The 256703-nt window shown below is 41.1% G+C and overlaps 27 protein-coding genes and 2 long non-coding RNA genes across 71 annotated transcripts in view; 16 read left to right on the forward strand and 13 right to left on the reverse strand.

Moving 5' to 3' along the window:
- The window catches only part of LOC122628869 (T-box protein H15-like), a 25000-nt gene extending 15375 nt beyond the window's left edge, over positions 1-9625 (reverse strand). The window contains exon 1 of the mRNA XM_043811656.1: positions 8261-9625. Coding sequence (XP_043667591.1) covers positions 8261-8891 — 631 coding nt within the window. The 5' untranslated portion in view covers positions 8892-9625. The remainder of the gene's footprint in view (positions 1-8260) is intronic.
- Positions 9626-43692: 34067 nt separating this feature from the next.
- On the reverse strand, positions 43693-46893 carry LOC122628877 (cdc42 homolog). Of its 3 annotated transcripts, none has more exons than XM_043811687.1 (5): positions 46768-46893; positions 45899-46098; positions 45698-45807; positions 45422-45619; positions 43693-45336 (listed from the first exon to the last, which is right to left on the reverse strand). In XM_043811687.1, the coding sequence occupies exons 2-5, from the start codon at positions 46074-46076 to the stop codon at positions 45247-45249; spliced, it is 576 nt and encodes a 191-aa protein (XP_043667622.1). In that variant the 5' UTR covers positions 46077-46098; positions 46768-46893; the 3' UTR covers positions 43693-45246. The 3 variants fall into 3 exon arrangements, with proteins under 3 accessions (XP_043667622.1, XP_043667623.1, XP_043667621.1); XM_043811688.1 differs by lacking the exon at positions 46768-46893 and adding an exon at positions 46511-46749 and having other exon boundaries at positions 43693-45332; XM_043811686.1 differs by lacking the exon at positions 46768-46893 and adding an exon at positions 46511-46745.
- Positions 46894-46951: 58 nt separating this feature from the next.
- LOC122628879 (cyclin-dependent kinase 2-interacting protein-like) lies at positions 46952-51868 on the forward strand. Of its 2 annotated transcripts, none has more exons than XM_043811690.1 (5): positions 46952-47155; positions 47307-47533; positions 47637-47745; positions 47808-48028; positions 51682-51868. In XM_043811690.1, exons 1-4 carry the CDS (start codon positions 47131-47133, stop codon positions 48002-48004), a joined length of 558 nt encoding a protein of 185 aa, XP_043667625.1. In that variant the 5' UTR covers positions 46952-47130; the 3' UTR covers positions 48005-48028; positions 51682-51868. The 2 variants fall into 2 exon arrangements, with proteins under 2 accessions (XP_043667625.1, XP_043667624.1); XM_043811689.1 differs by lacking the exon at positions 51682-51868 and adding an exon at positions 48177-48881 and having other exon boundaries at positions 46953-47155.
- Positions 49032-54222, reverse strand: LOC122628866. Its single transcript, XM_043811648.1, has 4 exons — positions 52198-54222; positions 51913-52011; positions 51656-51818; positions 49032-51570 (listed from the first exon to the last, which is right to left on the reverse strand). The coding sequence occupies exons 1-4, from the start codon at positions 54078-54080 to the stop codon at positions 49669-49671; spliced, it is 4047 nt and encodes a 1348-aa protein (XP_043667583.1). The 5' UTR covers positions 54081-54222; the 3' UTR covers positions 49032-49668.
- Positions 54223-54330: 108 nt separating this feature from the next.
- LOC122628880 (ubiquitin-40S ribosomal protein S27a) lies at positions 54331-56912 on the forward strand. Its single transcript, XM_043811691.1, has 4 exons — positions 54331-54448; positions 56185-56299; positions 56412-56629; positions 56706-56912. Exons 2-4 carry the CDS (start codon positions 56197-56199, stop codon positions 56853-56855), a joined length of 471 nt encoding a protein of 156 aa, XP_043667626.1. The 5' UTR covers positions 54331-54448; positions 56185-56196; the 3' UTR covers positions 56856-56912.
- LOC122628875 (ribosome biogenesis protein NSA2 homolog) lies at positions 54335-55996 on the forward strand. 2 transcript variants are annotated; one of them, XM_043811684.1, is made up of 2 exons: positions 54335-54448; positions 55066-55996. In XM_043811684.1, exon 2 carries the CDS (start codon positions 55104-55106, stop codon positions 55881-55883), a length of 780 nt encoding a protein of 259 aa, XP_043667619.1. In that variant the 5' UTR covers positions 54335-54448; positions 55066-55103; the 3' UTR covers positions 55884-55996. The 2 variants fall into 2 exon arrangements, with proteins under 2 accessions (XP_043667619.1, XP_043667618.1); XM_043811683.1 differs by lacking the exon at positions 54335-54448 and adding an exon at positions 54470-54909.
- A 1789-nt stretch (positions 56913-58701) lies between the features above and the next one.
- Positions 58702-64447, reverse strand: LOC122628868 (protein Aster-B-like). Of its 5 annotated transcripts, none has more exons than XM_043811653.1 (14): positions 64113-64447; positions 63428-63710; positions 63153-63348; positions 62000-62280; positions 61460-61612; positions 61214-61385; positions 60967-61125; positions 60676-60797; positions 60332-60524; positions 60021-60254; positions 59760-59913; positions 59394-59514; positions 59115-59290; positions 58702-59025 (listed from the first exon to the last, which is right to left on the reverse strand). In XM_043811653.1, exons 2-13 carry the CDS (start codon positions 63683-63685, stop codon positions 59159-59161), a joined length of 2175 nt encoding a protein of 724 aa, XP_043667588.1. In that variant the 5' UTR covers positions 63686-63710; positions 64113-64447; the 3' UTR covers positions 58702-59025; positions 59115-59158. The 5 variants fall into 5 exon arrangements, with proteins under 5 accessions (XP_043667588.1, XP_043667589.1, XP_043667586.1 ...); XM_043811654.1 differs by having other exon boundaries at positions 64289-64446; XM_043811651.1 differs by having other exon boundaries at positions 64376-64419.
- Positions 64448-64508: 61 nt separating this feature from the next.
- LOC122628870 (YTH domain-containing family protein 3-like) lies at positions 64509-69549 on the forward strand. Of its 2 annotated transcripts, XM_043811659.1 has the most exons (5): positions 64509-64686; positions 65326-65413; positions 65514-65541; positions 66616-68435; positions 68519-69549. In XM_043811659.1, exons 2-5 carry the CDS (start codon positions 65378-65380, stop codon positions 68564-68566), a joined length of 1932 nt encoding a protein of 643 aa, XP_043667594.1. In that variant the 5' UTR covers positions 64509-64686; positions 65326-65377; the 3' UTR covers positions 68567-69549. The 2 variants fall into 2 exon arrangements, with proteins under 2 accessions (XP_043667594.1, XP_043667592.1); XM_043811657.1 differs by lacking the exon at positions 64509-64686 and having other exon boundaries at positions 64966-65413.
- Positions 69550-70109: 560 nt separating this feature from the next.
- On the reverse strand, positions 70110-72773 carry LOC122628871 (EF-hand domain-containing protein 1-like). The gene is given in 5 exon segments (XM_043811660.1): positions 70110-71397; positions 71468-71916; positions 72039-72361; positions 72492-72688; positions 72690-72773. Coding segments are annotated over 5 exon segments (1842 nt in total). The 3' UTR covers positions 70110-70608.
- Positions 72774-73032: 259 nt separating this feature from the next.
- On the reverse strand, positions 73033-76341 carry LOC122628872 (sodium-dependent phosphate transporter 1). 3 transcript variants are annotated; one of them, XM_043811661.1, is made up of 6 exons: positions 76122-76341; positions 74795-75542; positions 74464-74670; positions 74165-74375; positions 73458-74089; positions 73033-73358 (listed from the first exon to the last, which is right to left on the reverse strand). In XM_043811661.1, exons 2-6 carry the CDS (start codon positions 74996-74998, stop codon positions 73128-73130), a joined length of 1485 nt encoding a protein of 494 aa, XP_043667596.1. In that variant the 5' UTR covers positions 74999-75542; positions 76122-76341; the 3' UTR covers positions 73033-73127. The 3 variants fall into 3 exon arrangements, with proteins under 3 accessions (XP_043667596.1, XP_043667597.1, XP_043667598.1); XM_043811662.1 differs by lacking the exon at positions 76122-76341 and adding an exon at positions 75753-76109; XM_043811663.1 differs by lacking the exon at positions 76122-76341 and adding an exon at positions 75678-76109.
- LOC122628885 lies at positions 73286-74726 on the forward strand. The gene is made up of 3 exons (XR_006327125.1): positions 73286-73415; positions 74171-74396; positions 74483-74726. It is a non-coding gene; the product is annotated as an uncharacterized LOC122628885 (long non-coding RNA).
- A 522-nt stretch (positions 76342-76863) lies between the features above and the next one.
- On the reverse strand, positions 76864-77904 carry LOC122628882 (cytochrome b-c1 complex subunit 7-like). Of its 2 annotated transcripts, none has more exons than XM_043811694.1 (4): positions 77746-77904; positions 77577-77627; positions 77281-77450; positions 76864-77076 (listed from the first exon to the last, which is right to left on the reverse strand). In XM_043811694.1, exons 1-4 carry the CDS (start codon positions 77777-77779, stop codon positions 76999-77001), a joined length of 333 nt encoding a protein of 110 aa, XP_043667629.1. In that variant the 5' UTR covers positions 77780-77904; the 3' UTR covers positions 76864-76998. The 2 variants fall into 2 exon arrangements, with proteins under 2 accessions (XP_043667629.1, XP_043667630.1); XM_043811695.1 differs by having other exon boundaries at positions 77750-77891.
- A 91-nt stretch (positions 77905-77995) lies between these two features.
- On the forward strand, positions 77996-79418 carry LOC122628876 (ufm1-specific protease 1). The gene is made up of 4 exons (XM_043811685.1): positions 77996-78144; positions 78231-78369; positions 78475-78645; positions 78715-79418. Exons 2-4 carry the CDS (start codon positions 78235-78237, stop codon positions 79057-79059), a joined length of 651 nt encoding a protein of 216 aa, XP_043667620.1. The 5' UTR covers positions 77996-78144; positions 78231-78234; the 3' UTR covers positions 79060-79418.
- LOC122628884 (dynein axonemal heavy chain 10) lies at positions 79073-99313 on the reverse strand. Its single transcript, XM_043811697.1, has 55 exons — positions 99048-99313; positions 98914-98969; positions 98469-98837; positions 98093-98367; positions 97857-98013; positions 97479-97742; positions 97161-97351; positions 96488-97083; positions 96078-96371; positions 95891-95989; positions 95512-95744; positions 95273-95422; positions 94923-95189; positions 94634-94821; positions 94262-94541; positions 93865-94109; positions 93475-93721; positions 93083-93355; positions 92556-92986; positions 91800-91963; positions 91351-91698; positions 90805-91196; positions 90590-90727; positions 90296-90486; positions 90037-90212; positions 89710-89963; positions 89051-89578; positions 88772-88930; positions 88447-88707; positions 88076-88330; positions 87719-87995; positions 87339-87616; positions 86959-87223; positions 86639-86853; positions 86336-86524; positions 86059-86250; positions 85528-85982; positions 85246-85441; positions 84959-85175; positions 84541-84853; positions 84107-84401; positions 83541-84001; positions 83169-83449; positions 82926-83080; positions 82098-82850; positions 81686-82024; positions 81393-81594; positions 81172-81314; positions 80931-81092; positions 80522-80825; positions 80188-80399; positions 79937-80104; positions 79690-79869; positions 79449-79595; positions 79073-79359 (listed from the first exon to the last, which is right to left on the reverse strand). The coding sequence occupies exons 1-55, from the start codon at positions 99286-99288 to the stop codon at positions 79213-79215; spliced, it is 14268 nt and encodes a 4755-aa protein (XP_043667632.1). The 5' UTR covers positions 99289-99313; the 3' UTR covers positions 79073-79212.
- Positions 99314-99574: 261 nt separating this feature from the next.
- LOC122628883 lies at positions 99575-100204 on the reverse strand. Its single transcript, XM_043811696.1, has 3 exons — positions 100032-100204; positions 99858-99936; positions 99575-99776 (listed from the first exon to the last, which is right to left on the reverse strand). Exons 1-3 carry the CDS (start codon positions 100130-100132, stop codon positions 99624-99626), a joined length of 333 nt encoding a protein of 110 aa, XP_043667631.1. The 5' UTR covers positions 100133-100204; the 3' UTR covers positions 99575-99623.
- Positions 100205-100590: 386 nt separating this feature from the next.
- On the reverse strand, positions 100591-106775 carry LOC122628867. Of its 2 annotated transcripts, XM_043811650.1 has the most exons (7): positions 106673-106775; positions 105590-106403; positions 104535-104637; positions 104371-104456; positions 104093-104197; positions 101389-103750; positions 100591-101346 (listed from the first exon to the last, which is right to left on the reverse strand). In XM_043811650.1, exons 2-7 carry the CDS (start codon positions 105612-105614, stop codon positions 100947-100949), a joined length of 3081 nt encoding a protein of 1026 aa, XP_043667585.1. In that variant the 5' UTR covers positions 105615-106403; positions 106673-106775; the 3' UTR covers positions 100591-100946. The 2 variants fall into 2 exon arrangements, with proteins under 2 accessions (XP_043667585.1, XP_043667584.1); XM_043811649.1 differs by lacking the exons at positions 105590-106403; positions 106673-106775 and having other exon boundaries at positions 104535-104737.
- A 59-nt stretch (positions 106776-106834) lies between these two features.
- LOC122628874 (palmitoyltransferase ZDHHC3) lies at positions 106835-109527 on the forward strand. 2 transcript variants are annotated; one of them, XR_006327124.1, is made up of 8 exons: positions 106835-107444; positions 107570-107738; positions 107815-108000; positions 108099-108235; positions 108326-108410; positions 108503-108715; positions 108778-108990; positions 109330-109527. XR_006327124.1 is itself a non-coding variant. In XM_043811682.1 (7 exons), the coding sequence occupies exons 2-7, from the start codon at positions 107643-107645 to the stop codon at positions 108937-108939; spliced, it is 879 nt and encodes a 292-aa protein (XP_043667617.1). In that variant the 5' UTR covers positions 106835-107444; positions 107570-107642; the 3' UTR covers positions 108940-109527. The 2 variants fall into 2 exon arrangements, 1 of the variants encoding a protein (XP_043667617.1); XM_043811682.1 differs by having other exon boundaries at positions 108778-109527.
- A 2099-nt stretch (positions 109528-111626) lies between these two features.
- Positions 111627-117295, reverse strand: LOC122628881. Its single transcript, XM_043811693.1, has 3 exons — positions 117145-117295; positions 116589-116738; positions 111627-116472 (listed from the first exon to the last, which is right to left on the reverse strand). Exons 1-3 carry the CDS (start codon positions 117268-117270, stop codon positions 116392-116394), a joined length of 357 nt encoding a protein of 118 aa, XP_043667628.1. The 5' UTR covers positions 117271-117295; the 3' UTR covers positions 111627-116391.
- Positions 112073-116346, forward strand: LOC122628610. Its single transcript, XM_043811049.1, has 14 exons — positions 112073-112308; positions 112402-112581; positions 112695-113000; positions 113047-113215; positions 113315-113478; positions 113911-114016; positions 114106-114369; positions 114486-114636; positions 114814-115050; positions 115085-115284; positions 115337-115567; positions 115651-115992; positions 116076-116237; positions 116335-116346. Exons 1-14 carry the CDS (start codon positions 112073-112075, stop codon positions 116344-116346), a joined length of 2760 nt encoding a protein of 919 aa, XP_043666984.1.
- A 1994-nt stretch (positions 117296-119289) lies between the features above and the next one.
- LOC122628873 (RNA binding protein fox-1 homolog 2) lies at positions 119290-194381 on the forward strand. Of its 15 annotated transcripts, XM_043811665.1 has the most exons (15): positions 119290-119863; positions 142218-142263; positions 158404-158691; positions 159721-159984; positions 160080-160133; positions 169558-169650; positions 174539-174593; positions 175971-175991; positions 184677-184824; positions 187045-187198; positions 188301-188364; positions 188968-188994; positions 192394-192560; positions 193019-193082; positions 193164-194381. In XM_043811665.1, exons 3-15 carry the CDS (start codon positions 158407-158409, stop codon positions 193175-193177), a joined length of 1410 nt encoding a protein of 469 aa, XP_043667600.1. In that variant the 5' UTR covers positions 119290-119863; positions 142218-142263; positions 158404-158406; the 3' UTR covers positions 193178-194381. The 15 variants fall into 15 exon arrangements, with proteins under 15 accessions (XP_043667600.1, XP_043667616.1, XP_043667615.1 ...); XM_043811664.1 differs by lacking the exons at positions 119290-119863; positions 142218-142263 and adding an exon at positions 148200-149071; XM_043811666.1 differs by lacking the exons at positions 119290-119863; positions 142218-142263 and adding an exon at positions 155997-156305.
- LOC122628886 lies at positions 163307-185803 on the reverse strand. The gene is made up of 3 exons (XR_006327126.1): positions 185466-185803; positions 175243-175251; positions 163307-163317 (listed from the first exon to the last, which is right to left on the reverse strand). It is a non-coding gene; the product is annotated as an uncharacterized LOC122628886 (long non-coding RNA).
- A 4780-nt stretch (positions 194382-199161) lies between the features above and the next one.
- On the forward strand, positions 199162-206666 carry LOC122628887 (cGMP-dependent protein kinase, isozyme 1-like). Of its 3 annotated transcripts, none has more exons than XM_043811699.1 (14): positions 199162-199456; positions 202442-202599; positions 202760-202831; positions 202920-203176; positions 203250-203392; positions 203466-203603; positions 203774-203952; positions 204033-204280; positions 204417-204740; positions 204811-205042; positions 205124-205230; positions 205293-205532; positions 205591-205657; positions 205743-206348. In XM_043811699.1, exons 2-14 carry the CDS (start codon positions 202486-202488, stop codon positions 205836-205838), a joined length of 2217 nt encoding a protein of 738 aa, XP_043667634.1. In that variant the 5' UTR covers positions 199162-199456; positions 202442-202485; the 3' UTR covers positions 205839-206348. The 3 variants fall into 3 exon arrangements, with proteins under 3 accessions (XP_043667634.1, XP_043667635.1, XP_043667636.1); XM_043811700.1 differs by lacking the exon at positions 199162-199456 and adding an exon at positions 199963-200434; XM_043811701.1 differs by lacking the exons at positions 199162-199456; positions 205293-205532; positions 205591-205657; positions 205743-206348 and adding an exon at positions 206436-206666 and having other exon boundaries at positions 202296-202599; positions 205124-205246.
- On the forward strand, positions 206634-210583 carry LOC122628888 (cGMP-dependent protein kinase, isozyme 1-like). The gene is made up of 12 exons (XM_043811702.1): positions 206634-206746; positions 206922-207214; positions 207308-207450; positions 207518-207655; positions 207760-207929; positions 208026-208267; positions 208367-208678; positions 208823-209054; positions 209197-209303; positions 209382-209621; positions 209741-209807; positions 209908-210583. The coding sequence occupies exons 2-12, from the start codon at positions 207021-207023 to the stop codon at positions 210001-210003; spliced, it is 1941 nt and encodes a 646-aa protein (XP_043667637.1). The 5' UTR covers positions 206634-206746; positions 206922-207020; the 3' UTR covers positions 210004-210583.
- Positions 210584-210649: 66 nt separating this feature from the next.
- Positions 210650-221376, forward strand: LOC122628890 (MLX-interacting protein-like). Of its 4 annotated transcripts, XM_043811713.1 has the most exons (16): positions 210650-210701; positions 213194-213625; positions 215514-215620; positions 216914-216987; positions 217099-217224; positions 217309-217522; positions 217715-217810; positions 217915-218182; positions 218288-218987; positions 219089-219256; positions 219354-219498; positions 219596-219801; positions 219872-220332; positions 220543-220666; positions 220747-220876; positions 220972-221375. In XM_043811713.1, exons 2-16 carry the CDS (start codon positions 213243-213245, stop codon positions 221091-221093), a joined length of 3324 nt encoding a protein of 1107 aa, XP_043667648.1. In that variant the 5' UTR covers positions 210650-210701; positions 213194-213242; the 3' UTR covers positions 221094-221375. The 4 variants fall into 4 exon arrangements, with proteins under 4 accessions (XP_043667648.1, XP_043667650.1, XP_043667649.1 ...); XM_043811715.1 differs by lacking the exon at positions 210650-210701 and having other exon boundaries at positions 213025-213625; positions 219158-219256; positions 220972-221376; XM_043811714.1 differs by lacking the exon at positions 210650-210701 and having other exon boundaries at positions 213026-213625; positions 218309-218987.
- A 1195-nt stretch (positions 221377-222571) lies between these two features.
- Positions 222572-224915, reverse strand: LOC122628893. Its single transcript, XM_043811721.1, has 4 exons — positions 224756-224915; positions 224555-224635; positions 224415-224460; positions 222572-224334 (listed from the first exon to the last, which is right to left on the reverse strand). Exons 1-4 carry the CDS (start codon positions 224861-224863, stop codon positions 224000-224002), a joined length of 570 nt encoding a protein of 189 aa, XP_043667656.1. The 5' UTR covers positions 224864-224915; the 3' UTR covers positions 222572-223999.
- Positions 224916-225852: 937 nt separating this feature from the next.
- On the forward strand, positions 225853-227959 carry LOC122628891 (protein crossbronx homolog). Its single transcript, XM_043811717.1, has 7 exons — positions 225853-226048; positions 226134-226315; positions 226480-226544; positions 226872-226972; positions 227044-227231; positions 227357-227525; positions 227599-227959. Exons 1-7 carry the CDS (start codon positions 226034-226036, stop codon positions 227680-227682), a joined length of 804 nt encoding a protein of 267 aa, XP_043667652.1. The 5' UTR covers positions 225853-226033; the 3' UTR covers positions 227683-227959.
- A 555-nt stretch (positions 227960-228514) lies between these two features.
- Positions 228515-239836, forward strand: LOC122628889 (dedicator of cytokinesis protein 9). Of its 9 annotated transcripts, none has more exons than XM_043811703.1 (29): positions 228515-228756; positions 229202-229318; positions 229534-229712; positions 229876-229945; positions 230026-230466; positions 230581-231075; positions 231182-231348; positions 231425-231586; positions 231665-231744; positions 231848-232101; positions 232200-232441; positions 232517-232622; positions 233192-233563; positions 233642-233839; positions 233933-234079; positions 234163-234349; positions 234426-234515; positions 234730-234908; positions 235001-235209; positions 235514-235921; positions 235997-236297; positions 236396-236555; positions 236663-236823; positions 236901-237230; positions 237354-237504; positions 237765-238027; positions 238109-238466; positions 238576-238867; positions 238945-239836. In XM_043811703.1, the coding sequence occupies exons 1-29, from the start codon at positions 228658-228660 to the stop codon at positions 239177-239179; spliced, it is 6453 nt and encodes a 2150-aa protein (XP_043667638.1). In that variant the 5' UTR covers positions 228515-228657; the 3' UTR covers positions 239180-239836. The 9 variants fall into 9 exon arrangements, with proteins under 9 accessions (XP_043667638.1, XP_043667645.1, XP_043667640.1 ...); XM_043811710.1 differs by having other exon boundaries at positions 233642-233746; XM_043811705.1 differs by having other exon boundaries at positions 228516-228756; positions 237354-237495.
- Positions 239837-242098: 2262 nt separating this feature from the next.
- Positions 242099-243358, forward strand: LOC122628892 (protein CWC15 homolog B). 2 transcript variants are annotated; one of them, XM_043811720.1, is made up of 4 exons: positions 242099-242116; positions 242197-242353; positions 242521-242821; positions 242903-243358. In XM_043811720.1, the coding sequence occupies exons 2-4, from the start codon at positions 242223-242225 to the stop codon at positions 243143-243145; spliced, it is 675 nt and encodes a 224-aa protein (XP_043667655.1). In that variant the 5' UTR covers positions 242099-242116; positions 242197-242222; the 3' UTR covers positions 243146-243358. The 2 variants fall into 2 exon arrangements, with proteins under 2 accessions (XP_043667655.1, XP_043667654.1); XM_043811719.1 differs by lacking the exon at positions 242099-242116 and having other exon boundaries at positions 242123-242353.
- A 4034-nt stretch (positions 243359-247392) lies between these two features.
- LOC122628452 (protein 60A) overlaps positions 247393-256703 on the forward strand; it is a 14127-nt gene continuing 4816 nt past the window's right edge. Inside the window, exons 1-3 of the mRNA XM_043810782.1 lie at positions 247393-247935; positions 252042-252228; positions 254489-254643. Of these exons, the coding sequence (XP_043666717.1) occupies positions 247521-247935; positions 252042-252228; positions 254489-254643 (757 nt within the window). The 5' untranslated portion in view covers positions 247393-247520. The remainder of the gene's footprint in view (positions 247936-252041; positions 252229-254488; positions 254644-256703) is intronic.

Here is a 256703-nt window from a genome sequence, read left to right on the forward strand (position 1 = left end):
GCTCTCGATAGAGTCATTCGATACGAATTGCGATCGCTCGGGGCGACGCGACGTTTCCCTCCTCCGGCTCGATTCGGCTTAGGCGCTGCGAGAGATCCCAGCCGCACGATGTAATTTCGTAATCGTCGACTTCTTTGACAAATCGTTCGATTCGCGGAGGATCTACCGTGAGTCACGCTACGTCGATCGATACGACGAATCGTCGCGAAAAGAGTTTTTTCCTTTACGAGTTAATCGTCGATAAGCCGCCCCCTTCGACACTCTTGCCCGATTAATTATCGAGTTACGTCGTTCCGGAGGACGAGGTAGCGAGAAAGGATAAGAAATCGCGTGCGGATAATCTCGCGAGTGCGTTCGAGAGTCGCACTCTCGAAACACGCTGAACGCAACATCGAAATACTCTTTTCGCGATTAAAAACGACCCCGGCAATGGAAATCACTGTTATCGGCCTAAGCGGCAATTTGTACTTTAATTATCCGCCACCGAGAATTCTTGCGCAAACAACGACCGGATCTTCCCCATTTCTCGCGCGCTCCCCTGCTACCTGAGATTCGATCTACGAATTACGACGATGGAGACGTCGTCGAACCTTGTTCGAATTTCTATCGGTCCGGAGAGCTAGATACACGCGTATGTATACATATATGTATATACATACTCATATATATATATATATATATATATATATATATATATATATTATCCCCGTAATTAAGTAGAAATAGATACCTACACGTAAAAGGAATCTTTTTCTTTTCTCCGAAAGTGGGAGTGCTGCGCGCGCGGAAAAAGTCTAATTATCCACTTAGAAGCGGTCTTGCTTTAGTTTAGCGTTATTATCTTCGACCTCGCCAACGTGGTGGTACCTAGTGAAATTATAATACCTGTCTTAGATAAACTAAGAAGTTTTGCGCCGTCCGGCCGAGTTCTCATAGGAAACTGGGAAAGGCCACGTTCAGCCTACCTTTTACACGCGAGATAAACAGAGAGAGAGAGCGAGAGAGAGAGAGAGAGAGAGAGAGAGAGAGCGAACTTGGGTTACACGATTACCAGGGACAAATATCGTTTCTTCGCGCTTCCGTTTGTCAAGAACAAAGCATATTTTCACGAACGCGAGCCAGCGGACGTTTCGCTAAATTTTTTACGATCTTCAGCTTATCTTAACGAACGGAATCGGAAACGCGCGCTTTCCTCCGGCTTTCTCCGATAAATACTAATTCCTCGGAATTACCAAAGATCGTTTTTCGGTAGTCTCCTCGAAGAGTTACACGTTCGTAAGATGCGCGAAAAGAGAAAGACGACGAGGAAGATGCGACGAAGAGGAAGAGGAAAAGAGATTCTCTCGTGAATTCTAAGACGACTTGCGTAATCGTGCGAATCCGCGATTCGAGTCGTCGAGTTTCCCGAGGATCGCGCGCTACGCATCTCCGAATACTCTGATGATTCTACCATATAAGACGCCATTTTGAGCGATTCGCGGCCATTCCTGCGTGATACGACGTGGGATTCGGAGGATCTTTGAATTTCGAGGAAGAGCCTCCTTTCGAATCGTCGAATCGTAAGCTATTTCGCTCGGATACCACTGGCCGGCCAACGAATGGTCAATTAATTTCTCGCGCGAGACATCAACGTGCGAAATTGATAGCCGGCACCCGACGTGGCCGACAAGTCGCTACTTCGTAACTGTCCGTTACAAAGTTTACTGCGCTTTCCTTCGATGAAGGAACCAGTAGCGTTTAAGCGACTAATCAGTTTGACCGTTTCTACCCATTTAGGTACCTAGGTATCCGTGTCGCGTGCCTATCCAATTTGGCGATTCGATGAGAACAAAGTCATTAATAATCCTCGACTTATTATAGACGATTAAACGTCGTCCCATCGCGCATTCTTTTTCCCCTTCCCTTCCCGGACAGTCCTCCAATTTATTCCCGCGTATATCACTCGAGTCGCACACACCCGCTTCTCTCGACCTCGACGGAGATACGCGACGGAAATATCGCATTTTGATTATTTTACGAGGACGCATTAGCTTCCTTCTTCGCAAAATACACGTTGACTTTCAGAACCTCGTTAAAGTCTTTCTCGCATCGGATACAACAGTATTCTCTCACACAGGTGAATATTTATATAGATAACCTCATATAGATAGATATTTATATCTATAGCGGTTCGAGAATATTTGTATTTCGTTAATTCCTTCCGAAAATAGCTACGCTATCGTTGACAATGACATTCGTGCCGATAGCTAGATTCGAGCGCGAAATCGAGGAAAATACGCGGAGAGCTTGCTCTCGCGAGATATCGACGAGTCGATTTTTCATTTACTTTTGCCCCGCACCGAAGGAAGGTCGACGAGAGAGGGTGACGGTGGCACGCCGGATAATAAGTAGGTAATTATATCGTGATGTTGTCGGCCATCTTGGTGTTACATAAAACGATTAAACGAACTCTGCTTGAAGAAATTTCCTGATGACGAAGAAAAAACTGTAAAAAAATAATAAAACTAAACGCGGTACCGCACGGAGACGTTCGATGATTGGCCGGTAGCAGACGAAACGCGTCGACTGAAAAACGATCACTAAAAATACTTGGTAACGTTGCCGTTGGCATCGTCGAAGCGATAAAACGGCCGTCTCGAGGCGGAGACGAGGACGAGGATGACGACGACGAAGACGACGACGACGACGACGACGACGACGACGACGACGACGACGAGATGATCGCGACCACGTGAGGGAGGATAGCGAGAGAAACATAGGAGCGCAAAAACGCAACTAAATCACGAGCTCGACCGCCGCGGTCCTCGCCGTTCTAGAGCCATCCTAATTGGTACGTAAGGAAATGCACTGCGTGTGTGGTCCGTCAACCGCGTATTTTTATTCGACACAGTCAACGGCAGTGTTAAACGACTGACGAAACGGATGACGAGCGCGTCTCTGGATCGCTCTGTTCTCTCCACCTCTTTCTCCCCCACGCTCCTCTTTCTCTCTATCCATCTCCCGCTCGAGGGAGTTTACGAGCAACGCCAGAAGCGTTTCGTTGCCCACTCTCTTTCTCTCTCTCTCTCTCGCGCGCGCGCGCTCTTTCTCCGAGTGAATTACGATCGCGACTCCGAGTACGACGGATCAAAGAGTCTCCTTTTCAAAACAGAACAGATCGCGCGCCGGCCACGAGCCGAGAAAGAACAGCTCCGAGAGAATCGATCTATTTCGATTGTGCCAATCTACCCTTCACGTGTACGATGCGATAAACCTTTTGCGAAACTCGACACGATTTTTCTTTCCGATTATAGATATGTATCTATCTACCTACCTATCTACCTACTTACCTACCTACCCACCTACCTACCCACCTATCTACCTACCTACCTACCTACCTACCTACCTGCCCGACTCGATTCTTTTTCCTTAAATCACGGAAATCCGCGATCAAGTAAGATCGTAAAACGCTATCAACACGAACGGATTAAGGAGGATTATTAAAGGCGATCGAGACGAGAACGACGTCGTACCGCTCGACGATTCCGTCCACTTATCTTCTCTTTTGCTTATTCTTTTTCTTTCTTTATCGAGTCTTAACGGCGGACGACGTTCTTCCTGTACGTATCGATGACGAGCCGTTAACGATAACGAGCGGCCTACGAGCTTCGCTAAAAGACCGTTGCTCCTCTCTCTATCGCATCTAGATATCTATACCGAGTATTCAAGATTAATGATCTTGTCGACGCGATACCAACCATGTAAAATAATTTCACGTCGCGTCGGTCAGATCCTTCGAGCACAATGTTTGCACGTAGGTACGTATCGCCTTGTAAAAATTCAAACGTATCGAATAATACTTTTGCATCGAATCGAACGCGAATGGATTTCTTACGAACTTTGTATCTCCTTAATAGGAAAGAAAAAAAAAGGCATTGAATCTTTAACGAAGATAATCGATGGAAAAATTACGAGGTTGTTTATCGGCTAGATGAAAAAGCGAATAAAGTATTAAACGCGTTAACGGATGACGATAGAGAAAGACACGCGTCGATCGATCAATCTGTCGGCAGGTAATTAAAACGACCATCGCGTTCCTATACGAAACATAAATCGACGATTCCGAGCACTAGATCGGACTACTTTTTTCGTCGCTACGCGATAGAAATTCTTTCTCGCCTTGATCTTAGACGGCGCAAGAAATCGATCGGTCGATTATTCTCTTTAACGCATAAACGGATCCGCTATCATTAATAGCCACTTTCGTATGCATCGATAATCGATCTTGACCGATCGGGATCGCGATCGCGATCGCGTCAGTCAATGCGGACTAAAAGTAATCCAAGCGAGCCAAGATCCTCGACGCGAAGGAACGCAGGCTCCTCCGATAATTTAGATATTGCGAATAATAAATCGAAGATTCCTTTTCGTTCCCTCGCCTGTATCTCGCGCGCGTACGCGGACGAAATCGTCGCGACGGAAAAACGCGTCCTACTTCGTTTCGCGCCTTACTTCGATCGATTCTCCTTGATCGATCTCGTCGAGATCGAGGGACCGCGGGACGCAATTTCGCTCTCGAACGGAACAAAGATATGCGCTATTTAAATGCTATTTGAAAGATATAAAAAGACGAATAGGTCGTTCGTTGAAAATTTTCTTATTTACCGACGAAAGAAGTAAAACTCGGTCATTGTTAGCGGAGTAAATTGCGAAGGCATAGCTCTTAGCCGTTTCAAAGAGCTATTATAGATCGTGTACCGCCCCTATGACGCATGCGAGTCGATTACCCGGCACGCCTTGTCGATCATTCGATCGATTCTTAAAAATCGTCGATGGTATTTCACCTAGGCATAAATGAAAATCAAGCAAGACGATCGCCCGAGCGTCAGAGATTGCAGCGCACTGGACGAGCCAACTTTCGAACTAGGACGAAAGAGAATACAAAAGGAGAATGCGTCTCGTGTCGACGCGATGGCATGCTAGGCGCTAAACACGTGCTTCTCCTCTCGCTTTCCTTTTACAAACATAACGTACGTGCGATTTCATCTCTCGATTTTACGGCAAGCGCGATAAAGAGATCGCGATATCCGTCGCGCGACTTCCCGATACGGAGGATCGAATGGACCGATAATCTTCGCGACACCGCTGCCCTTCCACGCTTTCTCGAGGCTATCTGCCGTCTCTTTCTTCCTCGGTCTTCCTCTTTTTCTGACCGGCGAGGGGCGAGGAGCCCGAGGATGACGATGAACCGGGACGGATAATGATCGCACAACCGATACTTGGGATGCAAAAACGATCTAATGGAGCCGCCTAACTACGAGCGTACCGAATCGCTATGCAAATCCAACGTTCACGCTTGAGACTCTCGATGGAGCTGTACCGGTGGTCTTTCTTCTCTCTTCCTTCTCGCTTCCTCCCCCTCGCCTCCTCTTCCCGACGTATGCACGGTGAGACATTCGCGTCGTTACACGCTCCATCGATTATACCTATGAGAAATTTATAAACCGACTGAAAGCGTTTCGACGATTCCCCATTCTTTGTCGTCGCGATCGAACGCTTACAAGGAAAGAACCTAAAAATGATTTACGCTGAAAATTATCGCTTCCCGAACCACCGCCGCGTATAGCCAAAGTACCTACTTTCCTATGTACTCGGGATAGCTACTTGGGATAATTGATGCTTTACCGCCTTATTTTACAACGTCGAATGCGAACGGAACGGTTCCAACGTAACGAGTTCGCAACGCGCGCTGCCGATAGGAGCGCTTTCCTACTTAACGAGCAAATCGTTTCTCCGAACGACGACCGAAAACGAACGACGATCGCGAGGATTTTCCTTTTCTCTGTCTTCTTTCCTGCCGATCCTACGGCCATAATACCTTCTTTCTTTTTTGGGTCGAACTTTGAAGAAAAGTCGAGAGAAAAAAGGCCCTTCCTTTAAACAAAGACGACGCGAGCCAAGATCGGTTTTACTCTCGTGGAACACGTTTTGTTCCTACGTAAATATTCGATAGTAAAAATAAATTCTCCCAACTCTCTGGACGCACCCTGGCATCGCGAGACCCATTCGAGGCGTGAAAACAAACTCGCTGGGACAAAGATCGATCCTCGAAGAACTCTCTTGCCTCTTCCCTTTCTTTCTCTCGCGATTTTACGATAGGCGCGACGTAGGTACCTACTTACGTACAGCAGGGCTTTGCGATTTATTTCAGTGGGTTCCGACGAGCGATCGTGCTGGAATAATATCGAGTATAAAATTCGAAACGACTGGCTCTCGCTCGATGACGAAGAAACCGAACGTCGACGGTGTTTCGTCATTTTATTCGATCCTCCTTAATTCCTCGTTTTTCGACTCTATTCCTTTTCTCCCTTTTTTCCCCTTTTTCGTTCCAAGGGTACACGTTCGAAAGGAAGAAACAGCGACAAAGCCTTGGCCGGCTCGAACCTCGTCTACTACAGTTTCGCAAATTTATTCGATCGCCCGTATCCTCTACTTTGTCGCAAGTAGAAAAATTCTACGTCACGAAAGAGAATATTATGGAACGGCTTTCCCGATAAACTCGACCATTCTATTCTATTCTATTCTACGAAGGCTATCCTCAAAGAATTTCTATAGTATCGCGCAGGTGTTGTGCTGTCGCTTGATACGATTCGAAAGCGAGACAGAGAGAGAGAGAGAGAGAGAGAGAGAGAGAGGAAAACTCGACTCTGCAAAAAGTTATCCCCTTCGATCGCCGCGGTAGTCTATGCTTATGTATTTACTATTAGGTACGCTTAAACATACGAATATATGCATATCTATACACCGACATCAAACTATGAGAGAGAGAGAGAGAGAGAGAAGCACACGCGCTCGATTTCTCGCTTCTCGACTCGTCCTCGCATCGCCGTTTAACCTAAATTTATTTGGGAACGACACTAACGTTTCCGTGGGTGAATTGCAGCGTGTCCAACCGTAAATTTCGTCGCGGTAGGATCTTCGTGGGCGATTATTCGCCGCGGGCGTCCAAGATACGCGATGATGAAACCAAACACCATCGGGACCTCTCTCTCTCTCTCTCTCTCTCTCTCTTTCCCCCTCTATAGTGCTCTCACTCTCGCTCTTCTCCGGAGGACGTCTGGCTGGACCCATAGAGAAAGAGAGAAAGAGAGAGAGGCGCGACGGTCATTTCCAGAATTCCGATGAGACACCTCACCTGGGCAGATCGTATACGAGCGTGGCTTTCGCTCGTTCTCGCCTTTTCTCGTTCGCGTCCTCTCTCTTTCTCTCTCTCTCTCTCTCTCCCTCTTCTTCCCAATGAGATATTTCATCGAAGCACCCGTAGCGCGTTAACTTATTCACCCAGCGGCCGTTTCGCGACGATTTACGCTCCGCGAGAAAATTCGGGCGATCTCGTAGGGAGGCAAACGATCTCCCTCGTCTTCTTTCTTTTTTCCAGCCATAAATGACCATTTCCTCGAACGATCTTATTTTCCCGCGTCCGAAGAACCCTCGAATGTTATCAAAAAGATCGGCCCTCCTTCCGGCGTCTTTTTTACTCGACGAACGAAATCAAAGCGAGGCGACGTTTCATTATCCGAGCTAACGACAAAAAATCGACAAAAGCGTTCGTCACGCGTCGTTTATCTCGACGATGAAGGATTCGAGCGATCTTTTTGGAAGACGTTTCTACGTGTTGCCAAGTCGATCGAATCCAAAGATATTTTTAGGAACGGTACTTGAATAAATTTTAATACTCGAGTCGACGTATGAATCAAGCGCATACTCGTTGATTAAAATTTCATTCGAAACCGACGAACGAGTGGTTTCATTCGTTCGACATCAATCGCAAATGCTCCTTTTAAAGAAAATCGATTAATCCGCCGTTCCGTAATTAATAGCTACATCGCTTCGTCCGTAAAGTTATCGAGGTGATCGTTAGGTAGGGGACAGGATCTAGACGACGCGATACCTAATCGGTACGAACGATTGGCGCAGAGATTTTCTCTCGCGAAATTCGATAAAAGGCATTTAATAGATTCTTGAAAAAGAGTCGGTAGAGCGTACTTTGATTCTGGAACTCTGCGTTTCGACGAACGAACTATTGTCACGGCTTAAGAGATTTGCTAGTTATTTCGTATATTGTATTACTCTATACGAGATACGCGCGCGCACGCACACGCACACCCACACGCACCCAGAACGACATACAGACGGACACAACTGGTTGCCTTTGTTACATTTTACGAGCATCGTAACGTCCTTTAACGAGAAGCATAGGTGGTAGCTCGTTCAAACTCACCGTGTTGATGAAGCTTGCCGCCGCCGACGGCCTGCTGCTGAGAGTGCCGATGATGATGATGATGATGGTGATGGTGATGATGGTGTTGTTGTTGTTGCTGCTGCTGCTGACTCTGTTGCTGAGAATGCGATTGAGATTGAGACTGAGATTGAGATTGAGATTGAGATTGTTGTTGTTGTTGCTGCTGCTGCTGTTGCTGCTGCTGTTGCCTCGAGTCTCTGGCCATGATGGCCGCGATGCTGAAGTCGGTAGCGCATTGTCGATTAGAATTGCAGTTATTGTTGATGTTGTTGAGGAGACTGCCATTGGGCGAGGTACTCGAGCTGTCGTCGGTGTCGTCTCTGGTACATCCGGAAATGCCAGAAATTCCGGTAGGTACCGCGGAGGCGGCGGCGCTTTCGCCCTGCATTTTCCTACCGAGAAAGACGCGATGATGCCTCGATTCCTCGTCGTCCTCCTCGCTGCCGCCGCCGCCACCTCCTCCTCCACCTCCTCCTCCTCCTCCTCCTCTTCCTCCTCCTCCTTCTGCTCCACCTCCTCCTCCGCTCCGACCACCGTCTCCACCCACGAACGAAGTCAGTGTCAGTCCGTTTCTCTTCCTACCGTCGAAGCTTCGCGACTCCAGCAACATCACCTCGACGGGTACCTACTTGTCCTTACGTTTGCCACCTTCTTGGCCTCTCGAAAGATCTCACTTTTCCCTTTGATTCTTTTTCGAGTCCTCAACGAATCCACCCCCGCCCGATGTCGTTGACATCCTCCTCGGACGATGCAAACGATCTCTTTGCGATCTCTTCGATGCTTTTGAACATGCCGCGTCTCCGAGAACGATGCAAATCGACGAACGCATTCAAGTTTCAACTGGGTAAAATAATTTTCTCTCGCGATTTTGCACAAGACGATCTTTGGCACTCTACGGACGATGAACGCTCGTCGATCCTACGATCGAAAGCATTTAGAGCGTCTTCACCGATCGGAGACCACTTCACCCCTCTCTCTCTCTCTCTATCTCTCTCTCTATCTATCTATCTATCTATCTATCTACCTATCTATCTCTCTCTCTCCCCCCTCTCCTCTCGTGGTAGAATATCCCGCGAGAGAACAGTCAACACGTTGCCTTTTGTCGCTTCTTCGAAGCACGGACACTTTGTTGGGAAAATAACGACGAAAATCGAATAAAATCCGCGGCGATGTTATGGATATAATGGAGAAGAAGAAGTAGAAGAAGAAGAAGAAGAAGACGACGAAGAAAACGAAGAAGAGGAAGAAGAAGAAGAAGAAGAAGAAGAAGAGGAAGAAGTCTACGGTGGCACAAGGAACGGAAAGCGAGAAACGCTAGACCGACCGGTTACCCGACAGACTGACCCTCGCCACCGTCGCTCGCTTCTTGCTTTCGGTCCCCACCCTCGCGAGTCGGCGGCGGCGGCGGCGGCGGCGGCGGCAGCAGCGGCGGCAGCAGCGGCAGCGACGACGACGACGGTGGCAGCGGCGGCGGTGGCGGCGGCTAGGAGGAAGCAAGAGAAAAGAGAAGAGAAAACGAACGCGATTCCTCGCGTCGACAAGGCTGCTTCGAAGTAGGCGGGACTGCGTTACTTCGCGTGGCCACGCCCGCGTTACGCCGGAGCCGCCTACTCTCGCCAAAACGCATCAGGGCTCCCAAGCAAAAGCGTTATCACGCGCTTTTCTCTGTCGTGTGTCCGGTACAAGATACAACGAAAAGAGGCGGTTCCCCGGCGGAGTAATCCTCTTTTCGATTCTACCGTCGTCTATCCTTCTCTCTCGCCCTTTTACCAGCTTCTTCGTCGATCACTCGTCTATCCCTTCTTCTTTTCCGTGGCTTCATCGTCGTCGTCGTCCTCCTCCTCGTCGTCGTCGTCCTCCTCCTCGTCGTCGTCGTCGCCGTCGTCGTCGTCGTCGTCGTCCTCCTCGTCGTCGTCGTCGTCGTCGTCGTCGGCTTCGTCGTCGTCGTCGTCGGTGTCGCGTCGGCGTCGTTCCCGTCGTCGGCGTCGTTCTCGTCGGCAGCAGGGTGGTACGGTATTATGGTCTCGTACGCGCCATCCAACCCACGGCAGTTGCCATTTTTTCTTACGAGAGGGGGCAATTGCTGACAGGGACCGCTTTCCTCCTCTACCTCTTTCTCTCTAGCGAGAGAGAGAGAGAGAGAGAGAGAGAGAGAGAGAGAGAGAGAGAGAGCAGGCGGGCGGGAGAGAGAGAGGAAGCCTCGTAGCCTCACGAGCGCTCGAGCGGAGCGCAATTTATTGTTTTACTGGCGGAGCTTTAAACACGAGCGAGCGGCTAACAGCGATGGGTGGGTGGCTCGCTCGCTTCTGGCTGGCTATGGCTGGCTCGCACTCGCTGCCCTCGGCAGCACCCACCGGTGCCCAGATGGGTGGGTGGGGAGATGCGGCTTCTAGAGAAGCAGAAGCGACGTTGCTTGAAGCCGTCAGCGTCTACGTGCGAGGATACCCTTGCTCCTCGACGATTACATCCGGATCTCTCTTATTATTCTCTTCCTCTTGGTACTCCCTCCCCCTCGTTCTATCGAGTCCTTCCTCGCATTTCCAATTTTCAGCCTTTCTCTCTTTTTCTTTCTCTAATTCTCTTATTCGACCCATTCGTTCCTTCTCGGTATTAATTCGACTCATTTTTTCCAATCGACTTTTCGGCAAAGCGATTTAACGCGCGAACCTACGCTCACACTTTCCATTTATCCATCTAGAAAGCATTTCGACTTTCGAAACGTCTTATGGAATTCTATCGTCGTTCGTGTCATCGGAAGAGACGGATCGATCGCGGCTCGAGTTTCCGCCGTTGCCGTTTTTCCCTTCGGTTTTCGATATTGTTTTACCGAGCGATCGGCCAGAAGGGCCGCTATTATTGGAATTTCGCCTCTTTCTTGCAATAAATTTGGCTTCGCGTTTTCCAGCGGGTTCTCTTTTTGCCAACAGAATCGAAGTTTCCTCTTTTAACTTCGATCGTCGTGCCTAATTGATACGCGTTTCTTGCCATTCGATAATAAGGGCAATAGGTAGTCGAGAGCGCTATCGATTTAAGAGGTTAATTCTGTTTTTCTATGCGCCACGATTCACCGAAAGAAAAGAAGAACGACGGTTCGAGCGAAAAAAGGGATTGTATGGCAATCAGAGAGAGGAGACAGAGAGGGAAGGAGGGTAGAGGGGGGAGGGGCGGGAGAGGCAGGGAGGGAGAGAGGGAGAAATCGAATAGGAAGTCGACGTCAAAGTACTTACGTGCGCGAACGATCGAACCGAGCCCGAGAAAGAAGCTGATTGCCCCGGATATTATAATGATCGTATAGCTGGAAATTACCTCGCGCGATAAATACGCTGCTAGCTGTATGTGTGTTGTCGGCGATCGTGAATGATATCATCAGCGAATTATCGTAATTACATACTTCGGAGGTATTTCAAAGCGACGCGAGCTATTATTGAAAATTAGACGAGCTTGCGCAAATCAATTCGATGAGAGCGTTATGTTATTACCCTTACCAGGAGGTAAACGCGATCGTTTACGCGCACAACATAATCCGCAAACAATTTCTCCCATCGGCCTTCCTTTTCTTTCTCTTCCTCGACTCGTCGCAAGAATTCTCCCATGACCGTTTCGTCGTCCGACAGCGACGATTTAGAATCGACGACTCGGTTCTATAAAAATCGAGAGAGAACAAGGACGCGAGCGTAACGAGGAAACGAAGTTACTCTCTCGACTCGATCGTTACTCGGAGCGTGAATCTTCTCGCTCGCTCGCAACCGCGCTCCTTGCTCGGTTAGAATCATAATGAAAAAAATGCTTGTTGCGTATAATCGCCGCTTATCTAGCTCGTTAATGCTTCTAATTGACAAGCCGTTAACATCGTCTATGCGAGAAACTCTAATTAACAACGCGCTACTATTAGATCCGATCTAGGATTCTTAATTGCGCTCACGTCAGCTTACTTTCCTGCTCGTCTAACGAAACGGAACGACATGGCGAGTCGTACGGTTTAGCGCGATTTTCCTTGATCCTCGAGAACCGAGATAAAAGAGTAAAATAATAAAATATCGCGAACGACCAAAGCTACGGAAGGAGGCCGCTCCTTTTGAAGTGGTTTTCGTTAGGCTGGAAGTATTAAACGACTTCACCTGATCGTAACGTAGTAGACGGTAACGTGGCAGTACCCTCGGTAGTAACTTTCTAGGGCCAGGCCAGCTTCATTTCGTTAAACAAAGAAAAAACGAAAAAAGCAACGAGAGGAAGAGCCGAAACGAGCGGAAGCGGTCTCGGCGGTCTCTTTGATTCTATCAAACGCGACCGAGAGCAGAGCAGGCGTTTTAGACGAGGAGCGTTAGAAAGGCGCGCGTTCGTGCGCACGTGCTGCACCAAGAGATAACCGAGGCGTTTATGCGCGACTACGCTGCTCTCTCTCACACACACGCACGCCCGTACACAGCATTCTAGGAAGAAAATCTAACGAACGCTTTCTCAGAAAAATCATCTACAAATTCGTTTACCTTATATCTACCTATTATTACCGGAGGAAAAATATGAGACGACACCTTTATCCGCGGCACGTCTTCTCTCTCGTTCCTCTCCGCCCTAGATATGGGTCATGAATATAAATCGTCCCTTACATCTCTAGCGATAGAGCGCGCGGAATAACGAAGCGTTTATCTAGACGCGGACTGTATGTGGGTACATAGGCGCCTATCGCGAATGCGTCGACGCGAGCACCACTTTTATCGATAGCGAGCGTATTGATACACGTACCTACGCATACGTGTGTCTACACGTTTCGATCGATAAAATAATATATTCATATGCGCGTATAAATATAGCAGCGTGTACGCGTGCATTCGCACTACCGACCCTCTTTTCCCGCTAGAAGAGTTATAAGCGTTCGATGCCGAGTAAAACGACGTGACTCGTACGTACGTTAAGCTTTCGCCGTATCGAAAAGCGTCGAATGCTTTACGACGGCGCCTCGTGTGTATGCCCTGAGATACGACTTTGATATTTAATATATTTCATCCTTTTCTACCTTTCCTATCGCGAGATCGACGATATATACGACCGTTGTAAAAAAGAGAAAGAGAGAGAGAGAGAAGATGGCCACTCTCAACGCCTCGATAACGCGTTTCGTTAATGATTTTTAGAAAGAGTCGTCTCTGTCCTTCTCGTTTGGTAACGAGAAAGAGAGTCACGCGGAATGTAAATCCTGCGTCGAAGGAACGGTGACTCTCGTACTACAAAATTTATGAAAAATTTACAAACCCCTTGGGCGCGGTGGGGAAAGGAAGATTTTTGTCTATAAATCAATATCAAACGTAAGAAAATTCTCACTTTGTAAGAAGAAAAAAAAAGTCATCGAAAGAGCCCACGCTACACATATTTACACGGGTAAACTATTAATCTCTTGGAAAGAGACTACCAAAGTGTCCCGAATCGGTGAATCGGAGAGGGCGTTTCCTCGGCTCACCTACACAGAAAGAGATAGTCACGTATAAAAAGAAAAGGAGAGAAAGGAAGAAATGCCGATGGACCTCCCAATGGAGTTTCGAGATCCGTGGCTACTCTTCGATCGCCACAAGGTAGTCCTCGGGGTTGATGCTTCATTTGGGGAGAGCCCGTAATCTGCTTAGTCTGACGCTGATCCGGACAAATCGCCGCGCGGTTACGCGGCACTTATTCTCGTCTTTCGATGCTCTTTCCCTCCTCCTGCGCGTCCTTCTATCCCTCCTCTCGTCTCCCATCCTCACAACTTTCTTCCTCCCTACGTTTTGCCCGCTTCAATCTGATTAACGGCGATGTCGATCGCTCGATACCGGCTCGGAAAAGAGCCATGACTTTCGATCATTCCAGGAGAATCACCGAGGAATCTTCTCCAATCTTTTCTACTAAACTATACCTATCAATTTTTCTTCACGGGAATTGCCGTGACGATTTTTGAAAAGTATCAAAAAAAAAAAAAGGAAGAAACAGAAAGGAAAGAAAGAAAGACGGAAAGAAACAGCTTCCATTCGCGCCCGAAAAGTACCGACGGTTACCGTTCGTGTTTCATCGAAGAACGATCATCGGGCCTTACCTCGACGTTAACTCGATGTTCCCGATCGTGGACGCATTTGGGTATTTGCGGTTTTCGCGTGGTTCGACGCGTTCGAAGATACGGGCACGCGTGACGGGCACGCAGTTTGCGACCACCTCGCGGTTCGATATTTCATAATACCATTAAAGAACGAACGAGAATCTCTACCTTCGACTCCACCTCCAGCTATTGGCCCTCTGTCACTCTCCGCAGGACGACGGTGAGCTAAACAGTCTCGCGTGACAGCTCTCGCAACAGCTCTCGCAACAATTCTCGCAACAACTCGCGCAACAGCTCGTGCAACGCTCGTAACAAATTGGACTTTGACGGCCGTCGGCTTGCCAGCCGGAGAAGAATAATGCTCGGCTTTAAGAAAAAAAGAGAAAGAGAGACTGCCACCCCTCTCGACTTTTTTAAACTAACCGCGAAAGCCTGCCACCCCTTTCCTTCCAACTCGAAATCGATCGCGTATCGGCAAACCATTTCTTTTTATTTATTTTCTTTCACGTACTCGCCCGGACTCGGAGCTGACTTAAAGCCAACATTTTCTTCTCCCTCTCTCTTTCATCCTTATTCTGGCTTTTCTTTTTCAAGCTCCGAGCGGAATAAATATCACGAGGTCGGTCGCCGCAAAAAACACTGAAAATTATACGGACCGCTGGTTGAATTAAAAAGCTGTCTCGCTCGCTCTCTCTCTCTCTCTCTCTCTCTCTCTCTCTCTCTCTCTCTCTCTCTCTCTCGGTGCTGCTCCTGGTTGTTATTCGCGGCGACTCCCTTGAAACCACTTAATTGTCCAAGCACAGGTGTAAGAGACGCTACGCGGAAAGCTGTCCGCGAAGGAGTCGACGATGCAATTATTTTCTACCTTTATAAAAATATTCTCAAATGTTTCCGCGCAGAAAGATTTGCTGCTTTCGTCGAACGTCGCTTTCTCGTACGTTGATCCATAATCCTCGCACTGTCCTACCTCTAATGAATTAGTCCTTAAATTACGAAAGAAAGGAGATTCACGTAATCCCTTTCGGCGTAGGAGAAAATCGTCTCGTTTACTCGTCTCTCCCCAACCCCCCCTCTCTCTCTCTCTCTCTCTCTCTCTCTCTTTGGACTCTCTTCGAGCGTACAAGGTCCGACGACGACGATGGAAGTTCGGAGGGAGGACTTAATTAAAAGCAGATTTCCTTCGGCTTGCCAATTTCCTTTGCGGATATCGCTTAATCGCTCGACCACAGAAGTGCCACCAATTTGCCGACTACTACGCGTCTGTTCTTGGATTTTCTTTCAAAAGGGAGAGAAAGAGGGGGAGAGAGAGAGAGAGAGAGAGAGAAACAACGAAAGAAGAAAGAAAGAGGAGCCGAAAGAAAGAAAACGATCGCAGTTGGCACCCGAAATCTTCTTGGTAATCCCAAAATCAATCGAGAGGCACGAAAACGCCTATTAAGTCCAAGTTACTTAAATCCCCTCTCTCTCCTCTCTTCAAAGTGTCAAGCTCTTGGAAAAGTTCTCCCGGAGGACTTGCACATTAACGTCCGAGTTTAGAAGCTCTTTAAATATCTAGCCGTTGGCTCTTAATTAAAGGAAAAGTTAAAACGAAAGGATGAAACACGTCGAATAACGTTGTCGAAGCTTTTCAGCGGGTTCTCGTCTCTCAAAGAAAGTTACAACGTAATACCGTGAGTCGAGAATGCTCAATGATGTCGCGCAATACGTCGCGAACATAAAAATGGCGATCGGGTGAGAGGTCAATAACGATGCACTAACGAACGACTCGCACTTCCTCCGATGTTACTTCTTCCTTCTCCTCCATCCCCCGGAGATCCTGAACGTAACGAACAACGGCGGGCATATACGCTAGGGTAATTTACATGCACGCGCGTACGTATACACGTGTGTGCTCGAGCGCGCGCGCACGTCCAGAGTCATCACTAACACCAGCTTACGGAAGACGAATAGCAGCGATACGTCGCGTTCACCGGATTAAAAGGCAAATCGAAGCCGATCTCATATCCTCCGGCGATCCGCATAAATCTCTTTTTTAGTCGATACCTGCTATGTACGTGTAGATAGGCGCGCACCAACGCGTACGCGCACGATAAAACAAGGAGTTTTCGCTAAGAAAGCAACTTCTTTTGGACTCGCCGTCTTGCGATCGTTCCGCGCTTTTTGCACGAGTCGAAATTGCTCTCGAAAATCGACTTCGAATCTCAAACGAACGAGTTCGGGCGAAACGAGAGAAGCAGAAGAAGAAGAAGAAGAAGAAGAAGAAGCGGAAAGGGCAAGAGAACGTTTTATCCCCCAGGATGAATATGATGTAAATAAATGAAGAGAACTGCCCTTAAGGGAGTGGATATATTAGGCGGGGGTAAGAAGTGTTATGAAACATAATTAGCGACCGCCGCCACTGACTCGCGATGATTACAGGGCGGTGAGCAAAAGTCGCCAGCGATGGAAGAAGAAGAAGAAGAAGAAGAAGAAGAAGAAGACGAAGAAGAAGAAGAAGAAGAAGACGAAGGGGACGGAGGCGGAGAAGAGCAGAGGGAAGGTAGAAGGAGATAGATTTCCTGGCTACGAGCTACCTTCCTCGCCTTTCACTATCGCCGCTCTCGCACGTACACGCTTAAACGTCGCATGGAACACGCGCACGAAAAACACGCACCTATACGCGAACGTGCATAAGGAGAGGGTGAAACACATTGTCTATCGACGGCGCACTCATACAGGTGCCAAACGTACGGACACGCTGAATCTGCACGTCGTACGCTAGCCGCCTACGTGCCCGCCTAGCCAATGGCGTAGAAACTTTGTCCATCGTTTTTCCAACCTTTTCCCCATCCAAAAGTACGATATCGTCGCTCGAAAAACGGAAGCGACTTAAAAGATGGCAACGTACTTACGTTCTCGAAGAACCCCTCGATAATCGTTGGTGCATCGTTATTAAAATCTCGGAAAAATATCGCATTTTTCGAGGGTGGAACGAAAGAGGATTATACCACTGGCCTCGGTACGGTATACACATCGTACGTACATACGTACCTGCCTACCTACCCACCTATGTACGTAAGGTTAATGGTCCGCGGGTATAGTAATTGGTAGCGGTGCTCTCCATGAGGCTGCGTATCAGGCCCCGTAGGTGGGCGGGCACTACCTCGATCCTTTTTCGGATTTAATGATCGACCATTGAAAACGTAGAATATGCTCGATCCTTTGGTTCTTCCTGCCGAAGAAGAGAGATCATTGGCGTCAGCGAAAACCTTCCTTCTGTTTTCCTCCTAACAAAGAAATTATGTGAAAGGAAGGAGAGTCTAAAGGATGGAGATATAAGGGAAAGTCGAATATTCTTCCGATCGATAAACTCAGCGTCGTTGATTTTTTTCGAATTTCCCTTTCGCCTTCCTTTTTCGTTAGTTATTCGCCGTCGAGCTTTTCGGTTATCGATGAAAATCGCCTAAAAAAAATAAGAGAAAAGAAACGGGCCGTGATAAAAGGAATGAGAGGAAAAGAGGAGGAAGCTTTTATTAGGGGGACCCGTTCTCATTATCGTAAGAAACTAAGGGAAAAAATGTTGCGCCCGACTCCGGGGATCGATTAAAAAGAAGAGCGAGGGTAAGCGGGAGGTCGTGGCTTGCTCGCGATATAGCTAATTTATTAGTCGCCATTCACCGTAACGTTTATGACCCCGGGAGCATCCTACCGGATCCTACGTCCTTCCTTGACGTACTGCTTTCCAGAAAAGTATCCCCACAAATTTTTATGGTCACCAGCGCGCTCGAATAACCGCACCGGTGCCTTTCCGTCGGGGCCCTTTAAGGGTCCTACCATCCGGTAAGAGCCTCGATATATCTGCTCTAACGTTTTGTCGCGAGAATACGACGCAGAAGCGGATCTACGTCGCGAATAATCTTGATCCGAAACTATCGATCTCGGTCCTCGCTCGAAAAATATTTGCGCAAGATGTGGAAAAGCGTCGCGTCGTTAGTGATCGTATTATGACGGCGATCGCTCGACGAGCGTACCGACTATCGAGTAAACGACAAAATTGCGATTTTCTCGATGCGTATCCGCATGCATTACGCTAATACGATAAAACGCGGCATATTACGAGAGTATAGGAAAGTAGGTACTTTATTTCATTCGCGGACTTGAATATGCTCGAAGAGCTCTACAAAAATAAGAAGGGTGAAGAAGAAAAATTTCGTCGAACGTGCGCGCCCTTCCTTCTTTTCCATTTTACTACGAGCTATCGGAAGAATCGGGAGAAGTAAGTAAAGAAGAAGAAGAAGAAGAAGAAGAAGAAGAGCAGGGATAGACTCTGTATGCGCGCGTGTGTGTTCGAGTCTGCGTGTGGCAGTGTGCGAGGGAGAAGGCAATCGGTACGTTCGAAGGCGTCTTTCGCATAAAGACAACAGTCGCGGCCATTTCGTATGCCGTGCAACATGACAACATGCTGCGTTATCAGAATTATTGCTCACCCCCGCGTTTCTAACCAATACCGAGCTAATGCCGCGCGTTAACATTCGTGGGGTGTGCTTCGAAGGCTGGCATCCCCGCAAGCTGTGGCCGGACTATCCCACTCTCCCTCCTCCCTTCGTCTCTATCGCTCCATATTGCCTCGGTACACGTACGCATATGTCGCCGAATGCCCCGCACTCGCTTGCGCTCTCTCTCTCTCTCTCTCTCTCTCTCTCTCTCTCTCTCTCTCAAGTAGTCGTGGGCGGATCGCCACCCCTTGTTCCTCGTTGTGGAAGAGACAGCCTCGAAAGGGAGGCCTTCCTGCCTTCCAACTTGTATCACGTGCTTCCTCTTCTATTTATTATTCGGTTTCTACGCGCTCGCCTTACCGCGACTCCTACCATTCTCCTTACGGTGAATGTTACGTTAGACTGCGACAGAGAAAAGAGGGAGGAACCGACATTCTAATGTATTCGCGAACGTGGTACCACGTTTCAAAGTTTCCTCAATTTTTTTCCTTTCTTCCGTACCTTGGAAATTGCGGCATCGTGCTCCCCCGCTATTGCTACTTCCATCTTTCGTTCCTCGCAATACGATTTTATAGACTCGGCTTTAAAACAATCGAAAGATACGTTCTCTCTTCCTTCTCCGCAACTATTTCGTTTATCAACACCGGACGATTATTGCGTAAAACGCGACAAAGTTCGCTCGAACGAGATTGGTCGACGTTGGAGTCGCGCAACGAGTCGAAGCTATTAGCGAGAATTTCGTCGAGGGAGACTCGTTTCTCTCTCCATTATATTTTTTCTACCTTTCCATTTTCCCCTTTGTGGTTGCCTTCGTACTGAGAACCATGAAGAATCTCTTGTTTTGACGTGGCTGATTCTATCGCGAGAAAGCGAGATTAAACTGTTTACGGTCAAAACTGCTGCGAATTACTTGCGCTCGTTTTAATCCTTGATTTACGATCGAGAGAGAGAGAGAGAGAGAGAGGGGGAGAGAAAGAGACGGCCAATTTTTCCCTCTTGCTCTCTCTCTCTCTCTCTCTCTCTCTCTCTCTCTCTCTCTCTCCTCTCCATCTATTCCAATCCCCGCAACGAATTTCAACTTAGCTTCGAAGGGGTTGCCAAAGCGTCCCCTCGACTCGTGCCACCAAAGTCTCCATAGATACTTTCCATTTTTTCACACGCACGTGCAAACGTAGATTCTCGGGCCTTTTCGGGACTGTTCCATCGATATTTTGTCGATACCTCGACAGTGTGATATCTTGTCGTTGTGTCTTATTTATGTACGACTACACGTATGACAGTTTAAAAAAGATATTTGACGGGTGGGTGTGGTAAATACTCGAGTGAGCGAGATAAGCGATAAAAAAGTTTGATTCTACGCTAGTAAATCTTCGCGTGGTAGGATTTACGACTCGGAAAGAGAAGGGCGAGAAGAAGAACGAAGGGAGACAAAGCCGTGGCGAATTCAATGAAATCGCTACTCGTTTCTAATTCACGGATTAGAGATCGGAACTTCGACCGTGAGAAATTGCCGTTTTACGATACACAATGGAAAAGAATAAGGAAGGGAACGACTTTAAATTTGTAACCACGCGAATCTATAGTCTCGAAAGGAGAAATTATTTGTACTTGGTCGCGTTGAATCATCGAAGGATAAATATTTTCTTTCCTAGCAATACACCGACCAGATGCATCCTCGAACGCAATGGTAAACGCTCGGTGAAGCGGGTGGGCGGTCGGTGGGCGGCCGGTGGGGCCACCTAAAGTAAATTGATTCAAATTAGTTCCCAATAGCGTGTAATAACGCGCGTTCCCGCGGCCTCCCTCTTTCTCTTTCTCTTTATACCCTTTATTTTGTCTTAGATACGTCATTATATTGCCCGCCGCCTAATACTTAGTCCGATAGCCAGAATTATTGCCTGCATACCAGGTGAACCATCACGTACAAATCGCCACGCAATGGAAGATTGCGCGCGTCGGGAGAGGAAGAAAGAGAGAGAGAGAGAGACAGAGAGGGGAAAAGAGAGCTACAGAGAGATTGAAAACGATGGACGTCAAATTAATCGCGTTTAGAAATTGCGACATTATTTCAATGTCATCCGTCACTTCCGAAGGCGAATGCAATTGTTATTGTCATTCGAACAAATAAATTTGAAATCGAATAAAAATTTAAAGCGTGATGAATAATGTTTACGCCTCTCAGGATATTAAATCTCACGCTAAAAATATACTCTTTGATCTTGAAAAGAATTAATTCGTATCACTCCTCCTGTCTCTCGAATTTCTACATAATTCTACATCGTATGGACTGGAAATGAAAGATAAAAGACGGTAAAACGTCTGACGTTCGTCTTCAATGTCGTAGACGATGACGACGACGGCGGCGACGGCAAGGCAGCAGTCGATGAGAATGGAGCGACGAGGTGGAATTAGTGTTTTCGTTATATACGTCTCTCGAGTGTTTCGTGGCTCCAACGATCACGACGAGTGCTTCGAAGGCTCTCTCTTTCTCGAGAAAGAGAGAGAGGGAGGGAGAGAGAGAGAGAGAGAGAGAGAGAGAAAGAGAGAGAAAGCGTCTCGTCCCACCACAGACCTCTTCAAACATATTCTCGAGGATATCTCCTCGAGGTTGCGAGACCGAAAAACATTTTTCTCCGGGCAGCTCGACAATAGCGGCCGCGATTATACGGTAGCGCTGAAAACAACATTAGCGCGTAGCTACTTCAGAACGAGAAACGACTTGGATTGCTGACAAACGATGACGAGACGCTTCCTTTCGTTCGACTGAGAAGAAAAGAGAGCGAAAAAGAGAAAAGAATAAAGAGAGAAAGAAGAAGAAGAGAGTTATCTTTCAAGAGACGCGACCATAATGCCGAATTCGTTTTGGAAAGGTTCATCGTCGACTCGTTAACTCGTTTTATCGGTTATTAACTCAACCATCTTTTTTCGAAGCGGAGTTTATTCGCACGAAAAGCATCGCAAACTAATTGATTCGGTTTCGCGCGCATTAATGAATATCGATTAAAACGATACAAGAGGGTCTTTGATCCTGAGAATTATTTACAAAAAAAAAAAATGACTTTGTCCGATAGATGGAGGAGACGATAGAACGTTGAAAGGAAAGTCAAAGAGACGAAATGAAACTGGACGTTTCAATGATCGAGCAAGAAGCACGGGGTTGCGTCCAGTTTGAAAAACGAAACAAGCCTCTCCTTGACTCTCCGTTGCCGTCGCCGCTGATGCTGCTGGATCGTAGAACGGTGAAACGCGTAGTAATGTATGCGGAGTTTCAGGCTCGCTCGTCAGTTTGGAGAGTTGAAATCTGGCTGGGACCTCCAAAGCGTATCTGATCCCTTGGCACTATAGTGATCCGTGAAACATCTTGTTAGCTCTGTATAAACGGATAAAAGGTAGGCTTATACAGGGTAGTTCACAAATAATGGGCAACGACGATGCCGAGCCATCGGAACGCCTACGCGCAATGACGTCGCACGAAAAATATTTCCGTCTCTTCGACGTTCGAGTCTCTTCTATTCAACGAGATAAAAGCGAAAAAATCGTACGACGCGGATCCGCGTGAATATGCGGAAAGGTTGAAAAAAATCTCGGAAAGAGAGCCGCGTTACTGGATACGTTGCAACTTCATCCTGTTTCCGGCTGAAGGTAGAATCAGCTTGGATATCGGAGATGTAATAATCATCGTATCGCATTACTTCATTCCTATTTCGTTACGTCGCATTGGAATCGAATCTTCTTTCTTAGTAGACGGTCGTTTCCGAATGAAAAATTTGAAGCGGCTCGCGAGCTGCCGCCTTTCTAACGGCGTTCTCGACGAATCAAGAAATAGAAACAGATTCCATACGGGGTTCCGCGTTTTTCTCGCGATCGAGTAAACGACGCTAAGAATCTCGAACGATGATTCTTATCTTGTCGGAATGCTCGCTCCTTCTCTCTCTCTCTCTCTCTCTCTCTTCCCCTAGCTTCCTTCTCTACTCGACGGAACATTTAAAAATCCTAACTGGAAAACTCGACGATTAAAAAAATTTGTTCACTTTTAATCGACTCGGTGAACCTTCTCGATATCTTTTGCGTTGCGAATCGAAGCAGAAGAAAAGGAGGAGGAGGAGGAGAAGAAGAAGGAGAAGGTAGCCTCGGCGTCTGCGTTCCAAAGACTTGTGCATGCGAGACGAGCGTGTACCGGTGCGAAAGCTTGCCCTATTAGAATACGTCAGGCTCTCTTCAAGGATATATCCTCTCATTTTTTTGCCCTCTGCCCGTTATCGGATTCGTGGATCGTATATTCCTTTCGTCTACCGATCCTCTTCGTGGTCGCTCCTGCCACCGTTGCTAGTAGTTGTGAGCGCTCGTCTCGTACACAACGACGCGTAAAAGATTGCACGTTTCTGCGACTCGCAGAACGGTTCTACTGGCACGCAAGAAGGTAAACGATCTATAGAAATAACGGAATGAAATGAATTTTCATCGATAGGGAAAAAGGAAGGGCGATTAGGAGAAAGAGAGGAAAAGAATATTTTCTGAATAGGAAGGAGAAGATACACGTAGATTCTCAAAGAAGACGAAGACGAAGGCGAAGGCGAAGGCGAAGACGAAGGCGAAGGAAAGGCGAAGGCAAGACGAAGAAGAGGGCTAATACACGGCCGTGACATATACGCCGTACGCACATACACGAGGGTGGGCCGACGAGTGGCAGGTTGTACCCGGAATACCCACCGCGGTGCATCGCTCAGTGGGGTCTCCCTCTTATTCTAAGTGCTGGTCGAGCCGAGAAGAGGACCGAGCCCGATGTTATCTTCCCGGTTGGAGAGGGATAAAAGCTTAAAGGCTGCAGCCAACTACGATGATACCCCCGGTTATACGAGAGTGTCAGGACGCTTCAACTTTTCCATCTCGCCTCCCCCCATTCCCCCTCGGATCGCCTATGCACGTTGCGTGGCTGCCTGCTCCTCTCCGCGTGTCCTTTGCCTGTATCCGTTTACGTGTATGCGTCTACGTTTGCTTGTTTAAGTGCGCGCGCGAAGACGACTTTCGGAGAGAGGGTGGAGGGTGATGAGACGCGGAGAAGGGCAGATCGGAATGCGGTGACCAGCAGGCAAGCCAACGAGGGCTCCTGAGATGAAAGGAGAAAGGGGGAGGGGATATACCTAGCCAAGAGACGCGGCCAACACATCGGGGACAGTGACGTACCCCCCGCGGAGCTACGGAATATATCCACGCGAGCGACCGCGTCTCGACCGTGTGTACGCGCCTTCTCGCGAGAAGACCGGATAAAAGCCGGACTCTATACTCTACCTGCGAACGTTTCATCCCCCTGACCCGTTCAACGGACTACTCGAGAATGGGACTTTCATTGCTCGAATCATTCCGCTGCGAGAACGAACAAACCCCGTGTCTTTTTTACGAAGCAGATTAACAAATATCTCTACGTCGGAAACTACGTATCTTATCGGTCTACCCGCTCACTAAAAATCCACTTATCTTTCTTTCTTCTTCTTTGTCCGAGATAATAACGACTCGAAATTCTTAATAAATAGTCGCTCGAATCATATCGCGTAAAATCCAGCGAGGTTGTTCGCACTCGTCGTTCGTCGCGGTCTCTAATCTTGGAATCGAATGGTTTCATCGAAATGGACGATTTTTAAATTGACGATTCTCGCGCGCGCAACAACGATTCTCCGAAGAGGAGTGCTTTGAAATCGAGAGGAGGAGAATCGACGTCAAAAAAGGAATAGAAGGAGAAGGCTAATACAAATAGCCGCTGGAGTAAGAATCGGCGGGGGCGGTAGATAACGAGGACGATGACAGCAACGATGATTTAGCGGCGCGAGAAAGTTAATGGCCGCGTCGGGGCCCTCGGGCCCACGACGCTATTCTTCAGAAACATTCACAACACTCTTCTGTCCCTAGGGTTCTTTCTCTCTCTCTCTTTCTCTCTCTCTCTCTCTCTCTCTCTCTCCCTCCCTCTCTCTCTCTCTCTCTCTCTCCTCCGCTTCGTGAGAGACCCCCCGGGGATTCCACACGAAGCCTTTACCCCCAGCGTGTGCCAATTCATTCCCACTCGCGGACCGGCGTTAGGCTTGGTTTATGGTAGCATTTACAATTATAATCGGCCCATTCGCTCGCGATAAACGAGAGAAAGAGAGAGAAAGAGAACCCCTCGTACTCCTCCGACACAGCTCTTGGACTCTCATCGCTCCTCCATCACCCAGTTTTGTGGGGCCCTATAGCACCTTCGTTTCGTCGAAGATCGTACAACCCGATCTTATATTATCGCTTCGTTTTCTTCGTCTCAATAAAGAAGGCTTGCGTTCGAGGAACGAGTATAATCTTCTTGATAAGTGTCCGAGGCATAGACAAGCCTTCGACTAATTGGAAAATATAAACGTCGTCGATTTTGAGAAGTGTGATAGAAGACGGATCAAAATTGTAGTCCTTTTTTTTTTTCTTTTCTTTTCATTTCGATTCCAAGAAGACCATCGGGTTCTTCCGATCATTGGACTCGACCATTGGATTCTTCCGATCGTGCTTTATCCCCTCGTCCGATTACGATCTAACTTCGGCAAAGTGCCGTGACACCTTCGACGGATCCTCTAGAAAGGAAGAAGAAGTTCCTTCGAGAGATCATCGACGGGTCAGGGCCAGTGTGAAAAGGTTTCGGGCAGCAGGTGTCTACGGGCTCTCCCGAGAAAGAGTGAGAAAGAAAAGGAGAAAGAGAGAGAGAGGGTAAAAGAGAAGAGAGATGAAAATCTCGCGTTGGTATTTATCGCTCGAAAAGCCGTGCCACGCCCACGCTCCACTGCCCACAAATCAATCAATGAGAATCTATCTCTTTGGAAAGGATGCGGGATCGCGTAGGGAGCGGCAAAAAGAGAGAGGGAACGAGAAGAGAAGGATATTGAAAAGAAGCGTGCACGTCAAAAAACGACAAAGACAGAAAGAGAAAAGAAAAGACGTCGATTTGTCAAGCTCGAAACACAGCAGCTGATTATATCCACAGCGATAACGCTAACGAGACTGACGCGTTATCAATATATCAAGAAACGGGTGTGTCGGAAGTGACTGGCGCGAGAAAAAGAGGTTTGCTATACTCGAAAACGATATTAAAGATAAAGAGCTGCTCCTACAAAAAGTCTTTGAAATCTTTGGAAAGGAGATGCGAGAACACGCGCGCGCGCATACACACACGCGCGCGCGGCATTAATAAGAGTTCAAGCTCCGGGAAGGCTACGAAGAAATCAGTTTGTCAAGAGAATGTTGAAGAGAGAGAGGGGGGTGGGAGGGAGGGAGGGCGAGGGAGAAACGAAACGAGAGACGAAGAGGAAGGAGCGACAGGATCCATAAACGTGAATCGAGAAACGAGCCGAGCCGAATCAGCGTAGCCAATTCAGCCTTTGTATATGACCCTTAGGCGAGTCATTTGTCGTGTTAATAATTATAAGAAGGTGTGACCCCTCACTCGCGCTACACCTACGGACAGCCATATTTATGGATTTCGAGGCCGCGAGCCTCGGCCTCGGGGAATACACGTGGAGCCGCGGGGGGTGACGTAAACTAACCGCCGGTTAATTATTGTCCACTCCACGGCGGGCCCGTCGTCCCTCCACGATCTTCGCCAGAGAAGAAGAAGAGCCGAGCCGAGCCGAGCCGAGCCGGACCGAGCAGAAGGGAGTGGAGGTGGTAAGGCCCCACCGCGTGGACCCAGCTCGATGGTGGGAGTCCAACATTCTCGTTCTCGTCTCGTGGAACCCGCTAAGGGCCCAGAACTACCGTGGTAGCATTCAATTAGCCTCGCGGCATGTGAAATATTATTGTCTGCCTCGCTTCATACACTCGATTTTTAAAAGAGAAGAAAGAAAGGCATTACGCCGACCTTCTAATATATTTCACTACTGAATCATCCAAGCAACCCCCGGTGATTCCACGGTCGTTGCACGACCACCAACACCACGCGTCCCGTACTCTATACTCCCTTCCCTCTCCTTCGTTCTGTCTCGCTCGCGCGGACGATGCCGATTCTTCTTCGTTTTTCGGAGTCACCGTGGAAATTTGAGATCTCCAATTCGCGTGTCCGAAAATGTCCTTTCTTTGTGTTCACCGTTAAGGGTAGCGGGGGGTCTACCTACGTAGGAGCGACGTTCATTGAAAACGGCCAGAAACGGATAAAGCTGGACGATGGTATGAAGATATATTCGCAATTTATTCTCGCATAAAACGAGTAGAGATTTACAGCGTGCCGCCTTCGCCCGGCCGTACATGATCGATGTATTCTCGCGAGACGACACGCGAAGGAACACGGATATTACGTGTACCCTCGAAAATCGTACGTTTTTTCCTTGCGAGCTTCTCCGCTTGTCACGAGCAGTCGGAGCGGTCGGAGCAGTCGGAGCAGCCGGATGATGCTCTTTCGTCGGTAATACTCGCGTGATCGTAACATGTATTAACGGTAATTTACAAGTCACTGCAATAAACTACCGGATCGTTACCGATATTGTAACAAGCACGAGTCATAACAATTCCGCTAATGCATCTGGGGTAATTGAAACGCTCAAGTTCTCCCAGCTGGCGCGTTTCCGAGTACGAGTTAAGTACGTGGAGTCACGAACGAGAGAGAGAGAGAGAGAGAGAGAGCGTCTTTTCTCGAGCTTTCGTAAAGCTTTTAGGAAAATCTAGATCCACGAGATGGAGAATATATTAACGGCGTTAGGATCCTGGGAAAAAAAGTTGTCGAGAAATTAGCGAGGAAAATCTTCAGACAATCGCGAGATCGAAATACGCTCGTCGCACCGGTCGACCGAGTAAGAGTAATTAATAAGCTCTCCGACAGCTATTCATAATCCAAATGGCGCTTTCCAAACTTTGAGTACGAGTTAAAGATGAAGCGCAGCCGAATTAATACCCGCAGACATCGTGAATGCTCGTAGGAGACTAATTAATTTTCACACCTATCCTTACTAATTGATCAGCCAGCCTTCGCGCCACATATTAGATCGTTCTCCCTCTCTCGCGCTCTCTCTCTCTCTCTCTCTCTCTGACTCCTTAACGATATTATGTCCCACGTGGTAAATGTTGAAAATTACATCCGCCGACGATGCACGAGCGAGTTCATTCAGGCGATCTTAGGAATATCTAAAAACGATTTAAAATTTGAGGAATTATAAAAATTAAATTAGGATCGTTCGACTCGAAAAGAAAGGAGATAGTATCTACAACGTAAATATACTCATTTCACAGGCAAACTCTAAAAATGAAATCGGAAAAAAGAACGAAAAGTACGAAGACGAATAGGGAGCGATGAGTTAATTATGAAAAATACGACGATTCGAGTCGGGTCGAGTCGATTCAAGACTCGCTTACAATTAGATAACTACGACGCTATCTGCTTGAGCAAAAGCTTTCCTCGCGGCGATCGACTCACCCCTTGGAGAAATAGCGAGCAAGCGCAGAAGGTGCCGCTTTTCTCGAAGAGAGGAGCGGAGAAGCTAGCAGAAAGCCGTTTCGTTGGCAATGGCGGAGAAAGCTGACGGGGTGACGGGGTGACGGGGAAACGAGGAGGTGAGAGGAAGAGAGGAGGGAGGAGGTAAAGGCGTCTAAGACGAGACCTTTCCTTGCCATCAACTTGTCTGCCAGATCGATTCGCGACGACGTCGTCGGGGGCTCGAAACTCGGAGATATAAGCGAGACGTTGCTTTACCACCTCGAGGAAAGTCGAATCGAGAGAAGACGTATGCGTCTCTATACGAGACGGCTTTAACGGCTCCCTTTTTCTTTCTTTATCGATAAAAGTCGATACGCGAAAAGATCTACGCTACGCGTACAACATAGATCGATTACGTAAGAGGACCTTTTCTTCATTTCCCAGAGGATCCGTTACGTCTCTCCTTCTCCTCCTTCCGAAGATCCTCTATATTTTTATCCTCGGACTAATGGCGATGCGGTCGATAATATAATAATTACGAGCTATCCATATCGATAACGAGAAATATAGTTAGAGATCGATCTCTAGGCATGACCGCAGGGAGTCTTCCAGTTAGCTAATCGAAAATCTAAACGGTAGTATTAACTAAAGTATTGCCTAGAAAAATGACGTCATTTGAAATCATTCGACTTTTCATTTTAACATCTTCAATGCGTTTCTCCAAGAGAACATCGTATAATGTCGTCTAATCTATCTACTCGTCCGTTCAAGTATCATTACCAATTTGTAATTTAGATACAACGTCTTGCTACGATTAAAAAGAAAACATTTGGAAAGCGCACTGTGCTATATAGCCATTAGCTCGGCAGTAGTTGCGTTTCATGGTTTAAATTTAGATAAATCGCAAGTAATACCGATTCTCCGGATCTCACCACGTACAGTGATTGCTGCGTACGGAAATTCACGGATTAAAATAACATAATATAAGATATATAATGTAATGAGAATTAAGCGCGACTTTGTCTTGATCTATCCACAGCAAGAAGCATCGATTTTTTTTTTTTTTTTGAATATCTGTTCAAGAGATACAAAACTACTTCGAAATAATGGACTGATATCATTTTTACCTAGATATAATTTGTCCTATAACCTGGGCACGTACATAGTACATATGTATATGCATTTTATAATCGCTACATACATTTGATATATTTAACGTATAAACAAATTGAGTAAAACTAATATATTTTTATAAACCATTTTTACTTCGTTGCATTAGGTATTAATAAATCTAAAGTTGGAGATTTATGAGTTAAACAAGATGATCGGAAATATGGACGAATATTTATGAATTAATTAATAAATTCATGCTTTTTAAATTATCTAATTTCTAAGCGGCAGATAATCGACCTGCCGTTTTTGTTTTAAATTAACCTTAAGAATAAGTTAATTTTACAATTAAATCTTAGTATTATTGTAGTATTATTAAGATAAGTAAGATAATCGAGCGTAAAAAGATTAAATACCAACATGCATCACATATATATTCTTACGAATTAATACGGAATGGAATAGAGATTTTTAAAAAATAAAAAATACTCGCTAAAAATACTTTATCAAAATGTGCAACATACGGTATAATCTGAAAAATTATAAGTTAGTTACGTGTAATGTTATCAACTTGATAGACCTCAAATTTTTTATTACTCTTTCGATATCAACCTTCGATATAGTTATATAAGTACTCTCATTATCAAATAATGGAAAAATGAAAAATACTGATGTTGGCGAATTCAACGATGATTGTTTGCAACAAAATGGAAAATATATCAGTCGTATTGGTAATATTTATTATAATCCAATTCAGAACATGCAATAAAAAAATTGTAAAAGCATACGGTACAACACGTTCACTTGACAGTGCCCGTATATAAATGAATTTTTATTTCTCATCTATTTCGATCACATATAAATTAGAACGAATAAATTAGAAAGCATGTGAGGAAGAAACGAGAATTAATATATTAATTGCTGAAAATTCTGAGCTAAAGATTATTAATTTATCATCTAGACTTACGAGTTATGATTCTACAAGTCTCTTTGTCTTTTGTCAAAGATTTTACTCGACTTTTTTCTATCAATAGCAATGATTCTGTTAAGACTTTTCTTTTATCCATAAAATTGATTAATATTTTATTAATTTTTCATCCAATAATAATCATAAAAGACTCTTCTCAACTATATCTACAAACATCTATCTCAATTAGTCGATTATTAATTAAATGACTTAACCCAATGAAACAAAACGATTCTATCGTGAACTAATAAGAATAAACTTGTGCACGATAAGTAAAATAGATTACTCGTGAGTATATTCGTGCTCACGTGCTCGTCAATAATTTATTTAAATAATTAAATAACTCGTGACGATTCTCGGATCTTTTGTTCTTGGCACGATGAGCACCAAAGGGACTTGAATTTGTTCACTCGCTACTTCAGAAGTTCTGCGATGGCTCCAAAACACTCGTCCGCTTTGTAGATCGAAGTTGAAAGAGGTTGATCCGTAGTAGAAATAAAATAAGTGGATATCGGAATAAGTTGAGATCATTTTCCGCGACGCATTGACTCTGACATGCGATAATCACTTATTAATTACAAAACGCTGAATTTAATTCGCAGATCTTTAGTGTTTATAATCTCTGCGAGTGTTAAAAAAAAAAAAAAAAACTTTATGTAAAACACTGACTCTTTAACCGATTGTTTGGCGCATAGTTGATTCAAGAATACGTATTCCTACAAATTAATTTATATCGGGAAACAACGGCACATTTAAACTAACAAACTAACAATGTTTCTAATTCGCGATTTTTGTATTTTTATTTCGCGACGTAATACTCGATTTATTAATCGCTTCACGCAACGATCGCAATTCGAAACAAAACCAATTCAATAATTATATATGATACCATAAAATAAACCAGTAGATGTTTCCATGGATATGTACTTACATGTCAAAGTATTCGATAGAAATGAAGAGGTCTCTTTTCGTCCTTTGAAGGAGCACGAACACTCCATTGTTTTTATCGTCTGAATCATTTCCTGGAAATCCACAGCCAAATATTTATTTACATCATTCGCAATGCTACCTATCTCTCTCTCTCTCTCTCTCTCTCTCTCTCTCTCTCTCTCTCTCTCTCTCTCTCTCTCTCTCTCTCTCTCTCTCTCTCTCTCTCTCTCTATCAAGCCTCATTCAATATCTTTAAATAGAGATAGACTTACCTTAGAGTATGACGAAGAAAAAGTATGTGTAAAAAAGGCTAACGTATTCTCCACTGTCTTCTTCCAATTCTTAGAATTCTTCAAAATCTGAGAAATGTAAAGTCGTATTAGTAAAAGACAAAATTAAATGTATATGTATTATGTGTATACATATATCCATACGTATGTGTATGTGTAATATATGTATCTGTGAATATAAAAATTAAATATAATACGAAATACGATCGATGACGACTAATTAATGAAAAGTTGTTGATTAGAATATCTATAAAAAGCGAGAGAATTATCGATATCGAGAAAATAAGAGCAGATATTTCGAGAAAAATATATGACGCAATAGTACTCTGGGATATTCTTAGATGCCGATTTTATTTTCACGAATATTTCTTAAGCGCATCGTCGTCCGCGAACATTTACACGCGGAAATCGCATTTTAAGAAATCGATTGGTATATAGGCAGCAAAATGAACGTAAGAAAAAATATGCTAATTACTTAAAATTAATAAGGATGGCAGAAATAAGTACCGTGTCGGCGACCACCAAACACAAAATGGCGTTGTGTCCACCGGCGAGATGGTTGAATAATTCGCGTGACGCATGCTCACTTCGTCACTTCGGATATATATTGTGTCCTAATAAATATATTAATCTTTCTACCTATTATCAAAAAATAATACATATAAAATTTAAAAGCAAAAAATCCATTAATAATTATAGTTAGCAGTATCATGAAAATAGATTAATATTTTTTGACTAATTTATTAAAGTAATTCCCGTCACATGCGGATGCAAACTCGTCGTTACAGCTACGTAGCTTCTCTTTGATCTTTATGTCGTGAGTCAAAACAGATCTAATTATTAAATCGAATAATTAAAAAACTTAACTCTATTTACAGTACATCTATTTTATAAATATTCTGACAGAAAATATTATTTTGTACAATTTTTACCTTTAAAAGTATTTAATAATTTATAAATTATATAATCGAATAATCGAAAATATTCTTTGATCTGTACAAGAGGAAGGTAAAGCGACGAATACGCTGGAAGTAAATAACTTCGAACATATAATATGTACCTATAATGATAGGGAACAAAATTTGGCAACAACGACTCTGAGTTACATATATGTATACTATTGATCCATATAAATCAACACTCTGACCTACATATATAATTTCTTGGAAAATACCTGTTCTCAATACCAAGGTAGGCGACAAAAAACTCTCGTTTATTTTCACACAGACGCTAACGCAAACGAGCAATACCCAACCTCGGCGACGCCGAAACGTTCTTAAATACTTTGTATCTATTTGTTTCCTCGACATACACTTTCCTTACATATACATATATTTATATACAAATCGATAAATTCTTGGAAGAGTTTAGGTTTCTTATTTTAATGAGAGTTTGTACGTTGTTTATTTTCTTTTTTTCGAAAAGAAAAATAAAAGCATTGAGACGTAAGAGATGTATAATATTTTCTTGTCGGCTCGTCGTACGTTTATTGCGAATTATTAATAACAAAATATTCGCTTGTTCGTCATGAAAACTATTTAAAAAAGAAATCGAATCATCGATAGGAAAGCTTTCAGTCCGACATATGACAAAACGTTGTTTCGACAGAATGTCCTGATGAAGAAGCGACAAAAAGACGAAGCTTTTAAATTCTTACCGGCATAGAATACCGGTGCTATAAGTTCTCTCGTATTCTCTCTCGACAAAGAGGAACAATATTGTTTGCTCAAAGAGACACTTTTGTTCTTTTCAACTTTTTAAAACTGTCATACGTTGGCAAATGCATCTAAATCGTCGCAAAATACCACTCATTTGCGATGTACACGAATAAAAAGAAAAAAAGAGAGAAAAACAAAGTTAAAAGGGAGAGAAGAGAAAAGGAAAAGGAATGAGAGGCTTGATAACTTGGACGAGGAGCTCGCAACAGAAGCATTGCCATCGGTTTGGGTCTGGCTGATTTTCTGCTTCGAATCGAGCATGTTCGTCCTTTTAGTGATCCCACTGGGGGGTGCGAGAGAACTCGACTCGAGCGACGTCTGGAAAAGCGACGGTCCGAGGAGTCGGAGAGGAAGAGAGGGTTGCTGCGTAGGAAGAGGATCGTTTCAGGGTTGGTAGTGTCGATAGCAGAGATAGAGAGATAGATAGAGCGAGCGAGCGAGAGAGAGAGAGAAAGAGAGAGAGAGAGGGACTACGCGCGCGCTCGACGGAAGGGTGGAAATGGGGATGAGAGAGGGAGCGCCGGAGCGTGTAATTGAGTCCCGTGCACGATCGCTACTTTATCGACCCCCTTATGCTACTCCCTCCCCTTCGCCACCCTTTCGCCGTTGCTCCAGAATCCGCTGGAAACCACCACCACCACTAGTATAACCAGTAGCGTGTTCGACCCTAGACGATCCACCCCCTATCGCCGAGCTCCGTCCCTACTAAACCCTCTCCTTTCCTCTCCTCTCCTCTTCTCTCTTCTCTTCTCTTCTCCTCTCCTCTCCTCTCCTCTCCCCTCCTCTCCTCTCGTCTCCTCTCCTCTCCTCTCCTCTTCTTTCCTCGTCGTACTCTCTCTCTCTCTCTCTCTCTCTCTCTCTCTCTCTCTCTCTCTCTCTCTCTCTCTCTCTCTCTCTCTCTCTCTCTTCTCCAATGATACCAAGCGATAGATAGTCGAATACCGAGAAGACAAGGACGAGAACGACGACGAGTGGAAGGGTGACTTCTTGAGAATCGAGAGCTAAAAGAAAGGGGCGGACTATGGAGGGGGAGGAAAGAGAAAGAGAAAGAGAGAAAGCTAGGAAGGAGTCTCTCGGCGTGTGTCAGCGTTCTGAAAATTGATGAAAACGAGCTGCCGTTCTTCCACGCGTCTACGAAAGCCATCGCGAAGATCAATTTCAAGACTCGAGACCGGAAGTCGCTTTAACTATCGTTCTTGTACCTCGATTTCCATCGACCGCTCGTTGAAAATCAAATTTATGATCCTCCACGCTATCTACGATGATTTGAGAAAGTTATGAAAGTTAAGTTAGCGAATTGTCTCTTGTCGATCCATAGAGGTGTCTTTCTTTTCGATAAAAGAGATTTAGAAAAAAAAAGAGAAGAAGAGGAGAAATTCGATCGATAGACAAAACGAGTCGGACGAAGCGTAGCCTACGTTAGATCGTAAAATATTGGAGCTTCATTGTCATTGTCGCACGCTCATTATCGTCGAAAGATTAACGAGACGAAAAGTGCACGTCACGCGTAATGCACGTATGCACATACGAGTATAATGTATGTGAGTATATGTAAATGCGTATAGCGTAGATATATCGTTCCTCGTTACAGGAAAGAACGGAAAGAACGCGCGTTTTCTCGATGTTTCCGATTGCGAATTACAATGGGCTTGCAATTGTATCGCAATTTACCACATCCTCCAACGGAGAACGTCACGGAGGTACCTTCATCGTGCAACGTAATTACGGATCTACGGAGTTGCCTTTCCTGCGCGGTCGCAACAAGACGACGGCGCCCGACGAATGCACTCGAGTGCATCCCTCTATGCGCAAGACACAAGATATAACGTCTCCGTTTTCTCGCTCTTTATTCGACAATGATTTCATTCTTTGTACGAGCTATCTGTAACATCCATCTTCCTGCATAATATAGGCGTAAGCTAGTTTTCTTCCTTATAATTCGACTCTCGAAGTAGCAGCCGAGAATAGTACGTGAAACTTTATTACCGCTGGCCAAACCTTTCGATTCCATCGTAGATAGGCGTACGCGGTCATGTCTTTGCAATTAAATCGGTTATTAATTATCCTTTTCCGCGTTCGTAATCACCCATAAAATAGGCTCGCGGGAGCCAATAGAATATCGATGAGATCGTCGTTAACCGCGATCGCGGTGATATCCGTGGATTGCGTCTAACTAAAAATAAATTTCTTGTTCCTTGTGTCCAAGGAAGAAAGGAGAGAAGGTAGGGAGGAAGGAAAGAAAAAAGGACAGCGCCTCTTCTCCCTTCTCATCGAGCAAGGAGAAAGAGTAATCGAGAAAAGGAGCGAGAGAAAAGAAAGAGATTAAACCCTTCGGTCCCGCGAGATCCTTTAAGGCGGAGTACGCCTGACGCGCATAACAGAGAAATGATTTGATTAAAATGTAAAGGAGAAAGCCGGAGAAGGAGGTCCTTCTGTTTGCGCATTTCACGGTCCGCCTGTAAAAAAGCGAGCTAGCGGGGCTAGCCGTTAGACAGATGGCAGTCGGCGCACTCAATGGCCTGAGAAATTGGATTGCGTTTAAACTCCCGCACGTTTTCAACTTCGAGGTGCAGATACCGGCTCGTGCACCAAGTCGGACCTTTTTATGGACGCTGAATCAAAGAGGCAACCAATCCCAAACCTAACGACTCTCCTCTCGTCTCTCCTTACTACGATTTCGCGAGTCGAACGCGTAAAAACGCTTAAAAACCTCTTGATCCTTCCGCTCCGATTTTGTGAACGCTACTCGACGGATCATCGTCTGAAAAGAGATGCAAGCTACTTGGAAACAAGCGCACGCGTCATCTGGATTAGCGTTTCACGAAATAATGATAGAGAAAAGGAAGGAGAGAGAGAGAGAGAGAGAGATCGAATTGGTAGGATCACGCATGCCTCGAGCTAATCGCGAGTAAAACGACCGGAGGCAATTTTCGTTTCGTACAATGACCAATCAAACCGATGGAGCAAGCAATTTTCTGTGAGTAACGCTCCGCGCACGTTTTATGTATCGCGCGTGACAAACCGTCACCTGTTCTCTCTTGCGTACCATCGACACGAATCGACTCGAAGAAAAATACAAAACCATTTTCAATAAGTACGATCAATGCTCCGAAACGTGTTAACGGATCTGCTGGCAGTAAATCTTAAAAGTAACGTTCAAAAATTACACGTTGCCCGTTAGCCGAGAATAAAGTAGAAAGATAAATACAGGAGGAAACGTTCGACAATGTCGTAAAATTCGACGGTGTGCGGTCTCTCGTAAGAACGACGAGCGGCGTCGACATCGATGATTATATGCGTCAAGAACATCGTTATATACCGAGATATCTTCTTCCTTCAAAAAAATGATCCCACGGTGACCTATTCCGAAACTAATCGTAATGATTTTATCGTAAAAGTGATATAAAAGTATTATTTCCGCGCTCGGTCCTTAACGATTGTCCCCACTTTAAAACGTACCGCTCGATACTCCGATAACGTCTATAAATCAGATCTCTTGATAGTCCTCGTGTCTTTCGAGAGAGCGTGGGCTTAAACACCGTTTAAATTATAAACTCTATTGGACTGGAAAGGGGAACGATTACCACGAGACGTTGACCATAAATTTCATCTAAATCAAAGAACAATATAAGACCGATGATAAAAGCGAATCGTCTTTTGTCGCTCGAACGAAATTTCTTTTATATCGCAATAATTTTCATAGTAAAAATTCGTTCGATGTACCTAACTATGAAACGTCTCGCGTCCAATCGCTTTATTTTCTCTCAAAGTTTCTTCCACTCGAGAACAGCTTGAAACGAATCGGATAACCGAGAGAAAGATACGGAGATAGAGAGAACAAACGTGAACGACTTTGGTCTAAAATCTTTCAAAGAGCAAGAAGGAAGATTCGAATCAGAGAGAGAGAGAGAGAGGGAGGTAGGGGGGAGGGAGGGAGGGAGGGAGAGAGAGAGAGAGAGAGTCGTGTGGGTGAACGAGTCGAGATTCTACGGAGCGGATGGTGATGCAAACGCGTACAGGGAGGTTCTGACGGGTGAACCACGTCGAAGCAAAGTGGGGAGATAAGGGCGAGTGGTAGGGATATCGAGAAAGGTGCTTGAGAAGGGGAGGAGAGGTACAAGCCTGGTGGCAGCAATCACCGTGAGTGGGCGACACGCGCTTCTCGTGGGTTATCAGCCTGATGAGGTACTTTCAACCCTCTCTTTTCCTCTCCTTCTCCTACTCCCTTTCGATGTCTCACGCTGCTGCTACATCGTCCGATGGAACGAGAGAAGGAGGGAGGGAGAGAGAGGGAGAGGAGTTTATGCTATACGTGAACTCTGCTTGCCGGATAGATCCAGGAACGACCGATGCTTCGCGACTCTTTTACACAAATTTTCTTTCCTTCGAGAAGAAGGTTATTGTAATTTCGTATAACGCTCAACATCCATTCACGTTGAAAAATGACCGTATACGACGACGATAATGTAACGATAAGCTTGTCTCTTTGATTGGAGACTTCAATTTCTAACATGAAAAAATAATATTTTATACAAAGAAGAATCGATAAAATCGTGAAATTCTCTCGTAGAAGCCGCGATTACTCGACTATTCACGAATATCCGTTCGTCGGCGCGTTCGTTCGTTCGTTCGCTCGCTCGTGCAGAGTTTCGCCATATGACGATACCGATCGAGCTCGCTAGCTCGCTCGCTTACAGCAAGGGGCTGGTAATGATGGCAGGGATCACCGTATTCTGCCTTCGCGACATGTGGCGACGTCCTATAAGCCTGGACGCCAAAACGATCTCTATTAAAACAAACGTGACGATTCTCGCTAGGAATCGAAACGAAATATGCGCATCGATTTCGATATACTTTGATCGTTTGAAACAAATAATTTGACGGATATTTGGTATCGTCGTCGTAAATTCGGACATTCGTAGCGATCGAAGGTAGCAGAAAAGAGAGGAAAAAGAAAAGGAGGGTGGCTGTTAGGTTCGTCGAGTCCCAACCCCGTAACGAGCGTACGTAATCGATGTGGCTTTTTTTAGGGGATGCACTCCGGATGGTATTTCGTGTAACGTGACGCGACTCGAACGAGATCGCATCGCTCCGTTCGGGCATGCGCGAACAAAGTATCGTAATAAAGTACAACGCTGATCGATCAAAATCAATTCTCATAGACGACGTTGTAAATTCCATCCGAATCCTCGAGTCACTTTTTGACCATCGCGCGTTTAAGGGGCTTGAAAAATATAGGTACGTAGGTACCTTATTTCTTCGAGCCGCTCGAAATGGCGAATCTACGATCTTCTCTTACGTCTCGATCGATCAAATCCTTAACGAAAGTCCGAGAATTCGATCGACGACGAGAATTTTGTCATCGGCCGAGCGACACGTTGTCCGTGTGTTCGTAGAAGAGAGAAAGGGATAGAATGGAGGACAAAACGAGATAGAGAGAACAGGGGGAGCAGGCGTAGCCAGAAGGATAGGCACGCGTGTGCGTGCGATCAGCAACGGTGATCAATCACCTTCAAACTGCGGTCGTACAATGCATGTTGTGCCACCAGAATCTGCTCGCTCAAGAGCTATTGTTGCCACCCACGTTGTCCCTCTTCTGCTGCCCACCTTTATCCGCCGATCCATCGTACCCATCCGAAGCAAAGTCGCTCGTAAATCGGGACCGTTCGGACTTTCGGCCCCGGCCTCGATTCGATAATATCGTTTTGTTTGAAAACGCATTTACGTGACGTCCCGAGGATCGAGTAACGCTTCAAAGATTTTCCTTCGACCGTTCCACGTCGGATATCTGAAGGGAAAAAGAAAGAAAAAAAGAAAAGGACCTCCCGTTAATACGAGAGACTTATTATTACCGTTTAAAAGCGATCAAGGTATTCGAACGTATAACGGGAAAGTCGCGAGTTGGTTGGAGCAATATATCGTAGGTATACGTACCTATATCCGAAGTTCGAACAAGCGGATATAAATATGGGATAAAGGTTTTCGGGAGATAGAGCGAGCCTCTTCGAGCTCGAAGAACGGATTTGAAGGGTTGCTCTCTTGTACCGAAAGAATGGACATCGTAAAATCGGTAACGAATGTTCCTCTCTTTGCGACGGTATGGAATCAGCAAGAATTTTCGCGGAAGAGAAGGTTTCAGATCGATGTACCTAGGTATGACGATCCCCATCCGCCATCGAGCTAAAACGTTTAATCTCGGCAAAGAATCTCTTACTTGAAAGGAAGCTTCCAAGTAAAACGGAAGAAGAGGAAGTCTCTACTCGTACTAGAGAGAGGCGACTAAGGTAAGCTAGAAAGGAGATAGCGATCGTCTCCGAAAGGAACAGATTCGTTAACGGTACGAAGGACGTCTGGTCTAGTCTAAAAAGGGAACTCAGGATGAGGGTGGTTCTGCGTCGTCGGGATGAATGTCGGGGGTGGCGCGCACGTATCGTTCGTACATCGTTCGGTTCGGCAAGAAGCGCGCAAGATCGTGGCGACGCGTGCCACTTGGCCGCGGTGTTATCGCGAGACACCAGGCAGGAGCCAGGCACTCGACCATGTCCAGACGTTACTTCTCGTCTTTTTTTAGTCTTTTTTCGACATCGGGATCCTCAGAGAATCTTGGCTCCTCGAGAGCGAGTATCGTCTACGATACGCGGCCACTTTAACGATTAGACAAGAGAACGGCCGATGGCGACTAAATGCGTTTCTGGAAGGCGTCTCTCGAAGCGTCTCTCGGAGCTTCTCTAGAAGCCGTCGTCTCTCGAAGGAAGAAACTCTTCGTCTTCGAGGAAGAAACTTCTGATTGCGTTCGAGATCATCGCTGAACATAAAAGTGACATCGGCGAAGGAGCGAGAGATAAAAAATAGATCGCATTATCTACCGACGGAGGGTAAAAAAAAGATATACGAGCATCCCGATCGAAATAATATGCCGAGGACGTGTCCGGCCGCGGAACGAACCTCGCGCTTGACCACGAAACGGAGTACTTTTATGAGGGACGATTTATTTTCGAAACGACGCGATCTGTCCGTGAAAGATGCGTCGCCTGGATCCGCGCGTACGATCTTTCGTATATGCCAATCGTATATAATATGCCTTTTCTCTCGTGTTTTCTCGTCTAACGTAATACCAAAGTACACGAGCGATTCGCCGCCTTCGCGCAGATTAGAATACCAAATTTTCCAAATTTCGAGTAATTCGCACTAGTCGTTCGCATCGGCGAACGCGCCAAACTAACTAGACCATGAATAAAAGATGGGAAGAGGCAAGACGCGAACGAAAAAGCTACGATCTGTCTCTGGGTAGGTACCTACGTATCCGAACGTATACATATTCATCGCGGTCGCTTTTCAAGAAGCTCGAAAAAAAATTCATTTTCTATTCTACGCTCTTGCAGATCCAGATCTCCTCGCATTGTAAACTCCCGTTTTAATATGCGCGTGTTTCATAGGAAATATATGGAAAATACTTTTTCTCCGGACTGCTTTCCTCGGACTCGTTCCTCTCGCATGAATCTCCTTCCAAAATCACCTCCGTGCTAGAGCTTCCGTCGTTCTCTCCCATCGACGGAAGCGCGGATCGCGTTTAATGCAAAAGGAGCGAAACCTTTTCCGCGTTAACGCTATCTTACACTTTACGCGCGAGTACTTGTTCACACAACGTATTTACACGCGAATCACGTGGTTCGCGTGCGTAAGAATAATTACACGTGAGCCGCGTATCGACTAGCGAGTACTTACACGTATACGCTTTTACGTGCGACGCGTGAACGATATACGCCTAGCTGTGTTATCTACGGCTCGTAACACAGCTAGACGTATATCTCATTGCCGGATTAAGAAATCTACAATTTGTAAAGAAACGATCGATTTCGTGGGATCCACGAGGAACATCGACGAGGGCCTCGGTGAGTTCTTCGTTATAATCAAGAAAAAAGAAGCGAGTAAAGAAAAGAGAGATATACCTAAGGGAAAGAAAGAAAATAAAGATAAAACGAAAACGCATTTAATCGAGATACTTCTCGATCTCGTCGATCCGTCGATCCGTCGATCCGTCGATCCGTCGATCCGTCGATCCGTCGTTTCTCGCAAGGCACGAAGGAGGCAAGAAAAATCGATGCCACGGAAACCGATGGAGTCATAAAATCAATCATAACGGAAAGGTTATGGCCGATTTTATCGCGATAACTGCACGCCGCGCGAATATATATCCTCGTCCAGTTAGAGCTCGAATTCCGTATTAATTAGGCAGCGCGACAAGGCGAAATTATGGAGGTACGGTAGATTCATTAAACCTTTAATAGTCGTTATAAAACCGGTGTTGTACGCTAAAGGAGGCGTCTACGTTCCGGACGCCTCTAGTCAAAAAAGAGGAGAAAAAGAAAGAATTTTGAAATAGTTTCCAACTTTCAAAGTACATGTTTTATATAAATATATAAAAAGGCATAAGCAAGTGTAAGAAAAAAGATGGAATCTATCTCTTTGTCAGACCCTGCGGAATGGAAATTACTACGGATGTAGAATTTCGTCGGGGTGGCACGTAGAGAAGGGACATCGCGACGGGTGACTAGAATCACCTCGGCCCGTCGATTCTCTCTCTCTCTCTCTCTCTCTCTCTCTCTCTCTCTCTCTCTCTCTCTCTCTCTCTCTCTCTCTCTCTCTCGAAAGAGAGAGAGAGAATCCTACTCGACGAAGAGTCCAGGATGGGGGCGCCCCCTTGGCGACTACGGCACGGATCTCGCGCCATTACTCAGAGGTATCGTGCTGCTGTTTCTACCGCTAGAAAAGTCGGCATAAAGCAGCCAAGAGGACGAACCTGGCCGCCCATCGTGCTCGCTTCGAATACCCGCGTAAAAATGACTTGTGTCAACGTGCGTTCACGGACCCCCTGCAGCTCTATCGCCACCACCTGGCCACTCGAGGATCTTGTTTTACAATGACCAAAGAAAAAAAAGAAGTGATAGAGAGAGAGAGAGAGAGAGAGAGAGAGAGAGAGAGAGAGAGAGAGAGAGAGAGAGAGAAAGAGAGAAAGAGAGAAATAGACCTCGCGGTACGAAGAACCTTGCATTGTCATCGATTTTACGATTTATTCGACCAACTTTATTTGTTAAAGTTAGTTTAGATAAATTATCCTAAAACCATCTTTCGTTTCGAGTTTGATTGCATGATTCTTGCATGCAATTCCAAGTTAAAGGGGCCGACTTTAATAACTCCGTAAATAATCGGACGTTTCCCCTTCTCTCTCTCTCTCGCTCTCGGGCGCGCACGCGGTCATCGATTCGAAAATGATTAGCGATAATGTCAAGGGAGTGGAGGAGGCACGTTCGCGATGCGTCCGTGACTCCTCTCGTCCGATACACGATTCCACCTAATTGAAATAACCACAGAGTAGTGTGCCGAGAGAGTAAGAAAAGAGGACTCGCAATCGGCGAGGTGGACGATGATCTCGGAGAACGATCGTGGGCGATCCACGTCCGGCGATATCCCATCGAGATCGTCAAATGGATGCCTCCCGTCTTTCTACGTTTTCTCGGCAGCCTGCATTTCCGTTCGCACGTGCCGGTTCGTCGAGGGGATTACGAACCCTCCGCGTCGAACCTTTCCAATGACTCCTTCTCCTCCTCTTTCGACCATTTCAAAGCTTCGAGCATTCGAAAGAAAACAAGAGAAGAAGAGAAGAACGATCGTACCAATGAAAGACCGAGAATCAAATCACTATCGTCCATACCCATCATTTGCCACTGCTTCTACCTTCGCAATCTTACTTTTTTCCATCTTCCATACTATTTTCGAATCGAAACTTTCCTTTCCGGCAAAGACGTTGCGACTCTTGTATTCGAGTTATCGCTTAAAAGCTAAAGAAAATTATTACAAAAACATTAAATTAGGGAAGGGTAGAAAAAGGGAAACAGAGAGAGAGAGAGAGAGAGACAGAGAGAGAGAGACAGAGAGAGAGAGAAGGATAGACACATAGGGGAGTTCGAAGCTGATAGTAGATTTAATTGTAATGACCCGAGATATACTGAACGCGATCCGTACGATAAAAAAGGAATAAATCCTCGTAGGATTCCCACGTGAATCGTGACCGTAAACGAACGCTTTTACGGTCCACAGTCGATACGTCGCTCCATCATAGATATATCTACCTATGGCTTCCGGGGTAATCCTGAAGGACCTACCGAGCGAGAAAGAATAATAGACTATCCTATGATAAAATACAGAGACTACGATACCGACCTTCTAAACTCGCTCGCAAAATCTCTAATCTCGCGATGAACATTTTCTATCCTCGTAACGTTCTAACAAATGTTCTTCGACAAAGGCTCCTTTTGGAATGGCCGCGACATCTTCTGCTCCTATAATTTATATTTAAAGCGTACTACAAGATTATTCACCTAGAGATATTACTTAAATATTCACTGTATGTTTGCACCCTTTGATTGCGGGATAGTAAATAGAAGTTTGTGTTACATGGTATAAATATATTTATGCGAATAGTTTTTTTTTCTTTTCTTTTTTCTTTTAATACGAATGTGTCTACATATTCCGACACAGTACAGTGCTAATAAATGCAATTATCTCCAACTGGATTCATAGTGTAAAAGTCATTAAAAGATTTTTCATGTAATACTTGTTTTAAGAATTATTAACTTAACGTGTGTCTACCGTGACTTACCGCACGATTTTAATAAGATAGTTGATAGTCCTTCGAATAGGAGTAATAACGTACCATGTCCTTCAACGATAACCGATCGTGTGTATCTCCGTCTAAAGTAACGACGCGTGATGCGTCGATGTACGCAGTACATAAAATTGAAAAACGATGGAAAAAGATGAATGGTTTATAGTAAAAACTATACACAGTTCGCTAATATCTTAGACATGTGCACAGTTCATACATTTGATCGATAAAATATCATTAATCTTATAAGGTAAGAGTACTGTAAATTTTCTGTCGTCGCTTATTTATATGATAACACATAACGATAATCTGTAGTATACTAAAAAATATGTTCGCATCGCTCAAATGTAATTAAATTGTCCAAGAGTTGGAGAAGTTTGGCGACCGAACTTAGCTGCCATACGCGAAACGTCTAGAACAATTTTCTGATATTATCGTTTGCTTGCATATTGTTTTTTTAATACGTCGGCAGATATATATTTTAATAACGTACTTATATGCAAGAGAATCGAAGCGTCTCTTAGCGTTTCCTTTCTTCTTCCGACGCAAGACCGAATCGACTCGTTCTTTAAACTTTTTGACGATTGTCCAAAGAGATCGTCGATGCTACGATTCGCTACGATTCCCTCATTACTATGCCAACAGATATCTTACAGACTCTTTATAAAACTTTAAATACCGGCGTTCATCTTTAAAAAACAAACCATTGAATTTGAAAATATTATCAAATGAATGATACCATGATGAATTTTATGATAAATTTAAAAAATTCTGACTTTGTGTAATCCTTTGCACTTTTTATCAATATATCAACTTGATAGCACCAATTTGTTAATCGTAAGATAAAACAAAGATTGGCATATCTATATTCGTTAATGATTTTTATTCAACTTTTTCTCAAAAATCGAGGATGTTCAATGTGCAGATATACTTTTTTCAAAGTAAAAAGCAAAAAAGAAAAGAAAATATATTCTTTGTGCTATGCATTTCAACAAGGATTATCCGATCTTGTCGACGTTAACATTGTTAATCTTATTTAAAAAAAAAAAGAAAAAAAAGAAAAACAAATAAGGCCAAGATATAAGATTATTTTATGGAATGTATACACAGATGAAAATAGTCAAATGTAGGAAACGCATAGGCAAACCGCAGTTGTCGCGCTCATATAAGCGGCTTCTAATACGCCCCTCCAATGAATACTTCTTTTTACGTCTTAACATTCGTATAGACGCGATTTCCTCCTATCGTTAATCTACTACAGAGGAGATAATCACCTGATACATTTTAATGTTGTTACTTCATAGTCAGGGACACTGTATTGCAAAATCAGTAAAATGCTTTACAAAAGCATACATCTTCTTTTCTTCACTGGTTCTGGAGGCTCCAATGCTGCCAATATAGCTTCGTCGAATACATTTTTTAAACCTTTCTAAAATAAACATTTAAATAAATCGGTACGTGTAATGTGAGAAACTCATATGACTTAAATTCAGCTCACTTGCAAAAAAGTATACCTGTGTCAAAGCGCTACATTCTACGTATTTCACAGCTTTGAGCTCTTTTGCAAGTTTCTCTCCTTGTTCTGCTGAAATAGGTTTCTGCTTATTTTTTGCAAGCTTCTCTATAGTAGCAACATCGTCTCGTAAATCAATCTGAGTACCAACTAGAAGAAACGGAGTCCTTTGACAATGATGAGTTATTTCTGGAACCCACTGTAACAATTTTTTCAATCCAATGTCCTAAATGTCATACGTTATTTAAAATGCAAATATACGTTTTGTAATAGTTACCTTCTCTTTAACATTTTCAAATGACGACGGTGAAACAACTGAGAAACAGACCAGAAATACATCTGTTTGCGGATAACTTAAAGGTCTAAGTCTATCATAATCCTCCTGGCCTATGATGTAATTTCAATTCAATGTATATTTAAACTGTACAACTAATATTACTTATAAAATTTAACTAATAAAACCATTCGTTATCCTTACCAGCGGTATCAAATAATCCTAACGTATATGGATCACCGCCTATCATTACCGTTACAGCATAGTTGTCGAAAACAGTAGGCACATATTCTGAAGGAAATTTATTTGTCGTATATGAAATCAGAAGACAAGTCTTTCCTACAGCTCCATCTCCAACCACAACACACTTTATTGTCTGCATCTTACTCTCTGCTCTCTATTTCCTAAAATAGTAACATAAACCTTTTATGATAAAGATCTGGCAGAAGCAGTTTTAATGGTTATATACTTTATAAAAAATAATAAACTTACTAAAAAATATTAACGTTACACCAACATAAATATTACGTCGCGAACGCGACAATATCGTTGCAAAAAAAAACTACTGTATGATTCTTAACAAAACAAAATTATTGAAAATGCTAAAATTCACCAACGAGCTTAACCTAAACTCCACATACATATGTATGTGTCGTGTCAAAGTAACGAAGATTTTCTGAAGAATTTTCACGAATTCAAACACAATGTGAATAGTGTGAAATTTACGAATCGTCGTCGTAGTTAAACTAGCAAAAATATAAATATTATAACCGCGACTTAAAATGTGTTGATAAAAATGTACAATGAATGACTTACCTAATATTGTACTATCGCCATTAAAAATTAAAACCACAAATAAGCTTCGAATATACGTCAAAAAAACTAAAAGATGCGAGTGCATTTAACGCGACGGATCTTTTTTTTTAATTCTTCCCACTTATCATAACAGTCTCAACACTTGTAACTTTTACGGGTTCACTGCCTCAGAAGTAAAATTTGTTACAGGCTTGAAAACTCGCAATTTTCCTTTCGACTATACGCGCGCGTGATATTTGAAATTCTTAAAATCTTACCTACGCGATTTATACGAAATAATTAATTACGTCCGAATATATTTCTCTTCATGAATTGTCAAAGCGGTCCAAAGTATTTTTTTACAATTTTTATCTTTAATTGATAGAAATGCTTAACAAATAACGTTACAAACGAACATAACCAAAATAACATTTTAAATTCAGTAGATGGCAACACTGTTACTAAACTTACCGTAGCTGAACTACTAAAAAAGAAGATGATTAGAACGTAATGGAATGTAACTGAACCTTTTTTATGTTGCTCGAGTATGTTGTAATGCATCTTTAAAGCATTATTAGTTTTCTATTACATGACGTAATGTATATATATCAATAGAAATAAACGATAAACGTACGATAAAAATGGCTGTAAAACCTTTCAATTCTAGTAAGACTTACATCTATTTACAAATATAATCTCTACTCGTTTATAATCCTTGTAGTTTATTTATTACTCTTATTATCCTTTATAGTTTACTGTATTGTAAACAAATATTCGTTGTTATGATTTAATCTAAAGTTGATACTATTATTTACAGCGGACTCACCATTTTCAAAATCGTTAAAAGGAAAGAATTTGACGGGGACTGTTCGTCATTTACGAGATTTAGCAGCTGATGTTCATGGAATTATTCAGAAATGGAATGATAGTACTCTTGAAGGAATTAATATTTTAAAATCTATAATACGAGAAAAATCCAATAAAAATTATACCGTTCAATTACAAAATTACTGTGATAACCTAGAAGAAATTTGTCATACTTTGGTATATTCTGTTTAATTATTTGTAGAATACGTATATATATTTATTTATTTATATTATATTTATATATATTAATTATTATATATATATATATTTCATGTTATAGAGTAATTTAGTAAAAACCTTGGAACAAATAGTACATCAGATAAATATTCTAACAATATTGGATAAAACAACAACAAAATTATTTACAACTTGGCCAATATCAGCATTTGGTATAAGTATAAATTGTAGATATTTTCTTATAGCATATTTATCAAAATTAAATATCTTGCAGGAAGTACAGTAGAAATGATATATACTACTTATAGTAATGAACTGCATATAAAATACAAAGTTCTTGAAAATATTGCTCATTGTCACACAGAGCCACAACAGATGTTATATCTTTCTACATGGTTACATCAACCATTATTATCTAAAAATATAACAATATTATTAGAAGCAATGCTTACAGAAACTGGGTATAGATAATTATAAATAATGTATACATGATCAGTAAGTATGCTATATTTTTAATGCATGATATTAAATTTCTATTAATTTTTTTTATTTAAAACAAGGATTATTCATATAATAATAATAAACAGTATTAATAAGAAAAAAAGATGTCCCTTTATTTTTTTTTTTTTTTCTTCTTATATAGATATCTTCGCATAATTTTTATAACACAATCAAGAACGTGTTACTCATATAAATAACTGATACCTGAGATCATAACAAACGGATATAAGTAAAATTATAAATTAATGGATATGTTACTAACCTTTGCTAATGCACTTAAACAAAGTGAATCTATCTTAACAAGGTGACTTCACATCCTTATTTTGAAAGTTTGACAATAAAATTATTTTTTTCCTCAAATATTGCCAAATATATATCGATCCATTTTTTCAAAGAATATAAGTTAAATATGGTCTCGAAAATAACTTTTAAAATAATGATGTAATGACAAAACACTTGATATATATATATATACACACACATACACACATATATATATATGAGGAAGAAGTATGAATCTTACACATAAATACTTAAGCATTTTTCTATACCATAGCATTAGTTAGAATCACACATAATTACATGTACATCTCACAACTTATTGTAAATATTTTGCTTCGTATTTTAAAAAAATTTTAAATACATATTTACAGATAAATACATAGAGAATTATTTTAGCAATAATAGGAAAAAAGGATAAAATCTCCTTTGCTTGAATGTTATATTCCACATTACGTCTTCTATATTTTTTTAATGTAATTTGTTAAAAATCTCATTATTATTATTATTATTATATTTAGATATATATATTTTTAGTTGAAAAGTAAAACTATTATTTGTAATGAAAGAATTGTGAAATATAAAACTTCCTCATTAGACATATACAATTTAGTTAAATGCATTAGAAAATTACATGTATTTAATAATAGATAGGACCATTTTATAATTGCAAAAATTTATGATAAGGAATAATATTAAGATTAATGCAAAAAGATCAAACGACACAAAAATATTAAAATAATTAATATTATATTAAAATAAAAATTAAATTTTAACACAAGTCCAATTATATATGAAAATCTTATTGCTTGCATGAAACTGAAATGTTCATTTTAATCAATTTATTCTCCTGTTTTTCTTTTTTTTTTTTTTTTGTTGAATAAATTTTTGTACACTAATATTGCTAAAAAGTAGTTAAATTATTATTGACAAAATTCAAAACTATTAGACAGTCATAAATTTTAAAACTTTTGTCTAATAGCAACATTTTGTGTACATTTTATAATCCAAAAGATAACTTCAGGATGTATTTTTTTAATGTACAGGAAAATATTCTTTTTATAACTATGTATATCTATGAATTATATTTACATACACATTAAACTGAATGATATTGTACATTTTTACAATTGCTTATAGCAAAAGAAAGGTACGAATTATCTAAAAAAGTGTTATGTTCTATTTTGAACTAATGCAAATTCATACATAAAGTTTATAGAAAAGAAACATGTAGCAATCGTCAAAAATACATCCGTTTCATATTCAAATAATTGTACTGTATGTCTAATATTACTATACACTGTACAAATAACTTTAATTAGTATAATACCATCAGTCACGCGATGATCTAAAAATCAACTTCTAGCATTTCTATTAAATTCTTCGCTCAATGCTTCAAAATCAAGATCTGTATCTAAATTTGTATTATTTGGTATGATATTACCTTCTAAGATATTATCAGGCATAATATTTTTTAATCGTTCCGATACTAATTCATCGACCAAGTTTGTTTGATCTACTAAGTGTAATTGTTCAACTAATTTTTCGTCAATTAAAAGATTTTTGTCTATCACACTACTACTATTCAAAATATCTAAATGCGTTATATGATCATATTGAGCTACTTTTGACATATCCAAATTTTCTGTACTATCAAATATATTAGTATCACAATTATTAGAAATAATTGGTACTGCATCTTGTAACACGGATATACTGTCTGAAGCTTTACAAATTGAAGCTGCAGGTAATATTTTACAAGGATTTGCATCTAACGTAGAACTTTGCACTTTACCGCAATTTAAATTTGACGTACTCATAGGTACTATCTTAGAAACCAATTTTTGAAATCCTTTAGCAAAGGTCTGAGACCCATCTTCTATATTATTCAAGTCACTTTGAATGCTTTGCTTTTCAAATGACCCCAAAGTACCATTCTCTAGCTTCACCAAACCTTGCTCTACTGGTCCTAATTTTATAAAGGCTTCATCTATATGTTCTAATTTCGATTGATCGTAATTACTTTCTACTTTGCCAAAAATTTCAGGATCATTGGACGGTCCTAAATTATCGGTTAACTTGGTAAAATTTTCTTTATGAGATTCTGAAGTTTGGAATTTTGAAACTTTGGTTGTATTAATATCGATTTTTTGGAACCCTGGATTCTCCGAAATTTGATTTTGTATTTCAGGACTTGAAATTAAAAGTTTAGAAACATTAGTAGCCTTATTATTATCAACGTTATTGATATTACTAGGATTTCTTCTCATTAACGTTAAGGCCGACAATACTTCCGGGCACGTAGGATTTGATGCCGCATCAGTTCTTCTTTCAGTCAGAAAATCTGATATACTAAGATCTGAACTCTCTGAAAATCCACTAGACATCCTTTCTTCGTTATTTTCTTTAGATTCTTCAGAATTGGCTGTTTTTCGTAGTTTTACTGGTGGTTCCTCATTTATGTAAATGTTCGAAGTTTCTTCGTCATAACTCTTTAGCGCGTCGTTATTGATTTTATATAATCCAGGATTAACGCCCAAGGCATCACACAGTAATTCTTCGTTAATATCTACTAAGTCTTTATCCGATCCTTTATCAGTATCTGCTAAAGATAACATTTCACCAACCTTCTCTCTTATCTTATCCATCAATTGTTTTACCTCTTGTAAAAAATTTCTAACATTGTTCTCAGACTTTAAAACTAGTAAATCATATAGAGATTGTGCATTAAGTACCGGCTTTGCGGCTATTTTTATTATTTCAATATCTTCACATACTGAAATTGCTTCTTTTAGCTTAACTTTACGCCGTTCTGATTTAGCTTCAGGTGTAACATAAGCCCATGGCCCCCTTTTTTTCCCTTTACGTTTTAAGGGATCTTGATTGCCATTCTGTTTAAGTTCAGGATCGGGTGTAGGGGGTGGCAATTGTTCCGGACTACCGTGATCAGGATGCATTTCAAAATGCCTTGCCATACGTGTCCTTCCCAAATATATTTTGCTACATGTAGGACATCTAAAATGATCTGATATTTTTCTCTTTGGTACTTCTAATCCTGTTAAAAGTTCTTTAGGTGACTCCTCATCTTCAATTTTGTCATTGTTTGTATTATAGTCACTATAACCGCCATCCGAATCATCCAAGTCAGGTTGTAAAAAGTCTGAATGGTGTAAATGTTTGTAATCTCGAACCATATGTCTTGGTGGTCTTGAAAGTCTACCAGAACGTGTTCTGGCTATAACTTTTTTTCTGTCATCCTACAATAAGTTTGAATAAATGAAAAAAAGAATAATCATTTTTATAACTTATACATATTTTATTCTTTCAAATAAAAATAATAACCTTCAATTCTACTTGTTCTTCCTCAGGAATCACCGTTGTTTTTGATGGGATCAGAGAAGGCCTAATAGTATTCTTTTTTGGTCGTCCTCGTTTACCACCACGATTTTTTATCAAGGTTCCAGGATTTTTCAATCTTAAATCTAATTCTTCTGGAAATACTACCCTGTATATAAATGCACAAAATTTTAATTCATTTATAAATATTTAAATAGTTTTTTCTCATTGCTCACTACTACTTATCCTTATCCATAACTGACCTATACACGATTCTCTCGTTAGATATATTTGTTTCTTGGCTGCGTTGTTGCAATACATGAGCGATTTGTTTCAACTGAGTTGGTGAAAGCCGTTGTATGCTAAAATAAGATGTAAAAATAGAGGACATGCGCGTATGCATAATCACAACAATTATATACGAATAATTATAAGAATAACATGTACATGTGTATATATATATATATATATATATATATATATATATATATATATATGTTTTAACATCTTGTATCTTTCATTTAAGTAGATTAATTTTTGGACAATACCTGTGAAAATGATGACCTTGTTGTACTATTTGTATAGGATTTTCACTAGATCCCAATGGTTTAGATGTGTCTGCTGTTTCTGATACAATTGTTGTAGATCTTGTAGGTATCCCTTTAGATTTTTTATTAATCTTAAGACATGCTCCATTCATGGATGAATTAATCTTTTGTTTAAAAATACCATTTTGGAAAGATTTTGTTTTGTCCGATGAACCATTCTGTTGTATAACTGGTGTCGTTTGTGACAAATTCGGTATGTTGGTAGTCAAGTTATTAGTATTTAATGTAACAGTTTGATTTTGTTTAGTATAATTATGAAAAGCTACTTTAGTTTGCGGTTTCAAAATAGATATAGGTGTTGATGAGGATTGTGTTGGTTTTAATATAGAAGTTGAATTAGTCATTGTTGTTTTGGAATCTTGTGTTTTAACAATCGATGCAGTTCTAAAAATAACTGGAGAATTTGTCTGTGTTATAATTTTGGTCATTGGCGTTACTAAATTCTTTTTTCCCATCACGGAAGATGATGCCTTAATTATTTGTGTAGGAACTTGAACTGGTTTAAGTTCCGTAGATATCGCTGGACTTATATTTGTGTTATTAATAAGTTGTGCAGTTTTCGGCACTGTTTTAGTTATAGTAGTAGCATTCTTCAACATAGGCGTTAAAAGCTGAGATATATTACCTTTTGGTAACGATGATTGTGTAGTTTTTATTGCAGGTGATATTCGTATTTGTGAAGTGGTTATATTTTGTGGTAATACAGGTGCACTGTTTACCACAGTATTGGTGATCTGAGGAGCATTTGTATGATTTCCAATATCACAGCCTCCTGTTATGATATGAGATGTATTTAATAGCTGTGCCGATACATTACTTGTGTTCAAAAGTTGAGCTGTAATAGGAGTTGCTTTTATTATCTGCGGTGATAACGTATTGATCACCGTTGCTTTTGAAAGTAACACAGAATTAGAATTTGAATTCATGTTGATCGATTGCATTCCATTGATGGAATTTAAATTGGTATTTGCAAGTTTATTAATATTTTGTATTAACTTAACGCTTTTTGCTGGCTTTAATATGGTTTGCGCAGGTTTTATAATGAATTGCGAAGATGGCAAAAGTATTGGTAACTTCTGTAAGATTTGTGCTTGAGAACTAGATACATTGTTCATCGGTTGATTTTGTGCTAAGTTATCTTCTACCATATAGTGCGAATTATCTTCAGTTTTAATGTGTCTAATATCTGTCATTATTGCATGTACCTTTGGTTGCTCTAAAACTATTCTCTGTGTATTGGAATTAATCTGAATAGGATTGTTTTTTACTTCCAATGTTTGTGACTGGGAATTAATAGTTTGATTTGGTAAGCATATATTTCCTAAAGTCAAACTATTTGCAACAGTTTCATTTTGCAATTTTTCATTAGGAGAATCTTCCTGCATTTGCCATTCCGAATAGTCCATACACTCGGACTTTACTATATCACTAATGCCTTCATCATTTTGAACTTGAGCCGTTTCAAAATTGAAATCTTCATCTGTAAAAGTATCTTGCGGAGATACTGAGCTTACATCTTCTGTTTTACAATTATCATTTGACGTAATTTTTGTTGTATTTGGAATAACGCTATCTTGATTTTGTTGATATATAACCTCTTCGTTAGAGTTTATCTCAAAAGTTAAACCTAATGCAGCTGCCTGCTCTGAAGTAAGATGAATCGTTTGAGAATCATTTTCATCGTTTTGTAAAAACGCAACGAAATCACTTTCATTATCATCATCATCAACAACTTGTTGGAATGCTTGTTGTAAAAGATCGGATGTACTAGTCGAAGAGGCAGCATCGTTTGTAAACACGTTTGAATTCGATATCTGTGCCATTTCCTACTTCTTCAGAATTTCTTCGTTCGCGTAAGATAAATTACACTTTATAAATTAATAGGATCATATTTCGAAGAATACTACAAAATTTGTCAGACAAAAATTTATACAAAACTCACATTCAATTCTCGTCAGCAAGGAATGAAAATGTTATGCCGAGTATAAGGTGTAATACACCTTTGGATATATAATATACCTAGCGGGAAAAGGAAGAACTAAGGGAAGAAATTGTTACAGATGGCACTGATAGATGGTGCGATTAATACACAGGCAATATTTTCAACACTCGTTTCACCGTCTTATATAATTGCTATATTTCTTTAATCTACATTCGTGCTTCCTTTCCAAGTTGGATGGCATAGCCGAAGGTATGTTCTAATTCATTTTCCTTTTATTTATATTGTTTAACGATTAAAATTAATATATTCGATAGGTTGGTATCTCGATCGTTTGTTCACTCGTCACTGTAAACAATTATTTTAAACAAAGGTATTTCGATTAATGTTAAAATACCGTTTTACTTATAACCTGTATTGGCACATGGCGCGCGCGCGCGCGAGCGTATGTGATGCTGGCACGATAGAAAATTTAATTTTCCGTCAAATTGCAATAGCGATGCGTACGTTTAGTGCATTAATTAAGCCGCATTGCATGTTTTCGTATCAAGAAAGTTATAACAGTATTAATTCAACAATAAATAAACATCTTGTCCAAGTGTACTCTATCGATTCTTAATTTATTTGTATGCTAAATTTGAATGATAGTTAATTATAAAATATTCTTATAATTTACAGTGAGATTGTTTATCAAGTGTAAATTAGCTTGTAAGGTAAGTCGATAATACATTTGTTTTTACAATATATTGTTTACGATACATAAACTATCTATAAATTCAATATTGACAACAGTTTCGTTACTTAGAATTATTATTGTTATTTTTATTTCTCATTTTATTTATTTATTTATTTATTTTTTTTTTTTTTAGAAATTTAAAGCAATCAAAGAAGTTACTGTGCGATCAAGATGCCACAGAACGAATATATCGATAAACATCGAAAGTTATATGGACGACGTTTGGATTATGAAGAGAGAAAAAGAAAACGGGAAGCACGAGAGCCTCATAAACGTGCAGAGCGTGCACGTACATTGCGCGGTATTAAGGCTAAAATCTTTAATAAAGAACGTCGCAATGAAAAAATTCAAATGAAGAAAAAGATCAAGGCTCATGAAGAAAAAAGAGTAAAGCAAACATCAGAGAATCCGTCAGACGGAGCTGTACCGGTATATCTTCTTGACAGAGATGTTACTAAAAGAGCAAAAGTATTGTCCAATATGATTAAACAAAAACGAAAGGAAAAGGTCGGAAAATGGGATGTACCGATACCTAAAGTTAAAGCTCAATCAGAATCAGAAGTTTTCAAAGTAATGAGAAGTGGGAAGTCTAAAAGAAAATCTTGGAAAAGAATGGTTACTAAAGTTACATTTGTTGGTGAAAATTTTACAAGGAAGCCACCTAAATTTGAAAGATTTATTAGACCGATGGCATTACGTTTCAAAAAAGCACACGTCACGCATCCAGAATTAAAAGCAACTTTTTATCTACCGATCATAGATGTTAAAAAAAACCCAAGCTCTCCAATGTATACAAATTTAGGTGTAATAACTAAAGGTACTATTATTGAAGTGAATATCTCTGAATTGGGTCTTGTAACCCAATCTGGTAAAGTTGTATGGGGCAAATACGCACAAGTCACGAATAATCCAGAAAATGATGGTTGTATCAATGCTATATTACTTGTTTAATCCAATTTAATAGTTTGTATAATTTGCTGTTGTTGCTTGTTAATTTATCTTCTTCCTTTGTATTTTTTCCTTATATAAAAAAATTATTGCAATAAAGATATTTTATAAAATATGAATGTATTGTCTTTTACGATCTTTCTTTCACTAACATACATAAGATTTAAACTTACTTTGGGAAATATTTTGTAAAATAAATTCCAACAATAACTTTTGCGTTTATTCTCTTATTTTTCTGATTTCTTTTTTTTTTTCTTTTATATGGTAAATAATGAGAAATTGATTTCAGTTCGTATTGTTGCAGCTATAAGAAGATATGCAGATTTTTGTAAAGACACTTACAGGGAAGACCATCACCCTTGAGGTAGAAGGATCTGATACTATTGAAAATGTCAAGGCTAAAATTCAAGATAAAGAGGGTAAATATTTTCATCAAATCTTTTTTACGTTCATTAAATTTTTTTATAGAAAATATATATCTTTCGAAAGGTATAAGATTATATGTAAAAATACATTTTTTATTTTCATTAGGAATTCCACCTGACCAACAACGATTGATTTTTGCTGGCAAACAATTAGAAGATGGCAGAACTTTGTCAGATTACAATATTCAGAAGGAATCTACGTTGCATTTGGTTTTGCGTTTACGAGGTGGAGCGAAAAAACGTAAGAAGAAGAATTACTCAACGCCGAAAAAAATCAAGCACAAGAAGAAGAAGGTCAAACTTGCTGTGTTAAAATTTTACAAGGTATCTATCGAAGTTTATATTTTTCTATTAATCTGTATTACAGCACGTTTATCATATATATCAAAATATTTCTTAGGTCGATGAAAATGGAAAGATCCATCGACTAAGACGAGAATGTCCTATGGAACAATGTGGCGCTGGTGTTTTCATGGCGGCCATGGAAGACCGTCATTATTGTGGTAAATGTGGGTACACGCTTGTATTTAATAAACCAGAAGATAAATAAATGAGAAATATGTACGCAGTTTATTTGATTAAAGAATCTTCTTAAATACTTGACAAATACTAAGTTTTAATTCAACAAACGTATTCGTAACTTTGTAAGTAGACGTAATAACCTTATTTTAATGTTCCCAGTGCATTTTTGCTAAGAAATTATTTTGAAATTTTTTTATGTCTAATCTTATCTTTATCTATTGAAGTATGATTAGCAATGTAAAATGAGAGTACTTTGATGATGTCTAGTTAGATGTGAAAAGAAAACATTTCCAAAACGCATGAATATATGCAGCCGTTTCCTCAATAGACTTCTGTTATAACAAGCATAATAACGTAGGTTTAGATTTCGATATATTGAAAGTAATCTACGGGTTGAGACCGTTTCATTGTTCATGTTTTACGACTTTTATTATGTCTAACGAAATATATTAGTGTTATATATTACGTTATTGTACTCCGAATACATTGTAGATTGTCTAAATAATTATAAAAAAAATCGGATGTATAAGATAATTTAAATGTAACTGTACGGAAAGGAAGTATTTCGATCTGTACTCTTCGGTGTACGAAAGTTAACTGACGTGTAACTCGCACGGTCAATATACTGTTCCTTCTTGTTGACATTAAACAAACGACGAGGCTTAAAAGAAAATTATTGTACGTTTAACGCGTCTCTAAGAGCTATTTGATTCTTAACGGAATATACTATTGTTTAAATAATTATAAAATTTCCGAAAGTATTGATTTTAAAATTTTTAGGTATAAAAATAAAGAGGCTCGATATATTCCTCAAGTACAAAAGAAAATTGATCCGGTAATCGTCAAAGTCAGTTAGGAGTTCGTATTTATTTATATTAGATAAAGATAATGATTCCGAGTTCAAAATTTAACTCTATTGAAATATTAAATTGAAATTATTTTATATTTAATGCGTGTTATGTGCTATATAATGTTTGGACTATTGTTTAAATGTATTATTATTTAAATATTAGTTTATTCTACTTCGCACATCATTAAACTAGCAGTGATATATTATAGTTCAAACATTATATATACTGAAAAACTAAACGAATTGGAATTAACGAAGCAAAAACAATTTTGAAAACTCTTACACACCTCCAGCTGTTTACAGGAACGAAAACTACGTAACGCGTTAAGGTTTGTTATTGATTTTATAATGACTTACACCAACAATGAATAATTGTAATGAACAAGGTCTCATTTTAACACGTTCGCACCAGCGCTTGTTTTTACGTTTCTCTCTGTGAAATGGTGCTCATATTAATGCTTTACTTCATCCCATTTTTTTTCGATTGATATAAATTAAATCAACATTATTGAAAGTTTAACTATGTGGCAATTTTTTTTAGTTACTTAACGAACTAAATTTTTGCTGATACGCTTACTCTGACGAAAATTCAAGTACATATAAGATTCGAGCGCGAGTCATCGGTGGTACGCGCCAGTGTGAACGTGTTAAAGATGAAGATTTAAGCGAGGTAATGGCTTTTTTTTTAATTTTTGAAAAAGCTTTATTTTTTTGGAAAAAGTCATGTTATAAAAAGATGTTTTTTGCAGAATTGTTTATGCATAAAAGCTTTCTCAAAAATTTGGGAAAACATTCTCAAAAATTACATTGATACGTTTGAATTACTTCTGTACTCATTGTTGGTCTAAACCGTTATAAAATCAGGGATTGATAAAGAGCCTTAAAGTATATTGCTTTGGTACTATTATATAGAATTTTACAAAATAACATAATCAAAGAATGACTTGGTGAATTATTTTTAATTAATCTATTTTTCTAATTTTTAATTATACTGCCCTCCCAGTAAATCAAAGTCATATTGAAATAATAATCCATTTGTTATGTATTAGCTAGATATATCTATTTTATCACATTTATAACAGAATTGATTATTTTTTTTTTCTTGTGTAAAGCAAATTTGTGTAAAGTATCATACATACATATTAACACTATATGTATTATACATACATATAATAACACTAAGAAAAACATTAATTCCAAATATAAATGGTAAATGTTTAAATATTTATCACTAAATTATTCCATATATTTCGTAGAATTTTTAAATATAATCACAGTGTATCGGTAAGTTCTTTCCCCTTTCTTCAACTATACACAAGATCACTGATGGAATCAACGAGAAACGAACCTGAAATTGAAAAATATATCGTAAATACGTGTAGACATGTACATGTCACATTTGTAAAATCATATATTCATGCATATAAAGTTTCATACCTTGAACTAACAGAGGAGTGTAACATTGTTCCAATGAATTGGATTTATAACTCGGATTTACTTTGTTGTTCTGTGCGAGTATTGATATTTTTTAGAGTCGGTTTTAATACTGAAAACATCTTTTCTGTTGCAGTAGGATGAATGCTCATTTGCAATTCTGTTAAAGATTCTTCAGTCTGCACAAAATAACGATATTATTTTTATCAATAAATCAATAATCTTAGGAACATTATTTAAAAAAAAAAAAAGCATAATATTCAATTAAAGTGTATGGCTTACTTGTCTAAGTAATTGTGCAGCTGTGTGTAATACTCGTTGCCATTTCCGTACCTCTACATTATGCAAACTTTCTTGTTGCTGTAACAAATTTATCCAATCTTCTTCAGTCTTTGGAGTGTTCCTATAGATAAAAAATATATTTAAAATAAAAGATATTCTTCGCAATACTGTCGAAACTGATCTTGAATTTTAAAAGGAAGTTATAAACTGACGAAGCATATATTCAAAATTTATCAAAATAACAATAACTTATATGAATGTTATATTAATATAGTATATACTGTGTATTAAACTTACTATCAGCTAATACAATACAAGCTTAAATACATGTTTAAGGATTTACAAAGTACCTCAATTTTTACATACTTAAGAACATGTAAATCCATTATTGTGTAAGCTGCAGCTTCTTCCAGGCCCCATAATTTGTAATACAATAACCCATTGATTATCATCAGACATAATACAGCTACCAGAAGCATTGAACTAACTATCATGCCTGCATCACTCCTAGTACTGGCACCTATACATTTTATCGATATAAACAAATAGATTTTCTTTGCATTACATTACATTACTTAAATTACTAATACAAAACACTAGAGATATACTTGTGTATTGTTATAATACCATTATTATTGTGTATATGTGGCAGATCTGTAGGTAAAGATTGATGATTGGGAGACATATTATCCGGCGAGTGATTTTGTAATGCACTTCCTGCGCATGTTGCTCGCCTTCTTCTACGTGTTTTTCTTTTTAATCCTGCACTCCCGATACCTTCTTCACATTCTAGATTCAAAGCTTTTATTATACTACTAAAATAATCATCAAGTCCAGTCCAACAACTTTTTTCTATCATACCTATTACAAGCGGATTTAAAAATTAAACAAAAATATATGTAATATTATAAATAAGGATTCTTAAAAAAAAAACTTACTTTTCACGAAAGACCAAACATTCTTCTTATATTTGATTTGTGAAAATATTGTCAGGCTCGTTTCATTGTCCGATACGCTGTTCATACAATAATGAGTTAACACACTAAAGGAATCTGCATATGGAATACCTGCATTTGTGCATTCTACATCGATGCAGTAAAGATGACCTGGTCTGCTGCATGGCAACATGATCTATATGAAATATGATAGACTTGATATTATTTCCTTGATATTATATGATAAACTTGATATTATTGATGTAAGTCCAAGATCGAATTTACATAATTAAAGTTTTTCGATTGAAAATCTGACATTATGTAAAGTATTTTGTTTTTCTTTATACCTGGGTTTCCATAACTTGAGAACTCCTTGGACCAATTGTTTGAGTTAATGATACTGTCATAGATATTGTCCTCATTTTTTGACCAGTTTGATCATTTTGCGTCCATGCAGATTGTACCAAATCTAAAGCAATGAAATCAGCATATCTGGACTTTAATTTAGTATATAGGCAATATATATTAGATTAATCGGAAAATTTTCATCCGATCAACCTAATATTACGGATATATTACAAAATACATAATAATACTTTGATTTTTTTAATCGTGCAACATAATTTATTATGTATTACCAGTGGTCTTGCGAGCAGTGTGAAAATCCAAAAAAAATTTTGAATTTGTAAATAATAAAGTGAACAACTGGTCTATGTGTATAGGGAAAATAGTTTTATAGAGTTCACGACCTTCGTGCGGAGAAGTACATTTCATACCTCCACGAATGCTCAGTTTTGCTAAAACATTTTTTTTTTTGTTATAGCCAAAAAATAGAGAAAATATGATTAAACATACAGACAATATAAATATAGATATAGCCGTTACCAGTATGCTTTTCAGCTTCACTTTCCGTCGTATCGCTTAGATCAGTCGGATCAAGAACTGAATCTGTTCTAGGTTGAGGTGGAGGTGGAGGTAAAGATACAATTTGTTCTTCTATTTCATTAATTGGTTCTACAATAGGGGAAGTTGAATTTTCCATGCTTGCACCTTCCGCCTAGATTTTTAAAAAACGAGATATAAATATAATAACTCATTGGGTTATAAAAAAATTAATATGAAATATATTACTTCAGAAAATGATTCCACGGATAATCGCGTTGAAAATTTCTCTTCGTCTGTAGCTGCTAATGGTGGTACATAATCTTCATCGTCGGACGTTAATCCTAATTCATCCCCATAACTGGTGTGAACAAGTTGCCACATTTCAGCCATACTCATTGGCTAAAAGAGAACATAATAATGAGTAATGGTACTAATTTATTTGTTTTGCTTCTGTTCACATATAAATTCTTTCATGTATTATATTTGATTATTATTAATTTTAATATAAACATAATTATTTGATATTTACTATTAGAAGGACTATTACATTTGATTCAATGTTAGATAGTATTTAAAAATTAACTTCAATAAGATCAAGGTAAAACTTATATATCAATCTTTCCTACTAATCTTCTCAGCTTCTACCATCAAGATAATATAATACAGTAAGATATTGATGTTATTTGCATAAATACATAAATATTATTGTAGAATCTACTTTATGAGTAAATGCATGTAACTAAGACCTTTTATAAGATTTCATCTGTAATATTAAATTCATCCTACCTGACCAATCAGAGCATTTTGCCAAACACGGAATAACATCAAATATGTCTTATCCCTTGCACCAAACGAAGTCAAGAAAAATTTATCACTAACGGTGCATATTAAGATGGCATTGGGAATCACAAGCGCAGTTTTTTCTTTGGTAATAGATGTAACGTCTTTCCAACGTAGAGACACCAATGTCTCCCACATGAAAATATTGGCATAAAAGCACACGTAGTTTTGAGAGACATAAAGCCTTCCATGCACTAATATCTCGCGTTGTAGGGCGCAGGAATAATCTAAAAATTCCATTTGTGTATGTAAAATTAAGTATAGAATTCATAAGAAAAAAAAAAAAATACATGTCAAAGGAATAGAACTAATTTATAGCATAGTTTAATGTGCATCCATTTACTATAAACTTTTGTATTAACAATTATTAATTATTTTAATTTAAGAGAAATCAAGATATTTAACTGTACAGTTAAAAAAACTAAAAGTGTTGTATTAATTAATTGATCGAATATTGGGGCTTCATGTAACAATGTCAATAAAGATAATTCGTCTTCTTTTTTTGTAACTTTGTATTATATTTGAAAAATTTTTTTTTATACGATTATGTTGATAGACAATGTATATATACGTGTGTCGTAAGTATCGACATTTGTCCGATCTAACAAATATAGTATTGCAACATGAATCCCCGAGCCATGTTATGGGTATAAGCTATTAACTTCTCTTATAAATTTTTAGGATTGAGAACTTACAAAATTTCATACTTCAAAATATTAATCAGATGCACGTTTATATAATGTATAATTTTAAATGAAAAGAAATAAAAAAAAGAGAAAACTTTTAATCACATCTATTTCTCTTAAAACATAACTAAATAATGCCATATCTGAACAACAAAAGCAATGTCAGATGAGGTGGCAGGGGATAACTTACTAAGGAGAAAGATGATAGATAGAGATGTATCACAATCTGATTTGTGGATTCAGGATTCTTCTATAAAGGTTCTACAATTGATATAATCTCGCATGAATAACACTTAAAGCTATAAAAAGTGTAAGAAATATTTTAGAACTTTGCTAACCCTATTGACCTGCTTTTATTGTATCCCTTTTTTATATAAATATAATATGTTCTTTCGAAAAATTGAATTGCTTACCTACAACTAATCTTTCATCGTCTGGAACATCTTTAAATATTCGTTTAAAATCTTCGGACCGAGATTTGTACGTTGGGTATAACACGTGGTACCATGATTTCTTTTTATTTCGATCTCCATTCCTGGATTCTTTCTTACTTTCATGCGTAGAACTCTTACTATAATCAACTGAATCAGACGACTTGTTTATCGCTTCCTAAATAACAAATAATAATTAAATAATATTTCTAACATTACAAAAAAGCAGGTAATATCATGATAAAACGTAATATCACCTGTGACTGATCGTCCGATTTATTCGCACGAATCGATTCTTTACTCGAGTCGGAATTTAATCTAATATATTCCCGTCTGCAGTGAGCTTTAGGACTGGGACGAGGAGATAAATTAGGACTAGATATAGGGCTACCACCTCCGCTATTTATTGTTTCTTGAGGTATCTCCGTTGATATTCCATTCCCTACATTTGTCGCACAACTCTGATGTCCCAAATTTGATGAATTTATACTATTGATTACATCATGACTAGACATTAACAGATTTTCAACTGATTTATTCCTATAAAAAACAGTTTTAAAGTCAAATTTTATCTCTAAAAGAAATAGAATCATTTGCGTTGTCAGTAATATGGCTAAGAATGAGACACGGCAAAAAAGAACTCATATTAAATGGAGTTAGTATAATGCATTGAGAAAACTTGCACATGAGAATACATACATGCTTGATACAGGATATTTTTGTATCAATTCCACTTTATAGTGCTTAATATGTACACAATAGCATTGTCGAATAATTCAGTTGTAGAATATGTCACCCATTGAAACTCCAGAATATTGCAAATTAATTACACAAAACAAAGCGTTCGTGTTAAAGTACAATAGAAATGATTACAAAAAAGAAAATATAACATATATTTATTTAAAAAACAAAATAATTATTCGACATTTAGGAAAGAATCACCTGCCACCGTAAAAATAGACATATTTCAAAGCAAGCAAGCTGTCACGGTCAATGCAAATAAGTTGTCATCGAACAACTTTAAATGATAGATGACATTGTTACTAAGTATCGAGAGTTTATAAAGATTTCATAATAAATAATGTGATGTCTAGAGTTTCAAAAAGAAAAAGAGATACTATTTCCCAAATACTATAGCCACTATAAATCACAGTCCTTTTTTTCTTATTCAAACGTAGAAGCCAAGTTAAGTACGAATTTTTAACCGATTAATTCCTTCCGATTGAACGGCCATACTGATGCTCGCCATCTACCAGCGACATGACTAGCAGGACCCGTACTCAGTGCTACCACTTGCACTCGTAAAAATAATTCTACTAATATAAGGTAGCTAATATGGCGCTACCTTGTTACAATCTATATATGTATGTATGTTACATGCATACAATTTAATACGATTGTAGATTTTATTAAGCTCAACATTCACATCACAATAGACAAGATGAACGAAACAAAGAATTAACGAAAGAACAACGACGGTCTCGTGATCGGGGAATTATTGACATTTATTGAACAGGTAAGAAACGACCAATCACATAAACAAGACTATAACGACAATTGATTAATCAGTCCCTTTCTGTAACTTATATTTCAAGGCTACCATCTTGTCTACTTATACGACATTAAAAAGTCCAAAATATATTTAATTGATAAAAATGAAAAAACGGATCATATATATACATATATAGTCTGTGTATATAATCTGTGTGTGTGTGTGTGTATGTGTGTGTATGTATGCGTATATATTTCATATAGATAGACGATAAATAACAATCAGTTAAATTTCATCTTTAAAAATTCCCTAAAGAGAAAATCGTCAAAAAGGATAAGCGTCAGTGACATTTATTTTTAGACAGTTACTCATTCGGTCAGTACATACGAGAGGTCAGTGCACGTCACGTAGTTAGCATTTGGAGTTAAAAATTTGGTGAAAATTTATCTGATTTTGTGCATAAAAAAGGGGTCTTTCCTGAGACTCTCTCGCGGCAGAACATTGGGGGGCAGTGCGCGGAGGTCTCAGGTTTAGTGAAAATTCGTAATCTACGTGAAACTTTACGTGAACAGTTGAAGAAGTGATCGCGTATACTAGGAAAGTATTCGCGGTGTCCTATGTAATATTCTGGTGTTGCATTTGAAAACTATTCTTTTTTTAAAGCATTGCCGTCGTTTCGACGTCTGTAAAGAGCAGACGGACCGTACGACAGGTTATGTCAGCTGGATTGGCAGGTGCTGTCTCAAATCAGGTCAGTGTGTTGACTTGCTACCACACTGCTACTCTGCACATTCCTTTCACTGAAGCAGCCATTCTAAATTTTCTATATTTTTTCATGCAACGGAATGCAGCGGATGAAAGGGCAAACCAACAATCAAGGTAAGACCTTTTTATTGTTATTACACTTTTTACGTCGCTCTTTTGACTTTTGCGCGTGTATGTCGCGTTGTACTATATGTACCTTTAACGCATGTGTGTGTGTGCGCGCGCACGCGAACGCGACACTGTCGTGTATACGTATGGGGACGTATACCGTATCTATGTATATATACATAATATTTGTACTATATATGCAACGTATTATGTATATATTAAAATTTTACAAATTTGCCTATCTATACTGTTTATTTTCGCGTTACACAGGATATTAAATTATCTAAAATATGCATATATTGAGAAAAAAATATACAAAAATAAGAATAGTTCTATAATGCTAGAATAGTTCTAGAATTTCATGTAATCTGCATCTTCTGCTCCCTTCAATGTTAATAGCCCAATAAATAATACGCGAGAGAAAACTAGTAACTAATAAATTGCACAAAAAATACGGATATATCTTTGGAAAAGTAAATTATTTATATAGTTATCTTTTAAGTTTTAATCTTGTGTTATGAGTTAGTAATAGATGTTATGATTTGTATTTGTAATTATTTAATATCTCTGTATGTTTATATATTTTAAACTGTATTCATTGAAGAGAGTGAAAATAAATGCTTTCTTTTGCTTTATTATTATTTATATTTATCCAATATAATATTAGTTGATAAAATATAAGAAATATTATACAGTATGGCATTTCAAATTGTTTACAAATACAGTTCAAATTGTTTACAAATACAATGTAATTTAAGATCATTGTAGATTTATTCACTCACAAGATCATTTTTATTGCAAATAATTTTGTTACCTTTCATTCAGAAACAAACAATATCTTATATCTATGCACTTGTCTGCACTTGAGAGATAATATACTTGTTTTGATAAGTAAATTGATACTTTTTATACTATATTGATGTTATTTTTAACATATATGTGTTCTTAATATAATAACTGTCAGTACAAATATCATAACCTATATTGGAGTATTTAAATTATTAAAAATTATGCGATTCGATATTAATATTTTGGAGATCTTGTTATCAAGTTAATTAAATATAACATTATGTTCTCTAGTAAGCAATGGTCCCAAAGAACATCAGCAACAGCAACAACAATCAGAACATGCTGCTGGAGAAGATACTGGATTTGATTCATGGAGAGGAAGTAACAATACGCAACATCATTCGAGTTATCCAATTAGTACTGGTGATCCTTACAATCAATACTATGCGGGCACGTCATTTCCTTACCAAGCGTTTGGTGCTGGGGATGGTACCTGGTCAAATGGAACAGATCCAGTTGCATTTCTTTCCGGATATGGAGGCCAAATAAGTCATGATGCATATGGTATGGATGGAATGTTCTCCGCGAGTGCTGGTGGTGGTTTTAGTACATTTGGTCAACCTGCCTTCAATTATTTCCATGGAAATGGTGATTTTAGTGCTTGGAGCACACCTAGAAAAACTCGCTATGAAGATTATTATCAAGCACCAAGGGGAAATGAGAGTTATCCAACACCAAGTAGCGCCGCTATTAAGACTATTGAACAAAGTGTACAAAGCTTATCAATTGGAAGTGGGGAGGTCCCGAGACAAGATCAACAAACAACATCTAATCAGCAGATAAAATCAGAAGCAAAGGAGCCAAGAAAAGTTACTTGGGCAAGTGTTGCAAGTCAACCTGCTAAACCAGTTCCTCCACTTTCATCGTCGCAAGGAATGAAAAAGAAAGCTGGAATGCCACCGCCGCCTATTGTACCAGGAAAACACAATATGGATATAGGAACATGGGGCGAAGGAAAATCATCTGCTCCTCCTCCTCCAACCGCACCGCCGCCGCCGCAAGTGCAACCACCAGTTCCGCCACCTCCACCACCCGTTCAAAGACAGAGACCACCTCCTCCACCTTGCTGGAACAGGCAACCAACAACTCCTCCGCCACTTCCCCAATCACAGATCCATATGCCAACCCAATCACAACACCCGCAACATTCGCAGCATCAACATCAACAACATCAGCAACACCAGCAGCACCAGCAGCATCAACATCAGCAGCATCAAACCCAACAACAACAACAACAGCAGCAGCAGCAGCAGCAACAACAACAGCAGCAGCAGCAGCAACAGCAGCAGCAGCAGCAGCAGCAACAGCAGTCGCAGCAATCACAACAGTCGCAGCAGCAACAACAGCTTGTGCAAACACAATCTCATCCTGTTTTGGACGAACTCAAAGTGAAAAATGATTATAATCCGGTAGAATTTGATCAGACTGCACCTGGAGCTAGGTTTTTTGTAATTAAATCTTATTCAGAAGATGATATTCATAGATCCATTAAATATGAAATTTGGTGTAGTACGGAGCATGGAAACAAAAGACTGGATCAGGCATATAGAGAAGCTAGCCGCGAAGGTGCACCTTTGTATCTTTTCTTTTCTGTTAATGGATCTGGCCACTTCTGTGGAATGGCTCAAATGGTTTCTCCTGTTGATTATCAAAGTAACAGCTCTGTTTGGTCTCAAGACAAATGGAAGGGACAATTTAGAGTTCGTTGGATTTATGTCAAAGATGTCCCAAATGGGGAATTACGACATATTAAATTAGAGAATAATGAGTATAAACCAGTAACCAATTCGAGGGATGCTCAAGAAGTTCCTCATGCGAAAGGTGTAACAGTTCTGCGTATACTGCATACTTATCGTCATTCTACTAGTATTTTTGACGATTTTGGACATTACGAAAGAAGACAAGCAGAAGAAGATCAACGCAAGGCACCTTTGAATTCTATGCAACATCATCACCCTTCTTCCAACCACAGAAATAGAGGACATCCAGGAGATTTGTCGCGAGATCATCATCAACACTCTCAACATCATCTTCATCAACATCAACGCAAGGTAAGCATTGATCTTAAATAATGTACAGTTATTCATAGAAGATAGATGACATACTATTATCTTTTCCTTCCCGTTATTTTCAGGATCGAGATGGTGGCCGTGGTAGAGGCAGAGGAGGTTCTCGTCAGTAGCAATGAATACAGCTGAAAGCTATTATTATTGGCAAGATAAATCAATGGAAAGAAAGAACGCTGCGGCTAATTATCATCTTACTCCATACGTTCGCTTTTCAGGATTTGAAATGGGCCTTGTCTTTCCATCATGGAACACTCCATCTTGAGGCCACTTTCTTTTATTAAATGATTAATGATACATATGATAATTAGCGTCGCGTTAGCGTAATAAATATTATGTAATAATAAATATTACGAAGAAGAACATAATTCAGTCTCAAAGGATATTGGGTAAACTTGATGACGGTAATAAATATCTAGTGTGGTGTTGCGTGTTATTCGTCGAAAGGTGTTTCTTAAACGTACAAATTAATAAAAATGAAAGGAAAAAAACACAGGATATGGAACAGAAGGAAAAAACTGTAATACATGGACTAATTCTTGTAAAATGCTTAAACTTTTGTTGAAAATGTAAAAAATCTACGCGAGAACAATATTATATCAAGTGTCATTTAAATTAATCAATGTTCTAAACGTCAGTGGACATATAATCTGGTGCCTGCAACTGAGAGGGCTTTCCTTTCTTTGTTAAAGAGATGCAGGAGCTTATTCAATGTTCTGTTTATAATCATTATGCTTGACCATTGAATGATAGCTATAGTTATTATCAACTGATTGTTTTGATTCATCTATTACTCTATTAACCATGGACTGCGAAAATGGTTCGAGATATTATACAAGAAAAAATAAGGGGGTGACGAAGAAGTGGTGGAGGAGGAGGAGGTGAAGGAAGAGGTGGAAGAGGAGGAGGAAGGGGGTAACAATATTGTGCAGTTACTTTGTTGTAACTTAAATGATAATATTGATGATTATTATTTTACAATGTGACATGTATTTCACGAAGCAAGATTCTTATTGTTAAATATGTTACTATAATTTCTCTTGTGGTATAGTATAATCTCTACAATGGATAAAAAAATATATCTTGCAAATTAGAATTATTTCTACAATGGAACAGATTTATTTTGCATTTTTCTATTAGACTTAGATTATTATGTCTAGATCATCTCTATCTAAAAAACAATGCTTTTGATGAAAGTGCTGCATATTTTAGAGAACAGTAATCTATATTATCTATGAATTTTACAATCTGCAAATGCAAGTAGTAAATCAATATTTTAGGCAACTAATATATATATATATATATATATATATATATATATATATATATATATATATATATATATATATATATATATATATATATATATATATATATATATATCTGTGTGTATGTGTGTGCGCATATATATATATATATATATACATACATATATATATACATATATATATATATATATAACACACCATACACACAAACACACACAAATTTACAATGTAAAAAAATATATTTAAAAAGGAAAGATTTCTTCCTATCTTTCGTTATAGCTTTACTTGTGGTTATTGGTTAATTAAATTCTCGGTAATATCCGACGGTTGTCTAAAATAGTATCACTAGATTTCTGCTTCAGTTTATTTACACCTAAACAACTTATATTACATCATTGTAAGCTATTTCTCTTTACCAAACGATAACATTTGTATAGACTAAAATGACTTTTATAATTCATAGTTTATGCAAAAGTGATAACACATTTGCAATAATCAATAATTATTATTTACCTTCTGCAATATATAAATACACACAGTATCAGTAATATTACGATCTTGAGTTGGATCCACTTGTTAATGTCAAAGAAATATTCCTTTTTAGTTTTTTTTTTCTACTTTATACATTTTCAGAGAAAGTTATTAATATATTCTAAGGATCATGGAATTGTAGTAAGTTAAATAATTTTGATAATAATATTTAAATAGAGTGCATGGATGTTAATTACATTTGTTGCTTAATTCTAAATAGTTGATTCTGTCTTAGCATTGGCAAATACAAATTTCTCTGTATCCTCTGTGATAGATAAAAAAAAAAAAAAGAAATAGAAATATTTAATGAATTTGTTATGACTAAATTAAGGCAATGACGGAAGATCTCATTTTATATTTTACAAAATTTCTTTTGTTTTTCCTTCAACGTCCTGACAAATTTGAGAATTTAAAGGACCTTCATTCTCTATTTCTTTTTCAACAAAGATGTCCGCATCGTGTTGTCTTCGTTGTATTTTCTTTGCTTCTATCATTATATCATTTTGAAGTAGTTCTTGTTGTGCAAAATAATTGCGCATATTGTCTCGTATCTGCTGACAAAACTTTTCGGGATTTGCCTCCATATAACGATATACAAATAGATCAGCGCCATTTATAGTAAAGTAATGATTAAAAACATTAATTCGAGCTCCAATAAAAAAATCTTGCGGCGTGTAATATAATGGATTATCCCTATCAGTGCCAGGTTTCTTAACAAGCGTTGCTTTCAAGAAGCATCCTTCGCGACGACCAGAATTACGTTTCTCGAGCTCTTGTATTAGCACGGTACCTTCGCTTAAATTGTATTCTAAGACGAAATCACGATCTTGATCTTCAGGATGTACATTATCCATCTTCATAGAATAACGTAATTTTCGAGGGAAATTAGATAATTGTCTTATAACATTCTTTTTAGGTGGTTTAACTCTATAGGATAAACAGCTAGCGTACGTGTCTTCGGGGGTTCCTAACATAATATGCGGAGGTATTTTATGTTCAGACAATGGCTTTATCTGATCAATAGGAGGATCAATAGGAATACTACTAGGCTGAATTATCCTTAGTACTTCGGAATAATATTTTCTCGTGAAAAGGTCACAATCGTATAAAAGAAATTGTCTTCCAAATATATATACCGTTTCACCTATCTAATATATAAAAAGGATATCGATTTAATGTAAGTCATTGTTTTAAAAGAATGTAAAATTACTTATTTACCTTAAAATCCTTTGGTGTATAATACTCTATTATCTCAGGATCTCCGTATTCCATATATATTCCTGGATAAGACGATGGAAAATATTTCCAATTTTTTGGTACTTTCATTCTCTTTAAAAGCATTGTTACAGGATCCTTGCCATTATTTGGTTTATGAACCTCGCGTATAGCTATGGTATCGTCCATTAAGAAATACATTATTTGATAATAATCGTCATTCCATTTGGCGTCAAATGATAAAATCATTCTATCATATTCTAAAAATCGTCGCCTGGCATCATCGGGCATTCGAGTAACGCATTCCGTAACTTTAATTTTCATTTTACGATCTCCTATGTACGGATCTATGGGCGTGTCTTCTTTATCTCCCACATCAATACCCTGACTACTCAAAAATTCTCTCGTAAATAGATCACAATCAATAATATGATAAACTATTCCATAGATGCCTATAAGTAATGTAAAATTGTAATTATAATGGTGTAAAGAGTTAATATAAGTCAGATAATGATAAATAGTATTATCAATTGGCATTCATTTAGCAAAATTCATTTAAATGGCCTAGACTTACATATATCTTTACCAACATTAAGATCTTTCCAATGGAAATAATCGCCATTGATAGTTTTTGCAATTTTATCACGCCTCACAAGTTTACCTTGCAAAAATCCAGCATTTTCTATAAAAGGCTCTATTACGCATAATGTATCGTCCTCTAAGAAATACATAATGTATACATGACGTATACGAAAATGTTCGTTCGGAGAATTAAAAATTCCTTGACGAAAGAAAGCTTTAAAACGAAGACATTTTTGCGCGTACAATGCGTAATGCGGTACAAACTGTTGATATCCGTAATCACGTACGCGACCGTACGTTAACGATGGATCGTATCTAAGTTTAATATATTAGTCATTACAATCGAATTAATGTTAAGAAGTTAATGAAACTTACGGCAGATTTTGTATATTTTCCTAAGAATCGGTAAAGCTTGAAATTTCTTGATGATCTTCTAATAACTTACTGTATGGGATCTTTCTCCTCCATATAGGCAAGAGATGCAACATCGATAGGCCTTCCCCCAATACCGAATTTACTGTCATTTAACGTTCGGAAACCATTTAAAAAGCCAAATTTGCGCTTGAATCTGTAATCTTGAATCTTTAGGAATATTAAATACATCATTATATTGCCATATCGAAGAAAATAACGATCGCGCCTTCTCATATTTAGCAAAAGAAAATTTGGAGAAACTTACACTTGGATCACGAAAACTATAGCCGGGTATGAGAGGTAAGCCTTCCATATTAAAAATTAAAAATATATACGAAGAAAAAGATGGACGAGGATTACTGTTACTATTTTAGATAATTGAACTTCTTTAATACTGGAAATCCACTCCTCTAACAAGATGCCTATATCTGTTGCTATAACAACGCGATTTTCTATTGATCTAACAAAATCAAACGACTCTGATTTTCGCGGCTCAACAATGCATAATATCATTTTATTTAAATAAACATTTAATTTTTCTGTAGGTTGTGAATGATTTATACTCAGAGAAATGGTGTTCAGTTATTTATTTCTGCATGTTTTATTCACAGCAGTTTTATTATTGAATGGCTTCCCTAAATCATCTGAAATTATTCAAATAATAAAATCATAAAGTAAGAACTTCTTTAAAAATAGCCATACAGCCTGCAGATAGGCAACCAGCCACTGGTACAGTTATCAACCATGCAAAAGCAATATTTCTGAACAGTTTCCAAGAAACACCCTCACCACCACGCGATGCCCATCCAACACATACCACCGATCCTACTTTGCAATGAGTCGTTGACACAGGTAAACCAGCCTTACTTGCCAACAAAACTGTCACTGCGGCTCCTACCTAAAATATTGAAATAAATAAATACAATACGTTCTTACATGATGTACTCCAAGGCGTGTGAGTTATATTAATTATAACATAAGTTTATTAGTTATTTACCTCTATAGTGAAGCCTGTAGTAGGTGTTATACGTGCTAAATCTTGTCCTAATGTACGGATTACTCTACGTCCCCATATCCATAAGCCAGCAGAGATACCTAATCCACCATAAAGTAGTATTAATATTGGTGTGTCAGCTTCTTGTCTCGCAGAACCCTCTGCATATATTGCCCATAGTGCTATGAGAGGACCAATAGCATTGCTAACATCATTACCACCATGTGCAAAACTACCAAAACCAGCTGTTAATACTTGTAGAAATGAAAATAACTTTGAGACTTCCGGTTGTTCTTCGTCTTTCTTATCGCTCTCTGCTTGACTTTCTTCGGCATTAGAACCACCTACTATTAAAAGTGGACTAGCACTACTATTACCGCGTAATTTTGGTGCTGCAACTTCTTTTGTGTCACTATTACTAGTACATGGATTTTCCGAAATTATAGACATAGCTGTCGTTTCTCTTTTATCGCACGTACACAAGGCCGTCTTTTTTTCACCACTAGGGCCAGATAAAATTATCCTTTTTCTTTGCCATGGTACAACAAATAAATAAACAATAATTCCTGAAAATAATCCTAAAGTCAACGCAGCCGTCAAGCTACCCCACCATGGCATTTTATCCAACATCAACACTGTGTGCAATAAAAAAAATATTATTGTTAATTCCTGTAACATCATGCAAACATAGATAAAATATGATTACACACATTTAGGTCCATCGTGTGCAACCGACATGACATTGACAGCAATGGTGAGGCCATATGCTAAAGGAAGTATACGAAGTCCCTGTTCAAAAGGTTCGCTAGACCTTAACACAAATTTTCTTATGAGCCAAAAGATAGCAGCGGATACGATTCCGCTGAGGAGAGGGCTTGCAAACCAGGATGCTGCTATATTTATTAGGGCAATCCATTTTACCTATAAATTTTAATGCAATTGGTAATTATTAGTTATTAATCATTACCGATAAACAAATTATTATTAAATAAATTAAAACTATACAAACCCCTGCTGTTCCCCTACAGACAAGAGAAAATCCTACAGTAGCTCCAACAATGGAATGTGTACCAGAAATTGGAAGTCGTAATGCAGTTGCAAGCAATAACCAGATTCCAGATCCAGCTAGACTAGAAAGTGCTCCTACCATTAATTCTTTTTCGTGGCCTTCATATAACGTTACATCTAGTATACCCTTACGCATTGTATCAGAGACCTAACAAAGGAAAAACAATAAGCAAATTTGTTGGAAAATTAAATATTTGATACGTATAATCTTTGGATCTCCCCCTTTCTCTCGCTCTCTCTCTCTCTCTCTCTCTCTCATTGTTAGAGTATACCTTATATCCTATCAGTACAGCACCAGCAATTTCGAAGAAAGTTGCCAAGATGCAAGCTTGAAAAATTGTAAGGACCCCGGCACCCACGCTCGTCCCAAAACTGTTTGCAACATCGTTGGCACCTATGCCAAATGCTAGGACAAATGCTACTATGAAACCAACTATTAGTATCCAAATGAGATTTTCATCGTATGGTATGCTCATATTTATGTTATTGATAAACAGTGCTATTTGAGCTTTGACAGTGCGATGAGTATTTTTCTTGGCGTTATCTCTGTCTTAAAATTAATAGGCGCAATCAACTTATTTTCCTTAATATTTGCATAACAATGGATATCAAACAAATGAACATATATCAAGAAAAAGCTCTTCAATAATAATGCAAATTCCTTGAAGAGTACTATATATCAGTATATGTAAATATTAATCACCAGAATATATATCTTTGTATATACACTTAAGTGTATATTTATATTTTTTATTTTGTTTCTAACACAATCAATTATGTGTTTATATTTTTGTACATACAACAGAGGTAGTATTTCGATACAGCACCTGTTTTATCTAACGGCATGACTTTATTGCTCGTTAGCCTATAATTGTTTTAGCGATAAAATTATTGATGTTTAATAACCCTTATATATTTGCCAGTTTTGCTTGGATCACAATTATAATGTTCAGTTTTGGAATTATTCTTTGTCAGCATCTTCCTTTCACAAATACATGCCAGTTTTTGCAGTGACCACATCTGAAAAAGAAATGTTCAAAAGAATTATATAATGTGCGTTAAAGATAAAAGAAAAGAAAGAAGAAGAAAAAGTTTATTTGCAATAAAATTTCATCATTATATTGAAAATATTTTTTGAAGCAATGTTATGCTTACTCTTCAATTTGCAATTTTAATTGATCTTATAGAAATGTTCTACAAGTAAAATTGTAATTTTGTAAAATTTCTTACAGGAGTAAGATATAGATTGGAACATTCCTTTTTGCACTTTGCACTTGTTATTTTTTATTATCCTATATTGCGATCTATTTTCGTGTTTCCGATTAATAAATCGATAGAAAAGAAAATATAAGTAAAGAATATTTTACTCCAAAGGAAAAAGTAAGTTGTTCCAAGATAAATCGTTGGATATAATGTCAGAAAAATTGACTTCGGTTATGTCTTAATGACAATCAAATAGCGAAAACGTAATAAGTTCGTTGACGGCAAAGATTTCGAAGGTTTTTAGTCGATAATTCGTGTTCGTGCCTTTACAGATCTTGTCTCTCCGTTGCCATTATGTTTTCTATTGCCCTTCGAACGTGTGTCTAAATCTCCTACCTTTTATAACAGAGTACTTTTCGTAAAACGATACGATTCGATACGATCATTAGTGGTCGTTGTCAGCGTGATGTCTTGTCAATATTTCTATTTAAGTTAATAAAATGCGAAAGATATCGCGAATAAAAATGTTCGTCAAATTCGCGACCCAATCTACAAGTCTTTCACAACGGGAGATACTTGTGTCGCATCCCCCTCAAAGGGAGAGGGAATGAGATATTGATCCAGTATTTACCCACGAAACTTTATAGATGTTATAGATTGATTTATTTTTTTAGCATTTTATAAAAATTACATCGTATTTATATGTTTTTATATTTTTATTTTGCTTTGTCATTTTTCTATTTCACCGGTACTCCGACATCTCATCTAGTTGTCTATAATTTATACGCGTAAGGAAATGACTCGTTTAAGGTTGCATAAAGGATGTTAAATACGTTAAATATACCGCGTACGATGCATAATTGTCGTTAACCGTATATATACCGTTATAAATACAGCAAGGATCTTTATTAATCCAAACGTTTTTACGAACTTATACGAAATTATTTGTGCTTACTTTTATATATTTTGATAAACTGAATCGTGCGCGTTCGATATATAGGTATATATATACATGCATATATACAGGCAGCATCCAAGGGAATTTTTTAATTTTATATAAAAGATGTGGTTGATAATTTGTATAAAAACAAAACAAATTGTTCATTTTAATACACAAATAAAATAAATGATACGAGTATACTATATTCCATTTAATATATTTATATATAACTTATACATTATTCGTAAGTTTTATACACATATTCTTTGTGTTAAATGACACAAGTATTAGTGTGCTATAAAATGTACAACTAATTGCTAATATATTCAAGTTTTATTCAAGATTCCATCTCTCCTTTTCTTCTCGTTCTTTAACAACTTCGTCTACTAATGGAGTAAGATATAATACATCCTGTAAAAACAATAACAGATTAAGTAATAATAATAATAAGATATGTTTACTATAAATCTTAGAGAGAAGAAATTTTATAATACAATAATTATATAACAGCATAGGACTTATATATGTCAAATATATAAATTACATGATAAAGTTGACAGAGGTAAATTATTTTTAATAATTTTTTTACAATGTTTAAGAGATTAAATCATGTACCTCTTCGAATTTAGTCCATTGTTCTTTAGGTAGAATTCTTTTCATTGCATCTAATTGAAGAGCTCTTACTATGCGGAAATTACGTTCATCTCTTACATGTTCTGGAAGTCTTCTTAATGCTTCTTGTACATCTGGATCCATTTCGCTACGTATGTCATCGCGCATTAATCCTATAATTTTTTAAACATTGTTTCAGACATATTTATACGTTACGACGCATGCACGTAAGATGTGCGCGCACAAGCACAAACATCCATCCACCCATCCACACACACATATCGATTAACGTTCTTTACCGTATTTATTAAAACCAGATATATTGTACATCCATTTTTGTACTCCTGGTGCTAAAACAAATGACAGAGTACATGTACATTACATAATCTTTTCTTTTTCGAAAAGAAATAACAGTATTTATAATTATAACATAGAATCTTCTCAAGAAAGAAAAGCATGATTACTTACTTACTACGTATTTATTAAATAAGCTAATTAGCATTTTCGTACGTTTAAAATCGTAAAAACCGATCTACAACAAAAATACTCTTTCAAAGAGAAGCAGAAGTATTGAGCCTCCTTAGACTTGACACCGATCGAAGCGCCGCTTCGTGCTGTATTTTGAAAGTTTTAATATTTACGTCCATAGACCTTATACTCTTAGACGGATTATTCCCACATCGTTTTTATTCACGTATTTTAAACGATGTTCTCTCTGCTCGCGCATTTGCAAATGCATCTTAAGGACGACTCTATTGCATGGGACATCTATGTTTGCGCAGTTTATTGTAATTTGGAGCTCGTTAAGGAATTCCCGAGGATAATCGAGAACGACGACTTTGAGAAAATATATGTAACAACGGATTGGTATGATTATTTTATTTTAATTATATTCGCATATCTTGTTATTATGTATATGTAACAAATAATGATCACGTGATTTGTTATATTAGAGGGATGATAGTCGATTATTCTACTAGTTTGTTAACAAATATCCATGAAACTCTTCCTACTTTCGACACAGGCGAGACTACGATTATACGAGGAATTTATGAATACTGGCACTACGGTTGCGATGGTTTTAATGACAGGGTAGATAATCTTCAATTTCTATAATATATATAATATTCGAAATGCAATTACGAATTATAGTAGGTGCAAAGAATAATATGTGCATCCGAAGAATTTTTTATTTAGGGATGGGGTTGTGGGTATAGAACATTGCAAACCATTTGCTCGTGGATTATAATTAATAAAAATTTACAACAAAAAGTTCCAAGCATACGAAATATTCAAGAAACGCTTGTTACATTAGAGGATAAAGAGAAATCATTTATTGGATCGAGAGATTGGATAGGATGCTTCGAAGTAAGTCTTCTATTACAGATATATTTTTTACAAAATTCAGACTTTAGTAAGAAAGTAATTTACTTATAGGTATGTCTTATTCTGGATAATTTCTATAATGTAAATAGTAAAATTGTTCACATTAGAAGTGGCCAAGAACTGTCAAAGTATTTGCATGTTATCAAACAACATTTTGAAGAATTTGGATGTCCAATTATGATGGGAGGAGATCAAGATTGTTCTAGTAAATGTATCATTGGTATGCATACTGGATTGAAAGAAGCTTATTTATTAATCATTGATCCACACTTTATAGGTAAAGCTAAAAGCATAGAAGAATTAAAAAGTAATCAATGGGTAAAATGGCAAAGTATTAAAGACTTTGTTTACAGTTCTTTTTATAATCTTTGTTTACCACAGATTAAAATAACTTGATATACCAACTGAATTTATTTTATTTTTTTATTTATTTCAACTGTATATGCTTTATGGGAATAATCATTATTGCAATGGTTCATAAACATCTATTTTACGGATTATATAATAAGTTTTCGTACTTATAAAAATCTATTACCTATTATCGTGAATTCAGTCTGTGTTAAGTAAAAGGCATACGCCTTGTAGAATCCAGTGCGAAATATGTTCCTCCGTCGAAAGATCTGCTTCAAATATCAAACCTTTACCCATTGCACTGCGTCTATTTGATGTTGTGTACACTGGTGTTTTTACTGTATTCTACGTAAATTTATAGAAAAGAAAAACTTATTTTTAATTATTAAATTGAATTTTTTAAATTTGTAGTTTTTCACCTATCATAGTTATACCTGAAGTTTGAGTCTATGAGCTTGAATTGGTATTACTAAAAGAATTGGTAATTCCTCGGTAAGAATTTTTGGATAAGATCTTTTCAGACAGCTTTCCTCTACATCCCACCGTGCTCCTTCCAAGTACAGGCCATGTATGTAACAACCCTTCCATTTAAAGATTGATAATTAAGTTGTAATGTTCATATAAATATTATTGATAAAAGAATTAATTTGTTCATCGTATAATTCATTTACATACTTGTTCAGGCTTTTCTTCTATAGCATCGACTCTAGTAAATTTTGTTACGGTCGTATAAATAAGTGAATGATCTAACGGCCAATTATTTCTACGACACGTTATTTGTACTAGAGCTGCTAAATAAGTCTCTGGCACATGCAACCCAGACAACCACATAACTACTGGCTCGTCGGTAGTACTCTAAAACACGATTTTTAATTTATGTAAATACATTAATATAAATCAATTATAAATCGTATCAACGAACCCAATCTGTATATTGTTTTATTCTCTTCTGAAAGTGATCCATCCAATTAGCAAGATTTTTTCTTGTGTCTGGCGCTAGTCTGAGCCATTCTTTAGGTAAAACACCATTATACAGGGCAATGGAAATATTGTCAAGAGTGGTATCCATTCCTATCTCTCCAGCAATAGCCTATAACAATTTTATTGATTTATACAATTTTAATACATTAATTTTACAATTGCACGGTCATTAAGTACATAGTTGATTGTTACCTTTCGTAGCTGAGAAAGAGTCTTTGAAATTGTATTTATCAATTTATTGATCCTTTCTAATTCTTGCAAGAGCACAATCGTCGATGGAGTGATATCCACTCCAAAACTTCTTCTTATTTTACTTATATCAAATTCTAGAGGTATCCTTTCAAGAATTTCTTTTGCTATGTTATCTATAAATTCTTCTTTACTGATTCCTGTTATGCTAACAGCTAAAAAAATATTTAATGACATGACTTAAAAAGGAAATAAAAAAGTATTTTATTTTTGCAATAATATAAATAATTAAAAAAAATTAAATTTTCTATAAAGATTCTTTTTTATTGCTTCTTACCTGTTTGTGGTTGTAGCTCTATTAAATTGGCCCATAACTCTTTGGTAGCTTGAGTAAAGTAACCAATTTCGGCATTAGAATGAAGACCAAAAACCGCTGGGGTATTGACCAACGGTAATTCTTCGATGAAATTTAGATACTCTTCGTGATCACCCTCTGGTGGTATGATATAATCAACATAGTCGTCATAATAGAAATGAAAAGGTTGAAAGGTATCGAATAGGAAATCGCCAAAAAATTCATTCATGTAAGTTTCCGACACTCGACGATCATAACTATCGGTTACTCTACCACCATACATCACCTGAAAGGTTTTATAATTGCGAATTATCTAACATAGTGTCATAAATTTATTTCACAATTATCTTTGATTAATTACTAATTTCAATTTTATTTAGATATCACTTACTTCTCCTATTAAGTATTTTAAACTTTTCCATGGTATCCTTGGATCATTAGATCTTAAAGCTTTGGTCAAGTAAGTGTCTAATATAGAAGTACATACATTAAAATCCGATTCATTAAAATCATAATTTATATTCCATCCAATTTTATCATATTTTCTTCTTTCCTGTGCATTGAGAGTTTAGAAATTGATTATTTTAGTCTAATAAAATTTGTACGTTACTATATAAAAATATTTATCTTACCTGTATAACTGCATGATAGAATGCTAGTACATAAATGAGGTGTTTATAGGCAGGATGATTACAATTTTCCAGAATCTGTGGTGGCATTTTCAAGTAAGTATTTTGTAAATTAAGTTTTAAACCATTTGGTGGCTCTGTAACGACTGAAAACAATATCAAGTAACATTATTTATTCCAATTGATATAGAAATATAAAATATATTTTAAATAGAAAATTCAACCTTTTAAAGACTGTTGCAAAATCCCTATGGGAAAATTGGGAGTTGGATCGGTAGTAAGCCATAGACGAAAATCAGGATGCGGTTTCTCTAGATTGTCTAAACGATTTTCTAATTCTTTGATGAAATGTAATAATAAATGACAATTTTGTAACATTAACCATTGTCCTCTGAATATAGCTGCCTCTAATAATTCTATTGCATTCTGAAGTAGCGAATAATAATTATGGTAAGACCATAAGATCGCGTTATATTGTAATATGCAATATAGTGTTCAATAACAATACACAAGTTACCTTTTCTTGATTCTGACCAAGCGATAAGTATTTGAATTTTCCAACAGCGAAACTGTATCGTTCTGCCAGTTTCATTAGCTCCGAGGTAGGATCCGAACCAGGACTTAAAATAAAAATGATTGGCATCATAGCAGTAGATTGTTCAAAAATTAAATCCAGGCTTATATGGGGTGGCGTTACGTATTCTTCACCCATAACTTCGATTATATAATTGATAACGGCACGATAGACTCGATCCACACGAAAACATCGTATCAACATTAATTTTTCGAATGGCTTTAATACGGTAGAATAATTAGAGGGAAATTCTTGTAATTCCGGATCATCCATGTCATACCACTGGAATACATAAAGAAACGATTGCATATTGCAATAGAATTGATCTTTCTTAAAATGACAGAAGTATGATTACATCTTTCCAGTGATCGATATTTTTCGTAACGTCATCAGGTAGAGTTGCAAAAGTTTCAGGAAAATCATTAGATAATTTTAACAGGTCTTCCCATCCACTGGAAGGTAGCCATGTAGTAGGGTTCACTCTAGTTGACATCTTAGTAGTAACGCATCCTTTGATAAAGAAATCCAATTGTTGCGGTGTTATATTACCGATACTTTGTTCTATATCCGTGCAGATCTTGAACGAATAAAGAATCTTATGCTTTTCGAATATTCCTGTGCAGCCATAATCATAAACATTTTTTGTCAATATCGGAATGATGTTACGAAGACGTCTGACCAAAGTTGGATCTGGTAAAGACTTTTTTAAGGAAAATATGAAAACTTCGACGTAGCTGTTTAAGGAATATTGATACATCCTATTCACCGTTGGCATTTTAGCTAAAACAAAAAACAAAATAGCCCCTCTTTTTGCTACAGGCCGATAACCGTCCCGTAATTTATTTAAATCAACCGCCGTGACTTCACCAAGGAATAGTTTCGTTGTTACTTCGCTAGCGCTCGATTTGGTATTTTCTAAAGTTTCGATCAAGTCAATGTTATCCAGCATATTTCCCTGGTTCATAGCAATTTCTCGTAAAAGACTGTCCTCCAATTGTTTGAGTAAATTTTTATTTTCACTTATTTCGGCTATAAGCCTTTCACGTTGTTCTTCGATGTCTGGTCGTTCGGTTCTCACTACTACTGATAACAATTGATCTTCTAGACCCTATTTTTAATCGAATCTAATCATTATCAAAGTCTCGTTTTCCCTCTTTGTCCTTAATATCGTGTTCATACTTACGGCAGTAGTCACCGTGTAGTTTATGACAATGGCTTTCGAATAGACGGCTGGATTAAAGTCAGGATTCGACATTTTCGTCGTTAAGTATATTCGAAATCGTGGATCGTAATCGACTTCTTTAGAACCCAACATAACAAAGGTTCGTCCTGCTATCGCTGTAACGGAATTTAATTAAATCGGGTAAGTAATGCGCGCCTCCTTCAACGGATAATGGCTGCCGTTTAAATATCGTTTTACTCTCACATTGAATGTTTTTCGATAAAACATTATATATAACTGGATCGATTTCGTCAACATCTTGAAATAAAATTGGCAAACCATATTTTATCGCTAGTTCGACTTGTTTCAAAAAATCTGCATCGGCAAAAGAAATAATCTTCAAGTTTTTATTTCGTTCTTTTCTTTTAATCCACTCTAATGCTTGTTGCTGAGGATCAATGCACAATGGGAATCTTGAGGCTTTCAACGTCAGGATACCATTTTGTACGGAAAGTTCGTCCGGTGGAAGCCCTTCCGAGGTCCATCTTGAAGATTAATCGGACACGTTCCAATTTTTCGATCATAATCGATTTCATCGTGTAATGACTAAATCAAAGAATATTTTTTTTAACTCACTTGCTGATTTCCACATCGTCGCTAAGCTGTGTCTGTATAGTAAACGGTTGCGAAAGCGGTATCTTCTTTTCTATGATGCTTTTCGACCAGTTATTGTAAATCATATCGTTCCTAAATTCGTATGAAAATGGCCCACAGTAGGCGAGAAATCCGGAAGAAAGGAGGCTATTTCCGATTATCTTTTCTTCCTCCTCGTGTAACCCTTTCAGTTCTTTCTGCCAACGAATATTTTCCGACGAAAGACCACCGATTAATTTGTCGGCAGCAATTAACCTCCGTTGCAAAAGATTCGTTTCTTCTTGAAGCTTCTGCCTTTCCGTCATGGCAGTTTCGTATTTTACATTTAATTCTCCTATAATCGTTTCAATTCGTTTTAATTCCCGTTCTTCTTTTTCTAAAGCTCTTTGTGCCCTCTCAGATTCAATTTCTAGCATTTGGACCCTTTCTATCTTCGGTTTGACCTAGTGGAATAAATAAAAGAATACCGTAATATCGAAAGAGAAGTATATCACCTTGGGGACGACGTAGATATCGTTTTCCTTTTAATATCAAAGAAAGAAAAGTACCTCTCTGTAAACCGCGCAGTAATCTAACACAGCCAAGACAAATTTATAAAGACCATATCCAGCTTTGCTAATTGACTCCATTTGATCCATCTTCGTAGACTTTCTTAAGTGTGCTCTGACAGCTTGTTGCTGTCTATGCGTAATCTGTTCACAATTCATTTCTTGTAGCAGCCTTAAAAAACTTGGATCGCTCATCATACCCTTTGCTCCTTTCCAAGATATGTCTCTAACACCTCGCAATATGGCAACACATTCAGAGACAATTTGGACCGGCTTTGGAGGCGTGGCAAATGATCTGAATATAGATGTAGATATAGAAAAAAATAAATGAGTAAAAATAAAAAAGAAGTTTAAGAAATCAGGAAAGAATAGAAGGAAAAGAAGTAATATCAAAATCAAACGATATATAGTTCCTAATATCGGACGAGAAAAACCTTATTTCGGTGATGTCCGATTTATCGAGTTCCCCAAGAGCCATCCTCGCAGCGTCTAAGGCTGGCTGAGCCGCAGCAAGAGCTGTTTTGGCTTCGGATTCTTCTTTGGCAATGAGCTTTTTTTTCTCCTCGATTTCCCTTTGCTTATCCACACTTTGTTCTTTTTTATCCATTGCAATATCTGTACTTTCACCAATCGAACTTAATAATTGCTCACAATTCTTCGTTTGGTCGGCTACTTTAATTCTTTGCACAGCCAGAATATCATTCAATTCGGCCAAAGTGATCGACGCTTCTTCGATCTTTTGTAAACCTGCATTATTAAATAATACTAATAAATAATAATCTTTTTGCCTGGCAGTTTTAAGCAGCAAATAGGATAAAATGAAAAGTAAATCGTATAGAAATATATGGAGACCTCCGGACAGACGATCGCATTGTGCGTTAATATAATCTCTTTTTTCGATTAACAAACGCAAGAATGTGTTTATAAAATCAAGATAATCCTTCGGTGTGACGTAATTTTTTCGCCTTAATATCATTAGAAAGTCTGCGATATATTGTCCAACAGACTTGTGAACGTGCACCATATGTAACACTATGTTTTCTCTATATTCTTGCGGCAGATTTGGGTTCTGAAGTAATTAATAAGATCGATGCTTTCGTATTATGGTTGACGAATACGAATTCTATATTATAACTCACGTCTCTTAACGTAACATTAGCTACTGCCATCAGCGCCTGATCTGGCCATGGAAACATCCAATCTATGGTAGTACTGTTCACCAAACCAGGATAATTACGGCAGCGTATTCTCAATAAATCACCGGCAGGATTCATAGATAAGGCAATGCGTAAATTATCGATACATGTCTTTTCAAAATATGCCCATACACTCTCCCTGAAAGAAACATCGTACTCATTACGTGCCCTTCGTAATAAGTATCAAAAGAGAAAATAGGAGTTAAAAGTGTTTTTAAATCTAACTTCGTAATGTCAAAACCAGCTTTCACAGCAGTATCCCTACACGAACTGATAATAATATCCTTTTCTTCGTCGGAGAAAAGAGTAGCCACTAGTCCCGTCATGAGCATATTATTGATCAATTCCAAAAAACTTTCATCCACGATGTGGGAAGCAGTGAACAAAAATACAATTTTCTTATTCTCGACGCCGATTATGTTGTACAATCTCTTCAAGTCGTCGCGAAACATATTTTCATTATATCCTCGACTTAAGTTGATCTCAAAGACCTGACAGTTAGCGGCGAACGAAGCAAGCCTTATTACCGACTGTTTTCCACTGCCACTGGTGCCTACTACGAGAGCGTGGCCACGGTGCATCCTAAGAATACGATGAATTCTTGTAAGATGTTCTAATGCGTCATTAAAAAGAACCATTTGCAATTTTGTAACATTCCTTTCATTGTATTCTTCGTAAATCTGTGCGAAGATAATTTACATTATTCGAGTATAACAGATATGAATTTTCATCGTAAATAGGTAGAAAAAGCGTTACCTCCAAAAACAGATTGTACACAGCTTCGTAGTCTAACAGATCCTCGTAATATCTTGGCTCATCCTCATAACAGGCATTTCTAAAATCTCCATAAAGCAATGGATCTCTTAATGTGTACTCGATCAATGTAGGTTCTTCTTCCCAAGTATGTTTTATCTTGCTCGTTATTTCTTCTTTTATCAAATTCTGATCCTATATTGAGTATACGTCATTTAATGATTGCATCAGTCAATACTTTTAATTATAATTCACAGTAATAAAAGAAAAATGTGATTACATCCTCGGTAATTAATCTATCGCATATGACTCTTGTAAATTCATTTCTCCAAAGCCGAACGAATCGTTCTGCGGTTGGAAAGTAATCCGGGTGACTTTGAACTACCCCTGCCATTATTCTTGAAAGATCTCTCATATTGAAGATATAATGAAATTTTGATGGCGTGGGCAATAATTCCATTAAAACTATCTGAAATAAAAAATATATTTACTTTTCCTTTCCGTTCTTTTTAATGAATTTTAATGAATTCATTATTAGACTATTAAATGCAAAATAATATATTTTCATATATCTTATGATAACCTGATAAAGTTCCAACGTAATATGAACAATGTTATCTACAGTAGATTGCACTTCTTCTGGAAATATTTCTAGATGCCCGTTTAAAATACTCTTATAAATATATTGAAGCGTCTGTTTCATTGGGAAAGTGACATTATAAACCGAAAACATGGAAATAAATCGCGGATCGACCTCGTTTCTTCCACCACCAGGTTTTCCCATTGCAGCTATATAGCCTGTGATTTAATTACAAAAAATACACAAATAAATATATAATAACTATGTATAATTTATTAAATAAAACTTAGTGTTTTCAAATACTTGACTTGCTGATATCTTACAAATATCTTTTATATATTTCCAGTTCAGATCTTTTCCACGACCGTACAAACCACCCCTTTCAAATAATAACTTGAGAAACGCAATTGGTTGTTGAGTCCCGTACGTGTCTACTATCGGCATATTCATATCATCTATGAAAATAATTAATTTTTTCCCTGGAGGTGGCCCATATATTTCTCTGGATCGTTTTTCCACAGCCGATTCAATATTTTTCTGTACATCCATCGAGGTCGTTCTCGATGAGAAATTTATTGGTAATTTGTTCTGTATCAATCAAATATGTATAACAGTTAAGTAAGTTAAATTTAAGTATATAAATATTTTGATTGGTGTCAAATATGGAATAGTTACAACATCGATCTTATATTAATATACTTGCATATTTCTCGGAATCGATGCGCCTTAAAAAATCGTGAATTATAGCTGTTTTGGAGGTACCAGTTTCGCCAACCAAAAGTGTAGGCCTTTGTAGATCATTCATTAAAGTAATAAACCATATTGCTCGAAGTGTGTCTTCAGTTGGCACTAATATCTCCGAAAAGTTTTTTACCCGATCGTGAATATATGAAGGTACAAGCCATTTCCATGGCATCCATATTTTCTTTTGCATGTCCAAAAAATATTCGTATAATGTACTGAATAGAATTGGTATAAATCCTGCACATATATCGTTTCTATTTTATCTCTAATCGTGAGATTTCGTTGTTACGCTAATAGTTAGAATTTTATTGATATCGAACGCAAAAGATACCAACTTACGTATCGTTGCTGGTTTTTCACTCGTATCTTCGACGAGCATAAAACCAGAGGTTTTTTTCATATAATCGTCGAAACTCTTTCTAGAATCCTCTATTAAAGTAGCTCCTAAGGAACAATAACAGGACTGAAGATACATAGCTTCTAGTAGATCTTCTCTACTTGCAGTATATTCATAATGGACCGACTGTTCATCTTGATCCGTTACATAAGACTTGCTTTCTAACGTTTCCTCTTCAGCTTGCAGCAATCCATCAAATACGTATGCAAGTTGAATTACCTAAAAAGAATATCAGAGATGCAAATAACTTTCTCACCTATCTACGTATATTAATTAATATGCATTCGTTCAGGTATTACCATGTTTAAATTCGTCTGAGGTATAATCATGTGAAGCGGTTTCACTCTTTGCAATCCCAACATTCCTTCTATAATGAGATTAAGTGCCCCGTGTACATATTTTTCACACATTCGAGCAAGGAATTCTTGGTCATTTTCATTTTTAGATTTTATCCATTTGTCCATATATGGTTGATAACCCAAATTTTTTGGATCTACATAAACCATACCAGCTCTTGATACAGTAGCAGGAGATGCATATTGCAAATCGCCTACCTAAATTTATAAAAAAGAGATCAAAAATGTTATATAAAAAATGTTTAATATTATTAATTCGTTTATTCGTACAGCATATGTTATTTAATATGATAGAAAAATAATAATTTGATTACCTCAAAAAGAAGACTACAATGGTTTTGTAGTTTTATTCTTTCTTGATTAGGCAAAGTCAAAAGCTTATTATCATCCATTACTGAATTCATATTCTCAATCCACAACGCATCGACATCTCCATCAAATAATATATACTTTTTTTCTTCTTGTTCGGAATCAAGAGGTTTATTGATTTCGCGAAAAATATTACTAAGAAGACCATCTGTCCATTCGCGTGTTATTGGATCTAGTATACCGTATAACTCGATCACAGTGCATGCCTTCAAAAAGATACATTTATTATTCGAAACGTGAAACCAATGAAAATGCATACATCACACACACCTTTGGATTTAAGATGTAAAGCTTGGTGTGAATATTCAAGTAAGTTTGGGCCATACATAATATTTCGATAATAACGGTTTTTCCACCTCCAGTAGGACCAACAACCATTGTTGAGTGTCTACCCATCATGACCTCATAAAGTTGAACAATTTTCTCAATCTAATGTAATTTACAAAATTATTACAAATCGTTCAAAGCTTAAAAAAAAAAAAAAAGAAATACTGGTAATTGAAAAAAATAAAATGAAAAAATAACCATTAGTAACAGGTGCACACATACTTGTTCATTTAAAACAATATAGTTATTTTCTTCCAACATCTTGATTACAGCTTTATTAAAGTGTGGATATTCTATCCTGGGACAGTCAAGATTAGGAAATAGATCTTTAATGAGACCCAAAAATAACGGTACATCGTCATATATAAATTTAGGAAGATTCATATCCCTGAGAGCTCTCATTAGGACAAGATTCTCTGCTAAATCGCCAGATGTTCTTTTTAAATGTCCAGCCATATTAAGTACAGATTTCATAGCTCTTAATCCAAAATCATAATGCGTTTGTTTGCTAAGTTGTTCTTCTGCCAGTACGTGTAAAACAGTCATCTTTTTCGCAAGAACTTTTGCCGTGAGGAAACCAGCACTGAAGAGTTTGATTTGACAAATCAATTCGTTATCTGGCACAACACATACTACCGGTCTGAAGAGGGCCTTAACGGATTCTGGTAATTCCGTTCGACCGGCATATCCAGGATTCATAGTAATAAATATGCCCACTTTTGTATCCAAAGGAATATCATAACCTTCGAACTATCGAATAAAATATATTGATGAAATTTTTTCTATGAAACGCGATTTACGAACTTTTATAATTCTAAACTAAATTCGAGACTCTCTTATGGCTATAAAAAAAAAAATATAATATACGCTGAAATGCGCACCATGAAATATTTACTTCTCATTTGCAATGCCGAACGTATAGTTTGAAGCTGGGTCGAGATAACGGACAATACAGAAATATCAATGCGATTGAATTCATCAAAACAGCCCCATGCTCCACACTGAACTAGTCCACCCAATGTTTTACCTATGGCAACATAATCCATTCCCTCTCCACAATTTGTGACAATGCATAATAGACCTATGGCTTTGGCTAAATCCTTTGTTGTTTCAGTTTTTCCAGTACCAGCAGGACCTTTCAGAGGAAAGAATAGTGTTATATTAACATATTAATGGAATTCAAAAACAAAATAATAACATATATTTACCAGCAGGTGCACCACCCAATTGCATTGACAATGCTTGAGTAAGGGTTAAATATATTCTATCTGTTAAAGGAGTCACTACTAATCGTCCATTAAGGCCCATATATTCATATCCATATTCGAATGTTCCCGTACACTGATTTATCCACATATTGTCAAGATCGTGTACCCAGTAAAATCTAAGTTCCAAAGATAACGCGCATATACATAAACGTACAAGGCACATAAGATAAAGATAATATAATGCATCATTGATTTGAACCTTAACTGACTTTCCCATTCGAACTCTACCGCATCTATAATATTATCTCTCACAAAACCTTCAACTATGTCACGCATGTGTACATCAATCGTTAATAAGGCATCCAATTTTTTTCTGTCGTTATTTGTAAGCGTATCACCTCCCATTAGGGATACCACTTCATCAAGTTGATTGTTCAATTGTTGCAGATACTAAATGATGACAAAATTGATCAACGATCGATACAATTGATGTCGTTAAATACATGTCCTAAGAAATAAAAGCAAATAAGAATTCAGCTAAATGTAAAAGTACTTCTTTCATAGCTTGTTTCTTTCCCATCGATATTTTATTAAAAACATTTTCCACTTCAGCAGTCCACCAAATTTGATCAGCAGCAAGTATCATCATTCCTTGAAAATCTAATATCCATTCAGATCTTGGACGCCTTATCTGATTAGAAGCGATAACGAGAAAAAGAAATCTTATTAAATAACACAAATTAATAAATAAACATTTAGCTTCCTTACTTTCCCATAATCGTAGACTGCTTTTTTTGTTAAATATCGATTAGATATTTTCATTTCATTCAAAACCGAAACCATCCAGTTTTCTATGTTTCCTTCAGCAATCACAACATTCTTAAATTCCATGATTTCTTTCTCGCTTGATATAAGTGCAGTAACTATAGTTCTTTTTTTCCCATCTAAAGTTAGATTTAACTTATCCAAGTTATCGAACATTTTGCCAATATGCTCTTGAATCACTGACGGATCACTGCTACCAAGAATGCTCAGTAATTCATCATCACTGATGAAACTAAACCTTGGAAAAATAATTCGTTTGCTGTTCAAATAATCCGACAGCGACTTCTGACATCTATCGAGTCCAGTAATCATCGACATAAATTCGTCCTTTCTTCCTGAATATAAATAAAAGACGATTGAATCAACAACGAGTAATTTCTATATATTTACTACATACTAATATATTTACTACATATTGGTCCAAAACGTGATAGATAAAATTGTAATTTTGCATATTGTTTAACAAGGATTTATTTGTGTGATCCTTGCCTTGAATCGTACAGCAATCATGGACATTTAATTTCTTTGCGGTATCAGTCATAATCTTTCTGTACGCTCTGTCAATGTCATCAAATTTTCTGGCCTCGTCTGGAAGTTGCAATCGAATATCGCCTCCCACAAAAATACCTTCCAAATATAGCCACTTTCGTTGAAGTTCTATCCATAGTTCCAATACTTCTGATATCGTATGCATAGCAATTTCCCATTTTTGAACTATATTAAGAAAGGGTCCAATAAACTGTGAGGCTGCCATGCTGCTCACATTTAACATATTATCTTCTAAAATTTGATTAAGCTCTTCAATGGGACCAAGAACGAATCCACGATCTTCAAGTCCTACAGAAATTATTTCATGTTATTCGTATATTATAATTGCTATATTTTTTCCCCCTATATATGTATTATATATATGTATTACAGGTCTTATATTTAATTACCTTTAAAATGTGGTATTACGGTAAATTCCGTGCTTTTCCAAATGTCTGCTATTTCTTTTACCCCTTTTTCTATTGATAATTCCTTTATAGCATTTGTCACAATGCTCTGTGCTATTTCCTGATACCTTCCCAAATCCATGGCAAACATATTTTCTAATGTAAACCTTAAAATATAGGAGATATTAGAATACATTCATTAAATTTTAATTGACGTTTTATCAATTAATAAACGATTTAACTTACCCTTCCATTAAACCAATCTTTTGGTCACGCATACTTTAATGTACATTTAAAAATAAAAAAAAAATGCGCGCGCGTGTCTGTTGACCTCTTTAATATTCAATAAACTTAACTTTTGTTTGCAGTTACCTTATTTAATGTCTATTTAGCACTGTTATAGAATAGAAATATTAGAAATCACTACCACTGCAAAACTTAGCAAATAATCTTATAGAAAAAAGAAAAAAGAAAGTTTCTGTTAATATCAAACCTTCGTCCTTTTCTAATAATTCTAAAAAATAACACATACATATATTACTATCGCTAAAAAATAATACATATTACAATAGAATTCAATAGTTATAGAAATTATCATGTACTATATGCTAATTAGTGACAATATGCTAATTATTCCAAGTACCTATATAAATTTACATCGTAATAATGAACTAACTACCAAGTAACCATCTAAAAAATTTGTATAGCTTTACATAATGAATTCCTTAAAAAAACTACCGATCTTAATTATTCGCGCACCTATCTGGTTTCATATCAAAGTATTGTCCAGTTTTTTTCATTAAATCGATCCAATGTCTTTCACGCATCGCTTCGTTTTTCAACTCAACAAATAATGGCACAGAATTTTTGAAGTTTCTCATATTAATTTCCAATGTCTGTCCAACGTCCAGTTTTTTAACTGCCTTGGGGAATCTTTGAAACTGTTTGATGAAGTGTTCCATGCCATCAAGTAACTGTTGCGGATTCAAATTTACCCACAATGTCTGAGCCCATTCGCTCCTAGCAGTTTTTTGATCTTTATACAAAGCATATAACTTTTCCATGCCCTCGTAGTCTTCCTTGACTTTCAAGAATTTTGAATAATCAGCTGGATCAAGATCAAATAATATCTGAGAGTTGACCAAATTACGTCGCTGTTCATCATATTTCTGTATCAATTGTCCATAATCCTAAAAAAAAAAAAATAAATAAAAATCCATTTATAACAATATACAATATTATAAATCTTCGTATACATACTGAATGAAACATGTATACAAACATACAATCATTTTTTGTAGACCGAGATCAAGATCATCTTTTACACTGCCTGGACCATTATTTTGAAAGTCTTCAATGAATTTTACAAGTTCATCATCGAATTCTATCATTTGATCTTCTATCATTTCGGCAAATTTGTCCCTAGTAGTTATTATTGTCGAAGCTCGATAAAGAGCTCCAAGGTACAAAGATTCCCAATCAGTTTGGAGTTCATAAGCCATTTTTTCATCCATTTCTGAAAATACTATTCCATGTGCACGTAGGGTTTTGAAAGTTTCCTAAAAAAAAGAAAAAAAAAAGAAAAAAAAAGAAAAAAGAAAAAGACACATTGATAAATAAGTAGAAAGGATAATAATTGTTAATTTACCAATTGACAAAATCTTACGACATTACAGACCTGATACAATATATATTGTACTTCTGCTTGAATTGCCATTTTTTTTATATCAGAAATTGCTTGCATAATCATTGTAAAGCGTTCTAGTCCGGTAATTATCAATTCAACTTTTTCGCGGTACTGCTCGATTAGATCTTTAAACTCGTTCATTTCTTTAACGGTATCGACAAGGAGAAAATTACCAAGTACTTGCTTCCATTCCATTGCATGTTGTTCTATACCTCTCATTAATGGTTTTAAATTGATCCTTGGGATCGAAGATTATTGTAAAATCGTTGAGAGAAAATATTATACAAGTAAAAGATATTGGAAATAACTCACCATTCATAGATATGAATAAATGCTAAAGAAAACTTAATAGATGGTATTAAGATTATATAAGAAGTTTACCGTATGCTCGATATGTCGATATTATGTGCCATATCGTCAAGCTCTTCTAAAATACCACCATAAAACGTAAACTTTTCATCATATTGTCGAAGCGTGGGTTTAGTGGATGCAAACTTTTCTCCAGCTATAATTTTATCAAAAGTCCAAAGATTAGAATACTTTTTCCATTTTTGTAAATATCCCCAGCAATCAACGGATATTTTATAAGCAGTATCCTGAACTGCTATTATAAGATCATTAATCATCTATAACATATATAATATCTTCTATTCTTTCTACATTTATGTTTTATATCTCAAGATAAATTAATATATTTATTTTAATATAATATAATTTTAATAATACTAAATGCTTTTCTAAATGCTTTCAATATTATACTGAATATAAATTAAATTACTTGTATACTCATTACATCTTCGAAGAAAGAAACTGTAAAGATGTCGCCCGAGGAATATTTTTTTTGCGGTTTACACTCTAAGCAAGAACCGTTCATCCACCTGGGAAATTCTTTTAATCTCTCTAATAGATCCAAAATGTCGTGCAAAATAATATTATTAATTTCATTAGGCGACGGTCTCAAGATAACTTCCGATGCTATTAATACAGCATCTACTTGAAACATCACATTATTACCAGACAACATCTTGTTTAAGAACTCCATATTGTTTACAATGCATCTAAAAAAAATAATAAACGAATATTTATTTGTATAACTTGATTCTAAACAGTGTAGTAAAAAGAATACGTTCATAAAGGAAAATATAAATACGTTGTAAGCGCTACAAATATATTCTTTTCATATTTTTCATAAAGGAGGTGCATTGTTGGACACTTTCCAGTAGATCTTCCTTCTACTAAGCTCTCAATTTTTAACAATATAGGGCTTGCGGATTTATATGCTTTTAACATTGCACCGATTAATTCCGTTCTGCGAGACTCTATATTTACAAAATATGTCTGCTCAAGGAAGGTTTATTCATTATTATGCTTGAAATAAAATGTTATATGATGTAACTTGATACAATTAAGATACGCTTTATAAAATAATGATACTCAACCTTGCAAGGTAATAAACTTTCATTGTTTGATTCGGACACATCAGTACTTAGAGACACTAAATTATAATTCTGTATTTTAGATACAATTCTTTCATCCAATTCCTTTTTTAACTGATAAAGCTGCTCAATGATCGATTTTAAATTTTTCAATAAATTCACACATGACATAGCATAATCTGTTATATTCAAAGAATCCCAATTAAATCGTATAATGCCAGGTTGAATATGTTTTTCAATAATAAGAAGAGTATTCTTCAGTAATTGAATCTATAATTCAATAATTCAATATTTAATAAACAATGTTTGACTGAATATTAATGAATCATATCTCGATTAAATACGTCACATACCTCAGGCTTGTCTAACTTATTGATGATCATGTTATACTCATGTATCATCTGTTCTATCACCTCAATGTCTGCCCTTAGTCGATTTTTCTGAAGACCCGTATTTCTTATAACATCAGGTAAATTAAAACCTAATTGTTCCATCAATTCTGCCTATTTCAAAGGTAAGGATTTTAATTAATTTGCATTAAACTTTTATATTTATCTCTATTAATCAGCTTAATAAATTCATCAATATTTACCTCGCGAATTATTTCAAAAATTTCCCAGTTGAAGTTTATTTCTAGGTGTAATTTATACTCGATCAAAATAGTATCTTGCATAAATTCAATGTAGTTTATTTTTTGAATGTCAATAATTTGTTTATCTTGCAAGGAAACAATAGAAATCATTTTCTGATTTTTCTGCGAATGAACCGATCGAACAGCTCCTTTGACCGATATCACTTTAGAACCAGCAATCGAACTGATCGTATCTATGACATAAAATTATTGTTGTAGCACCAATATGAATAAAAATAGAATGAGAGAAAATAGAATGAGGAAAGAAAGTAAGAAACACTCAAATTTATAAACACTCGATCTAACTATTAATCAAATTACGGGTAAAATAAAATTCTACCAATGCTTGGTTTTGATATCAAATGTTCCTTCCCCTTTAACTTTCTCGATGATGCACGGGTGACGGCAAGATCATTTTTCGAAATTAATTTCCGTTCATCTGGAAACGATAGTACGCGACTATAAATGAGACGATAAAGGAATAATTTTTTATATCGTGATAAAATCAAGATGAAATTTTTGAAAACCTTCATAATCCACTATTTGTACTACTTTTAGCACGTTACTCTTCATAATATTCGTTATAGTTTCTTCTGCTTTGCTTATCCAACTTTTGAATTTAATTTCTTCAAAAGCCTTCAATTGTTTACCTATATCAAGATATTGACTGAAACTCATAAGCTTCAATTCGTTATGTTTTAATTCTTGTATGTTCTGAAAATATAACACTGGTCCTCTGAGACAATAAAACAATTGCCTTGCCCAAAAAATTGCTCCTGCCATTGGTGGATGGTATGTTAGTAAAGGAGGATTTCGTTTACCTAAACACGTTAATTATATTATAATAATAATATATGCATCCTGTTATATCTATATCTGTAAACGCGTTATATTTTTACTAATTAATTATTTTAATAGAAAATTTAACGTGTCTTACCCCTGTTGTATATATTTTCCACAGAGCCTATTTCTTTACTGAACTGTTGCATAGTGATTTCGAATTTACTAGATAAAATTTCGCGTATAGTAGCTCTAGTCTTTCTATTCTTGAACTTGAAAAGCATTTCAAGTGTATCTTTTGCGTTGATAAGAACTTTAAAACATTCATCAATAAAAAATTTGGCATCATTTTCTAGATAAGAAACTTCTGCATTAAAACGCGACATCGTTGCTTCCCAATTTTCTTTATTGAAAGGACTGAAGACATCGAAATCGGCCAATTTAAATGGTTCTAGTAATAATCCAATTCGTTTTATAATCGTATCAATATGTGCTGGCTCATAAATGATTGATTTTAGATCAGCTCCAAATATATTGTAAAAATCTTGAAGAACGTTGGCTATAGTATTAAAATCATTACAAACATTGGCAATGTATTCGGTTTCTTGAAAAAGATGTTTTTGATCGAATTCCCAACGTGCACCCTTTCCTGATTCCTCAATATCATCTCTTGTTCTTAAATACGATTTTTTCCAATTTTTCATCATTTCATACGCATCTCTAGATTTTTGTGAAACAATTTCTAATGAATTGCTAAAAATATAATTTCAATTATTTACTATACCATTTAATGGCATTACAATAAAAAATAATAATATTGATTTATGTACTTAAATAGCTTGTCGATTGATAAATTTTTTCTGATGTTTTGGCAAAGCTGCCATGAAATTCTTTCAAATAAGGATATCATTTTCTCTTCAGAAGAATAATAGGATGATAATATCCAAATCATTTTCAATCCATTTATCAGAGAAAAAATACAATCATTGATTTGTTTGTATTGTTCTGTGTAACTTATCAACTATTAATAGTAAAATATATATTTTGAAATAATAATTTTTATATAAGTTTATTATATCAGAAGGTTGTTAAATTTATTACTTTGTTTGTGTTTCTTTTGCATAGACTAGGATAAAATTCTATTTTACCTCGAAATGTCTCTTGATAGTGGAGAGAAATTTTGTATTATCTCGAGCTTCGTTATAATAATTCCAAAGTTCATCTTTAAAATGATTAAAAGTTGAAGCTATATGTAATGCAGTCAAATTCAATAATTTTAATATTCTCTGGATAACAGGATTTTTAAACTGTTCAACGATAACTGACAATCCTGTCTGACGCTCGCGCCAATAATGAAATTCAGCCATTGGCCCTTTATCTTCGGGTACCTTACTTGTGTACGATTCTAGTACCTAAAATTAATATGTTCGTCTATAATTTGTATTGAATACACACATATACCCTCCTTCACACACACACACACACACACACTTTATCTCTTAATATCTCTATAATAAATTATATACTTGCTGTATATGAGCTCCCCAAGATATGATTATATCTTCCAATTGGTCAATGATGTACTTATTACTTTGTATATCTTCATCCAACAGAGTAGAATCTCTTAATTCAATAATTGATGGTATTGGTAATAGGATATCAGTTCCTATATGTTGCAAGGTCCTAGAACCATCAAGTGCAAAAATATAAATACTTAATTTCTAATTCAAAATGTCAACATGATTTTGTCTATAATATTAACCATTCTACATTAGCTGACAGCTTATCCAAATATTCTAAGATATCCCTTGTACTTTGCCCTATTTCAATTTTTTCTTCCGCCGTCTTTGGCTTAGTTGCAATTGTTAATGAGCTACGTGCTTTTAAGGGTTTTTTAATTGATGTACGTTCAACCGTCATATCATCGTGAAAATCACTTGTTTCATCTTCTCCTACGCTTTTTTCAGTTTCATTTTTCTCCTTTGAAAGCAAAAGAGATACTCGTCGAAAATCGGACGGTCTTCTATATGTGGACCTCTATTTTTAAATAAATAAACTATTTAAAATTGTATGGGTCAAAATTTTTATTACTTAGAAATTCTAGAATGGTAACAGATAACATGTCACAGCATACAAACCTTAGATTCTGCGATCTCAGCTAAGGTAGCTGAAGCTCTTGCTATATCCGGAGGTACTTCGTTAGATTCTTCAATTTTATAGTATTTTCCAAAATTAGGACCTCTGAACTGTGCATTAACCAAAGGTTTAAATACTTGGACAAGTAATGTTTCTAGAGATGCTAAAAAGTGTCCATTGATAGAACCAACAATCATACAGTTTGGCATTTGATCAACACATTCTTCGTACGTTTCAAAAGGAGGAATTGGTTCTTCATTTATTCTCATAAAGTAAAAAAAGTTTATATCTTTTACATCAAAAGATTTTGAATCAATTTCTCCGCATATAATGTGAATAATTGGTTTTTCTATTTCTTTGTCCACTATTCTCTATGATAAGAAATAATTATTGTAGCATTATTATCGCAGTGCAAAGTAACATTCATTTTTTATTGAAATGTAATACCTTGGTCAAGATGTATTTATCTTCCTCGCCAATCGGTGGAACAAAATCTGGAGCATCTAAAAAATGATTGTATATTAACTTATATAGGAATAGTTTACACAATGAGCTTGAAAATCTGTTGTTAATATTATTACCAATTCTATCATCTATTCTTATAGAATCTATTGAAATATCACAGCTTGCTTTCATTAAACTTTCTTCCTCTTCGTCCTCTATTTCTTGTTCGCTTGATGTGGATTCTATACTCGATTCAAAACTCATAGAAGATAATTTAATTTGACTTTTAATTGAATTAATTTTATTTTTACCTTTCATTAGTTTCCTTCTTTTCCTTTTCTTCTTTTCATTGATCGATTTTTCAATTTTTCCTAACATTCGAGAAAATCGTTGCTATTGTACTAACTTAATTTAATACGATTTATCGTGTATAGATTCATTTTCTTTTTAATTTAAAAACACCATTTGTTTGCTACCACGAATTATAGCTATCGGTAGTTAAAAGCATATATTTTTAAGAACTTTTTTAAAATGAAAATATATAATATAAAATATAAATATAAATATATAAAGATTAAAAAGATAATTAAGCTAAAGCAAAGTTTAATGGAAAAGAAATATAATAGTGTATAAAAAATTATTAAAGAATTTTTTGCCAATCAACTTATTTCATTATCACGCAATATTATTTGCAAAGAAGCAGAATATCTATATTACTCACTTTCCCAAACTGTTATTTCCTCCTGAACCGTTTCCACTGAATATGTTTTGTAAAAGAAAATTATCTTCCTTTCGAGAGTTGTAAATGAATATAAATCATGACTTAAAAAATTTATTAATTTTTTCTCAAAATATCTATTGTTTGCCTAACAAATGAATAAAAAACGAATGTTATCTTATAACGATTCTAATAAAAAAAATTTTTGTTACATACAAAAATATATTACCTCTATTAAATTATTAAAAAGGTATTTATAACCAGATAACCCTAAGAAATTTAATACCCGTTCTCTAATCCAAATAATACTGCAAAATGATGATTTTTCATTTAATTAATATTCGCTAAATATAATTATTTGTGGACTATCAATATAAAAAGGTGTATAAAAAAAGTCTATTACCGATTATCCAATTCTAGGAATTCAGGTTGCACATCGTAAATCTCTTCTTCCTCTTCCTCTTCGAAATTATTTTGCAAAGTTTCGTTAACGATAGTTGACATATTTCTATATTCTATAACACATGTAACGTAAAAAATAGCGAAGAAAAATATTCCGAATTCTTGAAAGAATTAATTTTTTTTGTAAAATCAACGGACTTACCGCAACGGACCCCGGTTTCTTTGTTCTATTTTTAAGTCGAATTCGATCGTAATAGCGACCCTTGACAAATTTCAAGCGATTTAACAATGGTAACGATTTTTCTATCGTACGTCTCGATATGTATCTAGACATATGTATTTAATCTCTATGTTTTATACGTACATACGTACATACGTAGCGTAGCGCATAAATGATCTTAAAAGACAGAAATAATCTTGAAGAAAATAACAAAGAATTCGTTAAATTTTTGTCGGCTTATCGGTTACCATGTTTCCCAGGCGCGATTAATCGATCAAACTCAAACGTGATTCGTTGCTTCTGTGGAAAAGAGACAATTTTATGAACAGGGAATATCAATAAAATCGTATATCGAAACAAATTTTTTCTTCGCATATATTGAAAATGTTTTCTTGTAATTACATATTATCGCATCGTAACTGCATAGATTAAAATTATGAATTATTTACAAGTGGTGGAACTATTGTCGAATATCTTCGAATATCTTGAAATTATATTTATAAACGTTTACGTATTCGAAATACACATATCTATGTATGTACGTAGGACTAATGTTAAGGGGGTGGGGAAAAAACATGAAAAAAACAAGAAGAAAAAATCCAAGGAGTACCATTGAATATCACAATTGAAAAAGAGTAACAGAGATTCTGAAAATAATACGTTGAATGGTTAAATTTGCGTCGATCAAGATCGACTCTAATTGTCGGACGATGATCCTTCGATCGACTCCACGTTAAACGATTTGTTCGTGCTGCTTTCGTGAATCGATTCGTTCAATAAACCGCCAAGAATCGCTTCGATGTATTTTTTTCGACCTTCGTTCGTATCGAAAGAAAATCCTATTGAAGGAACAAATTCGGTTTCTACGACAGTTTTGACAGATTCGATCACGTTGGTCGTTCTTGGAAACGACGTCGTAGATGGCAAGATGGTCGAAGAGTCATCAAATTCTTTAAACTCCTCGAAATCTAAAGACCTCTGTATTTGAGGTAGTTGATAAATGGGCAACCGATTCTCCGTATCGTTTAAAGGCCGATCATACTTGTTGCTCGGCTCGTCTAAAATTTGATCTTTCGAAGGACTTCGTGGAGTAATCGTTCCGTCCGAAATATCTCGCGAGTTTGGCACGACATTTTTGTTATCGCTATTGAAAGGGACGCTCTCGACGATTTCCTCTCTTTGTAAACTATCGCGAACGGATTTGATCGTCGTGCTAGGAAATTTTTTATTATCCGAATTAGAGCCTAGATTCGATCTTACACCTTGAAGGTTATTCAAGGAGAAAGGTCGAGGGATATGATCGATTTTAAGTAATTCTGCCATTAACTGTAGAAGACTCAAAGCGTTTACGTTAGTCGAACCAACGCTACTTTCTACCTTCTTATGATTACTCGATAAATTAATTGTATCGTTCGAAGAAAGTATTTTGTTGTAACTATTGCTACGCGAAAAATCGTTATTGCCAGTCTCGGTAATGCCTTCGATAGATTTGACGATTTCGACTTGACTCAATCTGTCAGGACTAGAACCGTTTCTCTCGTGTTGTTCAATTAAGCTAATAATCGAGTCATCTTTGATTGGCACCGATTTATCCTTTTTATTCAGGGTCACGGATACTTGATAAGGGGAATTGTTCCGTTCGATCGCATCTTCTATATATCTCAGACTCGTCGAGGAATCGACGATTTTTGGTCGAGCATCTCTTTCGAAAATTTTTACCGATTCGTTAGCGAATTTCACTTCTTCCTGCTCCCTGGAATTTCTTCGAATTTTATCGTCTACTTTCGTCGATACGCCTTGGATAACCGGGTCGAATATAGGACTCTGCGTGACGATCTCGTCGATATTATTCTTGGAATTGACGAACGGTGGCTCTATGTCTCTTGCCGGAAGATCGGTGGTACGGTGGAACCAAGGTACCGATAGGTTCGTTCCTTTGACCAAGGGTTCATCTATCGGAACTTCCGTAGTAGTTCGTACTTGTGAATACGTTGTACGATGCGACGTATGAAAAGCGGGTATTTGAGTAGAAAGATAATCTGGAACGTTTATCCGAAAGTTTTCGCCGGTAAAAAGCGGTGGTTTCAAAACGATGTCAGGTTGTAAAATGGTTCCACTCTCGGAATCGTCATTGTTAAAGACGCGTGGCTTTTCCGTAGAATACAATTTCTCATCCGATGGTATCGTTGCTGTTTCCGTTGACGTTAAATTTTCCTCGTATGACGAAGTAGTAGTCGACGATTCTTCTACCTCCGTATTATTGTCTTCCAGCTCGAAACGCGATAAATATCCGATAAGAGGAGTCGTACCTCTTTCGAAAATACTTGCATATTCTAGAGTATCGGTCGTTTCAGTTTGCCACTGATCGACCGATTCCTCGCTACTCCCAAGCGATTCGGTTTCATTGTCTAGATTCGAGCGTAGAGACAATTTATTTTTATCTTTCGCATCGTCTTTGGGATCTCGCACGTGAATCCTGAATTTGTTCGATGCATTAAAGGCTCGACCGACGCCAATACTTTCTTTTACTTCGATGTCATCGATATGTTCTTCTCCAACGAACGTTGGACGATCTCGAAACAGTTCCTCCGGCGAATCGATACGTTTGACAAGCTCGTAGCTATCCGAAGGCTCGTCCTTTAAGCTATCGCGATCCCGATATTCGTTATCGTTTCCTTCGCCTCGCGGTTCACTATCGTTGTACTTTCCTCTCGAGTTCTTGTCGGATGGAGTGGATAGCGCGAAGATGTTTCTAGACTCCTGGCTGTGTGCGTAAAGATGATCGGAACTTTCGATGGCTTGATCGAACCTGTTGTAGACTAAGGTAGAAGGTCTGTAGGTCGTCGGTATCGTAGGCGAATAGAATCTTCTCGTGGTAGTAGTGACGGTCGGTACGGTCGGCGCGTACGACGGCTGAAACTCATTGATGCCTTTTCCCGATTTGTCGCGAATATCTTGATAATCGTATCTTAGCGGTTCTCGATAATTATCTTCCCCAATTTTTTCGATACGAACGATAGGTGAATCTTGATACGGTCGGGTACGATAACTCTTACTATAGAAGGTATTAGGATAGGTCGGATTTGCTCTTTCCGAATGCTCGTCGTAAGTCGAGAGAAATTGAGGAGTTCTCGTCCGTGGAAGATCATTGCGATAAGCCGGCAAATCGTTCCCGGTGGAATCGATCGTAGCGACGTAGTCGATGATCCTGCCTCCTCTGTCAGGATCCACTAATTCGTCACTGGCGACGTCCGTTCCAGTTTGCAGGCCCATCATGCCGTAAGCTTTGCGTATCAGTTCGTCGTCGTCTTCCTGATAATGACCGTCGCGATTTACTTCAATGAATTTGCGAGTCGTCGAACAGTCAACTTTGCTCCACCAGTCGCAGGTGAGGAGTTTCTGGCTGAAGATGGATCCGATCGGACACAAGAACGAGGAGATCAAGATGTCGTGACAAACGTGAAATACTTGACATCCAGCTACTTCGTCCGCGTAATAACCTGTCGTAGAAAAATACATACGTCAAATTAATGCAGTACGCTTCATTGTCTAGCATGCTTTTTCTTCCTAGAGAAATTTTCTTTCGTTACGTTCTACCTCGTTAATACCTTTTGCCTATAGCTACGCTCGAAACGCGATGACCTATTGCGAAAGCGAAGAAAATACTTTAAGAGAATCGTCGTAAGCGTACGTCTTACGTTATAAACGAAGGTACGCGTATGTATGTATCATCCTTGACATCGATGATGCTAAAGGTGACAAAGCGACGTACGGGAATAATTATTAGCGCGATGCTGCTTTTCTAGGCATTCGATAACGTTTGTAGCGTTGTAGAGACTTACCGCGTGAACGTCCTTCGCACGAGAAACCTGTCTGCGGTAACGTCGTGTAAGCTGGATAATCGGTACCAGGTTCTCCTGGTACGTTCATCCTAATGTCACTGTGATCTAAAATAATCAAAATGAATAGAAAAGAGAAACTGTAGAAAGGTATCTTTGCGAAAGTATACAATTTGCATGCAAGTAACGTTCCTCCCGCCCATCCTCCTCCTCATTTTGTTCAAATCGCTCGAGAGACGATATCGTTCGCGATATTGTGGTTTACATCGATTACGCGTTACCTTGTTTATCTTTGTACCGATCGTATTGTCCACCGGCGGATCCATAGCTATCGAAGCTACCCTCTTCCTCGGGATCGAAGTACTTTCTGTCGAATGGTTAAAGTTCGATTAACCGGCTGCACTCCGACATGAATTTTATGATCGTAAAAAAATGATCATCGAACCTTCCTCTGGTGCCGTCGATCGCCCTGCGCGACAGGAAGCTTCTCCGTGGGACTTCATGCTCGAGATTACCGTGAACGTTGCATAAGACGATGGTCACGAGATCTGCTCGCGTAAGAAAATACGAACGAAATATATATATATATTTTTTAACGAGAAGCAGTCGTTCCACGTACATCTATCCGTCCGTTGATATTTCTACGATCCGGCTGTCTTAGCCGTTCAATTCTATTCGTATTCCTTTTTTTCTTCTTGTTCTAGAATAACTCTAAAGTTTTGGTCGTTTCGCATCGAGGCGCGAATAGAAAAAATAAACGAGAGAGCGCTTTCGCTCGCTCAAATTAATAGCGTTAATAACTTTCGAGTAAGTACTGGAATTCGATTTGCGATGTCCCAACCGCAAGGCGGAAATTTTCTCTAACAAAGTCTAGGCGATCTCCTTCCGGGGATAATCCTAATTCTTTCTTCGGAAGAAAGTAACGACGCACGCTTCGTTAGCAATAAATAATCCGTTTGACTTTTATACCTGTGCCTTGCACGTGGAGTTTTTGACATATCACGATCGTTGCACGTTACCAAACGTGTCTTTTTAATGTCGCACGACGACGAAGCTACGTATCATATAATTATTTATTTATCGATCCTTCCGCAACGTCCTGCCAATGTATCGTTATTTTTCCTTTTCTTCGAGTAAACAAATACCGTGGTAACAACGAGTTTCGACTTGGAGAGATATTACTTTACGATCAAATCGAATCGATTTGAGATAACGGAAAGATTATTTTCTTATATCATCGTGCTCGTTACCGATTCGACGCTGGAAACAAATATCGCGCGTGAAAGGACGTTGCATAAGGCTGCGGTATTCGTAACATCGATAGAACAAAACGTATTCGGTTCGTAAAGTCTATCGATTTTTTCGATTTACCGCCGAAAGATTTACCAAGTAACGCAAGCGGATGTATATAGGTAGAAACGGAACGGAAACCGAGGTTAAACGAATCTTTAGCGGGAAATTCGAACGTTATCGAGCGTGATCTACCGTTGATACACTTACACAGAAGAGGCTGGATGACCGGCATTTTTGCACGACTTTACATGCGTCTCAAAAGTCTCGTCAAAAGGACCAACATCGTCCGTCCACCGTGAAGCACCCGATGCACTGTCTCTCGACGATCGTTCCTTCCCGAGTCTTCTTCGTACCTCTTACCTTTCTTCCTCGCTTTCTACCTCTCACCTGGCCATCGCTCGTACCATCCCTCGCGAAAAGAATGTCCGAGTGCCGGCGCGCCTTGAGTCATCCTCTTGGAAAAACGCTTTCGTAGCTTCCTTAAAAACGTCTCTCAAACGAGACCTTTATCTTTCTCAAGGTTTATACGACTCGTCGGCACAAAGCAAGAAAGAAAGATTAGACAAGGTCGAAGGAAGTGGATGTAATTTCTTTTGGTATATGGCAGATCTCAAACGGGAAAATGAAAAGTCGTTAGTTTCGTGCGCTTGGTCCGGAGCTCGGACCGCGCATAGAAAGGTCGGCCGTCTTTTCGGCGAGAGCAAAACTATATGACCCAGATGTTGTACGTTGCGTCGGACCATAGGTAGATATAAATTCAAGTAAGACGATACACGTACATACACATTATGTAAGTTCGATGACATTGCCTCAGTTCTGCACATATGCCCTTCTCCTCCTCCTCCTCGTCTTTAACGTCCTTCCACGCTCTTCTCCGTGGAATTACTTTCGCTTGCGTAACCGTCGATTCTCTCTCTCTCTCTCTCTCTCTCTCTCACTCCTTCGTTCGCTCACGCACTTACTCGATGCAGCACGAATCGATTGACTCTTACGTTCCATCGATGGACATTGGCCGTTCGTACTATATTTTCATTTGGCCGTAAAAGGATTGTTAATATTAATGGTCAGCTTCTCGTAATCCGTCGACGAAAATACTTTTAGGCTACGATTCAAACTTCGTTTCAGAAAAAAAAAGGAAGAAATAATTACGTCATTTTATTTCAACTCGTCCGAATTCTAACAATCGTATAGAACGTTCAAAGTTAAAATCGATGAATTCGTTGCGTGCGTTTGTGCACTTTCTTCATGTATAAATATTCGCTCGAAAGGTAATGCGTGGTATCTTCTTACGTCATGCATCCTCTCGATTCCACCGTTGCTCGGTTCTTGCCTTTCCAAGCATTCCTTCTCGGAACATGCGTGATTCGGAACAAGAAACTTGCTTAACTGCCTTTCGGTAAAGAAATTGCATGAATTTAGTTACAGATAGATCGATCTACCGGAAAATCGCTCTCTTTCTCCGTCGTAATAACCTAACGTTGATTTAATCATCTACGTACACATGTACGCACGACGTATGTGCGATTAAAGCATCGAATGTTTTCCTTTTGCATTCATAAAATCACCCGTTCGTGGCTCAATTACGTAATACGATAAATTACGACACTAAAAATATCCTGACGAGATACGATGTAGATGCGGAAATCAAACTTCGAGACTTTTATAGTTGGCTTGGATTGAATTATAAAATGGTGCCCCACGCCAAATCATTTTACTCGTTCTAATTTGAAAATAGCGCGCTTCTGGATACGTATTTGATGGCGCTTCGATCGATCGGCGTAAAAAGTAATTTCTTTTCGAGCGCCAGATGGCTCTTGATTTAGAAATAAAATGGAGTATAATTGTGTGTTTGACCCTTCGCCTCGTCATATTCCGTGTATTTTACTTTTAAGTGGTTGATGGCGTTTATAACGGTGAAGGAAAAACGATAGTGATCGTTATTGTAAATTCATTGCTACATAACGTAAACGGGTAGGAAAAGGATGAGGGAAAAAATCAAAGTATCCATTTCTTTTCGGATCTTGAAAGAATTTTTCAAGCAATGATGACATTCGTTTGCTAGGTTAGATGTCTAGTTAATTGTCATTGAATTGCTTCATATTTTTATATCTTTCTTCTATTGCTTTAATTTAGTTACACATATATTTCTTGTAATAACATATATCAATGTTTATCCTTTCTTCACAGTTATGGCTTTTTCTTTTATATTAAAGTATTATATCGGTATTTTCTTACAAGTGGGACAAAGTTTGTCGCTTTAATGGACTTTTCAATTATGGTTTATGATTACGTAGCTTTCCATAGGGAAAAAGGTATATATAATAAGTGCTGCGATGGAAAGTTTTGGTGCATCAAGGTATTGTCTAGTTAAAAGTATAAAAAAATTCTTATTGACGATATTAATATATCGTATACGCATCTTCTTGTCGTAGGATATTTGTGGAATTATATGTGCTGTCCTGACATGGTTGCTAATAATTTACGCGGAATTTGTAGTTATGGCTATCATCCTTATTCCTTCTATAAATACCTTATATTCAGGCCTAAATATGGCTTTGTTTCAATCCCTAGCATTTTTGGCATTTGCCTCTCATTTAAGGACAATGTTTACCGATCCAGTAAGTAAAGAAGAAACATACTTTGTACGATCTACTTGTCAAAAATTAAATTCGATTTATATTATGGCATAACTTGATAGTAATTAAATATTATACAGGGTGCTGTACCAAAGGGTAACGCGACAAAAAAAATGATACAACAAATGGGATTCAGAGACGGTCAAGTTGTCTTTAAATGTCCAAAATGTTGTTCCATAAAACCGGATAGAGCTCATCACTGTTCCGTTTGTCAAAGGTAAATTAGTTTGGGTACTACTTTTATTTTAAGACTAGCTTGCTTTTAGATTAATAGCTGTTACAGATGATCGATAAAGCGATATTTTAGATGCATTAGGAAAATGGATCATCATTGCCCATGGGTTAACAATTGTGTTGGGGAAAATAATCAAAAATACTTTGTATTGTTTACTGTAAGTCACGTTTCTATTCGACAAGTATTTCTCTATAAAATGAAGTATACATTTTGCGATGAAGTAAGTAAAATTGATTTATAAATTTTCAGTTTTACATAGCAGGCATATCGCTGCAGTCTCTTCTCTTGTGCATACAACAGTTTATAACCTGCGTAAAACACGAATGGAGAGAATGTTCGACGTTCAGTCCACCTGTGACCGTTGTCCTTTTGCTATTTCTAACATTCGAAGCACTTTTATTTGCCATTTTTACAGCTATAATGTTGGGATCGCAATTGCAGGCCATTTGGAATGATCAAACCGTAAGTGCGTATGTATACTATCAAAGGCTTTACTACTTTGTAATATTTTAACTTTGTCATAGGGTATAGAACAACTTAAAAAAGAGGAAGCACGATGGGTTCGTAATAGCAAATGGAAATCCATACAGGCCGTTTTTGGCAGATTTTCTATTGCTTGGTTTTCTCCGTTTACTTCGCCTCCGAATACAAAAAAGAAGTTAGATGCCTTCTTATATACTGTATAAGTTATTTGGATATGGATTGTGACATAAATATTTAATACATGTAAATATAAGGTAAATATGACACATTGTATCGAATGCGTGCTTGTGTATCCGCGCATACATGATATCTCTCTTTCAATATATACATGTATATTGGATAATCTTCGATGTATGCATGTGTGCCTACGTGTACATGTGTGTGTGTATATATATATACACGTATATATATATGTATATATATATATGTATATGTATGTATACATAACGTGTAAACGCAAATGTATTGTGTATGCACAAGCAGAAAATGTAATGATGCTGTTTTCCAAAATATCATATATACAAGTAGCAATGAAAAATACATATTAACGATAACATTCCTTCAAGAAGCTAATGGTAGTTACTTCACAACAGTTTCGGGAGAACCTTTCCAGAATAGTTCGATTGGAACACACTTGACCTATGATCTATGGATTAGTCGATACGTTATAAGACTAATTTGCAAGTTTCGTAAAAAATTGTTTACTCATATTTTTTTATTTATTACAAAACCCAATGCGAGGATTCACACAGATGGAAAGTGTAATAATAAATGGTGATAATGTAATAGTACAAGTACTTAAGAAGCATAATTTTTAAATATTTACATAAACATAAAATTTACATTCATTCGTTGTGCATTTAACTTAAATTTATATATATATATATATATATATATATGCGAATCATATCTTTATGCACTTATTGATTTAAGCGCAGTTGAAAGTATTTTAAAGAAATTATATGAGAATGCCTACGTTTAAGTGCACGATCCGTTTATTTATTTGTTATATTATTTGATATATTAATTTAATATGACTCGTTTGATAAGACTTTTTCTAACGAAAGTAAGAGAAAAATTTCAAAAACTACAAAATAAAATTACATTTTTTCTTTTTTTTTCATCCATCTGATGCAAGGTAATCTTGCATATATTTTATATCAATGAAAATGTTCGATCTTAACGAATGAATAATATATTTAATAATTTCCTATCATATCGTGCTACGAACGTAAATTATAGCACCAAGGAAATTATTAAATATAACTTTCAGGGATAAAATAATTATTTCTTCTTTTTATATGAGGAATTCTCTCTTTCTCTCTCTCTCTCTCTCTCTCTCTCTCTCTCTCAATAAAAATGATATATTCGATATCTAATATCTAGGGTCGAGAATTATAAATATTTTCTATCTGTTACATTTCGCTTTATACTGTCATTTTCTGCGTAAATATGGGAAAGTTGCGAGGAGAGTATTGGCAATGACTTATTTTGACACACACACACACACACACACACACGTATATATCGTATCTAGGGCTCTGATATTACTTTTGAAAAATGATTTGCTTTAAAATAATATTTTTAAATGATATTGAATATGAAGTATTACAGATTTAAGAAATTAATATAAATCTTTTATTTACGATAGGTGAAAAGAGAATTATAATATATAGATAATGATAATGCTCGAACATTATTCGAAAAACTGGTTGCAAAAATGGTACATGTATCCTATATTTATGTTTGATTTAGAATTGTTTATAATCGTTTGATATAACTAGAACGAAGGAATGATCTCTTAACCGTACGAAAGACTGAAACATAGTGCTAATATCGCTCGATCATACGTAACATTTAAGCGAGCGTTTAAATCTGTATAATTCGTGCAGAATTGTACTTTAATAATTTTCTTAAGAACGTATAGTTTATATCGATTTGTTTTTTAGGATCAATTTTATAAAATATAAATTTATACGATATAATTAAATATTTTTCTTTTTAGTTATCACGAACCTTATTTATGACAATTTCAAATACGCATCACTATTCTTGCATCCAGTTTCTTAATTATAAATTATTGTCTTAATTATTATTATTGTCCGATGTACACGATAAGTAATATTTATTAGCGACATCACGATAGAAAGATTTAGGATATTTTCATATATTAATTTTATATACCTTCAAATGCACCCTTTAGGACAAGAAGAAAAAAAAAGAAAAATGAAAAATCGATGCACTTTGTATACGCTATGTCTTATTTATATTTGGATGTAATAGGTCATATTTTATGCGATATTATACATATGGGGAAAATATAGTGCTGCCGATATTATTGATTCTAACGAGACACTGTCAAATGGTACGATAATGACAATTCTTCAATCGCTTCATCAATCTTTTCTTTTTATCTTTTCGTTGAAATCGATCGACGTTCTACGTGAGCAAATCTTTAGTACGTTCATCGATTTTACAGTTTTTATTGGAGACTCGTTTTTCTCACGTTCAATTACGACTATGCTACGTAACTCATAAATGCGCAAATGTATTCTAACAATGGTAAGAATCAGTTTTACTTTCTCGTTGGATGATAGTTGAAACTATACATTACATATACAGCGAAAGATCTGGCTGAAAAATATTCTCTATATTTGAATTCCGCGGTAAAAGTTGAAATCTTCGAAAGAAACCAATCGGCTTCGTCGTGCGTGCGCCTAACGTATTGATATCACCGTCGTGAAACGATTTTCCCAAGGCCCTCGGGTAGATTGATTTTTCTACATTGAATCGTCATAATCATTCGGTATAGCGCTAAACTTTGGAATAAACTTACCATTTTGATCGGTTATCATATTTTTATTAAAGGGAAAAATTAAGCAACAAGATATATCTTTATTATGTATTTATTGTAACATTAATGATACGTAGATTATCGTAAATATTTTTCATCCATTAACAACATTATTGCTCATCGATAAGCCCAACAATATCCTTAAATAGAACGGTATAGAATAATATTGCGATTTTTTGCGATTATTATAGGATCGAGTTTGCATCTTCGAAAGATTTACAAGTATCTTCTTCGCAAGTGATTACCGGTATCGGTGCTTGGTCGGTAAAGATTTAATAGCGCCATCTATACGTAATAATACTGTAACGTCGTATCTCCCGTTTGTAGGTTGGAAGTAAGTACATACTTGAAAAATATTCCTCTAATGGTGATTATCTTTCCAAGGAGTGTTGAACGAACGTGATCGATAAACAGGTACTATATACGTTCGTACGTATACAGATTAATTAATAACGCGTAATGCAACAGCGCACGGATCGGACATGGAGGAATTATTTCAATTAAAGTCAGAAAATCTGGATCACTTGTTGCCACGAATAAAAAGGAATTTAATGTTGCCGAAGGAGAAATCGCAAATGTCTGCGTTGGAACAACTGACGGTTCTTCTAAAATCTCAAGTCCATGCCATTCGAAGTAGCGTTTTTACGAAGCTCATCAAATTCGATATAATTTCGACTCTGTGTGACGTTTTAAAGACTTTTCGGGAACCTCTTATAACGTAAAATACTTTATATTCGTATAATTTCATTATATTTTTACCGATACGATCGACGCATCGTCAGTCGTTTCGTTTATTCGTATATCGTTACAGACCCGCTCTCGAGTGTTTGGCATCAGCGAGCGAACATCGAAAGTTTTACGAAAGTCAGGTCGCCGCGGAAGCTGTGAGCTCTTTGCTTCGTCTTGCGCATTACATTGGAATGTCCACGGACGTAGAAATATGTCCTTCTTTGGAAAAGCTCCTTCGTGCTATTCGCGACATATTATTCAAGTAATAATATGTATTTGTCAACGCATGCCTTTATTAATAACAATTCGTAACAACGATTACTTTTTACGAGTTGTTATTAGTAAAAATCTCGAAAATAGTTTTTATAATTTCAGCGCGAGAAAATTAGGAATTGACGTCGATGACGTATGCGCTATCAATCAAATTTTTTCATTCATCAAGGAGACGAGCCAAAGATGCTTATCCTATGTATTAAGGTTTACGATTATCGACGTTTTAAACGTCGTACTCGAATACGTAACTTTGGACGGGTGCGAAAACGAAGATGAGAGATTGATTCTCGATGTTTGCAACGAGTCGATAAAATCGATGAAAGATATCCTGGAGCATGATTACGAAGAAGAGTACGCATCGACGAACGCTATTGTCGGTTTATGCTGCCTTTGCGCTTCCAGCATACGGTAAAGTTAAACATTTGTTCGGCTTTTTGTTTCGTCAATGACGATAAGAAGATACATATTTAGGACGGAATATGCATACGTCTCGTAGATTTTGCGACAAGGATTATCTGACGGACGTTGACGAGGTTGGTAATATGACTCCGATGCGGGACAAAATATCTCTCGCGAAGACTATTTATGCAATCGTTATGTATACCATCGTACCGCGTATCAAAGTAAGGCTAAAACATAAAGTATCCAATATATATATATATGAGCTCTATTAAAAAGCTGGATGCCGAATAACGTGTAATTATGTATTCGCTCTCGAACAGAGCGTACGCTTGGATCAAGAGAATTCCTTCAAATGTTACAATAGTTTTGTTTCCTGCCTCAACAACATGTACGATATGAGAGATTTTAGACGAGAGGATATAGCTAATCATTTAGCAGGAAACGGTTATCTAAAATATTTCTTACGTCTTAGCGCGCAACTTTCGTAAGTATGATACAATTGATAGAAGCCGTACGGTTATCTGGAAATGTTTAATATTTTTTTAATTAGATAAAAAAATCCTTCAGATTGCACCAACGACGAAGTATTTGTATCTTATTGACGCGGACATTGATCGCTTTAGCAAAATATTCTTTATCGATCGACAAGTTGCCCGAAGGCGTCAATGTGTTTTCAAGTAGAATGTTCGATGGATTTCTCTCTCTACCGAATGATCTCGAGCAGTGGACCGACGTAGTTGCGATTCCCGATGACCGTAATACAGCTTTAATGATCTCTCTCTACTATCATTATCATGCGACTAGGGAGTGAGTTGTTTTTACTCTTTCTCTCCCCCTCCACCCCTCTTTTGATTTCCCATGTAATGTACGTAGGTGAGTAGTCGTTTTTGAAGGACTGATTATCGTTTTGTTTCAGACTCGACATGATTTCGTTCGAATCTCTGATTAAAAGGCTGTTGATACTAGAGGACCTTCGGTCGATAACCGTACCAACTCTAAAGCCATTATGGTTTTTATTCGCTGTAAGTTTATTTGTTTTTATCGACAAGATAGAAACTCTATTCTAAACGAGTTTTGGTCTTTTTATTATTGTAAAATTTCTATTACCTAGGTATCATTTTTGTCTCATCCATCACCGGACAAAAACTGCGAATACGGAAATGCGGTGAAAAAATTAACAATGGCTTTACAATACTCGGAATTAAGCCAGTGTTACACTCATCACATCGAGCTCTTACATTTTTCTCTTAAATGCCCAGAGATAACGAACGACTTACGATACAGAGTAATGGATATGTGGCTGATAGAATCGGATGGTGACATCGCACCTCTCTTGAAGCTCGATTGTCACAGCGTCGTTAGGCATTGTTTACTGGTACGTTAGGCAACGTTTCCTACAACCCTCCGACCTCGTTACCTTACGACTCTTGAACAGTCGCGTCTCTTTAAATTTACGTAATTATCTCGCTTACTATAACCTTTTAAACGCAGATTATAATACAAAATGGAAGTCTCGATGGCGTGGTTCGCTTAGCTGTAAAAGGAATACGTCAATCAATGCAGATTGGTAAATGCGACGAGATCGCCGATATAGTTTGGAACATGCTTCCAAGTGTTCTGTTGTCCGGCAGTCCAAATCGAAGTATTTAATTTCTATGTTTATACTTTCTTGAAAGATTACAATAGACGTTCCTTTATCTTTGTCATATCGTCCGTACACACACACACACACACACATTTATATACGCACACGTGTGTGTACGTATGTATACACACGCATACGTATACGTATACGTATATATCGTGACATTATTTATAGTTGAACATATTAAAGCGGTGCTTGAACTATCTAGTACGTTGGAGCCTCGTTATTTGTCAACAAATACAATGAAGATGTGCGCAGATGCTCTCATAAAAATGATTTTAACCGAGGACGTAGATGTCAATTTTCAGAAATTACTTGTAAAGCAGGCATACATCGTACTTGTGGCTTCTACGGCACGCAATTATCTAAAAAGTGAGTGGCATCGAAAGGACCAGGCTAAAATAGAACGGTACTAGAATGTATAACATCTAAATGAGAAATACGATTAAAGGGAAGAATGTGCGTTTTACAGTTCTTTCAAAGTACGTGAATGAGACGAGATTATTGGAGAAATTACGCGATTATGCGTTTTCCGAAGACGAGTCGATATTATCTGCAATTTCGTTGAAATTCCTCGCTTTTATTATTCATTTACAATCACGATCTTCGATCGAGGTAAGAGGAAACGGAAATATAATAATTACTGCAATATAAAAAAGATATCGTGAAATCTACTCGAAAAATGTTTCATTTATAGTGCGTCAAACCCGTAACGATCGAAACGCGCGAATTATATGCCCTTTTGTGGATCGTTGAAAAGTCAGGACCGGTTTGTTCGAATGGCTTGGAATTTTTACACGAGTTGTTGAGTCAAAACAATGCAGGAATGGCTGTAACATTGAAAGACGTTTCCTTTAACGGAGCAGATAAAGACGAAATCACAACGATTCTAGATATTTACGAGATGCTTCATGTTATTCACTCGAAGGTGAGTCTGCGTAAGTGCGATGTAAAGGTAAGGTCATAATGGATCGATTGGTCGATTTGATCGTTCGATTATTTTCGCGATAGAGCATTCCAGCGGAAAGAGAAATTGTTTATCAATGCCTGGCCGACGTTCTCAAGTTTTGTCACGTCAAAGTAGAGACACTGATGTATCACCTATGTACTGCCATTAGTAACTACGATCTCGTTATCGGAATAGTAAAAACTCGCTATCGGTCTTCTCATTTTCTTCATTTCGTCACCACGTGGCTTCGCTATCGAAAGATATACGGCGACGACGAAGTGCCGTTTAACTCAAGATCTTTGTTCAAGTCACCTTTCGACGAAACTATGGAACAATTATCGGAATACGTGGATTTTCTCAAATCCGAAGACGAAGATGAGGCCTGCTCACGATTGTATCATGCGGTGAGTACGATCGTATCGCGTCTATACTTTCTTCAAATAGTATTCTCCGTCGGTACAATTTTTATATAAATATCTTGGTTTAGTTATCCTTTTTCAAAGGCTACAAGATGACGAACGTTCGTATCTTTGGAAACGAGGAAGGTGAGGTTTGCAGATTATTTTTAATACGCTGTGCAATATTCTATTACAGTCATTTGTGCATACAAAAAGTAGAAAAAGATTATCTAAATGTCGTCGCCAAAGATGTGAGTAACGCGTCTCTTTATTGTTTAGCTAGCTCTTCTTTTTCAAAATCCGCTTGTTCGTCGTCGACGTAAGCAGAAAGAACGTTGACTTTTCCAGGATAGCGGTTAGCAATAGATACATCGACGTTTCGACGGGTCGAAAGGCGTGTCTTATTTATTTGCGCGGACGTGCGTTACGTTGCATAAAACAGCCCTTAAAAGAGTTTAACCTGACGTCGATCTCTCCCTCCTCCAGCTAAAACGAGTAAGAAACGTAACGTAGTTTGTTGATGTATTTTTCATTGATACGGCATTTCATTTCGCGTTATGTCACATTAATAGTAATTTTATTTCATCTAACGATGAGAATACCTGATCGAACAAATAAATTTCTTTATAGCAAGAAGGAGAAACGCATTCCCGGATGCATCGTGTTTTGGCGACGCTGCTCGCCTGTTGCGATAACATTTTGCAAGCACCGCTCTCTTCGCAAGCTTGCTCGAATTGTCGGAAGAGGAATTCCTACGAAAGAAAGCGTTGCATTCGATCATATCTTTTCTATGTCGAAATAATCGCCGGATACGCGGATAAAGTGGACGAACGCTGGACTTTGACGATGGATTATTTTTTAACGATTACACATCAAGCTAGAAGAATTTGGACATATCTAATAGGAAGAGCTGCAAGCTGCGGATTAGCGTAAACCCTCTCTCTCCCTCTCTCTCTCTCCCTACGTATATATATATATATACACGCGTGTACATACACACACACACACATATATATATATATATCCATCCGCACCCTCACTGGCCATGCAGCGTCGTAAAAGCGTCACCCTTTAAGTGATAGTTGCCGCTATAACCTGTATCAGCATTCTGCAGGATATCCAAGAGGCGGAAACAGACGTACGATAAGAAGGACTTACGTTCTTGGTAGTCTCCTTGTAGGGGTACTCTGGAAACGTGAAAGTCTTGGCTAGGGAAGCCGGTCCTTCCTCAAAGTGTCCGATGACGAGGATCAGACTGAGCGCGAACGCCACCCTCGGCGCCATCTTGGATGGCCACCGACGATCAATAAACGAGGATGGCGCTTCGTTTCTCTCCCTCTTTTTCTCTCTTTCTTTCTCTCTTCTTCGCGCGCGCCCGCGCTTTCCTTAACTTTTAAGAAAAATACCGAACATCGAGAAACGGATACAAGCGAAGAACGAAGGGCGCGACTTTTCAGCGATCGATCGAAGCGTCCTTTCTTCGTAATCGAAAGCAAGAAGATCGACGTCGTACTTGGATCCTTCTTAGATTCGCGATAAAATTACTCGACCGTACATAAAAAGGTGAGATAGTATATGAAAGCATGAGAAACGTGCGGATAACTAGACGGACCGAGTTTATCGATATCTTTGCGTATAATATCGCGGTCGCGATATTTGCATAAAACGCATCAATGCTCACGAACCAAAGAGCGACAGAATTTATTGCTTTTGGCTCGTTCGTCCGAAAGAGACAAGCCGCGTGTTGTTTTTGTTAGTTTAACCGTAGTGCGCTTCACTCGATCTCGATATTCTGTATGCACAATACGTATCATTAATTCGAGACTACGGCGTTGATTGTCAACAATTTGTTTCTATTCGGCAGTTTACTTATACCAAGAGGAACGTGAAATCGAGCGAATCGTCTTTTTAAATAATATTCGAAAGATGAGCAAGTTTCCGACGTCGTTTCGAGATATCGTATTGCTATCCTAGGGATTACCTCGCTCTTCGTTTACCCACGTCGTTTCTTAACATCTCCCGGAATGTTGTTTCACGTTAAAAGTATGAAATAATGATAGACGATTTGATCGGGACAAAAAGTCTTCTAGAAGCAGAAACGAAGAACGTAGGCGTTTGTCAATGGTTTGGCAAGGGTCCAAATTCAGGGCCGGTACGAACCTGACACCGAAAGCAACAAGTACAATTAAGGGAAGCTGTCCTAACGTAAATTGATTCACGCAGGAGTTTCCCGTGTCCACGCGTTGACATTAATATTTTTGTAAATGCATCGATGCTTATTGTTAGAGACTAGGGCAAGATCGTTTAACGTAGCAGAGACATGATCTTAGATCGAGCGTCTGCTGCATATTTAACGTTTAATCTCTTTTTCGAAACTTTTCCAAGAACACGAAACAGTACGAAAGAAATTTTACGGTCGATTAGATAGAACTTTATTCCGTTGCAAAACGCTCGCGGGCTCGAGTTTGTTCCTTGATACGTTCCATGAATACTTAATAAAGGGAGAGGGAAGTAGAAAACCAAGTTCGCGCGTACGTTTCACGTGTTTTCATTCGAAATTTGTCGCAACTTATGTTTCGTTGAAAGAAATATCACACGGGCGTATCCTAAAGCTATGGTAAACGCGCGTATAGATTTTTCATTTGCTCCTCGATAATTATTTGTTTTTTGAGAATCTACGAAATTTCACCTAGGACGCATAATGCTTCGATCACTATGAATTTATTCAATTAGGAAATCTCGTTGCGCGGAGTACATTAGTTCCTTTCGTTGAAACGTTAGATAAATTTGTAACACAATGTCACTTTATCATTCGTCGACGTTCGCGGTGTGAATTATGGATAGCTTCGGACTCGCTGCTACCTTGGCGCATGCAGCATTACAACGCTGGGAAAGAGAGGGAGAGGGAGAAGAGGAGGGGGAGAGAGAGAGAGAGAGAGAGAGAAGCGACGTAAACGAAAATGTTTGTCGCACAGGTATTACGTGCAGGGAATTATAATGTGTCAATGGGAAAGGCTTTTTCAAATTGCAAACCTACATATTTACGATTGACTTTTGAACCGTTTCTTTCGTTTCCATATATATATACATATTTTATCGTAACTAGAAACAAAGAAAATTCTGACGAGAATATCGCAGCTGTTACTCTTGAATCGAAATCGAAGAAATCGGTCCAGGATGTATCCGCGCACAACTGGTCGAATTCGATGATTGGTCGAGCGCGCATCGTGGATTTAGCTGCGCGCGCAGAGTCGGCGCGCTTACACACTAGGAGACGAAGCGACGCGCGTCCTCAGAATCGTGCGAGACTTCGAGTCGGTCGGACGTGTGTACGTTTCTTCCTTCTTACGTCTTCTATATGTTTATACGTATATCAAAATATATTCGTACGTTACGCACATACGTAAATACATAGACTGCGTCGTATCATTCATTTATCGCGAACGTCCTTTTTCGTCGACTCAACAGAGTGTAACACGCAAAGAGAGAAACTTTGCTTTTCTTTGTGTATACGTGTGTGTATGTAACGTTGTGCACGCGCTATTACATAGCTTGATATCTTGTGTCTTGGCTTTTACGACGAACGAACGTCAGACCTCTCTCTAGAGAGATAGATAGATAGATAGATAGATAGATAGATAGAGAGAGAGAGAGAGAGAGAGACAAAGAGAGTGTCATCGTTTAGAACGAAGAAGAGAAAAAAGAAAGAGGAGGAAGCAGGATCGCAACTCGTCAAAGATCGCCCTGCGATCTGCGACGAGCGCGAAATTCGACGAACTCAAGCTTGGAAATAATCTCGGAGAAAGTGGCGAAGGAAGAGAAGGAGGACCTCGACGATTATATCTATTAACGACGAAACGTAAGCTTGTAATTTTTGGTATGTTCAGTTTTTCAAACGTATCTTCTTTTATAAATAAGTTACTTTGGTAGTTTACGAAATTATGTTATAAGAAATAACAACGACTTTATCGATTAATAAACGAGCGTTCTCTTTCGTTCTTAGAAATATTTCAGATTTTTTTCTTTGTGTTATTTCGTAATGTAATCTTTCAATATATTGGAACATTATTCGTAGAGGCGGACGTAAGAACGCCGCGCTCTGTTTTTGTTTTTCTCGTGTCGAAGAACGTCCTCGGATGACCTAGACGAAACGAATAACTCTGTTGGTAAGCGAAAATGAGTGTAAACGTAAAGAGACTCAGTTGCGAGGACTACTCGAGCTTTGATCGGCTCTTTTTTCGTTCCTACGGCCAAAGGATGCGATACGTTCTTTCGAGCAACGCCGGAGGAATTTCGATCGTCGGACAAGAAGTCGAGAAACTCGCGCGACGGCTCCTATCCCGCATCCATTTCCAGATCACGTTCGACCGGATCTTCGAAGGACTGACCGAAGATATTGTCGCCGATGCACCCTCTAACGCGAGTCGATGTGTGCGTGTGTGCGTGTATGCATATATACATATTTAGATAGACGCACCTTTTGGTACTCGGACAAACGTCGATTGGACTTAGGATTCGTAAAAGGTACAAAACGTACTGTCGGATCAATCGTGCATCGAGAAAGGAAAAAATCACGAAAGAAGTCAACGGTATTAACGATAATCAATTAACGTATTTACTTTGATTTATTATATTGCTACGAGCGGACGGTAATTAAAATTATTCGCGAGGAAAGTTCGATCGTTAATTAAAATGTGTAAGCAAATTTTGCTCGTTTCGTACGTCATTTGAAAACGAGACGACGATCGCGACAAATTTTTCGATTTTATCGAGAGAAAATTTGTAAATTGGACGTTTCGCTTTTTTCTCTTTTGTTTTTTTTTTCGTCGTGCGCATTCGAGCGAATCAACTTACTGTTAGCGAAGGTCGCTCGATCGGTGCGATTGCGAATGTGCATACGCGCGGTCGCACATGCACTTTCTAGCTTTGCAAATGTTCATCCCTAAACTTCCGAGGACTCTTTCGCATCGTTGTCTCTTATTTTCGAGTCGAGTTTATCGACACAGACATCGAGGGTTTACCGACGAACCGATCGATCGGCTTCCTTATCAAAATTATTCGTTTAACATTTTTCCAACGATAACGAGCAAACGAGCAGTGCAATAATAACGAGCAATGCAAATGAGAGAGAATTAAAAGGAGAAGAAAAATCCCATCCACTGAAATGGAAAAAAAGACTTTTCGAAGATACCTTTTACGCGAACAGACGAGTCTCTTATGCAATGCTTTTTCGTGTTTATATTTTCTCGTTAACTTTGCGGAGAGAAGAAAAGTAAAGAAAGTTGCAGTCGTCGAGTTACTTAATATTACGTCGAGCAATAAAGGAATAGGTCCGTCGAAGAGGTGGATATGGCGATGAAGTAGAAGTATCGGTGCACGGTACAAAGTTTCGAAACTGCTTTGAACTCGTCCGTGTCCGGAAGTGCCAGTCCCAGGCGATCGGTGAACGAAACGATACTTGACTTTACGACGACGACGAACTTTGTGCGGTATTAAGCCTTTCGCGTTTACGGAGTCGCTTTTATAGGCAAAAGAGGGACTACACCCCGTCTCTCTCTCTCTCTCTCTCTCTCTCTCTCTCCCCCCCCGTGTTTTCACTCATTTTGCGCGCGCGTTTCACTAGAGATACGTAAGGAATCGCAATGTTTCCATTTTTCATTGTACCATTTCCGTACGCAACGTTCGAAAAATACTCGCACGGTTGAGAGTTCATTCCCGTAATAAACAGCGAACGAATGTAGGCGCGAAAGCACAAGTAACCACGTGCCACCGGCAATTTATTACGTCTCATTTAGTCGCCGACTAAGCGCGTCAACCGAAACAACGATCGGCAACAACGATCGCGTTAGGGCTTCGCAAATATACGAGTAACGAGCGTTCGTACTCGTACGTTCGACGTCCTTCATTTTGCCCATTCTTTTCTTCCGTGATGTTAACATCAGGATTCCGAAAGAGCGAACGAAGGATCGAGGGGGAAAGAGACGGAGGCGATCGGGACTTGAATGTTTGTTCGATGCAATATCGGACCAATGCTCGACGAGATACAGTCGAGAGTATTAAAAACCAGTTCCGATCTTTCGAGCCGTGCTCGCATATTCGATGAAGCTTCGCGATCTTTCTTTACCGACTATATTCTCTCAAAGGTTATACTTGCGAAGGAATGTCATTTTTTATGGGCGCGTCTTTACCTCGTATAAATAAAAGTCGCTTTTTTTTTTCAAACGCGTAGTTTTTAAATCTCGTCAGATGGAATACTAGTCGCCATTAATACCGTCATTGATCCCAAACTATCCATCGGAAATTTCACATTTTCCTTTGATTCGAAATTCGGTCATAAATCGAAAAGTAATGCGAATCGGAAAGAAACGGATAATGTCTACGCGACAATACGTTCTCCCGCGTTTTATAAAATCGTATTTATCAATCAAAAATTGAATTCGCGCGAAAGAAAGTCCTTTTTAACTAGCTCCCACAAGTTTTTTTTTTGGTTCGTTCGCAGCGAGCGTAATTTCCATCACTTCGATTGTTTCTAAATGAAAAAGGGTGAGAGAGGGATGGTCGAGAAGAGGACGATCGATGAAACGAGTAAAAAAACGTTGATTATTCTCCTGAATGTTACTCGAGCGTTAAGGTGAGACAGAGAGATGGGTGTAGGGGGAGTGCTTCTTAATAGGCGAGAGAGAGAGAGAGAGAGAGAGAGAGAGAGAGAGAGAAAGGAATGATCGAAGCTGTCCATTACGGGGAATGCGAGATATTTTGTTGGAGGTCGAGGCGCGTAGCTGGCCCAGCGGTGCGTAACGTCGCTTAATAAATCTCACTGGTTATTAGAAGCCCATTCGATTAATTCGTATCTCGACGGAAGCGAGGCTGTGGCGATGTAATTGGCGAGATCGATAGCCCGTGTGGCTCGCTAAAGACGCGCGCGCACGTACGCGCGTATCCACGCGTATAAGAGCTTACCAAGCTCGCACGCGCGTTAAAACACAGTCTGCGAAATTGCGTGCGGACGATTTCATTCGTTTTACGCGACAGTCGCATGCATAGGTACATATACTACGCGCGCGTATCCAAGGCCGACGGGTCTATCTTGGTACGTTATCGCATCCAGTTCGAACGCGCTTTCGTATTTAGCGGTTTACGACTCGTCGAAACGCTTGCCGCAAAGTGCACGCGGATGGCCCGTTTTTTGTCTTTTAACGATTATTACTCGATCGTTTCTTATTTCACCTTATGCAACCGACTCTCGGATCGTAAAGAGTTTACATTTTATTAACGATGTTACATTTTATTAACGTTGATAAAAGGACGACTGAAATTTTTGTCGCTTTAGCGATCGCAGCCTATATTCGTTAAACGAGAATAAAGCGTTCTTAATTTACGACGAACGAACATGAAAAATTTGCGCGGTTGGATTTCCATCGAAGCGGAATTTCCGATTGCCGTTTTTTTTTGTCGTACTTTCGACACGATATATCTATCATCCACCCAACTATATACGCGGTTTATATCTATCGAATTCGCCATAGAACTCGGATGGATTTTGAGCTATGTAGCCGTAACCGAGGTAGATATTGTCGCTCGAGCGTGACATCGTCGATATATTTCGTAGCGCGAGCGTTCGCAATCGAAGCGGTAAGAATCGCGGAAGCAGAATCGCCGGAAAATCGATCGATCGATCTCGCGACCGTGCTTAGACGAGCGGTCATCGGTGAGGACGAGGACGACGACGACGGCGGCGACGACGAAGACGGATACGATCGATCCATCCTGTTCTCTCGTTACGAACTAGGTAAATATAACGGCGTTAGCATCGTACGGACGAGCGAGCATAAAAGGGTTGCGTCTCCCTCTTCTTTACCGGCCATTAACGGATTCACCGCGGAAAGAATGCAATTACGTAAGAAATTCGTTTTATCAATCGAATTTTAATGCCGACCGAAAAAGAGAGATCGTTACAGGTATCCGAGACAAAAGTCGATGCGACGAAAATTTCTACAACGGAGGATCTTTTGTTAGATTTTTGGCCGCGATCGTCGGAAGTTTCGCGTTTAAACGCGAATGATTTTACGCGATTGCTTTGGTGCGTCCAAGACGACGACGGGCTCGAACCTTGCCGGATAGTAGACGGTGCGATTTCATTCCTGCAGAGTGGAAAATCAATTTGCCGAGAGAGAAGGAGAGAATGGGTCGGCGGGATAGGAAGACGAGGAATTTTTCAAAGCGGAGCCCGACCGTCGGAGATCGCGGACAGCGTGTTTGCGCGAGCACTCTGCGAAGCCGAGAGACTCCGGTAGAATTTCGCGAACGAGCTCGCCGCACCGGCCAAAACTGTGTTAATGCGCCGAGAGTCCGTATACGAGTCGCCCTATTACCTCCGCTATATTACCAACAATGCAATTAGAATTCGTCCGTACATACCTACGTACACGTATCGTGCCGACCACAATGCGCTTCGTGACCAATAAACCTCCTACTCGGCGAGCGTACTTTTTATCCGAACGTAGGGAAAGGGACAAAAGGGCTCTTTGGGATTCGATTAATGTCGACAATGCGACGGAGAAGAAGCGCGTCGTACTTCGCGAAGGAGAAGGAAACGAGAAGGGGGATCTCGATTAGTCTAGACAAATATTGTATCGCAGAGTCGTGCTTTCTACGACGAAAGTTTCGTTAAACTCGTTCAGACTCGTGCACAAATATATGGGACGAGAGACGATCGTGCGCCAGCCGTTCCGATACATTTCGAGCGAGCGCCGTTTTAAGGCCATTGAAAATTCGCCATTGATTGGAAAACGAGCTTGATTGAATGACGCGCGATGGCTGTGCAAGTTGCAAAAAAAGTGCAATCAACGGGCGCCGAGTGGTTATTCATGATTTTATCGAGAAAAGTCTATTTGCAATAGTAAGCGCGAATTAGAAGATCCATCGAACGAGAAGAATCGTTCTTGGCTTCGTTTTATATCGCCATTATCGCGAAGCGTTTCGTCTATTTTCTTCGGTCGCACGCTCTCTTTCGTTCCTAAGCAACAGAGCGCGAATGACGAGTCTCGTTCTTCGCGTTTTACGTCTTCTCGACGCCGCGTCGCGCCGTTAAACTCTCGACGCGGCCGCCACGCCATAACCGTAAACTTCAGCGATAAGCGTTCGCGATCGTCGCCCGATTAATTTTTTCGCCTTTCCTCGTATATTTTTCTCGAAGTCGGACGAAGCGATGTACGTTTCGACGAGTAGAAGCGGCGATGCCTAGTCTAGTCGCTCGTAAAGTTCATCCTCTCTCTCGTTTGACCCCGATACGAACTCGAAGATTGGCTTCGTTAAAACAGAGGCACGACGTCCGTGTTCATGACGGAAGGAATTCGTAGATACGCACGCTCTCGTTCCTACGTTCGTGTACGTAGGCGATGTACGGTGGACTTAATTAAAGGTGGACGAGTGTGTTGGTACGCGGTGTACCAAAGTCCTCCCTCTCCAGCCCTTCTACGTACGCGAGTGCTCGAGAGTTACTCGGTCGGTCGGTCGGTCGCTCGCTCGCTCGCTCGTCGCGGCCGTCGAAGAAAGAAGGAAGCGTTGCTTTCGTGGCAAAACCCGAACGAAAAAAGAACCCAAGCGATTCTGCGCTAGACACGGAAAATCGGCGCGAGAGCCCTCATCCATCTCCCTTTACCTCGACCGTTGATCGAGAACGACGAGTCCGCCGCGAAAGGGAGGATCTAGCGCAGGTGTCTGACGAAATGTAAATCTAATATCCTAGCAAAGTTCCCTTTATCGAGAGAAACCGTTCTTAGCTCGTCTGCCGCTTCGATTATCCCTTACTCGGGATAACTCGCGTCGCCAGGGAGAGGAAAATTTTCGATCGATTATTCCGATGCACACCGAAGATTCGACGAATTTATACAAATTAGACGTTAAAACATTTCCGCGATCGAACGGTGCTAACCGTTATAACGGCCTGCATAATTCGGACCGAGGCTGTCTGCGAAGGCACCACAGTGAAGGGCTCTATTCTCTCTAGACAGAGATGGCTTTGTACCGACGTTTCCTCGAGCGAGCTCGTACCTCCTTCTCCGTTCTGTCCCGCTTACGACGAGTCGGCTCGACGACCTTTTAAATATCTCCTTCTATGATATTATAATTTTCTCCGCGGTTCCATCCGAGCACCGAAGTATCTATCGCCGAGATCGTAGAATTAGAAACTGTAGCGTTCATTGATTTATTCAAAATTCAATCAGCCTAGTTCGACGAGCAAAATTAGTTGGATCGGTCGACCGTGTATCTACGTGGATAACAAGTAGATACTCTCCGGAGATTCGACTTTGGTCTATCGACCGAGTTGGCCTTTACCGATATCCATGCTTTTAGTCGAAATAAGAAAAGAAACGAAATGGCAGGGTTCGCAACGATCGAAGGATACCTTTCGCGCTGCTAATCGATCGAGAAAATAAGAAACGTCGAGCGTTGGGGCGGGTGGATCGGAGCGGATCATTTGCGAAGCGCACTCTTCCTCTCTTTATTTCTCGTTCGAGAGATCGTTTATGGGTGATACGGTGAACCGAAAAATTTGCTTTTCATGGAGTGGAAGTCTCTCGCGTTGCAAAAGACATCCCGTGGGTCCATTAACCTTCCTCGACGCGATAGAAGAAGAGGAGTAGGAGGAAGAGGGAGGAGAAGGAAGATGGGGTAGAAATAGAGGGGCTGGAAAATAAACAGACGAGAGCTAGGAAAGCGTCCAGGGGTGGTGATGGCGTGTCTGGATATCGATCCTGACTTCCGGAACGTTACCACCGTGGCCTAGCTTTGTCGTTCTCGTTTGCCTGACCCTTTCCGACTCGGACTCGCTTCTCTTGCTCGAGAAGGACGATTATAGGAACATCTTTGCCAAAAATTATCTCCTTCGATCCCGTAGTTCTTATTACGATCGTTTCTATGGGTTGAAGCGTGCGTTGAATCGCTTACGTAGCTCCTTCCCTTTTCGTACTTTTTCGTGATCCGCAGAGGTACTTTGTCGAATTAAAGACAACGAGAACCGTGGTAGTAAGAAGTAGCAAGAAAATGAAATATCCGGTTGGATTTAAGATGGCGATCCTTGCTAGTTTAATTTCTTTCTTCTGGGAGGCGAGCGAACAAAGAAAAAGACTAATTCTTGTAACGTTGATCGGACCCTTTGTATTCTCGAATTTTCTTCCAAGCGCGTAAAAAGACCAAGAGAAAAAGAGAGGGCGCGCACGCGCGCGCATAAAACTCCTGCTCTCGTTTCTTAAATAATTACGAGCACCGACGGAACCCGAAGAATATTCTGGAAAAGTACTTTTCAGCTTTATCAACGAAACCAAGCGGATTTTCCGAGAGGTAATAATACACCAAGGAACTATAAATTGCACTTTTTTTTGTTTCTTCGAAGGAGAGTTTGTATGTTTTTTTCCTTTTTTTTTTTTCCTTCTTTCTTTTCGGCCGAATATGCGAGCTGCCGAAACGTGCTCGATCGAGGAACGAGGATAATCCGAATCGGATAATACGCGTTAGAACGAAAGGCATCTTCGAAACGTGCGACGCCATCATCGTTGTCGCCGTAGTCGTAAATTCGAAGCACCGATAAAGTATCGAAATCTGCAAGGCCATCTTTCCTCACCCCCCCCCCTCTCTCTCTCTCTTTCTGCCCACATATATCCCTATCTCTGTTTCGCGAGCGCGTCCTTCTTGGTAGCCTGTAAAAGGACCGCTAATGGAAATCTATGAGAACGAGGCGATAAACCTCCGACTATTATTCCCATCGATCTGGCGTTTCGCCAAAGGAGAATGTACTTAAATATCTGCAGACATCGTGCGCGTGCATACCGTACGCGCGATTAAGGGGAAAGGCGAACGAGCGCGCAAACGGAAGCCGGAAGTTTCGAGATACTCGGGAGGAGGAATTTCGCGTCTACGCGAACGACGATCCATCGTGCCACTTCCGTTCGATCAGCGTCCAGAATGAACTTTTCTCTCTTTCTCGAGCGTAACCGACGGATCATTCCGAGCAGTCTCAGCGCCGATTCAGATCCCGCGATAAAAGTAAAATTTTCGTTATATGCTTATCGCGAGAAATACTTTCGAATCGCGAATCTCTTCTATCCTCTATTGGCTAATAGCTTATTATCTTCTCGGCGCTAATCTCGACGCGTTTCGACGGAAAGACCGCTTTCCAATTTTTCTCCTCTCGAATCGTTCGATCGAAAAGACATTCTCTCAATCTCCTTGCTCCGTTTGCCCTTCGCCGGAGGAAAAATCGATCGATCGATCGATCGATCGAAGACAACGGAGGTAAAAGCGGCGGCTTGGCTCTGCGCCACGAAACAAAAGTTTCGTCGGTCCCTATTTCACGAAAGAAGGAAGGATATACCAGGGCTAATTTCTTTTCCACCTCCTTCCCAAGTTCGACTCTTTCGTCGATCGGCGCGATCCGAATAGACAGACGACCGGTTCTCTTCGCTATCTGTGAGAGGGAAATCGATAAACAAATGCCTGCCTATGACCAACTCTTATCATGGATCTTGAGGTATCGTCGAGATAGGCAATTAAAGAAAAATGGGAAAATCGATTAGCAGAAAAATCGAGAGAGAAACCGAGCGAGTTTTCTCTTCCCCTTTCTTTTTCTCGAGTTGTCGCCGCGCGACGACTGCAGGACAATCGCAGGTTAATTTCACGGTGCGACGAGCCGCGTCTCGGAGAAACGAAATCTGACCCAGTTAACTCGCTTCGCTATAACCAGTAGAGTCGCAAAGACGACGATGCTCCGGAGTCGACACACAATTACTACGGCACTCGGAGGGGCCGAGGAGAGAAAAAAGGTTCACGTACCAAAGTACAAAAGTAAAAGATAATATATACTACCGCGGGAAAATAAAGTACAGGTACGAGTACGTACGTTCGTTAATTAAGTCTGGGGAGAAAGAAAAGAGCGTCTCGTTTTTTTTCTTCTTTATGCGAAATCGTAAATGCCGGTCGACTCGCGTCTTTCATCAAACTTCCTTCTCTTCGATAAACATTTCAACGGGCATGCGAAAAGATCGTCTCTGAAAAGATGCGCCAGAATTTCGCTTCTTTTCAGATGCCACCTTTCTCGGCTCTCCTTTCCGACGGTTCCAAATAATCGCTTTACATTAAAACGCGAGACTTGTTAAGCGCGATTCTATCCCGGACGACGAGTGAAACGTCGATCGAAGTCGTCTTACCGAGCCCTAAATAATCAATTGTTCTCGTTGAACTCTTTCCACGATAGAACGAAATATTTTCGTACGAAACGAAACAATTCGAGTAGACGGGACCAAATGAAAATTCTGCGAATAATCTCCATTCCGAAGGATTATATATCTCGTGTGTACGTACCGAAAAATGGAGAAAGAGGGAGAGGGAGATAGCAGCGACGATTCTTCGATAAAAATTCCGGAAAAGTCGACGAGCCGATAGTCGAGCAATTCCATTTGTACGCGCGAATCGCCATTTCAGCTAACGCGCGCACTCGCATCGATTTTTTCTTGGATCATTTTTCATGGATATTTCCATAGGGCGTATTCAAAATTATAACTTTTTGCTACGTGCACCAAGGAGAAGCCATTTCGTTCGATACTCCCTGGACGCAAAGCGACCTGCAAGTCTTTCCATAACGTCGCGTAAACAACCTCGTATCCATATCGGCGAAAGGAAACGAAGAATAAATATTAAATAATAAGTAATAAATTCTATTCTATCATTGTTTCTCGATATCACGTTATTTACGGTATCCTCGCCGTTGGATATCAGAATTGGAGAAATACGACGTTATATCGAAGCACACGTTTCTTATCTCGTTTTCCTTACGCTCGACTATTTTGGCTTCTTTCGTTTCTCATATCCAACGGCCGACCGGTCGAACGCTCTTAAGACGTTTAACAGGTGGCAGATTATCCGAATAGAAATGGCGAATAGAAAAACCTAAACAAAGAAGAGAGAATATTCGATGGCAAATTTTCATTTCGTTTCAATATCGAGTAGAAAATGTTTAATCGTTTGCATGGCAAGACTTCTTTCACAGCCGACGAAAGAACTCCGCGAAATATCTTCTCGAAAGAAAGACGATCTAACGTGTTACATGGGTGTATCGCATCGATAAAAATTTATCGACGAAAGTCCCTGACGAGTTGTCCTTAAAAAGGGACGAATTGGTAACGCTAATACGAAGAAGATAGAAAGCTACCTCGAATATCGAACGATCGTTCTCCCCGACGGAATTCCGTTATAGTTATTTCGTCAAGTCGATTCGATCGTCGAATTTCGACGCGTCTAGAAAATCTTGAAAAAAAATCTTTATCGATTCTTTCGTATTCGATATCGTTTTTCTCGCGATTCTTGGATCTTCGATCTAGGGTCGTTCGATCGTTTGACTTTATTTAATATAATGCCACTATTATTTCAGCGAGTAAAATGTATGAATTTACATCGATCGTATCGAGAAATTAGCTGGCTGTAACTCGAAAAAATTCTAACGGAAAACGTGTTGACAGAGCGAAGTGAGCGCGCGCGCGAGAGAGAGAGAGAGAAAGAGAAAGAAAGAAAAAAGTGCCTCGTAACGAAATAACGGAATTTCGTGGCTAATGGACCGTCAGGATAACAAAGTTTTGACTTGATCGTATTACTCGCTGGGCAACTCGTTACGTCGCATTTTCCGTACCAATGTCGTGCACATTACAATACAACGTTTTATTCAGAATTCGTTTAATCGTTCGCGACATCCTTTTTCTCTTCTCCGTCTCTTTCGTTCCCGATCTTGTTCTCCTTCCAGCGATACATCGAATTTTACTCCTTCTTTTCACTCGACTCGAACGTTATCACCGCCCTGTCCAGTAATGTACGTTCTCTGTTCCGAGAAGTAGTTAGCGACGGAACAATGTAGTTCCACGCTCTTTTTATTTCTCTCTCTCTCTCTCTCTCTCTCTCTCTCTCTCTCTCTCTCTCTCTCTCTCTCTCTCTCTCTCTCTTTCGTCGCCCTTTCGGCGTTAAAGTCAATTTCGTTAGAACGCGCGAGCTTTGTCGCGTGCGAGAGGTAACCTTTTTTGCTAGTTCATTTAATTTCATTGTTGCGTTCGACGAGGAAACGCGATGGTATGTCCGTCTTTTACGCGTGTCGATCGATAAATTATTAAGTGGAAAAGAGTTTAAGAAACTGTGCTAATAGCCAAATATAATATCTGTCGAAGTCGATTCCGTTAGCGAACGTTGTCCGTCATTAACGACTCGCATGCAAACGAGAAAAGAGATATGAGAGGGGAAACGTGATAGCCGAGTGGCCGGAGGGGTCAAGAAAGGGAGAGAGCAAAGTATCAATTTGCTCGACGGTGGATGCAATTAGGCTCGGAGACGAAGGAGAAAGAAAAGAGAAACAAGAATGGAATCGTGCGTTCGTAATCTCGAAAAATAAGCAAAAACAAGTGCGATTTCCTTGTCTCATCGACCGACAAAGTTGTATAAATGAGTGCGTCAAGGAAAAAACGAAGCGCGCGTTCGGTCGAAACAATGGCGGCGTGCTTCCTCCCGAAGAAAGAATTGCGAATTGCGAAGAAAAAAAGAGAATCCGCAACAGAGCTCGACGCTTTTCAACGCTGTAAAAGTTGCGTCTGAGTTGCGCGCTCTGTGTAACGATTCTCGGATCAAAATGAAAGGGGTGGTACAAGAGGGACGAAGAAAGCGCAAGAGGGAGGATGGAAGGGGGAGAGAAAGAGAGAGAGAGAGAGAGAGAGAGAGAGAGAGAGAGACGCGCGAGTGGGTTGCGATAAAAAGGAGCGCCTCTACGATGGAAAGATACATTCGAGTTTTCCTCAACGACCGAGCCACCGCGTCCCCACGAAGTAACGTCGTACTTTTTATTCCGTGCTCGATGCGTGTCTCCTCTACAGGTTGCGTCAGGGTTGCATCCAAAAGAGAAAAAAGACAAAGAAAAAAAAAGACGTAGCATAAAGTACTTGCCGTCGACTAAGCAAGAAACAACCATCTAATTTAGCGATCCACTTTTAATCAATTGTTTTCAACCGTTTGTCTTTTCTTATTCTCCGGCTTGAAGTTTTTCCGTCAAATATCGTACAAACGTCGACCTTCCAAATTTGCATTTTGTTTGTATTCGAAAGGAAAAAAGTTCGCGCAGACGACTTCTCTTATCTCCCTTTTGTCATTTTTCCCCTTTTTCGTCTCAACGACTCTCGAGTAAGGAGCAAAACTCGTCGAGTCGAAGAACGTGCCTGGTTATTCGAACGCGTTCGCGTATCGTCGATCGTCGAAAGGCCGAGACTTTTCGAGTTTCTCGTCGTCGGTCGCTTCTCCTAGGAATGCCAGCGATCTCAGTCGACTCGTCGAGTCTCTTTTGTCGAAGGAAAAGCGACGAAAACGTCTGTCGATCTTAAAAAACTTTTCTCTATCTCTCGAGCGTAGTTAACGTCTCGACTAACGAGTGCCAAGTTACACTCGACGTATCGCTCGCCGACTAAACTTTTGAAACAGTGAAACGAGTGAAGCTTTTCGGAATTATACGGATACTATTATTGTTTCTTTTCCTTTTTGTTTTTTATCGAAAACAGGGCCGATGAATCGCGTCGTTTCATAATAATGCAATTACATATGGATACGTGTATATAATCGTAATTACTTCAATTTTCAAGTCGATCGATCGAGGAAGGAAGGAAGGAAGGAGGGCTAGAGGAATTCGCATTATCGTTCTTTTCAAAGTCTTGCAAACATTTTTCTCGTGCAGTAGTCTCGATAGAAGGACTCTCTCTCTCTCTCTCTCTCTCTCTCTCTCTCTCTCTGTCTGTCTCTCGGCCAAGTTGAAATTAAATTCTAAACGGTAAACTTTCCAAGTTGCTTAACGAAAAGATCGGAAGTAATATCGACGTTGCGCTCGTAGTCTCGTATTCCGTTTTGTCTTTGTCATTGTGGAAATCGCGCAATCGTTTGCAATATTTTATTTTAATATTCGAGCTTAAGGCTGACTTTATCCGCAAAATGATCATTTACGAAATTCTTCGTGGTAACCTTCGAAGAAAAAAGTCGTTAAATTTGTAATCTTATTCGAATAGAAAGTGCGAATCTTTGTACGTTTTTGCAAGAAATCAATGACGTATTCGCGGAATTAATAGGAAATTTACATTCTATCGGATACTAAACGCGCCGACATATGACTCGGTTTCGCGTAATCCAAAGTAATTCGATCCATTCGATACGCAACCCCGAACTACGGTAATAGTCGAACGGAGAGAGTACAACTAATTACCTAATTGCTAATTGCCAAGGTACCGAGCAAACGAGCAAGCACCTTAAACAAATACGCCGGTATATAGGTATCTCTCTCTCTCTCTCTTTCTCTGAATACGCGGATGTACTTACGTTGGCCGTGCGCGTGCGTACGCACCCATGTTTGCGGATGTATACATTGTAGAGCAAATAATACCATTACACAGAGATATGCTGCTCGCATCTTCGGCGATGTCTATAATCTTTTTAATACCGCAAATCGAGGACGAGCTATTTTTGGCATTTGCAATTTTCATCGCAAATTCCTTGATGGATGACGAACTCGATTCGACGTTAAAACCACGGGCGAGCTTCTCCGTAATTATTTCTTTGCAGATTAATTACGTACGGTAAAAACGAAAGATCCGTTGAATTTCGTTTTCGCGACAGTCTCGAGGTACGGGAGACAAGGCGAAACTGGGTCGATTTATACGCTCTCAGCTGTACGCTTTTGATTTTATCTTTTTATTATACGCACATCCTTTGTTCGTTTTAATCGAGAACGCTTTGATCGAAGACCTTTAATGACTTTGTTTCGACAATCTCGCAGTATGATTTCGTTTCTACGAATTCGCGAGTGACGTATTAATAATTGCGACGTTCAAAGGCGTCGTCAAAGAGAAGGAGGGAGAGAGATACTAAGAGGCAACGTTTTCGTACATAGTAGGTCGTACGCGTACGCGTCCTGCATGTGTACAGACGCGAAGGAAGAGGAAGTCGGTCGCGCGAACTCTCAATTCCATGCGTACTTTAGACTCGGCCGGAGAACGGCCGCGAGCTTCGACCGCAAGCTCCTTTGATCTGCGCCATTATGCAGCGAAGCAGCTCTTCGGTACTTGCGCTGCGCGCGCGCGCGCTCGCGCAAGTACACCTTTCGCTAGTTCGCAGGAAAACCGCAGAAAGCAATTTCGGCTGATAACTTTTTCGATTAGATCTAGCCTCGAGATAGAACCTATTAGTTAAAGAGCGAGTCACCGAGATGAGATCTTCCGTATCATATAATCTCTATTCGTAATCGATAGCAACGTGGAATTTGCGAGAGGGACGGTATTGTTTTTTCAGGAACATTGAAACTTTTCAAACGGCTCTTACCGGAGAACATCGAAAGAGGCTCGAGTTTTGTTCGAGGAAAATCGTTTGGTAGTCGTTCCTTTTTCTACCGTCTTTTTCGCGAAATATCTACCGTTGCTACGGCAAGTTGTAGGTACACGTCGTATGTACGTATCTGGATAGGCGTGCCGTCGTAGCAGCTCTCGACGTCTCGAATCGAACTAGCAAACGAGTTCTTTGAAAGTTTCATGTCCCAGGTGATTCTCCGGGCGCCTAGAGACGTCATTACTTTCGCATTTCGTACTAGCGACCGACCGCGTTACCTCGACCTCCCTCCTCTTTTCCTTTAGCTACCGCGTTACCAACGAAATACGCACGCGCACGCGCATCGGTAAACGCTTGGACAGTAAACAGGGAGCTGCCGAGAGACCGACTTTGCGTTATTTATTTCCGGATATCAGGTGTTTTTCTTTGAGATAAATTAGTATCGGAGTAGAAGATATAAGGGATCGGTGCCGATAAGCGATCGACGATCGCGACAAGTTTGGAACGATAAAAGTAGGATCTCTCTTACTTTTTCTACTTTTTCTTTCGCTCTGATAACGGAAGCGTATTAAGAAATTCCTTCTCGAATTTATCCTTATCTTTTCTTCCTGTCTCTCCTTTTCTCTTTCCAAGCACAAATAAGCGACGGCTTTTTAAGAATTCTTTCGAGTCGGTTTTCGTCCCTATTTCTTTCTCATCCAATTAGCCGATACAACAATACAGTCGGACGCGCAGGCAGACCATTATATCCACCAGCGAGTCTGAAGTGGCAAGTTTGCGCGAGCTGTTGTCATTGGTAGAAACGTCATTAGGGATCTCCATAGAGGTGGAATTACGCGTCTGCTTGCCTTATAATTGGCAACCTTACGAAACGACCAAACAATAGCATTACGTTTCTCAATTTCGAGCCATCGACGAAGCTTCGATCACGCACCATTATTATTTTCCCCGAGCTCGTCGTCTAAAAACAAATATTCCATTTCCTTCCTCCCTTAGATCCGAGTTCAGAAGAGAGAATCGCCGATAGGTCCTCGCGGAAAAACGACGATAATGATCGTCGGATGGATCGGTTATTTGTTCTCTCTCTCTCTGTCTCTCTCTCCTCCTCCTCCCCCCCTCTCTGCTTCTCCGCTCGTGTTCAGACCTTATCGATCGAATTGTACACACGCGTATGTACATACGCGTGGCAACTACAGCAAATCGTTCGTGTTCGATTCTATTCCATTCGTGGGAAAAGCGGTAAGAATTGAAAGAGAAGAGTTAATTATCGTCGAGACACCAGAGACCGGTTCGACATAATTTCTCGCGATAAGAAGAGAGAGAGAGAGAGAGAGAGAGGGAGCGCGCGCGTGGCTCTCGATGGTCCGCCGAGCTATTTCGAGGGCGCATATACTCTCTCTCTCTCTCTCTCTCTCTCTCTCTCTCTCTGGTCTGGTTATTAACGTGAATTGGCAATTTAGATCGCACGATTGCCGATACGAACCAACGTCCACGAATGCGCCGAGAAATGGCTCTTCGTACGCCGTACGTATAGCGCATGCATACTGCTGGCGCGTTATACGACGCGACAAATGGGCGTCGTTACGTAGCGTTAACAAACAGGGCCCAGGCTGACCCTAACAACAGCAACTCTGGCGCGCTACTCCTTGCCCCACGGCTTCGGCAAATTTATTCCGGTTGTTTTTCCGCTCGATGAAACACGATTCGACGATAACGTCGTTCTCGAGAGTCTCCCTCTTCGAAGAATTTGAAAAAGTGTCGTCTCACGTGATTCGCTTTACGGGAACTGTTAAGTTTATTCGTCGATCGAAAAATGAACGACGAATCGAAGCGAAACGTGTGTCATTTAAATGAGTCGACGCGACAAAACTACCGATTGTTCTCGCTAAAAACAATGGCCTTATCGGAGGCGTATTTTCTCGAACGTAGCTAGAACACGCGCGTCCTCGAATTTCGGATAATTCGACGCGTACGTTCGCCGCGTACGCTCTACGTGTACTCTCTACGTGTGTACGTTCGACGATGTTTAACGCTCGTGCCATCGTGTTTCGGTATCGCGTAGCAGAGACGCTCAACCTCAAAATCAGTTTACTCGCCAGCTGTGCCGCATCGTTACCGTTACCTCTGCGGCAACGGTAGTGCACATTCTCCGTCCATGCATCGAGCCATCTTCGAAAAGTCCGCGATAGCCCGACGTTTACCACCGTGTACGTGCTTTCGGAAGTTTATCATTATCGTGCGCTTCTATACCCGATAGAGAGCTAGGCGTCACTTTCCCGAGGACGTTAATCCGTGTACCTACACGTCCCATAAACGGATTAACGGAAGGATATCGTCGAGTGCCGGTACTCGACGACAGCACACGCGCTCCGACGCGTGTCGTCGCTACGATTCCTCGTCTTTTTCCGTCCTTGCGCGATCCCTCGTTCCTTTCTCTGGCGTTTCGCCGAACCGTTTATAAAAACTCGACTAGAGCAATCCGTCGAAAGACGGAGTCGTTTCGGCCGAAAGCCGAAACCAAAGGAACCACGAGACGACGGAGGAAAAGGGTAAAGTCCGAGGGAAAGAAGTTACGTAAGAAGCTCCGTTCGCGAGATGGACGTACAGACGAAACGGATTAAAGGGACTCGCTCGTCTAATTTCTAAACCGAATCGTTCCTGGCTAGCGTAGTAGACCGAACGAAGGGAACCTCCGCGCGACGACGGTTCTAGCCGTTCGAGAAGGAGGAGGAAAGACGAAAGAGGGTGAGCAAATGGAACGAGCTTTTATGCGACGATATCTAACGGTAGTTAGTACTACCGTTTCGATCTCTATTTTGGCTCGGTGCACGCACCGACGGCACTGGCCAGCGCTTTTACGTGCAAAATCCAAAAAAGGTCGAAACACGATGCAGCTAACGGAATGGTATCGAGGAGAGATGGATAGATAGAAAACGGCTTTCCTCGTGCGAATCCAGAAGCAAACTTGATCCTTTGTCGCGGAGTCGCCGATGGACGGTTCAACGGTAAACCGCAGACCCTTTAATAAATACGGGACAAGGATGCTTTTATTTTTGTACCCGGATCATCGGCTTGATCATCGGGTTATAACGAGGGACGAGAGAGAGGGAGGCTGGGTCGTCGCTTCGATCTCGCTTATCGATCTCTCGTCACGAGACAACGGTATCGATAGCCATCGCTCCATGTTCACCAGAACGTATCTTCGACCGCGATCTTGGAACGGTCCAGACGAAACGTGGAAATGGGACGTTGTTCGTTCGACGCGTCGCCAAACGGAGGATGGAAATCGTCGAGGCGTCTCATAATTAGCCGTAGTCGAACGTGGAGTGGCAGCGCTAACGGGTTTTCATCAATTTCATTACTCCCCTTCGTAGAATCGCGTTTGCAATTATTTCGAGCAGTGCCATGGCCTGGCAAAGAGTAGGTAGGCGTAACGCGCGAAGGAAGGATAATCGGACGGGGAACGCAAGAGGAAAGGAAAGGAGAAGAGGAAAATTGCCGTCCGACGATACGTTCGAGAAATCTAATTATAATTAATTACGCGACCACGATGTCACATCCAAAGAAATTAATCAGAAATTATGAGAAGCGGCCGGTAAACGCTATCTTAGCCGCGGTGTATTCAACGGGAAAACAAAGAAAACGGCAAAAAGGGAGAGAAAAGGAAAGGCAATCGGTCGGAAAATGAGGCGAAAAGTAGTAGCGCCGATCGCTAGATTAAAGGGATTACGGCGTTGGAGGGACGACTGTTCTTTTGAGATGAGAGAGAGCGAGCGAGAGAGAAAAGCTGGCGGCGGCGGCGGTGGTGGCAGCGGCGGCGGCCTATAGTCCGATATTGATTTAGCGCGATTTCGAACGAGCGTAATCTTCTTATCGGACGGCGCTCGATGTTTTATATCCCTCGTGCAATTTGTCCGCGAAAGCGGCTTGGATGGCAAAGATAACGAAGCTCCGATCGATGCGCATATACCGGGTGTTACGAGAACGGCACAACTAGTCGCTCACCTCCCAGGAGCAACGAGGAGGAGACGATCGACTACTCGCTTCGCTCCGCGTTAGATCGCAACTTTGTAGGTATTTGAATCTTGGCCAACCGACACACCCCGTGGGTACGCGTATAGGTTAACGAAAGGATCGCTTATAAACCGAGCGTACCACCCTCCTCGTATTTCCGACTCGTCCGAGTATCTATTTGTTTTCTCTCGTCGTTTATCTTCTTACGTGGTCGTCGTCGCGTCGCGTCGCGTCGCGTCGCGACGGGGGTATCCGCTCCTTGCGGACGCGCGCGTGCGCGGCTCTCTCCGTTCGACGATCCCGGTTCCTCCGTCCACCGCGCTCGCACACCCTCCTATCGGAAGATCTACGCACGTATTCGAATGCGGATTAGCGTGCCTCGTACGCCTATCCGGGTATCCCTCTCTTCTCGAGTACGAGCCGTTCGCGTTTAAACTTTGTACAGTCCTCGCGGGCTCGTCGTACTCGTCCTATCTCGGGAACCAAGCTGTGCTCCGCTTCTTCCTTTCCTAAAGATTTTTCAACTCGAAAGTCGAGATCGGTCGATGGGCTGAGAAGCAACGGGAGAAGAACAAATGGACGCAAGAAAACGGATCTCTCTCGAGCACTCGAAAAGATACATGGGCCAAGTTCTTTCTCCTTTCGGCCCTTAAGATCGAACTTTTTCGCCGCCGCCTCTTCGCTCTCGAAGCCGTTAAAAAAACTCGTACGAGCTGTCGGTTTTACTTTTTCCCCTTCTGCTCGAGCACTGCGAGCGAGAAGTTTAACGGTCATTGCGAGAAGTCAGAGTATCATCGGACGTATTCGCGAGTTTTCCTCTTTTCTTGTGGGAAAGAGCGCGACCGTTTTAATCAAATCGAACGACAATGGCAATGCTCGAACGCGACGACGACGACGACGTTCGTCCGTCCGTCCGTCCTCCTCCCGCGTCGCGCGAATTAGTTCGAATCTCGCAAAGGCTCGGTTTTCTCGTCGCTTCGTGACGTTTTCTCCCTAGGGACTCTGTCGAATTTGTCTCTCCTCTCCTTTCTCGATGGTTAATCCCAGCTTGTCGAAAGCAGATTCGAAAGAGCGAGAAAGAGAAGAGGGAAGGTTACGGTCGCGTCGAGCGGCATTTCGGTACAGTCTAGAGGGGGCTAGAGCTGCTTTCGCTCGACGAGTGGAAGAAGAAACGATTTCGAACGCGCGAACGAGTCTCGCGAAAGGGTCGAAGGAAGACAAAGTTTCTTCCTTCGCTTTTTCTTTCGATTTCGCTCGGTTTCTACCTCGCTTTAGCTCTTCCAAAGGAATTTACTCGCGCTTTATTATAGAGACGGCGACGAAATATCCGTTTCTTCTTTTCGTCTCGCGAGATCGGACCAAAAGGATTGAAATCTCGGAATGTTCTTTCCGCGTCGGAGGGAGCTGGCGGTTGCGTCGACCAAGATGTTCTTGGAAAAGAGACGAGAAAGGGCTGAAAAGAGGAGCACCAGGGGGAGGAGGAGGAAGGAGGATGCCTCCTTCGTTATTTATTTCTCGACTCGGTCGTATCTCTCGGTTTACGGATTTTTCTGCCAGAAATTCGGTATCGCGTAGTCTCTCTATCCGGTTCTCTCCGGAGGAAAGAAAATATCTCTCGGAGTCTTTGCTCGAGAACGCGGACCACGCTTCTCTTTCGTTCGCCGAATCGTTGAACGGCACCTCTGGAATACTTTGACGGAGAAGGGAGCGAGGAAGGAGAAATAAAATCGGAAAAGGACGAAGCTTTACGCGCGACCAAATTCCTTCCAGCGAGTAAATTACGCGATTGCGATAAGTAACGCGCTACCGTCGTCTTCTAACGTCAACGCTACCGAGAGATTTCTTTGAAAAAGTTTTATCTTTCCGCACCGATTCGTCGCGAATATTTTCACGCTCGAAGGATCCGAGCTCTCGATTTTCTCGTCCTTTCGATCGTGCTCGTACGAAAAGTTTGTAAAACATCGACGCGTAATAGGAGTCCTCTCGTACTCCTTTGTTCGTCCGAGGCTATCCTGGTCAAGGGGACATCGGAGTCGTTCGCGTGTAAAGCGAGCGTTCTTGCCCTCCCCTCCCCCCCTCGCTATCTACCTCCGTCTTTCTTATTTAAGGTATAAACGCCGCGACGAAGAGCACGATCGCGTGTCCCGCTTGGCTAATCGCTCTCTCTTCCTCTCTCTTGCGAAGCTTTCGCTCGGAGCTCCTCTGGAATAACAATTATATAACAATTAGAGGCTTGCGGTTGAAAACAGCTAATCGGTATTTACGAAAGAATTTATTCGTCGGTTGCGAGAATCCGGCTCTCCCGCGGGATTGGTCGTTCGTATCGTATTTCTTTTCGTTGTTCTTTTTTTTTTTTCATGTTAATCGCCGGAAAAAAATTATTAAGGTTCTAGCGTAGCAACGTTCGCGTCGTTTCGGCCGGTCAAATTGGAGCTTCGCCGTTCCGACGCCTCGCGCATCGTTTACTCGATAAATGCAGTTTCGTTAGAAAAGTTATTCCTACCGTGGGCGTTTTCGAAAGCTCGACCATACGCCCGATGGAAGGCAGAGAGGAAGAGAGAGAGAGAGAGAGAGAGAGACGCTCGTCAAAATTCATTCGCGACGAAAGACGTCGTTCTTTTCGAACGATTTACGTAGCATTTGTGGCAAAAGTAACTCTCTCCTCGGCTTAATTTTCCTTCGAGAACCTCCTATGGAAGTTTGGAGGCAGAATCTGACGTTCGCTCGATTTATACGCGCTTCGCACGTGCGATTCTCGAAGCTAACGGAGAAAATCGAAGGAGCGGAAATACGGTCTCGCGGATTCGAATCGGCAATCTAAGGGAAGACTCGAAAAGGAGGAAGGAGCTTTTGGAAGGATCGCGATCGACGATGCAAACTTTGCGCGAATCGAACTTTCGCACGATTCGTTTAACAAGGAATTAAAGTGGAAGTAATGACCCGACGATCGAGTTAACTCGGACTCGTGTAATTCGCCATCGAGGTCGATCGTACGAGTTTTCCTCGTGACGAGGAGAATACGAAGGTTGGTTCGTCGAGGAATGATCGTTTTAACGATTTTATCGATTTACGTTTGTATATTTTCGGATTTTCCCTAAAGTACGAGGATACGTATGCGGCGTTCTAGAAAGGCCGCACCGATATATACGCGTTTTACTCGCGCAAATATTACGAACGTTTTTAAACGAATGGGATAGCCCACGGTAAATATGTACGAAAGAATCGCAAGTTGCATTCGCGAGCGAAAACATATCGAGCCATTCCCGCTCGCGTTTTACGCTTTTAGTCCCTCTTTTTTGAAAAGTCGCTGGGAACTTGCTCCTCTCGTGCACGCTAGCGTACATAAATTCTCGTGTTAAATGCGCGTTTTCGAAGGCGATCCTACGTAAAAGGTAAAAGCGAAGAAAGAGAAATCGAGCGAAAGAGAGATCGTTGGGATCCACTTTAAATCGAACGTGCGAGCCCCGATCGATGACTATTCTGAGAGAGAGAGAGAGAGAGAGATGAAAAGGGGAGGAGATCAAACGGGAGGATCTGGAACGATAGGACAACGAAAACTCGCCGAGCGATCGCGAAAGAACGATAAGGATGCATCCGGTTATCGCTTCCGGTCGATCGAGCGGCTTATCGAGAACTCGTCGCCTCCGCCGTCGACGTTGATCGAAGCGTCGAACGGAGTGGGGATCCGATCGCAAAAGCGGAAACGAATCGATTTTTTCCTCCCTTCCTCCGTCCCCATTCCGATGAATGCCTATGCGAGTACTCGATACTTCTTAACGACGCTTAGATGAAGTCGAGGATAGAGTATAAAAAGTCCATTTTTTATTTTCCAGGTTTACCCAGCGCGCCAACACGCCTCACCGGATACCGCTGCTCGTCGTGAGTAATTTTACATTAAACCCGTATTCCGTCGAGATCGTACGTACGTTCGGAAGAAAATATGTCGGACGACGGCGCGCGAGCCGGAGACGTTGAAAGGAATCGCGTATCGATCGACCGATACCAGAAAAATAGAAAGATTAGTCTCTCTTTCGCTTCGAAATAAAACGAAGCTCGAACTCCATTAAATGGATTCCGATGCAAGGCGATGCATCGGGGAACATTGACGAGGACGAATCAACGAGTAGAAATTCGAGTTTGCCGAGTTTCTCTCGAGCAGGCTAGGAGGATGGGTAATCGAGAAGGAAAAAGAGAAAGAGTAAGGAGGATAGTACGGTAGCGAGGTAGCATCTGTAGGGAGCGTCGGATCCAGCGACTAGCAAGAAGAAATGGAAGATTCGATCCTCTTACGTTTCCTGCTAAAGGAGAGATACCACCGAAAATAATGCTCTTCCCTCGATCCTTCAAAAACTCGGTGAAAAATTTCTCCGACAGTTTCATCGATCGAACGAGGATCGAACGCGTAAAATTTCCCGTGGAAATCGAGCAGTGCCTTCTCGTAAGACGCGACGCGTTCGTCGGACGATCGTTTCGCTTCTCGCGAAATATTATACTTTCGCGGAATATTTTTCGAACCGCCAAGGAACGGCTTCGTATCGATCCTTCCTCCGCGAGGCCGCGATTTAATTGGATTAATTTAAGCAGCGCCGCGGCCCGAAAGACACTTATACGCAGCAGGAGTATTACTTACCTTACTCGTCTTACTTCGTTCGTTTCGAAGAAACGTCGAAGAGTCCGCGAGAGCGGCCGAAAAAAAAGCAGCTTCGATTTGGTAGAGAACAAGTTTCGAGACTTTTCTTGAATTTTTCTCATCTCCGATATAAACCGTCCGGTAATGCGTTGATATTTTACGACGTCATGCATAATTCATCTCACGGTTTTTACTTCAGACGTTCGAGCCGAGTGGCTCGAATACCGATATACGTGGGTATATACCTATGAATACATATGTACGTACGTCGTGTACCTATACGCGCGTCTTATTTAGTACGGACTTTACGCGTTACTCTCGACGCGTCTACCGAGTCTTCGTATATCCTCGATACCTAATATCGCACGGGAATCGTTTGTCTCGATCGCGAAAGCGTTTTTCTTCCGAACGGAAAAGTCCTGGATAAACGAGGTCAAAGGGAAATTCTTTTTTATGTCTTTCCTTACTTCTTTCCTTATCCCTTCGATCGAGTTTTTGAAGAGTGCGCGTACCCGTCGCCGGACCTATCCAGTTAGGTTACTCGTGTGCGTTCGCGGTACTTAGATAACCGTCTACGTACCGTATACGTATACGCTACTCCATGGTAAAGATTTCCTGAGAGAAAATCGTGCTATTGAATTAGAATCGAGGATATGCGGGATATCTCCGGTGCGAAAGGATGAGAAGAAAGGGCGAAAATAAAGGGTGCGGAAGAGCTCGAGTAGGAGAGAAAGAGAGAACAAACCCCTGGGAAATGCATTGAGAACTCGCTGAAAAATCTTCTCCTCTCTTTTACGCAAACGACAGAATTAATAACGTGGATGTTTCAACGATCCGCAGGGTCGAGAACCCGAACGGGAGTAACGCGAAATGGAAGATAATATCGTTTTCCCTTTCGCCCGTCGAACGATGCACGATATCTCTTTCGAATTGAAAGGAGACTCTTCGAAGTCTCGGCGAATTTCGTGAGAGGATAAAGTTTCGCGAAGAAACTGGCTTAATAGGGTGCAATTAGAAAGATAGGCGCAACGCGACGCTACGACCGACCGTTTTTAACGTTCGTCAATTAAATGGCCGTTCGCTCGAAGCTCGGACCGCGAGACGAAAAGAGAAACGGCAAATGAAACGTCGAAAAATCTGCGAAACGAGCCAGGAACAATGAGCTTTTATTCTACTTACATTTGCATGACGTTTTCGCCAAGGATTTATACGGGAGCCGCGAAAACGCGAGTGGCGTAACGAAGGAATTTAATGAAAAAGAAAAAAATGCTTGATTTTCATCTATGCTCTCTCTCTTTCCCCGCCAGCCTGACCGACCGACCGACCGTCCCCGCCTACCTGCCGAAACACTCGCTACGCGATATGACGGTTTTATTTATTCAAAGGGAAAATAATGAGAATAACTTTCGTTTCTCTCCATGCAACGTATTCGCGTAACGCGTATTCGTGCACGTTTGATCATAAATTTGCAGCGCGCTCGAGGCCAATCCAATTTCGAAGTTGTAACGTGCGATCAAGTCGAGCGCGATTTATTTGACGGTATCGATAAAAGTCCGAATAAATATTATTTCTAGCGAATACGCGTATCGTACCAACCATGCTTCTACTTAAATGCTATTTAATATTTTACGATATATACTCGATACGCCTTTCTTGAATTTCATCATTTTTTCGCCATACTTTGAAGCGAACGATGCTGGACGATCGGTCGAAACGTTCGACCGGAGACGTCGATCAACCGAGTCGATAAATCCATATCGTTGGAATTATCGACGAGGTACTGTCTTTTCGTAAGAGAAAACTTGTGGTCTGGGCAGGCGAGATGGCAGCACCGACGGACGTTTCACGAAGCGCGCCTAAATACGTTCGAAAGCGATTCGAAGCACCGTTTTCTGGCGCCATGCGTTCGTCTCGTCGTGTCACCGATGCTCGTTGCAGAAAGCTCATCGAAGAGAAGCTTCGAAGAGCACATTTGCGTAATATAAGAATCAACTTTTCCCTCAACTATGAGTGGGACCAGCTAAATTGGGAAATATGGGTACGTTTATTCGAGATTCATCTACTTGAAACGTCCCGATCGTCGTTTCGACGATTCGTAACGAATAGCGCCGAAGTTTCTACGATAAATATCGAAAATCAGCGATTGGAACGTACAAAGGGTAAATCTCTGATCTAACGACGTCGTCTACGTACGATCGACCCTCGTTTCTTCTTCATCGCGTTACGTACGTATTTCCATACGCGAACGAAGCTTTCGGGGAGCCTTTCTTTTTATCCATTTCGCACGATCGAACCGATCTCTCGTCGACTCTTTCTCATTTCGCTAATGTGAAATGGCTCGAGTAAAGTTCGCACGAACTAAGTGCCCATTTTCTTTTTCGTTTGGGTCGAGCGTTTGGGTCTCCCTCCCTCTCTCTCTCTCTCTCTCTCTCTCTCTCTCTCTCTCTCTCCCGCGTCGTTACATTTTTCTTCTTTATACTTTCTTTCTTTCGATCTTAATGTTCGTAAATTAAAAGAGGTTAGCGCCATCTCGCGTCGCCGTCGATCGTACGCCGGTATCCTATACGTTTGAAAAAATTTCGATTCTTTCGTACGAGGTATAACGATTCGCATCTTCGTCGCACGTGGAAATTAGGAATCGCTTAAGAAAGAATAACACGTCGATCGACCGTAGACGACGAGAAAGATCGATCGTATCTCTGTCTTATCGGCGGCATTCAGTATTCTGTTTTATCAACGTTTGAACGAATAACGAAACGAGTAATTGTTCCTCGATGTCGGAGATTCGATTATGGATTTAACGATGAAACGTTGGGGAGAAGGTGCGATCAACGTCGTCTCGTTATCATCAATTAAATAATCGTACAAACGTGCGTGTATCGTTGGTCGGTATCGGAAAGACATCTACGTCGATAGTGCAGTTTTCTGTTTGCGCGTCGGATAGGTTCTTCCGTCGCATATGCAGAAATCTGTCTTTATTTATCGCAGATACGATATCGTAGGATTTCGATCGAAAATAGAAAATAGAATGGTCGTAATAGCCATCGAAGTAACGTCGGCGAGTAGAAATTTTTAGCGTTCCGAGAAGATGATGTTTTTGCGATTGGAAAATTAAAGGAATGCGCTTCTAAGAATTTCTCAAAGAGATCGAAAGATCTCTCTCTCTCTCTCTCTCTCGTGTTTATAGAAGAGAAACGCGCAAAAGGCGCGCGGAAGTCGAAAGTTTAGAGCACGTTCGAGCCACGTTTAAAAGCGACGACGAAATGTTTACGCGCGTGTGAAGCCTCTCCTCGTATTATACGGAGGCTGTCCACCGTATACGTATCCTTAGAAAAATAGACAAAGTTCCGATATGGTTGGTAAAGTAAAAAAACGCGTGACGTGGCGCTCGAAGGCACCAAACGGAAGAGAAAAGATAATCGTAAGACGGCGGACTTAAACCTCCCGTCTTAAAACGCTTGTCGAATACTATTCGAAGCGTTAGTTCCATTTTCAAATCTCGTTACGATACTAGCGCCCTCTATGGTCATTGACATCTTTTTTACAATTTGGATAAGTCGTTGAGTAGGGAAATATCCATATGCGAAGAAGACACTTTCGAAAGTACTAGTCGGAGGCGAAAGATAGAGAGAGCGAGTGAGAGAGTAGCTGAAAATTACGATCGTGCTCGAGGATATATTTAGTACGCGTTTCTTCTTTCGGAGCGAAGCCGAAGCCGCAGAGAACGGACTTTCGAGAATCCAGGCGGCAGCTCTCGTCATCGAGTGCCACTCGTCCGAACTTTATTTCTATCGCGCCTCGGGACGCAACCTTTAACTTTACTCGGAATAAAATCACGCTCTCTGGCGTCCGCCGATACATGCGTGCGTGTATATATATACATATATACTCGTCGTACGTACGTATATCAGCGAGTGTACAGCACTCGCACGTAGGTATCTCGTTCTCGCAAAGTCGACCGGAGGAAAGAACTTTGTCTTTCTCTCGTTACTTGGAAAATCTCGTTTCGTACGAGATATTAGAATCGAAAGTTCCAAACTTTTGTTATTTTTCGTCCCGGGTAGAGAGCTATGGTGTCAGAGATCGGTAGTTGATTCTGTACTCGACTCGATACTCCCTCGTAGTCGTCATGGAGACGCCACTTTAGTATTTCCCCCTCGTTGAAGGCAGAGGGAAGAGAGAAGGAGAGCTTTCGAGTTGCGTTAGCAACTTTGTCGGTGCTTCGCGGTCGGAGGAATGTTACGTGTATCCTCAAAGCGTAATCGACGTTTATTCGGAGCCCAAGTATCTACAAAGATTAATTCTATTTCTTTGTATCTCGATCCGTTCGTATAAATATTTTAACGTTTGGAGGATATAAGTCTGCTCTCTCTCTCTCTCTCTCTCTCTCTCCTTCCAGCTCGATTCAGGAGCCTTCGAGATCGATCTCGCAGCAGCGATATAAAACTAGTTCTATTTTCGATGCAAGAGGAAAGCATGGAAACAACGGTTTAAATAATACATCGACGAATGCGGGTAGATCGGAGAGGCAGTCGAGACGAGAGACGGTCGATCGCAGCATCCACGCCGAAGGAGTTTATACGTCTCTTCTCCGACGGTCGATAAATTGATCCTCCCCGCGCGGCCCTTTCTCTTCCTCCTCTCATTCTCTCTCTTACTTTGACCCTCGGGGCCGAAGTAGGGGGCATAAAACATTAATAGTGTCAGAACGGTGCGAGCGAGGAGAAGACAGGATTCGAAATGGCGTCGCGCGCACGAGGCGCACGTAGCGCACGACGCGTAGGGCTCGCCGGCGAGAGCGGGCGCATGTGCGTCGCAGCTGCAAGCTCCGACGTACGAGGATCCGTCCGTATAGCCGTGCTTCTAAAAATACTCGGTGCACCCCGAGTGGTCGTTAACGATTCTCAAGCTGGAGAACGTATCGCGATCCTATCGATCATCGTTCGAGCGTCTCTTATTCTCGACGAGTTCTACCCGAATCTCAGTTTTCCACCCCCCCTCTCTCTCTCTCTCTCTCTCTCTCTCTCGAACGCGTTAAATCTTAAACCATTCTTTTAGGAAGGATCGCTTTCACGTTCGTGTAGAAAATTTGTGGAAAAACGTTCAACGACGAATCTCGCGAAGCTCGTTTCATCTAACGGCGTATACGATATCCGAAATTCGGCGAGCACCGGGTATATTCGTAACGAGCGAAAGCGCGCTGGTAGGTTCGCTCGGCCGACGGCAGGCAGCGTCGCGGTCAGGCGATAGAAGTAGGTGGCGCTAAGCGCGTCGATGGCGACGGACGAATGCGCGAGGGAGTCAGTCGTAGAGCCACCACGCACGGTGACGGTCGTCGACGAGTTCGTAGTACGGACGAGGGATATCGGGTAAGAAGCGAGCCAAACGAGTAACAGAGAGAAAGAGAGAACGCAAATTTGACTAATCGAGACGAGAAAGAAGAAAGGAGTCGTCGGTGACGCTTCTCGTCCGTTGCGAAGCGGATCGCGCTCGTTCGTCTTCGTCGTCGATTCCTCCTCGGCCGTACGCGGTTGTGGTGCGTGCGAGAAATTGCCTTGGCGCGCGCGCGCGCGCCCCAGTGCGTGCGCGAGAGTTTGGAACGAGAGAGAGAGAGAGAGAGCGAGAGCGAGAGCGAGAGCGAGAGAGAGCGAGAGGGAGGGAGGAAAGAGAGAGCGCATCGCACTTTGTCTCTCGACGACGCCGCCGTGTCGTTCCTTCGGCCGAGATACTTTAGAGTGTTGTGTTATTTTTCGCAAGCCGGACCCGAAGCAGGATTCACGGGGAAAAAAGATTCTTGCCATTTACGTGGCTACGCGCTCTCGTGGAGGCGCTGGAGGAAGAGGAGAGGATTCGCGGAGCGATTCGAGAGAAAGAAATAGATAGGAACCGATCGAGAGTAAAAGAGAGAGGGAAGTGGACGGTGGGTGAGAACGGGAGAGACGGAGGGGCGGAGGTAACCAGTGACGGATTTTTTTTCGCACAACGGTGGAGCAAAACGGCCTCAAACTGTGGGGCTCTGGGGCGTTCTTCCTTCCTCCGCAAGGGATGTACTACCCTGTAAGTGAGCGATCATTATCTTTTCTTTCCTTTCCTTCTTTCGGCTTCGAATCTCGATCCTTTTCAACGGGCTTTCGATCGTTCGTGTTTCGCTTCGCGTCGATACGCGTTGGATGCGCTCGGACGTCGCTAGACCGAGGAGAGCGAGAGCGAGAGCGAGAGCGAGCGAGAGCGAGAGCGAGCGAGAGCGAGAGCGAGCGAGAGCGAGAGCGAGAGCGAGAGCGAGCGAGCGAGCGAGCGAGCGAGAGAGAGAGAGAGAGAGAGAGCGCCGGCCTCTCGGCGCGACGTGCTCTCTCCTCGCGAGGCGTCGGTTCGGTAGATGGCGCGTCGAGCGTACGAGTCGTGTTCCACGGTCGAATCGCGCTTTGCTCTTTCTTTCGAGTTTATTAGTAGAAACGTAGGAAAAGAAAGAGAGAAGAGGAACGCGAACGGTTCCGTCGTCCCCGTCGACATCCTCGACGTTCGTCTTTGCTCCCTTTGTTTCGTTTCGTCGACTCTACGATATCTCTACGCGTCTAGCGTCGGTAGACCCGCGCGTTTCGATTCGTCGAGGAGCGAAAGACGAGTATCCTTTTTCTCGGCGATGCCAGCAAAGGCGTCGTTAGAGGTTAACGCTAAAAACGGCCGAACGACGAGAGAGAGAAAGAGAGAGAGAGAGAGAGAGAAAGGAGGAAAAGAGACGAGGGGGAGCGATAGTCTCGCTTTCGTGGTCGCGGACAGAGGGACGCCTCGGCGACTGCGTGCCTTCGAGGCTATAGGACGCATCGTGAATTCCGCGAGAGTTTATTTAAGGAATAGAGAGATCTTTCTTCGCGCGAGCACGGAAAGAGGAGGAGGAGGAGGAGGAGGAGGAGGAGGGAAAGGTCCGCTTCTCGGAACGCGCTCCTTCCAGACGGACGACGCGTGCTTCTCGCGAAAAATGCGCTGGACGTTGCAGGAATAACGAAAACGATGTTTCTTCGTTCGGGCGAGACAACGAGCTTATCGTCGAGCTTTTGGGTCGGCTCGTTCCTCGGTTGGTTGGCCTAAGATACTCGCGTCGTAAAGGGGAAGAGGAAGAACGCGGCTCTCCCGCGGAGAGAGCGGAGCGAATCGAGCAAAAGGAGAACGATCGATGAGAAAAATAGAGACGAATAGGGGGGAGGGAAAGAGCGCTCTTCCGGAGGGAAAGTAAATAACGTCGACTCGATTCGATCGCGCAAAACGCGTAAAACGTCTCTTTTCCGCTTCGCTCGCGCAACCACGGAGCAAAGTTTCGAAGGAGCGCGGCACCTTTTCGGCGCTCAGCCGTAAGAATTTCTAACTCGCTCGAGGACGCTGCGACTACCTGAATCGAGCCAAACTGGTTCGGTCGTACGAAATTCGCGTCGGTCGGTGCGGCGAGCGTGCTTTCTCTCTCCTAGAGTCGCCGGCAACGACGCGATTCGGGATTCTTCTTTTTGTTTTCGTCCGGCTCTTCTTCCTCTCCCTCTTATCGTTTACTTTCGGGAAGGTCGTTGCCGCCGCCGCCGCCGCCGCCGCCGCCGCCGCCCGTTAACGGGTACTTTACCGTAAATCTCGCGTTTAAACCCAACCGTGAACCCGGGTCGGTCGGACGGATCGATCCGAGTTTTCGATCGGATCTACGGACTTTTCGAGATCTTGGCCGTGGTTGCGTAACATCCGTCTCTCTCTCTCAGCGATAGACTCGTGCTCGCACGCGAACGCTAAAGTACGCCCTCTCCTTCCTCTCGCGGATTCGACGACGGCTTCGAAACTTTTACCAAGATGATTTTTTCCTTCGGAGATAGTTCCGCAGCGTCGATAAGTCCAAGATCCTTTTCGCGGTGGCCGCATCGAACAGCCGTTCGCGATAAGCGTCGAGATAACGATTGCGGGAGGCTTTTGTTCGAGTCTTCGAGATCGCGCTTCCCCCTTCTGTTCGACGACTGTCAACGAACTCTTTAGAAAATACCGAGCTCTTTGTCCCGTCTCGCGCGATAAACGAGTCTTCTCCGCGCGCGCCGCTTCCGTACTTTTCCTCGCGAGCGACCGAACGTCTTTCCGGTAAGAACCGCTGCACGGGGGTCGCGTTCGCGTAAATTCGGCCGCGCTAACGAAGTAGCATTCTCGAGGGGTACGAGTCTACCACCTACGTAAATATTTGTAGAGCTCGCTCGTAAATAGAGGTAGATGAGTCATAGTCGAGTCAGAGAGAGAGAGAGAGAGAGAGAGAGAGAAAGAGGGAAAGATGGGAGGACGGAGAGAAACGGCCAAATTCCTTTTCCCCCTCGACTCGAGTCGGCGAAACGAGCTCTCTTCGTTTTCGTCGGAACGGGAGGCAGGCTCCTCGCGCGCTGCTACCAGCGTTCGGAGCACGAGAGAGAGATTTCTTCTCGAGAAGAAGAAGATTATCTCGGAGCAGTCGTCGTCGTCGTCGTCTATGTCGCGTACGTCGGTCGTAGTCGAGGGCGCCCCGGCATTGCGGTGCAGATATCGATCGGACCGGGCTAGTAGTCGCAGCTTCTCTCGGAGTCATCCAGGACCACCCACGCGTCCGTCCCTGGCGCACCCTCTCTCGACTTCCCCTCCTTCCCCGAGCTTGGCTCCTACTCGACTCGATCGCCACCTTTCCTCGAAATCGAACCTTATCCGACTGGTTTCGTCCGCGCGAGATCCTTTTACCGAATCGCGATACGCGCGTTACGCCCTTGCTCCAAACTTTTCTCCCGTCGAGGATCGAAAGGAGCCGAGAACGGCGACGGGGTGTACCTTCCATTTTCCTTCGGAGCGCGTTCGCGCGCACTTTCTTCTCTCCGAGCCTTCGAGTATCGATCCTCTCTCTCTCTCTCCTGTTCTTTTTTTACTCCCCTCTCGGAATCGTATTATTTCTATCGAAAGCGGAGAGAGAGCTTAAAAAAGCGAGGCCTGACGTCGATAACGGCCGACGATAACGAGGCGGGGTCGTCTCAAAGGTTATCTCCGCTGCAAGCGCGTACTTTCTCTCTCTCTCTCTCTCTCTCTCTGACTCTCCACGTCCACCCCGCCGCCCCGCAATTTTCTTGCGATAGCTCGGGAAAAGGCGTCTTTCGAAAATAGACGTCGTGCCCCCCCGACCCCCGTCCTCGGCGAAGGGCCACGAAGATTTACGAGTTCGCCGATATTAAAACGCGAACGTTATTTACGATCGTAGTCGCTCGACGACCGCGCGGCTACCGGGCTAAAAGCGTACCGATGGCGCAGATCCTTCGGTCCGGGCGAGAGATAAAGGAGGAAAACGTCTTTTACGAATTCACCGAAATTCGTTCCTTTCGATCTCGCCGTAGCTGTTGCGCGAAGCGATAAATGCAGGCGACGACCCTAGATAACGGCGAAATGCCGATCGAGCTATTACGGGCAAGCGGCGGAGCCTAATCTCGAGTCGAAAGGTTTTATCGTCGTCGAAGCGCGAAGATCTCTTCGCTTCCCAATCGTTTCATCGGATCGATGATTTTTCGGATTCGTCTTATCTCGCTGGATCAAAACGAATCGGCCATGGTAAGAGAGCGGTCTCGCGCGATCGCACGTACCTTCGAAGAAATCGTCGCGCGCGTACTACGTCGTAACGACGACACACCCGGTGCACGATTTGCACGACGGCGCGCATTCCGAATAGCTGTCGTCGACGTGAACGCGCGCGCGCCTCTATCTCTCTCCCCCTCTCGGACATCGGCGATCGTATCAGCGAGCCTCGACTCAAAGGTTCATTGATAAAATCGTTTCGTCTCCTCGTGGCTTTGTGTAGCCTTCTACCGCCTCTTATCTCGTCCCCGCGCCCGCGCTCGTCGGCCCCCACTATCGATAAAGCAAAGAGACGACGACGACGACGACGACGACGACGACGACGAGGTTTACCATTAGAAACGGTCGAAATTATAGGGGAACGAAGACGCGACGGGTCCTTGTTGTTGGATCGGATCGACCGAGGAGAGGACGTCGTTAAAATTCTTATCTCGGGATTATCGATTCGTAAGCGCGATCGTGTACCTTCGACTCGGATCTTTTCCCGTGGACGCTCCGTCTCTTTTCGAAATCGATACGACCCGATTTACTCGAATTTCATTGCGACGCGAGCAAAGGCTAAACGAGGGAAGCATCGATTTTTTTCGAAGCGTCTCGAAATCGGAAATCGGGCCCGGCTCGATAGAGATCGATTTCGAGATCGTTTCGCGTAATCGAAGCTTCGCTCGAATCTCATTGCGCGGCTGGGTTCGCTGTGGGAAAGCGCGCTGCTCGCGGCTCCGATTTCGCGCGACCGTGTTCTCTACCGTCCGCCACCTACGGACCTACCAAACTCTTCGTCTCGCCCCTCGCTTCGTAACATCCGCCGGCGGTCGGAAACAATTTTCGATTCGGTACGCGCGGAGACGGAGCGAGAGCGGAAGAACCCCTTGGGAAGATCTCGTTCGCGATGGATGCGTCTCTATCGATCATCGATCGCGTACCTTTCAACGGATTTGCACGATTTTTTTCTCATACGCAGGATCGCCTCGATACGTCAGGCGCGTAAGTCATTAAAATGCTTCCAACGGGGCGCATGCGCGCGATGAATTTCTCCTGAACCAAGGACCAATCGGAAGCCGCGCGTCGTCTATGAATAATTCAAACTTTTGTCGTCGACGACTGCCGTGCTCGACGTCTCGAGTAGAGAGAGATAGAGAGAGAGAGAGAGAGAGAGAGCCTCTTGGCATTCTCTTCTCCACCATGTCCGACTTCTTTCCGATTCTTTTTCTTTTTCCCGACGCTTTGTCTATCTCCCCTTTCAGGTCGCGTCTGGGTTGCGTCTACGTCTTTCTCGGTTGGAAAAATGGAAAACCATTGGCGTGTCGCAGCGTGTGCTACCGTGCTCGATAATTCCTGAAGGTCGTTAACGAAACCAATTGGACGTAACGACGCTCGGTCGGAAGCTCGACGCTGGTCTTTCACTTATTTCTTTATTTATTTAGTTTTTCTTCGTCGAGATCGTCTTTGCGCTCGACAAATTTCGATAGGACGGTCTCCTTTATTCGAGAACGTTCGAAACTTCGAACGAGAATCTTTTAATATTTTTCCCCCTTTCGACCTAGCGACTCGTCGAAGCCTTCAGTGGAAATTCGACGAATCAACGCGTGGACGTTATGCGAATGGTGGACGTTAGCGCGATCATCATTATCGCCGCCGTCGTCGTCGTCGTCGTCGTCGTGGCCGTCGCCGTCGCCGTCGGTATCGGTGTCGGTGTCGCCGACGCGCCGCCGCCAACGGCACGATGCTGCCGATCGTAGCGTTGATGGTTTTTGATTGGCCGGAAGTGACGTCACGACACGCATCGCGAGTCCACACACATTAATCCGTGGCGGCTCGCGCGTCGCAGCTTAGCAGACGGTAGGCGTCTCCGCGTATACCATCCAGAGAAGGAACGCAATCGCGCAGCCTTTTTTCTCTTTTCCACCTTAGGACAGCTCGAAACGATCCCGAGGAATAAACCAGTCCCGCCTAAAAGTCGCGTCGGTAGAAGCGAGAAATCGTTTTCCTTCGATAGGAAACTTTCGCAAATTGTAAGGTTTCGAGTCTCGTCTCGATGGTATACGCGCGGTAGGACAGATCGAGTAATATTTCATAGCGATTGGAACGACCGAACGACGGATCGCGGTTTTTCAGGGCGAGCCGCAAGATCGGTTTCGATCGGGTGGACAAGGTTGCTAGTGAAAGTCGTCGACGAGAGACAACGAGACGCTTGGCGAAGCGTCCAAATTCGACTAGGAAAGAATTTCGTCGAGTCTCGGACGCCTCGAAGGATGGTGCACGTTTTGGAGGTTACGGTCGCTATAGAGTAGCTCGGATAGTACCAATTGGTAGGGGGAAAGGGGCAAAGAAGGCAGCCTTTATGACCCCTCGTAGGCAGGCAGGCAGAAACGGTTCGAGTAGCGTGGGCCTTTGTGCCCGAGAGAATGGCTCCGTGCCAAAATCCGTCTACGATCCCTTCGTTCCACCGCTCCGTACTAACGGTCCTGCGAAAAGGAGCCTTTGCGAACCAACCTGCCTCGATCGGGGCTCTTTCCGTCCGCGCGAGCGAGCAGTCGGTTAGAAGGAACGAGAGCGGCGGACCGTAACGCTTAAAATTCTCATTACGCGTTATTTGCGGCGTCCCGCTCGAGGGAGGACCAAAGGGACAAGGAAGAGAGCCGGTTAGCCGCGGCGCGAGAGTAACGATCCTGCGAAAGGGCTGTTGGAACGAACTAGCCGGCCGAGGGAATCCCTTCGAGCTAGCGCTCGCTCCGAAACGGGAGTCCGCGAGGACCGTCGATCCTTATCGAATCGTTCGAGTTCGCGTCGGACGCTCCTCCTCGAGACGGTCCGATATCGATTTCTTTTAAATTCTCTCGGGAAAAGTCGGTCGTGCGAGTCGCCGACTCGCATGGACCGTGATTAAGATCGAATGATTTCATATTAGGAGAGTTATTAATAGTCGTCGGTTTTTCCGTTGGCTCGGCTTCAAAATCTTATTACGTCGACGTTTCTTCTCCCGTACGCGCTCCCTCGCCTCCGAAGGAAACGTCGCCTTGTCTCTTTTCTTTTTCCACGCGAATTTATGAGGATCTCGACGGCGAAATTGCGATAATCGTTCGTAGCCGAGAGAGAGACAGAGAGAGAGAGAGAGAGGATCGTTAAACGACGGGGCTATTCGCGTAATCGCGTGAATTATCGTCGGTACCGTTTCGCAAAGCTCCTTTTCCGTTGCAACGTTGACTTTGCGCAGCCTCGTCGACGAGAACAATTTCTCCCCGATTAATTTCTCGACGATTCCGTCTTTTTTTCTTCGACCTTTCTTTCTCTCCTTTTCCTTTCGTCGAATAAATAAAGGAGAAAAAACAAGAAAACGGAGAAGAAGAAAGGAAAGGAAGGAGATAAAAAAGGGAAAGAGAAATATCCAACCTTCCGTCGAGAAGAAATAATTAGATATCTTTTCGTCTATTTTTACACGGCTTCGTGGGCGGACTTTTCTTTTTCTCTTCCTCTCTTTACTCCGAAAATACTCGATAGAGCGCCACGCTTCGGGGGATTCGTAAAAGGGAAGAGAAAAAGAGGAGAAAAAAATTGGATAGCTCTTTCTCGCTCGATTCGACTCGAACTGAAATAATCGATCGATCCGACCTCTCTCCCGTACTTTGAATAAAGAAAGAAAGGGACGAGACGACCGGGATGGCTTCCGTCGAAGCGAGTATCCGTTGTCGGACAGGTACGAATAAATACTGCGTAGAACTACCAAAGCATGAATAAATGTAATCGGGTCGCTGAAAGCGGCGCTACTTTAATACGGATCAACACGGATTTTCTTCATTCCCGTTTGGATTCGATCACCGTCGACGCTCGTTTCTTCTTCTTTCTTTCTTTTTTTTCTTTTTTTTTCTTTTTTTACTTTTTTTCCTTCTCCTTCCTTTTTCCACTTCTTTTTTCTTCGACTATTTAGGCGCGCGCCGCGAATGGGACGGTCGAACGGGAAGCGGATTCTACGTCGTTCTCCGGCGGTCCGGCTTACGGGAGGATTCGCCGTCGACGGGTAGACGCGCTCGTAACTCCGAGACCCTTTAGAAACGTTTTTCACTGGCACCGAGCCATCCGTTGATACGGATTGTTTAATTCTTTCTTCGTGCGAGAGAGCGAGGCACCCGGTCGGACGCGTACCCGCTTTTTCTCGCAAACGCCGGAATCGTTACCTCCTTCTCGCGATCTCGACGAGGGTCTATCGCGACCACGAGAGGAAAAGAGAAAGAGTACGTACGTACGTACGTACGTTCGCGGAAAGTCAAGGATAAAAGTCGCGTACGACCTTTGTAACGCGCTCCACCGCGAAAACGCCGAGTCTCGCTTTTATCGCGTGCCAGATGCTCCGAGATATTCAAAACTAGCGTGGTCGGCCTCGTTGTTAATCTCTTGAACCGTCCACTCCTCTCGTTCGGTCGCTTCAATAAAATCTACAACGTTAGCCGACTACGAGGAGGATGCGCGAGATGGTTAACGTTCCTCGTAAATCGCTTTCACGTTCGTCCCTCTCGTCCGCGGGTTCTAGAAAAAAAAAAAAAAAGAAAAAACAAACGATCGACGATTCGAGCGATCGATAATAGGTAAACGATGGAACGAGTTTTTCAAGTCGGCGCGACTCGATCGATCGCAAACGTGCCGTCGCGTATTTTGCCTCTCGTTCGTATCGTTGGACCGTTTTTCACGTGACGCGCGCGCACGCACACAACCGCGTGCGTGCGTGCGCGCGTGGAAGGGTGACGTATGCGTGCTAACCATCTCAATTATTTAATTCCGCGACGCGCACGGATGCAGGGACAACGGCAACGAGAACGCGAAAATCGTCGCTACTCCCTGCAGATGGAACGGTCTCTTTCTTTTTCTTTTTTTTTCTTTTTCTTTTTTTTTCTTTTTCTTTTTTTCTCATGCTCCTCGCTTTCGAGCAAACGCACCGAGGGCACCCTCTAGATTTATTCGCCTTCTATGCCAATTTGCATACTCGCGACTCGCGCGGTTTCTTCGTGCGCGACCCGAACGGATAGCCGGCGATAATACGAGACGAGCGGACCGTGTTCGTCGTCGTCGTCCTTCTAATCTCGTTTAGGCGAACGTGCTTCTCGTTAATTCGCGTTGCGAGAACATTCGACGTCCGGGAAAAGTACCGAAGTGGTCTTCTCGCGAGGATGCCTTTCCTCGTGCTGTGTACCTTCGATCGCAACGAGACCGAGCAAATCGAAAGGACCGCTACGAGGCTAAATGCGCCAGACACGTAGATGCGAGTGCGCGAGCGCGCGAGAGAGAGAGAGAGAGAGAGAGAGAAAGAAAAAAGTCACGGAAGCTCGACCTTACGGTGATTTATCGCGACTAATTTATTCCAACGAGTACTTCCCTGCTCGAGCTCGAGCGGCTATTTAGAGAGCGATTTTCCAGACGCGATCGTTTCGCTTCTTTCTCGAGGGAGAAGCGCAAAGTGGAAAGAGTCGAGATGGTCGACGCATGTACGAGAATTATTCGCGAACGAGAGAAGACGAACCGGCGCGCTCGGATGTATACCTAGATATTTAGAGGAAAAGCGAACGGTCGGACCCGTAATATACGGCACGTGGTCTCTCTCTCTCTCTCTCTCTCTTTATGGAGGAAAAATCTCGACGTTTATTCATCGATGGAAGCTCGCCAAAAGCCTCGTCCTCGCGACGGTCACGGCGAGCTTCTCTGCTAGGTCTCGCTACTCGAGCTAATCGTAATCCCGGGTCGTTGTCCTTCGCCGAACCGAGCGGAAGGAACCGACCGTTGATCGAGGAATTTGTCGGTTGCAGCACATGGTGCAGACAGGAATGGCTGCGCCGTACGGTGGGGGTGTCTTCCCGCCGCCGGTAAACGGCGTCGCGGGCGTCGTGGGGGCGACCGGGGCAGCGGGCGAGGTGAAAGCTCCCCCGTCGGTGCAGGTAAAGGAAGACAACAGCGGAGCGGGTCAGCAGGGACCACAGAGCGGAGCTCAGGTAGCGGCACCGACCAGTGGACCCCATCCTACGGCACAGGGGGCACCGACGGCAGCCAGTTTCAGCCCGCCTCCGCCGCCGAACGGCGTCGATCAGCAGGCGATCGTGAGTATCGACGTTCGCTCGAGGAACCAAACCCTCGAGGAAATTTTCATGATTTTTTAGCGAAGATCGTCGTTGATTAGGCGCCGAGAAACGACACCGTAAACCTACCACGCTCGTCGCTCGCTCGCTTCGTTCGTTCGGTCCGCTGCTCTGCCTATCCGCGGTCGCGCTTCCTTTCCGACGCCGAGATTTCGACTCGACGGCGCTAGACGCCATACGCCTCGTTGCGATACGCTACTTACCCTCTTCGATGCGGCCCCCTTATCGCTCTCGTTCGCGTTACTCTTCGCACTTGCACGCAACGTCGTCCCCGATGCGGGTTTCTTGCGAGCTTTCGAAACGACGTATCGCCATTTCGACGAACGATATCGCTCGCATACGAGGTCGCCCTCTCGAACACCACATTCCTGCTTTTTTCTTTTACTCTTTCGTTTTTACGTTTTCATTTTTACTCTTTCGTTCTTCGATTACGCGGTTACGAGGTCGGATCGGCGTCTTCTTATCCGGTTGCCCTTAACGAACGCCTTCGTTCGCTCTCGCTCGCTCTCCTCTCGATCAACCGAGGAACCGCGCGTTCTAACGGTTCCTCCTAGGCGTATTACGCTCCTGCCGTACGTTCAACCCGATAAGAATCTACGTATTATCTACGCAGCCCCGAGCACATCCGAATGGATTTTAGATATTATCGTCACGTTGTACGCAAACTCGGACGTAACGCTTGATATTCTCTCAACGCTCGCCGCCGAGCAAGCACCGCGCGTAGCTTCGGGCTCGTTAGTAGTCGGAGCGCGATAAGCTCGGCGTACCGCTTCGGCTGACCACTTTCAGCCGTACACCACTCGTTCGACGGTGTTCGCGCATAGAGTCGGTGTCTCGCGCCTCTCGAAAAACGCGATAGTTATTTAAAGGCGAACGCGAGCGAGGCGAGGGATTCGCGCGAACAAGATTTAGACGGGCGGTGGATACGATTCGGGGATCGGCGGACGATAAAGAGCCCACATTTATCTCCGATCGTTTATCTCCGAACAGTCGGAGGTGTTTCAGGCGGCGGTGGCCGCAGCAGCGGCAGCGGCCGCGAGCGGAGGCGGACAACAAGCCGCGACCACGCAAGGAGGAAACGAGACGAACCCGGAAGGAGCCGTCGATGCGGGATCTCTCGTCCCGGTGACCTCGGGCGCTACGACACCGGCGACCGTGACGCAGGCCGCGGATCTGAAGGGCCAGCCTAAACGCCTTCACGTCAGCAATATACCCTTTCGTTTCCGAGACCCCGATTTGAGGGCGATGTTCGGGGTGAGTGTCCGGGGAGAACAACGTGTCCCCCCCCCCCCTCCCATATTCCTCGACTCTCGATTCCTATTTTTCTTTCTTTTCTACGTTTGTTGCAGCAATTCGGCCCGATCCTCGACGTGGAAATCATTTTTAACGAGAGAGGAAGCAAGGTAAGCTCACGTCGATCTATAGGCTGCGAGCCACCCCTTTCAACCCGTCCTCGGACATTTAATTCTATCGTTCTTGTTCATTGAGAGGAACAGCGACGTCGATCGATCTCTCAAACGCGATTGCTCTCATTTTCGTTCGACGTTCGACGCGCTCGACTTTGAAGATGTTCTCGTCGACTTTGTTCCTTTCTCTCTCGGATCGCCGATAGATCGATCGACGTTTCAGGAAATTTGCAGCGCCGCCGCTAGCCACGTTTTTCGTTCTTCGATCGAAGTCTCTCCCGTCGAAGGAGAGAGAGAGAGATAGAGAGATAGAAAAATAAAGGACTAGCTCGCGGCTCTGCATCTCCTCGCTGCTTATCCTTCTTCTTTTTCAGCGCGTTGGCAACGCTCTCGTCGCTCGGTCGTCTCGGAATCGCGAAAGCGAACGGGGCGAACGTGTCGCCGACGTTTCGAAAGTCGGTGCTAGTTGGGTAAACGCGTAAAGTAGTACCGACCAACGGCGAGCAAGAGGATCGAAGGGAGAACGAAAGGGGTTTTGCACGGTGCCGCGGAAACGGTTATGTAAATAGCTTTCGATATGGATGACAGAGGTCTGGATAAGATCCGCAGTAATAGATCGTGCCGACAGGCGGCATCCGGTGAGCCTGCATACTCAGCGTCTTTGCGTCAAGTACACACGAGTGCACTTCATCAACTTCCCGCGGAGGGTTCGGCTTTACCAACTGGACGACGACGACGACGACGACGACGTCCTTGCCGATCGATTCGCGCTCTTTCGAATTTTTCGTTTTTTCCCCTTTCGATCCTCGCCGTCGCCGTCGTACCCTTTGGGATTTTTCTCTAGATCGTCTTAAGTTCTGGTAATATTCTACCGGCACGGTGGAGAAAGCCGATAGCGACCCGACGATAGGACAAATCGCCTTGGATTATGAATAGTCACGAGAGTAATGGTCGCTTGTAACTCTTAAACGCGTCTTATTATTTTGATCGTTCGTTTGCAGTTGTAATCGTGTTACTCACGCGACCAACTTTGTTCTCTCCCTCTCCATCTCCGTGCCTTCCCGTCGAGAGAAAACGTGTAACGAATCGTGCAAAGCTCGCATTCTAAATTTGTCTTCTCTTCGCGTTAGCTTACGATTATTATTACCTCGTCTTTCCTTCGGTGCGTGAATTTAATCTCGAGCGAATGTAGGAAACGATCTACTTCTATCCCTCTCTCCGGTGAGCGAGGTTGAGCTCGATTTTCTCGCGAAATAGCGTCCCACGAGGACGACGACGTAAAATCATCCGAGTTTAGTTTCGCCGTCGCGTCGAAATCGCTTTTGCCGGATCCTCCCTCGGGGCAACGAAGCTAGGAGAAAGATTAAGCGAATCGGAAGTTTAGAAAAGGCAATCATACTTATTAGCCGTAGATTAAAGAGCCGAGTAACGCTCGAATAAGCTTCCGTCGGAGCAACGGGCGCGACGATCTCGAACAGGAAGTCCGAAAGCGGGGTACGTCCGTACTCGTAACGACCAATCACCGAAGCGAATATTGAACGCAAAGTGGTCCACTTCCACGTTCCGCCTCTCTCAGGAAGTTCTCTCGGGCGGTGGGGAGATTAATTAAATTCCCGTGCAACCGGTCCGCCCTTATCTTCCCGCTCGATCCTTCTCCACGTACTCACGGAGAAATCTTTCGTTTCCTCTTTCGGACCGATTTCGGCTTTCCACTTTCGAGACGACGATAGCGACGATCGCTTGTTGTAATCCATTCAAACGGTATCTATATTTCTTTCGATTTATCATTAAGAGAGCGTTGCCATCGCATCCTACGATATATATTTTTACGTATTTTAACCATTTATATTTCTATCGCCTTTGTAAACCGCACGATTTTTGACGAACTTTGAAATTGGTTGTAAACTTGGGTATCTGTAACGTTTTATCCTTGATCGCTATTAGAGTCATTCTCTTGCATTTTACAAAGGCTCGCAGAATAACGCATCTATATTTTTAAGAGTGTCAGAGTTTACACGAGTACGAAAGGTAGCGAGAAAGAGAGGGAGAGACAGAAAGATCGTACGTTTGCGGGTGTGCTTGGCTGTTTGCGTGTTTCTGTGTGCGTGCGCCAAGAGTGAGGGAAGGAGAAAGAGAAAGAAGGACATTTTTTTCGAAAGCTTCGTCAATGTAAATGGAATGTGGCATCCCTAATGAAGCGCAGCATTTTGAAAACAAATATTCATATATAAACGTAATTCCGAAGAGGAAAAGAGCATAGAGAGCAAGCGCGACGAGATCCAAGGCGAGTCCGAGAGAATCGCCCTTTTTATTTGTTTTCGTTTCTTTCGAATCGAATCGGAGAAGGAACGGGGAAAAAGAACGCGGAGAGGAGAGCCGTTCCGTCGCGCTTGCCCTCTCGATTTCGCGTATGTGCTCCGGTGACGCGACACGCACGCGTATGTACATATATATATATATATGTACACAAACACACACACACATATATATATATATATACATATGTAGTATATAACCAATGGCGTTAGTTCTCTCGTAGTTGTTAGACGAGCTGTTGCATTTTTACTAGCTAGCCTTCCGCATTTTATCGTTATTTAGTTCCCATTGGTTATACTCGATAGAATCGATCGTAGCGCCTCGTACGACACGCTCGCTCGAAAGGTACAAAAAAAGTAAAAAACGAAAAAGACGTACGACGAGTACGCTGAACGTATCGGAACTTTTCGAAACTGCAATGACTTTCGAACGAGTTATTACGGACGTATGGCGATTCCGGTCGAGCGTTACTTCCGCTCGCGAAGGAAAAATTCTCGGGAGATGCTGCCCATTTGATTTGATGAAACTTTGTCGCACCTCTGTTACCAATTCTATTCTCCGAATGCACAAAATCCGATATTCTCGAGCCCGATCCTTACGAGTTTCGAGAAATTGTCGTTGGATCCAAAGTACGAAGGACGAGAGAAAATAAGTAGACGACAGAGAACAGTAATATCTTCGTTTCCAAATGCGGATCGACCAACTGTTTCAATTTTTCAATTTCCTCGCTCCATATTTTTTTCTTTTCCTTTTCCATCGCGATCGCCGAGCCTCGACTAATCCACTTGCAACGTGACCAGCATGATACGTACATATATAATATACTGCATTTAGCAAAACTCATGTGTGTGTGTGTGTGTGTGTGCTATGTATATTTATATACATACATATATATACACATATATACACATTTTATATATATATATGTATATATATATATATATATTTACACGCGCACTATACCCGTCGCATAGATATGTGCGCATATACACGTTATAATACGAAAGGTATCTCTATATCTGACTGTTACAATCATTATTATTATATTATTACTATTATTATATGTAAATAGTAGTCGCACGCTTTTTTATAGGTGAGTGGAAGGTATAACGAGAGGCCAATGCTTTTACTTTTTTCCCCCCATATTTTTTTTTTCTTTTCCTTTTCTTTCTCTTTTTCTTTTTTTTTCTTTTTCTTTCTTTTTTCTTTTTTTCTTTTTTCTTTTTTTTTATGATCACGTATGTGTCTTAGAATAGAGAACGCTGCTTTCGATTTTACCGTCGTTCGGCGGATCGCATTTTATATTCTCTCGAATCCTCTCCTTCGAAAGGCTCGTCCGGCTACGTCTTCTTCACTTGGATCCTCGTCCGATCTTGAAAAACGTTGTTGTTGCCACTTAATAACCGCGTCCATGAAACTCGAGGAAACGGCCAAAAAGAATGTTCTCGAAACTCTGAATTTCCCTCATTCGACACACATTATTATCCTGTAGGACACTGTTTATTAAAGGAAAGAAAGAAAGAGTATAGGAGAACGGACACGAAGAGAGGGAGGGCGAGAGAGAGAGAGAGAGAGAGAGAGAGAGTAAGACAGATGAAGGAAAGGAGGAAAGGAAAAAGGGAAATCTCTCGTGCACCATCCACGAAGAAATTGATACTTTTGATCTCGTTAGTCTTTCTTCTTTCCTCGCTTTCGATTCTCCTTCCCTCCTCTCTCTCTCTCTCTCTTTCTCTCTCTCCCTTTCGTGTATGTGTATATACAGACATACACTAATATATAATCTTGAATCTCTCGTATTGTTTTGTGCGCTTTTATATCGTTGTTTGGCAGCTTCGGTCACACTACTTCGAGTACTTTTCAATTTCCTGCTCTTTCTACTCATCCACTTTTCGAACGAAAATACTCCTTCCATATTTTTTTATTATCCGTCCTTTAAAAGAGAGCCGTGCGCAGATTCGCGAAAGGTCGGAGAGTAACGATCGAACGTAACGGGAATTGTTCGCGCGATCGTACCAAAGGATCCGAGCGCTCCTCTTCGTTATCTCGCGTCGCGCTGGTAGGCTTTGTTTTTCGACCTGGTAAAAAAAGCGATAATAAGAGAGAAAGAGATAAAAGAAAAAAAAATAAATAAATAAATAAAAGAGAAGAAACACGGGCGCGTACTTTTCAACGTCCGCGAAATTCTTTTCCTTTTCTTCGTCGTTTCCTTCTTCTTTGATACGTTTCGACGATAATGGTTCGACGATCGCGCCCCGACCAAGGGAAAAAGAAAAGAGAGAAAATATTGGATTTTCTTTTCAACGAGAAAGCACATCGACGTTTCAAGCTCTTTCACTATCCCCTTTCCCGTCCACTTTTCATTTCCCAAAAATTCTCCTGCCGTGTTAGCACTCACTGTATAGCGCATATAATATCTATACTTACATAACAACACGGTTGATTAATTGTTTGACTTGATTGTTCATTGAATATAGTTGTCTCTTCTGAAACACACGCACACGCTCACACACCCGGTCGACGCGAAAGTAGTGTTAATATCTTTTTATTCTGTCTTGCTATGTTTCGCACCTCACTGTTAATTAATTGGGTAATTATTGTTATTCGCCACGCTCTTACGTGTAAGCGCGGATATACGGGATGCTCGGACACGCATACGCACACGCGCGTCTCTCTCGAAAAAAGAAATTTGTTCGCTCGCTCGATTCGTTTCTTTTTCCGTTTAATTTCTATTCAAAGTTAATCGCGCCGAATAAGGTTTCTTACGCAGAGAGAGAGAGAGAGAGAGAGAGAGAGAGAGAGAGAGAGAGAGAGGGAGAGAGGGAGAGAGAGAAAACGAGTGAGTGAGAGCGAGATTGAGAGAAAGAAAGAGCGGGGGAGGTTGAACGAAGAGAAATAATAGAAGATTTTTGTAGTAGCGGGGGCTGATCGATAACAACGAGCGTTCGCGATTCCGAGTCACTCTGGTCGTTGGCTTCGTTGATGCTGGTAGTAGTTGTAGTAATTGTGACAATAACAGTAATAATAATCGTAATTATGATGATAGTAATAATAACAGTAAATATAATGGCTCTCCAGATTAATCAACGATTAATCCAATTGTAAGTAATCGTCATCGCTACTCTTTTCACACGGCCCCGGTGTACGCGTATACCTGGGCATACGTGTGTATATATATATATATATATGTGTGTGTATTTGCGATCGTTTGGCATCGGCCACGCGCGCGTCGTCGATGGACACTGTTTACGATCGTTCTATCGCAGGATATAAGAATATCGAGCGAAAGAAAGGAAAAAACAAAGACGTACTACGACGTCCCTTTTTCCGCGATATGATACGCGTCGTAATCCGTACGATCGCAGCCGCTGATCATTCGCTCGGTCGATAAGGAATGTTTATCAACGTTGGTACTTTGTTGTATTGCGTTACGAATGCCGAGACCTTTTCCTCCTATCTCGGGCACCGATGCAACAGATATATATGCCGCAATGTGCAAGTGCAATATTTTCGCTCTCTGGTTATAAATTTATTACGCTCTTTGTACCTATTCTTCTTTTATTCCACCTTAATTTTTTCTCCCTTCTCTTCATTTTTTTTCTTTCACATTTTTTATCTTTTATTATCGCTATCTCGCTTTTTTTCCTCAACTTACGTAGGAGGATGAACTTTGACGAATACTTGGAGTACCTGCACGCCGGATGTGTCGACATTTGTTTCTCTTTTCTTACCAGTATTATTATTATTATTATTATTATTATTATTATTATTATTATTATTATTACTACTACATTATTACTATTATTATTATTACAACAACATCGTTACTTTATCGTTACTTTATTACTCACTCACTCACTTACCTACCTACCTACTTACTTACTTAATTACTTACTTACTTACGTACGTACGTACTTATTTATCGTTTCACCCGAGCTTGCATGAGCAGTCATATTTACCACATGCGTGTAACTATTCGCTTTCTTCTTTTAAACGGAATGAATTCGTTAGTAGTGAGGCAATGAGAGCCCGTATGTCCGGCGACGATAGAGAAAAAAATCGTTGTTGTAACATTGATTAATTTCATTTAATATGCGGTAGTCTTTATGTATAATCACGTATATAATACATATATCTCAGCGATTGTTACATTCGAACGTATCTACGTATATGTATAACGTGCAGTAGAATGGCGGGGGCTTGAGAAGGAGAGAATTGCTGTGCCTGATCTGTAGTCGGACCTTTTCCACTTTGCTGGAGAAAACGTCTGGTAATCGATCACGGTTGAGGTAGCAATTAATCGTCTCGAGAACGACTGCGGACGATCCAACGATAGAGTCCCTTTTTTCCGCGAAAAAAAGAAACCTCGTATCCCCTTTGCAAGCGTTATTACTATAAACGGGTATTACGTGCTTATAGACGCGCGGATACGTCTTATTCTCGAACGTTTCGATCTTTTCTAAGGGAAAAAGAAAGGTGGGCGAGATTAGGAGTACGTTTAAAATTCCACGTTCCTTTGATTTTATCGCGGAATTGGCTCTGAGAAAAGGAGCGATACGATCGAGCGAAACTCGCGCCTCGGCCCGCATATTCGTATCGACGGTTAATACTCGCGGGTGCGGCGATCGCGTACGTTTTCTCGACTATTTTTCTTTTTTCTTTCTTTTTTTCTTTTTTTTTTGTCTTTTCTCTTCTTTTCTTTTCTCATTTTTTCTCTTCTTTTACCGCGAGAAGAATCTCCTCGGCCTCTCTCTTCCCCCCCTCTCTCTCCGTTTCCCCGTTTTTCCTACCTCTCGTCGCAACGCCTTCGCGTCGTTATTATTTATTGCGAGGCCACGCTCTCGAATCAGATGGCCGTCGTCGTCGCACGGTCCGAGGAAATATTTATCAAAGTTTGCCGCACGCACGGTACGGGGAGTGATAAAAAATTCATAGGACGACGTGCGCGGGTGCGCGAGATGCCGTGCGAGATGACGATCTCCGGAATAATAATAATAATAATAATAATAATAATAATAATAATAATAATCGAGACGCGCGTATCGCTCCTTTCCGACTTTTTCCGAAGCGTCGTTAACGCGCGCTTTAAAAGAGATCGCGCTCGAGCCGACCGAGTCGGTCAACGGTTCGAGGTCTAATCGTTCGGAGAGTGGAGCGTGCCGAAGAAGCGCCGTAGATTGATTTTCTCTTGGATTTTCTCAAGGATATGCCGGTACCACCCACCACGAGCCGCAATTTTCCAAAGACCGATAAGACCTTTAAAGGAGGTTCTCGAATCGCGCTCGATCTCCCGTCACGAGAGCTCCTAGCTTTTCTACCTCTTGACGTACAAAATGCGGCTGCCTAGAAGAAGGGAAAGAGAGAAAGAGAAAGAGAAAGGCTTTATCTCGCTGGTCGCAGCAGGGGCTGAAAATAGCCGTGAAAAAAGGTCCGACATTAAGGCGATGGCGAAGCACGACAAGAGGGTCCGCGCGAATACGATGTCCGTGTAAATTTCCGTTGAAAGAGCTACGCGGAATTGTCATTATTTTCCTTCGACTCGTCCCTTTGAAAGATCGCTCAAAATTTTCACGTACAGAGACAAGGAAGGAAAAGTCGAAGGCAACTTTGTCTAAATTCTCGGGAAATTGTTACTACATCGGAGACGCGGGATAGGCGTGAGAAAAAGCGAGCTCGTTTATTATGCATGGAATATGTAAAGTATGCGATCACGAAGCGCGAACGTCGTGACGTCGTCACGACGCGCCACCGTTTCGACGTTCAAAAATATCGATTATTATCGGTTTCGCGAGATGCCGGTCAAGGTGACTTTTAACGTTTTACCTACCATCGTCCTTCTTATTCCTTTTTCGCGCCATCTCTCCGATCCGTGGAATTACTTTGCGCAACCCCGCCGTCCGTTCGTCTCGGAGATGGATAGAGAGGGAGAGAGAGAGAGAGAGAGAGAAGCTGCGTCTCGATTCGTTGGACTTAATAAGATTCGTCGAAAGCAGGAGCGAGCATCTCGCGATATCGGTGCGGCAATTACGAGGAGGAAAGTCGATTATCTCGGACTCTCCCCCTCTTCTCTCTCTCTCTCTCTCCACCTCTTCTCCTGCGCCGTGTTCCATTCCCGTGGGAAGAAGGCAAACGTTCGGTAGGATCAGCCGCTCCTATCTCCGTTTAAAGCTACAAGCGCGAAAAGACTTTTCCGTTTTCGACGTCCAACCCACGTCCAACTTTATAGGAAAAAGGAATTTATCGACTTTATTCTTTGTCCCTTCTTTCCTCCTTCTTTTTACTTTTTCTCTCCTTCCTCGAGATAAGGTCGAGATAAGGAAATTAGAAAAACCAAAGATCGATCTCTCGTTGCTTCGCCCGACCCATTTACGATCGCGGTGCGAGCGTGTCGAGATCGATTTTTCTTATCGTTCGATATATAGTTACATATTATTAGGATCGATCGATCGAACCTAGAGCACACACACGACACGATGTAAAGTACACCTTCGAGCGCGCCGTTTGCCAGCATCTCCGTTCTTTTCCTGGCAGCTTCTGCCTAGATCATCGTCCAACGATTATCGTCCTGGTGATGACCCATCTTTGCCTCGCAATTTTTTTTTGTTTCATTTCTTTTTTTTCCCCTTTCGTTTTCTTCGTTTTTATTATTTCTCTCTCTGGTATACGCACCCCCGCTCGGTACAAGGAAGTATCTGTTACTCGAACGATATGACGATTATCACAATGACATGACACGATACGATATGATTATATGATATGGTATGATATGACAATGAGATGATTAATGTGACCATGACCATGATTTTACCATAATTTTACATTTACTTATTTGTTGCACGTTGTTTGGTGCGTCTCCGTAAGCAGTATGAGGCGCTCGCAGATCTCCGCTGGTATTTCGACATTTCGATCTTTGAGTATCTTCGAGCAAATCGATGCGTACTTGCGCGAAAATTGAAAGTCCCTTTACGAGATAGAGATGCGCGCGTGTATGCGCACGGAGGATACGCGAAAGTGCGAAATGTCGAGCCAGCCAGTCGGCTACTTGCGAAGCGCTGGCAGTCTGTAAGTTGAGTTTAATGCATGTTGTTTTGTCTGTCCTTGCATGCAGGGATTCGGTTTTGTAACATTCGCAAATAGTGCTGACGCGGACCGGGCACGTGAGAGGCTACACGGCACCGTGGTTGAGGGCAGAAAGATTGAGGTGTGCATGAACTTTCTTATACTTATACAATACATACATACAGAAAATTTTATATCTACATTATAATATATATATATATATATATGTATATATACACATATGTACACACATATATATATATATATTACACGCGCACAAACACTCGAAATACATATATATATACACACAAACATATATATATATGTATCTATATATAATCATATAAGTATACATTTATATACGTGCATATATTCGTACGCGTATCGCCTTCGAATTTGGCATAAAGTGTATCTTTGTTTTCAGGAACCGAGAGACGCCGGAAAGCGCGCGTTTATCGCGTTCTACAGATTCGAACGTTCCGCGCGTTTTCCAGTGCGTCAAGAAAAAATGAGAAACTCGATCGTCTACGATCGTTTTTGCCGTTTTTTCTTTTTTATCTCAAAATCGCGTCGAATGATTTTCCTTATCTTCTTTCCTTTTTTCTTTTTATCTTTTTCTTTCAAACAAAAACCGCTTTCCTCGTCTACGTAGTCGAATCGATCGTGATTCGATTTTTGCCAATCATTCGATGCGATACGAGTGTCGTGAGTGTGAGGTATAGAAAGAAAGAAGTGAGAAAGACAGAGAGAAAGAGCGCGCGAGAGAGAGAGAGAGAGAGAGAGAGTGAGAGTGGAGGAGAGAAAGAAAGAATGAAAGAGAAAGAATGATGATAGAAGAAAGAGGTAAGGAACGAAAGGGATCGTAGGAAAAGAACGATCGTTTTCGTTCTTTCCTCATTCGCGATCGTCCTTGCCGTATAACATTTTAGAATTTTTGTAAACTCAAAGGACGCTCGCGAATAGTTTTTCTAGTCGTAAAAGATAATTTTTAAGACGATTTAGAAGGCACGTTAGAGCGTACCAAGTTGCAATTTTCGATACGACGAATACGCTTTCGAGAGAATACGTTCTCGTTATCTCGACGACGAACGGTTCCTCTTGAAAGTCATCTCGTCGTTTTCGAAATACTTTCGACGGAGTTTGCGATCTACGCGAGATGCAATTTTGTGGTTTTTCGGAAAAGAGAGACAAGTTTCATAAGGAGCTAACAACGGACGACGAAGTTGTAGCTTGCGATTCGAAAAAAATATAGGATGCGCGAGAGCGTGCAAAAAATAGAGAAACGAGCTCTCTAAGCGCGAACACGCGGTAATATATCGCGAGTACTATCAGTATAGTTTTTAAATATTAAACGTTTATCGTTGCTTTCCTCGAACTCCGATTAACTTTCTAAAGTCCGAATTTCGTATTGCCATCTCGAATACCATTTTCCACGGGGGAAATCGGATTCGAGCTATTCGTCTATCGAAGGATCGTTTAAACGCTACTATTTTCAAGGGTCTCGATAATTTTAATCCTCGATCTCCGTACATGGTTCAAATTCCGTCGAGGGCAAAGAGCGAACGCGCGAGATACCGATTTGCGAAACGTTCGTAAACTCGTATGATTGATAAAGGAAGAGGCGGAGAAGGTTGAGAGAAGCAGAGAGAGAGAGAGAGAGAGAGAGAGAGAGAGAGGGAGGGAGGGAGGGAGGGAGGGAGGGACGAATATTGCGCGATCCGACGACGTTCGTCGAGCTTTGATCGCGAAACCAAGCGGATGCTTGTCATCGCTCGCTACGTGGTAGACCACGGAGTGGATGTAGGAGGTAAACTACGTTCTATCGTTGCGTTAATATCAAACAACGGCGGTTTCGATCGATGGAACGACCCGATCGAAGTTAATCGTTGGTGCCTGAGGAGCACGTTGCTCCTCTTCTCTCTCTCTCTCTCTCTCTCTCTCTCTCTCTCTCTCGCTCGCTCGCTCGCTCACGCCCTTATTCGTCTCAAATTATTCGCGCGAACGCAGTTGTGTCCCTTCGATAGCGATCTCAATATATCCGCGACGTTGATTACGTTCGAAGGACGAATCTCATTCGTTATCTCTATTCGTACGAATCGGTATCTCCGACGTTCACGTATATCGAGAATGGAGAATATTTTATAGGGCAATCCGCCAAAGTGGACGATTTCCGTTAGACCTTTAAACTTTATCGTCGGTCGAGAATGGGCATTATGTGCGCCAATAACGAAATCGGTTTCACGATTGTTACGTCCACGGTTATCACGTCCACGTTGGTCGTATCGCCGATGAAGTGAAACTTACGACGACGTTGAAGGGGTGGAAGCGCAACGGTTTAAGAAAATTTAACGAATAAACCGATGAAAAAGATTCATCTCATTCGAAGAAAAAATCAAAAATATTATGTCTTACGCAGATCTCTTGAGAAAAGAAACGAACAAAGATGGGAAAGAATAAAGAGAAAAATTAAAATGCGAGATTTGAGAGAAAAAGCGAGTTAGAGAGAGAGAGAGAGAGAGAGAGAGAGAGAAAGAGATCGAACTAGAGATAAAATGAGACAAATCGATCGCGTTCGATCGCAGTATTAGGATAGATCGATCGAGAAATAGAGTAATGGGCGAACGCCGGTCGAGGACACTGAGGAGGCTACTGAAAAATCAAACCTCGCAAAGTGTCCAAAAAGGTAAGGAACAATACGAAAACTTTACGAAATCTCGAAAAACTTATCGCAGACGATAAAATACGATAGAAGAGACGAACGAGAGTAACGATAAGGAAAAAAAAGAAAAAAACAAACGAACGAACAAAAACATCAATAATAAGCTCGCACTTGGCCGCTCTCTCGCGCGTCGATAGATAAGGCCAAAATTGTACGTACATCGAACGGTCGACTTCTTCGAAGCAACGCCACGTGCACGTGTTTTTCTTTGACAGATACACGATACTTTCTTTTCACCTTCACTTTTCCGCAAAAAAAAAAAAAGAAAAAGAAAAAAACGACGCGTCTCTTCTTGTCTTTTCTTTTTTTTCGTTTTGTTTCTTTTTTCTTTCTTCTTTTTTTTCGTTTTGATATTTTCATAGCATTCGATTCGTTGGAACAAGGTACGGGTGCCGATCGATTCGTTCGAATACTCTCGAACGCTTGGCAAAGGAGAGATCGACGATTAAACGCGACGACGGATCCTTTCGTAGGGACGAGGGAAGAGAACGGTCGTTGGGAGATCGGTCGCGTGTGTCGCCTCGAGAACGCCAGGCGGGGCACGTAGATGGTACGTGGAGGGTCGTAGTTCGTATCGTAGTTCGTTATCGGCGCTCGTTCGTCGGTTTCGTAGGTGCAACCGAGCGGGTACGCGGGTAAAAACGCTGTTTCTCCATTTTCGTATCGTAACGTGCGACGTGCGATTTATCTTGTACGTTCCGTTAGAAATTCGAGGAAACGAACGTCGTTATTCGGCGAATAAGAAAAAAGCCGTAAGGGAGGACGAGCGTAGACCGGTTCGTAAATGCATACATAGATCGGCTTCCGGCATCGACGATGAATACGTTAGCAGGTAACGTCGTCGTTCGACCTCAACGAAGCTCGAGTTTTCTTACTTAGCAAGTCAAATTCGGCCGGAGGTCTCGCGCTCTCTCGTGCTCCTCCCTCGTTTCAACGAGGAAGGCCGCGGCGGGGTTAGTTTTGGATCAGGAAATTTACCAAAGTACCCTTAACGAGATTCGAAATCGGCCGCCCCATTATTTTCATCGCGATCGACTTCTGCTTCCTCCCGTTATATAGATTTAAACGCGTTAAAGACCCTTTGCGATTTCGCGATCTCCTTTCGCCCAAGCGTTCGAAAACGTCTCGATGCGACGATCGGACCAACGAGCGGGACGAAGCTCGTCTCTTTCATACGTCGTACGTCACGCGTATCGCGGCACTCGTTCCGCTCGAATATCTTAGATCGAAAATTGTCGCTTCTCTTCGAATCGTTCGAATTTAATGTGTTCGCCTTTAACGTTTTCGAGTCACGGCCTTTTACTTCTGCTCGAACGAAGCTTCACCAACGACAACGCCATCATTATTTTCGAGGCTTTTCAACGCGACGTCTCTTTCGATCGAACATTAGATTCGACGATCGCAGATTTTCCGACCGAGGAGCGTATCCTTGGACCGGACGAATCTTCTCGTTTCTCCTTTTTTTTCCTTTTTGTCTTTTTTTTTTTTTCTTTTTTTTCTTTTTCTCTTCCCCCCGAGTAATTTATACTCGCGTCGACGTATGCAAGATCAGAGTCGTTTTTCTGTTATCTCTTCGAGAAAGGTGGAAGAAACGCGAAGCTCTGCTGCGGGCACGTATGCCCCTGGACACACGTTTTCGATGTCGGAAATTCGGTTAAGAGAGGTTCTTTTCGTTGCAGGTTCTCTGCGTATTCCCGATGCCAATGTAACGTTACCTTGAAATCAGATTTTGCGCGGTAAGCGACAAGGAGGACGCTTTATCTTCGAGATCGTTTTGGAAATAAGAAGAAAGAATAATCCGTTGTCTGAATTCAAGGAAAGAGCTTCGCGTCGCGTCGCGTCGGTCGGCGCGCGTCGAGGATATAAAGTCGGGCGAAACGTTGGGCAGTTTCAACTTTCTCGTTAGAATTTGATTTCTCTCTCGTCCCTCGAGAGAGAGAGAGAGACTCGACGCGCGACCGAAGGATATCGGTTTTATGTCGTTCGAACTCGGATCGATGCACATTGATCCGTCCATCGCTTTTCGCAAAGGTCGCGAGAAAAAAGGCTAAGAGAATCGCCGTTAAAGCCCGCCCGGGCGATTAACGTCGAAGGAACTCGTTACGATTTTGTGCATCGATCGAACGCGTTCTCTCCTTATGTATATTCGACTCGTGCGCGCCCGTTGAAAAAATGTCGACGACGATGCCTCGGCTCTTTCCAACGTCGGATAGAGTTTTCTAGTCCAGCGAGGTGCGCGCGAGTCGAAATCGCTTACCCTCCCGCTAAAGGGTTAAGAACATTTCTAATGCGATCTTTTATATCCCGACAGGTGAACAATGCAACGGCGAGGGTGCAGACGAAAAAGCCACCGACGGTACCCAACGGTAGGTCAAAACTACGTAAACAAATATACGTCACGATAAATACCAAGCTTCATCGTACTCTCTGCGAACGTAACGCGACTCGCAAGGTTAATCAGCGTTATAAATAATTAAACGATCGCATTGACGTCGCACTGCCAAGTGTTTCTTCATTCGTACGTGTCGCCGTTTAATTATAATCTCGTTCGACGACGTATAGACGCGTTTTTCCATTCGCGATAGAAGTTCGATCGTTCGTTCTTCGAAAAGAAAAAATTATCGGCGCGTACTTGCGTCGAATTTCCCGGCCTTTTGCTTCGGACGTCGCTCTCAATTCCTCGTGCACGCGCGCTCGACTCCAAAATCGGACGATTATATTACGATCGTGGTCGTTCCAGCCGGGACCAAGTTCGAGGAAACAGAAATTTATCCGCGGACCCGGAGGGGTATCCCTATAAAGGGTATCCCGATCGAATCGAAGGGAAGTTTCCTTTTCCGTACTCGGGAAGAGGTACGCCAAGCGTACGAGCGGTACTCGCGCGACGATCGATCGATGGCTGCTAATTTTATTATCTCTCGGGTACCTTCTCTATCGGGCCATCGGTCGCGTCTATTTCTCTCCTCGTAAGGTCTCTAGGGAATAGGAAGGCAACCGGGGATGTCGTAAAAGGACCGCGCGCATCTAATTATAGTACCATTCGTCCAATTTATCGATCGAACCGCTTCCCTCGTAAGGCGCGTGCGAAGGAGAGATCGAGAGCTCGCGCTTTCACCGGTTCCTCTACGTTCCGGATGAAGCTCGTACTACGTGCTTTCGACGTCGAAACTCGTAGTTCGCCCTTTCTCGCTCTTTCGCCAAGATCCACCGCGACGCGATAACTTTAAACCGGCCCTTCTCGTGTGGTCCAATCCCGTTTCAGTCCTATAGGAAAGGAAGAAAGGAAGGAGGGAAGAGCTCGTAGAAAATCGCTCGTCGTCGACGTCGAGGCCGTCAGAAATTCGTTCAAAAGGAAACGGAAAACTCGTATAATTCGCCACCTTCCGTTTCGCCGTCGCGAGTCGTTTTGCCGAGAGATACGGAAGGCTAGGGGTCACGCGATAGTACGATCAATCGAGGGCTACGATTATCTCGAACGGCTTCGACCTCCACGCGTCGAAGCGAGAGCTTTCGCCGTTGCTACGCTTTCCAACGCGGCGACAGCTTCCGGCGCGGCGCGTCCTCGCGATCTCGAAATTGCCTCGAATTCGATGGCAATTAATCGATCCGATACGTCGAATACGTCGAACGTGTCGAATACGTCGAACGCGTCGAACGCGCAAACGTTGACTCGTAAAGTCACGTCAGTCGTAAAGGACGAGCGAGAAAGAAAATAAAAGGAGATAAACTTTTTTCTGTTGCAGTTTGCGTACAGTGGCCAGAGGGTAGGTGCATCCACGACGTGCCCGAGTCGGCACTGCTGATTCTCTACTACGAGATCCGTGAAAATTGCCACGGATTTTCGTGAAGGCGACCTATAGACAAAAAAAGACAAGGCAACGACGCTAATGAGACGACGAAAGAACGGTGTAGAAAACGACTCGAAAAACGAAACACGCCTACACGTACACCCACCCACCCACACACACACACACACACACACACACACGTACACGTACACGCACACGCACGCACAAAACAGAAATAAGAAAAAATCTTCTCGCGCGACCAAGTGACCGAAAAGACGCAACCGCGAAAGACAATATGAATCTTGAAACGATACATAAATTTTCTTCGTATCGCTAAACGGGAAAGAAAGAAAAAGATATGTATATCGATCGGAGGGAAGAGAAAAGTTTGCAACACAGAGCCGCCACATACCACGACCAAGCCAAAAAAAACAGCCACGAATATGTTATAGATAAAAGCCAGAGAGAGGAAAATAGGGGCAAAACGTACTTACTTGTTTTTTCTTCGTCGACTTTTTTGCGGTAGAAACGTAGCGATAATCCGCAGCGCAGGGCATATGTCTTTTTTATCGATGATTTCGTATTACCTCGATGACGGGGAGAAAGGTACAAGAAACGAAGGAAAAAAGGAAAAACACCGACCGGTCCTCGGCTCGATCGGCTTTTTTCTCTTATCGCGTCTCGCCCTTCTTGCTCTCTTTTTTTCTTTTCTTTTTTTTTTTTGTTTTTCTTTAGTTTCTCGTTCTCTTTTCGAGCCTACGTACGTGTATCCGTACTCGCGCAGTACTTGGTTGCGATCGATTCTTTCTCGGGTGTATGTCCCGTTGGACATACGCTTGGACGTACGATAGATTCTAACTCCATCTTTTATCCGATTTCTCTTCTCGCATATTTTTCTTAAAAGAGTCATTACGATGGTAAACGAGCGTGGGTTCAAGACGCGATGCGTAAGAGCGGCGTTTAAAACGGTCAGCGATTAAAGGCGGATTAACGAGACGTTTCTATCGAGAAGAAAAGAAAGTACAACCGTGCGATAATATCTTTCTGTTCTTAGTCGCTAGTCGGTTTAAGGAAAACCAAAAATACTCTTTTTTATAATTAAACAATCTTTATCGATCTTTGCGCGATCCGCCAAGATTTTAGGAAGCTCCTTATACGTGAACGATATTGTAACAGGGTATTTTTCTAATCGTAGCAATGCCATTTTTTAAATAGGTACTCTTTAAGAACGCGGATGATGGGTGTGTGTGTGCGTGTATATATATATATATATACATGCATACATATATATATTTTTTTATACGTATACACGCGTTATCGAAACGGCGCAACGACGACGTCATTTTACGTGTACGCGTATCGTTGATCGACGTTCGCTCGAACGTTCATCCAAAATTCAGCCTTTCCAAAATCGGAGACGTCGTCGTAGCCGCTTTTTCCTACAGGGTATACGAATTTTCCATTTTCCTAGAGAATATTTTTCATCTCAATAACTTTCGATTACCGAGAACGAGAATTATCATTGCTTGTTTTTTATAACGATAATCATACCGCAAAAATATACCAACTTTATCGGAGGGTCGCTTTTCGTTCGCGATTTGTTATTTTTTAGCATTAGTCTAGCATTACGTTAATACAGTGCATTGAATTATTAGCGAGTATTGTAAAGAACTCGCATTCCATTGTGATAAGCTAACTATAACTTGAGAGAGAGAGAGAGAGAGAGTGTGTGAGAGGGAGAGAGAGAGAGAGGTATGTGTACGGGAATCTTGGTTAAATTATTTTTAAGTAGGTAATTACTCAAGGACGATCGATCGAAGAGAATACGCGACGTCGTGCAAGAACAAACGGATAAGAAGCGAGTCGATGAACGGATCTGCAAGAAACGTATGGGTCTTTGTGAGACATTACGAAGGAAAATGGTTACGCATCTTGCACAATCGCCGACAAAAATCTTAAGATTGAAGGAGAGCGAAAGAAAGCAACGACGACGAAACGAAGGAAAAATTGTGAAATTCGAAAAAGAACAAAATCAGAATGGATCGTTCTTCGAGCGGCGTGAACTAACGAATTTTTAGCGCTTTTCACCAGTCCTAGATACGAATTTCTTTCGCGAAAATTCGTGATATTGGAAATGATTTTCAATTATAGCCGACGATATCACCTCGAGCCATTTCTCCAAGTTTTGCTCTTTCCCCTTTTTTTTCTCTTTTGTTTCGCAGAATCTGCGAAAATTGTCTTTTATCTTCGCGGGTTAAGTAGTTAAACCCACTTATATATATATATATATATATATATATATATATATATATATACACACACTTTCGATTGATGTACCGAGAAATCGTTTTACGGAAAGAAAAAGAGAAGCAAGGAAGCGGGCGTTTTATCGCTCAGGAGATCCGAGGGCGTCTACGAAGGCTTTTCTTTTCGCTTAGTTTCCGCGCCTAGTATTTATTACGTACGTGACGATTTGTCGGAGGAAAGCTACACCGATTAGAGCGATTGGTTCGATCAAAGCGAAAAAGATTTCGAAACGAAGACGAAAGAAAAAGCATCGAGTGTATTCTCGGAAAGAATTCGTTAGACAGTTTGCGCGAGACGTCCGGCTTAACGTTTTCTACCGTGCGATTCTCGAGGACGTTTCTACGCGCTTCGTCCCTCTCGACCCATCGAGGAGGAGAGTCCCCGCATTCTTACCGTGCTCACGCATTCTCTCTTCGTTAGCAAACGCCGATTTCGAATATGTATGCACAGACACACATCTACCTATGTACAATAAATAGGCACGCACGCACGCACGCACACGATTCTCGAATAACTTCTTTTATGGCGAACGATACGTGGCCAAAGTCTCCGAGAAGCTTCTTCCTCTTTAAACAAAAGAAACCACTTACGATCCCTCGTCCGTTGCGACAACGAAATTAAAAGGGAAAGATAACGAAAGGAAAGAGGATAAACGACGAAAAAGTTGACGGACGGAACGTAAGAAGAGGACGACGTTGCCAGAGAGGAAGGCGTCGAAGAAAATTTGCGCGACGTTTAGCCGATTTCTTCCCGGGAAAGACGAGATCGGAAGAGGAAGAAAATAGTACGCCCTTGTCGACCAAAAGCCGAGAGGAGGAGGAAGAAGTTACAGGGCCGAAAGGAGTTAAAAAAATAAGGTCAGCACTGACGACAAAGTAACCAAAAAAAAATAAAATAAAATAAAATAAAATAAAAAAGAAAAAAACAGACACGGGCATGGAAAAGGAAGCGCGCGAGAATGCCTAGATTAACGGGGGAGGGAGGGTAAATATATACGAACCGAACGCGATCCGATCCGCGCGTAGCTTCTCTCACTCTTTCTTTCGCCTCGTTCTTCCTCGTCTTTTCTCTTTTCCTCCTCCCGCTCTCGTCTCGACCTCTCCTTCTCGATCGCATCGAAGTCTCTCCTGTCGTATCGAAGAAGCAAACGAATAGGAAGATGAAAGATCGATAAGTAGAGAGAGAGAGAGAGAGAGAGAGAGGGAGGGGGGAGGAGGCGAGGGAGATGGTAGGAAAAGGACACGAGCATCTTCCAACGATCGATCCATGTCGAAAAGCATCTTATACATATTACCAGCCACCGTTCTCTTCGACTCGCCCCCTTTCCTTCCGCCATTCCGACCCTCAGTCCCTTGTGAGAATCTCGCCTGGTAGCTTTTAGTCTAGGGCTCTCTCTGTCCAGTGGTAAAAGCATGAGGTATTTTCGTATGTGATAATTCGTATGATTTATTAATTATCGTATTTACCATTAACCCACATCGCCTTTCTATGTTCCCTCTCACGAGCGACCCTCGAAACGTTATCCCGATCCGTGGGCTCTTTCTCTCTCGCTTCCCAACCGAAACTACCTCCGCTTTCCAGCTCCCTTCCAACGTCGAATCTTTCGTTACGTTCGGTCGTGGCGCGCCAACGTTTCGCTCCTTTCCAAAAGACGTCTCGTAGCTCGATACTCGTTACGAGATTAGCGCGAAGAAAATCTTCGCTTATCGTTTCTCGGCCACTTTCGGACGTACGTATGGGATAAACGTGTCTATATCGCGATACTTTTGACGATGACTCCGAGACGACACGGGATCGCTACGAAAACGCGACGCGGCTCGACTCGAATAATTTTAGCGACGAAAGTAAGAAACGCGACGCGCGGTTCTTTTCCTCCTTTCGATTCGTCCGATCGATCATCCTTCCCATCCTTCAAGCTCTTCTCTTTTCGCATCTCATACGTATATATGTATGTGTAGATAACACATACGTACATAAATACGTACGTACGTACCTACATAGATATACATATGTATATTCATCTAATACGTTCGCTCTCAACATGCATATATATATGTATATTGTATAGATTTTTAAATTGTTACTATTACACAATATATAATCACGGTAATGCGCCACATATTCACTGGTTGATGACTGTCTCGTTGACAAAGGCCCGTACCTTGCCTGTGGTTGTGCTTGGTTGTGGTTGGAGCGGTTTTGGGAGAGAATTTTTTACTTGCTTCTTTTTTTAATATTATTACCTTTTTTAATTTGCACGTCTCATGTCGTGGCCTTGGCTTGCCTTCATATGAGATTCACCTATGACTTATGTATATATGTATGTATGTACGCGGTCTCGTATATCTCTTTGCAGACGTATGATATATCCTTTGCGAATATATTTTTGTCTATACTTGTATGCGCGCACGCTATATATAGTATACGCGTGTGCGTGTATATGTGTAGAGGCACCATTGACACAGACACACACACACACACATATATATATATATACGCGTATGTGTATATATATATCTATATATATTTAAATACGTATATAGCGTACATATACACATAACGACAGGCGTATATATAAGCGCGCGCGCGTTCGTTGCTCGCTCGAGCGCGCTCGTGCGAGCACTTACGCGTTACGTGTATATACGCGCATCTCTCTGTATACGTATCGTAGAATATGTGTATACATATATGCACGCACGCATATATGCATTATTATATCGTTCGTATTCATTGCGTAATTAATCGGACGATTTACGAATTAATTGCGATTGAATACGCATATGATGGATAACTACATAGAGATACGTATTTTTAGATTATTTTTATATTATAATTTCATACGTATGATACGTGCGTCCTGGCAGTCGTACGTCAATTAACAATAATTGCACCTACATGTATGTACATTACGAAAGGCTGATGTAAGTAGATTTTATTGAGGCCGATCTCTTTCCTCTCTTTCTGTCTCGTTCTTTTTCGTACTCGTTCCTTTTGTATTCTTCTTTCGTAGTCTAATTATCTTCATTTTCATCTTACGTTTCTTCTTCTTCTTTTTTTCTTTCTATCCGTTTCTTTTTCCGAGACCTTTCTCTTTTACTTTCTTTTTTGTTTTTTCTTTTTCTTTCTATCTTTACTCTCCTATCTACGTTTTTATCGTGCATATTCGCGCATTTTTTTTTTTCTTCTTTATTCACTCCTCTCTTTTTTTCTTCGTTCCATTGATCCGATACGTACATACGTATGTATCGTATATCGGCTAATTGCTATTAGGTTTAAAGGGAGTAACGATTCTCTTTCATCGGCACGATAAAAGAGAACGAGAAGCATGCTGGCCTCCTTTTACGAGATCGCTTTATTTTTCTTGAAAATGTATGTTTTTCTCTTATCTCTCTCTCTCTCTCTCTCTCTCTCTCTCTCTATCTCTCTCTCTCTCTCTCTCTCTCTATCTATCTATCTATCTATCTATCTATCTCTACCTTTTCTTTTTTCTTCTCTTTTTCCGTTCGTCTTATCATCTTATTATAGCTCTTCCCATGCGGGCTGCCATGGCGGCACGATCTCGTTAATACTTACTATCGATCTTTACTTTTTCCGAGAAGCGTTTAATCGTTATCCGTTGATCGATGGAATCGCGTGACACGGTGTGTTGGTCGGAGACTCGAGAATTATTTTTTCATCCGACGAAAATTGCTGCATGCTCGACAAAGTGTACCACCTTCGATTTCGCTCGCGACGAGCTATTAATTGATACAACGGCGTCGTTTTAGACTCGCTCGAAGTGGGAAATGGAGGGGGGGGGGACGGAAAGTGGGACGCCGATCGATCGATTCCGCGTAGGGGCCGATCGCGCGCGGTCCGTGTTAATTTGTTCGCCTATTAAACAAAGTGTTGGTAAAAAGATCTTCTCGTTTCGAAGGAAAGTGCTTAAAAAAGTGCTTTTTCCACGTCTTCGTTTTTACTACTTCTTTATGTTTCGTCAAATCTTGTAGTTTCTTCGACGATCGTCTTTAAATTCTTGTTATTATACACATCGTCGGAGCCGAAGAGAGATAGGGAATATATCCTGGATGTAAAAGCGTCGTTTCAATAACATCTCCCCTTGCGCTTTACGATCCAAGGTGGAAGTCTTATTTTTGGACGAGTCAGCGTCGCGCGCGTGTTCGACCTCGGTTCTCCTTCGTGGTTTTTTCTCTGGTTAACGTTCCTCTCGCTCCGGTAACGATCTTCTCTTATACCTTCCTTCAAGCACGATCCACTTGCGAGGATCGGCCTACGATCGTGCATAAATTCAAGAAGATCGCGTTAAATTCGTTCTCTCCGTCTTTGTTTTTGCGAAACTCGAGAGTTCCGTACGTAACACGTTCGTCCGGGTCTTTTATTTTTATCCGACTATAGTTTCTCTCTAGCATCTCGCTTTGAAGAATTCGCATGGCACGGACATCGATTATCGTTCGAACGAGAAATACATACGTCCGCGTTCGATCGTCAAGTATTTTCTCTCTTCGTTCGTGGCGCTCGACCATGGAAGAAGGAGCGCGTCTGGGTAAAGCATATAGAAAAAAGAGCGAAAGAGAAATGGAAGGAAGGCTATGGAGAAAGGACAAAGATGGATAGACGGACGGACGGACGGGGGAGGAGGAGGAAGGAAGAGAGAGCGAGGTGGTTGCAGGGGTGGATGCTGGCAGCAGCATTTATTGATCGCTCGGAGCAACCCTGGCAGCAAGCGCACCTCTCCTTCTCTTCTCCCTGTCTCTCTCTCTCTCTTTGGCATAGACCCCTTCGTTCGAGCCTTCTCTCGCCCCCTTCCGCCCCTCGCCCTTCCATTCTCTTTCTCTCCGTTTCTCGGCGTAGGTTCCGTCGTAGTCTCGAAGCCTCTAGGCACTCTGGATTCGATCATAATAATTACTCGAGGCAACCCTCTTCTTCTCTCTCGCGATCATTTCCTTTCGTCGTTATCGACGACTCGTCTCTTTCTCTCCCCCCCCCCCCCCCCCCGTTATCGTAACTTCGGAACAAACGACTCGTGCTTCTCGCATTGCTTCGAGGCCTAGGTACGATCGGGAACGATCGTTAGCGAGGTCGATCGTAGATCGTTAATAAAATATCGCGAAGAAAGATCGGATAGTACGTGTGTATATCCGGGCGGTGTAGGTACGTAAACTTTTTAAAAAGGTCTTGAAATACACGTTCCAGTCGTATCGCGAGTTCTCCCGTGGCGGAAATTAGGCGAAAAAGACGGCACCTCGTAAAGCACGACACGTTTATCGGACTCCAACGGATGGGATCATATCGCGGCCAGTGTTTCGGTCTTAATTACGGAGAGCACGCGAAATTCGAATCACCTCGAGGCGCTTATCCACGAACAGAAGCGAATCGGAAGTAAGCGAGAGATCCTTTCTTTCGTCCGACGGGCGGACGGGCGTGCGCGTCGACGAATCAACGATTACTATTCGCCCGTCCCGGGGGAAGAGCGGAAAATAAAGATTACCGTCCGAATTCTTTTCTCGGATCGAGGATAAGACGGTTAAAGGACGCGATCGAGAAAATACTCGTGTAGAAACGGAGAGCGCGATAGAAGCGGGCGTTACCGTGTATCCGGTGACACGCGAGGTACGGCTTCGTAAAATATGAAAACTCTCGAAACGCGATCGATCGGAACGCCGCGAACTCGCCTAAGGATCGAACGAGCGAGCTCGTTGGAAAATTAATCGTTTCCTCGATGATCCCAATGGACCATTAATTTCTAACGAAGCGCGCGCACGTCGACCCTTCGAGGATAATAATTTTTGTCGCTCGATCGATTCGCCCGCGTCGCCCTAGAGCAACGAGAGAACAACGTGATCTAAGATTTACGTATCGAAACGCGCGCGTCCACCCCCAAAGGCCCCCCAAGTTTACCTCGACAGAGCCAAATTCGAGCGTCTCTTCGACTCCCTTTCTCCGCGTCCCCGATAAACGCGAGCGTATTGTCTGCAAGTTCGCGAATAATCGCGAGGTTCTCGTACTCGAGCGAAGGTACTCGGTTGGATAGGAACGGTTAGACGTCACGAGACGAGTGGACAAAAATCTAAGTCGACCGGGATTAAGGATTAAAGAAGCCGAGGATTATAGATATCGGCGAAAGGGAAATACATCGTAACGGGTAATCGATGGAACGGAAAAGGAAGAAGAGTCTCGAGTATCCGACTAACGATCGACACCGTGACACGCGCCGTATCGCGCGTATCGATCGAATCTTCCGAACGGTCGGCGTAAGGGAGATTAACGATCGACTAGGAAAGGGATGAAAAGGGAAGGAAAAGAAAAAGCGATAGAGACGAAGGACTAACGAAGAAAAAACGTGGAAAAACGCAGGATACAGGTTGCCGGCGATGCCGTGGAGCTGGCTGGGTGCGGCGGTGCCATCGGCAGCCGCGGCTGCGGCGGTCGCCGCGGCCGCGGTTGCACCATCTCCCGCAGCTGCTCCGCTCGTCCTTACACCGAGGGCGGCGGCGAGACGAAGGTACAGACAACAAGCACGATTTTCCCTTTCCCTTTCCCTTTCCCGGCTCGCTACCCCCGTTATCGTCCGTTCTTCCTGAAGATCGCGCTTCCTCTCTCTCTCTCTCTCTCTCTCTCTCCCTCTCCCTCTCTCTTCGAATTTTACGAAAACTCGATCCTTTTCTTACTCGTCACCCACCGAGCGTGCAAACGTCCTTACGAAACGAGCACACGAGTCTTTTCCCTTTTTCTTTCTCTCTTATCTCCTCCGATCTCGATGCGATCTTTTTTTCCCATGTTCGATAGAGCGCGAACGAAGCGTACTTCGATAAATTTTCCTACCAAGTAACGGTAAATTCTTCGGGATCATTTATCCTCTTCTCTTTCTCCTCGTCCTTGGGACGTTTCTAATTCGACCTTCTCGTTCAATCGAGTAATCATTTTATTCGTGATTCTAACGCTCCCGTCTAACGGATCGAACGCGAGATACCATACGAATCCATCGGATAATGGAATCCAAGTTATCGTTGCGTTTGTGTCACAGCTTCTCTCTCTCTCTCTCTCTCTCTCTCTCTCTCTCTCTCTCTTTCTCTTTCTCTATATATACTCTATATTTGTGTGTTTGCGTGCGTGTGTGCGTGTACATATTACATATACATATACGTGTGCGTGCGCGCGTGTATATCTATCTCTCTCTGTTATACCTCTGTTTATCTCACACCCCCTTGGAATGTGCCTGCACTGTTTATGCATATAACACCAAGCATTGCTCGTGATAGATCTAGTAGACTGTAGAGCGCCGAATATAGTATTAAGTATGTATCCACTTACATACGACGAATCGCTCCTCGATGAATCAGCATATCGGGAGAGCGACGTGTACGTGTGTAATTCGTAGCACTGGATGACGAGAGGCAACTTGCTCGGTAAAGTTTGTCGTTACCGATGACGTTCTTAGTGTTGTTACCGTTTCGCGTTGTTATTGCCAATGTTGTCGTTGTTGCGTTGTTGTTCCGATATTCCCGAGTTCTGATCGTTCGATCGCGTACCTTCGACGCCTCGCATTTCAAAAAGACGCCAGCCGAAAGAAATATCTCTAGCGAGATATAGAGTTTTATAGTTGCGTAGTTTTACACTCGTTTATTTCTCTCTCTCTCTCTCTCTCTCTCTCTCTCTCTCTCTATCTATCTATCTATCTATCTGTATCTATCTATCCTTCCCTCCCCCCCTCCCTCTCTCCCCCCTCTCTCTCCAGTCGTTGAATTTAACGAGGGTACTTCTATTCGAGTCGGCTCGTTTTGAATTCTTCGGTGAAAAAACGGGAGGGCTCGTAAATTGTAAAATTGAAACGTGCTTGCCTCTTCGTACTATATAGGTACCTCGACCGAAATCCTCCAACGTATTTCCGCGAAACGTGCTTCTTTTTGGACATCGTTATATTTCGTTCGGAAAAAAAAGGTGCGTAAATTAATGACGGTCTCTTTCCGAGTGCGGACTAGCATCCATGAATGTACGCCTCCCGCGTGCTCTCACTTTTCAAGCACTATTTTTAACGCCCACGAGTCCGACGCAAAGGAAGCTGACTAAAGGTAGGCAGAAAAGCATCCCCTCTGTCCTATCTTTTGTTTCTCTCTTGGTACTATTTTTCTTACGTTGGTTCGTCTTTGGAGAGAGGGAGAAGGTGAGAGAGAGAGAGAGAGAGAGAGAGAGAGAGAAAGATGCTAGAAAAGGGTGAAGACTTTCGCATCGACAAAGAAATTTTCACTTTTTATTCGTCCCTAGCTATTTGTTTAATCTTCGATCGTTAAGAGCGACTCGAGTTAATTCTTCGTATTTTCTCGCGCATTCCCGAGTCCGATTTATTTCGAATCTCGCGGTGTCGGGAACGTCGTACCTACGACGAAGCTGAAAAATTTTCGTAAATCGTACCTTTTCTCCTCTCCCTGTCCTCCCCCCCCCTCCCCTCTCTCTCTCTCTCTCTTTCTCTACATCCAAAAGAAACGAAAGCTCGTAAGACAGTCTGTGCGCTTCGTCTCGGGCACGCTTGGCCACGCAGCATCCAACCGGTATCCCAGCAACCAACGATCGCAGAACCTACCGATCGATGTATCCTGCGAAAGTCGACGAAACAAGAAGAATGAGGAGATGAAAAGAAAGAAAGAAAGAATGAAAGAAAGAAAGAAAGAAAGAAAGTAAGAGAAAGGTAAGAGAAAGAAATGTTGGCATGTACGCGTTGTTTCAGCGGCAGCATTAAGAGGAGTGGCCATTCAAAGGGGAAGAGTCGGCGCGGCAAGGGCAGCTTTTCCGAGCAGCGCGGCGGCGTTGGCGTTGGCCAGAAATCCAGGGCCGCTCGCAGCCGCGGCCGCTGCCACGGCCCTTCATCCCTTTGCGCCTGCGTAAGTACACGTATTTTCGATTTCGTCGCTTTTGGTCTGTCTCTCTCTCTCTCTCTCTCTCTCTCTCGTCTTTCGCTCCCGTCTTTTCGCTCTTCCAAACATCTCCGAAATAGTATCGAACAAATTTGCGAAAAGTTTTCGCGTTCCAGCGATTTGTAGGAAAGATACGAATATAGACGATACGTCGCGGTCCCTCCAATGTCATCGCGATCGATAAACGATAAAAACTACCCGCGGATGTAGCGAAGATATCTCGGGCAAGAGTGGCTCTCTTTGAAAAGTCGGCCACGCTTTCCCGCCAAACTTTTCTCTCGAGTTTCTCCAACGTCGCATCGCGATGTAACGAAGGATCGACCGCGACGAAGAAGGAGATATATATCTCTTACGGACAACGGATCTTTGCACGAACATTTTTCCTTCGGATCGCAAGATCCGCGTAGTAAACAAGGCTTCCATTTCCAAGAGAAAGAAGGAGAAAAGAAGCGTAACGACAAACGATTCGACTCGAAAATAAAACTTTCCGAAGAGGTGCTAAAAGGAAGGAAAAAAGTTTCGAGATACGATTCGTTTGTCGCGAAATAAGAAGCTTCGCTGCACGTCTTGCCCGTTTGCTTTTGTGTATTCCATAGATGGATAGATACGTATGGTGTGTAAATACGTACGCGCGAGAGAATACGTACGTTGCATTTGCACGAGCTCGGCGCACAAACGAACTAACCCTAATGCGTTACGCAAAGTACGATAATTTTTTAGCGACGGAGAACGGAGGAGAGAGCCCCTCTAGTTCGTCTCCCTTTTCCGCTAACGTCGGAGACAAAGGAAGCGCTCTGCTTTCGGTATATCGAACCCCATCGACCCTCGGCGCCGTTGAAACTTTTTGCACCTCGGTTTTTTCATCCTCGTTGTCTGATCCGTTCCTACTCCGATATCCTACCCAAAGATTCTACGTAAGAGCGTTAAAGAGAGGAAAAAGGAAGGAGCACCGACCGACGCTTCCTTCGACACCTCCTACGAACGCGCGTCCCTCCTTACCCTTCCTCCTTTCATCCTCGTCTCGAAAACAAAGATTTAATCGATCGATCTTTCCTTTGATCTTTTTCAGCGTCTACTACGACCCGTTCCTAGCAGCGCACGCGGCGACACAGGATCCCAACTACAGGCTACAGGTGAGAATCTTTGGCTTTGGCCTCTTGATTTTCCATCGCGAGATATCCGTTTCCGGTGCACGAAGCGACGCGCAGCGCGTCGGAGGAAAGAGAAAGAGAAACGAACGTCGGCGAGAAAAAGGGAAGGAAGAAGACGAGATCGTCTCTGGATCGCGACCGCGCGCTCTAATATTCGTTTGTCGAATGGAAACGACCGCGTTGACGTGGAACCGGCGTACTCTTTCTATCGAGAACGAGATAATTCCTAGTTTATTCGCGCGAGATGGCTTTGCGCGCAAGCGTTTCTCTCGACGCGAACGTTCCCGCATGGGATCGCTTGAAATTTTACGAAAGAATGGAATCCGATGCGAAACGCCGTTCCATGCTTTTCTCTTCTCTCTTTCTTTTTTTCCTTTTCCTTTTCTTCTTTTTTTTCGAAAGAGACCGAGTAAAGGATAAGGGCGTTGATAACAATAATGACAATAAGGGAGAGAGAAAGGCAGAAAAATCGCGCGTGCACCGTGTCGGAGCGGAAAAATACCGCATGCGATATTCGGTCGAAAAGTCCGATATGGCAGGGAAACGTTAACTAAAGTCTATCGATTTTCGGACCCGTTTATGTAGTTGGAATGGCCGCAAGCTACAGCCGAAGTTAGTCGACACGTTTTCCGCAAGGCTTGCTACCACACGAAATGCAAAAGAGCACCGAATAACGATCTACGCGTCACGAATCATTCTCTCCTTCTCGCCGCTATTTTTATCGTCGTATCAAACATTTTCGTTTTTCCTATGCTCTCTGCATACATATTAGATACACACACAGTGTACCGTCTTACTCGTGGTTTTTCTCTCTCGGTCGGTCTCGCATCGAACACGGCGACGTGCTCTATCTCGCTTTGTTCCTTTCTTCTTTTTTCTCTTTTCAATTCTCTTCTTCGAATCTCAAGAAGTGCCTCTCTTTTTTCTTTTCTACGCGCTGCACACTCTTTCTTTCTCTCCTCCTCTCCTCTCTTCCCTTCTCTCTTTCGTTTCTTTGTATAGGTCGCATAAAGATATGCGCAGGGTAAAGAGGAAACGGCGCGAAGGAGGACCGACGAAGGGAGAGCGAGGACGTCTCGAAGCGTCGGCTCTCTTCCGTCTTTTCTATTCGTTTTGTTTTTTTTTTCTTTTCTCTTCTTTTTCGTTTTCTTTTTTTTTTCTCCGAAAAAAGAGATAGAAAGTGCGAGAGAAGATATCTCGTAAATAGCGCGATATCGAAGATTCCCGGCGAATTGAAACTTCCTTTTCAGGTTTGACGTTTGTGTTTCAGGCTAAAGCGCCCGCTCTGGAGGTAGGATTTTGATGGGTGGTCCGCCCATACAAACTTACTTCTCTATCTCTCGTTTGGTTTTTGCTCCTTTCCATTTTCTTCCCGTTTTTTCTTTTTTTTTTCTCTTATCCTCGTTTTTAATTCCCACCCTCGCCGTGCTTTCTTCTACCTCTTTTCATTCTCTTTCTATCGTTTTTGCTTATCGCGAGGGATCGCAAAGCGCGTTCGCCGATCGATCGTAGAATAGCGGTTGAGCTAACGATGCTTTTTTGGAATTTGAAGAAACGCATTTGAAGCCGTCGAGCTTGTAAAGTCCAATTTAGCGCGTCTCGCGAGAGATTCGAAGAGTAGTCGCGTATCGTAGACACGCTTTCGTTCGGTCTTCGGCACACGGTGATCCTATTTAAGAGACGTTTCGACGCTGAAAACGAGATTACCAATGGACTTCTTTCATTCCTTTCCCCGTATCAAGAAGGATCGTATTAACCGTCGGACGTCGGAGCGAAGCACAATGCCGAGCGTAGCCCTTAAACGTTATACCCCGTTAAATTTAATCTCTTCTTGGGTCTTTATTCGTTGACGTACTAGAATCGAGGAGAGAAAATCTAACGAGATCGGCGAACGCTTCGCGACAAAGGAACCTTTCGACGAAGGCGCGATCGAATCTCTTTCTTTGCCTTTCATTTCTCTTCTCCGGTAAAATTTAATCGCTGCCTCGCCTCGCCACGCCTTGCCTTGGTTTTTAACGGCCCTTCCCCGTTTTTATTTTCCTTCTTTTTTTTCCACCAAATCCGATATCGCAAAACCATCGAGATACCTCGTTAGTTGCATCTCTATTGTTTCGCTCTGTACCAAGTTACACGATACGCACGTCGATCGCATAGGATCCTCCATACTCCAGATAATAGCTCCGTATTTGTGATTTGTATTTCTATTTGTTTCTTTTTATTAACGTCGATAAGTGCACTCTTCGGTGCATTCGTAATGACTCCCATTGTACCAGCATTTGCCTATATCTACGCGTAGTAGGTATACAAACGTAGCGTTGCATAAGCGACTACCCACCGATTCTCGTAGATGGCATTGAGTTTTTGCGTTCCCACGCAAAGTGGAACCCGTCGGAAGATGTCGTAGGATTAGATAAATCGTCCTATCTAACACGTTGTAAATACCACTGGGCATGCTTTTCTAGTCGAACGAAGTAGATAAATTCCCCTTTAAAAAGAAAACTAAACTAGCGTAGCTCGTAAAAATTCCTCCGAATTACGTTGATGGTTTTGTTTTTTTTACTCTCTCGTACCTAGATATCCATACCTCGCATAAGGATTCTTTCGAATCGGTCGACGAAATAACAAGGTAATTTACGAGAGCAGCGAAACTCGCCTGGCGCCGCCCGAATTCTCTTTTCGCGACAAAAGTTTTGGCAAACTTGTCTACTTTGTCGAGAACGATGATTTTTTTCTTTTTTTTTTTTTTTTTCATCGCGATAGATCGGATTAAAAGAGAAATACTTGTTTGAACGGAAGCTTCAAATATTTCGTCTCCTTTTTATCTCTCGTCTGCCTTCTCTCTCGCTCCTCGACTATCCCTACGCCTGCCTACTGCGCGCTGCGATCGTTCGGAATCGTTTAGGCGCCTTGGCTTTTCTCCTTTCTCGGAAGGACACGCTCCGTTTTCGCTTTCGAATAATTACACTTTTCTTTTTTCTCGCTTTCTTTTGCTCTCTTATCTTTTCCATTTGTTCGTTCCCTTTTTCACCGTAGAAAAACGTTTACCTATTCGTTTAAAGAAAAAAGAAGTCTCTTACGTAAGACGAATTTTGCAAAATTTTCCTAAAATAAATGATCCATTGGAAGACGTACGGCAATTCGAAAACGTTTCCAAGTTTTTAGATTCGTTAGCCAGATAGAATCGTAGCGAGTATCCCATGTATCATAAAGACGTTAACGTAGTCGTTAACTTAGCTTTCTGGCAGTGACACGCACCAACTATTTTTCTCCATTTTACGAGAACGATCTCGACGAAACGCCGTTAGACGACGTTCGCTCGCCGGAGGTCCGTCATCGTCGACGCGACGCGACGCGCGTTCTTCAAAGCGCTCGCCCGAAAGACGGTCGGGGCGAGTGAGAGAGAGAGAGAGAGAGAGAGAACGCTAAAGCTTCCATCGAAAGCACTCCTCTTCGCGTTCGCGCATTACCCTCCTGCATCTATTTTCAGGATCGGCTTGGATTCGACCATCCGGGAAAGCTGCGAGGCTTTTAAGGCGTTGCATCGCTTTTTCCTTCACGTCTCTCTCTCTCTCTCTCTCTCTCTCTCTCTCTCTCTCTCTCTCTCTCTCTCTCTCTCTCTCTCTCTCTCTCTCTCTCTCTCTCTCTCGATCTGTCTCACGAGGCAATACCACAACGAGACGAAATTTACAAGGCGAACGTTTTTAATTATTATTTCTTTGCGTCGTTAAGAAAGCGAGGTAGGAAAAACGTGTGAGAAAGATATCGTCGACGATGATTCGGAAGACCCTATGCGCGAATCGTCGTCACTAACGTTGCAACGATGTTGTATTTGTCGTTTTCGTGCCATCATTCTTTTCCCCTTTCTTTATCCAGCTGTCTCTCTCTCTCTCTCTCTCTCTCTCTCTCTCTCTCTCTCTCTCTCTCTCTCTCTCTCTCTCTCTCTCTCTCTCTGTTCGGATTCTTCGAGCTTGCTTTTGAGCGTTGCATGGCGGGTCATGATTATTGTTCCAGGCAGCTGCAGCGGCGGCCGCAGCATCGCCATTGCTAAAGACGCCGCTCTCGACGGCACAGCAAGCGACTTATGCAGCTGCAGCGACCTACACGGCGGTGGCTGCGCGCGCATACGGCGCAGCTGCAGCGGCAGCACAGCCGGTCGCAGGATATGCCGCAGTCGCGGGGTGAGTATATCACGCGCCACCTACGACGAGCCCTTTGCCCTCTCCTAAACCTCCCGTCCTACTTGTTCATCTCGCTCCTCGAGACGTCTCTATCTATATCGAACGATGAGATCTCTCTATATTTACGTGTAATTTCGATGATACCATATTTTCTTTTGTAAACGAGTCGATCGACTTGCAGAAAGAATCGTCATCGTGGGCGAGCTCTTAGAAGTCGCAGATTCGAGGAGACGCCCGATCGCCAGTCCTTCCTTCCCGGCGAAAATCCCGATGAAAAGTTGTAAACGAATCACGGCCTCGTTCGTATATCCCATTATTTTTACTTTCCTTTTCTACCTCTCGTATCTACTCTCGTACCTGCTCCATGCTCGTCTTTCGTCGACGCCTCTCGTCGATCGTCAGCCCGATCGATCGGTCGGCTCAAGCAACGTCTCTGACCGATCATTACGATTTTACAGTTACGGACGCGAGTACGCCGACCCTTATCTCGGACACGGCATCGGTCCGGTGGCAGGATACGGGGTAAGAGATCGGTGAAAGGGTGCATGAACGTATAGAAGAGAAGCATCGACCGACGGTCAACTATAATTTTCTTTCTTTTAGGCAACGGTCTATAGAGGCGGGTACAACAGATTTACGCCGTATTAAATGAGACCTTAGAGAGAGGGGATCGGCAAGGAACGCGACCAGAAATCGCGGCCGGTAACGCCGCGAAACAAGAGCAGCGGCGGTACATGCGTTCGCGCACACGCATACACGATTACACCGACGCGCGTAGAGGCGCACACATCCGACGTTACACGCAAAGCACATCGACGAGAAAGAAGCGACGCCTGGACCCTCTGCGCCTTCCAACGTTCGAGAGCAGCTGTTCCTCGTTCCACCACCACCGCAATCACCGTCACCGCCGTCACCACCGCCGTCACCACCACCGTCACCAATGACAGAAAACGTCGTTGATCGCGCGTTTCAAGTTCATCCCACGCTCTTTTTCTTCTCGAACGTTTGCGTTCCGAGATCGAAAGGACTGAGAGAGAGAGAGAGAGAGAGAGAGAGAGAGAGAGAGAGAGAGAGAGAGAGAGAGAGAGAGGAAAGAGAGAGCCTATCGCTTCTCTCCTTTTTCCCCATCTTTCTCGCCGTTATTTATTTATCGAAAGCAGTCTCGACGATAGGAGAAAAAGGACACAAACACACACACACGCGCGCGCGCGCGCGGACGAACCGGAAACGATAGTCTCTAGAAGAAGCATCGATGTCTCCTGAAAAACCGATTCGCGTCCTTTTAGAGCGCTGAACGATGAACGCAGCCGGACGTTGCACAGGGTCTCAACAGGGTCTAGTCAGACACTCTCTCTCTTACCGGTTCCTAATCGAAGCACCACCGATTTTTAAACGTCGCAAATATAGATCATCCTAGATCCGATTCGCTAGAAAGACAAATTTCGACTTGAAAGCGTACTCAATACTCTCTGGCAAGGCGAACCGAAGGAATCGGCACGTACCACCTATAATTCTACATCTTCCTTCGAAATGTTCGTTCGCCTTTCCATTTTCCTTGTCCCTTTTTCTTTTCTTTTCTTTCCCCTTTCTCTTTTTTTTCTTTTCTTTTTATCCCCTCTTTTCTCGTTATATCTCTTACCGCCGTACTCTACAAACGGTAGAATTTACGTCGAAAAACCAAATCGAAACGTACGCGTTACTTGCGCGAATCGCACCGCACGAGCGCACGGAACGTTTGCGTTTAGTTTCATTGGGCGGGCTTCAACTCGCTCGCTATTTTTATTATTAACTATTAATATTATTATAATTTTATTATTATTATTTTATCATTGTCATTATTACTATTATTAGATCGCGCGAAAGATCTCTCAGTCGGGAAGATATGAAAATGCAAAGGAAGGACGATGGTCAGGATTTTTTTATCGTCTAAGAGAGAGCGTGCGCGCGTTCGTCGCTGCTAAGTTTTAACGTTCGAGGAAACGCGGCCGTAACGACGTCGCGTCGACCGTCGTACGTCTATTGTCCAAAGAACGCTTTTTCGAACGATCGGGAAAACTCGGGAGGAGGAAAGATATCGACGCCGAGCGATTTGCGCGTGCGTCTCGCGTACTTCGAATGACCGTAAAAAGACGTTTTTATCTTTGTGTATATTTTTGATACGTCCTTTGTTTGATACACGATATATGTGTGTGTGTGTGTGTGCGCGCGCGCGCGTCCATACACACACACACACACATTTTATTATCCTCTTCGCAACAGACACGTTCACGCACACACGCATAACTCTTTATGAATTTTTGTAGAAACATTTTGGTATTGTATTCGCAATTATTATTCTTACGGATTTACGTTAGTCAGACCGGACGCCGAGTGAACGCGCTTTTAAAAAGAGTCGCGGACGTTTTTAACATTCGATCGTAATAGACGGTTTGATATCTTAATGGATTTAGCGAGGACGATCGCACGTTATTTTCTCTCGATATGTCGCGAGTTCGTTTCTCGAGGCACGTCTTATCCATTGGAATTATCATCGAGGTTCGTTATCCTTTGCTCGCTTTCTCCCGATCGTAGTCGAGAATCGACGTTATCGCTAAAGGAGGGAAGACAAAGTCAAAGTTACGCTTACGATGGATTAACACGAAATGGAAATTGAACGCACATTGAGACGAGTGAGAACGATGTATCACCATACGCCCTTACCTTTTAAGTTATAGTTAGCGCGCGAGGATTTATCTAATATTATACGTAAGCAAATAAGAAATCTCGCACGAGAGAATAACGGGAGAGAGACGGACGTCGCGGAACTCTAAAGAGAAAAAAGCGGAGGAACAAAGAGAAAGAGGACGGCTAAACACGATGGAAAGAAAATGCGAGGGGAATACGTAGTAGCCAAATATGACGAAAGATTTATCTTTATCTATCCAACGGCTAGAGTAGTCTCCTAGCCGTTATTTTACGTTTTAGTTTTTAAATCTCCTTAGAATATTAGAATAAAGCTAACGACGCATAGCTCTCTATCTCGGTAAATCTCTCGAGATGGACGAAAGAAGAGTCTTTCTTGCGTGTGCGTGAATGCCAGTTATATAAATGTGTAAATAGAGAACGATCGATCGTCGTGCACAAAATAAGCCGAAGAACGTAGCCGAAGAAGACTCAAGATATACTCATAATTTTCTCGTAAACGTTAAGATTGACGAGTCGGTAGATCGTAAAGAAATTCGACACAAATACACACACACACACACACACACACACACACGAAATGAAAACGTGTAAGAGGTAATCTTAGCTGCTATGCGATTACGGTTACGATTAGGATTAGAATTACGATTACGATTATACAATAACGATAAACTTTATTCTACCAAGAGGATAGCTCGAGAGGATGGTTATCATCAAAGTCGATAATCGATCCTTCTTTCGAGGAAGATCAAAAAAAGGATCGAAGAACGAAGAGAGCCGCTATAGTATTTAGTCGATAGATGAAAGTTGATCGATTCCATTTGGAAATTTTGAAAATTTCGAAAGAACGCGTCTCGAACGAACGAATCTGCTTTGGGAGTTAATTCTGTGTAATGTGAACTGTGACTAAAATTTATACTTACTCGTAATCGATATCTTTATCGGGGTAGGCTATTATTATTAAATAGTTGCTAGAGATTAAGTCAAGCTCAAATTAGGAAAAGCGCGTCACGAGTGCACAACCAAATCTTTCGTTCTTCTCTTTCTTTTCCTTTGGTTTTTTTCTTTATCTTTCCGTTTCTCTTTTCCCTTTTTCCTTCTCTTTCCTTTTGTTTTTTTTTTTTTTTTTTTTTCAATATACGATCGTATCGTGTCTCTTCTTTCTTCTTTACCTCTCGACTTTTGTCTTTGGGCGATAGAAGAGCGTAAAGACGATTATTAATTCCATCGTCCTTTCGTTTTATCCCGAGCCTACTAAACCTTTGGTCCGTCGCCGAACGGGAAGAAAAAATTCTAATAAGAAAAATCAAGAACCTGAACGAATCTGTATTAATTTCGTTTCTATTAATCTCATCGTTTTTCGCGTCGGGTCGTATCGAATCAATTTTAGCGAGAATAAAAATGAAAAGAAAGGAAAAGAAAAGAAAAGGAAGAAGGAAAGAAAGAAAGAAAGAAAGAAAGAAAGAAAGAAAAACAAAGAGATAAGCGAGCAGTGTATAAAGTTATTCAATGATACGCACCGTATGTTATACGTATAAATCTTACAACTAGCTATATAAAACATTAATTACCATTAAAGGGAATTTTTAAATGAATTTAGATGAATACATGACGTAATGACACATCTAACGAGCAACATATCCTAGCGTATTAGGCATGGCGTTAACCGAGATCTCTCTGTGCTTTTTACCGTCTTAGTCCTACGAGAGAGTCGACGTTGCGCGAAATGGCAAAAAAGAAGGCAAAGTACGATCAACGCGCATACAAACTCATTCACACGTAATACTCGAAAGGAGTCGAAGTCGTCTTCTCGAAAGAGACTACTTCTACTTGCGATAAGAAGAAAGAAACAAAATTATATATATGTATATATATATATAAAAAAATATAAATAAATATATATATATATGTATGTATATACACACACAAAAATAAATAGCGTAAACGCAACGATATAAAATGAAGGAAACTTGGGCCGAACGACAGGGAAAATTTCAACGCTCTTCTAACGAACGATCTTTGGCAAAATGATCGTGCCCGTTTTCGAGTAATCGCAAAAGAAAATGTTATAAAAAAGAATAAAAATATGTAATACGTGAAAGAGGAATGTTCCATGACATTAAGGCGTTACAATGATTATTACCTATATTTAGGTCGAAGATTTGCGTGCGTGCGTGCGTGCGTGCGTGCGTGCGTGCGTGCGTGCGTGCGTGAGTGAGTGAGTGAGTGAGTGAATGAATGTAAAAAGTTTATCGTGTCCTTGTGCGTCTGTATGTTTGATGTCGCACTCGAGAGTGCGAGAGTGTGTGTAATAACGCGTATGAGTGAGATGAGAGAAAACGCATCTCGCGTACCTCCACGAATCAGCAACACTTTTTTTTCTTCTCGTCTTTAAAACGTAGCACGAAGATGGCGAGCTAACGCCGGCCCGCGCGCCGCTGTTCGAGATCGTAAATTATAAATGAATGAATTCACATAATTATATTCTTAATTATTAATAACGTTATTATTAATTAAATCGTAACGTGAAAGTAAAGAGGAAAGATGACAAAACGAAAGATGGTAAAGGAATAATCAGCGAGACGCGAATAAAGCACGAGCGAACGACTTGGACGAGCGATATCTGTAAATTTTCTTTTTGTTTTTCTCTCTCGGCGCGCAAAACGACATAAACACATATTTATACGTATATTCTAGTGGATGTGATTCGCGAACGGATACGACGCAACCCAAACGCTTCGTCTCCGTTCGCGAATTCGCAAAAGACATTTTCACAGATTCACAACGCGACTCGGTTCGTTTCGTTTCCTTTTTTACGCGCTAATACGTTGAGAACGACTAAAGAGAAAAAAATACACGAGATACATATACATGTATATATATATATATGTATGTATTTATGTATGTATATATATGTACACAAACACAAAAATAAGAGAGGAGAGAGAGAGAGAGAAACGTGAGAAAATTGCGAGCGAACAGGAAATACAATCATCTCGAACTTTAGTTGCAAAATATTGATAGGGATAAAAGGTGTCGTTTGTGACACCTTTGTCATTGTCTGATTTGATGATATTTTCTAAGTCTGGACCAGTTGTTAGGTTCTTATTACTCCCATAGCGACTTCTTATGGCGTATTTTCTCTGTATATTGTCAATGTTTATTATTAAATATTTTTCAAATAAAAAATAGTCCTCTTCTACCGTTTGTCCATCGACGCGCAAACGACGAATCGGAGATTCGACTCGTCGTTCGTCGAATATATTATCCATTGAAAATTTGTCGCAAGGGTGCGAGATAGAATACATGCGTACGTAAAATGATAAATAAGTAATCGATTAATTTTGGACTTTCTCCGAGGAACTTTATTCGGCTGCAGATATCTATGTACGAGATAATTGCAAGTGCATATACGGGTGACATTGTAAATATCGTACTCGCACGTGTATGCGCAATCCAGACGCATATACAGATAATCGTCGATAGCATCATCAGGGTCGAGGCTGGCTGGCTGGCTGGCTGGCTGGCTGGTTGGCTGGATGGCCGACCGATCGGACGGTCGGTCGGTCGGTCGGTCGGTCGGCCGGCCGGCCGGCCGTATCGACGTTGGCAGAGGCACCGCGAAAAACTCTCCCGCTCTTCCTATATTTTCACCTTAGTAGCTTCGTGGCCGGGCCGTCGATAACACACAGCTACCTGTCGATCGCACGCGTCTTCCGCCGACCGACGCGAGTCCTTACCTTTTGTTTTCTTCTTTTTCCTTTTTTCTTTTCTCGTTGTTCAGATCGATCCTCTCGTTGAATCTTATTTGGAAAATGTCTAAATAATCGAAGCTTCTTCGGTTCCTCGTTTTTGGCAGTCCTACGCGGACTACCTCGCGAAATCGAAAGAATAAGTCGAAAGAACAACGAACTATTCCTCGAATCGAATCACATCGAAGGAAGGCCGAGGCGATAAAGTCGACGCGTGCGCGCGCCTGCGAATGTGCTCGTGCGCATTCCTCGATTATTACTCCAATTCCGATCGCGTTAGTCACTGGTTTTCCCATTAAAAGCCGCGGAATCGAACGAAATCGACGAGATCGTACGCTTTTGTCTGGATATTTGGTAAAAGAAAAGTAACGAAGAAGTAAAGAGAGAAAAGTGTCGAGCATGAAGATATTCGGAGAACCTTCGAAGAGGATTGCGACAAAGTGACGATTGCGATCGGAAACGGTGAGTATTTTCTTCCGGTCGAGGCTCTTATCGCGAGCGGCTCTACCGAGCGAGAAAAAAAAATCAGAGATCGACGAGCGAGCGAAGAGGGGGTAAAAAAGAATCGTTTGCTCTCTCAATTAATTCGCTTCGTGATCGATCGTGTATATATTTTGCCTCGTTCCCGTTGAATAATAACGATTTTAAAATAAGATCGCATGTCCTGGATCGTAAGGATCCTTTCAAATCCTCGAAGCTTGCAGGATCGGGGACGGGACGTCTTCGACGGGCCCTTGCCACTTGAAAATACCCAAACGACGTCGCGTGCGCGCACCTCGACGGATTGATAAAAACCTATCTCCGATTGCGAGTGTTTGCTTAAGTGTACCAGAACGAGGTTATTCGGTTACTCGCAAAGACACGCGAGGGAAAAGATAAGTGGATATATAGGTTTAAACGCGATGAATCGAGTGAAAATGGTCCAACCGATTCGTACGAAATTATTGAAATTCAATTGTCGAATTCAATATGTCCGTTCGCTCGCACGATCGATTTGGTCTATCCGTGGTGGAGGAAAACGATAAAAAAGAGAGGAGATAAAGTAAAATAAAAGAGAACGTAGGAAAGCACGGAAGAGCAATTAATAGTAAAACTCGTTAATGGAAAGAAGAATAGACCCGTTAGATAAGATTCTCTGATAGCCGCGCGTACATACCTACCTGTTGACACTACGTCTTCTCGTTATCGGCCAGATAAGATTTCTGCGTCTTTGTCGAATCGAACATCAGTAGAATACACGAATTCGAGCGGTACAGCGGGAGAAAAACGACCGAAAAAAAGAGTCATATCAAAGGGAGGAGGAGGATTTTTCAATGTTCCTTTGATATTTCTCAGGTTCGTGGATTCTCTCGCTCCCTCTTTTAATTTCCTCCGAAAGATGCCCGTTCCCGAAGCGTAACGCGACGCGTGCATCGCTCGCGCTAAGCTTCAAACCGAAGGGTGAGTCCGAAGAAAAATAACAACAGCGTCGATGATGACGTTCGTTCGTTTCTCGATAGATCCTTATCCGAGGATGGCGTTAGATAGAAATACGTCGAAAAGCGATAGAGTAGCAGTAAACGAGCGAATAGAGTACCAGCGAAACGAGGAAGAAAGTCGAAGGATGGATCGATCGATCGTAGGACCGTTCGGTCGGTCGTTTCCATTTTTCTCGCGTCTCTTTTCTTTCGCTGTTAGGAATGACGCCATCGGCATCGTTGTGCAACAGAGAAACATTGCGAAATATCGCTCCGTCGCTTTTCCGCTCTTCGGAACGAAAACGTGTCTTCCGTGTTACGTAAAAAAGAAGAAAAAAAAGGAAATAGAAGAAAAAGAAAAATATAAAGATCTGCCGTAGGCCATTGTGTCGTCGCGATCGGTCGCAACGCGCAGCAAACGTCGCGTCGTTCCAACGCAACGAAATCGTATTGTTTTCTCTCTCTCTCTCTCTCTCTCTCTCTCTCTCTCTCTCTCTCGCTCTGTCTCTTCATCTTCTTCGTTTTGTTCTTTCGACGGAAAGAGAACAACGAACGTCGACGCTCGGACTCGAAGATCGAAGCTTCCGAGGAAAAGGAGGATGTTTCTGCGACGACGAGTAAAGAGCGCAGCTTATCGCGATAAATTCTGAAAATAGTCGCGTCATCGCGCTAATTTTCCGCGACGCGCCGCACCGCGGGTAAATAATTTTTCTCCTATAAACTAGCGTAAGCAAAGCGGAGCAACGAATAATTCGTTCGGTCGTTCTCGTCGTATTCAAACGAACTTTTTGGTTGTTGCAATTAAAACACGGGTTAATCAGTAGATATCGCGATACGATCAACATTTCGGCACGATCGTGCGGCTTTCATGCTTAATCAAATATCGTTATCGTCGTCCGATATAGCGATATAGTACACCTTGGCGCTGCCGACCTTGCTTGCCTTCTTTCACTTTACTTTTACCTTACAGCTCGTTGCGTTTCGATCGCGTCGAGAAGAAAACGTCGAGGGAGAAAGAGAGAAAAGGGGAGAGAACGAACGGGGGGATACGAAGGGATGCGGGTAAGGGTTTCCTTGTCCGTCGATCGAGAAGCTTCAAGGGCATCGATGAAAAACGGTCATTAATCATTCCTATACGAGATAACGTGGAAGATGCGACGCTCGGAGCCCTGCATGATTCCTCGAATGCGCGCGACATTGGTATCGCGATAAATTCCATTTACGGGTAATTAAGTTTATCTCTAGCGGTAATAAATAATAAATAGCGTAAGCTTCGCGAAAAGGCAAGGACGGGAAAAAGAAACGCGTGACTTCGTTAGGCGTTCGGTTGCTCGAACTTGCGCGAAGCTATTTAACCATCGCCGAAGAGAAAGACAAGAGTTTTTCATTTTCTAGGCGTGTAATACAAACGTGTAGCTACCGATTAGATATCCGATCCGATCGAGTGTATCTCGAGAACGACAAATGATACACGAAACGTTATTAACTCGACGAAAGGATTACGTCAGGGTTTAGCTAATTTTTATAAAAAAGACCCTCGGCGATTTGGGGGGTGATGAGTCTGAAAGGCCAAGGTCAAGGAAGGAAAAGAATACTCCGGTATCGGGCGGGAAGGCGCTAATACGTTGAAACGACGAATCTTAATACGAACGAATAGTAAACGTCGTTAACATAATCATGTGACCGTTCGAGGCGATCCCGCGGCACGTGGTTCGAACGACGAAATAGCAAGAAATTTCATAGCCCTTCGTCGGAGCTCGCTCGATCGCTCCTGCTTCTCCTCCTCCGCCATCTCCTCCTCCTCCTCCTCCTCCTCCTCCTCCTCCTCCAGCATCGCGAGCGAACGCGAACGTAGCCAAAGTGTGCTAACGAAGAATAGATAAAGGAATATGAGCTCGATGGGTTTCAGTCGGTCGCCGACGAGCAGACGATCGCGGTCGCTCGTTGATCGCGCGTGAGATTAAGGAAAAACGAATACTCGTGATTTCAGGGGTAAAGAGACTTTCTTCGAGACATGCGTTGGACGAGAGAAACATGATGAGGTTCTCGTGCTTTCCGCGAGCGAGTATTCTCAGTCAGCGTGGCAGCATCAACTTCACGCACGTAAACGAGCACGATGGCGGATCGAGCGTATCGAGCGTCGTCGTGGTGAGTACTATCCCCAATCCTCCGACGATACATACGCACGTACGTAGAAGCAAAGAAATTATCGGCCGTCTAGCCGAGGATTAAAAGTACCTTGACCGCGAGCCACCGTGCGTCTTATCGCGACGCATCTAATTTTTCTGTTTGTCCGGCAATGCGCTAGAATGGAAGCACGAGGAGTCCCATCGCTACCAGTTACAAGCAGTCGGGCGAGCCGGATCTCACTTATGGCGTCGTAAGTAGAAAGCGTTTCCCGTTTTCCTTCCTCCTTTTTGTCGTTTCGAAAGTCCGTCACGCGGTCCTTGATATCCTCGATCCGACAGATACGTCCGCTTCCAAATGCCATCCCGTCGAACGGAACGGTTTGCTCGGCCGCCACGAGCAAAAATCGAGCGAGCGAATCTTCCCGGGTGCAGAGCAATCGCGAGAACTTGGAGATTCACGAGGAGAAGAACGAGGCCGAGCAGGAGAACGGATACGAGGAGGTAAAACCGGCTAACCCCCGTGGCGGCGTCATCGGGAGGACTCCTACGCCGCCTACCTCGGCGGCGCCTATACCTACCTACGAAAAGGACGCCAGGTATCTCTCCGTTCCATCGTCGTTGGGCCCTTTATCTTTCGAGTTTATTCATTCAGGGACCTTTTTGAAATAGGAGCGCGAGACAGATAAAGCGCGCCATTTTGGAGAACGAGTTTCTTGGTAATCTCGAGAGCAATCAGGTCGAGTCTCTCGTCTCGGCGATGTATCCGAAACAGTTGCCGCCCAATACGATGGTGATTCGCGAAGGAGACATAGGTGAGACGTTGGTATTCGATCCTTCCTGTTCGAACGATCGTTTGGCTCTTACCTCGGCTTGGCGCTTTTTCAGGATCTCATTTGTACGTGTCGGCGGAAGGGGAGTTTGACATATACCAAGGTACCAAGTTCCAACGAACCTTTGGCCCTGGCGTCGCATTCGGAGAAATCGCGTTGCTTTACAACACGAAGAGGCTTCGTTCGATCGGAGGTAAGGCTATCTCGCTTGTCGGTTACGTGGACGTTACGTCGCGATGTATGCGTGAGAATCGACGATCGAGCGTTGTCGTTATCCGTTATTATCGCGGACCGTCTCCGGTCGCCGTTGAACGCAGCGTACGAGCCACGATCGCGATTACGATTCTCTTCTTTTGCGAACAGTTAAGAAATCCGGTAAGGTATGGGTACTGGACAGATCGGTCTTTCTGATGGTGATGATGAGGAGCGCCCAAGATCGGCTCGAAGGTAACATCCGCTTCCTCCAGCGGGTCTCCGTTCTTCAAAAACTACCAGAACCGAAGGATCAGATACTGTCGAAGATCTCCGATCTCATACGAGTGGTAACGTTGTCTTACTTGCCTATAACGATCGAGTTTTCCGCGATGACTCGCGATATTTCTATCGAAAGGCTCGCTCCTAGGAATTCTTCCCGGCGGGCGCAAAAATCCTTCGGCAGGGAGAAAAGGGCGACAAGTTCTTCATAATCAGCGGTGGGAACGTAAGAATAACGAAGGACACCGAGTACGGGGGCGAGGAGGAGTTGGTGGTTCTCGGTAAAGGACAATACTTTGGGGAGAAGGCACTTTACGACGACGAGGGAGAGCATCGTCGGCACGCGAACGCGATCGCCCTTGCACCTGGCGTCGAGTGCCTTACCCTCGACGGATCGTTAGTCTCACTTCCATCTTCTTTTTGACAATTTGTTGCTTCGCGTCGTTCTCTCTCTCTCTCTCTCTCTCTCTCTCTCTCTCTCTCTCTCGCGTGACCAACCTCTCGTTCTCACGTCGACGAAACCTTCCTTCAGGTCCTTCCTCAATTATCTGGGCAGCCTCGAGGAGATTCGCAACAAGGATTGGCTCGCCGAGTACGAGAAGCAAAAGAGCTCGCTGACGCCGAAGAAATGGACGAACGAGTATTCGAATCTGACGTTGTTCGATCTCGAAACGAGAGGCACGCTCGGCGTTGGCGGCTTCGGACGGGTCGAGTTGGTAACGTTAAAGTCCGATCCCGACAAAAGTTTTGCCCTGAAGAAGCTCAAGAAGAAGGTTATGGTCGATCAGCAACAGCAAGAGCACGTTCTCAACGAAAAGCACATTATGCAGGCCTGCGACTCGCCTTTCATATGCAAGTACGTCTTGATCGTATCGCCGCCTATCTCCCTCTTCGAATCGACCCTATCTTTCCTTCTTTCGTCGTAGACTTTATCAAACGTACAAGGATCCCAAATACGTCTACTTCCTTATGGAAATCTGTCTGGGTGGTGACGTGTGGACGACCCTACAAAAGAGACGATTGTTCGACGACGCCACCGCGCAATTCATGGTAGGCTGCGTCGTCGAGGCTCTGGATCATCTGCACTCCTTGAACATCGTTTATCGAGATCTCAAGCCGGAAAATCTCATGCTCGACTCTCGTGGTTATCTCAAGCTGGTACCGATCGTCCATGAACGTAAAACGCTTACGCGTGCCTTACTTAGATTTATATTTATATCTCTCAATTGCTCCTCGCAGGTTGATTTTGGATTCAGCAAAAAGATCGGTCCTGCCAAAACGTGGACCTTTGCCGGTACGCCCGAATACGTTGCTCCGGAAATAATATTGAACAAGGGACACGACAGGTAATCCTCTCTCTCTGTCTCGCGATGGCCGAGCTTAACGAAGGAAATAACGTTGCTTAAAGGGCGGTGGATTATTGGGCACTCGGTATTCTGACGCACGAGCTCCTCGTTGGCAAGCCACCTTTCCGTGCGGCCGATCACATGACGACGTACAACAAGATACTCAAGGGGATCGAAGTCGTCGGTATACCGAGCATCATTAACAAACATGCCAACAATTTTATTAAGAAGCTTCTACGGCATTCCGCTTCGGACAGATTGGGCTACCAAAGAAACGGCATACAGGATATACGCGATCACAAGTAAGAATCTTTGGCGTATCAATATCCCGTCCAATTAATTCCCGTCGTTTTATTTCAGATGGTTTTCCGGATTCAATTGGCAAGCTCTTCAACGATTAGCCTTACCCGCTCCTATAGTACCGACGGTAAATTCTCTTCTTTCTCGTTAGTTTTTCACGACGCTATCTATATTACGTCGTTTCGTTTTATTTCGTTCTTTTCTATTTTCAGGTGCGAAACCGTATCGACACGCGAAATTTCGAAAGATATCCTCCGGAACGAGATATTCCGCCGGACGAATTTTCAGGTTGGGACAAGGACTTTTGATCGAAGGATGATCTCTTCTTCGATCGTTCGCCTCGGGGAAGACTCTTTATTTCGCAATGGCGCGCGTTCCTCGATAAGATTAATCTAAGACGATAAAATTATAAATGACACACGATGTAAACGCGTTCTTTTGGGGAAGAAGGTATAGAGAAAAAAAAATCCTAGATACGCGATAAGGATTATCTTGATTAGAACGATATCCGTTCTACTGGCTTTTCCACAATAGAACACTTGAATTCTTTCGATCGAAACTTTTTAGAAGACTCTCCTTTTTAACCGTACGCTATTTTCCAAACGATTCTTCTCCATCGATACGCATAGGTGTCTTTAAATTCAACGAATGATATTGTAACGTTACTTTTGAGAACGATATTCTCTGTTTGAATAAATATACCCATATAGCTCGAGACTTTTCGCGTGGAGATGGGAAAAACGTGAAATCGACGACATCGTTTATAACGCCCGAGAGAATATACGTTTTTCAATAAAGAATTTTATAAATATTCCTAACTCGTGCGTGTGCGTGCATGCGTGGATTTCGCGCCTTCTAACTCCTACGTAAAAATACAAGCAGGAAGGATTGGCAGCGCTCTGTCCCTCTCTCTCTCTCTCTCTCTCTCTCTCTCTCTCTATTGATCAGTCATCGTGGTCGTTGCCGTCGTAGTCGACGTAATTGTTATCGATCCCGACTCTTTATCGCCGCGGAAACAAAGAGCCTTTTTTTAATCAAATAGTATGTCAGGGGATTAAACGAAACGCGTATGGTTTATCTGGCTTTAGTTTTTTCGATGCAACGAGCTAACCGAGAGCGTTATTCTCGACTGATAAGATCTATGCGCAGGGACACTAGAGAAATCGATCAGTCGAGTCTGATATCTCGCTGAGATACCGCGATCGAAAGACCAAAGGTAATTTCGAGACAAATTTGACCTCGCAAATCCTACCGTCGTCCTTCGGCTAAATATTTTATCGCGCGCAGGCGCGGTCACGCGCTCGCGGTTCCCGCGATCCTTTTCCCGTTACGAATATTCGTCGTCTCGGCGCGCATCGTCTTTCTTTTCTTTTCCTTTCTTGTTTTTCTAGTTGCTTTATGGCCTTCTTAGCGCTTTATAAATGTAATAAAAGTTCGTAGGGGAATAGTCCGGAAAGTTTGTTAAGACTCGATTTGTAAAAGGACCAAGGATGTCTTTGAAGAGCTTTCGAAGTGGTTTCACGGTGAAACTATGGAAAGAAAAACAGCCAAGCAAGACGACGAGCGATCAGGATTGCACCGACGAGGATTGCTATCGAGAGACAACCAACTTGCGGAAACATGCCGTCGTCGGTGAGGTCGAAGACACGAAAATGGCGATATCGACCTACGAGAAGAGTTCACGGTATCTCCTCTTTCCTTTTCCTTTTTAATTATCGGCTCTCGCATCGAGATCACGATCGTTCCTACGAGACTCGAGTTTCCCTTTTTCCCGCAGATCGAGGGAGCTCATAAAGCGCGCAATTTCGCAAAATAAATTTCTCGGAAATCTAAGAGCGGTCGACATCGAGCAGCTCACGTCCGCGATGCAACCGCAAGAAGTCTTGCCTAATACGAGACTCATCAACGAGGGCGAGATAGGTGAGTCGCGAAGAGAGGGATTCGTCCGATTCGGTCCCGAATCAATACGAACGAAATGAATTTTCAGGCTCGCATCTGTACGTCTCGGAAAAGGGCACTTTTGAGATTTACGTGGGAAAAACGTATTACGGAAAATTCGGAGCCGGAGTCGCTTTCGGCGAACTCGCCTTGCTCTACAATACCAAGAGATTGTGCTCCATAGATGGTATCAGACCCATTCGTTGTTTCGTTGCGTCGAATCGCGATTCGATTCAAGTCAAATCGTTCGCGACTTGATCTACGAGTTACAATAAATTTTCGTTTATCCAGTACAGACGAACGGGAAGGTTTGGGTACTCGACAGAAAGAGCTTTTGCGCCATAATATGGAGATCCATGAAGGAATCCACGGAGTACAATCTCCAAGTGCTTCGGCAGATCGAGATTCTGAAGGAGCTGCCGGAGGAAGTGCTCTCGAAGATGTCCGATCTAATAGTCGTGGTAAGTCGATGGATCGTCTCCAAATAATTTCTTTCATTTTATTTTATTATCTTATTTCGGATTGATTTTTGTCGGTGTTTCCGTTCGAAATCGCAGGAATTCTTCCGTGGCAACACCCACATTTTTCGCGAAGGCGAGCCGGGTGACAAGTTCTACATAGTTAACGGCGGCAACGTAAAGATCACCAAGAAGAAATCGTACGGGGCTGACGACGAGCTCGTTATCCTCGAGAAGGGCGATTACTTTGGCGAGAAGGCGCTTTACGGCGACGAGTGCCGTCGACAGGCGAACGCCATAGCTCTGCCGCCTGGCGCCGAATGTTACACCATCGATAGGCAGTAAGTTCGTAATCGAAAGTTAGGTCTCTCGGGCCGCTCCACGGGAACTCGTGGAAGTGGATCGTGCTTACGGATTTATGAAGGAGGAGACGATTTTAGGTCGTTCATAGATTACCTCGGCGAGTTGGGATCGATCAAGAACAAGATATGGAAGATCAACAGAAATCCGGCCGTGAAGGACAATTGGAAGGAAGAATTTAAAGATTTGACCCTGGCCGATATGGAAATCGAGGGTACGATCGGCAAAGGTGGTTACGGAAGGGTAGAATTGGTGACCATCGACTCGATGTCGAGTATAAGTTTTGCGAGGAAGAAAGTCAGGAAGAGCATGATCACGAAAATGAAGTTACAAAAATTGATCTACAATGAAAAGTACAATCTGATGGCTTGCGATTCTCCTTTCATTTGCAGGTAACTTCGTTTTGTCTACACGTACCTGTATGATCGAACGACATATTTATATTTTCCTTCGTCTTCTCGCCTAAGACATACGTATTATATACTTCGCATGACGTCGACGGAAGTGGGAAGAAATGTAAATCGTCGATTTTTCAGATTGTTACGAACGTTCAAAGACAAGAGATATCTTTATTTCCTCATGGAGGTCTGCCTCGGCGGGGATCTACGAACGGCGTTGCAGAGAAAAGTTCGTTTCGCGTCTTCCGAGGCAAAGTTCGTCGTCGCTTGCATCCTCGAGGGCATCAATCACCTGCACTCTCTCGGCATCGTTTACAGAGATCTCAAACCCGAGAACATATTGTTCGACCAGAACGGTTACATGAAACTCGTAAGTCCCTCCCTCCCTCCCTCTCTCTCTCTCTCTCTCTCTCTCTCTCTCCCTTTCAATCGATCGTTCTTCCTTAGATCCCGATCGAACGATTAGAATCGGAATCAATCGATCACACACCTCCGTTATCTGTTGCACGCAGGCCGACCTTGGATCGAGCAAATTCATTGGCCCTTACAAGACCATGACGTACGTCGGTACTATCGAGTATTTAGCCCCGGAAGTCATTCAGAGTTTGGGATACAATAGGTCCGTAGTCGTACATCGATCGATCCATGCTACGTAGAAAATGGTTCGACTCACGTATATCGTTTGCATTTTTCAAAGGGCCGCCGACTATTGGTCGTTGGGTATCGTCATCTACGAGTTGTTGTTAGGTTGGACTCCGTTTCAAGGTATCAACGAGGTCGAAGTAGGTAACAATATCATCGGGGGTATCGAGGCGATTGAAATGCCAAAGATACTTTCCAACTCGGCCAAAGATATTATTCAACGTTTGCTCAAGGCAGATCCTACGAAAAGACTCGGTTACTTGCGAAACGGTGCCACGGATGTTCGTCATCACAGGTAAGCGCGGGTTTGTCTCTAAATACCTGCCATACGTGTGACGTACGTTGCTCGTGTCACGTACACACGCGTCTAAAGAAATTCATCCAAACGACTTTGTACTCGTACAAATGTTACAGATGGTTCAAGGATATAAATTGGAGATCGTTACAAAATCTGTCCATGTCCTCGCCCGTGAAACCCACGGTAATTTCGATTTGAGCGATTCGATGGAGAGATCTCGATGGAGAGTTTCGAACGGTTCTTGTTTCAAAGATCATTTACTTTTGCTTATTTTCGTTCGTAGGTGAAGCATCATCTCGACAGAAGGAATTTCGAGAGATATCCGATCGATCGCGACGTCGCACCATTGGATTTTTCAGATTGGGACGAAAATTTTTAAGGAAGAGCGCAACGAAACTCCCTTCGAGTTTCATTCGTCTATGAAAATTTATTATTAGAATTAACTAAGTTAAGTTTAAGTTTGCGACGTAAAAAGAGAGATAAGGAACTCGATGGCGGACGGATTTGAAATAGGCACGTTCGACGCTCGAAGTGACTCCGACAAGGTCCGATAGGGTTCGCGACGTTCGGCCAATCGGAAAGACGATGAGCGCGCATCGCGCTCGTGCGGCGCAAAGAGCGTACCACCCGGCGACCCCTCGCCCCCCAACCAACCCTCCGTCGCCGTCGACCGAGCTATCAGTCCTACTGTTGATGGTCGACGACGCTGTTGGCGAATTGCAAATGGCGTCACGTAAGGCAATATGAGCGTGCGTGTCCCGTGTAGTAACGCGTACGGACCTCGTCCGGGCGCGGTGCCTCGCGGCCCAGCCTGACGGCGAGCTTCGCTGGAACTCCTTCGTTTGGAAGTGCGTGCTTTCGATCGATCAGTGATTTCATACTTTTATCTTCCTTCCACGATCTTTCCTTCTTTTCTTCCTTCTTCCCCTTCTCAACGTCATCCCCCTTCCTTCTCCTCCCTCTCCTTGATGTCGTTGTTGTTGTTGTTGTTGTTGTTGTTATCATCGTTATCGTCGAAAAGAGGCGCGATAAAAAGAAAGAGTGCCGTACCAAAGTGTCGATAGAAAAAGAAAGGAGGTGAGTCGATATAGAAGAAGATAGAAAGGAAGGCAAGAGTGCGTATCTCTCTACGTAACGACGTCTCTCGGATCGAAGAGAAAAAAGAGATAGCGAACGAATTTTCTTTTCTACCAAGTGGCTACGATACGTTCTCTCGCGAAGGAACGTACCGATATATCGGCCCCTTTATCTTTCTCCCTCTCTCTTCCGCTTTTCCGTTGCCTGTTTCTAGATAACGCTTGCTTCTTTCGCGCGCTCGTTCATTATCTGGAAGGAAAAGAAGAGAGCCTGCTCCGAAGTCACAAACAGCGCGTACAGCAGAGAGAGGGAGAGAGAGTGTGAGATAGGAGAAACGTGGAGGAATCTTGTAACTTTGTAACGAGCCGTTTTGTGACAGCTTGTTGATTCGAGATTTCATTGTAAACAACTGTCAGATGGCACGCTTGGATCTCGTCGGTCGGTCTAGACAAGAAAATGATAGCGATTGCAATTGTAACAGCGGTGGGCATAATTATTTCATGACACAACCAAAGACCTCGTCTTTCTTAATCTTCCCGTGGACTATAAAAACTTACGATGAACCAAAGGTATTTGCAATAGCAGGTATACGACTTGAGAAACTAGACTCGTAGACAAGGCGACGCAAGTTGTCGGTTGGACAAGTCATAGTTTACGAAACCATTTCTGGGATTGACGTTCCAGTAAACGGTCTACTCTTTATATTCCTAAAGATAACGATCAGAATGTATTTCTATAAAACATATATAAATTCTATAAAACATATATATTGGCTTTACGACAAGCACAGTTTGGTATCGAGGGAAGAAACTAGACACGTTGGTTCGAACGGACTTTGTTGAAACTTTAATAGAATCTTGTACGAAAGTCGAAGAGTTCTCCTTGATCGTTAAAAGTTGTATTTATTTGTCACAAAGGATTAAAGAGTTACAACTAGATAAAAGAATGTAGTTTACGAACGATATCTCCTGATAAAATCAAAAAGGGGAATTTACGGTTATCCGCGACAGGAGAATTTTCACGCTCGTTATCGTTGAGAGAAGAAGAAAGAAAGAAAAGATGGTCGATGGAGAGAGAGGAGCGAGCAGCGAGCAGCAAACGCACGTGTGGGCGAAGCCGAATGTTTGCTCGAGTTGCAGCGACGATTGCATAAGAGCGTGCGACGGAGACTACGAAAGTCTCTATCTCGCTCTCTTTCTCTTTCTCCAAGCTCCTTCGAGCTCTTCGGCTCGTTATTTCTTAAGCCCTTTACACACCGCTTACGCTTGCCTATCTTTAGCGTTGCTTCTTCGTCGATCGAACGAACTACTACCGGACGCATTCGCGCGTCGCGTAATGCAAGTTTAACGATGGAAATGGAGTTTTAATAAAATCCATTCGTCGATCGAATAGTCGATAATTTGATATCGCACTTTACTACGAATCGATCTTATCGTTCCGCTTAGTTTCGTCGGGAGACGAAAGATCGAACGATCGAACAATACGGCGGACGAGAAAAGAGGGTTTTTTCGTCGACGGCTTAAAAAAGGTCGAAAGGTCGTTGACTCGGAGGATTTCGAGATACTTTCTCGATTGCTAAATTTATCTAACGGTATTGCGAAAGAATCGATCGGACCGATGGAAAACTTCCGTCATTGTTATCAAAGTATAGCGAGATCCGACGCTTCTTTGCTTATGCTCGCAACGCGACTCGTAAATCGGAATAAAACGGTTTGGTCCGATACCGCAAGAAAAATCTTTTTCTCGATAAATAACGAATGCTTTATTGAAGCGACTCTCTCACCGAGAGAGAGAGAGAGGTGGGGAGGGGGGGAGGTGGAGCTCGTCATCGTCGTAAACCGATAAACAAAAGTTATCGCTTTGTTCGATCCTTCGGTAGAATAAAGGCACGTTCTTGCGAGAGTGAAAATCTTTCGAGCGTATCTCCGATCGCGTAGCCGCGATTCTAGCGGCAAGTTCGATATTAGAACTCGAGACTCGCGATCGGCGCACCGATCGTCGCGCCGTTCGTAGATAAGGTAGAACGTAAATACTTTTATTAGAATACGACGAGCCGCCGTCCCTGCGATCGAAAAATATTTGGCGCGCGAATTATCGTCGGACCGCGTGTACGTTGGGAAAGATCAAGTAAGATCATCGAGCCGGGACTCGTGCCGAATACTCGCGAGAGAGAAAGAGAGAGAATTTCTAAGAGAGCGACTTTTAAAGAAAGTCCGCGAGACCTTCGCGCGTGCGTCCGCAATTGCCTAATTTTTGCGTAAACACGCTCTCTCTCTCTCTCGCGCGCGCATGTGCGTGCGCATGTAAACGCGTCGCGTATCGTAAACGGCATAAATTCGAGGGAAGATTAAAACAGGTAAAACGGTCGAACGAGGAGCAGCCACTTGGGAATAATTTCGAACAACGAACGCGCAAATTTTAGGGATAGAAGTTGAAATAACTCTATTATCGGTGTTTAAAAAATGGAGTTGTAAAAAGGAGTGACGATCCAGGTTTGACGATCCAAACGAGGTGGTTCGAGCGCGGAGAATAGGAAGAGGGATGCAGGCCGGATTGATCTACAGGAAGCCGTCGACGATGATGACGTCGAGCCAGGGCACCGGTGCCTTCGACCGATCCGCAGCAGGGAAGGAGGAGACCGCTAACGATAAGAGGAAAAGCGCGGAACGAGACTCGAGAGAGACGATACACTCCGGTCATTTCATGGTTTCCGATTTCGAGGCGGAGGCGCAGGACGACGAGGACGAGCTCGCCGTTCCCGTTCCGGACGAGGAAAATGGGAAATTGGCGATCATGACGCCGGTCGGCTTTTCCCTGAAAAAATTCGTCGGCGGCGGTACCTTCGACGACAAACCGAACTCTCAACAGCTTAGCATCGAGACGTCCTTGAACAAGCTCTTTCAATGCATGTCCTTGGCCTACAGGTGAGTCTTCTCGAGGTTCAAAGGAGGAGATTCCTCTTCGACGATCTCTCTTACGATCAGGGACACGTTGTTTCGAGCGTCGTGGGCTCGAACGCCGGCAACCGGACAAATGCTACCGAATCGTCGGCGGTCGGTCAACGAGAAACGAAATTAATGAAAGCGAGGCCGTAAAACCGCCGTACACCGTAGCGGAGAGACGGTGCCGTTGAAGGGTGCGGCCTTGCTTTTGCCTTTCTGCCAAACTCGGTCAGAAGGAAATCGACCGTTACGATTCTCTCGATAATACGCTAATAAGATCCTTCCCCCCCCCCCTCGCCCCTCCTCTCCATCCCCGATTCTCGTTAAAGCGCACACAAATTTATCAAATTTATCAAATTTATCAAATTTATCGAATTTATCTTCGCGTTTGGTAAATACCGCGTTATCAGATAAATGAAGTTTTTCCACTACGACGTTCGCTAGAGAGAGGGAGAGAGAGAGAGAGAACGCAAGAGTAATTGGGATTTTCGAGCGTCGTAATTCTCCAACGATATCGTCGGGAATCGTTAAGGAGATCGGTCTCCGGAGTCGAGCGCGATATAGAATCCGGCCCAAGTTTGTACGGATTAATCTCTCTTTCTTGCTTATCTAATCGCTCGAGTTACCAGAAAAATCGAAATGACTAGGGTCCGATGCCAAGGTGAATCTAATCGAGATCTCGAGAAATAGTCGCAGCCGTGCGAAGAGGCGATTTTTCCTATTTTTCGCGCGTCTCTTTCCACTCCTCGCTTTCGATCGCTTTCGAGTTCGGGCCATCTCGAATTTGCCCGAGAACTTGTCCAACGACTTCGACTTTCTGCAACGTTCGATGTTCGCACTTGGTTCACTGACTCGATCGTTATTTTCAACGTCTTCTTACGCCTTACGTAAGCGATAACCTCGCATTCGTACGAACGCGCGTTCTCCTATCGCACGATTTTTTTTACTCGTTTTTAGACGGTATCGTCATCTCGCAATCGATATCGATCGCGATCGAGCTACGTATTTTCCGCGGCAGGCTCTCGTAGCACTGCTCGAAATGGCGGTTCGATTCGAATAGCGGAAAGTTAACAAAGTCGCGTGACCCGCGATAAAGGGGTCTTCTTAAAGTACTTACGTAGGCGCGTACTTCTTTACGAAATATTCGAGTATCGCGATACGCGATATAGAAGTCATTTCGGGAGAGAGATCTAACGGAGCTCCTCCTCCTCCTCCTCCTCCTCCTCCTCCTCCTCCTCCTCCTCCTCCTCCTCATATTCCTTCCTCTTTCTGCGTCGATATAATATAATACCACTTGGACTAGAATACGTTTACGTAACGCGTTTGATAATCCATCCGCGCTCTCTCCTCAATCGTCACCCACGATTCTTTCTTACGTAACTTTTCGAGAACGTTGATAAAAAGATGTCCTCCCGCGGGAGAACGCGCGATTTTCCCGTTTGCTCTTCTCAAGGCTCCCGACGCGCTTCGTCCCGCGATGGTACCGAACGCGGCAACGCCAACGGAGAACGACGCTACCCCTTTTCGCACCGCTTCCTTCCGAACCATCGTGAAATGGTGAAATACGTGAAAGCGTAACGTGCGAAGACGTAAATATAAGTTACGTGCGTAAACTGTAATCGAGGATAGACGATAGTCGCGTTGCTACGGTATCTCTCGCGGTCTCGATAGAACGAACGAGAGAAATGTATGCACGTGGATGGGCGGGGTCTCCGTTAAACTTTCCACCGTATAAAAAGCGATAAGCGCGACCGTTTTATCGATCGCTTTCCACTCCCATCGCGATTGGCACGCGTTGAAAAATGTAATAAATAGAAAGAGCCAAGTACGCCGTAGCCGTATGACATAAGGGCATTCGAATTTGTTCCAGACAGAAGCTGACGTCGCCCAAATGGAATCGCTTCAAAGGGATCAGACTGAGATGGAAGGATAAGATCAGGTTGAACAACGTCATCTGGAGATGCTGGCACATGCAGTGTGAGGAAATAATAACGAAGGAGAACCCGATCGTACTCGAGAACGAATCCGCTTTGTATCCCTCCTTCTCTCGTTTGCTCGTAAAAGCAAACCTCGATCGAGAGATAAATTAGGATCGCGATCGAACGGCGACTAAGGGCGTCCCCACGAAAGAGTAATCGCCGAGAAGGAACGGTGGAAAGCTTTTTCGTAAACCCATTTCGTGTATATCAGTTTCGTCGACGGCTCGTCGCTCTCGTTTCGATATCTCCGCAACGCGCGCGCCTCGTCTCTCTCGACGATGAGCTAGCTATCTCTTTCTCGCTTCTTTCTCTCTCGTACTCTTTCCATCCGCTCTTACCACTTACTTCTTACTTACGTTCGCTCGCTCGCTTGACTATTTCGCAAGAGGCTTCGCGCGTCTCCTCTTTGATCGATGGTCGAAACTTTAGATAATTTATTTCATTCCACGCTCTTCTTCCTTCCACTCGACGTTGAGCAGTTTTTCTTCTCCGTCGATCGATCGAAGGATCGGCCTTTTCGATTTCGAACGAGTTTGAAATTTCATCATAAACTTTTGTTCCCCCTCGACGAGTTTTTTCGAATATTTCCCATCGATCGTCCACTTACCTCGTGTACACGTGTATAGCCTTCGCGCGAGCCTCAAACGATCTTTAATCGACTCTTCTTCAATCGACGAGAGAAAAACGAGTTTCGCCCAAAGTTTCTGGCTTCGTTCGTTATGCCGCACGATCGCCGTTTCGCATAAATCTCCGATATTTCGCTTTATCGCGATGATCGGGGATCGCGCAAGCGTGGAATCGCGCGCCTCGCATTTACTCTTCCTCTCTTCGCTCGCGCGCGTTAACGTCGATCAGTGGACGGTGAAAAAAGAACAAGGGAAAAAAGGTTGAGAGTCGACGTTGTAAGGTCGGAGAAAAAATCTTTTTTTTTTTTTTTTTTTTTCCTAATCTTGGGAGAACGTAGTGAGAGGGGGGGGGAGATATCATCTCCCCCATATTTCGTGCAAAAATGGCAAACCGACAAAAGATACGTCGACGCAAAGCATCGGCGAGCGAACAAAGCTCGCGTCTCGACGCGAAAGCGAATTCGTATTAAAGGCCCCGCTTGGAAGAACCACCGTCGCCCTCCTCCCTCCTTCGTGGGAGGAGGAAGAGGAGGAGAGGAGAGTTCTCGGATCTTCGCACTGTTCTCTACGCGTCACGATCGCGTACTCCGCACACTTTTTTGCTTCGAGACACGAAGCTTGACTTTGACTTAAACGTTAAGAAACTTTTCCTCGTGTCCCTACAGTTATACTGAAACAAAACACGTTGGTGTGCCAGTTTGCGTCGCCCCTCGACGTCGACACTCATAATAAGCCGGAGGTAAGAATAAGTAAATTTTCTCCAATTTCTTCCTTTCGATTATCTTTATTCCTACGTACGTTTCTTCCTACTCCATTTGATTTCGTCTCTTCTTGTAATTTTTCTCATCAGGCGGTCGTCTTGGAAGGCAAATACTGGAAACGAAAACTTGCTGCGGTTACCGCGGAATACAAGAAATGGCGCATGTTCTACAGAAACAAAATTCTTGGTTGGACGAACAAGGATGGTACCGAGGTGGTACGTCGTTTCTTCGCAAAATCTTTCGCAAATCGCAACCTCGAGGAATGTAAAAGTTTCTCTAAAGGATCGGATCTTTTACAGATGGAATCGATGGACACCCTAGATTGGAGCAATGGCATGGAAACGTCGGAAAATTTTGGCACGAGTACGGCGAACGCGTATGGGGCCACAGGTGGTACTCACAGCGGAGAGAGTATGATGGTTGACGAAGACTATATGGAGCTTATGACAGATACTCTGTTCTCCACGATTAGTTCGAATCAACCTATATACTTTCCGGATCCCAGAGAAATCGGTACTTGTCGTCGCTGTCGCTCGTTAACTTTTGCAAGAGTTAACTTTTTTTTTCTTCTCCCCCCCCCCCCATACATATCTCCCTCTCCCCGTGCTCGTGTTTTCATTCTTTTCTTTTCCCCTTCAACGATAAGTACAAACAAGAATGTAATAGAAAAGAAAAGAAAATACCAAATGCTCGTTATTCGTACAGCGCGCGGAGCGAGCCTGGCAGATTTCATTCAACCAAGCTTGGGGCCACTCCAACCTAATCTAGACGATTTTATGGACACCCTCGAGCCTTTGCAAGGTAACGGACCATTCGTTTCGATCTTGTCGCGTTGCAAGTAACTTTGTATCGTCGTTTTATCGCACGCGGGCCAAACTATCCTAATCGGTGGGTCGAATTTATAGAATTCTTAAACTCCAAGTTACCGCCCGTACCGGAAGAGGAGGACATGTTTCGAGGCGGTAGCTTAAACGCCAGTTATCCCGATATCGATCTGATGACGCCGATCAATCAGATGAACGAACTAAACGAGGAGGCAACGTCGAAGGACGAACGATCGTCGACGGTCTTGTCCGAGGAACGGGGAAACGGCATGCAGAATCTTCATTATACCGGAAAGATATATAACCAGTCCGAAGCAGCGGAGTCTAGCAGCGTTTACAGGAATGACATGTAACGCATTCCCCCTATATTTCTATTTTCATCATTTTTCGGTTTTAAACGACGCGCGGACGCCGCGCAGCGGTTTACGAAAAATTATTCTTTTCTCGAACATAGGGACGTAGAGATGAATTACAGGGATGCCGTGGAAGAAAATTTTGAGAGGTCGACGGCGACGAGGACGACGAGGACGGCGACGACGACGACGACGACGTCGACGACGACTACGACGACTGCGACGACGACTACGACCACGACGACGACTACGACGAGTAATGGTCAGTCCACGCGAGAAAAGATCCGACAAGAGAATCGTCGATCCGGTAGAATGAGTCGCGTGATACAACAGACGCACCAACAGCAACACGGTCAACGAGCCGACGCGTACCGGCAGGTCGTTCAGGCCGTTCAGGCCGTGCAAAGCGTGCAAACGGTTCAACGAAATTCGGTCTACGAGCAGCCGAGCCAGCAACAATCGTACGCCATGGAAGTACAAGCGGCGGTGCAATTGGCTCCCGTCGACAATCAAATACAAGTCGCGACGTTGAACGATCAGTCCGTTGTTAACGCGACACAGATCTCCTCGATGGCCGAGGTTCAAAATTTGGTAACGGCCCAGCAAAACTTTGCGCAAAGTAACGCGGCGTTGCCCGGCGCCCAACAGCGGTCTATGAGATCGTTACCACCGACCCCTCCGATGTCTTCGAAGCCTTATAAGATCGTCCAACCGCAACCGAACGCTTGTTACAAGCTGTCAAACATCGGCCAAAACTTTAATACTCAGCAACAATGTAAATTCGCCGGCAATAATTTCAAGGTACGTAAGCGCTCACGGTTTTACTACGTAACCGTTAATCGCCTATACGATATAATATTGACGTCAACGAGATCACGCCCGATTTATTTTCTGACCGACAGACGCATCCCGCGCAACAAGTCGTGTCGGTTCCAACGCAACAACCAACGCAATCGCCTATACTGTTACAGTGCAGATCTTCCGGATTGGATCTTACTTTGCAACCGACGAAATTAGTAGCACAATCAATCCCAACTACGTCGGAGAAGGAAGTTTTTGCGGTGCCTAAGGTTCGTTCCGATTTCTATATACCTCGAACGTGTACCGTCGTACCGTGTCACGATAAGAAACGTAACGTTCTTTATTCGAAACCCGATCTATTTTCAGTACCAAATGAAGGCACGAAACAGATCGAGAAGCAGTTCTTCCTTGATACCGCCGAGGATGAACCAATTGCCCTTGGCCTCGGCAGTAAGCGACCCCGCTCTAAATTTAAACAACAATGTCCTGCTTGCGCACCTCCTTACGAACAGTACGTAACAATATGCCGTCGCATTTAAACCCCTTCGATTCCATCGCGCCTTCCGCGAATTCGCTCTCTTTGCAAATTTTTCTCTTTCCCCGTTTAGATACGTCCGGTATATGTACGATGAACGCCCCGACCGACAAAATAATACCAACGACGAATCAATCTAATACGGTGAAACATATATTACCCATCTTACCGCCTACGGCTTCGGCCACCCAAGTAACGACTGCACATCACATTGCGACGCCAGTCACGGTCCAAGCTATACAGACTTCCTCCATACAGGCGTCGCAGCACCAACAACAGGTACGTCCTTCGGAGAGCGAGAGCGAATCGTTCTTCGGCAAAATCGATCCAACGTGTTTTCTCTTCTTAGGGGATACAATCGAGTTGCGGTCAACAGATTCTCTTGAACGCGAACAATCAAACTCATCCATCCCAGAATAGTCCTGGCTCGCCCAAGGATCATTCCAACGCGCCTAGTCCTCAAGCCTTGAGCCTGAGTCCTCTTCACAGTCCGATGAGTATCGGTAGTCCTCTGTCGCCAACGCGAAATTACGTTAAAGGAGAATCGGAACGTGGACAGTACAAGGAACAGAGAAGGGTTGGCCATATCCATGCGGAACAAAAGCGCAGATACAATATTAAGAATGGCTTCGACATGCTTCACAGTTTAATACCGCAGCTCAATCAGAATCCCAACGCAAAACTGAGTAAAGCTGCCATGTTGCAAAAAGGAGCGGATTATATCAAACAATTGAGGGCGGAGAGGAATCAGCTTAAAGAGGAGATGGACAGTTTGAGACATCAGATCGAGTGCCTTAATACTTCTATTAGGTAAAACCAACGTCAACTATATTTTCTTCGATATATCGTAAAAGAAATCCGTATGCAGAATCCCATTGATCGTACGAAGTAAATAAATTTACGTATACGTGGGATATGCGCGCGTACGGTAACCTTTGCCGATAAATCCTACCGATTGTATTTTCTTATTTCTTTCTTTCTTTTTTTTTTTTTTTTTCTCTCTTTTAATTGCTCCTCTAGCAATTGTCAATCTATGCTTCCTGCGACGGGTGCCCCAGTCTCGAGACACAGAACTAATAAGATGAAGGAGATGTTCGACGAATACGTGCGTACTCGTACTCGAGAAAATTGGAAATTTTGGATCGTATCCTTGAAAGATCTTCCGACAAATAATTCTTCAGACGAATCGTCGAAAATGTTTTTTTTCTTAACGAACTTTTACAGTTTAGCATTTTGCTTGAACCTTTAATGCTCTCCTTCAATACTTCGGTATCAACGGCGAGCATCGAGGACCTCTACAGAAGTACAATATTATGGGTCGAGCAGCATTGCTCGCTCGTCGATCTCAGGCCAGGTTTGTAGCAAAGCGCCTCTTAAATGCGCTCCAAATTCATTAACTTTGCGTTTACGTTTATGTCACATTTACATCGTGCCTATGTACTTTCGCAGCCGTTCTCAACTCCCTGAGGTATCTCTGTACCGCCACTGATATTTTGGCGGATCCTGGTCGCCTACCCGAGGAAGCACTAGCGGCAGTTAATCGAACGGAACGACGGCGATCCATACAGTGACGATCGAGTTTAGACTGCAGATCTCTTGGAAAAGCAAGCGCGCGAAATAGCTCGTAGCCACGTAAAGATCGAAAGTTACCTTACCCAGTAAGGCTTAGCCCTTGGTTCGCGAAGAACGATCAAAAGGATGCTCGTATATTTTTGAAAAAAAAAAAAAAAAAAAACTTTTCTAAGCGCAATCCCTACATTCAGGATTTTTCATAAAATCCATATCGCAAAAAGATATATCATCATTTGATATTATCGATCGATCGCGAAAAAGAACGTACTCGTACGAACGAGTAAAACCATTTGCATATTTCCCGCCTTCCGCATCGACTCGTCTCTCCATACCTAATTTTTCTCATTACGCGGGATTTGATCATAAAGGATTTTAGCAAAACGTGCCAAGTACGTGAAAACGGATTCGCTCGATAGATGTCAAATTACAAAATGTTCCTTCCCGCGCAACTCCAGCTTATTGTTAACGCCATATAATTTTCTTTTTTTGCACCAAATTATCATACCATGCAGATATTTTAGACGCGAACAACGACACTGGCATCCACCAGTAATCATTTAAACTCGATCAATTCTGTGATATCGTTGATAACGTACTAATCTAATTACACTGTAAATTCTTAATAACGTCTTTTAAATGTAACGTACATTTGTATGACACGCGCAATGGTCGATTGAATGCCATTACCACCACCGCCAGTTTTCATTCGATACGATCAATTGAAACTTCAGAGCGTTCGATAAAAATAAGTTCGTTTTTGAGCCAAGCAAATTATGATACTCTTCAAAGGGGCTACGTTGATTCTATCAAAGTTGTTTTGTATGAATAATAATAAAGAAAAGTTTTCTAAATAATCATCAACAAACGTACCATAAAAGTCGCGAGAGATTTTAGACGATATTCGGATCTTGTGTTACGGTCTGTATACATTTTTTTTTTCTTCTCTCTTAATCGTTCGGTCATACCGCATACGATTCCAAATGCAATCTCGCTCATAACCTTCGTCTTGCCTTAAGACATGGTGGTCGTACGTGGATGATATACCCCGAAACTTTTCAATAATTCGGAGTCGTACATACTGCATCGGTACATACAATTTTTAAAAGATGATACGGCCTGTTATATCGTCATATGGTTACTTATTTTGTTACAAAGTTCTATCTAGATATTACGGCAAAATAGAAACGTTCGAATTTATTTGCAACGAATCTTGCAAACAAAAAAAAATTATAATAACCCAGAGAGATGAAGTTAAATACGAGTGTCACGCAATACGTACTTCAATATTTATCATTTTAAAGGCATTTCGAGTGCACCCTGTTGCATCGTTGAGAATTTATTTAAATGTGTAGCCGATTTTTTTATTATGTCGTACTAACTTAAAAAGAAAGAAAGAAAAACGAACAAAACAAGATTCGTTTCGACGTACTTTCGTATTAATCAAAGTGACAAGGAAACGCGTTCGCAGCCTTCGATGTTCAATACAAAGGAACGATTTAATTATAGATGTAGCTATGCCAAATAATTATTTACATACATATATCATATTATCTAAGGCCTTCAAACAGAATGCGTAAGTTTCGTACGTCGATATTCTAACGCGTTTTTAATCGTTTCCATAAATAGGTGCCATATATTAATGTTATTACGAGAGACTTGGTGGTATTAAAGTAATACGTAATATTCAAACTGTAACAGGCTTTAAACGCGAAGCTTTCGCCATATTAGGAGAAGAGTTATAAATCGAGTTACGCATCTAACCGTGTGCCTCCATAAATTTTATCAAACATCGATGTTATCGATGTTCGTGTTATATTAGATTTTCACTTTGCGATCTATCTACTGCTCGTAAAAGGAGAAAAACAAAACAAAAAATCATATACATACCTATACGTATGTACATATATTTTATAGAGCCTATGAATATAACGTTTAATGTGTAACCTTATGTCTCAGAAATGTACAAATCACATATAAATTTCAATTATCAGAGCTTAGCTGCCTAATTAAAGGGATTCCGCATATTAGAGTTTTCTCATTTTTACGATTACACGAAATCTTCAAAATTGTGTGTATCCGTGTATGTATGTATAAATACCATGTACGTGCAGAGAAGCGTGCGAGCGGAGAGGTAAACCATTTACGGAACGATCCTCATTTGTGCGTATGTACATATGTATATACATAAGAGAAAGATGTACGATCATACAAAAATAAACTTTCTTCCAATATATTTACTTTTCAGGACTCGTCGTTGTATACTGTATACATATTTTATTTGTTTGAATTATTAAACCTCTATTGTAAAATTATTGTTACTTTTGTAAGCTATACGACGTACGAACGTTTCTTCTTTTTCTTTTTACTCAAACTTATGACGCGTTTATACGCGTATTTACAAGTGGCACGTGAGAAGAGCGAAACAGCAAAGGAATGTTTATTTTGTACATACAATATCTATCGTACTCGCGTGAAAATTATACCATACTGTTATTGATATGACAAATGTTTAATCTTGATAGAAAAAAAAAAAAAAATGACGATAAAATGGGATAACGATTGTACCTTGTATATTCCTAATTTGTTAAAATTATTCACGTTAGAAAATAAATACCGTTGATGGCACTTTCATTTGGTCGAACGTATTCGCTTAGGATTAACGTTGTATCCTCTCTCCTGGCTTTATTTTTTGAACTAAATAATAAGATTAGAATCGCTGCATCTCCCTTTCCAAGAAAATGATAGAATTTATACTATATCTCTGCAAAAAGATACTCGCATAGCGTGTCAAAGGTTCATCTAAAAACTAAAAATTATATGCACGAATTATAATAAATTAAATTTAACAATGAGGCCATTTAAATATACGAAAATATTCGCAAAGTTATTACTCTTTACAGGGATATTATATAACGCACGTTAAAAACGAACATTCTTCGCATGTCATATACAGAACAGAACTGTTGTTCTCGCTGACCATCGTAAAACCGGGTACAGCGGTGCAACGTTGGGAATGATTATCGACGCTATTATCAATTAAATTTCCAAGAGTTTCAATATCGTTACAATTCGTCGGCCAAAATCCGCAAACTTTGCAATATACGGACTCCGATATTTCTACCATGGTATCCGTTTGACATACAGGGCAAATTACTATTTTCCTATCGTCGTAAACAAGCGATTCTATCCATTCGATTTCATCCTGCAGCATACGCTCGTATTCTTCGCATATCCAGTTCTCTGTGATTAATGAGAAAGATGTTACTCCTTGGTATCGTTACGTACGTATTATATTGGATTTACCGACAATAGATTTATACCTTCTTCCTCGTTCGTTTCTTCATCCAATTGAAAACTTTCTTCCGACTGTTCGTTGTAAATGATAGATCGTTATTCGATAGGATAGTACCAATTAGTTTTTGATATATCGTTCATTTTTTTACCTTATATATTTTTTTACCTTTTCAGATATATCTCCTAGACCGAGTCTTCTCGCATTAAATATTTCTTTTCTTCTTTCTTTCATTCGTCGACGACATCTCTGTACGAAAATATTATTAAACAGTTTAAGTCGAAGTTTTCTTTAGCGTTTCGTTGCTATCGATCAAAATTAATTGATATTTATCAAATGTTGTAACATTCGTCGATGTCATTTTCTAACCTGTCTAAGAACTTCCTGCAGTTGCGGTGACTTATTTTTCATTTTACTTATAACATCTTTAATCTTTAATTTTGCAATTAACAATGGACTCAAACCCGTATTCTCCATAACTTTTAGTCGCGACTTATGTCGTTGAGACTTATATTAATTTATATTAATTGAACGCACGCCACATATACGTACAAGTTCGCAGTAGACGCCGAAACAAGAACGTTGTGTAACGTTGAAAAAGCAATGGAAGCGTTGCTTATCAATTTTTATATCGGCACTGCAATAAACATCGTCAACGATAAACTGCTGTTAACGTTAGATCATTGGTTTTGTAATTACATTTAAATATTATAACATACGTTAGGATACACTGAAACGAAATATTGAAAAACGCGAAACGTTCGATCCCAAAAAGGACTATGAATAACAAAACAATAACGAATGGTAAAGTAGCGCGCGAATCACGATCGATACTCCCTCTAGTTTAGCTACTTGCATATACTTTATCGATATGCGCATGTATACAACTAGCAATTTCATGTGCCCGAATTTTTTCTTCCCCTTCGATGGGTTACGCTCCAATTTATTGATTGTTATTAATCCCATTTAAATAATTTATAATCATCGAAATTATAAAATTAAGGACGACCGAAGCGCACAGTGTCGCGTTGAAATTTTATATATGTATGCGTATGTAGGTAGATGCTAAATACATGTATCAACAATGAATGTGGGTCTACAAAACAGCAACCACCACGCGACGAGACACGAGCAATCTATATTATTTGCATTTCAATAAAATCTCATTTATCTTTGATTGCGAACAAAGTATTGTCGAGTCAATGACTGTTACGTTTAAAAACTTTCATCGATATTTCTATCGGAAATATAAGATAAATGGTTTTAAGATGCCTCGGAATTAACTTGTCAAATCAACATCTTCGTATCTTTTGTAACGATTAAAATTGAGTTTTTCTTTTCTATTTTTTTTTTCTTTCTCTATCGCGATCGATATTACCGACATAGCACGATATCGAACGTTGATATTAAGAACGTAGGAATCTGCCAAAGAGCTTGATGTATCTAATATCTTAGGAGATATCTGTAAGATCGACGATCCCTGTTCCTGTATGAGTATGATTCGCATTTCGCAGTTGCGTATACGAATATGGAGCCGTCCAGTGAAATCTAAGAGAGAGAATTTATTTTGACGTTAATTTTACGTTAATTAAAATGGTAAATGATATCAAAGAATAAAATTGTAAACCCACTCGCAAACGATCCGTCATGTCAACGACTAAAGTAGGTTCGAAACGATGCGATTAAAGAAGAAACGCTTTCCGTTAACGTGACGCCTCGTTAATTCGTTTTATCATGTACATTCTAGGGAGATAACGATAAAGATGAAAATTTTAAGAGACAGGGTTCGTTTAGAAAGCTATTACCAACGAATGCCAATGGGGACTCCCAATTAAGCATGTCAGTAAAAATGATCGATAGGCCAAATATTTCTCAGACCAACAAAGATTATGCGGTTTTCTTACAAGAGTATAATATTCTTTCGGAATAGTGAGTAACTGTCATTAGGATTGAATGAAGTCTGATTAAAAATTGTACATAACGGGCCTATGTGTGTGTGCGCGCGCGCGCGTCGTATGTGTGCAGATGTGTGTGTGTGTGTGTGTGTGTGTGTGTGTACATATATACTTATTTATTTATTTATTCAATTATAGCAACATATTGCGCATCCAAGATTTAAAAGGAATTTATGTCATACCATCGGCACAAAATTCTTTTGGTACGTAATATAATTTATATCATTTCAATCGATAACATTATTATTGTATTTTTTTAATGTTTGCATATATCCACTGTATATTTAAAAGCAAAGCATATTCTGTATTGCGTGCTTACAGTATGCATTCCCTGTAACTTTTTCATCGAATTTTCATGTAATGTTGATAGTTGAAATACGTTTCATAGGTCTTGCTTGTCCTGATAACAGTTTGTACAATTTCAATGTAACTATTTCAAAACGATGTTTGTCAATTGAACACGTTTATAAGGTTTCTTATTATTTAACGTTAGTAGACGTAGTAATATAGACACATATTTTTGATACCAGTGTGGTTCGGAGTTCAATTTATTCGACAAGGGATTTATCAAGGCGGAGTCTTTAGATTTACTCTTACGTTGCCTGAAAATTTTCCAGACGGTGGATGTCCCGTAAGAGTTATATCATTCCAAAAGTCTATTTTCTATTTTTGGTAGATTTCATTGTAGCATTTGCATTTTAGAAAGTTGTATTTCAAACCCATGTCTTCCATCCGCTTATAAATTCAGAAACAGGAGAATTATGTACAACTTGGGGATTCGTCGAATGGAAAAGAAATAATAGGGTATGGCAGTTGATACAGTACATAACAAAGATACTTACTAAAGTAGATACAAGAATGACACCTATAAATCAAGAAGCATCCATTTTGTGAGTAAATATTTCTCTTACCTTTCAGCATAGAAAGATTATCGATTAAAATTTGATAAATATTATGCCTATAAAATATGCATTAATTTAAAAAGTGAGAAAGGTCGGGTTTTTCTATATTCCAGATTGCAAAACAATTTTGATCAGTTTCGAGAACGAGCCAAAGAATGCGTAAGAGAAAGTTTGAATCAAGTATATAATCCGCCTGCCTTCGAGGATCCCCATTATATTACATTCAGTCCATACGTACCAGAATTGCATGATCCCGTTAAGCAACAAATATACGAATCTAAGGTAATTTCATTGGAATCTAAACACGCCTTAAAAACGTACGATTATTCTACAATTATTCTTCTTACTGACTCAGGGTACGGAAGAGAATCGAGCGTTAGGACTTTCTTGGGTTCAACCTGGTTCCCTTCAGCCATTCTCAAAGCCAGAATCCAGATAATGAGGAATTCCATTCTTTATCATAGCAACGATGTATATCTTTACGAATTTAATTACATAAGTACAAGCCTTGCTCTCTTGACGACTAATATAATGAACAGACTGTTACGTGAAATTATATTTTTGTATAAACAAAGTGGAGATATATTTGAAATCTATGCCATTTTCCGTCGATGAAATAATTTCTAATACGTACAATCCACCTGAAAGTACGAGTTATTGTTACTTTTGTACTTTCTTTTTGTGATAATAGAATATCATATACGTAGATATTGTTAGTCCTTTCTCATCATAGAATTATAGTCAATCCTTTCCAAGAATAGATAAATGTCAATTATAATTATTTGTACAACGGATGATAGGACACTTCGATTTTTTTTTTTTTTTTTTTTTTTTTTTACAAATAAACGATCCACGTTTCACTTGTACATGACATTTCTTTATTTGAATATCTCATAAATTTATTAACACAATTTCAAATCAGTTTCAATTAGTTTTTGGCAATTTTTTTTAGAAACGCGATGCTCCGATTGGTCGGTCGTATCAAACGTTCTTTCATTTTTGTTTTGTCTTTGATCAAAATCTACAAAGATTATTTTTTTATTTGTAGAAATGAAATACAGTAAATAGTATCATTTAATTGCACGTTTAACGTAAAAATAACACGAAAATGCAATTTAGAAAAGTCGTTATATAATTTAGAAAAGCGCGTTCGAAAATAGTATCGGGAAAACTGTCGGTTGACTTTCTTTTTTCTTTCTTTCTTTCTTTTTTTTTTTTTTTTTTTTCGAAAAATTTACGGTGGTTTTATCCTCCATATTGTAAAAATATTATCCCTAAATCTAGTTACCATGCACTGCCATGATAAATTACTATGTATCAGTTGAATGTACATGAGGAGCTTTCGAAGATTTAGTGATGATTTCGAGTGCTTTTCTTGAAGAGAGATGATGGGAGCGATGTGTCATCGAAGAAGATGAGCGAAAGGAAATTCACACGCGGCCTGGGAAAGCCGGGTATGGCCGCACAATTACGAGAGACGGTTTCTCAGGTTGTACGCGAAAGTACCGTACAGGTAGGGGCTACTGACGTGCTTGAACCGATACTTACGCGCCCGATCACGCCTAACTATTTTCAGATTTCCTACAATTTTCAACAATTATGCAATAATTCATAAATTTAAGATCGTCTTGCCTTCTCTATCATATTTTATACGTAGATGCACTTTATTTACAAAGATCTGAAGTGTTGATAATTGAATTCTTCAATTATTTATTTAATCTTGATTATACTTCACAATATAACTGATCGATCGATTACATTATCTATAAGAGAAAAAATATTTTTTAATCTATAAAGTCTATATATAAACCACGTCATATAACGCGTTTGGTTCTCAACAATATGAACATCTTCGCTAGAAACATGATATTGATTTTTAAAATAATTTGATTATAAATGCTTTATATACTTTTTATTTCTCCCTTATATTAATTATATCTATCACATTTTTATTTCAGAGTAAACCACATTTAGTTGACCCTATAGATTTTGAGAGCTTTGTGTTGAAGAATAAAACATTATTACAGAATGATCCACAAAGAGAATTATTGCTTTATCCGCCGGACGACGTTTCTGTGAGTTCAAGTTTGTTGGCTCTTATCTTCATCCTTGTCCGGATCCTACATCCTTTATGTAGAAAGATAAGAAATAACGATAATGTGATAATTAAGAATTAGAAATTTTAAAGCTCAACTTTTGTTAAATTTACTATATTTTATATTTATTTCTTTGTAAAATACTTTTATATACGTATACGTTTTAATTTTTATATTAACTTCTTTTTATATAGCAAGTCGTCTTACCGAGACGTTATCGCACTATTGTGCCAACGGCGCAATATATTTCGGATAATGACGAAGAAGGTGGAAGTCTCCTGACCAAAGAATGTTTACGAAGTTACACCTCCAATTGGAATTTGGTACATTACAAATATTCTGCATACAACGGGAGTTATCTCGATTTACCCAAGTATGTTTTCAACGAAAATGTATCAAAAATTGTCTGCCTGTGTGTGCGTGCGTGCGTGCGTGCGTATGTGTGTAAAACAAGATTGTTTGTCTATTTAGTAACATTTTCAATATTAAAAAATCGTTTACGAATACACATACACACACACGTATATATTTTACAGAATAACGAAAGCAGATGATCTCAAAGATGAAGTATATGAAATTGATACGGAGGTGGATCAAGTCGATGAGGTAATTATCTCACGATAGAGAAAATAATAAAAATGAATTCTATTTTTATTTTATAAGGCATTTTAACAAATTTCCTTTAGGATTTAATCAAAAATAATGGGATTACAAGGGAAGGATACTTGATGAAAGGACCTGAAATTGGAAGTTCCGATCGAATGTTTGCTCATATAGGCTCAAAATCTTTTAAAAGACGTTTTTGTCATTTAAGACAGGAAGTCGATGGGACATACATTTTAGAATTTTTCAAAGATGAGAAAAAGGGCGAAGCTAAATTAGCAATAGTAATGGACTTTTGTACAGAAGTTGTTAAAAATCCAAAACGTGGAAGATACTGTTTTGAGTTGAGAATGACAGGAACTCACAAGTCTTATACATTAGCGGCCGATAATGAAACAGATATGCAAGATTGGTTATCAAAATTGAATTCTGTATTACAACATTATAAACAACAGGAAGAGAAACGTGCTGCATCTTTAGAAAGAACATGTAATACTCCTCCTCCTTCTCCTCAACCAATGCAGGTAATCGTTTTAACCATAAAAATCTGAATGTTCTACTATTTTTAATCTTTTGAAAATCAACTATTATTTATACATCGTATATATAAAAATATTTATGTGAACAAACGTGTACAGGTATATGGAACATTGAAAGGTTTGGAACAGAGTATGAATCCACAATTAATTAAATACTCCAGGGAAACTGATACAAGTATAGCATTAGCTAGACGGGAAAATAGGAAACCTTTGTTTAGTCTATATTCCCACATGTTACGCGTAAAAGCATCTACAGGAAATTCTACTGAACACAATATTGATCCATATAAGGAGCAATTCGGACATAGAATTTTTATTAAATGCGAAAGTCTTAAGTTTAGATTACAAGCTCCGATTGATGAAAAAGAAACTCTTTGCCAAGTGGAACCGTACCAAACAACATTATGTCTTTTTGATGCAAAACACGGCAGGAAACTCACTGAAAATTTTTATTTCGATGTTAATCATGAAATTGTACAAGGAATGATAAAGGAATTAAGTCCTATTAGCGTTATGACAGAATCTAATGAAAATATAAGTTTGCCTGAAGAATTGAAAACTGTACCATTGGATTGGATAAAACATCCAAAGCAGGTATTTAAGCGACTGCTTTGTTAGCCAATTTAAATATATATATATATATATATGTATATTTGCGCGCGCGTGCGTGTATACAGGTATATATTTTATCTCTTTCTAGGCTATATTTCATGTTAGTAATCCTCATCCCGATATATTTCTTGTGGTAAGAATAGATAAGATATTGCAAGGAAATATATGTCAAACTTCTGAACCATATATAAGAACAACTAAAGATCCAAGATTAGGATTAAAAGTACATAAACAAGTTAGAGCATGTTGCCAAAGGTAAAAGTCTTTTTTTTTATTATTATGTCATTATCTTGAACATATAGTTTATATCTAATTAACGTTTATTTTTTAGATTAGGAAATTATAGAATGCCATTCGCTTGGGCCGCCAGACCTTTATTTAGACTATATAGCAACGAGTTGGATACTTCTCCAGACTTTCCAGCAATATATAGGCAGGAAGGGAATAAAATCAGAGATGAAGAGTTATTAAAACTGCTTTCAGAGTATAGGAAGTACGTATTGATTTACTGACATCATTATTCGAATACGTTCGCTATGTACACTTTCTTATTCCTTTTTTTCGTTTACAGACCCGAAAAACTTAGCAAACTAACTGTTATACCTGGATGGTTGAAAATAAAAATTGAATCCATCATTGAGATACCAGAAAGTATGCCTTTTTTCGTACAAGTGTAATACACGAGCGCGCGCGCGCTCGCATCCACCCGCGCATTCAAATGTGCGATTTAAATTCAACGTTTCTCTATTTTCAGATACGTTGTCGACATCCTTGGCTCCCTTGAAACCATTTCCCATTCCACCTGTAAACGATCCAACTCTTGAAATTGCAGAATTTGAAAGTACGTCTGAAAAGGATGTTCATCCTTATACCACATACGTCAATCATCTTTATGTTTATCCACAAACTTTGTCTTTTGATACTCAGAAGATATTCACAAGAGCTAGAAATATTGCGTGTATCATTGAATTACGAGATGATGATGGAGAAAATGTGGAACCTTTAAGAGTATATACAACGCAAACTTATTACTTTTTCATTTATTTATATATTTGAAGCTTTTATATATTTCTCATTTTTTTTTTTTTTTTTTCTTTTTTATATAGTGCATCTATGGCCGTCCAGGTACACCATTGTTGTGCGTACGAGCGTCCTGTGCAGTGTTACATCATAACGCTATTCCATCTTGGTACGAAGAAATTAAAATAAGATTACCAACAAAACTTCATTCAAAACATCACTTGCTTTTTTCATTTTATCATATAAGCTGTGATATGAATAAGAAAAAGGAAAATGGAATTGAAAATTGCGTTGGTTATGCTTGGGCTCCGTTGTTATATAAAGGGAGGTAAGCATACGACTTTGTATATACGCGTGTTCCAAATAACTAATTTTTAAATCTATATAATCCATATGCTTACAGACTCAATGTAGATATGGATGTAAATGTTCAAGTTCTACCTGTTGCAACGCATTTACCACAAGGATATCTTTCCATTCAACCCCTTGGTCTGGGAAAAGGGGTAAGAGTAAGATCAAATTATTGATTTTAACTTCTAATACTTGTTGTGTTTCAAGATGTGGCTTTCATTTGCAATTCGCTTTATCATAATTATAAAAGTAATTACGAAAATCTTGCGTTATACGAAGAATTAAATTCTATAGAAAAGTCATAGTAGATGAAATTTGATTACATTTAACAATGGAATATCATGATTTGTGGAAGAAAGCCTTATCTTATTCTTAGCAGTGCTTGCAAAGTGCACAGAGGTTTTGAATACAAGCATGGCCATTGTGTGTTTTGACTATTTCATCATTTTAATCAATCATCCAATAAGTGAGTTTTTATTTAAAATATTGTTTTAATAAAGATTATATATCTGGTGTACACACGTACACGCACACGCACACCCACGCCACATCAATTTTTGATCACATTAACGGACTATCACTGCATTCCAAATTGCACGAAACTAATTGTGTGTTAAGTATAAATAACAAATTTATTAATTGCTTGCTGATTTATCTTTTTACGAAAATGCAAATATCACGAACATTTTGTACATGCTTAAATAAATATTGATTTATTTAATTTCAGAATGCTGGTCCAGACATTACATGGATTGATTCACAAAGACCAATATTTACAGTAGCTTTTCAATTAATATCAACAGTATTTACTCGCGATCCTCATTTGTACAATCTCTTTGCTCATGCCGAACGAATTCTGGATACAAGGCCATCTGTAATGCCGTCGGATACAGAAACGTGCAAAATATTGAAAGCAGCGCATGCAATACAGTTGGTGACAGCGATTACTTTTCTTCCTACTATATTAAATCAATTGTTCACACTATTGACATATGATATCGGCGAAGAAGTAGGATTGTATATTATTAGAGTACTAATACACATTATAAATATGATACATGAAGCTGGTAGAAAAGAAATACTTCAGGCTTACATCAAGGTAAAAAAGGAAAATTGATTTTTATATCGTTTTTAATTTCACAAATTTAACAATACACGTATATACTGCTTTTTATAGTTTGTCTTTCTATCGCCAACACAAGCAACCTGTAATATGACTGTTCATGAACAATTAGGAAAATACCTACCAATACTATTACAACCAAACAATACGGATTTCTTGGTAATTAACAAATTCATGCGTCATTCTAATTTCTTCTTTGAGATAATGATTAAAAGTATGGCACAATATCTACTTACTACTGGTAGAATAAAAGTAAGTTAATAATTTGATGTGCACTTGACAGTAAGTATATAATATTTAGGTTACTATAAAGATTAATCTTGACATTTATCAACATTTTTCCAGATGCATAGAAATGAAAGATTTTCGAAAGAGTATCATGAACGCATCAAGTATCTATTAGATGTAATTATGCCATATATAATAAATAAATACAAAGAAATGCCGGTTGAAACTCATGAACTAAATAAAAGCCTTGCTCAATTGTTAAAGGTACTTTAAACATTATTTCAATGGAAACTTTAAATAATGATAATAATTGTAAATTGACAATATATTGTGTATTTATTTAATAGCATTGCCTAACATTCATGGATCGTGGTTTCGTTTTTCGTTTGATCAATTCATACGTGGATAAATTTTCTCCTGGAGATCCACGCACTCTACATGATTTTAAATTTACATTTCTTCAAATCATTTGTTCTCACGAACATTATATATCTTTTAATTTACCAATGATGCAGTCTCGTATTTCACCTAGAGGTAAGAGATTATTTTTAGGTAAAATTTTACGAATATTTTTAAATTTTCTAAAATAATAACTTTATTTCTTGCTTAGAAAATACTGAGAAAGAGCCAGAATGTAATGGTATGTTAAGACAATATTCATGTACTCCCATCTTTATTGTGGTTTCTTATTGTAGCCATAGTGAGTGGGAGTAGTACACAGTTCTTCTCTTTTTCATCACTGTTAATAAGTAGATTAAAATATTTGTCACGATTGTTTCTTATTGAATAGTTTTATTAATCATTACATTATGCGTAATAGGTTTTCGCATATTATAAACTGTTCTTCGTTAAGCGCATGATATGGATATACAATATTATATTAGCTTTATTTTAATTATCCATATTATTTACAGATTTGATGAATGAATACTGCTTATCAGAGGATTTTTGTAAGCATCATTTTTTGGTTGGCTTATTACTCCAAGAAGTCAAGATATCTCTTAATGAAATCATGCAAATTCGAAAAGTTGCCATAACTACTTTAAGAGATCTCTTAGCTAAGCACGAACTGGATGATAGATACCAAAATAAGGTTTCTAATTAGAATATTTACTTCGTTCTAATTTCATTGCATATTATTATTATTATTGTTATTGATTAAATTTGTATATTTTTAAATGGCAGGGACAATTGAGTAGGATAGCATCCATTTATATACCATGGTTAGAGATAGTATTGGAAAATTTGATGCGTTTACAATCTGTACATGACAGTTCTAAAATAGAAAATAAACACAATGATATAAATCGAATATCAACTAGCAGTTCCTTTTTGGCAACTAAAGATATTGCTAATAGTACTATAACAGCAGGCACTCCCAAGTCCATTCACAGGTCTGATCAGAAGAATTATATTTAATTACGATATTACTACTACTACTACTACTACTACTCTACTACTACTACTACTACTACTACTACTACTACTACTACTACTACTACTACTACTACTACTACTACTACTACTACTACTACTACTACTACACTACTACTACTACTACACTACTACTACTACTACTACTACTACTACTACTACTACTACACTGCTGCTACTACTATCATCATCCTTATTATATAGTAGTTGTTATCAATGACGATGATATTTATTTGAAATCACATAATAATTAATTATTTATAGACTTACATTAAATTTGGATACGCAATCTCCAATCAGAGCATCTATTCATCTACGAGATTCTACATATTTTGCTGCTATCGCTGGACAAGGTTTGGTGAATGGCTATTCTTGTACCAGTATAGAATCAGATACATCAACAATGTCAGGTGCCTCGCAATCAAATATATCGCAAGAAACAGCAATTATTCGCGAATCTGTAGAAAATGGTATAAGTGATAAAAAAAGGCATTCTCGTTCTTTGAGCGTTACACAGGCTTCACCTAGATGTGATAAATTACAATCCTCCGAAGTTAAGGATATATTGCTTTGTTTTTTATTCGTCATCAAATATTTAGGCGATCATCAAGTTATTGCATGGTGGCAACAATGCAGTGATTCCGAGATATTAAGTTTTTTTACAGTAATTGAGTAAGTCGTTTTAATGATCATTCTTTTTTTGTTATAAAAATTTAATAAATATCTTGTTTCTTTTTCTTTTTTCAGGATAAGTCTTCATCATTTTAAATATGTTGGTAAAAGACAAATAGCTGCAAATATAATAAATAATTCTGGAAAACCGCGTACAGTAAAAGCAATGACATTGCCAGCTAGAATGGCACCACCAGATTTCACTACTGAAAGTCCAACTACTGGTACACTGCAACCACATAATACTGTTACTAGAGAGAATCTTATTGAAAGTGACAGTGGTAAAATGTATCAGGCTTTACTAGAGGCAAATATGGCTACAGAAGTTGGTCTTATAGCACTTGACTGCCTAGGCCTCTTTTGTATTCATTTTAAGGTGTAATTTATATTTATATATCCGTGCGTGCGTGCATGGGCGGGCATATAATGTTGTAGCAATTAATAGTAACAATAATATATTTTCTTTTCATATAGGATGCACTTTTAGCAGATGATGGAGAAAATCCAATAATGCAAAAATTATTCAATATCTATTTATCCTTTCTTCAAGTCGGTCAATCGGAGACATTGCTACGTCACGTGTTTGCTGGACTTCGGGCATTTTTAAATAATTATTCTATTGCTTTGTTTCAAGGTGTGTGTGTGTGTGTGTGTGTGTGTGTGTGTGTGTGTCACAAAGTCGTTAAGCTGCAACTACTTTATCTAATAACAATTAATGTATATTCTAATATATATTTTCAGGAAATGCGGCGCTTTGTGGGCGATTATGTTATGAATTATTAAGATGTTGTAATAGTAAACTTAGTTCTATTAGACAAGAGTCATGTGCTTTACTATATCTGCTTATGAGAAGTAATTTTGAATTTACTAGTAGAAAAGGATTAACAAGAGTGCATTTACAGGTGAAATTATTTTTGAAAAATATTTTTTAAACTAACAACATTTGTTATACAATTTCCTTCCAATTTATTTTTTACAGGTAATAATCTCAGTTTCACAAATGCTTGGAAATGTGATTGGTTTGAATAATTCAAGATTTCAAGAATCATTGTCATTGATAAATAGTTATGCTTCTTCTGATAAAGTGATGAAAGGTACTGGTTTTCCAGTTGAAGTTAAAGATTTGAATAAAAGAATTCGAACAGTTTTAATGGCAACAGCACAAATGAGGGAACATAACAATGATCCCGAGATGCTTGTTGATTTACAACATAGTTTGGCCAATTCTTATGCCAGTACACCCGAATTGAGACATACTTGGTTGGAAACTATGGCTAGAAATCATGCGAGAGATGGAAATTATTCCGAGGTATTTATTCATGTTTTGTATATACGTGTGCATACATATGTGCGTGTGCATACATATGTGCACACACACACACACACACACACACACATGGTAGCTATACATGATTAAGCGTGTTCTCCTTAGGCGGCTTGTTGCCAATTACATATTGCAGCTTTAATGGCAGAATATTTGAAATTGAAGAAAGTTCATACATGGGGAGCAGAGGCTTTTGACAGTATTTCCGTGAACATTTCTAGAGACGAGCGTAGTCTTAAGCTCGATGCTGGTGAGATTTGTATGTCTTCTTGCACATGTTTGTATTGTACGTTAAGGAAATTCTATATCGATTTATAAACGTAATAACAATAACAATTTCAAACTTAGAGCGTGTATTTGAGAAACGTAATTAAATATATAATATAGTTTTTATGAAAACGTAAATATGCAGATTTACGTAATATTTTTTAATGTGTGGCGATTTGCATGCAAAAGATTCTCTTTGTACACATTTAACATGAATAAAAAATACTTTACTTTAAATTATTGCTTCTACAGGCGTTCAAGATATTCATTACACAGAATATTTATTGCTCGAGCAATTGGAACTTTGTGCTGAAATGTTAGAAAAAGCAGAACGTTTTGAATTACTCGGACATTTGTATCGTTTAATAGTTCCTATGTACGAAGAAAAAAGAAATTATGAGGCTTTAGCAAATTGTTATACACATTTAGCACAAGCTTGCAATAAAATTGTCGAAGTCACCAAATCCGGTAAACGACTTCTTGGGAGATTTTATAGAATTGCATTTTTTGGATCTGTAAGCTTCGTTAGTTTACCATTTATTGTCTTATTCCTAATTGCAATAAATTTATTCTACTGTGATTATTTGTTGTTCCAGGCATATTTCGAAGAAGAAAATGGCCAAGAGTATATATATAAAGAACCTAAAGTGACGTCATTGTCAGAAATTTCAGAACGTCTTCATCATTTGTATTCAGAGAAATTTGGTTTAGAAAATGTCAAAATGATAATGGATTCCGTACCCGTCAATGTCGGTGAATTAGATTCAAAAATAGCATATATTCAAGTGACGCACGTAACTCCGTACTTTGATAAAATAGAATTAGACACTCGTCAAACGGAATTTGAACAAAATCACAACGTATCTTGTTTCATGTTCGAAACTCCATTTACGAAAGATGGCCGGGTAAGGGCAAATCCTGAAGATCAGTGGAAAAGAAGAACTATTTTAACAAGTACGAGCATAAACTTTTATCTCTGTGTATATAATTCCAATGATATATGTATTTCCTTAATCGTGTTATATCGTCGAAAGCCTTATGAAACGTTACTTTTTATTTATAGCACAATATTCCTTTCCGTACATAAAAAAACGTATAGTAGTGATTGAAAAGAGAATAATGGAACTTAGTCCCATCGAAGTGGCTTTAGACGAAATGAGACAACGCGTTCAAGAACTAGAGGATGTGGCTTTAATAGCTCCAACTGATGTAAAGAAACTTCAATTACGGTTGCAAGGAAGCATTTGTGTGACAGTAAATGCCGGTCCACTTGCTTATGCCTCTGCATTCTTAGATCCAGCACTTTCTCCGCAATATCCTGATGATAAAGTCGAAGAGTTAAAGGATGTTTTTAGGTAATTTTGTTATATGAGAATATCTTTTTTCTCCTATCATACGTCTATGACGTTATTTATCTTTTTTCTTTTTTCAGGGAATTTGTAAAAATATGTTATACAGCTTTGCAGATCAACAGTAAATTAATTACTCCCGATCAGCACGAATATCAGGAAGTATTACGCGAAAATTATCAAAAGCTTTGCCAAAGCTTGTCGTCGTTATTGGGTGAACCTATATGGTCAGACGAACAAGTTGGAAGCTTTAAACGTAACAGCGCGGCTCTGTTTAGTGTCATTAGTGGTGCTAATAGTCACACGAGCACAGCCTAAGCCATCAGATTGATGTCTTATGTCTCTCGAAGTCTGTTGTGTAATCATATTATGAAGTATCTATATAAAATAATATTATATATATTTAATATGAACAAAATATATCATATTAAATATAATACAATAAGTAAATTTTTCAAATTCACATAGTTTCATTGTGCTCGAAATATACGTGCGCGCGCGCACGTGTCACGATTTATTAATGATTAACATGGCCACTTTTTATACCGCAGAGATTCTTTCTTTTCCATTTTTACATTAGAAAGATATGTTTAAACAACAATATACGAAGAAACCAATACTTAACAATACCAATATTGCAATAAAAGAGTAAAATTAGTGCTATTATTCTGACGAGATTTAAGGCTGACTATGATAAGTTATATCAGCTCATTTGAAAGAAAAAGAAGTGGCTATATTTAAATATTTTATTTGTATTCTTAACATTTAGATTAGCGTATTTTTTAAATACATAAAACGCAATCTTTATCTTATCAATGTGTCATTATCGTACAATTGTTCAATTAATAACTATTATACCAATGCACTCACTGCCACTTTTTTAATATACGTAATATTTGTGCATAACGATTTAACTAAGTGTCAATTGTAAATTCACTTTAAGTATAAGGAGAATAGATCAATTTTTATTATCCATTTTCTATTAGTATGTACTTCCCAAGTGCAAAGTCTAACTTTATATATTGTAATATGTAGTACGTATATGCGGTGCGTGCGTGTGTGTGTGTACATACGTGCATACATACATACATAGGTACGTACGTACATACATATACATATATAGACATACATATGTGTACGTATATATATGTATAAGAGCTTTTATTTATTAAGACTAAAGTAAGACATCTCACACATTGTTAGATACGAGTATATATGAATAACGATGGCAAACTAAACCATGAAATACGCTGCAAAACATTTATTAATTCATTGTGCAAAAATTTATGATTTATGTGTTTATACTTCTCGAACGTACAAATTGATTCGTACATGTATAATTTATTTCGTATGCATGCATAGTGTATAAATGAGATCTTTAATATAATAAGTTTACGCTCGTATTGATAACAGAAAATAATTAAAATAGAAGGATATATCTAATGTTCATTAAAATCCCATAAGAGAATCGTTCGTTTTTTTTTCTTCTTTTTTTTCTTTTTTTTTTTTAAATTAAAAATTTCTTAATTTCGATTTGCCCATAAAAATGAGTTTTCTTACTTGTTAGACATATCCTCGTAACGCAAAATATATCTACTTATTTAAGATGTACTTATCACGAGTACTATCTCTTAGTCGTGAAACATGTTTTATTTCACAAATTATTTTGATCCTGTAAAAAGTTGTTTATGTGTTTATCATATGATATATTTTTAATAGATTACATTATTTTTTGTTATTGTACTATCATCATTTTTTTTTCTTTTTTTTTTTTTTTTTTAATTTTTGTATATAGTTGGCGTATAAAAAAGAGAAATCTTAATCTTTTATTTGTCTCAGCAAATATATATAAATATTAATTTTTGGAGACTTGCTCCAAATTCTGTGATTTTTAAAGATATTTTCAAAACTTTGTTAATATTAGGGATTGAAATATCTGTGAATATGAATTTGTAAAAGAATTGTTGGACACGGTTATATCTCAAATTTGTGTTAATACAGTTTAAATGTTTAAAGAAAAGAAGTAAGATAGATAATACCATTATATAACGGAATTTTGAAGTTTATTTCAATGATACATAAAGATTCTTTTACAAATAATATTTAATATACATATCTTATTTTACACCAATAGATTAGATTAAAGATAAAAAAGTTTTATATAACACGCTTCAGATGTTTTAGAACAAGATTAACAAGAAATTTTTTACAGAGTTGTCAATAGTCTTCGAACTGAATATTATTATTCGTAATTTTAATTTTATATTATATCCACATTTATGCCATTATATATAATTCGTTCGATATTAACTCTTCTCCCATCAAAGTCTGAGATTACTTTTCGGCAAGGCACTTTTACGATCGTATGCCTGCGTATTCCTGCTAAGAGCGCGCGTCCGTCGCTTGGCAAGGGAATTCTATACAGCTCGTCTTATTGTGCTGCACCCGCACACTCCTTTCCTCAATCCCATACACAGTGCATATAAAAATAAACAATTGATCCGTAAGATTAAGTTTTCCAGGCAATAAGATCGGCGGGAGTATATTATCCGCATTGTGCGAGCAAATATAATTTCGATCAATGGGATAGTAGTGGTGCTTACAACTATTACGATGGGAAAGAATTAATAGCTTTTACATTGTCGTTGCGATGTGATGTGCAAATGTACAAATCGTTCTTTTATCAGAATCGTCAATGTAAAACGAAATGTTTCATCATATCATGCATACTATACATCTTTGCCGTATGAAAGTTCGAAATGCTGTCCAGTATTGACATCGACAATTCTTATAAAAATATGTTTATAATGACTGAAACATCAATCTGTTATTAAATACAATATCACGCAAATGAATAATAAAACGGCTAGCTTAAAGATTAAAAATACATATTCGTACTGTAATTAAATGTCCCTTGAATTTTTTTGATCAAGCGCAAAGAATTGAATAGAAATACAAACATTGATCTTTTCTACGCAGTAAAAAGTAAACACAGTATGAAAAATGAAAGAAGGTCTAGGTTATCCTTACATTATTGTTATTATTATCATTAAACTTTGTTCTTCTATATTTTATGGCACTGTTGTACTATTATTTTGCGTCCATTGAGTTGCAAAGTCCATTAGCAATGCAAAAGAATTTGAACGTTTCGCGCGCCATTAGTCGAGTCGAATATCGATATTAACTTGCAACATATCGAAAGAGGGCCCCTAGTGTGTCAAAGAAAGACAAAGATACCTATGTAGGTAGATCGGAGTCGAGTTCTATCGTCTCTCGTACGGTTTTGCTCGGTATAATCCATTGAGACGATTTTATTTTAGTCTTTTATTTTCCAGATATTAAATAACATTAAAGATAAAATATGACAACGGCTGCAAGGCCAACGTTTGATCCGGCAAGAGGTGGTCAGGGTAGAGGAGAAAAAGATTTAAGTGCGATATCGAAACAATACAGCAGCAGAGATTTGCCATCTCATACGAAATTAAAATATAGGTAAATTTGTAAACGTAAAGCTCTACATTGCTTTATTTCTTTTTTCCCTTTTTCATTTAACACGTAGAAATCGTTTAGTAAAGTCGGAAGACATGTATCATTTGTCGAACATAACCTTAATTTCAGCCTTCGTCATTTTTATCAGAACGTTTTACGTGATATTACAGAGAACATGGACAAGGTACGATCGAAGAACTTCGTAGCCGTGATTTTCGTAAAGAATTGGAAGAACGTGATAGAGAAAAGGATAAAAGTTCTAGTCGACGTATGATCGAGCCTGCCAGAGAGCCTGCCCCACTTAATGCGAAAAGACAAAAAATGGATCAAGTTCCAGCAGCTAGCTTAGACGCAGACGATCCCCTTGACGAGGATGAATCCGAGTCGGAGAGCGAAGAAGACGACACTGCAGCTCTCGTAGCTGAATTACAAAGGATCAAGAAAGAAAGGGCAGCCGAGCAGGCTAAAAAAGTAAACGTCGCGCGCACGTTCTTATTTACATAGTAAATATATATGTCTTACCAGTTTTATATTATTTTTCTTTAATTGCAGGAAATGGAAAAGAAACAAGAAGAAGAAAGAATAAGAATGGAAAATATTCTTTCTGGAAATCCTTTACTCAATTATTCCTCCCAAAGCGGTAGAACGGATATGAAAGTCAGGAGAAGATGGGACGACGACGTTGTTTTTAAAAATTGTGCACGGTCGGAACCAAAAAAGAAACATGATGTATTTATTAACGATTCTTTAAGAAGTGAATTCCATCGTAAATTTATGGAAAAATATGTTAAGTAGCGTGGAATATATCTTATTATACATGTATTGAGTCTTGTGACAATATGTTTGCGTATATACATTATGTGTTCGTACATAATAATGCAAATAGATAAAAGGGAGAAGATGCAGTTAATTTTCATACTAGGATGTAAGCATTCGTTAATACATAGGTTTTGTTAAAAGTAGTAAGTTAAAAGAGGAAACAAATATAATACTCTCTGTGTACATTTATTTTGGATCAATATCCAATGAATTACGAACGAAATATGAGGATCACGCGCTTCCTTTTTTAGCATATATCGATCTTTTTTTTACAACTATAATTTTTCTCCAACCATAAATATTCTTTCGCGTGTATCAAATTCTTTCAAGGAGGATCAAGGTTTTGGGGAAGTCAATAAACTTTGATTTTGAAAGAATCGTCGAGTCTTTTAAAGATACGACGATGTGTTGGAAGTGTATGTACGCACACGCACGTACATGTGTATGCACGACACGGAGCATACGCATGCGCACGCACGCACGCACGCGCACACACACTCTCCTGTAATATATGCACCTATGGTAACGAGAGATGAAGAAAGATGAACGGCTAAGATATGAAAAGAGGAAGAGCAGAAAGAAGCAGAAAAGTAAGCGCGAGTATATTAAGCGAGGTCCAAGTGGTGTGCGACTCGTGTATTTACGTGGGCGCGTTTCGGTAGCGGTGCAAGCCAGTCTTGCCGTCGAGAGCCTCTGTTAACCGCTGGGTCAAGTATAACCGGTCGCAGGGTGCCGAGAGATGCAGGCAGCAAGCAGTCTACCGATGCGATGCGCAGCTGGTTATCGTCGGTAGACTCCCTGGCACCGACCTGGCCAACTAACAGGCGGCAGAGACACGAGGCCGGTTCGATTCGAGAGAGATAGAAGAGAAAAGGAGGAGAGAGAAAGAGAGAAGAATGACCGTTCACTGGTACATCTCCTTGAGATGATTTCTGAGAAGAGATATATTTTCTCACGGCACGTTGAATTTTTCGTCTGTTAATTTATTCCTCATTAATACGTGTTCCTGTTCTTTCCCTTTTTGCTTATCGAGACCAATCACAAATAGAATCAGAATAAAAAGTCGATGTATTAGTAGGCCAAATTCGAAACGCAACATGGAAGATACTTGTATGTTTATTAAAATCTTTTTCGAGGATTTTTTTTTAGCGTAGAGGAACAAAGTCAATGCATGATCGCGTATTAAAGATGTTGATTTTATTATTCTTCGTCGACTTTAAGGATTGTGCGTGTTTAATTGTTTTAAGATTCATAATAATAGAAAGGAAGAGTCTATGTAGCGGATCTAGCGACATATAGATATTCCCAATGGCTTTAATTATCATTATAGGAAAGATTTTAAATTAGTTTATGACTAGATCGAACGAAGATATTTATTCGAAACAAATAAATTTTATCGTTAAGATTAGGTGTCTCATATTCGCCATTCGTCCCTGTAGATTCTACAAAGGAGAAAGAAGAAAGCGAGATGTAGTAACTGTGTGTTTTCTTCTCATACATGCTATATATATATATATATATATATATAAAACATTATTACTATAATTTCTCTTTACTATAATGCTATAGGCAAAATATACAAAAAAAGGAAAAAAAATCAAAGAAAGTCGGACAAAAGAACGAAAGAATTTATTAAATGTTGAGCGATATATTTGAATTTTGATATGACACGTATCATAAATTATTAATTCATTTATTATTTATAATACATTATAACATTAAATAGGATTAAACATTAATGGATTTAGTTCGTTCGTAGATAGACATTATTTTTCGATAGGTACACGTATCTTCGCTACAAGGAACGTGCGCATATTTTCTTAACGTTTATAAACAGTCATAGTGAGAAAGAAATGTATTATTAGGTAATTTAATGTTCGATTTATTCGTATCTACAAAAAAAATGCATCGATATGATTTAAGTATGTCAAGTATGTTAAATATACTACTGTAGTAAACAATGTGTAGTAAACAAAAGCGATAATTTGAATGCTTATTCAATTACCCGACAAATTTATACGACTAAGAATTACTTCAGAAATGTTCGTTAACGCGGTCATAATTAAAGGAATAATGTTCTTTCCTTCGTCAGAGATATATTTTTTATTTCATATGAAAATGGATATCTCACCATCTGTAAAAAGAAACGAAAGTAATAAAAGATTGACATATGAAACGTAAGTGCTAGCTGGACGGCTTGATCGAAAATAAAATAGAAGATTTTAGTAGAAGAATTGCTACGTTAGATTAGCCGCCATCGCACGTCGCTTATTCACTAACCGTGATCTCCGATACCACGTTAGAGAGTCGAATGATATCGTTGGTGAACACCGCCTACTTCTCCGACAGGGGCGGGTCCTATCACTATGACGCAGGGACGTACAAATACTTTCGAGGGTTTCTAATGACGATCATAGAAAATATTTCGTTCCGTTAGAAGCATCGGCCAAAAGATCATATATAAGAACTGGTTGAGCAAGGAAATTAATTCTGTAACGATAGCATTTTTATTTCTTTCCAAAAACCTTTTACATCTCCTACTTTGCAAGTTGTTACAACTACATCGTTGTTGTTGTTTTTTTTATTTTTTTCTTGTTTTCTTTTTTCTTTTCTCTTCTTTTTCTTTTTTTTTATCTAGATCCATGCGATTTTAATCAAATAATATCATAGATGTCGTTGCGCATTCATTTAAACGATGACATTTCTACATCGTCTTTCGCGCAATACTTTCTCCGCTCATTACTTTCAGAGAATATCAATGTGATCTGCATGTATATAGGTACGTAAAATGAATCTGATTATGTAATAGTTTATAACGTGATTTAGCATTAATTCGGTATTCCAAGTATAGAATAAATATCAATAAGTGACATTTATATAGATACCATTTATATCCTACGTTGCTTGGTCGTATTGGTCAAACGGATGATCCACTTTACTCGTACATTTAATATTATAAAGATTACCTCATTCCTCTCTCTTTCGTCGAGAGAAAGATAGAGGGAGAGAGAGAGAGAGAGAGAGAGAGAGAGAGAGAGAGAGAGAGAAAGGACATCATGAAATAACCATTCGAAATTTCAATGGCCAAAGAAAATTGAAAGGCAGGGCCCGAGTATCGAATTGATACGGGTTTGGGAGGCGGTGGTAAAACCCTCACGGTGGAAAGTAGTAGCGAGGACGAGGAGGTGCATGGCACATCGTACGGAATACCGCACGGCAAGGTACGGCACGGCACATTGCACGGACTAGCAGACAAACAGACTACTGCTTTGGCACTGGCATCGCGGGAGTCGACGGTAGTAGCAGTGACGGCAGCAGTGGCAGTGTTTGCTCATCGGTGCTCATCGAGAGTTCGACCGAAGAGCGCTCGAGGTGCCGCTGTTTGGTAAATGTTCCGAGTCTTAAGAAATTATCTGCGTGTGTGCGCGCTTATACATTCTTGTTTATTTCTTCTAAAAGAAGGAGAAACTGTAAGAAGCGATTGAAAAGGATTGGAAAGGATTTGTTTGATCTCCGTTATCATTAAATTCTTAATTCCATCGAGTTAAGTTAAGATCGAAGAAATCAGGTAAGATAAATTCGATTGTGATCGATCCGCGCGGCGCAACACGGCGCAGCGCGGATCCTCGAAGATCCTTCGAGGAGAGTTTTTGCAGTGGTGCTGGTGGTGTACTATAGAGAGAACAAGCAACTGGAGAAGAAAGAAGAAAAAGAAAAAGAAAAAGCAACGAGGACGATAAGGACAAACGGTTACCACGGTTGTGAGATCAACGAAGAACGAACACTAAAGACGACGACGACGACGACGACGACGACGACAACGACGAGGACGACGACGACGACGACGACGACGACGACGACGACGACGACGACGACGACGACAACGACGACGACGACGACGACAACGACAACGACAACGACAACGACGACGACGGTGACGACGACGACAACGACGACGACGACGGTGACGACGACGACAACGACGACGGCGGCGGCGGCGACGACGGCGACAACGACGACGACGACGAGGGCGGCAACGACGACGACGACGAGGGCGGCAACGACGACGGCGACGGCGACGGCGACGGCGACGGCGACGAGGGCGGCGACGACGACGAGCACAACGACGACGACGACGACGACGACGACGACAACGACGACGACGACGACAACGACGACGACGAAGACGAAGACGAAGACGAAGACGAAGAGGACGACGACGACGACGACAACGACGACGACGACGACGACGACGAAGACGAAGACGAAAGTGTTGTGGCGGCGGTGGTGGTGGTGGTGGTGGTGCTGGAGGCGGGAGGGTGACCTCCGGCCAGAGCTCGTCGACGACGAGATGTTATCGTGCCGTCTCGCGCCGATCCTGATCCTCACTACGATCCTCAGCGAATTAACGACGAGCGGCTGCAGTGAGAGGATGAGTGGACTCTACGTCGACAATGGCTTTGATCAGACAATCGTACACAGGGTCGTTAGCCAGAGAGAAAAACGTGAAGTCGAGCATGAGATATTGAATTTACTCGGATTGCCTGATAGACCGAGGAACACAGCTGGAAGGCCACCTCAAATCAAAAGGTCCGCACCTAAATTTCTGCTTGACATTTATAAGAACGCTCTCGGCGAAGATGAGGACGACACTCGACGATCGATAATCGATCAAACGCATAGGGCTGGAGGAGAGTTCGATCTTACTGGTCAGGATCTCAGGGCCATCGACCAGAGCGACGTCATCATGACCTTTGCTGCGCACAGTGAGTGATTATTCTCTTCAGGGGAGGGGAATAGATGGAGAGAACGAAGAGAGGAGAGGAGAGAGAGAGAGAGAGAGAGAGAGAGAGAGAGAGAGAGAGAAAGAGAAATGCGACTCATAAGTCCGCGGCTACTCGCGATTCTGCGTGACTCCTTGCCATACTTATTTAAATACATGCATGGACGGACTCGTGGTATAAAGAGAAAGATCATAGGCGAGGACTTATCTTTCCAACATTTTCCGTTTTTTATTAATTATCCCGACGTAAATATATATACTTTTTTTCTCGTTCATGCTCCTCTTCGTTTTCTTATCTGACCATAGGCCAGATGCTTCCTTTTTGCAATTTTATTTCGAGTTGTCATCTCGTGACATTTCAATTAGCTCGGAACGGCATATCACTCTTGCTTGGAATAGAATAGAATCAACGATATCTTCAAAGACCTTCTCATTAAGCTGATCTTTTAGAATCAATGAAAGAAAAATAGAAGAGATAGAGAAGGAAATGCATTTACGTTACTCAAGGTAGAGATCGTGAACCCCGCTCACGACGTATTCCGAAACTCGTTTACGAACCCGTTCTTCGTGAATCTATGTCCTCGTAGAAACACACCGAGAAGTAACGAGTTCTAGTTGCGAAGATCTAATACATCTTTATGCGATCGTTTTATTTCATAGAGTTTGTTAATTTAATGAGATCGAAATTCGTATTACAAATTGATCATTTCATCAACGATCGTCAACATTCGTCACGTTTACATATATATACCGTTTCTCACATTTAACAGTTATTTTGGCAATACTTGTAACACGAAGCGGAAGCAGAAAACCGAAATGTCTCGACGACTTTCTTCCATTTTGACGCATACAAATGTATAAAACTCCTCCTCTCACGATACTTTCTATTTGCTAATCGTAAGATTCTTGCTTTATCGTACCACTTTACGAGCGACTAATTTCCAAGCAGTCGTCTAGACCATGTGTAAAGATATCTATACAAATATCTTACAAACCAGACTTGCGATTACAAAGATCTTTTTTCGTAAATGGATCTATCATAAAAGGTTCATGCTCGAATTCGACATTTGATTAAAACGGGATATATCCTTTACTATCGACGTTAGGAAGAGAAGAAAAGAAAAGTTTGAAAATCGGTAAGAGAATGTACATCGATTTCTCTTAATCTCTTGTGTTGAAAGATGAGATACCGAAGTCGCGATAGAACGAACTCAAATTGGCAACCAAGATGTATCCGAACCGAGGAATGCAACGTTTCTCCTTCCATGAAGAAAGGAAGAGGAAGTCTGCACGATTGGTCGTCCAAGAACGACATCGACGAGGAATTCGATCTTGGTTTTGTGATCAGGCTTACGTGGTCGAACGTGAGAGGTCAGTTTCTAGTGTGGAACTTGGTATCCTTCGCAAAGAAGCACGGTTGGACTTCTCGGAAACTTCTTCTTCGTCCATGTGCTCTCTCTCTCTCTCTCTCTCTCTCTCTCTCTCTCTCTCTCTCTCTCTCTCTCTCTATCTCCCTGACGTTGCCGTCTCTACCGTGGCTCGCGTTGAGAAACGTTCTAGGCTTTTCGACGTGATATGCGGCATGCATATAAATTGATACCCATAAGGCTATAACCATAACTTATTCGACATATGTACCCAACCCAATACTGGGAACTCAGAGCGTCCGATAAAAACGTACATAAATTAAATCGCGTTATTACGTTATACGACTACCAGTCCGTTTTAATTGATTACCCTGTTCTCCCTTACATATGTGCCTTCTGTCTTTCTTTTTCCTTTCTGCTGCTGCACTTGTAGGCTAATAATAATTAGAATATATATTATAAATAGATGAGTATGTGTATTCACACATACGCACGCACGCACGCACGCACGCACGCACGCACGCACGCACGCACACACACACACACACACACCTGTTTATAATTAGAAAGCAACAGTTGAAAATGTAAAAACAACGTTCTCTTAATTCGAAGATTAGTATCGTTAAGATCTAGTACTCGATTATGCGTGTCAATTGTTATCTTTAGAAACATTCGCGAAAAGCAATATATGGAAATTCCTCCTCTTTCGATTCTCCATCTTTTCGGTTTAAATCGTGCGACTTATAAGCTGTGTCCGAATAAATCCATACATCTCGAAGTCCTTCGGAGATTTGTAAGCATAGTCATCGATATTTAGGTACCATGCCGACGCAAGGCCGTACAATCTCTACTTTTTAAAATATCATCAAGAATATCACACAGATAGTTATTAAATAATTTCTTTGATCGATTGATTCCAAAGAACGAAAAAAAAAAACACCGGATTGCTAATAAAATAGATATAAAAACATCTTGATACACGTGCGCATCTTTACAATATATTATCTAAAGTTTCTCCATCGCCTTTCTCTTTCTTCCTTTTACTTGTTCTCTTTCCTTTGGTCATGGGTATCCCCATTGGGAAGACGAGTCAATATCTCTCTTTCCCCACGCGAAGCCGCGGGCAGGTAAAAATGTCTCAACTTGGGTGCCCACGTTCATCCCGGATGGTTCTTTTGCTCCTCTCTTTCCAAGACCGTTCTCTTTCCCCTCTCTTCATCTCTCATTCTCTCAACTATCTGTCTTTTACCAAGGGCGGCTCTCTCTTGTCGGAAAGACGAGAGAGAGGGGGGGAGGGGGGAGGGGGAGGGAGAGGAAGAGAGAGAAGTATTTGGCAAAAACGAAGAGAGAATCTAGAAGGAATAGATAGATGAGCCATCCGGTTTCTTGCCGAGGTCGAAAAGTGGCGAATGCAAAGTGATTGTGACTTTACGATAGGATTAATGACTTGGATCAGCCTTTACGAGGTTTCATTTTTTTTTTTTTTTTTTTCCAAAGAAATACGAATAATATCTTTAAATAATGTCAAATATAACTTAATAGAAGAATTAAATGACTCGTTGGTAAGTGTGAAAAATTACTTATTGTAAAAGAGTGTTGAGAAAAATAAAGAGAAGATACATGTTAGGTATGTAGAAGGTACACAAGGGAGTAGATAGTTGGTAAGAAAGATAACGAAGCAGAAGAGAATGCATATACTCTTTCTTGTACGACTACTTCCTCGTAGCCAGTTGTCGGACTATGATGCGTTTGAATGTAAGAGAGGTCGGATGAAGCTGTGGGAGGGTGGAGGAGTCCAAGTGGGATGGAGTAGAGTGGAACGGGCGGGTACGGAGGGGGTAAAAAAGAAAAGTCCACTCTTGGCGTGGAGCGGTCCAGAATGGACTCGAGCTATTCGGGACCACCCCGAGTGCCAGGGGTCCAGCCTCGCTCGCGGCAATCAGGTGCCGTTGGAATGCGACCGTCCAAGAAAAACAAAACAAATTTTTATGCCCTCGTCTGCTCCCCGCCTCTCTTAAGGCCCACCTCTACGGCTCTCCTTCGTTTTCTTCCTCCTCCTCGCCTCCGATCAGAGAAACATTAGGCATTACTTAAGCCTCCTCTGTGGCCTCTGAGCCGTTAGAGAAAGAAAGCGAATGGGAAAGAGTACGTTCGTCCCTTCTCTCTTCTCTTTTCTTTTTCGTTTTCTTCTCTTCGTTCCTCCTCTTCCATGACCCTTCTTCTTTTTTAACTCGAAGGGTAAGATAGTCTCTAACTGTAGCCGCTTTGACGGTAAAAAAAGGACGATTTCACGCTGCGAATTGTCTACGGCTCGTTCTGGAGATTCTCGTTTACGAGAATTGCCCTTATCGATCTCCAAAACAAGCCTTCCTCTTTAAAATAGGCTTTGTCGGTATGTCCAAAAAAGAAAAGTGACCCACATATCAAGATTCTTCCGTTCCAGCGGAATTTTGTGGAAGATTCAATTCTTTTGACGTGACTTTGTCGACTTAACGTGACTCATCGAGAAACGTTGGAACAGATACTTTCTAAGAGAATTTTTATTACGTTCGTAAATGACCTGCCTTTAGCTGTCCGCTTATCTGTAAGGACAGAAGCTTCCATAGTTTAGTAGATAAGGAGTGGAGACTAATTGCCTCTAAACGAACCCATCGTAAATTTACGTTCCATGCGATGACCGCTGTTGAAACGACTTAATGAAAGTGCTTTTCTCAATTCGCAGATCATCACGTTCCTGGGGTGAGGCACGAGCGTGGAAAAAGACTTTGGTTCGATGTCTCGGATGTTCCACCTGGAGAACACATAATAGGAGCTGAATTAAGGCTTTATCGAAGCATAGACGTGAAAAGTCGAAGGAATCGTGGATCTTACATGATCACGGCATATCGAGTTCTAAGAAGTGAAGATGGGTAAGCTTGGAGCAGTTTTGTCTCTCTCTCTCTCTCTCTCTCTCTCTCTCTCTCTCTCTCTCTCTCTCTCTCTCTCTCTCTCTCTCTATCCATCTACCACGTGGACTCTCGAAATTAATACGACGAAGGGTGGCGAATTAAAAGTTTCTTCTTTACAGGTTATAAGTCGCAACTTATCTTATCGATTATGAACGGAAGCTGCATTTCTTGGTTATTCATATTTCAAATGTTAAAGAAATCGAGAGAAGAAGCGTTTTATCTTTATCTTCTTTTTATTTTCTCACTCTTTCTGTCTGTCTGTTTGTCTGTCTCTCTTCCTCCCTCCCCCCCCCCCTCTCTCTATCTTTCTTTGTAACTTGTTTTTTTCTGAATCTGTCTTTTCTATCACTCTCATAGTTTCATCTAGAGAGATAATTGATCTCGAAGAGAAAAGCAAGACTAATTTCGTTTGAGTAAAGGGAATATTGGTGGTTTTTGACATCGTCATCGTAGTCCTAATTAGGCCGTCTTCAAGTCAGCGAAAAAATGTCAGGTATTTTTGTTCTACCTGTGAGAAAGCGTCGAGGACCCATCCATCTCTTTCTCTTTCCTTTTTTCTTTTTCTTCCATCTTTCTGGTTGTCTGATTCATATCCAGCGCTGCGTCGAAGGTATGCCACAGTGATGACGATAGATGGCTGTTATTTTTGAAGTACGAAAGATCGCACGTCTTTCCTTATTAAACGGACCATTTCCAGCTTTCTCGATGTAAGGATCTCGGCAAGGACGATACGGGTGGTAGGGAGATCGAGGAGGAATAAAATCTGATATGGCAGGGTACGCGCGCGACGAAGAAGAACGAGCATTTAGCGCATGGAAGATCGGGGGAGAGCGAGCGGTCGGTCGATTAATTCGGTCCTTCCGAGAGGAAGGTCGAGCTTCCAGCGAGAATGGCGACGGCGTGTCTAAGCCCGTCACTGTCCGTCACTGGTACCTCCGCAGACTTTGGTACTACGACCTGACCGATATACAGGCCCCGACAGGAAACGCTATTCCGTAAATTGAGGTAAATTAGCCGTGGAGACGACGGACTCCGGGCAAGGAGTTAAGAATGCGAGTTACTTGCTGTGCCTACGCAGTTAGACGCACGCAGTTCCTCTGTCTCCACCTCCACCTCCTACTCTTTCCTCTCCTTCTTCGTTTCCCTCGATGCGTCACGCATCCTTTTCTTCCTATTTCTTTTCCTTCATCTACTTGAAGCTTCTTTCGAGACAACTTGGCGACTCGGCTTTCTTATGTGCGCTCAGGTTTCTATAAATGTTCTGTCAGATACAAGACGCAACCACGTGCTCCTTTCTGCCACTCTTCGACAAATGTTTGTAAAAAAATTCGTGAGCCGACCATATATAAGTATATATATATATACATATGTACATATATATAATATTTTATACGTATAAAATATAATATATATGTAATCGGCAGGTCTACCTACTTCGAGAGTCGACGTTCCCACGATCTTTTTCTCCGCATGATTCATTATGCTTCGTGAAGCGGCCAAGCATGCACTGATGTGAAGTAATTTACATTAATTTCAACTTTTGATTTTCTCATTTCAACAATTTGCCAAATGATGATATTATACATATGATGATCGCAACGAGTGAATGAGCTAGGTATGCGAGACGATGCAAACTCATTTACGTAAGAATCTAATGCTTTTCAATCGATAGATCCGATCGATTTGCGCTCACGCGCTAGAGGAATGTTATTTGAAATGCAATAATTATCGTGGGAAGAAACGAACGTGACGAGATAATTCATTGTTGATATATACATACTGATAGTCCTACTACGTACGAAAAAATTATTATGTCAACTCGTCCGATGGCGTTCGTTTCAACGGGAAAAACTAGAAATGTTTCCTTCTCGCATACGACATTATTCGATTGACGATGCTGTAACGATAAGCAGATTTTTCTACGTATCGGTGCGATTTGACACGCACTTATTGTTAGATTATGAGTAACGCATGTTTCTCTCTGTCTCTGTCTATCTGTTCGTCTTTCTCTCATTCTCTTTCTCACTCTCTATCTATCTCTCTTTCTAATTATGCGTAGGCACGTTAATTATCTCTTCAAGGATCTAAATACGACGCAAAGCGTGCTTCTTTGTAGTCGATGACAAGGCAGATCTTGCATTGGTGGTTTGTTAAAGACAACGAACGATCGACTATGTAGCTTTATACTTTAGTTTATTAATATAATATTATGTATTTTTAGGTCACGGGAATTACAGTATGTTGATGCGATAAACACGACAATAGGAAGAGAAGGATGGTTGACATTAAACGTCAGCGAACCTCTTTCACATTGGGTGAATAACCCCAATGGAAATCGAGGATTGTATCTTTCGGTTCATCCTGCCGATCGTTCTGGTGAGTGTGCAGTTACTTTTATTACCAGCTCAATTATTCTTGGAGGCATAATCGATTGACCATTTTTATTGTATTTGTACGACAAATGAGTTTTCGGATCGTAGGCATGAAAGACAATGTCGTAACAAAAATGAAAACGTTAAAAAAAATTGCTCCAAATAGATTGCAAAGACGAAGGTTTCTCGTTAGAAGAAACAATATTACCTACGAAAACGATGGGGGGATAAGCCCACGTGGTTACATGTAAATTGCCGTAATGCGAAGTTCACGCGTGCTTAAGTATGAATATGCTCGAACACATGCACGGATGCGCGTGCTTACAGCATGCATTGAGCAACAGCTCATGGCTAATAAACACTTCGGGGTCAGAAGTTCGACGCGGTGAATTCCGGATCGTTCTTATACACCTGACTCGAAGAAGACTGTATGCTATAGACGCGTATAGATATACACCTGTTACAAGCTCTCACTTCCATTCTGGAAAGTCTCTCTCTCTCTCTCTCTCTCTCTCTCTCTCTCGCTCCCCATCCCCTCCCTCTCCCTCCCTCTCGCTCCCTCCCGCCTCTCTCCATCACTCTTTCTCTCTCTTTCCCTATCTTCTCCTCCTTCTCTCATTTCTCTCATGCGTAACTGTTAAGATCTACCGGTAATTACTCAAATAGTCATACTTGTTCGTATCAATTTCGAAAATAATCAGAATCGATTGAGAAAGAAGTTCTTATTGACTTCTTCAATGACATGTAATAAAAGTTCTTGATTTAAGAAGATATTTAAAAAACACACAGTGCTTCCTTTTTTCGTCATTCGCGCAAATACAATGCATCAACATGATTTTATAAATAATTTAAATTTATTTACAAATGATTGGTGATATACTTGAGGTATTCCCATGTCTGCGAAATGGTCTCTCGAGTTTAAGATGTGAAAGAAAAGAAAGCAGATGACACGTCACAAGAGGAAAGAGATACAAAAGGAAAGAGAAAGATAGATATCTAGATGATAAGATAACTTCGACCATGAATCTTATTTTGAATCTTGTCACTGAATTTCAGATGAAGATCATACAGAGTATTAGAAATAAAAAGCGATCTCCCTATTGGATTTTAATAGTCGCGAGACTTGACTCATTCACGAATAATTTCGTGAATCGAATCATATCAATAATTGAAATAATTGAATATTAAATTTATTCAATCATATTAGAATTCGATTAGTTTGGCCTTGAAGATAAGAATCTAATCAATTGAATATTCATTAGCGAATTGAGTAGAACATTTTGTCGAGAGATCGATCTATTTAAAAAATGATAATAGAAGATAACATTAATTGTGACCCTTTTATTGGTAGCACACGATTGGAACTTGGTGGTATAACGTCGAGAATATATAAATGCGGTATGTTCAAGCAAAGTAGCTGAAACCATCTGAACGTCGCGTGTGCGTAGAGTTTGTTGTTTGCCGCGCCTAGATCATTTTGTTGCTTGTTTCTTTCTTCCCATACCCTGTCACTAGTCTCTCTCTTTCTCTCTCTCTCTCTCTCTTTCTCTCTCTCTCTCTCTCTCTCTCTCTCTCTCTCTCTCTCTCTCTCTCTCTCTGATACGCGCACACGTGCACACCGTCTTCCACTTCTCTCGTTCTCAGTACAACCGGTTTACCTTTGATCATTCAATATAAAACACAAGATCGGAGGTACACACTTTCATACAGACATCTTTTCTGTACGTACGGATTAAAAGAGATACCTACGTTCGTGTGTACGTGTACGAGTACGTGCGAGCTTCATGGAGAGAGGAGAGGAGAGGAGAGGAGAGGAGAGGAGAGGAGAGGAGAGGAGAGGAGAGGAGAGGAGAGGAGAGGAGAGAAGAGGAGAGGAGAGGAGAGGAGAGAGAGCGAGAGAAAGAGAGAGAGGGAGAAAGAGATACCACAATATATCCTTCTTTTTTTATCTTCATGGAGAGGCGCGTTCCTCTTGCAACACGTATTTACCTACGAATATTCATGTACGCGTTTCTACTCTCTCTCTCTCTCTCTCTCTCTCTCTCTCTCTCTCTCTCTCTCTCT

The sequence above is a fragment of the Vespula pensylvanica genome, chromosome 4, assembly GCF_014466175.1.
Source record: "Vespula pensylvanica isolate Volc-1 chromosome 4, ASM1446617v1, whole genome shotgun sequence".
NCBI classification, from domain to species: domain Eukaryota; kingdom Metazoa; phylum Arthropoda; class Insecta; order Hymenoptera; family Vespidae; genus Vespula; species Vespula pensylvanica.

What these genes read in the sequence shown, in the direction of transcription:
- LOC122628870 (XM_043811659.1), top strand. Translation starts at nt 65,378, where the DNA reads ATGTCAGCTGGATTGGCAGGTGCTGTCTCAAATCAG. An exon ending in AGGGCAAACCAACAATCAAG is followed by an intron (nt 65,542 to 66,615) that starts GTAAGACCTTTT and finishes TATGTTCTCTAG; the next exon opens with TAAGCAATGGTCCCAAAGAA. An exon ending in TTCATCAACATCAACGCAAG is followed by an intron (nt 68,436 to 68,518) that starts GTAAGCATTGAT and finishes CGTTATTTTCAG; the next exon opens with GATCGAGATGGTGGCCGTGG.
- LOC122628866 (XM_043811648.1), bottom strand. Translation starts at nt 54,080, where the DNA reads ATGGCACAGATATCGAATTCAAACGTGTTTACAAACGATGCTGCCTCT. An exon ending in CAAGGTCATCATTTTCACAG is followed by an intron (nt 52,012 to 52,197) that starts GTATTGTCCAAA and finishes ATCTTATTTTAG; the next exon opens with CATACAACGGCTTTCACCAA. An exon ending in AACGAGAGAATCGTGTATAG is followed by an intron (nt 51,819 to 51,912) that starts GTCAGTTATGGA and finishes ATTTATATACAG; the next exon opens with GGTAGTATTTCCAGAAGAAT.
- LOC122628868 (XM_043811651.1), bottom strand. Translation starts at nt 64,419, where the DNA reads ATGGCGAGCATCAGTATGGCCGTTCAATCGGAAGGAATTAATCG. An exon ending in CAATCGGAAGGAATTAATCG is followed by an intron (nt 63,711 to 64,375) that starts GTTAAAAATTCG and finishes TGTTTTTTATAG; the next exon opens with GAATAAATCAGTTGAAAATC. An exon ending in ATGGATTTACATGTTCTTAA is followed by an intron (nt 59,515 to 59,759) that starts GTATGTAAAAAT and finishes TTTTATCTATAG; the next exon opens with GAACACTCCAAAGACTGAAG.
- LOC122628893 (XM_043811721.1), bottom strand. Translation starts at nt 224,863, where the DNA reads ATGGAGAATACGGGTTTGAGTCCATTGTTAATTGCAAAATTAAAGATT. An exon ending in TGCAGGAAGTTCTTAGACAG is followed by an intron (nt 224,636 to 224,755) that starts GTTAGAAAATGA and finishes ATTTTCGTACAG; the next exon opens with AGATGTCGTCGACGAATGAA. An exon ending in TAGGAGATATATCTGAAAAG is followed by an intron (nt 224,461 to 224,554) that starts GTAAAAAAATAT and finishes TACAACGAACAG; the next exon opens with TCGGAAGAAAGTTTTCAATT.
- LOC122628880 (XM_043811691.1), top strand. Translation starts at nt 56,197, where the DNA reads ATGCAGATTTTTGTAAAGACACTTACAGGGAAGACCATCACCCTTGAG. An exon ending in TAAAATTCAAGATAAAGAGG is followed by an intron (nt 56,300 to 56,411) that starts GTAAATATTTTC and finishes TATTTTCATTAG; the next exon opens with GAATTCCACCTGACCAACAA. An exon ending in CTGTGTTAAAATTTTACAAG is followed by an intron (nt 56,630 to 56,705) that starts GTATCTATCGAA and finishes AATATTTCTTAG; the next exon opens with GTCGATGAAAATGGAAAGAT.
- LOC122628884 (XM_043811697.1), bottom strand. Translation starts at nt 99,288, where the DNA reads ATGTTAGGAAAAATTGAAAAATCGATCAATGAAAAGAAGAAAAGGAAA. An exon ending in TGAAAAACCAGCAACGATAC is followed by an intron (nt 87,617 to 87,718) that starts GTAAGTTGGTAT and finishes ATATATGTGCAG; the next exon opens with GATTTATACCAATTCTATTC. An exon ending in ATGCGATCGTCTGTCCGGAG is followed by an intron (nt 84,854 to 84,958) that starts GTCTCCATATAT and finishes TTAATAATGCAG; the next exon opens with GTTTACAAAAGATCGAAGAA.
- LOC122628874 (XM_043811682.1), top strand. Translation starts at nt 107,643, where the DNA reads ATGGACTTTTCAATTATGGTTTATGATTACGTAGCTTTCCATAGGGAA. An exon ending in GAAAGTTTTGGTGCATCAAG is followed by an intron (nt 107,739 to 107,814) that starts GTATTGTCTAGT and finishes TTCTTGTCGTAG; the next exon opens with GATATTTGTGGAATTATATG. An exon ending in CCATTTGGAATGATCAAACC is followed by an intron (nt 108,716 to 108,777) that starts GTAAGTGCGTAT and finishes ACTTTGTCATAG; the next exon opens with GGTATAGAACAACTTAAAAA.
- LOC122628882 (XM_043811694.1), bottom strand. Translation starts at nt 77,779, where the DNA reads ATGCTAATTAGCTTATTTAATAAATACGTAGTAA. An exon ending in ATTTAATAAATACGTAGTAA is followed by an intron (nt 77,628 to 77,745) that starts GTAAGTAATCAT and finishes CATTTGTTTTAG; the next exon opens with CACCAGGAGTACAAAAATGG. An exon ending in AATGGACTAAATTCGAAGAG is followed by an intron (nt 77,077 to 77,280) that starts GTACATGATTTA and finishes TTGTTTTTACAG; the next exon opens with GATGTATTATATCTTACTCC.
- LOC122628873 (XM_043811664.1), top strand. An exon ending in TTAACGAGAGAGGAAGCAAG is followed by an intron (nt 160,134 to 169,557) that starts GTAAGCTCACGT and finishes CCTTGCATGCAG; the next exon opens with GGATTCGGTTTTGTAACATT. An exon ending in ATCCCAACTACAGGCTACAG is followed by an intron (nt 188,365 to 188,967) that starts GTGAGAATCTTT and finishes CCGTTTATGTAG; the next exon opens with TTGGAATGGCCGCAAGCTAC.
- LOC122628877 (XM_043811687.1), bottom strand. Translation starts at nt 46,076, where the DNA reads ATGCAGACAATAAAGTGTGTTGTGGTTGGAGATGGAGCTGTAGGAAAG. An exon ending in AGGATTATTTGATACCGCTG is followed by an intron (nt 45,808 to 45,898) that starts GTAAGGATAACG and finishes ATTACATCATAG; the next exon opens with GCCAGGAGGATTATGATAGA. An exon ending in TTGAAAATGTTAAAGAGAAG is followed by an intron (nt 45,620 to 45,697) that starts GTAACTATTACA and finishes AAATTGTTACAG; the next exon opens with TGGGTTCCAGAAATAACTCA.
- LOC122628879 (XM_043811690.1), top strand. Translation starts at nt 47,131, where the DNA reads ATGGCTGTAAAACCTTTCAATTCTA. An exon ending in AAGAAATTTGTCATACTTTG is followed by an intron (nt 47,534 to 47,636) that starts GTATATTCTGTT and finishes TTCATGTTATAG; the next exon opens with AGTAATTTAGTAAAAACCTT. An exon ending in TTGGCCAATATCAGCATTTG is followed by an intron (nt 47,746 to 47,807) that starts GTATAAGTATAA and finishes AATATCTTGCAG; the next exon opens with GAAGTACAGTAGAAATGATA.
- LOC122628876 (XM_043811685.1), top strand. Translation starts at nt 78,235, where the DNA reads ATGATAGTCGATTATTCTACTAGTTTGTTAACAAATATCCATGAAACT. An exon ending in GCGATGGTTTTAATGACAGG is followed by an intron (nt 78,370 to 78,474) that starts GTAGATAATCTT and finishes TTTTTTATTTAG; the next exon opens with GGATGGGGTTGTGGGTATAG. An exon ending in ATTGGATAGGATGCTTCGAA is followed by an intron (nt 78,646 to 78,714) that starts GTAAGTCTTCTA and finishes ATTTACTTATAG; the next exon opens with GTATGTCTTATTCTGGATAA.
- LOC122628887 (XM_043811699.1), top strand. Translation starts at nt 202,486, where the DNA reads ATGATGAGGTTCTCGTGCTTTCCGCGAGCGAGTATTCTCAGTCAGCGT. An exon ending in GATTCGCGAAGGAGACATAG is followed by an intron (nt 203,393 to 203,465) that starts GTGAGACGTTGG and finishes GCGCTTTTTCAG; the next exon opens with GATCTCATTTGTACGTGTCG. An exon ending in TCTCCGATCTCATACGAGTG is followed by an intron (nt 203,953 to 204,032) that starts GTAACGTTGTCT and finishes GCTCGCTCCTAG; the next exon opens with GAATTCTTCCCGGCGGGCGC.
- LOC122628875 (XM_043811684.1), top strand. Translation starts at nt 55,104, where the DNA reads ATGCCACAGAACGAATATATCGATAAACATCGAAAGTTATATGGACGA.
- LOC122628883 (XM_043811696.1), bottom strand. Translation starts at nt 100,132, where the DNA reads ATGTCAACTATCGTTAACGAAACTTTGCAAAATAATTTCGAAGAGGAA. An exon ending in TTCCTAGAATTGGATAATCG is followed by an intron (nt 99,937 to 100,031) that starts GTAATAGACTTT and finishes ATCATTTTGCAG; the next exon opens with TATTATTTGGATTAGAGAAC. An exon ending in TTTTTAATAATTTAATAGAG is followed by an intron (nt 99,777 to 99,857) that starts GTAATATATTTT and finishes TTCATTTGTTAG; the next exon opens with GCAAACAATAGATATTTTGA.
- LOC122628891 (XM_043811717.1), top strand. An exon ending in ATCGGCACAAAATTCTTTTG is followed by an intron (nt 226,545 to 226,871) that starts GTACGTAATATA and finishes TTTTGATACCAG; the next exon opens with TGTGGTTCGGAGTTCAATTT. An exon ending in AACAAATATACGAATCTAAG is followed by an intron (nt 227,526 to 227,598) that starts GTAATTTCATTG and finishes TTACTGACTCAG; the next exon opens with GGTACGGAAGAGAATCGAGC.
- LOC122628888 (XM_043811702.1), top strand. Translation starts at nt 207,021, where the DNA reads ATGTCTTTGAAGAGCTTTCGAAGTGGTTTCACGGTGAAACTATGGAAA. An exon ending in CATCAACGAGGGCGAGATAG is followed by an intron (nt 207,451 to 207,517) that starts GTGAGTCGCGAA and finishes ATGAATTTTCAG; the next exon opens with GCTCGCATCTGTACGTCTCG. An exon ending in GAGATTGTGCTCCATAGATG is followed by an intron (nt 207,656 to 207,759) that starts GTATCAGACCCA and finishes TCGTTTATCCAG; the next exon opens with TACAGACGAACGGGAAGGTT.
- LOC122628867 (XM_043811649.1), bottom strand. Translation starts at nt 104,710, where the DNA reads ATGTACGTGGAACGACTGCTTCTCGTTAAAAAATATATATATATATTT. An exon ending in ATCGACGGCACCAGAGGAAG is followed by an intron (nt 104,457 to 104,534) that starts GTTCGATGATCA and finishes ACCATTCGACAG; the next exon opens with AAAGTACTTCGATCCCGAGG. An exon ending in GTGCGAAGGACGTTCACGCG is followed by an intron (nt 103,751 to 104,092) that starts GTAAGTCTCTAC and finishes TTTCTACGACAG; the next exon opens with GTTATTACGCGGACGAAGTA.
- LOC122628889 (XM_043811703.1), top strand. Translation starts at nt 228,658, where the DNA reads ATGAGCGAAAGGAAATTCACACGCGGCCTGGGAAAGCCGGGTATGGCC. An exon ending in AAAATGTGGAACCTTTAAGA is followed by an intron (nt 232,102 to 232,199) that starts GTATATACAACG and finishes TTTTTTATATAG; the next exon opens with TGCATCTATGGCCGTCCAGG. An exon ending in GAGTTAAAGGATGTTTTTAG is followed by an intron (nt 238,868 to 238,944) that starts GTAATTTTGTTA and finishes TTCTTTTTTCAG; the next exon opens with GGAATTTGTAAAAATATGTT.
- LOC122628881 (XM_043811693.1), bottom strand. Translation starts at nt 117,270, where the DNA reads ATGGCGCCGAGGGTGGCGTTCGCGCTCAGTCTGATCCTCGTCATCGGA. An exon ending in ACAAGGAGACTACCAAGAAC is followed by an intron (nt 116,739 to 117,144) that starts GTAAGTCCTTCT and finishes TTTCTTTCGTAG; the next exon opens with GAATTCCTCTTCCGACAATT. An exon ending in AAATTTATTTGTTCGATCAG is followed by an intron (nt 116,473 to 116,588) that starts GTATTCTCATCG and finishes TACTCGTTTTAG; the next exon opens with CTGGAGGAGGGAGAGATCGA.
- LOC122628892 (XM_043811720.1), top strand. Translation starts at nt 242,223, where the DNA reads ATGACAACGGCTGCAAGGCCAACGTTTGATCCGGCAAGAGGTGGTCAG. An exon ending in CATACGAAATTAAAATATAG is followed by an intron (nt 242,354 to 242,520) that starts GTAAATTTGTAA and finishes GTGATATTACAG; the next exon opens with AGAACATGGACAAGGTACGA. An exon ending in CAGCCGAGCAGGCTAAAAAA is followed by an intron (nt 242,822 to 242,902) that starts GTAAACGTCGCG and finishes CTTTAATTGCAG; the next exon opens with GAAATGGAAAAGAAACAAGA.
- LOC122628890 (XM_043811713.1), top strand. Translation starts at nt 213,243, where the DNA reads ATGCAGGCCGGATTGATCTACAGGAAGCCGTCGACGATGATGACGTCG. An exon ending in TGCCTTAATACTTCTATTAG is followed by an intron (nt 220,333 to 220,542) that starts GTAAAACCAACG and finishes TTGCTCCTCTAG; the next exon opens with CAATTGTCAATCTATGCTTC. An exon ending in AAAATTGGAAATTTTGGATC is followed by an intron (nt 220,667 to 220,746) that starts GTATCCTTGAAA and finishes GAACTTTTACAG; the next exon opens with TTTAGCATTTTGCTTGAACC.
- LOC122628872 (XM_043811661.1), bottom strand. Translation starts at nt 74,998, where the DNA reads ATGAGCATACCATACGATGAAAATCTCATTTGGATACTAATAGTTGGT. An exon ending in TCTGTAGGGGAACAGCAGGG is followed by an intron (nt 74,376 to 74,463) that starts GTTTGTATAGTT and finishes TAAAATTTATAG; the next exon opens with GTAAAATGGATTGCCCTAAT. An exon ending in CTACAGGCTTCACTATAGAG is followed by an intron (nt 73,359 to 73,457) that starts GTAAATAACTAA and finishes TCAATATTTTAG; the next exon opens with GTAGGAGCCGCAGTGACAGT.
- LOC122628610 (XM_043811049.1), top strand. Translation starts at nt 112,073, where the DNA reads ATGGAGGAATTATTTCAATTAAAGTCAGAAAATCTGGATCACTTGTTG. An exon ending in CGTCTTAGCGCGCAACTTTC is followed by an intron (nt 113,479 to 113,910) that starts GTAAGTATGATA and finishes GTTTTGTTTCAG; the next exon opens with ACTCGACATGATTTCGTTCG. An exon ending in CATTATGGTTTTTATTCGCT is followed by an intron (nt 114,017 to 114,105) that starts GTAAGTTTATTT and finishes TCTATTACCTAG; the next exon opens with GTATCATTTTTGTCTCATCC.